General features: G+C 50.3%; 9 protein-coding genes across 10 annotated transcripts; 2 read left to right on the forward strand and 7 right to left on the reverse strand.

Annotated features, from left to right (window-relative positions):
* Positions 1–2183: 2183 nt before the first annotated feature.
* TMPRSS13 (transmembrane serine protease 13) lies at positions 2184–15694 on the reverse strand. The gene is given in 16 exon segments (XM_038754294.1): positions 2184–2258; positions 2855–3007; positions 3113–3255; positions 4346–4444; positions 4995–5167; positions 5412–5539; positions 5541–5575; positions 5886–5929; positions 6656–6748; positions 8289–8418; positions 9379–9501; positions 10135–10245; positions 11489–11531; positions 11913–11958; positions 12810–12964; positions 15674–15694. Coding segments are annotated over 16 exon segments (1524 nt in total). The 3' UTR covers positions 2184–2231.
* Positions 15695–32993: 17299 nt separating this feature from the next.
* IL10RA (interleukin 10 receptor subunit alpha) lies at positions 32994–43173 on the forward strand. Its single transcript, XM_038754417.1, has 7 exons — positions 32994–33076; positions 37482–37602; positions 37768–37952; positions 38598–38767; positions 39567–39717; positions 40819–40940; positions 41506–43173. Exons 1-7 carry the CDS (start codon positions 33013–33015, stop codon positions 42451–42453), a joined length of 1761 nt encoding a protein of 586 aa, XP_038610345.1. The 5' UTR covers positions 32994–33012; the 3' UTR covers positions 42454–43173.
* A 5112-nt stretch (positions 43174–48285) lies between these two features.
* On the reverse strand, positions 48286–88704 carry SMIM35 (small integral membrane protein 35). The gene is made up of 5 exons (XM_038754209.1): positions 88420–88704; positions 57737–57853; positions 54379–54412; positions 50873–51004; positions 48286–50634 (listed from the first exon to the last, which is right to left on the reverse strand). Exons 1-4 carry the CDS (start codon positions 88424–88426, stop codon positions 50899–50901), a joined length of 264 nt encoding a protein of 87 aa, XP_038610137.1. The 5' UTR covers positions 88427–88704; the 3' UTR covers positions 48286–50634; positions 50873–50898.
* Positions 88705–91261: 2557 nt separating this feature from the next.
* TMPRSS4 (transmembrane serine protease 4) lies at positions 91262–98237 on the forward strand. The gene is made up of 13 exons (XM_038754295.1): positions 91262–91345; positions 91905–91941; positions 92024–92137; positions 92357–92545; positions 93176–93305; positions 93474–93584; positions 94123–94163; positions 94355–94514; positions 95288–95454; positions 96464–96562; positions 97165–97307; positions 97696–97845; positions 98016–98237. The coding sequence occupies exons 1-13, from the start codon at positions 91262–91264 to the stop codon at positions 98235–98237; spliced, it is 1647 nt and encodes a 548-aa protein (XP_038610223.1).
* Positions 98238–105692: 7455 nt separating this feature from the next.
* On the reverse strand, positions 105693–129197 carry SCN4B (sodium voltage-gated channel beta subunit 4). The gene is made up of 10 exons (XM_038754296.1): positions 129190–129197; positions 126979–127066; positions 121774–121997; positions 121381–121580; positions 121206–121265; positions 119000–119071; positions 111804–111976; positions 110496–110724; positions 107633–107762; positions 105693–105874 (listed from the first exon to the last, which is right to left on the reverse strand). Exons 1-10 carry the CDS (start codon positions 129195–129197, stop codon positions 105781–105783), a joined length of 1278 nt encoding a protein of 425 aa, XP_038610224.1. The 3' UTR covers positions 105693–105780.
* A 7973-nt stretch (positions 129198–137170) lies between these two features.
* On the reverse strand, positions 137171–146932 carry SCN2B (sodium voltage-gated channel beta subunit 2). Its single transcript, XM_038753890.1, has 4 exons — positions 146696–146932; positions 142583–142749; positions 141588–141798; positions 137171–139447 (listed from the first exon to the last, which is right to left on the reverse strand). Exons 1-4 carry the CDS (start codon positions 146763–146765, stop codon positions 139239–139241), a joined length of 657 nt encoding a protein of 218 aa, XP_038609818.1. The 5' UTR covers positions 146766–146932; the 3' UTR covers positions 137171–139238.
* Positions 146933–147031: 99 nt separating this feature from the next.
* Positions 147032–170263, reverse strand: JAML (junction adhesion molecule like). The gene is made up of 11 exons (XM_038754297.1): positions 170182–170263; positions 166502–166563; positions 161836–161990; positions 161222–161453; positions 155650–155827; positions 151702–151762; positions 150052–150141; positions 149296–149465; positions 148930–148977; positions 147160–147235; positions 147032–147070 (listed from the first exon to the last, which is right to left on the reverse strand). The coding sequence occupies exons 2-11, from the start codon at positions 166542–166544 to the stop codon at positions 147032–147034; spliced, it is 1092 nt and encodes a 363-aa protein (XP_038610225.1). The 5' UTR covers positions 166545–166563; positions 170182–170263.
* Positions 170264–178256: 7993 nt separating this feature from the next.
* On the reverse strand, positions 178257–211887 carry MPZL3 (myelin protein zero like 3). Its single transcript, XM_038754298.1, has 6 exons — positions 211806–211887; positions 195925–196091; positions 188343–188553; positions 184190–184355; positions 180704–180767; positions 178257–179198 (listed from the first exon to the last, which is right to left on the reverse strand). Exons 1-6 carry the CDS (start codon positions 211885–211887, stop codon positions 179172–179174), a joined length of 717 nt encoding a protein of 238 aa, XP_038610226.1. The 3' UTR covers positions 178257–179171.
* Positions 211888–219254: 7367 nt separating this feature from the next.
* MPZL2 (myelin protein zero like 2) lies at positions 219255–232435 on the reverse strand. 2 transcript variants are annotated; one of them, XM_038754074.1, is made up of 7 exons: positions 232198–232435; positions 230565–230731; positions 230069–230279; positions 228305–228443; positions 227603–227680; positions 219781–219788; positions 219255–219734 (listed from the first exon to the last, which is right to left on the reverse strand). In XM_038754074.1, exons 1-5 carry the CDS (start codon positions 232250–232252, stop codon positions 227620–227622), a joined length of 633 nt encoding a protein of 210 aa, XP_038610002.1. In that variant the 5' UTR covers positions 232253–232435; the 3' UTR covers positions 219255–219734; positions 219781–219788; positions 227603–227619. The 2 variants fall into 2 exon arrangements, with proteins under 2 accessions (XP_038610002.1, XP_038610001.1); XM_038754073.1 differs by having other exon boundaries at positions 219255–219788.
* Positions 232436–263835: the final 31400 nt, after the last annotated feature.

Below are 263835 nucleotides of genomic sequence, written 5' to 3' on the forward strand. Positions count from 1 at the left end.
GAGATACATAGAAACACAGGTGTAAACACAGAGACGCAAAGGAGTGTGCAGAGGTGTTCACACAGCAACGCATAGGAACACACACATGCAGGTGTACACACCGAGACCTAGAAATACATACACATGCAGGTGTACATGCAGGGACACACGGAACAGTGTGGCCTGGGAGTTGGAGGACCTGGGTTCCAATCCCTGCTCCTCCGCTTGCCTGCTGGGTGACCTTGGGCAAGTCACAACTTCTCTGTGCCTCAGTTTCCTCAAATATAAAATGGGGATTCAATCTTGATCTCCTTCCTTTGTAGACTATGAGCCCCACGTAGAACAGGGATTGGGTCCAACCTGATTAAGTTGTATCTACCCTAGTGCTTAGAACAGTAAGCCCACAGTAAGCACTTAACAAATGTCATTAATATTATAGCAACACGAGCACTCCCCAATACACACAATACTCTCATCTTTCAAGGCCTCCCTTGCCCCTCCTTTCCCCTTCCCAGGGGTGGCGGGGAGGGGGAGGGAGGGATGTGCTGGCAGAGGGCTGCCGTGTCCTGCCAGAAACGTGGTTCAGATGACCAATCACGTTTATTCATCCGGAGAAGACCAGTAAGCTCATTATAGGCAGGGAACATGTCTTCTCATTCTGTTATAGTGTACTTCCCAAGGGCTTAGTATGTTCTCTGCACATAGTAAGTGCTCAATAAATAACACTGATTGATTGATTGCTTGAAGTTGGATATGCAGGAAGCACACTCAGAGGATGCAATCACTGCCCCACAGACAGATGTGGCAGGTTTCTGAGGAAATGCTGAAACATGAAATGGTCCCCCACAGTTCCCCTCCTCTTCCCTTGCCTTCTTCCACTTTGCCAAGTTCAGAGCCCCAGGGAGGGGCTTGTTAGAGAAGACCCTCCTCTTGAGAAAGGCAACAGATTCCTGCTGCCCAGCTTTCTCTCCCAGGCTCTGGATCGGGAGAAGTCATGGGGGCAGGGCCATGAGGATGGGCTGCGGGGATGGGGCTGTCTCCATGGTCCAGGGGGAAGGAGGAAGAGGCGTGGCCCCAGGCCAATAGCTGGGGCAGTGGGAACAGAATGGGCATGGAGGGGGTCTCCGTGGCACTGCCAAGGGAACATGAACCAAGGGCAAAGCAGTAAGGAAAAAACTACTTATCATTGATAGGATGCCACGCTCTGGGGCTGGAAGGTCAAATGAGAGTTGGGGTGAGGGGGCTCCAGGGTGGCAGGGTGGGATTGAGGGCACCAGATACTGTTCATTCATCTCCACCGGGGCCCCAGAGTTTTGGGCAAGGGCCAGCCCTGCAGTCACGGCTTTCTGGGGCCCTGCGCACAGAGGGCATCCCCTGTCTGGCAGGAGGATCTGGCAGGGTGGGGATGAGGGGCAGTGGGGGCAGAGTGTCAGGATTGCAGGAATCGCACCACCTAAGCAGAGTCACTGTCAAAGTCCCACTGGCACTGTCTGCCCTGACCACAAGTCTGCAAGGCATGTCGCCAGGCCAGAGGGCCCGAGGAGGCCGCCAGCGGCGCTGGGGATGGGACTCTTGGTGCCTGGCTGCAGATTCTCCAGATGAACCCAGGACAACCAGATCTCAGCTGGACTTGCAAGTGCCCTTCTTGGGGGCTGACTCTCCAGAGATGCATCGGGGTCTGTCCTGGGTTCAGGGGTCGTTACCGCCTGGACACAGGTTGGATTATGAGTTCCTCCGGATAGGCAGGGGGATGGAGGTGTAGGGCTGGCAGTGCCTGAGACATCAGCTGTGAGGCTACGGGGAAGGGCCTGGGAGGGGAAGAATGTTTCGGCTGCGGCCAGCCGGTGAGCGAAATGGGAGCAGACCCTCTTGCCCGGTCGTCTCAGAGCTGAGCCCCAGGGTGGGACTGGTCCAGTGAAGTGAGGGCAATGTCCTGTGCTCCACCCACTGGCATTGGCAAGGGTCCCGGACATGTGGTGGAGTGTGTGAGCAGCACAGGGCTCCTCCCCCTGGCCCAGCAGGGGCCCAGCATTATTGCTGTCCTGACTCTGATGAGACATGTGCACACACACAGGTGCGAGCACATACAGGGGTGGGGAGTGGGCAAAGGACACTTCGGAGAAGAAGCTGGTGGTCTCCTGGCATCTCTGCCCTGCTATCCCCATCCCCCAGGAAACCCTGCAAACAAGCTGGTAGCTTCACCTCCAGAAGTCTTCTCATTCGGGGCTGTAGGTGGCACACAGGGCCTCCACTCAGAGATTCCCGGACCTCATTTCCTTCTGGAGAGGAGCAGGGATGCGTGTTAGCAGGAAATGGGCAGGGCAGTAGACTGGTGTGGGGACCACTGCCAGCCCCGCCCTGACCCCCAATCCTGGGATCAATGCCCATTGCTAGCCTCAGTCTCATCCATCCTCCTGCCACTTCCTGCCACCTATGCTCCTCCCCACTTCCTAGAGGGAGAGATGGAGGCCTAGAGAGGTTAAGTGACTTGCCTAAAGACACGCTGTGGTGGTTGGGAGAACTCCAACTCCTGTCTCCCCACACCCTCAGGAGTCAGGGCTGCCTTCCCCCCTTGCCGGCCCCAGGCCCACCCATGATTAGGATGGGTCCCCAGAGTGGAGACTCCAAGCCAACTCAGAATTTGGGTTATACTACTGTGGGCTAGGGGGGCTTTCCCTACTAAGGGAGGCTCAGGATGGGGCATTCTGTATCTGCTAGGGAGGAGGAATGCCCTTCACTGCTGGCATCCTAAAGACCCAAACTCCAATCTCCCTGATCCAGGACCCTCTGTGCTCTTGCAACAAGGCCTGGGTCTGTGGATGCCTCCAGGGCCCACCCCACCCCTACCCCTCCGTTTACTCCCAGTCCTTCACACCTCCATTTTGCTGTATATCCAGTCCAGCACCTCGGTCACCTTGGTGTAGACGCCAGGCTTGTTCCTCTGCCCGCAGCCCGTGCCCCAGCTGGTGACCCCCGTGAGGTACCAGTGGTTGTTGACCTCACACACCAGGGGTCCCCCGCTGTCGCCCTGGGAGAGGCTGGGAGTCAGATCGGGGCACCCTGGGCCCCAAAATATGGTGGTCCCCCCACTTGCTGCCCATCCCCTGCTTCGGGGCCCCCTGCCCGTCCTCACCTGACACGAGTCTCTCCCCCCGCGGAGGTCACCGGCACACATCATGCGGGGCGTCAGGTAGCCGTCATACACGGAGTAGTCGTTGCATTGGTGGAAGGCAATGAGCCCCACCTGCACCTCTCGCAGGTATGGTGAGGTCTTCTCTGCAGGGACAGGGGTCACTGGAGGCACTTTAGGGGGCCCTCATTCCCCCAGGGACCCTGCTCTGGACCCAGAGGTGGTCTCCTCCCGGCCAGCATTTCCCAGGGACAGTTGAATCCGCACAGACGTGGATTCCCGCAGAGATGGGATTCACATGGCGGTTGAGACATACACTTGCAGAGAAACACAACTGCCCCTTGTGGGGCAGGGACTGTGTCTGATCTGCTGGTGTTGTATCCACCCCAGTGCTTAACATAGTGCTTGGCACGTGCACAGCAAACACCACAATTCCATTCTTATCACTGTTACACAGACCCTCAAAAAGATACCCTAATGGAAACACACTCAGAGATACATTAGCGGAGACACAAACTTGCAGAGCCACACACGAGCAAAGATGCACACTCACAAAAACAGACGCTGGAGGAGGCATACATTAGCAAAGACATTCGCAGAGACATACATTAGCAGAGACACACATTAGCAGAGACATACATTAGTTGGCCGGGGGGGGACTTTGTTTTGTTGGGACTGCGCCCCGCCAGCACAAAGGATACGTTGCGAACTTGTACTTCCCAAGCGCTTAGTACAGTGCTCTGCACACAGTAAGCGCTCAATAAATACAATTGAATGAATGAATCCACCTGGGCCCCCCTTCCACTGCCAGCCCCTCCATGCTCCTCAATCCCAGGCTCAGTGCCCATTCTTAGCCTCAGTCTTATCCATCCTCTTGCCACTTCCTGCCACAAACACTTTTCCCCATTTCCCAGAGGGAAAGACGGAGCCCCAGAGAGGTTAAGTGACGTGCCTAAAGAAACACAGGCAATCTGTGAAGACTGGGAGAACTCCAACACCTGTCTCCCCACCCCTCCAGAAGTTAAGATTGCATTCCCCCCACCCCCACCCCCTGAACAGGATGGGCCCCAGGCTGGACCGGGCCTCTGACATACTCCAAAGCTCCTTTTATTCCTCTGATCCTGGAGTCTTTCCCAGCTGCACTGACTTATCCCCGTCCCTCCTGTGGTTCTAGTAGGGCCTGGGAGCTGCCCTCTCTCCTCCCTCAACCCGTGCCCACCGCCGTCGCCCCCTCACCGTCCGTCTCCTTGGTCTTGCCGAAACCGGTGATCCAGCAGGACTCGTCGCGGCTGAAGGTCTGGCCGTGCATGGGCAAGCAGGCAGGATGCACCTGGGCTGAAAGGGCCACGGCTCCGGGCTCAGTCCCCAGCCTCATGGGGTTGGCCGAAGCGTGGGGGAAAGGCCAGCCAGACCCCATCCTTTGGCGAACCGACACTTCCCACCTCTATTCTCCCTTCCCTTCTGCCCTCCCTCCCTTCTCCCTTTCCTTTCTCTCCCCTTTCCCCTTATTGCTCCCTGAAGCCCCCCACCCCGCCCAAGGGCCCTCTCTGCCCAATCAGCACAGGTTTGGATCCATGGCCCCTGACTCATCCCATATCCCAATGCCAACCCCTCCCAGCTCACCTTGCCTCGGTTTCTTCCTCCTCTCCCAAAGGGCCGTAATTGCCCTGACTCACCCCCACCCCACCTCCCGCGGGGCACGGCAGGCTGGGCGGGCAATGAAAGGGCAGGGCACCACCAGGAGGCTGCCCAAACAGCTGAGTAAAACCGAGCGGGGAACCGGGGGCAGTGCCTAGAGGTCCTCTCCAACCGCCACTCCCCACAACCCCCCACCCCAACAGGGGTCCTCTGGGCCTGCACCTGGCCAGGATGACTGCCCACTCACCCGACAGGGGTAGGGGCTTGGCCAGTCTCATCAGGGCGATGTCATAGTCGTCGTGCTCATCAGAGTAGTTGCTGTTGATGATGATCTTGGAGACGCTGGCAGCTTCCGGCAGCTGGAGCAGGTTGTTGGTGCCCGCGTACACCTTCCAGCCCTCAAGGATCTTCTCCCGGGTCCTTTGAGAGATGTCAAGAGCAGAGGGATCCAGCCCCCGTCCCCAAATGTCGCCCTGGGCCCGAGCCCAGAGGCGGGGAGTTGGGGGGCAGGGGATGGATGAGGTGACCTCTCAAATTGTAACCACAGCTGCTTTCCCAGCCTCACCCCGGCCTCTCCCCAGCCACCCCCTCCAACCCACTCTCAGGCCCACCTAAGGCTAACCACAATCCCCCTCGCCACCCTGGCTGCGGTCCGGTAACTTACACAAAGAAGCAGTGAGCTGCGGTCAGCACCCACTGGGAGTCGATGATGGTGCCACCGCAGATGTGTGTCGGGCCGTAGTGGAGGCTGACCTGCCAGGGCCACTTGTTCTCAGGGGCCAGGGCCCCCCCCAACTATTCGGCCCGTGATGGCCCGCATACCACAGTCTGGATGGGAGAGAACAAAAATGGGTAACTCCAACTCCCTCCCCTCCCCTCTGCAGTGTTGGGTTTTGGATGGGGCGGTGGAGACAGTACCCCCCTCCCAGGAACACCAACTGTCCTATGCCTGACAGCCCTGGGGTGCTCCCACCCTCCCCCTCCTCACACACCCCCTCCAGAGCAAGATGTGCAGAGAACAAGCTTGGGTGCCCCCAAAATAAGGGCTACTTCTCCCCTACTCCAACCCTCCAGCTTCCCAACCCCAAATCCTCCCTTCCCTCTGGTCCAAAGTTGAAAGGTCAAAGAATCTTCTCACTTGTGCAGCGGAGAGAGACGAAACGTTGGGAGGGGCAGTCAGACCTAGGGGAGGTGAAACCTCAAAGTTGGGAAAGGGAAGTCATAGTGGGGCTGGCAGGGAGGGGAGGGGTACTCAGGGGACATGGCAACCCCCAGGCCACTGGATGGTCTCAAAGAGAGCTGGTCCATTCCTCATGTCCTGGATAAGTTCCCTGCACAAGTTGGGCATCCCCCAGGGGCAGCGACCCAGACTGTTCTCTGTTTGGGGCCTTGAAGGTGTTTGTTGTTGATCAAACCCAAGTCAGCCCTGGACTTGTATCACCCAGACAAGTTGGCATATGGGGAGCTTGGGGGGCGGGGGAAATGGTCTTTGTTGAAGAAAAGCAAGAAGGCCATTCCATGTAAGGAGGAGATATCTTGAGGGAAATCACAGATTGCGGATCTGTAACTACCCTATCTTTCATGTTTACGTCCCCTGCTTGACTGTGAGCCCCTTGGGGAAGGGACTAGGTCTACCAACTCTAATATACTCTCCCAAGCACCCAGTACATAGCTGGTGCTCAATAAATACTCCTGATATGTTTGAGGTGGGTCAGAGAGCAGGCTTACTTAGTCACCATGTAGGGGCACGAGCCAGTAGAGGATGAAGATGGGAAGGGAAAGAGGGTGTGTTTGGTTTTGAGGGAGGGCTTCCAGGATGGTCTGGGGTCTCCCCTGATGCCACTGAGAGGGTCAGGGCCAGGACATCACTTGCTGATTCCCACCCTTGCCCAGTCCCCCTCTGCCTACCTGTTGATGCTTGCCTGGATGGAGCCGTGGAATTCTGAGACAGAGAAACTCTCCCCAAACCCTTTCCTGGAGACCTCGTCCGTGTGGAAAGCACTGCAGGCATCAGAGGGGCAGCAGAGTTAAGAAGCGTTCCCCAAGTCTTGGGGCTCCTTCCTGCCAACCTGACTTCATGGCCTTCAGGTCCCCAGGAAAATGCTCAGTGCCTCTCCTCCAGCTGCCCCCATTCTGCAGATGGAGGGACCTAGGCTCAGACTGGCTGAAGCTTTTCCCCTAGCAACCATGACCTGAAAGCCCATTATCCCAGGGGTCTGCCAATCCAAATCCTCAGTCTGAAAAGAACTCTGAAAGGCATATTGTCTACCCTTCTAAACTTCTTGGTCAAAGATGCTATTCTCCTGCCATTCCGACCATTCCATACATGACCTGTCTCTATATGTTGCCAACTTGTACTTCCCAAGCGCTTAGTACAGTGCTCTGCACACAGTAAGTGCTCAATAAATACAATTGATGATGATGATGATGATGATGACCTATGGCCCCATAACCCCCCTCAATGATGTATTCGGCTGCCTCTATCTCCTACAGGTTAGATGACCTTGTCTAAGGTTTTCCCCAATCTCCTCCTACCCTCCAAACAAGAGAGACCCAGAGAGAGACAGAGAGACAGAGAGAGAGCCCTTCAAGGAAATTATTCGTGTCTCAGTTACCTCATCTGTAAAATGGGGATTAAGACTGTAAGCCCCAGGAGGGACATGGGCTGTGTCCATCCCGATTTGCTTTTATCTACCCTAGTGCTTACTTAGTACAATGCCTGGCACATAGTAAGGGCTTAACAAATGCCATTTAAAAAAAAGCTCTCACCCTCTTCCTCCGTGTAGGAGGAGCCTAAACTCGACCCTGCTTTCCCATTAGACAGGAATTCTTAAATGTTCCCTCTTGGTTTATCCGTGTTGTGTATTATTTGCAGTCGATTAATAATAATAATAATAATAATAATAATAATAATAATAATAATAATGGCATTTGTTAAGTGTTTACTATATGCAAAGCACTGTTCTAAGCGCTGGGGGGGGGATACAAGGTGATCAGGTTGTCCCACGTGGGGCTAACAGTCTTCATTCCCATTTTACAGATGAGGTAACTGAAGCTCCAAGAAGTTAAGTGACTTGCCCAAGGTCACACATCAGACATGTGGTGGAGCCAAGATTTGAACCCATGACCTCTGACTCCAAAGCCCATGCTCTTTCCACTGAGCCATGCTGCTACAAACCCATCTTGCTCCTATGCTCTCTCACACTGGGCACCCCCAGCCCTCAACAATAACTGCCAAAATACAACTGTTTTATTTTTATAGTCTACTCTCCCAAGTGCTTAATACAGTGCTCTGCACACAGTAAGTATACAGTAAGTGCTAAATAAATATGATTGATTGATTGATCCTGTCAGGACCGTCACTGTGCCCATCGCCCCTGCTCTGCCTTAACAGTTGCTTTGCATTATCTGCATCATCACTCCCCTCCACCAGGGCAGGGATTTGGGGACTGTGGGCTCCCTGACCAGGTCTCCTTTTCTAGTGATCCTTCAGTGGAGCCGGGCAGAGAAGCCCCCAGACCGAGGACCGCGGGAGAGTCACCTCTGAAACCCCAGCTGCTGGCACGTCTTGGTGGAATAAGTACTGTTCCAGCCATCGCTGCATACAGGAAGCCACTGCCGCTGAGTCCCAGAGTAGACCCTGAGTAAGGACTGGTCCCAGTCAAACCTCACTGCGGACACAATTGGGAGGGTGGGGGATGGAAATTGCTGGGGGTGGAACGGAGAGCACGAGCCCCATGGCCACTGCCAGCCTTGGACACCAGGACGGGCGTCACCTTCCCATTACATTAAATTCCAGAGATCAAAGGCCTTCCTGCCAATTCCTGCTACCCGCAGCCTCAGCTCTCCACCCCGGGCATCTGGAAGGCCAAGGCCAGGGCCCCGCCAGGAATCGGACTCTGGATTCCCAGCCCTGGGCCTGTGTGAGGCTCAGATGCTGGAGGCCCAGAGCCACCGGAACAGGTCATGGAGAAACACGGCTGCAAGGGGCAAATGACACCAAGCGGCCCTGGGGGTTTTGGTGTGCTGGGGGACCCCCGGATCTCTTGTCCAAGTATGGTCACGTGTTCCTTTGCAAACACACTTATGCATAGATATGAACAGGCATTCATGTATTTGAATATGCTTCTTACATGTACTCACCCATGCCCATAGGTGAGCATGCAGACACACCCATCCATATGCACTCATGCACGGACATACTTGAGCATGCAGGCATACCTGCCCATATGTACACATGCAAAACTGCATGTGCAGAGTTGAGCATGCAGACCCAAGCACTCAGTACACTGCTCCACCCACAGTAAGCCCTCAATAAATACTGTTGATGATGATGATCCATGTGTAAACATGCATGGTTATAGTTGAGCATGCATACACAGCTGTCCACATGCACATATGCATACTCATAATTGAGCAGGCGAACACACTCCGTATATACACATGAATGCATGTAGTTGAACACCCAACAGATGCACATCAGTACCCACCGTGGACTCACAAGCACCAAGGAAGGCATTCCCCTGCCCACATCCATAATAATGAGCCTCCAAAGGTCCTCACCCACATGTCCCTCCCAACCCCCGTTGGCTCCTGCCCACTTCCCACCCAGCCCATGAGGGTCCCCATACCACAGCCCAGCTCATCACTCCCGAGCTTGCAGTCCACCACCCCGTCGCAGCGCCGGGCACTCTTGCTGCAGCTCTCGACCGGCTCGTGGTAGTGGATCCCCGTTTGGCCCCTCCAGAAGTGGACTGGAAGGGGAGGGGAACCCAGTCACCGCCTTGACCATGTGGTCCTTGCATGCACTGATCACCTGGGGCTTTGAGGGGCAAAGGTCTGCCCTCTCCGCGGACCTTAGATCCCCCTTGACCTCCATGGGGAGGAGTTGGAGTCCCCAGGAAACGACCGGGCAATTGTCTCACCCATATCTGTCAGGAAAACCCTGGCTGGCCACAGTGCCTCTTCCACAAGGCCCCTGACTGTCTCTACCATGAAGCTCTGCTCCTCCCCATGCCCTTCCACCCCTCTGTGGCCAGGACTGAAGAAGCTCAGAACCACCCACTCACTGTGATCCCACACCAGGCTTCCCTCCTCCCCCTCCCCCCAACCCCAGAGGGGCTCCTCCCTCCCCGGGGTTGCAGGTGGATGGGGACAACTCCCCTGCCAGAATGGGGCTGGGGGAGCTGGGCTCAGATTCTGCCTCTGGAGAGGTTTTCCATGCCAGGCCTCAGTCTTTCCATCTGGAGGTTGGGCTGAGTCTCGGCGAGAGGCCTCCTGGGCGCTCAGTGTGGGAGGGAGGAGGGATGGGGAGACTCTTGGCTCAGGGTCCTTTGCATCCCATCCCCTCCCCAGGTTAACCGGCCGGCACCGGGGATGGAGCTTACACAGGAGGATGAGGGCCAGGACCAGGCCGACGAGCACGACGATGCTGCCAATGAGGGTCAGCCGCCTCCGGTTCCCCTGCCATGTGATCTTGGGCACGGACACGGTGACACCTAGGAGTGGGCGGGCAGTGGGGGTGGGTGAGACCCTTGGGGCAGGAGCAGAGGAGGAAGAGGGAGACAAGGCTGGCCCAGCCGGACGCTCATCAGGACTCCCGGCTCCTCCAGATCAGGATCTGTCTCCCCCTAATTGCGGGACAAGCTGTTTCCAGGACAAAGCCCCTCTCCCTGGTTTCCAGGGACTTTTGGAAAGGGGACTGTCTCTCCAGGGGGAGGGGAAGTTTAGGCAGGCCCATCTTAGGAAATATGAGGAACAGCATAGCCAACGGTGAAGATCATGGGCTTGGGAGTCAGAGGATCTGGGTTCTAATTTTGGATCTGCCATTTCCCTCTGTGTGATCTCTGATAAGGCACTCATCTCTATACCTCAGTTTCCTCACCTGTAAAATAGGAATTCAATGCCTGTTCTCCCTCCTACTTCGATTGTGAGCTCCATTTGGAGCAGGGACTGTATCTGATCTGATTAGCTTGTATTTCATTCATTCATTCAATCGTATTTATTGAACACTTACTGTGTGCAGAGCACTGTACTAAGCACTTGGGAACTACAAGTTGGCAACACATAGAGATGGTCCCTACCCAACAAGGGGCTCACAGTCTAGAAGGGGGAGACACACAACAAAACAAAACATGTGGACAGGTGTCAAGTCATCAGAACACATCATTAACAAAATAAATAGAATAGTAAAAATATACAAGTAAAATAAATAGAGTAATAAATCTGTACAAACATATATACAGGTGCTGTGGGAAGGGGAAGGAGGTAAGGCAGAGGGGATGGGGAGGAGGAGAGGAAAAAGGGGGCTCAGTCTGGGAAGGTCTCTTGGAGAAGGTGAGCTCTCAGTTGGGCTTTGAAGGGAGGAAGAGAGCTATCTTGGCGGATGTGTAGAGGGAGGGCATTCTGGGCCGGGGGAGGACGTGGGCCAGGGGTCGATGGCGGGACAGGCGAGAACGAGGTACAGTGAGGAGGTGAGCGGCAACTACCCCAGCGCTCAGTACAGAGCTTGACACAAAGTAAGCACTTAACAAATAGAACAATAATAATAATAATAATAATAATATTTCAGGGGGTCGAAATCAAGGAAGTTTAAATGCCCCCGACTCACCCTGCATCTTTCCCCTCCCCATCCCCAAGCAGGTTAATGGAACAGAGTCTCCACCCCTGGGAGACCCCAGCTCCGGCCAGACGCTCACATCCCCCCAACTCCTGCACCCCATCTCTCCTGTTCTGTCTCACCTGAGCTCACTGGGGCGGCCCGGGCTGTAGAGGGAGGAGCATTCTGGAAAAGAAGAGGGAGAGGGAGAGTCACTAATGCTGCTTCACTGCCCTACCTCCCCCTCAGTCCCCTCCTGGGAGGAGGGGGTCTTCCCGGGATGCATGATGGTTCCACACTTTCACCTTGCCCCATCCCCACCAACCCCAGCCCTTGAATCGAATCAGGAATTTGAAATCAATGAGTTAGGAGGGACCCCTGTGTCTCTGGCCTCCAGCATCTTTTCTTCAGGGCCCCAGAAGTGTCTTTGGGGGTAGATGGGAATCCAACCATTCCAGACCAGGCTGGCTCCTGTCCCAATTCCTGGGAGTGCCAGACCCAGGCTGTGGGAAAGGCCAGGAGGAGGTGGAGGGGAACCCTGGCCCTTAGGGATGCTACAGAAGCTACTGGGTCTATGCCCATCCTGCCTTGCTCCCGCCTGCTGATGCTGGGGCTGCCCGATGCAGGGATGGGATGACAGAGGGGTCAAAGATGGGGGTGATGGCAGGGCAATGGCAAGGGCTAGACCGCGGCATGCTGTCTGTCCTCTGGAAAGCCCCTTAACCTCTCAGAGCCTCCAGTTCCCCCTGGCATGTAGGACTAATCCTCCCTGTTGTTGGAGACAGTGGAGCCAGCCCTGGCAGCTTGGCGGGGGAAACCACTGTTCCCCTGCTTCGGATGGGAACTCCAGGAAACCTTTAGGAGCTAGGAGCCTGGAGACACTGTCCCATCACCCCAGGAGCTGGAAATCCAAGGGACACCAACCCCATCACCTCTAGGCATGAGGAGGCCCCATGACAGGCCCCATCAACCCTAGGAGCTGGGAAACCCATGGGCGTAGGTGGCATTACCTCCAGGAGCTGGGATTCCCAGGGCACAAGTCCCAGTACTCTCCCACCACCCCAAGATGGTGGGAATGCCATGGGCACCTGCCCCTATTACCCCCAAGAGCCAGGAGCCCCAAGCACCGGCCCCCGTTGCCTCAGGAGCTGGCTGCTAGCCTGAGTCTGGTCCTGGAGCCATGGCCCAGCTGGAGTTGGGGTGGGGTCACTTGAGATCGAGTGCGGCCTGCCCAGGATTTTCCCGATGAATCGGCTGCTGATCCATCCACCTGTCCGTGGCCACGCCGCACGCTCCCTGCCAGCTTGGCTCCAGGGATAGGACAGGTGGCAACCAGTGGGGCCGGGCTGGAACAGGGTGGTTTGGTGAGACACAGGGTGATTGTGTCCTGGGCCCCACCTCATCAGCTTACCCCAAAGTGCCTGCTGTTTCCAGTTTCTTCCCCATCCTTCCCTCCTCCCTCACCAGACAGCCAGGGAGGGGGCCACTGCTGAAGTGTTGGGCTCTGGAGTGCCTGCTATGGGCAGGTCAGAACTAAGCCTACTGGAAGGGGGTGCGTCCCCCCGGCCCTGTGGCCCCCAATCCCCAAAATCCTCCTTAATCAAGGACAGTTCGGGGGACTGTTATAGGCGAGCTGGTCAGGGGCCAAGGGCCAAGGGGCAGGGAGAAGAAGGGATCCAAAGAGGTCACCAAGTCCATTCCCCTGCCCCAAGGGTCACACTTAAACCGACTGGACAGAAGGGACTCTTCCCTGAGTTTGTGTACCCCACCCCTTCCTTTCCCTGCAGCCACCTGTTCCTGGGTCTAAAAACTTTCCAATAGGAAGTCCTTCTTGATGTCTAATCTACCATTCTCCTGCTGTTGAGTAAACCTATCTTGCCTCTTTGTGCCCTTAATTGGGTAAGGGAAAGCTGATAAGTTTTAGTCTTCTTGCTGAAGAACCCCGGACCCTAACCAGCCCACCACAGCCCACCACCAAGAGCCATTTCAATTTCCTTCCTCACCCCAGGACCAATCATATTGGAAAGTCATGAGTTCTAGAGATGGGAGCAGGTGAGGCCCACCGATGGATGGGCGGGGGTGGGGTGTATTCAGGACCCAAAATCCCTGGGTCCTCTCTGCAACCCACCACAACCTACCCGCACCCAAATGGCCCAGTCGAGCCCTGTCCAAGAGGGGACAGCAGAGCTGGAGGAACGATTGAGGTGTGACCCTCAGAGGGCGAGGCCCCAGGGCTGCAGCGGGGATGGGGGAAGAGTGGGGGCCCTGGGATTGGATCTGGCAGGGGAGACCCAACTCCAGAAGAAACTGTTTCCTGGCTTGGGATAGGGATGGGGGGGCTCCGATATCCAGCCAGGAGCATCCCCCAGCGGGGTTGATGATTGGTATCCAGCAAGGGGTCAAAGTGGCAATTTTGTTGCTCATTGGACCCTCCTGGGAATGGGGGATGTGGTGGGAGAAGATGTTTTGGCCTTGCTCACATGGATTTCCAGGTGCCCTGGCCTCTCCCTTCACCCAGTCCCAAGGTCAAATCACTGGGGGATACTCAAGGAGATTCCGGCCCAGAGCTATGCTGCACCATCCTTCCTGTCTCACAAGCCTGTAACCTTGGTGTTATCCTTGACTCCTCTCTCATTCAACCCACATATTCAATCCATCACTAAATCCTGTCTGTCAGAGCTTCACAACATTGCTAAAATCCACCCTTTCTTCTCCATCCAAACTGCTACCACGTTAATACAATCACTCATCCTATCCCTCCTGGATTACTCCATCAGCCTCCTTGCTGACCTCCCAGCCTCCCATCTCTCCCACTCCAGTCTATACTTCACTCTGCTGCCTGAATCATTTTTCTACAAAACTACTCAGGACATATCACCCCACTCCTCAAAAAACTCTAGTGGTTGCCCATCCACCTCCACATCAAACAAAAACTTCTCACCATTGGTTTTAAAGCACTCCACCATCTTGCAACCCCCTATCTCACTTCAGTACTCTCCTTCTACAACCCAGGTCACACACTTGGCTCCTCTAATGCTAACCTTCTCACTGAGCCTCGATCTCGCCTGTCTCTCCGCCAACCCCTAGCCCACATCCTGTCGCTGGGCTGGAACGCCCTCCCTCCTAAAATCCGACAGATAGTTCATCTCCCCACCTTCAAAGCCTTACTGAAGGCACATCAACTCCAAGAGGCCTTCCCAGACTAAGCACCCCCTTTCCACTTCTCCCACTCCCTTCTGCACCGTTCTGACTTGCTCCCTTTTTTCTTCCGCCCTCCCAGCTCCAAAGCACTTATGTACATAGCTATAATTTATTTATTTGTTTTAATATCTGTATCCCCCCTCTAGATGGTAAGCTCATTACGGGCAGGGAATGCATCTGTTTATTACTGTATTGTACTCTCCCAAGCACTTAGTACAGTGCTTTGCACACAGTAAGTACTCAATAAATGCGATTAAATGAATTGAATGAATGAATAGACTGGCCAGTGCCAAAGAGGACAGAGACCACTTAGCAAGGAGCAAAGGATTGGGCTGCCTAGGAGATAACATTCCAGGCTGGGAGCAGGGACCCAGGCTGCCCAGGAGAGACTGTTCCAGGCCAGGGGCAGGGACTCAGGTTGCCCAGTAGGGATCATTCTAGGCCGAGGGCAGGGATCCAGGCTGCTCCGGAGGGACGGTTTCAGGCTGTCTGGGAGAGACCATTTCATGTTGGGGGCTTAGGGATGTTGCTGACCCTTCCCAGCCACATTTAAAGGTGCTGACCATAATGGTAACACCGACCCCAGCAGCCCAGCTGAGCCCCTGTCCCACACCCCAGATGACCCCCTTCAAAAGTTCCCCGTGCTGGCCCTCACTCTCTTCCCTCTTCCCCATCTTCATGGTTCTGGGGAACCGGGCTGGGAGACTCCAGAGAGATGGCGGATGGAGGCCCCAGAGGGTTGAAGGCCAGGGACCTGGGATGACCTCTGATGGGGAAGAAAGGACCAGCCAGGGAGGGCAGGGAAACGAGCTAGACTGGGACTGGGCCTTGGCCTGGATTTCCCTGTCAGTGTTGGCTGAGAAATGGGACTCTCCCTTCTTCTGCCTCATCCCAAGGGCTTCCACCTGGGAAGAGTCTCATCCTGGGTGTTGGGGGCTGCACCAGGAGCCAAGAAGACTGGGGGAGGTAGGGAGGAAGTCCCCAACACTGCATGCCCACAGTAGGGATGGGCATTCTGGCTCCCCAGCCAGATCCCAAATGCTCCCTTCCTCCCCAGGAGAGGTCTTCTGTGAGCCTCCAGCCCCGAAGTCTGTTCCCATGGGCTAGGTTGGCCCTGTGGCACTCACCGGTTGGCTGGCCCTCTCCATGATGGCTGAGGGGGTCCTGCCCCGCTCACCGGGCCAGCTGCTCCATGGGGCCCCGGCACCTGCTCTGTTCTGGTGGTGCCGGGAAGGGGGCCGGGCCAACAGCGGGTGGGGCGGGGGAGCCTGTAGGCCGGTCCTTGTGAGGTAATCCCAGGTGCAAACAACAGAGCAGAACTAGCCAGACCTGTCCCTCTGCCTCGGCTCCGGCTCCCGGGCCATCCCAGTTACTCAGCGAATACCGGGGCAGTGGTGGGGATCACGGGCAGGATCCCCACGTAGAGCAAGGCCAGGCAGCTCCAGGGTGGAGGAGGCTTGGAGCAGGGAGGGGCAGGATGGGGAAGGGGCAACTGGGGAGTCACCGGAAGGCCCAGAAGGGAGAGGGGGCAAAGGAGGAAACATTCATTCATTCATTCATTCAGTCGTATTTATTGAGCACTTACCGTGTGCAGAGCACTGTACTAAAAGCTTGGGAGAGTACAATTCATTCATTCATACAATCGTATTTATTGAGCACTTAATGTGTGCAGAGCACTGAACTAAATGCTTGGGAAGAACAAGTTGGCAACATATAGAGATGGTCCCTACCCAACAACAGGCTCACAGTCTAGAAGGGGGAGACGGACAACAAAACAAACCATGTAGACAGGTGTCAAAGTCATCAGAACAAATAGAATTAAAGCTAAATGCACATCATTAACAAAATTAATAGAATAGCAAATATGTACAAGTAAAATAAATATAGTAATAAATCTGTATAAATATACAAGTGCTGTGGGGAGGGGAAGGAAGTAGGGTGGGGGGATGGGGAGGAGGAGAGGGAGAAGGGGGCTCAGTCTGGGAAGGCCTCTTGGAGGAGGTGAGCTCTCAGTAGGGTTTTGAAGGGAGGAAGAGAGCTAGCTTGGCAGATGTGAGGAGGGAGGGCATTCCGGGCCAGGGGAAGGACGTGGGCCGGGGGTCGATGGCGGAACAGGCGAGAACAAGGCACAGTGAGGAGGTTAGCGGTGACAGAGGAGCGGAGGGTGCGGGCCGGGCTGGAGAAGGAGAGAAGGGAGGTGAGGTAGGAGGGGCAAGGTGATGAAGGGCCTTGAAGCTGAGAGTGAGGAGTTTTTGCTTGATGCGTAGGTTGACAGGCAGCCACTGGAGATTTTTGAGGCTTTTGACGATACAGCAATAAACAGATACATCCCTGCCCACAAGAGCTTACAGTTTAAAGGACATGTCTCCTGCCTTTGAGGGGCTGCCAGTTTGATGGGGGAGACAGGACAGGGTAGGCCGACAAACATCCATTCAGTCATTAGTATTTATTGAGTGCCTATGGTGTGCATGCTGCTTCCGTATAGGCCTAGTGGACACAGCCCGGTCCTGGGATTCAGAAGGACCTGGGTTCTAATTCTGGCTCTGCCACTTGTCTGCTGTGTGACCATAGGCAAGTCCCCCTTCTAGACTGTGAGCCCGTTGTTGGGTAGGGACCATCTCTATATGTTGCTGACTTATACTTCCCAAGCTCTTAGTACAGTGCTCTGCACACAGTAAGCGCTCAATAAATACAATTGAATGAATGAACTTAACTTCTCTGTGCCTCAGTTACCTCATCTGTCTGTCTCCCCCTTCTCGACTGTGAACCCGTTGTTGGGTAGGGATCATCTCTATATGTTGCCGATTTGTACTTCCCAAGCGCTTAGTACTGTGCTCTGCCCACAGTAAGCATTCAATAAATATGACTAAATGAATTAATTAATCTGAAAAATGGGGATGAAGACTTTGAGCCCAATGTGGGACAGGCCCTGTGTCCAACCTGATTAGCTTGTATCTACCCCAGCAATTAGAACAGTGCTTGACAAATAATAAGCGCTTAACAAATACCATAATTCTCATCACCATCAGTGCTCTACTGGATGCTTGGGAACATACAAAAGACGTGGAAGATGCAGTACCTGCCCGTCAGGAGCTTACAGTCTACTTGTACATATTAACTATTCTATTTATTTTGTTAATGATATGCCTATCGCTATAATTCTATTTGTTCTGGTGATTTTGACACTCCTACACCTCCAGTAGGATTTTGACACCTGTTTACATGTTTTGTCTGTTTTGTCTGTCTCCCCCTCGTAGACTGTGAGCCCGTTGTTGGGTAGGGACCGTCTCTATATATTGCCGACCTGTACTTCCCAAGCGCTTAGTACAGTGCTCTGCACACAGTAAACACTCAATAAATATGATTGAATGAATGAATGAATGGGGTCAAGGTGGAAGAAAGGCAGAGAATCATGAATTGTAAACTACATTGGGACCAGGAGGAAAAATAACAGCAAAGCATGAATAAATAAATATATACATCAATCAATCGTATTTATTGAGCGCTTACTGTGTGCAGAGCACTGTACTAAGTGCTTGGGAAGTACAAGTTGGCAACATATAGAGACAGTCCCTACCCAACAGTGGGTTCACAGTCTAGAAGATGTAAATAAATTAGATATCACAACAAGGGAAGCAGCATGGCTTAGTGGAAAGAGCACGGGCTTGGGAGTCAGAGGCCGTGGGTTCTAATCCTGGCTCTGCCTCTTGTCAGCTGTGTGACTTTGGGCAAGTCACTTAACTTCTCTTGGCCTCAGTTACCTCATCTGTAAAATGGGGTTTAAGACTATGAGCCCCACGTGGGACAACTTGATTACCTTGTATCTACCCCACCACTTAGAACAGTGTTTGACACATAGTAAGAGCTTAACAAATACCATAATTATTATTATTACTATTATTTTTAAGGGACAGATTTTTGTGTGCACAGTGAGGCTGGAATCATGGGTCTCTCACTGGCCTTTTCAACTGCACATGGACTTGTAGGTGAATTTCACTGCCTGTGGGGTCTTCTTCAAAAACAAAGAACAGTTATATGTGTGTGCATGTGTGTATGTGAGTGTGTGTAAACGTGTGCATACACAGCACTAAAGGTGGCAGTTGGGATGACCCGAGGCAGTGGAAATTAGTCAAGGAAGGCTTCCTTCCTTCTACGCTGATGACACCCAGATCTACATCTCTGCCCCTGCTCTCTCCCCCTCCATCCAGGCTCGCATCTCCTCCTGCCTTCAGGACATCTCCATCTGGATGTCCGCCCGCCACCTAAAGCTCAACATGTCCAAGACTGAGCTCCTTGTCTTCCCTCCCAAACCTTGTCCTCTCCCTCACTTTCCCATCTCTGTTGACGGCACTACCATCCTTCCCGTCTCACAAGCCCGCAACCTTGGTGTCATCCTTGACTCCGCTCTCTCATTCACCCCTCACATCCAAGCCGTCACCAAAACCTGCCGGTCTCAGCTCCGCAACATTGCCAAGATCCACCCTTTCCTCTCCATCCAAACCGCTACCCTGCTCATTCAAGCTCTCATCCTATCCCATCTGGACTACTGCACTAGCCTTCTCTCTGATCTCCCATCCTCGTGTCTCTCTCCACTTCAATCCATACTTCATGCTGCTGCCCGGATTATCTTTGTCCAGAAACGCTCTGGGCATATTACTCCCCTCCTCAAAAACCTCCAATGGCTACCGATCAATCTGCGCATCAAGCAGAAACTCCTCACCCTGGGCTTCAAGGCTCTCCATCACCTCGCCCCCTCCTACCTCACCTCCCTTCTCTCCTTCTACTGCCCAGCCCGCACCCTCCGCTCCTCCACCACTAATCTCCTCACTGTACCTCGCTCTCGCCTGTCCCGCCGTCGACCCCCGGCCCACGTCATCCCCCGGGCCTGGAATGCCCTCCCTCTGCCCATCCGCCAAGCTAGCTCTCTTCCTCCCTTCAAGGCCCTGCTGAGAGCTCACCTCCTCCAGGAGGCCTTCCCAGACTGAGCCCCTTCTTTCCTCTCCCCCTCGTCCCCCTCTCCATCCCCCCGTCTTACCTCCTTCCCTTCCCCACAGCACCTGTATATATGTATATATGGTTGTACATATTTATTACTCTATTTATTTATTTATTTATTTATTTTACTTGTACATTTCTATCCTACTTATTTTATTTTGTTGGTATGTTTGGTTCTGTTCTCTGTCTCCCCCTTTTAGACTGTGAGCCCACTGTTGGGTAGGGACTGTCTCTATGTGATCCCAATTTGTACTTCCCAAGCGCTTAGTACAGTGCTCTGCACATAGTAAGCGCTCAATAAATACGATTGATTGATTGATTGATTGATTGATTCCTGGAGGAGAAGGGCTTTCAGGAGAGCTTTGAGTCTGGGGAGAGCTGTATTCAAGTGAGTTGGGAGTTCAAGGCTCTACACGGTAAGCTCATTGTGGGCAGGGAATGTGTCTGTTTACTGTTGTACTCTCCCAAGCACTTAGTACAGTCCTTTGCCCATAGTTAGTGTTCAGTAATTATGATTGACTGACAGGCTGTGAAACAGATAAGAAGATACAAAACACAAGGAACAGAGGCAGCGAACAACTTGATCCTCATGAGGACTGGCAGTGTACACACACACGCACAAACACACACACCAAACACACACAAAATCTCAGTGATCAACACGAATGCTTTGGGAAGATGGAGTGAACAGAATCAGGCAGGGTCAATCTGGGATGATTTCCTGGAGAAGGTGGGTCTTTCCATCGAGTTTCAAAGGAGGGAAAGGGTAACTAAAGGAGAACAGGTGGGTTTAGGGTCAGGCAGTGAGGAGGATGACAGCAGGCATTCCAGGACAGAGATAGGGCCCCCTGCATCTTTGAGGTCTTCAGGGACAAGAGCACAGGGCTTTTTCCCAGATCTCATAGAGGTCGAATTTGGACTGCAGGCTCAGGGAAACAGTCTGGTATTGCAGGGAAACAGTCCTGACAGTGGGTATGGGGGACTTTGGAATAAGTACTGATGGAATCTCCTTCCCCGGAGAGTCATCTGAAGACAGGGGGATGGACCTGATAACCTCTGGAGGGTATGGGCCACTTTCTCTCCTTTCTCTACCCAACTGTGCAGGTGGCAGTCCACCTCCCTGTTCCATAATAACAATAATAATAAAATAATAATAATAATAATAATAATAGCATTTATTAAGCACTTACTATGTACAAAGCACTTGTCTAAGTGCTGGGGTGGTTACAAGGTGATCAGGTTGTCCCAGGGAGGGTCCCAGTCTTAATCCCCATTTTACAGATGAGGTAACTGAGGCACAGAAGTTAAGTGACTTGCCCAAAGTCACACAGCTGACAATTGGCAGAGCCGGCATTTGAACCCATGACCTCTGACTCCAAAGCCCAGGCTCTTTCCACTGAGCCATGCTGCTTCCATCGTGGAGAGGAGCTGCAGCCCCCACCCCCTGCCCCTACCATGAGATCACTGACGTCTAGTCATTTGGTCCAGTCCCCTGTCACTAAGTCAGAGGATCCCCAGGGAGCTAGGTGGCTTGTGGTCATTGATGCTTTTCTTGGCTTCCTGGCTTCTCACCTTGGATGCCCATGTGGGGGCTACCTGCTGAGCAGAGAGGCACAAATCAGCTCAGGGTATGATCCCAGCACAATTCTGCCACCCCGGCCCCTCTGGACTCCCCCAAGCCTCTCTCTGTCCCACCGAGCCCCTGCTAGGGCACAGTTCCGACCCGCCACCTTCAGCTCTTCCCCCTTTGCCTGCCAGTCTCCTCCCCCATCCCAGGCTCCTCCCTGCCCAGGCCGTACCTTCCCATCACCTCCATGTCAACTCTGACTGCTCCCTTTGTCTCCCTCCCACTCCTCCTCCTCCGCCTCCACTTAAGCCCAAAACAAGACCCAGGGGTCCTGCTGTTGCACCAGATCTAGCCTCACCGGCTGGGTCAGGGAAAGAGGGTGGGTGGCCACTGCCCGGGAGTGGGCGAGTCAACTTGGTCATGGCTCACACAACGGCCTAGTTCTCTTCCTCGCCCTGACCTGGGCCACATCCACAATACCCATCACCTGGGGCCCGGCCCACAGAGCTGCAGCCTGGCTGGGCTGGGGCAGGATGCTTAGCAGTAGACCTCAGCTCTGACCCACCCACCGGCCACACGCCACAGGTCACAACCTGTCTTATCTTTCCCAGACAGTGGCACACGAGAGAACAAGGCAAAAGAAGATGTCCCTCCTCAAAGAGCCTCTTCCTTCATCTAGCTCAGTCTCTGGTGGAGAGGAGGAAAGGAAGGGTGAAAGCACAAGGTGCTTAGGGTTGCTGAAAAACCAGTCAGTGAGCCTCAAAAAAATCAGAGTCCTAAAAGAAATTTAACAGACTTTGCCTCTCATTTCCCTTCCTCTGGGTTGGGTTCTATCCACTGCCTGATTTCTTCTAAGCTTGATTTCTGAGGTATCTCATATGGCGACAAGGCCAAGGGTCCTGACCCCCACTCTACCCTGTTCCTATCTATAAGAGGGTGGAGCCATGAGGGAAGGAGGCCCCGGTGGTGGAAGGGGCGGGCTAAGGATGGGGTCTCCTTCCCGTCCACTAATAGGACTGGTGGAACTTCCCAGCTTACCCTAAATTGTTTGCTTTCTTGGGGAGCGGGAGGGTGGCCTGCTGTCTCCTTGTTCTTTGAGACTTTAAGGGGAAGGGGTTGACTGCTATTTAAGTTTTTAGCATCCTTGTTTTTTAAAAAAATGTAATTTTTTTAAGTATTTACTGTGCATCAGGCACTTTTCTAAGCATTGGAGTAGATACAAGTTAATCAGGTCGGATACAGTCCCTGTCCTACATGGGACTCACATTCTAAATAGGAGAGAAAACAGGTATTGAATTCCTATTTTGCAGTTGAGGAAACCAAGGCGCTGAAAGTTAAGTGACTTGTCCAAGGTCACACAGCAGATGAGTAGCAAAGCTGGGATTAGCACCCAGGTCCTTTGGCTCCCAGGCCAATGCTTTAACCACCAGGTCATGCTGCTTCCCCTTGTAAGTGTTGTCTTAGTTCTCCCTTCTGGGTCTGTTGGTTGTTTTCCCCTCTCCCCCAGTTCAAAGACATCTCAGTTGGGGAGGAAGGGAGGGGGCTGCAGCCGTCCATGTCGAGGACCTCTTCCTTGCTGGTCTATGCTGGGTGAGGCCTCCGTTGTCCCCAGGGCAATCATGGGACAAAGCAGGAGGAAGAGGGGGGCACCAGCCTAGCTCTGAGGGTAGGCATTTTGGGTGGGAGAGACTCAGAAGCAGGCCAATGGAGCTGCAGTTGGGAGTCCTCTTTGGCTCAAGGCTCTGCCAGTTGTCTGCCCCCAGTTCAACAACATAGCAGGCTCAGGGTCTGTCTCTGGCTTCTGACATCTCAATTAAACTTTAATTGTTCCAGCGGAGGAGATAAGGAGAGGTAATTGCAGGCAGGAGGGCCTTGGTCCCTGACTGACTCAAAGACACCTCTGCAAGAAACACATCAGAATCACCTGTACCCAGGCAGTGTGGCTTCCTGAGGGCCCAGATTTTCTCCCCAACCCTTGCCAGCTCCTCCTGGGGGTTGGGAAATGGGGAGGAGGCTTCTGTTGGCCAGGGCAGAGCTGAGGGGTGGTGGGTAACTGCAGCCTGGGACCCTCAGGACCTCTCTGAAGGCGGCGGGGGGGGGGGTGGTGGCAGTCTGCCTAGCCCACAGCCAGGCTGGGCGACAGAAGGTTGGCTTTGAGGGCCGATGGGCAGCAAGCTGAGTGTTCATGCCGGATGTTCAAGTAGTCCTATTAGCCAGTGGGGAGTCCGTGTGGGCAGGAATATGCTAGGCAGGGAGGGAGGCACCCTGGGATACGTGCCGGTCTCTGACCCCAATGTGAGGAATGAAGCCAGGGCCCCTGTTTGTTTTCATGTCACTGCACTGTGTCACTGACAGGCCCCCAGAGCTTTGGGCCTGATGCCCCCATCCCTCCCCCCGTCCAACCCGAACTAGGGACTCACCTCATCCTCCTCACCCTCCAGGGAGCCCTCCCAGATTGATTCATCTGAGCTTCATCGCCTGGTTCCTCCCAGCCACTCCTTATTCCTCGAGCTCTGTCCCTTAAAAGGGAATATGGATCAGTTCTGGGGGTTTTCAACCTGGGCCACCAGCAGGACATTCGAAAGGGGATTGGCACAAGTTGGACCCACCCTCAAGGCCCAGGATGACCACCTTTCTCTCACCTTAGTCCCAGGCACATCTCAGATAGGCCCGGAGCTCAGAGGGGCTGGGGGTAGGGAGTGGGGGAGTCATGTGACCTCTGTGTGACCTCGCTTTAGGATCTCCTGGGGCCAGCTGACCAGGGCCAGGGCTGGCCCTTGGTCCTGAGGGATGGCAGACAAGGCTACCGAAGTGGAACCTGCCCTGAGTTGGGGGTGGTGGGGGAAACTCAGTTCTGGCCTGGCCAGAGTAGTCCCTGGAGGAAGGCAGACCTCCTGTGAGCAGCCTCTGAGGTTGGGGTTGGGGGGGGGGAGGGCAGGAGGACTCTGGCCCTGCAGGAGGAAGGGGCAGTGTGGGTGGGGCTTTGGGCCTGGCTCAACACAGGGACAGCATCATGGAGTCTGTGCCAAAGGGGGAAGGATGGACGGGAGGGGACAGGACAGCTTGTCTCTGAGGAAAGAAGGCAGGTGCTGCCCGCCCGCTCCCAGCTGGGGCTGTGGGGACCAAGCAGAGTTGGCTCAGATGAGACTTGTGTCCTAGTCCCTGTGCTCACCCTGCCCACACCCCTCAGCCTCAGCCGCACCCCCAGAAGCTATCTCGGAACAGGGAGGTACTTGTTAAGCACTTACTGTGTGCCAGGCACTGATCTGAGCCCTGGGGTAGATACAAGGTAATTAGGTTGGACACAATCCCTGTCCTACACGGGGCTCACAGTCTTAGTCCCCAATTTACAGATGAGGTGACTGAGGCACAGAGAAGCTAAGTAATGTGCCCAAGGTCGCACAGCAGACAAGTGGCAGAGCCAGGACTGGAACCCTAGTCCTTCTGATTCCCAGGCCAGTGAACTATCCACCAGGCCATGCTGTTTCCTTGACACAGCCTGCCTATCTCTCCCCTTCCCTTTCTCAGGATTCTCAGTCAACTCAGGGAGCAGAAACTCAGGGAGAAGAAACGAAGGAGGCTGCCCGACTTGAGAGGGGCAGAGATGGAGAGAAACACAGAGGCAAAGGCAGAGATGGAGAGATACAGACAGACAGAGATATGGTTGTAGAAATGGAAAGAGACACAGAGACAATGAGACAGGCAAAGATGGAGAAAAGCACAGATATGGAGGCAGAGATGCAGAAAGGCACAGGAACAGGGAGACAGAGCGGGAGATGGAGAGAGACATGCAGACAAAATAGGCAGAGATGGAAAGAAGCACAGAGGTGGAAGCAAGACAGAAAAAAAGAGTCAAAGAGACAAACAGAGAGGCCAAGGGAAAGAAAAAGAGAGTCAGAGAGGAAGATGTAATAATAATAATGATGGTATTTGTTAAGTGCTTACTATATAATAATAATGGCATTTGTTAAGCTCTTACTATATGCAAAGTACTAAGTGCTGGGGGGATACAAGCTGATCAGGTTGTCCCACCTGAGACACGTGTCCCACGTGGGGCTCACAGTCTTAATCCCCACTTTACAGATGAGGTAACTGAGGCTTAGAGAAGTTAAGTGACTTGCCCAGAGTCACACTGCGGACAATTGGCAGATCTGGGATTTGAACCCATGACCTCTGACTCCAAAGCCCATGCTCTTTCCACTAAGCCACGCTGCTTTGTAGGTAGGTAGGTAGGTAGGGAGAGAGGAGAGAGAGAGAGAGAAAGAGAGAGAGAGAGAGAGAGAGAGAGAAGAAGAAGAAGAAGAAGAAGAAGAAGAAGAAGAAGAAGAAGAAGAAGAAGAAACAAAGAGATAAGGAGACCAGAATCACTGGCAGAGAAGCAAATGCTAGCAGCAGAGAGACACAGGGAGGCAAGAGAGAATCAGAGAGCCAGTGGCAGAGACAAGCAGCAGAGAAAGACAAAAAAGACGGAGACACCGACAGACAGACAGAACAGAGTTGGAAGACAGGAGAGTCACAGAGAAACACCGGCAGAGAGAAAGAGGGAAGAGACAGGAAGAGAGGAGAGAGGCTGACAGCAGGCAGAGATAGGGAGACAGGGTAGACACCGGCAAAGAGAAAGGGACCCAGAGAGACACCGGCAGCAGAAGGATGGTGGGACAGGAGGCCATTGCTTCGCTTCTCTGTGCCTCCATTTCCTCATCTGTAAAATGGGGATTCAATACCTGCCCTCCCTCCTTCGGCTGGGAGTACCACGTAGGACAGGGACTATGTACGACCTGGTTATCTTGTATCTACCCCAGCGCTTAAAGCAGTGTTTGACACGTAGTAAGCGCTTAACAAATACCATCATCCAGTCCTATGGTTCGGACAGGCCTCAGAGACCAAAGACAAAAACCTTCCCGCCGTTCCCCGTCCCGGGGCTCCCCAGGATTATTGGGGGGTGGGGGAGTGTCTTTCTGAGGACTCGTCCAGCCCTGCCCCGGGGATGTAATAGCCGCCACTGCAGCCGAAACACCCGACAGACCAAACCACGTGTCCCCTTTCCGGAGGGCGGGACAGGAGGCCCCTGGAATGGGCTTAGGGCGCCGCCTGGTGGACACCACGGGCACGGCTCCATCCCCCGCCGTTCACGTCGGCCGGGACCGGGCTGCCCTGGGCCTTGGGGTTTGGTAATAATAATAATTATGATGACGGTATTTGCTAAGCGCTTACTATGTTCCAAGTCCTGTCTAAGCGCTGGGGTGGATACAAAGTCATCAGGCTGTCCCACACGGGGCTCACAGTCCTAATCCCCATTTTACAGATGAAGGAACTGAGGCACAGAGAAGCCAAGTGACTTGCCCAAAGTCACACAGCTTGACAAGTGGCGGAGGCGGGATTCGAACCCAGGACCTCTGATTCCCAATAATAGCAATAATAATAATGGCATTTAGTAAGCAGTTACTATGTGCAAACCACCGTTGTAAGCGCTGGAGAGGTTACAGGGTGATCAGGTTGTCCCACGGGGGGCCTCACAGTCTTAATCCCCATTTTACAGATGAAGTAACTGAGGCACAGAGAAGCCAAGTGACTTGCCCAAAGTCACACAGCTTGACAAGTGGTGGAGCGGGATTCGAACCCATGACCTCGGACTCCCAAGCCCGTACACTCTCCACTGTGCCATGCTGCTTCTCAAATTAGTGTCCTTTGGTGACAGACCTCCCTCCCTGGCCGGCCCTCCGCGTTCAGGATCTCTAGGGCAGGGGCCTGACAACCCCAAGGGGGACCGGGAGAAATCCCTCAAGCCTGGCCCTCCCCAGCCCTACTGTGAGCCCACTGTTGGGTAGAGACCGTCTCTATATGTTGTCAACTTGTACTTCCCAAACGCTTGGTACAGCGCTCTGCACATAGTAAGCGCTCGATAAATATGATTGAATGAATGAATAATCCAAAAATGGAGAAACATAATAATAATAATGGTATTTGTTAAACACTTACTATGTGCCCGGCACTGTACTAAGCACTGGGGTGGATACAAGCAGATCAAGTTGGACCTAGTCCCTGTCCCATGTGGGGCTCACAGCCTCAACCCCCGTTTTACAGATGAGGTAACTGAAGCACAGAGAAGTGAAGTGACTTGTCTATGGTCACACACAACAGACAAGTGGTGGAGTCAGGATTAGAACCCATGCCCTTCTGATTCCCAGGCCAGTGCTCTATCCACTATGCGATGCTCAGCGGGCTGAAGGAAATGAGGCTGGAAACCTAAAATAAACTGCTTTACACCCTTTTTTTCCCTGAGCCTGCTGGCAGGCGGGAGGGAAGGATCCAGACGGTTGCCCCTGTGGGCGACAGTAACGCAGCCCCCCGGTCCATTACTGAGAGTGGGGGAGACATGTCTCCCGGAGATAACACGGCGCAGGTCTCCACGGCGCGGTCCCCCATGGAAGCCCCGCGAATGCAGTCGGAGAACCCAGCCACCAGTTTCCTCGGAAACCACCAGGGAATCCACAGGTCCACTCAGGCCCAGGCCAGGCCGCAGCAGACCCTGGATGATGATGATGGTATTTGTTAAGCACATACTATGTGCCAAGCACTGTCCTGAGCCCTGAAGCCGGCCTCTAGGACCTGGGGACCGCGGAGGGACAGGCCGGGGGCTTTCTCCACGAGGCGCGTTTCCTCCCGGGAGTTTCTCTGCAGGAAGTGATCCTTCGCTCTGCTTGTGTAATGAGCGACGGGCTGTTCTCGGCCCAAGCGTCGAGAGTTTCCCGGGGTGTGGGGTCCCGGGGCCGTGGGAACTGGGGAAGGACCCTCCGGGGGTGGGTCAGACCCAAGATGGGGGTCCCCCCCGGCCCAACCCCCACTCCCCAGGCCCGGCCCCGCCTCCCCCGGCTGACCGCGAGTGAGTCACCATGGGTGCAATCGTTTTCGACAGAATCGCATCTCGGGGTCAGGGACATTTCCTGCTGGAAAAAGGGGAACCTGGAGAGTTTCACCCGAAGAACGAGAAGAGAAAGACAGCTGGCCCTCGGCTATGCTGATGACCTTTAGCGAGCTGCTACCCAACCCCCGGCCTCGTTTTCCCACCTGTAAAGGGAGAAACAGAACTCACTCTGATGCCCCTGTGTACCAGGATGTTCTAGGGATAATACAAGAGAGTTTCCTTGAGTAACCACCTGCACAAACGGGATCAGGAGGGGAAAATGGAGGGGAAACAAGGCAACTTCCTATTTCAAAGTCCTCTGGTCTCCTCCACAGCAGAGGGAACCCGGTATAGGGGGGTTTCAAGAAATCTGGCCCAGCAGCTAGTGACTAGACAATTCGTATCCCCTGAAAGGTCAGGAAACCACAGACAATGCATCTTCCCCCACTAAGGGCTGAGGTGTGAAGGGGTCACTTTCTGGATGAGTGAATCCTCTTCTTCTCATTGTCTGACTTTCATTTTCTTCTAAGTCACGAAAGCCAAGAGGCTCCACAAAGAGAGGATCCTCCCCATCCGGATTTCTCCTGCTACGGAGAAAATGCTTCATTTCGGGGAACATGGGGGAAAGGGGGCGGGGAATTAGATGACCCTTCCCACCCTGGGATTCTACAGCCATGTTTTTACTACCCAATTATCAGATGAGATAATAGCAGATATTATGGTCTCTAATATCTGGGTGTTTGTGGACAGGAGTCCCTGTCGACTCTGTTGTGTTGTACTCTCACAAGCACTTAGTAAAGTGCCCTGCCCAGAGTAAGGCCTAGTAAACACCATAGATTGATTTGATTAATTGGGTATTTCAGGCCCAATATCCCCCTAACTGAGACCCAAGTGAGCTTTGGGGGCCTGAGTTATCCAGGGGAATTCAGTAGTTTGGATCCAGTCTGTGATTCACCCAGGAGCCGGCTCTGCACCCTGAGGTGCAGAGAAGGGCTGGCTCTACCAGGCCCAATGGGTGGAGGAGACCCTAGAGAAGGGGCATGTTGTGGGGGGGTTCAAGTGGCTACTCCCCTCTGCCTCCCACCCTCACTAAGAGCAGCTTATCACTGTGGTCTCCAGACCTTAGCAGTCGTTCCCACCACAAACATATTTGGCACAAGCCAGGCCCAACAGGGCACATGCTGGGCACACAGAAACAAGCTCAAATTTGCAGACCCAGGGTACCTGAGGGGTTGCAGCCCCCAAGCCCCCAGCCCCCATATGTCTCCCCATGGGCGATGGCTCTGCCCTTCCCTGCTACCTTACTTCTTGCCCAGAAATTGCCTCTCCCTGCCCTGCCCAGGGGCCGCAACTTGCCTGGCAGCTGCGACCTGAATTCAGAGGTGGAACAGAGTATCGGTCGTCCAAGACGCGTTTTTGAAGATCTCAACTGGGGAGCACAGTGTGGGGGTCAAGTGGAGCGGCCCCTCAAGGAAGAGCAGAAGGGATGGAGACTATTGCGGGGGGGGGAAGCAGGGTGGGAGGGAGGGGCAAATCCATCCTCCTCAGTTAGTCCATACATCCAGAGAGCCGGATCACTGTCAAGGGTGAAGAGGAGAGGCTTGATCTCCACTCAAGACTCTTACCCTTCTGAGGCCTGGATCTGCTCTCCAGAACCCCTCTGCCAGCCCCAAAAGGCCCAGGTGAAGGTCTCGACCCTGGCTCTAGAATTTCCGTGGCCAGGCAACCTCATGCCCGATCCCCAGTTAAGCAATCAATCAACCAGTGCTATTTATTGAGCACTTACTATGTGCAGAGCACCATACTAAAAGCTTGGGAGATTACAGTGCAATAGAATTAGCAGGTATGTTTCCTGACCATAACAAACTTACCATCTAGAGCAGTTCTCATTCACTCTCCTGCCTTCCAATCAATCAATCAGTGGTATTTATTAAGTGCTTAGTATCTGCAGAGCACTATACTAAGCACTTGGCTTCTGTCCAGGGGACCACAGGAGGGCCTGGTGGGGAGAGAAGCAGGTGGGGTGGACTTTAGCCTGGGGTGATCCTCACCGCATACTAACCCAGGAGTCTCCAGGCCCAGATTGATTTTACATTAAAAGCTCTCCCCTTACACATATTCTTCAATCAATCAAAGGTATTTATTGATCATCTATTAAGTGCTGGGCATTGCACTGAGTGGTTGGGAAAGGAAAACAGTAGCAAGACACAAGTTCCCTGCCCTCAAATAGCTTATAATGTAATGGAGGAGATAGCCAAAAAGATGGACAAATAGAGAAAGGCAGAGGAAGCGGGAAGCCATACAGAACATCAGGAGGAAGCAGCTGAACAAATAATTAATTGAATGCATAGAAAAAAATTAAAATATATAGATGATCAATAGATATAAACATGAGTGCTTTGATTATGTATAATTCACAAATACCAGAGGTAAGGGGTGGTTTAATATGACTGAATGATGTGAATTAATCAGGGAAGGCTTCTGGAGAAGACATTTTTTGGGGGAGGATTAAAAATAGGAAGAGCTCTTGTCTAAATACTACTACTACTAATAATAATTTTGGTTTTTGTTAAGTGCTTACTATGTGCCAAGCACTGTTCTAAGTGCTGGGGGAGATACAAGGTAATCAGATTGTCCCACATGGGGCTCACAGTCTTAATCCACATTTTCCAGATGAGGTAACTGAGGCACAAAGAAGTTAAGTGACTTGCCCAACGTCACACAGCTGATAAGTGGTCGAGCCGGGATTAGAACCCATGATCTCTGACGCCCAAGCCTGCGCTCTTTCCACTGAGCCATGCTGCTTCTCTAAAACCCCCTCTAGACTGTAAACTTATTGTGGGCAGGGAACGTGTGTACCAACTCGAATACACTGTCCTCCCCCAAGCTTTTAGTACAGTGCGCTGCACACAGTAAGCGCTCAATAAATACAATTGATTGACCTGGAGGATTTGGGCAGAGCGGGGAAAGAGGATTTCCAGGCTGAGAGAGGGGCTTCAGTGAGGGGTTGGAGGTGGGAGAATCGAGAGCAGGGAACAGTTAGAAGGTGAGCGTGGGAGGAACGATGACAGCGAGCGGGGGAGAGGCGGGTGAAGAGAGAGGCAACGCGTAGGAAGGTGGGAGCTGTTGGAGGGCCTTGACGTTAAGAGTTGGAAGATTCTGCTTGACCCGAAGGGTGAGACATAACACCTGAAGGTTTCACACACAGGTCTATCCACTCACAGACACATATATGTGGACATATATGTGTGGAGAAGCAGCGTGGCTTAGTGGCAAAAGCACCGGCTTGGGAGCCAGATGACGTGGGTTCTAATTCCGGCTCCGCCACTTTGCTGTGTGACCTTGGGTGAGCTGCTTAGACTCTCAGCCTCAGTTACCTCATCTGCAAAAGGGGATTAAGAGTGTGAGCCCCACGAGGGACAACCTGATTCCCTTGTATCTATCCCAGTGCTTAGGAACGGTGCTTGGCACATAGTAAACACTTAACTGATACCACTATTATTATTATTATTGTAATACAGGAACACAGACAAGGCATGAAGGCCGATAGGCATGTGGCATCCAGCACTTAGAACAGTGCTCCAGTGCTTACAACAGTGCTTTGCACATAGTAAGCTCGTAATAAATGCCATTATTATTATTTTTATATGCACTCAAGAGAAGGCACGTACATTCATTCGGATGCAGGAGCCTAGCACAGCCATCTGCGCACACACACACATACACACACACACACACACACACACACACACCTCAATTTAGCCCCTTTTCCTCTGCTCCTCCTCTCCTCCCCTCCCCATCGCCCCTACTCCCTCCCTCTGCTCTACCCCCTTCTCCTCCCCACAGCCCTTGTGGATATTTGTACATATTTATTATTCCATTTATTTTATTAAAGAGGTGTATATAGCTACAATTCAATTTATCTATTTTGATGTTATCGGTGTTTTTGTTTTGTTTTGTTGTCTGCCTCCCCCCTTCCAGACGGTGAGCCCGTTGTTGGGTAGGGATTGTCTCTGTTGCCGAATTAATAATAATGATGGTATATGTTAAGCGCTTACTATGCGCAAAGCTCTGTTCTAAGCACTGGGGAGGTTACAAGGTGATCAGGTTGTCCCACGGGGGGCTCACAGTATCAATCCCCATTTTCCAGATGAGGGAACTGAGGCCCAGAGAAGTGAAGTGACTTGCCCAAAGTCACACAGCTGACAGTTGGCAGAGCCGGGATTTGAACCCGTGACCTCTGACTCCAAAGCCCGGGCTCTTTCCACTGAGCCTCGCTGCTTCTCTTGTACTTTCCAAGCGCTTCGTCCAGTGCACCTGTATATATGCATATATGTTTGTACATATTTATTACTCTATTTATTTATTTTACTTGTACATATCTATTCTATTTTATTTTGTTAGTATGCTTGGTTTTGTTCTCCGTCTCCCCCTTTTAGACCGTGAGCCCACTGTTGGGTAGGGACCGTCTCTAGATGTTGCCAACTTGGACTTCCCAAGCGCTTAGTACGGTGCTCTGCACACGGTAAGCGCTCAATAAATACGATTGATTGATTGATTCCCAAGCGCTTAGTACAGTGCTCTGCGCACAGTAAGCGCTCAATAAATACGATCGATTGATTGACTGATTGCTCCGCCCGCAGTAAGCGCTCAACAAATACGGCTGAATGAATGAATTTAGGCAGGACGGTGGAGTCGAACTGGTACATCCACTCTTGCAAAGACGACCCGGGAGGGGGTCTGCTGTCTCCCTCCCGAAAAGACCCTCTCCCCACTCCCGACCCTCCGGTCCTCCTTTGGAGTCCCGTTATCCCCGTGGCGGGGTGGGGGCGGAGAGAGGGGGGAAGGGGGACCCTGCCCCTTTCCGTACGTCACCGGGGGGGAGGAGGGGAACCAAATCTCTGGTCCGGAGCCTCTCGGCTCTCAGTGTCCGGGACTCCCAGCTGGACACCTCCCTGGCAGCCGCAGCCCTGGGTCCAGCCGGGGGATGCTCCCCTAGGATGGCCTCCTGCCTCCTCGCTCTAGCGGCCACCCTCTTCCTCCCCGTGTCCCCGCCGGCGGAGGGTAAGCCCCCCAGGGGTCCCCGGCCCAGGGAGGCCCCCGACCGAAGCCTCCTCCTCCTCCTCCTCCTCCTCCTCCTCCTCCTCCACCTCCTCCTCCTCCCGCCGCCCCCGGCCCCTAGCCGGTCCTGGGCTGACCCTGCCCGGGGGAGGTCTAACCCGAAGGGCCGGGGGGAGGAGGGAGAGACACCCTGGGGAGGGAGAGAGACACCGGGGGGAGAGACACTCCGAGGGAGAGACACCACCGGGGGGGGGAGAGACACCCAGGGGGGAGAGACACCCAGGAGGAGAGAGACACCCCGGGGGAGAGAGACACCCAGGGGGAGAGACACCCCGGAGGGAGAGACACCCCCGGGGGGAGAGACACCACGGGGGGGAGAGACACCCCGGGGGAGAGAGACACCCCGGGGGGGGAGAGACACCCCGGGGGAGAGACACCCCGAGGGGGAGAGACACCCAGGAGGAGAGACACTCCGGGCGGGGAAGACACCCGGGGGGAGAGACACCCCGGAGGGAGAGACACCCCCGGGGACAGAGACACCACGGGGGGGAGAGACACCACGGGGGGGAGAGACACCCAGGAGGAGAGAGACACCCCGGGGGGAGAGACACCCCGGGGGAGAGACACCCAGGAGGAGAGACACTCCGGGCGGGAGAGACACCCCGGGGGGGAGAGACTCCCCCTTCTAGACCCCCCCCCAGACTGTGAGCCCGCTGTTAGGTAGGGACCGTCTCTGTACGTTGCCAACTTGTACTTCCCAAGCGCTTAGTACAGTGCTCTACACACAGCAAGCGCTCAATAAATACGATTGAATGAATGAATGAATGAGAGACACCCCGAGGGAGAGAGACGCCCAGGAGGAGAGACACTCCGGACGGGAGAGACACCCGGGGGAGAGGGACACCCAGGGGAGAGAGATACCCGGGGGGAAAGACACCCCAAGGAAGAGGGATACCCGGGGGGAGAGACACCCCGAGAGACACCCCCGGGAGCGGGGCCGGGGAGAAGCTCTAATCCGAAGGGCCGGGGAGAGAGACACCACGGGAGGAGAGAAACCCGGGGGGGAGAGACACTCTGGACGGGAGAGACACCCTAGGGAAGAGGGACACCAGGGGGGAGAGACACCCATAGAGACACCACTGTGAGCAGGGGCGGGGAGAAGCTCTAATCCGAAGGGCCGGGGCGGAGAGACACCGCGGGGGGAGAGATACTCCAGGGGGGAGAGATACCCGGGGGGAAGAGACAGCCCGGTGGGAGAGAAACACCAGGGGGGAGAGACACCCCGAGAGACACCCCTGTGAGCCTGGGCGGGGAGAAACTATTCCGCAGGGCCGGGGGCGGCGGGGGGAGAGACACCCTGGGGGACAGATATTCCAGGAAGGAGAGATACCCGGGGAGAGACATCCCGGGGGAAGAGAGACACCGGGGGGAGAGACATCCCGGGGGGAGAGAGACACCAGGGGAGAGAGACACCCCGAGAGACACTCCTGTGAGCCGGGCCAGGGAGAAACTCTAATCCGAAGGGCCGGGGTTGGGAGAGAGACACCTCGGGGTGGGGTGGGGGGGAGATACCTTGGGGGTGGGAGACACTCCGGGGAGAGACACCCCCGGGGACAGAGACACCGCGGGGGGAGAGACACCCCGGTGGGGAGACACCCTAGGGTGGGGGGAGAGACACTCCGGGGAGAGACACCCCCTGGGACAGGGACACCGCGGGGGGAGAGACACCCCGGCGGGGAGAAACCCTGGGGGACAGAGACACCGCGGGGGGAGAGACACCCCGGGAGGGAGAGACACCCTCAGCTTTTAGACTGTGAGCCCACTGTTGGGTAGGGACTGTCTCTATACGTTGCCAACTTGGACTTCCCAAGCGCTTAGTACAGTGCTCTGCACACAGTAAGCGCTCAATAAATACGATTGATTGATTGATTGAGAGACCCCCCCTTGGAGCGGGGAGAAGCTGTAATCCTAGGGGTAGCGGGATGAGAGGCTGGGGAGTGAGGGGGAGAGCAATGGCCTCAGGAGGCCCTTCCTCCTTTTGACTGGTCCTTAGGGCCGAAGGGGAGAGGACGCTGCTGGCCCTCTGACCCTTAGCCGACCGGGGCCTGACGGGCAGGGGGACCCTACCCCAGGGAGCCTGGCCGGGGGATCGGGGAGAGGGCAAGGATGGGCGATGCGCAGAGGGGCTGTCAAACGATGGCGAATGTCCAGGGAGGCTGTGAGTTATCCGATTCATCAGTATTTGTTAGACGCTTACTATGTGCCAGGCACTGTACTAAGCTCTGGAGTGGTTCTCTGTGCCCCGGGTACCTCATCTGTAAAATGGGGATTGAGACTGTGAGCCCTTATGTGGGACAGGGACTGTGTCCAACCTGGTTAGCTTGTATCTATCCCAGCGCTTAGAACAGTGCTTGACGCCTAGTTAGCACTTAACAAATACCATCATCATTATTATTTTTATTATTATTACAAACAAATCATGTTGGACACCACCCCTGACCCACATGGAGCTCACACTCTTTATCCCCATTTTACAGATGAGGTAACTGAGGCACAGAGAAGTGAAGGGACTTGCCCGAGGACACACAGAAGACCTGAGCGGGGACTAGAACTCAGGTCCTTCTGACTCCAGGACCATTCTCTATCCACTAGGCCACTCTGCTCTTTGTGGACAGGGATGGTGTCTACCAATTTTTGTTGTAATGTTCTCTCCCGAGTGCTTGGTATGGTGTTCAGCACACACTGAGCGCTTAATAAATGCCGTTGAGCAATTCATTCATTCATTCAATTGTATTTATTGAGCACTTACTGGGTGCAGAGCACTGTACCAAGCACTTGGGAAGTACAAGTCGGGAACATATAGAGACGGTCCCTACCCAACAACGGGCTCACAGCCTAGAAGGGGGAGACAGACAACAAAACAAAACATGTAGACAGGTGTCAAAATCGTCAGAACAAATAGAATTAAAGCTCTATGCACATCATTAACAAAATAAATAGAGCAATTGATTGGAAAGGGGCAAGTGGGCCGGGACAGGGATCACCGCTGCCCTCCTAGGCTCAGGTCTGGCTGCAATTCCCTGTGGGGGCTTCAGTCTCCCTGCCTGGGAATGGAGGGATGAACTACAATGGCTGAAGAGGGCAGGGGGCTCCCTAATGAGGACCCCAGAAAGTTGCCTCCACTGGTTAGGGCTCATATGTGCCCAGATGTGACCTTCCAGGTGTATTGGACCCCAGACTGAATCCCCTTTTTCCTCTCCTCCTCCCTAACCCCACCGCCCTACCTCCTTCCCCTCCCCACAGCACCTGTACATATGTTTGTACACATTTATTACTCTATTTATTTTACTTGTATATATTTACTATTCTATTTATATTGTTAACGATGTGCATCTAGCTTTATTTCTATTTATTCTGTTGACCTGACACCCGTCCACATGTTTTGTTTTGTTGTCTTTCTCCCCATTCTAGACTGTGAGCCCGTTGTTGGGTAGGGACCATCTCTATATATTGCCAACTTGTACTTCCCAAGTGCTTAGTACAGTGCTCCGCACACGGTAAGCGCTCAATAAATGATTGAATGAATGAATGAATAAACCAAGCCTGCAACCCCTGTCAGCTTCCCAAATCTCAATCCATCAATAGTAATTATTGAGCTTTCACTGTGTGCGGCGTATCGTACTAAGCACCTGGGAGGGTACAATACAGCAGAATTAGCAGACATGTTTCCCGCCCGTGATAATTTACAGTCTAGAGGATGCTCCCACCCCAGAAGCTCTGTGGGACTGTTAGGACAATCCAAGGCGGGCAGGAGATCTTTCCCTCTCTTTCCCCATCTGCCACCCTGCAGCCTGGGGTCTGGAGAGCTAGAGAGACAGGATATCTCTCTATTTGCTTCCCCCTGTCCTCCTGCCCCACAGTCTGGGATCTAGGGAGCCAGGAGGACATCTTGCCATCCATCTTCTCCACTGCCTGAAGTCCAGGGAGCAAGGTGGAGATAGGAATCCTCCCACCCATTCCTACTCCGACAGCCTGAGATCTGGAGAGACAGAGACAGGAGATCTCTCCACCTGCTCCCCCCGACCCCAGCCCTGCCTTCCTGCCTTGTAACCTGGGCTCTAAGGAGCAAGGAGGGCAGGACACCTTACCATCCTCTGAGGTCTCAGGAGCTGTTGGGGGGCAGAGGGGCAGACAGGAAATCTTCCTATTTGCTCCTACCCCCACAGCTTGAGATCTGAGGAGCCAATGGTTTACACTGTTATACTGTACTCTCCCAAGTGCTTAGTACAGTGCTCTGCACTCAGTAGGTGCTCAATAAATACGATTGACTGACTCCCAAAGTGCTTTGGAGGCTTTCTATATCTTTTTTCTCATGGATTCCTCTTCCCTCCCCCCACCCCACAACTAGGAGCAGACCTGCCTGAGCCCCAGGAAGTGAAGTTTGAGGCTCAGCTCTTCCACCACATCTTGCGCTGGGTGCCTGGCCCGGGTCAGCCTGCTAATGCTGTCTACGAGGTGCAGTATCTTAGGTAAGTCCACCAGGGCCGGACCTCGTCTGCTCCCACTGCCTCAACCACCCGCTGGCCAGCCCGTAGGCATCGGGGAGGGCTTGGGGGCATCGTGGACTACAGAGAGAAGACTCCCCCACTCTGGGCTCCCTACATCGTTCACAAGCAGCCTTGATCTCTCTGCAGATATGGGGAGTCTCCCTGGCACCCCGTCCCAGCCTGCACTGGAACTCTGGCCCTCTTCTGCGATCTCACCTTGGAAACCCTGGAACCCCACCTGAAGGACTCGGGCTACTTTGCCAGGGTCCGAGCTGTGGCCGGGAACATGACCTCCAAATGGAACAAGACGGCCCGACTCACCCTGGAGGAAGGTACCTGCCTCACAAAGGGAGGATGGGGCTGTCTAGGCACAAATGCAGGCAGCTCAGCTCTGCCTCCACTGAGGGTACAGTTTCAGTTTCAGCAGGAAGGTCTTAGGTTAGATAAGAGCTGAAACCCTTGAACTTTCAGAGCAGCAATGTCTAGTGGATAAAGCATGGGCCTGGGATCTTGAGAATCAGCGTGGCTTAGTGAATAGACCATGGGCCTGGGAGTTGGAAGGACCTCGGTTCTAATCCCGGCTCCTAAACTTGTCTGCTGTGTCACCTTGGGCAAGTCGCCTCTCTTCTCTGTGCCTCAGTTACCTCATCTGTAAAATGGGAATGAAAACTGTGAGCCCCACATGGGACAGGGACTGGGTCCAACTGGCTTTGCTTGTTTTCACCCCAGTGCTCAGATCAGTGGCTGGCACATAGTAAGTTCTCAACAAATGCCATTATTATTATTATTAGTTGGGAAACAGTCAAATTGGGTAGAGAAATTTCCCTCCCCAGAGATGTTTGAAGAGAGGGAAACACAGCCATCTGTCTGGGAGGGTTAACGGCCAGTACCCAAGAGCAGGGGGAGGGTCAAGGTGACCCCTTAAGGTCCCTTCCAGCCCCTCTGACTGTGTGATTCTCCCCTCTCTGCCTGTCCAGTGATCCTGAAGATTGCTGGGATGAAGCTGAAGGCGAGAGGCAGAATGATCCACGTGGAACTACAGCTGCCCCGCAAGAAGGAGGGGGACCTGCTGGTCACCTACGAAAGCATCTTCGAATACTTCCGAGAGTATGAGGTCTCCATCCGCAGGGTGTCCGATAACTACACGGTAAGGGGGAGGGGAGCTAGCACGCACCCCCTACCCGCCCAGGCCCACAGGTGGCTGAGCCCCACAGTCAGTCAGTTGCATTTATTTACTAGGTACTTTAGAGGGTGCAGTATTAATATTAAACAGACACATTCCCTGCCCACAATTAGCAGGCAGAGCTGAGGGCAGAATGCAGTTCTCCCAACTCACAGGTAATAATACTAATATTATAATAATAATACTAATATATATGTAATATATGTACATATATATTATAATAATACTCACAGGACTGCATTTCTCTAGTTCAAGATTGGCTCCTCTAGATTGTAAGCTCCTTATGGGCAATAATAATAATAATGACATTTATTAAGTGCTGCAAAGCACTGTTCTAAGCGCTGGGGAGGTTACAAGGTGATCAGGTTGTCCCACGGGGGGTTCACAGTCCTAATCCCCATTTTACAGATGAGGTAACTGAGGTCCAGAGAAGTTAAGTGACTTGCCCAAAGTCACATAGCTGACAATTGACGGAGCCAGGCTTTGAACACATGACCTCTGACTCCAAAGCCTGTGGTCTTTCCACTGAGCCACGCCTATCGTATCTGCTAATTCTGATATATTGTACTCCCCCAAGCACTTAGTACAGTGCTCTGCATATAGTAAGCGCTCATCACATAGTAAGTGCTCAAATATGATTGACTGATTCAAGAGAGAAGTGGGGCCTTGTGAAATAGAGCCAGCCTCCCCATCCCCGCCTTTCTCCCTCCCTCCACCGAACCTCCTGCAACCCTCGAGTCCTAAGTGCTTCCTCCCGTTCCAGCTCATTCACAAGAAGAAAGATCTTGAAGAATTCAACGTCAAGACGCCCGGAGGGAGTGGGGAGTTTTGTGTCCGAGTGAAGCCCCTGATCGGCTCCCGCCCCAACCATGGGCTGTGGTCAGAGGAAAGCTGCGTGGTGCTCTCTGAGCAGTGTGAGTGCCGGTGCCCCCTGGGACAGGGCAGTGGGGAAGAGGCCGGAGGGTGCAATGGTCAGGCTGCAGACCTGGATGCTAAACTGGCTTCACCTTGGCCTCCTCGGCAGGTTCCCCTCGTCCTTCCAACTCCCCCCTCTCCCTTTTTCAAAGAGACAATATTTCTCTGGGGCTCCCTTTTTGGGAAAGCCTGGTGAGAGAGGGGAAGAAGGAAGAAGTACATTTGGGGCCAGAGTCGGTACTCTTTGGTTGTGATTCCAGCAATGACGTCAAAGGCTCCCTGTTGCAAAGATATATAAGAATAATAGTGATATTTGCCAAGCAATGGGGTGGAGGCATACAACCATATCAGACAAGCTCCCTGTTCCACACGGGGCTCACAGTCTATGGGGGCGAGGAAGAACAGGAATTTCATCCCCATTTTATGGATGAGGAACCTGAGGCACATAAAAGTGAACTGACTTGCCCAAGGTCATCCTGCAGGCAAGTGGTTGAGCCAGGATTAGTACCCAGGTCTCCTGACATCCAGTCCTGTGCCATTTCCACCAGGCCTCCTCATGGTCTCACATTTACCTCGTTTTAATCATCTCTGTGGCTTGTGTGTCAGGAAAGGTGGGTAATAATAAGAATAATAATGATGGCATTTATTAAGTGTTTACTATGTGCAAAGCACTGTTCTAAGCACTGGGGAGGTTACAAGGTGATCAGGTTGTCCCACAGGGGGCTCACAGTCTTAATCCCCATTTTACAGATGAGGTAACTGAGGCACAGAGAAGTGAAGTGACTTGTCCAAAGTCACGCAGCTGACAATTGGCAGAGCCGGGGTTTGAACCCATGGCCTCTGACTCCAAAGCCCGTGTTCCTTCCACTGAGCCATGCTTCCTCTCTAGAAGCAAGCACAGAGAGGGTAACATTCTTGACTGAGGTCAACCAGCAGACCCAAAGCAGAGTTGAGATTAGACCTTCACCATCCTCACTTTCACCTCCCTTGCCCAGCCCACTAGGCCACCGGGAGCAGTAGCCTTCCAAATCCAGGAGCCCCCCATCAGGTCAGAGAATTGACTCTCTCTCTTTCTCTCCCTCACTCTCCAACTTCACCAGATTTGACAGTGACCAGCCTCGTCACCAGCTGTCTCGGGCTTATCCTGTGTGTCTGCCTGGTGCTGGGCTTCCTGGCTGTCCACCTGTACATCAAGAGGCCCATGAAGACTCCGGAGGTGTTGGTGAGTCAGAGCCCTTGAGGGCGGGGAGCTGATGGTGTCCTCCGTTGTACTCCCCCAAGTGCTTAGTGCAGTACTCTGCAGACATCAGGTGATCAATAGATAGTCTGACCAATCAATAGTAGTCAGCCCCTCAAGGGTGGGGGGCTGTATCTTCTCCCCTCCTCCTTGGTGCCCAGGAGAGAGAGTGAGAGTGAGACAGTCTCCTGCCTCCTTCTAAAGAGTGTCCACCCCTTGAAGGCTGGCAGTTTGTTCCTTCCTTTCACAGTCCCTCCCCACAGTACTCAATCCAGAGAGAGAGAGAGAGAGAGAGAGAGAGAGAGAGAGAGAGAGTTTGTCCTGTATCCTTTACAGGCTGACAGTCCTCCATGGGCACAGACTGTGTCCCCTCCTCCCTCTGTCCCTCCCTCAGTGCCCAGTTCAGAGAGAGGGAAAGTGTGTGTCTGTACTATCTCCCCTTGAGGGCTGGGACTGTGTCCTCTCCTCCTCCTCTCCCTCCCACCATCCCTTCCCCAGTGCCCAGCCCAGGACTGCCCCAGGGCGCTGACTGATAATCTCCCCTCCACAGAAGTCCCTGATGAAGCCGAGCCCATCGTGCATTGCAAGCGATGGGGCAGAATCTGTCCGGAAAGACGCGGTCCACCTCCTGCAGGGGACGGTCCTGCCACGGGGCTCCCAGGACCTGACGCACACAATCCTCCACGGCAGCACCGACAGTGGTTTCAGCAGCCCCCAGCACTCCTCCCCCGAGAGCAGCAGCTGTGCTGTCCTCCCCTCAGAACCAACCGTGGCCTGGGGTGAACTCCGGGGGTCCAATGGCGGTGGCAGCAGCAGCAGCACGGACAGCGGGATCTGCCTGCGCAGCTCCTGCACCGGCCCTCGCCCGGAGCCCGTGCATTCCTGGATGTCGCCAGAGAACTGTGACGAGGACAGCGGCATCAGCCTGGCGCCAGCTTCCCCGGGCCTGCTGCGCTCTCCCAGGACCGCTGAGTACCAACTGGCAAAACCCGAGCCCTCGGCAGCTCTGGGCCACACGGAGGACCCCACCGCCGTGCTACAGTTTCGGGGCTACTTGAAGCAGGCAAAGGGCCTGGACGTAGACCTGGGAATGGATGGGCCTCTCTCCCAGGACCACTCAGGCTTGGCCTACAGAAGCTGCCCGGATGAGGGCCATGCCAGCCTGGCCTGGTCTCAGCCTGCTCCCACTCAGGGCTACTTAAAGCAGTCACCCCCAGGCCGGGAACAGGAGCCCCTTCCGGCCCCATGGGACCCGACTGGGGAGGACTCTGCGGTCTCAGACAGCTGGGGTGAATGTAAAGCCGCCAACTGGCAGGGCTCCTTCAGGCCTTTGGACCCCGGCCTGCTGGAACTTCCCCTTATCTCCAGCCTGCTCTCACCCCAGGACTGCTGGCCCCCTGCCACCATCACTGCCTCAGGCCTGTGGTCCCCGACAGCCATCTCTCCGGGGCCCCTTCCTCAGAACATCACTACCCCAGTTTTGGGCCCAGGGGACTAACGGTTGTGGGCACACTTCCTACTGTGGAGGACTCTGATACTAAACCGCAACCTACCTCATCACCCCCACAGGAGGGATGACCCTGACAACAGTGCCTGCTGACCAAGGCCTCACAGAGGCAAATGGGTAGGGGCACACAGTGGTGCCGTTCTTCAGTCGGAGGTGTTGGGGAGTCTGGGTACCAGCCTGCCGCAAAAGCCCGGAAGAGTCTGGATGCCGGCTTGGGCGTGGGCCTCAGAGGAGTCTGGGGCCATTGATCAGGTTGCCAGCAGCAGGCACAAGTGCCAGCAATAGAAGCCTGGCCCTTCTGGCAGCTGCATCTATCTAGGCTAAGAGGGATGAAGGCAGTTATCCGATCAACTGGAGCAAGTGGAAAGAGTGCCACCATGCTGAGAAGGCAAGAGCGGGGGTCCACCAGCCTGGCCATCTGCCCTGACCGAATTCACCGGATTCTAGTCCCGCTATCCACGAAGCCCTCGCCTCAAAGTTTCCCATGGAAGGTTTGGCTTGGACAAAGCAGAGTCGGGCTCTGTCCCCCACCCTATATCTCCCGTCTGGGTGTCTGGGAGTCGGGAGGGCACTGGGCCAGTCAGAAAAGTCCTGTCCCAGCTAGCCAGGGAGACACCAGGGGAAACCCTGGGGGCCACTTCTGTCTGAGCGGAGGGAGAGATAACCATCTGCCTATTCTGGACTGAGTCACCTGCAAGCCCTGAACCTTCCCTTCCCTCATCACTCCCCACCCTCCACCCCCGCCCCAACACACACCCTCCCCAGCTAACGGGGCACACCCTCCCCAGCTAACGGGGCTGGTATATTTTATCCTTCTGGAAAGACAATCCAGGTTATTTATTTCAATAAAGTGGAGTTTCCACAGGATCAGGGGGCTTGGTCTGGTTTCCATCTTATATCTGGGCTTGGGTTTGGGTTGAGGGGTGGAAGGTTTAAGGAGTTGGGGGTTCAGAGGAAAAGGATAAAGGGGGGGAGGATGGAGGAAAGGGTGGAAGCCCAAGTGTTAGCAAGATGACGAGGAGGGGGCGGGGGAACTAGCTCAAGTAGAAAGCCACTAGTTCCAGGGAAAGATGCTATTTATTAGACAAGGGGAGCGGGAAACTGGACCTCTGATGGCCAGGCAGAAAACTTTCTGGAAATCCCACAGATCCTTGGCAAGTTCCCTGAACATAACTCCTCCCAGAGGCTCGTCGGAGATGGCCTGCCATTCTGGAAACCTGCCACCCCACCAGCCTGTCTCCCAAACCCCTCCCTAGCCCCCCAGATCCGTTCATTCTTCTTCCTAATACGGTCCTCCAAGGTGAAATGAAGGCATGACTCGGGCTTGACTCTAATGAATTCAAGCCCACTTTCTCAGCACAGTCTCCCAGACTGAAGCCCAGTCTCCAGCCCGATGCAGGGTAAACTGGATGACTCATCTCCCCGTTCCTTATGGGAACCCCGGGGAGAATCAGTCCTGCCTGGATCCCACCCGAATCCTGCCTCTCCGGCTTATCTCTGGCTGCAGAGCCATGGAAAGGGTCCTCCAGAAAAGTTCCAGAGGAGCCACCTGTCGGGCCTTGCCACTTTTCCCCTCTGCCCCAGGTGGGCACAGTGGACTCGTTGTCCTTCAGGATGGGCCTGTGAGTGGGGGAACATGAGTCAGGTAGTGGGGATGCAACCAAAAAAGAGGGTGGCTTGGACCCACCTCCCCCAGGGCAGATCGAGGGAGGAGATGGGGAGGGGGCAGAACCGGATAGCTGCGGGCCAGATTGGATGACTCATCTCAAGAAAGGGAAGGGGGGAGGCCTGACCATCTCCATCTCCGGTGGAGTTGAGCCACTGGGGGGAGGGTCTCCACGGCCAGGGATGGCCCAGAGGAGCAGAGGGCAGGCTGTGCCCTGGCTGATCTCACCAAAGGCTCATGATGTTATGATTCTGTGACAAGATGGAACTTCCTCTCCTAAGGAAATGGGGAAGCGAGCCTGCCCTCAGCCCAGAGGAAATTCTGCAGAATCTCTTCTCTCTGCTGAGGTGGAGCCGCAAGACATATTCTTCTCCCATCCTCAGGCAGGCATGGAGACACAGGCCCTCAGAGAAACCAACTAGCACATTCTGGGGACTACACACCCACTCACTAACATGCACGTACTTCCATATACACAGAGATATATATCACACATCATTCACCCACAGAGAAACGCAAATAGACAATCACATCCACTAGGATATGCATCTCTACACACACACACACACACACACACACACACACACACACACACACACACACACGCATCCATTGCAGAACACACACCAGGGTTCTCTCTCTCTCTTTCTCTCTCTCTCTCTCTCACACACACACACACACACACAAAGTATATGCACCCATGGACACACACACACACACACACTCACCAGGATTCACAATATGCACTTGCATGTGCTCACACATGCACACACACACACACACCAGGAGTCATAGAAACCAATATGCACCTTTAGACATACACACATACCAGGAGTCACACACATACACGGACATATACTCAGACACACACACACACACACACAAACACACACACACAAACACACACACACACACGTACATGTACACATAAGGATTTACACCCATACAACATAGCCTAGTAGATAGATCGTGGGCCTGGGAATCAGAAGGAACTGGGTTCTAATCCCTGGCTTGACACTTGTCTGCTGCATGACCCTGAGCAAGTCACTTCACTTCTCTGTGGTGACCTCAGTTACCACATCTGTAAAATGGGGATGAAGACCGTGCGCCCTATGTGGGACAGGGACTGTGTCCAACCTGATTACCTTTAATCTACCCCAGCACTTAGAACAGGGCTTTGCACATAATAAGAGCTTAACAAATATTACGATTATTATTATTATTATTAAATGCACACATCAGGAATCCCACATACACACGACACACAGCTGTAGACATATATAGCCACACCAGGAGTCACTCACTCAAACACACACACATACACACTAATGATAGCATTTATTAAACACTTACTATGTGCAGAACACTGTTCTAAGCGCTAGGGAGGTTACAAGGTGATCATGTTGTCCCACAGGGACTCACAGTCTTCATCCCCATTTTACAGATGAGGTAACTGAGGTCCAGAGAAGTGAAGTGACTTGCCCAAAGTCACACAGCTGACAAGTGGTGGAGCCGGGATTTGAACCCATGACCTCTGGCTCCAAAGCCCGGGCTCTTTCCACTGAGCCACGCTGCTTCTCACTTGGATTTACACCCATGGACATACACACACTGAAATTCACACATAGGCGTCCATACACACACACACACACACACACACATACAGCTGTACATCTGCACTCCCCTGCATACTCACAAGGAAAGTTTTATATTTCTTCCAGGGGTTTCCCTCTAAGGCGGTCCCTTCCCAGTAAGGCGGTCCCAAGGGAAGGGGCATGGAAATAGCATCCTGCATTTTTGCAGCCTAGACAGGGAGGGGAAGGAAAGAGACCCAGATCTATTCCTTTGCGCATTTTGGACCCCGGAGAACTTCATAGGAACTGTGAGAGGGAGGTTCAGTGGTTATGATGCTGTCAGAGATTTGAGTCATCAACTTCCTGTATGGTCTAGTTCTGGAGAATTTGGTATATTTGAGTACTCTGCAGTTCAGTGATGTATACTGTACAGTATTTCAGCATTGAATAGTGTAGTATGTTACAGTATAGCGAATTGAGTTCCATATGGTACAGGATGGTACACTGTAATTCAGTATAGTACAATATAATAGAATACAGCGAGACTTGGCACCTTTTGTCTCTCCCCATTCCAGTCCATACTTCACTCTGCTGCTCAGATCGTTTTTCTAAAACACTTTCAGGCCATGTCTCCCACTCAAGAAGCTCCATTGGTTGCCCATCCACCTCCGCATCAAACAGAAACTCCTTACCATTAACTTTAAAGCACTCAGTCACCTTGCCCGCTTCTACCTTACCTCTCTGATTTCCTGCTGCAACCCAGCATGCTCGCTTCGCTCCTCTAACACCAACCTACTCACAGTCTTGGATCTCGTCTGTTTCACTGCCGACCCCTCGCCCACGTCCTGCCTCTGGTCTGGAACTCCCTCCCTCTGCATAACTGACAGACCATCACTCTCCCCACCTTCAAGGTTTTATACTAAAATCACATATTTTCTAAGATACCTTGCCCGACTAAGCCCTTATTTCCCCTCCCTCCCTCCCTCCCTCTCCTTTCAATGTCCCTCTTGCCCTTAATAATAATAATAATAATAATAATAATGGCATTTGTTAAATGCTTACTATGTGCAAAGCACTGTTCTAAGCGCTGGGAAGGATACAAAGTGATCAGGTTGCCCCACGTGGGGCTCACAGTCTTAATCCCCATTTTACAGATGAGGGAGCTGAGGCACGGAGAAGTGAAGTGACTTGCCCAAGGTCACACAGCTGACAATTGGCAGAGCAGGGATATGAACCCATGACCTCTAACTCCCAAGCCCGTGCACTTTCCATTGAGCCATACTGCTTGCCCTTGGATTTGTACCCGTGGCTCAGTGAAAAGAACATGGGCTTTGGAGTCAGAGGTCATGGGTTCGAATCCTGACTCTGCCACATTTCTGCTGTGTGACCTTGGGCAAGTCACTTAACTTCTCTGAGCCTCAGTTATCTCATCTGTAAAATGGGGATTAAGACTGTGAGCCCTGCATGGGACAACCTGATCACCTTGTAACCCCCCAGCACTTAGAACAGTGCTTTGCACATAGTAAGCACTTAACAAATGTCATCATTATTATTATTTATTCACCCCACCCTCAGCCCCACAGCACTTATGTACATAACCATAATTTCTTTTATAATTGGTCTCCTCCTCTGGACTGTGAGCTCCTTGTGGGTAGGGACCGTGTCAACCGTGTTACATTTTACTATCCCAAGCACTTACTACAGTGTTCTACTCACAGTAAGTGCTCAATAAATGCCATCGATCGATTGAGTCAGAGAACCTGAAATTCTAATTCCAGCCCTTTTGCTGCCTGCCCCGTGACCTTGGGTAAGTCATTTAACTTCTCAGTTTCCTCATCTGTAACCATCAACCCCAACCATCCAGAAGGGGTTCCATCCAGATCCCCTAGGATGAGGTAAGGACAGACCTTGAACTGGTGGGACTCCAGTAGGTTCAGTCATCCTCTGCCCAGTGGAGGAGACCACAAGAAGCTAGGCTGAACTAGGGCTTCACCTTCCCCACCCGGCCCTTCCCCATCCCAATTTCTCTTCTCAGATCCAGTTTCACCTTCATCTTCACCATCCCATCATCCCCCTTGCCCTCAAAGGCCAGAGGTCTGGGGAAAGACATGGAACACCGAGTAGCCTGCTTTTTTGGAAATCTCCGCCATTTTCTCCTGGGATGGTGCCTGCAGCAGCTCCGCCCCCTCCTCCCTCCAACCCCATGTCCCCATCCCCCCTCCCCAGAACCCCAGTACCGGATGAGGGGCAATTTAGGTAGGGCGGTGTACTTGAAATGCTAGTGAAGACTGCCCTTCTTGGGGCCGCCCAGACCTCAGGAAGCACCAGGAAGGAGATGTTCACAGAAACCGTGAAACGGAAACTAGAAGCAGCGTGGCTCAGTGGAAAGAGCACAGGCTTTGGAGGTTGAGGTCATGGGTTCAAATTCCAGCTCCACCATTTGTCAGCTGTGTGACTTTGGGCAAGTCACTTAACTTCTCTAGGCCTCAGTTACCTCATCTGTAAAATGGGGATTAAGACTGTGAGCCCCCCGTGGGGCAACCTGATCACCTGGTAACCTCCCCAGCGCTTAGAACAGTGCTTTGCACATAGTAAGTGCTTAATAAATGCCATTATTATTATTATTATTAAACCCTTGGACCCTGGGCAGGTAAAAATGGGCAGAGATAAAAAGGAGAGAAAATCGTCATCTATTTATAGGAAACGGTTGACTCAAGCAACTCTCCCAGACACGGGGTCCAAAGAGAAAGCCAGCTGCAGTTACCATCATTGGAAGGAAGGACTACAAGCAGGTCACATGGCGGCTGCTGTCCCCAGTCAACATATGCATCGTGGCTAGGAGTGTGGGTTAGGCTGGAGTCATGTTTCAGACTACTAGCTTCAAAACCTGCCTGCAAGGTTGCATTATAAGCCCTTTAACCCTGCCCTGTCTCTGTCCTGTAACCCTCACTGGATTGGGTAGTCCCAAGCTGGTCCGGGTAGTCCAGCCCCAAACCTGCTGGGCCCAGGGTGGCTCCTTTCCCTGTCCACTGCCCTGTGAACAGAGAGAGCCTTCTCCCCTCCACCGCTCTCCATCCTCCCAGCCCTAAACTCATTCTGCAGAGGAGCTGCAGCACCTTGAAACTTTCCGCCCCTACATCTCTCTCTCTTCCTCTCTCTCTGCAGAAACCTCTTATTTAGAGGGGTGGGGAAGGAGACAGCTGTTGTGAAGGTGCTCTCTGCCTGCAGCTGCCAGCTGGGGTGGGGGGTGTCAGAGGGCTCAGAATCCCCCCTGTATGGCTGGCTCCAGATGCTGGGCTGCTGTTGGGGAGTGGGGGGTGGGGGTGGGGGAGGGACGGAAACTTCTCACTTCTGGCACCAAAGTATGAAAATACAGCAGCCTCTCGCTTCCTGTTTTGAACCAAATTCGAACAGCAACACCTCTTGCTCGCCTTTGATCTCCAAGCACTGTGCCAATGCTTGACAGCAGTTTGTGGGGGAACACCAACACTTCCCCATCCACACCCCCATCCCCCACCATGCCTGCAGTATGGAAAGGGCACAGAGGCCCGGGGCCAAGATGGCAGGAGAGGAGCTCCCTTCCCCCAAGGACCCAGGAGCTCCAGCTCCCAAATCCTGGCTTACCCAGCCCTGAGCCAGGATGGAAAACATGCCTTCACAGGGCAGAAAGGACTGGGGCTTTGGAGGGCGTCGGGAGTGCTTTGGGAGCGAAGGGGCTAGGTCTGGGTTCCAGGAACTCAAAGACTCCCTTCCAGAATGAGAAATCTCCTGTTCTTTGTGGAGGCTTTTCCTGATTAGAATGTGAACTGGCAGTTCCAGGAAGAAACCCCAGTCTGTTCCTCCCTGCAGGGAGTGCCCACCTCCCCCCATCCCGCCCTCCACTCAGGCCACCTCCTCCTGCCAGCATCGTCTCGGACTCTAGTCTCCTTCTCTTGCTTCTTGGGAGTCATGCTCCATTCACCCTGGGACTGTGGGGGCTGCAGGGCAGGTGTGGCACTGACTGGTATGGAGGGAGAGTGAGGGAAGTGAATGAGCTCGATGCCCCTGCCCTGTCCATGCACCTGTCCCGGGCACCCTGCCCCTGCCCCTTCCTGAGTCTTCCTCCATCTCTGCCCTGGTCTCTGTCCCTGTCTCTACCCCTTTGCCTGCCTCCGCTCTTGTCCTTGCCCTGCTGTAAGGGAGAATTGTAATGCTTTAGGGGCAGGTAGGGAGAAGGCCAGGGTTGGGGAAGGGCAGTCTGGACTGGAGCTGAGCCTCCTCCTCCAGGGACCAGGGGGTTGGAGAAAGGAAGCAGCCCCGCTCTCGCTTCCTCCCCGGAGTGACTGAGGGAAAATCCCGACATGCCCCCGTCTCAGCAGATGTGCCTACCCAATTCTCTCTCCCAAGAGAAGTCAAGGCCAGCAGGTTTGGTGCAGTGTGGTGTGGCAGAGGAGAGTCTGGCCCCAGACAGGAGACTGCATATCCCGGGCATCCCTTCGGGTGCCAAGACCTCCGGGAGCCTCCCAGGCCAGACCCCAGAATAACTATGGAGAAAGTTGGGGGAATTTGGAAAGTTTGGTGGTTAGGCCAGCAAAGCTGACAGCAGGGGAGAGAGTGGCCCTGGAGGGTGAAAGGTCCCCATTGAGGTCCACATTGCTGAGCAGGGACCCCTCCTTCCTCCAGGGCTGAGGGAAACCCAGCTTCCCTCCTGTGCCCATCAGAGGCCTGAGACCAGCATGGGACAGGGCTGGCTCCCCTCTGGGCTGTGAGCAGGGACCCCTAAACAACCTCACAGGCTAGCTCAGCCCCCAAGGACTGAGAGAACGTGAACGAAAACTCAGACCACCCCAAGCACCAGCTTCTTCTGGGTCCAGGCTGACCAAGTGGCTTCCCTGGTCCCGTGTGTCCTAGCGGCTCCATCGTCCTCTTCTTGGTGCCACAAGCCAATCATTCCTAGCCAGAGAGGGAGAGACAAGGAAAACACAGTGGCTTCAGTGTGGTCCTGCCCAGAAGCAGGGGGATGGGGTTGATGACCTCAAACCGGCATCACCGCTCTGGGGAGTCAGGGTGAGACAGGATGTTCTTGGCCTTAAAGGAGTTCAGTACCCAGCCACCTCCCCCCAGTGTCTCCCCATCTCCACCCCTTATTCTCCATTCACCTTTCTCGGGCTCCCCGTTATTCTCCACTCACCTTTCTTGGGCTCCCCGGTTCCCTGCTCAAACTGTTCGGTCATAGAAACGGGCGTACCCCCCCTCCGAGGGGCTGAGATGGCCACTGACAGTGAAGGGAGGAGCCATCTCCAATTCCACAGACTTCAGGTGGCTGGGGAGAGAGAGGGGAAGGGGGAGGAGGAGAGAGAGAGAAAGAGAAAGTATTGGGGGAGTCAGTGAGAGGGCGGGGAAGGGGAGAGAGGGAGGAAGGGAGAGAAAGCAGAAGCAGGGGGAGAGAGGGAGAGAGGTGAAGAGCAGGAGAAAGAGGGGGGAAAGGAAGCAGAGGAATGGAGGAGAAGAGAAGGGGGAGGAGGATGGGGTAAAGAAAGGAGATGAATGGGGTGAGAAGGGGAGAGAATCAAAGGAAGAGAGAGAGAGGAGAGACAGGAAAGGAGAGTGGGGAGAGGGGAAAGGGAAAGAGGGAGACAAAAGGGAAGAGAAGATAGAGGGAGCCAAAGGGGGAGAAAGGGAGACGGGGGAAATAAAAGAATAGGAGGATAGAGGAGAGAGGGTGAGAGAGACAGACAAAGGGTCAGATTGAAGGAGACAGCATGATCTAGTCAAGAGATCTAGGTTCTAACTCCAACCCTACCACTGGCCTGCTGGCTAACCCCGGGCAAGGTATTTAACCTCTCCAATCCTCAATTTCCTCAACGATAAAGTGGAGGTAAGCTACCTGCTAGCTAGCTAGCTTCCCTCTCAGACTGTGAGTTTCACTGGGGACAGGGATTGGATCCAATTTGGTTATCTTGTATCCAGTGCTTAGCATTGTACCTTGGGACATAGTAAACACAATACAATCATTACTATTACTATTAGTTCAAGGAGAGCTGTGCCAAAATCCCCCCACCCACGACCCCTTCTCAGTCACCCCAGACCTTCCTCAGCAGGTCCCCCTGTCCCTTCCTGCACCCAGCCAGGGGGTAGGTATCATGTCTACTGACTCTATCACACTCTCCCAAGTACTCCCCACAGGGTAAGCATTCAATAAATACCATTAATTGATTGGACATGAAACTTCCCTACTGGAACAGAGCAATTAAGCAATCAATCAATGGTTTTGATTGAGCGCTTACTGTGTACTATGCACTTGGGAGGGTGTAACACAACAGAGTTGGTGTGCACATTCCCTGTCCACAAATAGGGTGGCCTACTGAAAAAAGCACTAGCTTGGGAGTCAGAGGACCAGGGTTCTAATCCTGGCTCTGCCACTTAACTGCTGTGTGACCTTGAGCAAGTCACTTCACTTCTCTGGGCAGCAGTTCTCTCATCTGCAGAGTGGGGATTCAATACCTGTTCTCCCTCCTACTTAGACTGCAAGCCCCATCTTGCATCTACCCACCAGTTAGTACAGTGCTTGGCACATAGTAAGTGCTTAATGAATATCATAATAAACTAGCTTACAGTTTAGAGAGATAGAGGAGCTATCAGATATGAAACTAAGAACAGATACTACACTTGATCTTAGCCTTCAAAGCCTTACTGAAAGCACCACTTCTCCAAGAGGCATTCCCTGATTAAGTCCTCATTTCCTCTTCTTCCACTCTTTTCGGCATCACCCTTGCACTTGGATTTGCACCCTTTATTCACCCCTCCCTCAGCCTCACAGCAACTTATGTACATATCTGTAATTTCTGTATTTATATTAATGTTTGCCTTCCCCTTTAGCTTATGAGCAGTGAACGTATCTACCATCTCTGTTATATTGTAATCTCCCAAGCACTTAGTACAGTGCTCTGCACTCAGAAAGCACTCAATAAATATTATTGATTGATTGATTAGCCAAAAGGCCGAGAGCAGAACAGACAAGTGAGGCAGACTGGGCCAGCTCCTCCCCTGGGGCCTTTAAGAGCAAGTGAAACCCTGTGACTCCCCAAACCCTATGACTGAATAATAATAATAATAATAATAATAGCATTTATTAAGCACTTACTATGTGCAAAGCACTGTTCTAAGCACTGGGGAGGTTACAAGGTGATCAGATTGTCCCACTGGGGGCTCGCAGTCTTAATCCCCATTTTACAGATGAGGTAACTGAGGCCCAGAGAAATTAAATGACTTGCCCAAAGTCACACAGCTGGCAAGTGGTGGAGCTGGGATATGAACCCATGCCCTCTGACTCCAAAGCCTGTGATCTTTCCACTGAGCCACACTGCTTGTGGTTGTGGTTGTGGTTGTGGTTGTGCTGTTGGTTGGGGGCGGGGGGTCTAGCAGAAAGAGCATAGGACTGGGAGTCAGCAGTCCTGGATCCCCAGCCCTACCAATGGTCTGCTGTGAAACCTTGGGCAAGTCTCTTAGCCTTTCTGAGCTATAGCTTCCTTATCTGGAAATTAGGAATGCTATGCCTATCCCCCAGGGATCTAGTGGGGATTAAATGAGAACAATAAAACTGCTAAACAAGGAACCCGGATTATTCTATTCAAGGGAGAAGTCCCCTGCCCAAAGGCCTGGGAAGAGACGAAATAATTGATGAATCAATCCATAATAATAATAATGATGGCATTTATTAAATGCTTACTATGTGCAAAGCACTGTTCTAAGCACTGGGGGGTTACAAGGTGATCAGGTTGTCCCCCGTGGGGCTCACAGTCTTAATCCCCATTTTACAGATGAGGTAACTGAGGCCCAGAGAAGTTAAGTGACTTGCCCAAAGTTACACAGCTGACAATTGGCAGAACCGGGATTTGAACCCATGAGCTCTGACTCCAAAACCCGGGCTCTTTCCACTGAGCCACGCTGCTTCTCTAGTAGTGTTTAGTGAGTGCCTACTGTGTGCAGAGCACTGTACCAAGCACTTGGTAGAGTACAATAGGGAGTTGGGAGGCACATTCCCACCCCACCAAAGAGTTTATAGTTTCAAGGGAAATGACTCGTGGGCCCTGTTGGAGAGTAGGCCTATGAGTCTTTGAGATGAGCCCAGAGCAGGGGAGGGGAAGAGGATGTTCATTAGCGCATTTTGCAGTTTTAGCTTGTTCTTTCTGAGAAAGCCCAGTCCACTCATTCTTCCTCCCCACACACCAACTCAACCCACCACACACAAAGCATACACACACAAACACACACACACACACTCCTCCCCATTTCCTGTCAACAGCAGCCCTTAGCTGGAGCAGGGTTGGCCACCGCTACCCAGGCCACTGGGCACTCTTTTTTATGATTAAGCACTTCCTGTATGCCAGGCACTATCCTAAGCGCTGGGGTAGATACAAGATCATCAGGTTGGATGCAGTCCCTATCCCACATGGGGCTCGCAGTCTTAATCCCCATTTTACAGATGAAATAGCTGAGGCACAGAGAAGCGAAGCCACCTGCCCAAGGTCACATACAAAAGACAAGTGGCAGAGCCAGGACTAGAACCCAGGCCCTTCAGACTCCCAAATCCATGCCCTGTCCACTCGGCCATGCTGCTTCTCTGCTCTACACTCTTCCAGCCTTCCCTGGCTCATCCCAGCAGGAAACCTGTAGCCACAGCCAAAGCCTACTCACCTGATTTGGTACAAGTTAAAGACGAAGTTGGGCCCTAGGGAGAAAAACAGAGAAGGGGCAGGGGTTAGAACTGTTACGGAGAAAGGCCTGCCAAGCAAAGTAACATCTATGTTGCCAACTTGTACTTCCCAAGCGCTTAGTACAGTGCTCTGCACACAGTACATGCTCAATAAATACAATTGAATGATTGAACACAAATGAGAGGGCAGAGACTTCTCCTGCCTGAGGGCCACTGTTATGGGAATTGCCATCCCTAAGCTCAGTCTGCAGAGAAGGAGCTCTTATTGAGAAACAGTGTGGCCTAGTGGATAGAGCACGGAGCTGGGTGTCAGAAGAACCTGGGTTCTAATCCAGATTCCACCACCAGTCTGCTGTGTGTGACCTTGGGCAAGTGGCTCCGTTTCTCTGTGCCTAGGTTACCTCTTCTGTCAAATGGGGATTAAGATTGTGAGCCCCATGTGAGACAGGAACTTGTCCAAGCTGATTAGCTTGTAACTACTCCTTAGTACTACTGTTACACTGTACTATTTAGTACTGCACTGTACTATTGCTTAGTACAGTGCCTAGCACATAGTAAGTGCTTAACAAATACCGTAAAAAAACCCAACACCTAATGTACCTCCATACTCAATCTCTTGCCCCATCCAAGCTCTGCCCCAAGCTCCTTAAGTCCCTTTCCCTCCTAGCTATGGGCATTGCTATTTATTGCCCATTCCGACCCTTTCCCAGAGTGAGCTGAAGTCTCTAAGGCAGGGAGATGAGTAGAAGGTGCGATAAACTCCCAAGGCCCTGGATCAGAGAGAGAAAGGAGTAGGGTAAGATGAGAGAGGAGTTCCCACCCAAGAAACTTCAGGAAGAAGTGCCAATCAATTGATCAATTGGGTTTTTTGAGTGCTCACTGTGTGTAGAACACTGCATTAAGAGCTTGGGAGGGTACAATATAACAGAGTCTATAACGAGCCTGTTATATTGTACCCTCCCAAGCTCTTAAGGCAGTGGTTCTTCACACAGTGAGCACTCCAAAAACCCAATTGATTAATTGATTGGCACTTCTTGCCCAGAAGGAACCAGAGTAGAGAGGGGCAGGCTCTGCTGACAGCTGGGCCTTTCCAACCATGTTGGCTGGCCTGAGGGCACAAGAGTGAGCACCTGTAAATAGCCAGCCCTAGGGCTGAGTATGGCAGCCAGATCTGCCCATTCCCCACTGGTAGTTTCATAGCCCACCTGGGGTTGCTTTCCCTATGCTGGAGACTCCTGAGTTGGTTGCTTTACTCAGGGAGGATGGGTGGGACCTCTTTGTTCTAGTAGGAAAGAGAACAGAGCTGGGAGTGAGAGGACCTGGGTTCTAATCACAGCTCTGCCAATTGCTTGCTGAGCGACCTTGGACAAGTCACTCAACTTCTCCCTGTTTGAGTTTCCTTAACTATATAATGGGGATTGGATACCTGTTCTCCCTCAGCCCCATGTGGGACAGGGACTATGTCCATCCTGATTAACTTGCATTTACCCCAGGGCTTAGAACAGGGTTTGACACATAGAAAGCAATTAACAAATACCATAATAATAATAATAATAATAATTAGGAATCTCTTTCAAGGAAAGGGGTTGGTTACTGTTCAAGTTTACTGTGACTATAAATTTTCCTTTAGTTCTTGCTCCTGGCTCTGTCATCAACCTCCCTCTGGAGAAGCCAGGGGGCCGTTCAAGTTGGCTTGGAGAAGGTCACTTAAAGAGAGTCCGTCGGAAAACTAAAATGGTGAGGGCTTGTGTCTGTCAGTTCCACCCTTAGACCTAAAATTCCTTGAGGGCAAGGACCCCTTTTCTAACTCACCTGCATTCTCCCAAGCTGTTAGTACTGAGCTCTGCACGTAGTAGAGGTCCAATACAGACTACTGATTGATTGATTGATTGGACTGAGAGTTGAAAAGCTGCAGACTAAGCTTTCTCAACTCCTCCTCCCCCAGCCTCCATTCCCAGCCCTCAATTGGCCCGACCTCCAGAGCCCCATTCCCTCCACCCCCAGCTCTCATTCAATCAATCAATCAGTTTATCAAACAATCAATGGTATTCACTGTACTGTCTCACAAGCCCGCAACATTGGTGTCATCCTCGACTCCGCTCTCTCATTCACCCCTCACATCCAAGCTGTCACCAAAACCTGCCGGTCTCAGCTCCGCAACATTGCCAAGATCCGCCCTTTCCTCTCCATCCCAACCGCTACCCTGCTCATTCAAGCTCTCATCCTATCCCGTCTGGACTACTGCATCAGCCTTCTCTCTGATCTCCCATCCTCGTGTCTCTCCCCACTTCAATCCATACTTCATGCTGCTGCCCAGATTGTCTTTGTCCAGAAACGCTCTGGGCATGTTACTCCCCTCCTCAAAAATCTCCAGTGGCTACCAATCAATCTGCGCATCAGGCAGAAACTCCTCACCCTGGGCTTCAAGGCTGTCCATCACCTCGCCCCCTCCTACCTCACCTCCCTTCTCTGCTTCTCCAGCCCAGCCCGCACCCTCCACTCCTCTGCCGCTAATCTCCTCACCGTGCCTCGTTCTCACCTGTCCCAGCATCGACCCCCGGCCCACGTCATCCCCTGGGCCTGGAATGCCCTCCCTCTGCCCATCTGCCAAGCTAGCTCTCTTCCTCCTTTCAAGGCCCTACTGAGACCTCACCTCCTCCAGGAGACCTTCCCAGACTGAGACCCTTCCTTCCTCTCCCCCTCGTCATCCCCCCATCTTACCTCCTTCCCTTCCCCACAGCACCTGTATATATGTATATATGTTTGTGCATATTTATTACTCTATTTATTTATTTTACTTGTACATATCTATTCTATTTATTTTATTTTGTTAGTATGTTTGGTTTTGTTCTCTGTCTCCCCCTTCTAGACTGTGAGCCCACTGTTGGTTAGGGACTGTCTCTATATGTTGCCAACTTGTACTTCCCAAGTGCTTAGTACAGTGCTCTGCACATAGTAAGTGCTCAGTAAATACGATTGATTGATTGATTGATTGACTGTACTAAGCGCTTGGGAGAGTACAACGCAACAGAATTAGCAGACACATCCCCCCCAACCCCGGTTAGCCCCCAGCCCCCGGTTAGCCCCCAGCCCCCGCCCCCCTCCCCCTGGGTCGCCCAACTTCAGAGGGGCTGACCACTGCGCCACGGAAATGCTTTGCATGCTACCACCCCAGCCTGACCACAGACCCGACTCCCGCCCCCTCAGCTCTCCTCCGCCAGCAGCTGCTGGCTCAGAGGGGAAACGCAGAATGAGTGGGCTGGGATCAGACCCGGTGGGGTGGACTGGGATGGAGGGAGGCTGGGGTGGGGGTTTTGGGAAGCCCTCTCCCACACTCACCGTCCCAACAGTAGCCTCGCTGATACCACTTGGCCAGGGTGTAGCCGAGAGCAGCGACCAGCAGCAGGGACAGGCCCACGCCGAGGATCAGACCCAGGGTGTTAGAAGTGTCCTCCCCTGTGCAGAGATAATAAAAATAATAATATTTAAATTATCATATTTAGAGAAGCAGCTTGGCTCAGTGGAAAGAGCACGGGCTTTGGAGTCAGAGGTCAGGGGTTCAAATCCCAGCTCCGCCAATTGTCAGCTGTGTGACTTTGGGCAAGTCACTTCACTTCTCTGTGCCTCAGTTACCTCATCTGTAAAATGGGGATTAAGACTGTGAGCCCCCCGTGGGACAATCTGATCACCTTGTAACCTCCCAAGCGCTTAGCACAGTGCTTGGCACATAGTAAGCGCTTAATAAAATGCCATCATCATTATTATTATTAATAGTGGCATCTGTTAGGTGTTTACTATGTGCCAAGCACTGTTCTAACCAATGGGAGAGATACAAGTTAATCAGGTTGGACGCAGTTCCTGCTCCACAAGGGGCTCACAGTCTAAGTAGGAGAGAGTAGGATTAATCCTTGTTTTACAGATGAGGAAACTGAGGCACAGAGAAGCGAAGAGACTTGCCCACGGCAGACAAGAGGCAAAGCTGGTATTGGAACTCACATCTTCAGATTCCCTGGCCCAGGCTCTATCCACTAGGCCACACTGCAGATCCACAGACGCAAATCATCAGCCAGCCTCCAAACCGCTGGCCCGGCCCCTCGGGAACTGGGGGGAGGGGACGTTAGGAAGGGGGGCTGGCCAGAAAAACATCTCCCCGTCCCCTCTGCTCTGTGTCTGATCTGACTGGAGTATAATAAAACAATAATAATAATGATGATGATGGCATTTATTAAGCACTTACTATGTGCAAAGCACTGTTCTAAGCGCTGGGGAGGTTACAAGGTGATCAGGTTGTCCCACATGGGGCTCACAGTCTTTATCGCCATTTTACGGATGAGGTAACGGAGGCATAGAGAAGTTAAGTGACTTGCCTAAAGTCACACAGCTGGCAAGTGGCGGAGCCAGGATTTGAACCCGCGACCTCTGATTCCAAAGCCCAGGCTCTTTCTACTGAGCCATGCTGCTCAGTATATCCAACCCAGTGCTTAGCACATAGTAAGCGATCAACACAATCCCCATTATTAAGCCACAACCCAGTCTCTTCTCAAGGCCCCAGCCTCCAGGCCTCCCCTGATTAACTCACTCCCCAGTCTACCCCCTGTCCTACGCCCAGTACAGGCTCTGCACCCCCACTATTTCCCCATTTCTGGTCGGGAAGGGAGGCTGGAGGCAGGTTTTAGTTCCCACCCCTTGGGCTCTCCAACCCTGGGCTGGTGTTGGGGGGAAGTCAGGAGAGGGTTACCCTCACAGTAAGGTGCAGGCTTAGGGATGGACCATTCCATGCCTTGATCCCAGCCCTCCACAGGGAAGCCCAGCCCCTCTAGACTGTAAGCTCATTGTGAAGAGGGAATGTGTCTAACAATTCTGTTGTACTGTACTCTCCCAAACACCTAATACAGTGCTCTGCACACAGTAAGCACTTGGTAAATACCACTGATGATGATAATAATACCTTAGTTTTGTATAATACTTTTACTCCCAAAGTGCTCTCACATTAATGACCTCATCTTTGCCCTCACCACAGCCCTGTGAGGTAGGTAGGAAAAAGGCAGGTATTATTATCCCCGTTTTGCAGATGTGGAAACCAAGGTGCAGAGGCATCAAATGACTTGCTCACAGTCGTGCATCCGGCCCATAGTAGAGCGCGGACTCGAACCCAGGCAACTCTGGGTCTAGTTACGCGACCCCCCGAGCCCACGTCATCCCTCGGGCCTGGAATGCCCTCCCTCTGCCCATCCGCCAAGCTAGCTCTCTTCCCCCCTTCAAGGCCCTACTGAGAGCTCACCTCCTCCAGGAGGCCTTCCCAGACTGAGCCCCTTCCTTCCTCTCCCCCTCATCCCCCTCTCCATCCCCCCATCTTACCTCCTTCCCTTCCCCACAGCACCTGTATATATGGATATATGTTTGTACATATTTATTACTCTATTTATTTGTTTATTTTATTTGTACATATCTATTCTATTTATTTTATTTTGTTAGTATGTTTGGTTTTGTTCTCTGTCTCCCCCTTTTAGACTGTGAGCCCACTGTTGGGTAGGGACTGTCTCTACATGTTGCCAATTTGTACTTCCCAAGCACTTAGTACAGTGCTCTGCACATAGTAAGTGCTCAATAAACGCGATTGATGATGATGATGATGATGATGAACTCTGGCTTCCAGTCCAGCTCTGCCCTTCATCTCACTGTCTCCCCATGGTTATCCCAGGGGTGGACCAGAACCAAAGCTGAGGAGATGCTATCCAGTGCCACGAGGAGGGCCGGGAGGTGGGGGGAAGCAGGAAGGAGAGGAAGGAAGACAACAAAGGGGAGCTAGAGAAACGAAAAGGAAGGAGGAGGCCATCACATCAAAAGTCCCAGGAAGGCTTTTCCATTCTTTCATAATCCTAAGGCCCCTGTATTCCCACCCCTGCTATTCAGAATACCACAAAATGAAAGATCCTAGAGCGGGCTGGAGAGTTGGGAAAGGGAGCTGGAGTACTTGGCTCTGTAGGGGGATGGTAGGAAGGGGAACCCAAGGCTGTAAGCTCCAACTCCTATAATCCCTGTGAGCCAACAGCCTGAGCAACTACCCTGGGCGTGAGCAGCAGTCTTTGTGGTCCAGACTCACTTCCCCTCCCAGCAACCACTGAGACGTTCAAAGACGCTCTCACTCCCTGGTAGAGACTCTGTGGGGCTGCAAAGGGCGGGCACACACACAAACACACACACACACACACACACACACACAGCTGGGGGAAATAGAACTCCTTGGGGCTGCAGAGGACAGAGACACACATACACACATGCACACGCACAGTTGAAAGAAACAACACTCCGTGGGGCTGCAGAGAACAAACACACACATGACTCAGCCTGCACAGTTTGCTCTTCTAAGCCCACTGTTGGGTAGGGACTGTCTCTACATGTTGCCAACTTGTACTTCCCAAGCGCTTAGTACAGTGCTCTGCACACAGTAAGCGCTCAATAAATACGATTGATTGATTGATTGATTAACCTTCTCACTGTACCTCAATCTTGTTGATCTCGCCGCCCAGCCCTTGCCCACGTCCTGCCTCTGGCCTGGACTGCCCTCCCTCCACCTATCCAACAATTATGCAGCGTGGCTCAATGGAAAGAGCACGGGCTTTGGAGTCAGAGGTCATAGGTTCAAATCCCAACTCTGCCAACTATCAGCTGTGTGACTTTGGGCAAGTCACTTAACTTCTCTGTGCCTCAGTTACCTCATCTGTAAAATGGGGATTAAAACTGTGAGCCCCCCATGGGACAACCTGATCACCTTGTAAACTCCCCAGTGCTTAGAACAGTACTTTGAATATAGTAAGCGCTTAACAAATACCATTATTATTATTATTATTATTAATTACTCTTCCCCCCAGCCCCCACCCGTTCAAAGCCTTCTGAAAGTCACATCTCCTCCAAGAAGCCTTCCCTGACTAAGCTCTCCTTTCCTCTTTTCCCACACCCTTCTGCATCACCCTGACTTGCTCCCTTTATTTATCCCCCATCCCACAGCACTTATGGATGTATGTGTAATTTATTTATTCATATTGATTAATTCATATTAATTATAGACCGTAAGCTCACTGTGGGCAGAGAATATGTTTATTGTTATATCGTACTCTCTCAAGTGCTTAGTACAGTGCTTTCCACATAGTAAGAGCTCAGTAAATATGATTGAATGAATGAATGGACACTCACACATAAAGAGCTGGGGGAACATCACTCCATGGTACTGGAGGGCAGACACACATGCACACATACACACATGCACACATACACACACACATACACACACAATGCGCGCACACACACACACACACACACACACACACACACACACACACGGGGCTGGGGGAAACAGCGCATACCTAACCCCAACCTCCAGCCCCCACCCTCCACTTTCTGCTTTTGGGCCTGAGGCCTTGGGGGCGCAAGGTGGGTATTCAGTAGAGGAGATCTTCCCCCTCCCGACAATCCCCCTCCCTCCAAACACAGAATAAAAGCAGCATGGCCTGGTGGAAAGAACAAGGGGCTAGTCAGAGGACCTGGGTTTTAATCCATGCTCTGCCACTTACCTGCTGTGTGACCTTGGACAAGTTGCTTAACTTCTCTGTGCCTCTGTTTCCTCATCTATGAAATGGGGAATTCATTCTGTCCCCCCCTCCTCCTTGGACTGTGAGACCACTTGGGACAGGAGCTGGGTCTGACCTGATAAACTTGTAGCTACCCCACTGCTCAGTACAGTGCCTGACACATAGTAAATGCCACAGATACCATGCCTGTGAGCCCTGCCCCCTGCCCTCAGAGATGGGACTAAATGACATGACATGACAACTAAATGACATGAGGGTCGTCTGCCCCTCACCAGGATTGGTCCTTGCCCTGGACAAGTATGTGAGTATGTGAGTGGTTTATTCATATTAACGTCTGTCTCCCCCTCTAGACTGTAAGTTCGTTTTGAGCAGGGAACATGTCTGCAAATTCTGTTGTATTGTTCTCTCCCAAGTGCTTAGTACAGTGTTCTACATGTAGTAAGCATTCGATAAGTATCATTGATTGATTGATTCTGGCTAGACCACCCTGCCCCTGCCAGGTGGATAAGGGAAAAGAAAGAACTGGACTGATCTGTGCCCAGCTGAGGGGCAGAAATCAGTCCTATACACTCATCAAAGGCTAGCCTTGGGAATCAATCACAGGATATGAGATGGGAGAGCCCCACCCCTCCAGGAGGGAGGAGCCCCTTTCCGGCCTCTATACACACACACACACACACACACACACACACACATTCATTCTTTCAATCATATTTATTGAGCGCTTACTGTGTGCAGAGCACTGTACTAAGTGCTTGGGAAGTGCAAGTTGGCAATATATAGAGACGGTCCCTACCCAATAACGGGCTCACGGTCTAGAAGGGGAAGACAGACAACGAAACAAAACATGTGAACAGGTGTCAAGTCATCAGAATAAATAGAAGTAAAGCTAGATGCACATCATTAGCAAAATAAAAAAAAACAGAATAGTAAATATGTACAAGTAAAATAAATAGAGTAATAAATCTGTACAAGCATATATACAGGTGCTGTGGGGAGGGGAAGGAGGTAGGGCGGGGGGGTGGGGAGGGGGAGAGGAAGAAGGGGGCTCAGTCCAGGAAGGCCTCCTGGAGGAGGTGAGCTCTCAGTAGGGCTTTGAAGGGAGGAAGAGAGCTAGCTTGGTGGATGTGAGGAGGGAGGGCATTCCAGGCCAGGGGGAGGACATGGGGCAGGGGTCGATGGCGGGACAGGCGAGAACGAGGCACAGTGAGGAGGTTAGCTGCAGAGGAGTGGAGGGTGCGGGCTGCGCTGTAGAAGGAAAGAAGGGAGGTGAGGTAGGAGGGGGCGAGGTGATGGACAGCCTTGAAGCCAAGAGTGAGGAGTTTTTGCCTGATGCGTAGGTTGACTGGTAGCCACTGGAGATTTTTGAGGAGGGGAGTGACATGCCCCGAGCGTTTCTGCACAGAGATGATCCGGGCAGCAGCATGAAGTATAGACTGAAGTGGGGAGAGACAGGAGGATGGGAGATCAGAGAGGAGGCTGATGCAGTAATCCAGTCGGGATAGGATGTGAGATTGAACCAGCAGGGTAGTGGTTTGGATGGAGAGGAAAGGGCAGATCTTGGCGATGTTGTGGAGGTGAGACCGGCAGGTTTTGGTGATGGATTGGATGTGAGGGGTGAACGAGAGAGCGGAGTCGAGGATGACACCAAGGTTGCAGGCTTGTGAGATGGGAAGGATGGTAATGCTGTCTACATTGATGGGAAAGTCAGGGAGAGGGCAGGGTTTGGGAGGGAAGATAAGGAGTTCAGTCTTGGACATACTGAGTTTTAGATGGCTGGCAGACATCTAGATGGAGATGTCCTGAAGGCAGGAGGAGACACGAGCCTGAAGGGAGGGAGAGAGAGCAGGGACTCTCTCTTTCTCTCTCTCTCTCTCTCTCTCTCTCTCTCTCTCTCTCTCTCTCTTTCTCTCTCTCTCTCTCTCTCTCTCTCTCTCTCTCTCTCTCTCTCTCTCTGTCCCTCCCTCCCTCCCTCTCACTCACTCACTCACTCACTCTACAATCTATCCTGGCTGAAAGTGGTCCGGGGGTAGGGGTGTCTTGTCCTGGAAGACTGCCACAAGGAGAGGGAGGAATTTTTATTTATTTATTTTTTTTTTTTGCTGGAGGGGGTTAATGCATTTGTTAAGCACTTACTATGTGCCAGGTACTGTACTAAACGCCGGTGTAGATACAAGCTATCAGGTTCAACACAGTCCATGTACCTCATTGGGGCTCACAAGTGTTATCACCGTTTTCCAGATGAGGTAACAGGTGTGGAGAAGTTAAGTGACTTGCCTAAAGTCACACAGCAGACAAGTGGCAGAGATAGGATTAAAACCCAGGTCCTTCTGACTCTGATGTTGGCCGCCACACTCCCCTTCTCTGCTCACCTTCATCCCCATCAATCAATTGATCAATCATATTTATTGAGCACTTTACTGTGTGCAGAGCACTGAACTAAGTGATTGGAAGAGTACAACATAATAGTTGGTAGAAATGTTCAAGTCTTGAATGAGTCCTCAGAGCCTTGGACAGCAAGAAAGACTTGAGTGAGACATTAGGGAGAACTTCCAAGTTGGAGATCTTCCCAACTCAAACACAAACTCCTTGTGGGCAGGGAAAGTGTCTCATGCTTCTGTTGTGCTTGGTTCAGTGCTTTGAATTCAGAAAGCTCTCAATAATAATAATGGTATTTATTAAGCACTTTTAATGTGCCACGTATTGGGTTAAACTCTGGGGTAGATAACAATAATAAAAGTGCTTTGTTAAGTGCTTAGCACGCTAATCCTCCTCGACCTCTCAGCTGCCTTCGACACTGTGGACCACCCCCTTCTCCTCAACACACTATCCAACCTTGGCTTCACAGACTCCGTCCTCTCCTGGTTCTCCTCATCTCTCCGGCCGTTCATTCTCAGTCTCCTTTGTGGGTTCCTCCTCCCCCCTCCCATCCCCTTACTGTAGGGGTTCCTCAAGGGCCAGTTCTTGGTCCCCTTCTGTTCTCTAACTACACTCACTCCCTTGGTGAACTCATTCGTTCACCCCACACATCCAATTTGTCACCAAAACCTGCAGGTCTCACCTCCACAACATCGCCAAGATCCGCCCTTTCCTCTCCATCCAAACTCCATCCAAACTGCTACCTCTTGGTTCAATCTCTCATCCTATCCCTACTGGATTACTGCATCAGCCTCCTCTCTGATCTCCCATCCTCCTGTCTCTCCCCATTTCAGTCTATACTTCGCTCTCTGCCTGGATTATCTTTGTGCAGAAACGCTCTGGGCATGTTACTCCCCTCCTCAAAATCTCTAGTGGCTGCCTGTCAACCTACAAATCAAGCAAAAACTCCTCACTCTCGGTTTCAAGGCTCTCCATCCCCTCACCCCCTCCTACCTCACCTCCCTTTTCTCCTTCTACAGCCCAGCCCGCACCCTCCGCTCCTCTGCTGCTTACCTCCTCACTGGGCCTCATTCTTGCCTGTCCCACTGATGACCCCTGTCCCACGTCCTTCCCCTGGCCCGGAATGCCCTCCCTCCACACATCCGCCAAGCTAGCTCTCTTCCTCCCTTCAAAGCCCTACTGAGAGCTCACCTCCTCCAGGAGGCCTTCACAGACTGAGTTCCCTTTTTCCTCTCCTCCTCCCCTTCGCCCCCCGCACTGCCTCCTTCCCCTCCCCACAGCACTTGTATATATGTACATATTTTTTACTCTATTTATTTAACTTGTACATATTTACTGTTCTATTTATTTTGTTAATGATGTGCATATAACTTTAATTCTCTTTGTTCTGATTATTTTGACATCCGTCTACATGTTTTGTTTTGTTGTCTGTGTCCCCCTTCTAGAACACGAGCCTGTTGTTGTTTAGGGACCGTCTCTATGTGTTGCCGACTTGTACTTCCCAAGTGCTTTGTCTAGTGCTCTGCACACAGTAAGTGCTCAATAAATACAATTGATTGAATGAATGAATGTGCCAAGCACTGTTCTAAGCACTGGAGTAGATACAAGGGAATCAGGTTGTCCCACGTGGGGCTCACAGTCTTCATCCCCATTGGACAGATGAGGGAACTGAGGCCCAGAGAAGTTAAGTGACTTGCCCAATGTCCCACAGCTGACAAATGGTGGAGTCGGGATGAGAACCCATGACCTCTGACGCCCTAGCCCGGGCTCTTTCCACTAAGCCATGCTGCTGATTAGATATAAATTAATCGGGTCGCACAGCAGACAGGTGGTAGAGGTGGGATTAGAACTCAGGTCATCTGACTCCAAGGCCCCAGCTCTTACCTCTAGGCCACTGCTTCCTCGGCAGTAATGGAGGTTGCAAAATCTCCCCCTCAGGGTGTTTCCAATCAAGGGGCCCCTCCTCACTTTCCGGCTCGTCCCCTGAGGCTGGGGGGCACCACTTGTCACCTGTGTGACTTTGGGCAAGTCACAACTTCTCTGTGCCTCAGTTCCCTCATCTGGAAAATGGGGATTAATAATAATAATAATAATAATGGCATTTATTAAGCGCTTACTATGTGCAAAGCACTGTTCTAAGCGCTGGGGAGGTTACAAGGTGATCAGGTTGTCCCTCGTGGGGCTCACAGTCTTGATCCCCATTTTACAGATGAGGTAACTGAGGCACAGAGAAGTTAAGTAACTTGCCCAAAGTCACACAGCTGACATTTGGCAGAGCCGGGATTTGAACGCATGACCTCTGACTCCAAAGCCCGGGCTCTTTCCACTAAGCCATGCTGCCTCTCAAGATTAATAATAATAATAATGTTGGTATTTGTTAAGCGCTTACTATGTGCAAAGCACTGTTCTAAGCACTGGGGTGGATACGAGGTATACAAGTTGCCCCATGAGGGGCTCACAGTCTTCATCGTCATTTTACAGATGAGGGAACTGAGGCCCAGAGAAGTGAAGTGACTTGCCCAAAGTCACACAGCTGACAATTGGCAGAGCAGGGATTTGAACCCATGACCTCTGACTCCAAAGACCATGCTCTTTCCACTGAGCCACGCTGCTTCTCAAGATTAAGACTGTGAGCCCCCTGTAGGACAACCTGATCACCTTGTATCCTATCCAGCGCTTAGAATAGTGCTTTGCACATAGTAAGCGCTTAACAAATGCCATCATTTATTTATTTTTTATTGATTCGTGACCACTGGGCTCGCTCTCACCAGGGAAGGCCAGGGCCCGGCCGGCTTCAACCTGGACGAGGGAAACAGATTATTGGGGAGTATGTGCCCTGTGGTGGTCACTCCTGGGCTCTGTGAGTCACCGTGACCTAGAGTGACCAACTGGATGGACAAGCGGACAGCACGGGGGTGGGGGGACAGGACAGACTGTGCCCTGGATGTCCCGTGTCCCCATCCATGTGCCCCGGCCTACCCCGTGTCCCTCTCTGTGTGCCCTGGATGTCCCGTGTCCCCATCTATGTGCCCCGGCCAACCCCGTGTCCTCTGGGTGCCCTGGATGTCCCGTGTCCCCATCCGTGTGCCCCGGCCTACCCCGTGTCCCTTGCCGTGTGCCCCAGATGTCCCGTGTCCCCATCCATGTGTCCTGTCTGACCCCGTGTCTGCAGTCCATCTGCTCTGGTCTACCGTGTGTCCCTCTCTCTGTGCCCTGGATGTTATTTCCTCTATTTATTTATTTTCTCTATTTATTTATTTATTTTCTCTATTTATTTATTTATTTTCTCTATTTATTTATTTATTTATTTTCTCTGTTTATTTATTTATTTTCTCTATTTATTTTATTTGTACATATTTATTCTATTTCTTTTATTTTGTTAATATGTTTTGTTTTGTTGTCCATCTCCCCCTTCTAGACTGTGAGCCCGCAGTTGGGTAGGGACCGTCTCTATATGTTGCCAACTTGGACTTCCCAAGCGCTTACTACAGTGCTCTGCACACAGTAAACGCTCAATAAATACGACTGAATGAATGAATGAATGAACAGACAGCCGAGCCGGAGGATTGTCCGCAGGCGACCTTCCAACCACCCACCACCCGCCCCCCAGTCCGGCTGCTCTCACACGGGGACGGCCCAGGCAGGAGTGGACAGAAGCAGCGTGGCTCAGTAGACAGAGCCCGGGCTTTGGAGTCAGAGGTCATGGGTTCAAATCCCTGCTCCTCCAATTGTCGCTGTGTGACTTTAGGCAAGTCACTTCACTTCTCTGGGCCTCAGTTACCTCACCTGTAAAATGGGGATTAAGACTGTGAGCCCCCTGTGGGACAACCTGACCACCTTGTAACCTCCCCAGTGCTTAGAACAGTGCTTTGCACATAGTAAGCGCTTAATAAATACCATCATCATCATCATTCATTGACCTGGTACTATCGCCATGGTCACTGGGGAATAATGATCGCATTTGTTCCTCCCTTCAAAGCTCTACTGAGAGCTCACCTCCTCCAGGAGGCCTTCCCGGACTGAGCCCCCTCCTTCCTCTCCCCCTACTCCCCACCTTACCTCCTTCCCCTCCCCACAGCACCTGTATATATGTATATATGTTTGTACATATTTATTACTCTATTTTACTTGTACATATTTATTCTATTTATTTCATTTGGTTTATATGTTTTATTTTGTTGTCTGTCTTCCCCTTCTAGACCATGAGTCCACTGTTGGGTAGGGACCATCTCTATATGTTGCCAACTTGTACTTCCCAAGTGCTTAGTCCAGTGTTCTGCATACAGTAAGCGCTCAATAAATACGATTAATGAATGAATGAAAGAATTTATTAAGCGCTTACTCGGTGCAAAGCACTGTTCTAAGCGCTGGGGTAGATACCAGGTAATCAGGGTGTCCCATGTAGGGCTCACAGGCTTCATCCCCATTTTACAGATGAGGGAACTGAGGCCCCCAGAAGTGAAGTGACTCTCCCAAAGTCACACAGCTGACAAGTGGCGGAGCAGGGATTAGAACCCACGACCTCTGACTCCCTATCCTGGGATCTTGCCACTAAGCCACACTGTGCCCCCTCCCCACCGAGAGACAGACGGGGATTTAGGTTCTGCTTCTCTTGTGTCCACGGTCTACCTTCCTCCGGCCCCTGGCTTGATAGACCTCCAGATCCTCGGCTTCTATCTAATAATCGTTATGGCATTTGTTTAGCACTTACTTTGTGCCAGGCACTGTACTAAGCACTGGGGCGAATACAAGCAAATTGAGTTGGACACAGTCCCTGTCCCACAAAGTGCTCACAGTCTTCATTCCCATTTTACAGATGAGGTAACTGTGGCACAGAGAAGTTAAGTGACTTGCCCAAGGCCACAGTGACTTGCCCAAATCCAGGGGAGCAGGGTGGGGGGCCTGGAATTTGGGCTGGGCTGGGCTCAGGGAGTCCATCCGGACCACCCCCTACTGTAGTCTCAGTGACCCACTGCCTGGGCTGGATTGGGAGAGACTGTGGAGCAGAAAATTCCATGAAAAGCAGCGTGCCCTGGTGAAAACAGCCCAGTCCTGGAATTCATTCATTCATTCATTCTTTCAAACGTACTTATTGAGCACTTACTGTGCGCAGAGCACTGTACTAAGTGCTTGGGGAGTACAAATCAGCAACATATAGAGACGGTCTATACCCAACAATGGGCTCACAGTCTAGAAGGGGAGACAGACAACAAAACAAACCAAGTAGACGGGTGTCAATACCATCAGAATAAATAGAATTATAGCTATATATACATCATTAATAAAATAGAATAATAAATGTGTACAGATAAAATAGAGTAAAAATATGTACAAATATATACAAGTGCTGTGGGGAGAGGAAGGGGGTAGGGCAGAGGGGGGTAATGGGGAGAGGAGGAGGAGAGAAAAAAGGGGGGCTCAGTCTGGGAAGGCCTACTGGAGGAGGTGAGCTCTCAGTAGGGCTTTGAAGGGAGGAAGAGAGCTAGCTTGGCAGATGTGTGGAGGGAGGGCATTCCAGGCCAGGGGGAGGATGTGGGCCAGGGGTCGATCGCGGGACAGGTGAGAACAAGGCCCAGTGAGGAGGTTAGCGGCAGAAGAGCAGAGTGTGCGGGCTGGGCTGCAGAAGGAGAGAAGGGAGGTGAGGTAGGAGGGGGCGAAGTGATGGAAAGCCTTAAAACCGAGTGAGGAGTTTTTGCTTGAGTCAAAGGTTGATAAGCAACCACTGGAGATTTTTGAGGAGGGGCGTGACATGCCCAGAGTGTTTCTGTACAAAGATAATCTGGACAGCAGAGTGAAGTATAGACTGAAGCGGGGAGAGACAGGAGGATGGGAGATCAGAAAGGAGGCTGAAGCAATAATCAAGTCGGGCTAGGATGAGAGATTGAACCAGCAAGGTAGCAGTTTGGATGGAGAGGAGAAGGTGGATCTTGGCGATGTTGTGGAGGTGAGACTGGCAGGTTTTGGTGACGGATTGGGTGTGTGGGGTGAATAAAAGAGCAGAGTCAAGGAAGACACCAAGGCTGCAGATTTGCGAGACGAGAAGGATGGAAGTGCCATAGTGATGGGAAAGTCAGGGGGAGGACAGAGTTTGGGAGGGAAGATAAGGAGCTCAGTCTTGGACATGACTTCTGGAAGTCAGAAGGACCTGGATTCTAATTAATCCTGGCACTGCCACTTGTCTGCTATGTGATCTTGAGCAAATCACTTCATCTCTCTGTGCCTCATCTGTAAAATGGGGATTAAGACTATCATCACCAATCATCAATCGTATTTATTGAGCGCTTACTGTGTGCAGAGCACTGTACTAAGCGCTTGGGAAGTACAAGTTGGCAACATATAGAGACAGTCCCTACCCAACAGTGGACTCACAGTCTAAAAGAACCCCGTCTAAAAGAACTATGAACCCTGTGCGGGAAATGGACTGTGTCTACCTGATTTAGAACAGTGCTCAGCACTTACAACAGTGCTTGGCACATAGTAAGCGCTTAGCAAATACTATTATTATTATTATTATCTACCCCGGTGCTTAGAACAGTGCCTGACACATAGAAAGTGCTTAATAAATACCTTTAAAAAAAACAAATGTAGGCTGCCAAGCAACATGACTTCATTTGGAAAGATTTTCTCTCCTTGGAGGCTCTGAGGAACCTACAGGACAGAAGAGGCCAAGATCCCCAACTCCTTCCATCCTGTGATAAACGGCCCACTCCCCCAGCCCGTGATAAACAGCGGGCCCACCCTCACACCCAGGTAGTGAGCCAAGGAGGAGGGAGCAGGGAGGATCAGGCCCAGGTGCAGATATCACCCACCTCGCCTGGCCTGGGACTTTCTGAGACACACTTGCCCGGTTTTCATGTCGGCACCAGCCCTGATCACCTTACCACCTCTCTTGCCCCCAACCTTTTTGTCCTTGGAGCTTGTGTCCAGGAACCTGCCCTCCCTTCCTGGCTCAGTTGGGCAGAATCTGGAACCCTTGCTCTGAGGGGCTAATTTAGATGTTCCACTCACCTGTAGAGGTCATGGGACCAGTGCCCCCCAGGCTCCAAGCTCCAAACAAGGGCACCATGGGGCCCATGCTCCCCTGGGCTCCAATTGAGGAGCAATCAATCAATCAATCTATCAATCAATCACATTTATTGAGCACTTACTCTGTGCAGAGCACTGTACTAAGCACTTGGGAAGTACAAGCTGGCAGAATATAGAGACGGTCCCTACCCAACAGTGGGCTCACAGTCTAGGAGCACCATGGGGTCAGTGGCCCCCTGGGCTCCAACTGAAAGAACCATGGAGTTGGTGCCCCTCTGAGCTCCAAAGGGACAATGGGGTCAGTGCCCCCTGGAACTCAATTGAGGTGACTATGGTGGCCCCCTCTAGGCTCCAACTGAGAGGCCTATGGAGCCGGTGCCGCCCCCCACCAACCAGGTTCCTAGCTATGAAGGCAAGAGGGCTAGTGCACCCCAGGTTTCAGCTGGGGAGGTCAGGGGGCCAGCACTCCTATGCCAGATTTTCAAGCTGTGGGAGTGAAGACACTGTTAGTTTCCCATAGCTGTATGGGCTGGCCTTCTGGCCTCCCTCATCCAGAGGCTCCCATTGAGCCCGAGAGCTATTGTGAGGCTGGAAAGACCCCAAATCAGGTCTCTCGACCTATTCTTCCTGCTCCCCTCCTCTCTCCATCTCTGGCCTCTTGTCCTCCTGGACACCCCACCCTTTTCTTCCCCCAAATGCAAAGCCAGAGGGGAAGGCCGTGCTGGTGGGATCCGGAGCAGCACAGATGTCCCTCCACCTCCCTCCCCGCCAGGGGGCGCCCTTAGAAGGGACAAAAAGAGAGGACAATAAGTCTGAGAAGCAGCGTGGCTCAGTGGAAAGAGCCCGGGCTTGGGAGTCGGAGGTCATGGGTTCAAATCCCGGCTCCGCCACTTGTCAGCTGTGTGACCTTGGGTAAGTCACTTAGCTTCTCTGAGTCTCAGTTACCTCATCTAGAAAATGGGGATTAATAATAATAATAATAATGGCATTTATTAAGCGCTTACTACGTGCAAAGCACTGTTCTAAGCGCTGGGGAGGTTACAAGGTGATCAGTTTGTCCCACGGGGGGGCTCACAGTCTTCATCCCCATTTTACAGATGAGGTCACTGAGGCACAGTGAAGTGAAGTGACTTGCCCAAAGTCGCACACCTGATAAGTGGCGGAGCCAGAATTTGAACCCACGACTTCTGACTCCAAAGCCCAGGCTCTTTCCACTGGGCCAAACTGCTTCTCTAGATGCACATCATTAACAAAATAAATAGAATAGTAAATATGTACAAGCAAAATAGAGTAATAAATCTGTAATAATAATGATGGCATTTGTTAAGTGCTTACTATGTGCAAAACACTGTTGTAAGCACTGGGGAGGTTACAAGGTGATCAGGTTGTCCCACAGGGGGCTCACAGTCTTAATCCCCATTTTACAGAAGAGGGAACTGAGGCACAGAGAAGTTAAGTGACTTGCCCATAGTCACATAGCTGACAATTGGCAGAGCCGGAATTTGAACCCCTGACCTCTGACTCCAAAGCCCGGGCTCTTTCCACTGAGCCACATTGCTTCCCCTGTACAAACATACATACAGGTGCTGTGGGGAAGGGAAGGAGGTAGGGCAGGGGGATGGGGAGGAGGAGAGGAAAAAGGGGGCTCAGTCTGGGAAGGCCTCCTGGAGGAGGTGAGCTCTCAGTAGGGCTTTGAAGGGAGGAAGAGAGCTAGCTTGGCGGGTGTGTGGAGGGAGGGCATTCCGGGCCAGGGGGAGGACGTGGGCCGGGGGTCGGCGGCGGGACAGGCGAGACCCTTCCTCTGATTAAGCCTGTCAGCCCCACGTGGGACAATCTGATCACCTTGTATCCTCCCCAGTGCTTAGAACAGTGCTTTGCACATAGTAAGCACTTAACAAATGCCATTATTATTATCCGACTTGTACTTCCCAAGCACTTAGTACAGTGCTCTGCACACAGTAAGTGCTCAATAAATACGATTGAATGAATGGTGGCTTCAGGGATCCACTATGAGCCCCTTGTGGGCAGGGATTGTCTCTCTTTGTAGCTAAATTGTACTTTCCAAGAGTTTAGTACAGTACTTGGCATACAGTAAGCATTTAATAAATACGATTGAATGAATGAATCCCCGGAATGGGCCTGAGTGGCACACATACATATGCTCATGACCCACCTCTATGCCCCCAACATGTGTACACCCAAGCACATAATAATAATAATAATAATAATAATAATAATAATAATAATAATGACATTTGTTAAGCACTATGTGCAAAGCACTGTTCTAAGCGCTGGGGGGGGGGGGATACAAGGTGATCAGGCTGTCCCACGTGGGGCTCACAGTCTTAATCCCCATTTTACAAATGAGGGAACTGAGGCTCAGAGAAGTGAAGTGACTTGCCCAGGATCACACAGCAGACATGTGGGAGAGCCGGGATTACAACCCATGACCTCTGACTCCCAAGCCCGGGCTCTTTCCACTGAACCACGTTGCTTCTCATGCACATCTCAACCCCTCGCCCTCCAACCCCCTTTCCCTGCCAGAGTGGCCGGGGAAGCTCTGAGCCTTGCAGCCACCACCTCCTCTCCGTGTCTCAGTTTCCCACCAGGTGTAAGCACCGCAGGACCCGGCGGGCCCCAGGGTGACTCAGGCGGGAAGGCGGGCCTTGGTTCAACTGAGCGCCAGCGAGGTTGTCGGCTGAGAAAGAAGCTGATAAGCCGGTAGACCCAAGTGGTTTGATTAGTGTCAGCCCCACCCCTGCTCCTCTTCACTGGATTTCCCAGGCCTGCCACTTGCCTGCTATATGTGACCTTGGGCAAGTCACTTCACTTCTCTGGGCCTCAAACTTCCATCTGTAAAATGGGGGCGATGACTGTGAGTCGACATGGACTGTATCCAGTCTGATTAGCTTCTCTCTACCCCAGCACTTAACATAGTGCCTGGTGGCTCAGTGGAAAGAGCCCGGGCTTTGGAGTCACAGGTCAGGGGTTCAAATCCCGGCTCGGCCACTTGTCAGCTCTGTGACTTTGGGCAAGTCACTTCACTTCTCTGGGCCTCACTGCCCTCATCAGGAAAATGGGCATGAAGACTGTGAGCCCCAAGTGGGGGACAATCTGATCACCTTGTAACCTCCCCGGTGCTTAGAACAGTGCTTTGCACATAGTAAGCGCTTAATAAATGCCATCATTATTATTATTATTATTAGATCAGGCCCACAGTTTGGGAACCCATGAGGGGCAGCTTAAGTACAAGAACCCGGGGGCAAGACCCTCATGCCATTCCCTCACCACCTCAGAAAATGCCTAAAGCTGAGACCTGTTTCAAACCGGGCTCCCGTCCGGCTGGGTGGGCTGCTTACTGTGGAACTTTAGCTGAGCTTCTCTGTGTGGCATGACAGAGAGGAACTGTGCAGACTATAAAATAGACTGTAAGCTCCTCTCTAGCCTTAAAATCGTTGTGGGTGGGGAATGTGCCTACTGGGAGCTCACCTCTTCCAGAAGGCCTTCCCAGACTGAGCTCTCTTTTTCCTCTCCTCCTCCCCATCCCCCCTGCCCTACCTCCTTCCCCACCCACAGCACCTGTATATATGTTTGTACAGATTTATTACTCTATTTATTTTACTTGTACATATTTACTATTCATTCTGTTAATGATGTGTATCTAACTTTATTTTTATTTATTCTGGTGACTTGACACCTGCTCACATGTTTTGTTGTCTGTCTCCCCCTTCTAGACTGTGAGCCTGTTGCTGGGTAGGGACCGTCTCTATATGTTGCCAACTTGTACTTCCCAAGTGCTTAGTGCAGTGCTCTGCACACAGTAAGCTCTCAATAAATACGATTGAATGAATGAATATTATATTGTTATATTGTACTCTCCCAAGTGCCTAGTATAGGGCTCTGCACACAGTAAGTGCTCAATAAATATAATTGACTGACTGACTGACTGGCTTTGTACAGATGTGTTGAAACAGGGAAAGACCCCACCATCTCTGGTGCCGGGTTAGCAGTCCCACCCAGAGGCAGGGGGCTGGTTAAGTTGGCCTCTCCCTTGAAGGCTGGAGAACAGGCTAGAAAGGCCAGCTAGGGCACCATTTGGGCCAGGGAGCAGAACTGTTCTTCCTCCTCCTCCTCACGCTCCCAACCTCTCCACAAGTCTCAGTTTCCCCCTCCTCCACCCTGGGAGTGGAGAGGAGGCTGCCAGCAGTTTGAAACACCTCCCCACGCCGCCTCCGGCAGAGCACTGGGCAATGGGGAATCTGAGAACAGAACCGGTGGCTTTGGGGCTGGCTTTGCTCCCCAAACCCCACCCTTCCTTCACCTTGCATTTCTGGTTTCCACAGCCTCAGCATGCCCCACCCAACGCCTCACCCACCCACAGGGCCCAGGCCATCTCCTCCAGCTCTCCTGAGGATGTGCCTCTCCCTCCCACCCACCCATCCTGCTTTGAAGCCGGGGTGAGCTGCAAGATTCCCCACCAGGACTGGATGGGAGAGGGGTGATGGGGAGAAGGGGGGAGGAAAAGAGAAGGGGGAAAAGAAAAGGGGGGAAAGGGGAGAGGAAAAGAGAGAGGAAAATAGGGGAAAGGGGGAGGGGAAAGAGGGAGAGGAAAAGAGAGGGAAAAGGGAAGAGGAAAAGAAAGCAGTGGAGAAGTAAAGGGGAGGAAGTGGAGAAGGAAAGAGGGAAAGTGGAGAAGAAAAGAGAAGAGAAATAGAGAGGAAAAGAGGGGTAAAAGAGGGAGGAAAAGAGGGGAAGGGGAAAAGAAAAGAGGGGGGAAAGGCTAGAGGAAAATAGAGTGGGAAAGAGAGAAAAAGGAAAATAGGGGGAAGGGGGAGGGGAAAGAGAGGAAAAGGCAGGGAAAAGGGAAGAGGAATAGAAAGAAGTGGAGAAGTAAAGGGGAGCAAGTGGACAAGGAAAGAGGGAAAGTGGAGAAGAAAAGAGAAGATAAATGGAGACGAAAGAGAGGGGAAGTATAGAGGAAAAGGGAGGTAAGAGTGGAGAGGACAACAGGGAAAGTGGAGAGGAAAAGAGAGGAAGGGGAGGGGAAAAGTGGAGAGGAAAAAGAGAAGTGCAGAGGAAAAGAAGGGAAAGTCGAGATGAATAGAGGGGAAGTGGAAAGGAAAAGATGGAGAAAGTCGAGAGAGAAAGAGGGAGGAGGTAGGAAGAAAAAGAGGGTGAGATGGAGAGAGAAGAGGAGATGGAAATTGCTGCCCTTTTATGCTTGAGTTTATTGTTTCTCCCTCCTGCTCTGAACTCCCACAGGGCTTTGAGCAATCTCTTTCCCCTGCCTGGGCCTCAGTCTCCCCATCTGGGGAGTAGGCTCAGTTCCTGCCTCCTTGCCTGGCTACCAGCTGGATGCTCCCCACAGGGGCACCCCAAGCACTGACTCACTCTGCCCAGACCCAGGGACTGGGGAGCCTGAGGCACCGGGGAAACAAGAACAGCTGGAGGAAATTTCCCGCATTGCCACTCGGCTGACACCCTGGGGTGGGGTGGCGGGCACCTGTAGTTTGCTTCTGTCCTCTAGACTGTAAACTTGCTGTGGGCAGGGAATGTCTCTACCTATTCTGTTAGATTGTACTCTCCCAGGTGCCCAATACAGTGGTCCGCAAACGGTAAGCGCTCAAATATGATTGATTGATAAGTGCAATTGATTATCTTCAAATGGAAGGCCCAACCACTCCAGAAAGCCCCCACCCCTTCACCCAGCTCGGAGCTCGTTGTGGCCAGGGAATATGTACGTTTACTAACTCTGTTATATCGTCCTATCCCAAGTGCTCTGCACACAGTGAGTGCTCAAAAAATAGGATTGATTGGTAAATACTATTACTATTATTCTTCCTTTCCAGACTGTAAGCTTGTTGTGATATTTGTTAAGGACTATACTATGTGTCAAGCACTATACTAAATGCCGGGGTGGATACAAGCAAATCGGGTTGGACACAGTCACTGTCCCACATGGGGCTCATGGTCTCAATCCCTATTTTCTGAGGCACGGGGAAGTAAAGTGACTTACCCCAAGGTCACCCAGCAGACATGTGGTGGAGTCAGAGTTAGAACCCATGCCTTCTGCGTGGCACAGTGGAAAGAGCCCGGGCTTTGGAGTCAGAGGTCATGGGTTCAAATCCCGACTCCACCAATTGTCTGCTGTGTGACTTTGGGCAAGTAGCTTAATTTCTCTGTGCCTCAGTTACCTCATCTGTAAAATGGGGATTAAAACTGTGAGCCCCATGTGGGACAACCTGATCACCTTGTAACCTGAACAGTGCTTGGCACATAGTAAGCGCTTAATAAATGCCATTATTATTATTATCCTGACTTCCAGCCCCGTGCCCTAACCACTAGGCCATGCTACTTGTTCATTCATTCATTCAATCGTATTTATTGAGTGCTTACTGTGTGCAGACCACTGTACTAAGCGCTTGGGAAGTACAAATTGGCAACATATAGTGCGGCAGGGAACGTTTCTACCAACCCTGTTATCTCGTACTCCTCTAGGTGCTTAGTAAAGCGCTCTGCACCCACTAATAATAATAATAATTATAATTTTGGTATTTGTTAAGCACTTACTATGTGCAAAGCACTGTTCTAAGCACTGGGGAGGTTACAAGGTGATCAGGTTGTCCCTTGTGGGGCTCACAATCTTAATCTCCATTTTACAGATGAGGTAACTGAGGCACAGAGAAGTTAAGTGATTTGCCCCAAGTCACACAGCTGACAAGCGGCAGAGCCGGGATTTGAACCCATGACCTTTGACTCCCAAGCCCGTGCTCTTTCCACTGAGCCACGCTGCTTCTCCGAGCGTTCCATAAGCATGACTGATTAATTGATCAATACTATTACCATTCTTCTTCTCCCCTTCTAGACTGGAGGTTTGTCGTGGGCAGGGCAAGTGGCTACCAACTCTGTCGCAGTGCCCTCCACCCGCGGCAAGCGCTCAGAAGCAGCGTGGCTCAGTGGAAAGAGCACGGGCTTTGGAGTCAGAAGTCATGGGTTCGAATCCCGGCTCCACCACGATTATTTCCACCACTGCAAGTTGTCCAGATACACCGCCCCCCGGCCCCGCAAATGTACAACTTTCTGCACACAACACCTCTCAACCCGTGATACAACCTTCTATACCCACCCCACCCTTTCCATACCTTCATTCACATATACCCACTCTATCTTCTAGCCTGTGAGCCCACCGTCGGGTAGGGACCGTCTCTATATGTTGCCAACTTGTACTTCCCAAGCGCTTAGTCAATCAATCAATCAATCAATCGTATTTATTGAGCGCTTACTGTGTGCAGAGCACTGTACTAAGCGCTTGGGAAGTACAAGTTGGCAACATATACAGTTCCTACCCAACAGTGGGCTCACAGTCTAAAAGGGCGAGTCCAGTGCTCTGCACACAGTAAGTGCTCAATAAATACGATTGAATGAGTGAATGAATGAATGAATGTCTGCTGTGTGACCTTGGGCAAGTCACTTAACTTCTCTGAGCCTCTTCTGTAAAATGGGGATTAAGACTGTGAGCCCCCCGTGGGACAACCTGATCACCTTGTATCCCCCCAGCGCTTAGAACAGTGCTTTGCACATAGTAAGCAGCCTGGCTCGGTGGAAAGAGCACGGGCTTTGGAGCCAGAGGTCATGGGTTCGAATCCCGGCCCCGCCACACGTCTGCTGTGTGACCTTGGGAAAGTCACTTCACTTCTCGGAGCCTCAGTTCCCTCATCTGTAAAATGGGGATTAAGACTGTGAGCCCCATGTGGGACAACCTGATCACCTTGTATCCACCCCCCAGCGCTTAGAACAGTGCTTTGCATATAGTAAGCGCTTAATAAATGCCATCATTATTAGTAGTAGTAGTAGTAGTAAGCGCTTAACAAATGCTATCATTATTACCTGATCACCTTGTATCCCCCCCAGCGCTTAGAACAGTGCTTTGCAGATAGTAAGCGCTTAACAAATGCCATCATTAGTAGTAGTAGTAGTAGTAGTAGTAGTAGTAAGCGCTTAACAAATGCTATCATTATTATCATTATTATTATTAGATAGCATCGATTGACCGATCGAGTCGGAACTGGCCCCACCCCGGGAGAAGGGCGCGGTGGGGCCGGGCCGGGAATGTCACCCCGCTGCGGGAGACGGTGTCAGGTTGCAGGGGCTGCCAGGGAGCTCTTCCCACCGGGAATTTGCAGAGCCACCCGCCGTTCCCACCCTCCGCTCCGTCCCGCGTGGGAGGGGGCAAGGATGCCCTCAGTCCGACCCCCCGCGCCCCCATCGCCCGTCCCAACCGCTGTCTAACTGCGGCCTCGCCGCCGGCATGGTGAGTGGGGGAGCCTTCTCCGCGTGGGGCGGGACACGGGGCGTCTCTCGCAGTCCCCCCACTCATTCATTCATTCAATCGTATTTACTGAGCGCTAACCGTGTGCAGAGCACTGGACTAAGCGCTTGGGAAGTACAATTCGGTCAGAGAAGCAGCGTGGCTCGGTGGAAAGAGCCCGGGCTTTGGAGTCAGAGGTCATGGGTTCTAATCCCCGCTCTGCCAATTGTCAGCTGTGTGACTCTGGGCAAGTCACTTCACTTCTCTGAGCTTCAGTTCCCTCATCTGTAAAATGGGGAATAAGACTGTGAGCCCCACGTGGGACAACCTGATCACCTTGTATCCCCCCCCCAGCGCTTAGAACAGTGCTTTGCACATAGTAAGCGCTTAACAAATACCATCATTATTATTATTATTATAGCTATTGAAGCGCTTAGTCCAGTGCTCTGCACAGGGTAAGCGCTCAATAAATACGATTGAATGAATGACTGAATATAGAGACAGCCTCTACCCCCCTTGGGCAGGTCACTTAACCTCTCTGAGCCTCTGTTACCTCATCTGTAAAATAGGGATTAAGACTGTGAGCCCCACGTGGGACAACCTGATCACCTTGTATCCCTCTCAGCGCTTAGAACAGTGCTTTGCACATAGCGCTTAACAAATACCATCATCGTTATTATTATTATAATAGCTATTGAAGCGCTTAGTCCAGTGCTCCGCACAGGGTAAGCGCTCAATAAATACGATTGAATGAATGACTGAATATAGAGACAGTCCCTACCCCCCTTGGACAAGTCACTTAACTTCTCTAAGCCTCAATTACTTCATCTGTAAAACAGGGATTAAGACTGTGAGCCCCCCATGGGACAACCTGATCACCTTGTAACCCCCTCGGCGCTTAGAACAGTGCTTTGCACATAGTGAGCGCTTAACGAAGGCCATCATTATTATTACTCCCGGCCCGTCCCACCTTTCCCCTCCCCGCCTCTCCCGGAGCCGGACACCATCCCCAGAGACCCCTTTCTTTTTCCCAACGCCCCCCCTCCCCTCCCACGCATCCAGACCGAACCCTGGAGCGCGAAGGACCGTACGCTTTTGTGTGCCCGCAGCCCTCTTTCCTTTCTTCCCGCAGCCTGATTTTCTTTCGACCCGTCGTTCCCTGAGGGATTATCCACCCCACGTCCCGGCGGGGGAGGGGGCCGAGACCAGGAATCCGGAGGCTGTTGAGGGGTGGGAAAGGGAGCAGGGACCGGCCCTCCTTCCAGCAGCTCAGGATGAGGAGCAAACCGGCCATCCCCCTGCCCCCGCCGAGGTGACGCCTGCGGATTAGACCCCGGGCTGCGAGCCACCGCCTCTTCACCCACGGGTGTTACTGGTTTTAAAACCGGGCCCCACCTAGCGCGGTTCTCCCGGGAAAAGGCTGACTTGTTTGTTCCGTGTGCGAGGGCCCAGGGAGGGGCTTTCTCCAGCAAACTGGGGGAGAGTTTCCAGACCGAAGCAGCCCGGCCTAGTGGAAAGAGAACAGGCCTGGGAATCAAATCCATCAATCAATCAATCAATCGTATTTATTGAGCGCTTACTGTGTGCAGAGCACTGGACTAAGCGCTTGGGAAGTACAAGTTGGCAACATATAGAGACGGTCCCTACCCAACAGTGGGCTCGCAGTCTAAAAGGAGCGCCTGGGTTCTAATCCCCACTCTGCCAATTGCTTGCTGGGTGACTTTGAGAAGCAGCGTGGCTCCGTGGAAAGAGCACGCTCTTGGGAGTCAGAGGTCAAGGGTTCAAACCCCGGCCCCGCCACTTGTCACTTCTGTGACTTTGGGCAAGTCACTTTACTTCTCTGTGCCTCAGTTACCTCATCTGGAAAATGGGGATTAAGACTGTGAGCCCCGGTGGGACAACCTGATCACCTTGTATCCTCCCCAGGGCTTAGAACAGTGCTTTGCACATAGTGAGTGCTTAACAAATCCCATCATTATTATTATTTGGGCAAGTTGCTTAACTTCTCTGGACCTCGTTTTCCTCAACTGGAAAAATGGGGATTAAATCCTCCTCCCTCCTATTTGGATTGTGAGCCCCATGTGGGACAGGGACTGTATCCGACCTGATCAACTCATATCTATCTCAGAGGTTAGAACGGTGCTTGACACATAATAAGTGCTTAACAAATCCCATCATTATTATTATTTGGGCAAGTTGTTTAACTTCTCTGGGCCTCGTTTTCCTCAACTGGAAAAATGGGGATTAAATCCTCCTCCCTCCTACTTGGATTGTGAGCCCCATGTGGGACAGGGACTGTATCCAACCTGATCAACTCATATCTATCTCAGAGGTTAGAACGGTGCTTGACACATAATAAGTGCTTAACAAATCCCATCATTATTATTATTTGGGCAAGTTGTTTAACTTCTCTGGGCCTCGTTTTCCTCAACTGGAAAAATGGGGATTAATTCCTCCTCCCTCCTACTTGGATTGTGACCCCCATGTGGGACAGGGACTGTATCCAACCTGATCAACTCATACCTATCTCAGAGGTTAGAACGGTGCTTGACACATAATAAGTGTTTAAATACCAAAAAAAAAAAAGAGCTTCCCGTTGTCTCAGGACGGCTCAATTTCCACCTGCCAGAGCCCTTTGAGAGGAGCACTGTTTTGAGGAAGGCACAGTGACAACTGCTCTAAGGCTCAGAGAGGGCAAGCACCTCGCCCTGGGATGAACATCCAAACGTTATCACTGCACCAGCACCTCCCTGGGAAGTGAGAACTCAGGAGTCTATTCTATTTATTTTGTTAATGATGTGCATCTAGCTTTAATTCTATTTGTCACCTGTCCACATGTTTCGTTTTGTTGTCTGTCTCCCCCTTCTAGACTGTGAGCCTGTTGTTGGGTAGGGACCATCTCTATACGTTGCCAATTTGTACTTCCCAAGCGCTAAGTACAGTGCTCTGCACACTGAAAGTGCTCAATAAATACGATTGAATGAATGAATGAGTCCCCAGTTCCCTGCCCAAGAAGGCAGCAGCCCAGATGCCCCCCGAGAAAGCCATTTTTGAGCAGTCAGGCAGCAAGGCAGGGGCAAGGGCGACTGGCAGTCGCTAGCCCTCCAGAAAGGATGGGGCAGCCCAACGAGATGACCCCCCACCAGGCCCCTACCTCCCAGAAGATAGCGGAAGGGAGAGGGGAATGGCAAATTATCCTTTTCCATTCAAGCATTCTCCCAGTGTAGATCAGCGCTTAGAACAGTGCTTTGCACATAGTAAGCGCTTAATAAATGCCATTATTATTATTATTATGAAGACCCAGGCCCCTCCACCAATGAGTTTCAATGGCTCAAGAGCGAGGCAGCCTTCAGCAGTCCCTTGCAGGTGAATTCAGGACCTGACCCGCCTGCCCGAAGTTCATCAACCAGCTTAATTTGTATAACCCACGCCCACAATTCCCGATTCCTCACCTCCTGTTTCCTCCTTATTTCCCATCACGCCCTCCTTATCACCTTCCCATTTTTTAATGATACTTAAGAGCTTATTATGTGCCAGGCACTGTAATACACACTGGGGTAGATACAAGCAAATCAAGTTGGATACGGTCCATGTCCCACATGGGGCTCACAGTCTTAATCCCCATTTTACAGATGAGGTAACAAGTACAGAGAAGTCAAGTGACTTGCCCTAGATCACACAGCAAGACAAATGGAAAAGCGAAATTAGAACCCAGGCCCTCATGACACCCAGGCCCGCGCTCTATCCACAAGGCCCCGTTGTTTTCCATCCTCCCCGAAAGCCAGGGCAAAGAGGAGAGGCAGAAGAGCACGGGCTTTGGAGTCAGAGGTCATGGGTTCGAGTCCCGGCTCTGCCATATGTCTGCTGTGTGACCTTGGACAAGTCACTTAACTTCTCGGAGCCTCAGTTACCTCATCTGTAAAATGGGGATGATGATTGTAAGCCCCACGTGGGACAACCTGATCACCTTGTATCCCCCCCCAGCACTTAGAACAGAGCTTTGCACATAGTAAGTGCTTAACAATTGCCATTGTTATTATTATTATTATTTAACAGCTTTTGGGCCCACAGCCTGATTTCCTCTAGGCCCCACAGCCTGATTTCTTTCAGACTCTGGACCCAAAGGAACGAGCTGGTTGATGTTGCTTGGATCTTCCAAGTTTGGCTAATTTTTCAATGGGAAACTCTTCAGGGCCCCCTCCTCTCTCCCTTCCCACCCGATTTTGTGGAGATTGCCACATCTGAGGGTGGCTCCGCAGGGTTTGGAGGGGCAGGTCTGAGCATGCCCAGACACCTGAGGGGTGAGAAAGGAGAGAGACAGAGAGAGAGACACACAGTTGGAGACCCAATATACCCTATCAGTTCTCCTGTAGTTGGGGTTGGGGAGGGTGTACAGACCAATTCACTAATCCCTCTGTGCCTGAGCCAAAATGGGCTCAAGCCAGGACTATTGCTTTGGAGAAAGACAATTCCACTGAAAGGGACTTCAGCCCTTCTAGTAATAATAATAATAATAATTGTGGTATCTGTTAAGTGCTTATTATTATTATTATTATTATGTGCCAAGCACCATAGTAAACATTGAGGTAGATAATAATAATGATGGCATTTGTTAAGCGCTTACTATGTGCAAAGCACTGTTCTAAGCGCTGGGGGGGATATAAGGTGATCAGGTTGTCCCACGTGGGGCTCACAGTCTTAATGCCCATTTTACAGATGAGGGAACTGAGGCACACTTGCCCAAAGTCACACAGCTGACAAGTGGCAGAACCGGGATTTGAATTCCTGACCTCTGACTCCATTCATTCATTCATTCAATCATATTTATTAAGCGCTTACTGCGTGCACAGCACTGTACTAAGCACTTGGGAAGTACAAGCTGGCAACATATAGAGATGGTCCCTACCCAACAACGGACTCACAGTCTAAACCACCTCCTCCAGGAGGCCTTCCCAGACTGAGCCCCCTCCTTCCTCTCCCTCTCCTCCCCTTCCCCATCCCACCCACCTTACCTCCTTCCCCTCCCCAAAGCACCTGTATGTATGCATATATGTTTGTACATCTTTATTACTCTATTTATTTATTTATTTTATTTGTACATATTTATTCTATTTATTTTATTTTGTTAATATGTTTGTTTTGTTCTCTGTCTCCCCCTTCTAGACTGTGAGCTCACTGTTCGGTAGGGACCATCTCTATATGTTTCCAACTTGTACTTCCCAAGCGCTAAGTACAGTGCTCTGCATACAGTAAGCACTCAATAAATACGATTGAATGGAATGGAATGGAATGGAGAACACTCCAAAGTCCGTGGTCTTTCCACTGAGCCACGCTGCTTCTATGTAAATTAGTTAGGTTGGAAACAGTCACTGTCCCACATGGGGCTTGCAGTTTTAAGTAAGGAGGAAGAATCAGTATTTAATTCACATTTTGCAGGTGAGAAAACAGAGGCCCAGGGAAGTTAAGTGACTTGCCCAAAATCACACAGCAGGTAACTGGCACTAGGCCTCACTGCCCTCAAAGAGCTGCCCCCAACTTTGATGCCTTTTGGTCTAGGAGGAGGGTCAAGATGGCAGTGACTGGATCTTGGGGAAGAACCTCCACTTGGGGAGCAGAAGCCCTGGGTTCTAATCTTCCCTCCCCTAACTCACCCAACAGGAATGTGCTGGTGAAACAGCACAGCCTAGTGGAAAGAGTACGGTGCTGGAAGTCAGAGGACCTGGGTTCTAATCCCGCCTCCACCATTTGTCTGCTGCGTGACCTTGGGCAATTCACTTAACTTCTCTGTGCCTCTGTTGCCTCATCTGTAAAGTGGGGATTAAGACTATGAGCCCCATGTGGGACAGAGACTGTGTCAATCAATCAATCAATCAATCAATCATATTTATTGAGCGCTTACTGTGTGCAGAGCACTGTACTAAGCACTTGGGAAGTACAAGTTGGCAACATATAGAGACAGTCCCTACTTAACAGTGGGCTCACAGTCTAAAAGGGGGAGACAGAGAACAAAACCAAACATACTAACAAAATAAAATAAATAGAATAGATATGTACAAGTAAAATAAATAAATAGAATAATAAATACGTACAAACATATATACATATATACAGGTGCTGTGGGGAAGGGAAGGAGGTAAGATGGGGGGGGATGGAGAGGGGGATGAGGGGGAGAGGAAGGAAGGGGCTCCGTCTGGGAAGGCCTCCTGGAGGACCTGGTGTCCTGGTGTCCAACCTGATTAGCCTCGATTTACCCCAGCACTTAGTACAGCAAATACCAGGCACATGGTAAACGCTTGACAAATGCCACAATTATTATTATTATTGTTATCATTATTATTATGTGCTTTGCGGCCATGGGGAAATAACTTAACCTTAATCACTTAATCACTTAATTCAGGGGTCCGCAGCCCCCGGAATGAGAATGAGTCTTCCCCCTCATTTTCCCCCTAACTCTTTGGTCTCTGAGGCTCCTGAAGTTGGGCACTGGAGGCCCCATGATTGGATTAGAAGAGCTACACAGCTCAGACCATGGACATTCACTGGAAGCTCCTTCCTGCTTGCTTCCCAGCCCTCTCCCAATGCCTGGGGTTGCGGGGGATATTGAGAAGGAGTAGTTAGGATATTTACTGAACACTCATGGGGTGCGAAGCACAGTGTGGCCTACTGAAAAGAGCACAGACCTGGGAGACAGAGGAACTAGGTTCTAATCCCGGCTCCACCACTTGTCTGCTGTGTGACCTTGGGCAAATCACTTCACTTCTCTGTGCCTCAGTTACCTCATCTGTAAAATGGGGTTTAAAACTGTAAGCCTCTCCGTGGAGAAGCAGCGTGGCTCAGTGGAAAGAGCCCGGGCTTTGGAGTCGGAGGTCATGAGTTCAAATCCCGGCTCCGCCACTTGTCAGCTGTGTGACTTTGGGCAAGTCACTTCACTTCTCTGGGCCTCAGTTCCCTCATCTGTAAAATGGGGATGAAGCCTGTGAGCCCCCTGTAGGACAACCTGATTACCTTGTATCCCCCCCAAGTGTTTAGAACAGTGCTTTGCACATAGTAAGTGCTTCATAAATGCTATTATTACTATTATTATTATTATTATTATTATTATTATTATCTGGGACATTAACTGCATCCAACCTGATTACCTTGTATCTACTCCAGAACTTAATACAGCCCCTGGCACATAATAAGCGCTTAACAAATGCCATTAAAAAACAACAACAACAAAAAAGTACTATGGAAGTGGAAAGAGAACAGGCTTGAGAATCAGAGGACCTGGGTTCTAATGCCAGTTCCACCACCTGTCTGCTACGTAACCTTAGGCAAGTCATCTAACTTCTCTGTGCCTCAGTTCCCTCATCTGAAGTAAAAGGGATTAAATACCTGTTCTCCCTCCTACTTAACCTGTGAGCCCCATGTGGGACCTGATTATATTGTATCTACACCAGAGTTTAGTACATTGCTTGGCAAATAGTAAGCACGTACGAAATACCACAATTTTTATTATTATTATTATTAAGTATAAAACAGAGAAGCAAAACACACCCTGTCCACAAGGAGTTTGCACTTTAATGTCCCAGACTTTCCTTTGCAAAAACAGCCCAGGCTCCAGGGCTGAAATGGCCCCTGTAGCCAGTCAGGCTTGGGGGCCAGGTCATTGCATCCTCCTCTGCAGAGAAGGGTGGGGCTGAGGCACTCTGCCCAAGTGTAGAAAGAGCTCAGGACTCAGGAGACCCAATAACGATTGTGGTATTTTTAAACACTTTCTCTATATCAAGCACTGTACCAAGTGCTGGGGCAGATATGAATCAATCAGGTTGGAGGCCTGGGATCTAATCCCAGCTCCACCATGTTGAGTAGGGACCGTCTCTATATATTGCCGACTTGTATTTCCCAAGCGCTTAGTACAGTGCTCTGCACACAGTAAATGCTCAATAAATACGATTGAATGAATGAATGAATGAATGCTGCATGACCTTGGGCAAGCCATTTAACTTCTTCTCTGTGCCTCCATTTCCTCATCTGAAAAATGGGGATTAAATATTTGTTCTCCCACCCAGACTGTAAATTCCATGTGAGATAAGTACTGTGTCCAACATTGCATCTATCCCGGCACTTACTATGTACTTGTCCATCTAGACAGTAAACTCGTTGTGGGCAGGGAATATGTCTGGGCAGGGAATGTGCCTACCAGTTCTATTAAGGGTTTAATACAGTGCTCTGCACACAGTAAGTGCTCAGTATTATTGATTGATTACTTACGTGGTAAGCACTTAATTGTTATTATTATTAATATTATTATTAAGAGGCATACAGGGGATCATAACGGAACTACAGACAAATGGCACAAAAAATGAGGAAAAACTTCCCAGCACCGAGGACTGTTAAACCTCAAACCAGGTCCTGGTCTTCCCAGATCATCATCATCAATCGTATTTATTGAGCGCTTACTGTGTGCAGAGCACTGTACTAAGCGCTCTCAGCGAGATGGTCTCCGCCCAGCTGGATTAAACTGTAGCCCTGCCTGGAGGCCCAGGCATGGCCGGGGTGACCTCCAGAATAGCCAGGATACCTCAGGTCAGGCCCCTGAGGTCCTGCCCGTTTTACTGGAAGTTCCTCCTTCCCAGCACCTTCCCAGGCTTGGCCCTTTTCCAACTTCAGCCCCCTCCCCAGCCCTCCCTAGTCCCCAGATAAGCCCCCAACCCTGGCCCTGGCCTGGGCCTTACCTGTCATGGTCGGGACTCTTGGGAGGGGCCGGTCTGGCCCCGCGGCCGTCAAAGGCCCTGAAACATGGATGCTGGGGAGTCGAGGTCTGGAGGCAGAGATGCAGTGGGAGGGGGCAACCCGGCCAGGATGGGAGGGAGGGAGAGAGGGGCGGCCTGCTCTAGCTAACAGCAAACCGCTCTGCCGGCCGGGTGGCTGCCTGGCATCCGACCCCTTCCCCCAGCCTCTAGGACCGCAACGGACCCAGCTCCAGCAGCAGGCCTGGTCCCCGCCTCCCGTCTCCTAGCAACCGCCGCCGCAGCAGCATCATCTCCTTGACTCCCCATCCCTGGAGGTCGCAGCCGGCTCCTCCACCTCCTCTCCGCCCCCCGGGCCGGGCGAGCGCACACAGGCCCGGGGGTAGAGCTGGCCCCTCCTCGCTCCGAGAGGAAAGTGCTGAGTCCGCACATCTGGAGGCTGAGAGAGACGGGCGCAGACAGTTTAGGGAAGGGGGAAGGTTGCCTGCCAGCCATCCCGGGCTTTCAGCTTCCCCGGACCCGCGGGAGACGCTGCCTCATCCTATCTGTCAGAACTCGGCACTCATCAAAACCTCTAATGCCTTCCTGTAGTATTTTTAGAGCCTGGAAAGGCAAACATTTGAGCTGGCTTCATCGGAAGCGATTATCTCCTTCGTCCGGAAAGGCAGCCTGAAACCCAGACAGGTGAAGGGGCTCGTGTAGCCTTTCAGGAGACAGGTGAGGGGCTGTGGGAGATTCAAACTCACAACCCCTGAGGTGTCTTTGGGAGAGGCCAGGGGCTAGATGAGCTACTGACCTTTTGGGTGACCTTGGGCAAGTCACTTAACTTCTCTGGGTCTCAGTTTCCTCCTCTATAAAGTGGGTAGTAAATATCTATTCCTCCTCCTACTTAAACTGTGAGCCCCATGAGGGACAGGGACACAAGGGATATCTTGTATCTACTCCAGTGTTTAGTAGAAATAATAATAATAGTATCGATTAACCACTATGTGCCAAACACTGTACCAAGCACTGGTGTAGCTACAAGATAATCAGGTCCCACATGGGGCTCATAGTTGAAGTAGGAGGGAGAACGGGTATTGAATCCCCATTTTACAGATGAGGGAACTAAGGTAAAGAAAAGTTAAATGACTTGCTCAAGATCGCGCAGTAGAGCCAGGATCAGAACCCAGGTCCTCTGACTCTCAAGCCCGTGCCCTTTCCTCTAGGCTAAGCTGCCTCTCTACAGTGTTCAGCTATAGTAAGCATTTTAATACAATAATAATCAACTGGCAGTGGGGAGAGGGAGCAGACCTGACAGTTTGGACACACTGTCCAACATTGGGTTCACAGTCTAAGCAGCAGGGAGAATAGGTATTGAATCCCCTTTTTACAGTTAAGGGAACTGAGGCACAGAGACATTAAGTGACTTGGTCAAGGTCACACAGCAGGCAACTGGCAGAGTCAGGATTAGAACCCAGGTCCTCTGGCTGCCAGGCATGTGTTCTTTCACTAGGTCATGCTCCTTCACCATCAGGAGGTGGGTAGAAGTTGAGCCATTTCTAAACTCTGCCTTAAAGTCCTTCCCTTCTTCCCCTTACTCCCCTTCCCCTGCCCTCCAGCTGATTCCTCCTGGAGAGAAAGGAGATGAAGATAAAGAATACAGAGATCCCAGCCCTGAGACCTAGCAGCTAACTGGGGCTAGTAGGCGTATTTTCCCAGAAAAGCTCTCGTAGAGAGTGAAGGAATGGATATTTGTGTGTGTCTGGCTGTGTGAGTGTGCAATGAAATGTGTGCATCCGTGTGAAAATGCATATGCACTTGAGTGTCTGAGTGTGTCTGTTGGTGAAGTGCAGAACAAATGAAATGAAACACTTCCTCACTTGGCAACATGGTAAAACACGTGGAATTCCCACTGGAAGCTGTAAGGCCAAAAATATCAGCAGGTCCCACAGGGGTTCGAGTAGATTCATTAGTTTCCTCTATTCTAGGGCACTAGGAGAAAAGTCAGGGATGGAGAGAGGAGAGTCAAGGGTGTTGAATGGTATTGGGCTGGGTCACTGGAAGGAGAGTCAGGGATGGAAAGGGGAAAGTCAAGGCTGTTGGATGGTCCATGCTGGGTCACTGGAAGGAGAATGAGGGATGGAGAGAGGAGAGTAGGGATGTTGAACGGTCTGTGTGCTTGGATCGTTGAAGGGAGAGTCAGAGGTGTTGAATGATCTATTCTGAACTGGTTTACATGTACTGGGCCTTGCATGGTATGAGTTTCTTTTAACTGGTGGCTTGGTAAGAAAGCCATCATTGGGTGCTTGGAGGACAGTCGTCCTTCATATTAGAAAATGATGCTTCTGATGGGCATGCAGCAGGGTGTTTCTGATTGTACGTGGGTGCCTTTGGGAGACTCAGTAAGAGGGAGGCCAGGTGGTCAGGCAGGTGATACCTTCCCTTGCATTTCTCCTGCTCATCTCTGCCCAGATTTCTCTTCTCCCCTGGTATTCCCTCCTGGGGTTCCTCTCTTACCCTCACCAACTCTGTTCTGGCTTTTGCAGGACCCAGCCTGTGAAAGTCCACTGACCGGAGAAGGTAAGGTCCAGTCCGGCCCAGGCCTCGATCCTCAATCTCTAGCCCCGGGGTTGGGGGAGGGGTGGGTCCAGATGGGAGAGCATAGTGGTGCCACACTGGGCCCCCAGAACTTTGCCAGCAACTCCTGCCACCCAGAGAAACCTTCATGGTGGGCATAGCCCCACCCTGGGCTTCTGAAGCCAGAATGGAGATGAGCTAAGGATTGGGAGAGCCAGGGGATGAGATCTTAGAGGCCCCAGCTGGACTACGTCTGACTCAAGAAGGCATGCCAGTTCACAGATCTCCGGAGGAGCAGCTGGCGGAAGTGCCGGCCCAGCAGTTCACCCGGAGGAACGTCCAAAGGAGCATCGTCAGGTTCAGGGATGGATTCCAGGAAGGGGTTGTGACCTCTGAGACACATTGTGTGGTCTGAGTGAGGCAACAACTCTCCAGAGAGGGAGGGGAGAGATTGAGTCAGAGTCCTCAGTTCCAACCAACTGCCCATCTCTCTCGAGGATATAGGCTCAGGTGAGTCTCCAGGGAGCCCCTTACCGAGCCTCCACCCTCTTGACTGGGAGAGCCATGATTCGGTCCAGCTAAGCAGGGCCCAGTTTGCTCCAAGAGGCAGGTTTAGTGTGCAGTGAAAAGAACATGAGGAGAGGAAGTCTGGTTCCTTGGGGAGCTGATAAGTTTGGCAACCTATCTGCAAGCCTGGTTTAAAAAGGCCCCATGGTTCTAGTAGTGACTTCCAGGCTTCATAGCCATTTGTTGCTATTGGGGGAGAGGGAGGGAGGGAGGGAGAGAGAGAGAGAGAGAGAGAGAGAGAGAGAGAGAGAGAGAGAGAGAGAGAGAGAGAGAGAGAGAGAGACAGACAGAAACAGAGATAGAGAGACAGAGAGAACCACCAAGCAGGTTCCCCCGAACCCCAGCGCAACAAGCTGCGGACCCCGTGGGCCCTAGAGGAATGTAAGATATTTCTCAGGTCTCCCTCTTTCGTCTGACTGAGCTGGGACCAGATGCCTTAGCCACTTCTCTGATCTCGTTGCAGGTGCCTCCTCCCTGAGCAAACCCCGGGACCCCAGGAAGGCCTGCAGGAGGGTGGGCGTTCCCATAGTGGCTACCATCCTAACACTCCTGGTCATTGTTGCTGCCGCCGTGGTCAGTAAGTGGTCCCTCCCAATGCCCGGGCTCGATGGACCGAACACAGCCTACCTTCTCCCCTGCTGCTTCCGGGTGGTCTGTGGAGCTCCAACTTGGTGGGGGGAGGGGGATTCTTGGGGGTTCATGGGCAGGGGAAGTATCCCTTAGAGCAGGGCCAGCTCCACCGTCCCTACACCCCTGCAATCCCAGCTACTGTGGTCGGCTCTTGGTTCTTGCCCAGCCGACTTTCTTCCTGACCCCATCCCCACTCCCCTAGTCAAGATGGTTCTGGATCACAACTACTTCCTCTGCCGAGACTCCTTCCACTTCATCCCACTCCAGCAGCTGTGCGACAGGCGGCCTGACTGCTCTTCCGGAGAAGATGAGCAGAATTGCGTCCAGAGCGTCTCCGAAGGGCCCCCCGTAGGAGGTGGGACCCTCGGAGTGGGGCAATGGGTGGGGCCATGGTCACATTTCAAGCCGGCACCTCTGATGACCTCGTGAGAGTCTCTCCCTTGGGGGTCAGCCTGGAAGGGCAGGGAGGCATAGGGCTGGACCAGATAATAATAATAATGATGGCATTTATTAAGTGCTTACTATGAGCAAAGCACTGTTCTAAGTGCTGGGGAGGTTACAGAGTGATCAGGTTGTCCCATGGGGTCTCACAGCTTTAATCCCCATTTGCCAGATGAGGTCACTGAGGCACAAAGAAGTGAAGTGACTTGCCCAAAGTCACACAGCTCACCATTGGTGGAGCCGGGATTTGAACCCATGACCTCTGACTCCAAAGCCCGGGCTCTTTCCCCTGAGCCACGCTGCTTCTGGAGGACCAGATGACCTCCAGGGTCCCCAAGAGGACCCAAGCTGGCCTGAGGGGACTGGCTGTCTTCTAGCTCCTGTCCTGCCTTCTCCTCTCTCCCATCCCTACCAGTGACCACAGCTGGACACTCCCAGCATTTCCTGTGGGGGTCCCCTTATTGGCATGGTGGGGTGGGGGGGAGGTTCAGCGGGAGAGTTAGGAGTGGGGGATGGGCCAAGCCAACTTGACTCCTTTCAACAGTCCGTCTCTCCAAGGACAGATTCACGCTGCAGGTGCTAGACGCAACTTCGGGGGCCTGGTCGCTCGTCTGTTTTGACAACTTCACTTTGGCATTAGCTAAGGTGGCCTGTCGCCAGATGGGCTACACCAGGTATGCAGCTCTGGGCCCCACCCACTACCCTTGAGCCCTGCGAAGGTCTGGTGGGGCGGCAGTGGCCGTAAGAAAGCCAAGAGGGATTGGAACTCAGAACCCCCCAAGGGGAGGCTGGTGGTTGCCAGGTTGGGGTTGGGACCACACACACCTCATCCCTTTCCCCAGTCAAACCGGTCACCCCTCTTTCGAGCCCGTGGGAGTTGGGCCTGATCCAACCGTTGACAGCCTTGTGGTAACCGAGGGCGACCATGGTCTCCAGGTTCCAGACCTTAGGGGGTAAGTGAGGGGCTCCAAGTAGCTGGCTGCCAGGCCCTTGAAGACTTAAAAGGTGATGGGTGGGTAAAGGGGATGGGGGTAATATCAGGCCGTTCTCCACTTCACCAGAAAGAGGAATTTAGGTTAGGCTTCCAGGGGAACTTTCTAACCTCCAGGGCTGGAAAAGCCTGAGAGGCACAGAGATGTGCCCATCCTATTTGAAGGCAGCGGGATAGGCAATTTTCTCCATTCCCCACCAGAATGGACAATTATTTGTCTTCCTGGGGTCATCTGTTCCCAGGTCCTAGGTCAAAGAGAACCTAACTGGGCAGTTTTTCCTTTGCCCACCCAACACTGTGGCCCCCACGCCCAACACACTCTGTCTCTCTCCCTGTCCCAAGGATTCAGGGAACCTGTTCCAGGCTCTCTCCCAGGAGCCGGGACAGGGGTCCGGTTGAGGGGTGACAAACTGGGGTCTCTTACCTGGGATGCTGGGAAACCGCCCCCCACACTGGCCCCAGGCCAGAGAGTTGACCCCCGCATCCGGGTCGTGTTCCAGCCCGTGTCCATCCAGTTCCGTGGTCTCCCTCCACTGCATGGGTGAGTCCTGGCGAGGGGCCTCCGGTCTCCAACCAGCACACAGCCTGATTTCTCCCAGGCCCAGCTGGCATAGGAGAGCCCAGGGGTGGGAGAGGGGTATGGCATAAGGTGGATTCTGGGAGGAGCGGGTGGTGGATCAGTGCAGCTGGCCCACTGCCCCACCAGCCGGGTCCTCGGTTCCCTCGCCGCAGTCTGCGGCGAGAACCTGCGGGCCCCACGGGTCGTGGGCGGGGAGCCGGCCGCAGAGGGGGTTTGGCCGTGGCAGGTCAGTGTCCAGCACCTAAAGCAGCACAGATGTGGTGGCAGCATCCTCAGCCCCCTCTGGATCCTGACAGCTGCCCACTGCTTCAAGTGAGTGTCCCTCACCCACCCCCACTGTCCCAAGGTGTCCAGGTTTACCGCCTATGAGAGATTACACATTCCCCCCCAACACCTCCAGGGAGTTCACCAGAGCCACGTGACCTCGGACAAATCATTTAACTTCTCTGTGCCTCAGTTGCCTCATCTGTGAAATGGGGATTCAAAGCCAGGTCTCCCTCCTACTTAGATTGTGAGCCCCATGTGGGGTAGGGACTGTGTCTGAACTGATTATCTTGCACCTTCCCCAGCGCTTAGAACAGTACTTGACACGTAGTAAGCACTGAAAAAATACCATTATCATTAGTATTAGTTACTATTATTAATAATAATAATAATAATAATGGCATTTATTAAGCACTTACTATGTGCAAAACACTGTTCTAAGTGCTGGGGAGGTAACAAGGTGATCAAGTTGTCCCACAGGGGGCTCACAGTCTTAATCCCCATTTTACAGATGAGGTAACAGGTACAGAGAAGTTAAGTGACTTGCCCAAAGTCACACAGCCGACAATTGGCAGAGCCGGGATTTGAACCCATGACCTCTGACTCCAAAGCCCGGGCTCTTTCCACTGAGCCATGCTGCTAATATTATTCCACACATTTTCCCTCACCAGGGGTGCCCATGTGTCTGATGGATGCAAAGAGGGGAGCACACAGGGGCTCCTAGACTTGGGAAAGCCAGAATGATGGGGCTAGCTCTCGTGGGACCCTTAGGCTAACCAAGCCCCATGAAAACTGGATTTCTACCATAATTCCCCCCTCAGGAACAACCCCGTAGTGACTCAGTGGCAAGTCGCATTCGGCTCCAATGTGCTGTCCGACTTCCCCGCCCGGGCGGTGGCCAAGATCTTCATCATTGAGCTGAACAACACTTCCCCCAAGGATGGGGACATTGCTCTGGTCAAGCTGGAAACACCCCTCGTCCTGTCAGGTGGGGGTGCACCCGGGGGGCACCCCTGTCCCCACCCTGTCTGGGGGCAGTGCCCTGGACTGGACATTGCTGAAGGGAAGGGTCAGAGGGAGCAGGTGATCTGGTCCCTTTCCCTGTCCTCAAGGACTGACAAGCAGATCACACACACACACACACACAGAGAGAGAACAGGAAAGGCAGAGGCAGTCTAAAAGATATCTAAGAGCATTAGGATGCCTAAAGCACATGCACCCACGGACATGTGCTCTCTCTCTCTTTCTCCCGACTCAACTGGAGCTGGGGAAGTGGTAATCCAGAAAGGTTTCCTGAAGGAAGTGGGTTTTAAGTAGTGTTTTGGAAGTGGAGCCCCATGGGATTTGGGTAACAGGTGATCTGGTCCTGCCTACTCCAAGAAGATTTTCCCAATAGCAATTTCGGTTTGCTGATGGTGGAGTTTTGACTATCAATGTCCTCTCACACCACGCCGCCCACATTGAACCCTGATGTCTCCAAGTCAACCTGGTTGACCGGTGTAGTTTGTACTTCCCCCCAAGTCCTGTGCCCTCACCTCACGACTGTCCCTGCCTGTTCTCAGTAAAGCCATCAGCATCCAGGGTAACTATTGGTGGAATGCAGAAGGGATGGAATGCTAATCGCCAGCCTCCCACCCCCGTGCACCAGTTGTCAATCATGTCAAATTCCATGCTATTCAGATGATCCACCCAAGAAAGCCTGTCCCCACTGAGTTTCAGGACCCCAGCGATCACACACCTGATGTTTTTTCAATGACACTCGTTACGTGCTATGTGCCAGGCATTGTGCAAGCTACTCAAGTTGGACACAGTCCATGTCTCACACGGGGCTCACAGTCTTAACCCCCATTTTACAGATGGAGTAGATGAGGCACAGAGAAGCTAAGTGACTGGCCCAGGATCACACAGCAGGCAAATGGCAGACCTGGGATTAGAACCGAGGTCCTTCTGACTTTGGAAACTATTGCTCACATCCCTTTCTCCCACCCCTCCCACAGATACGGTCAGACCCATCTGCCTGCCCTTCTTTGATGAAGAGCTGCCAGTAGCCACCCCGCTGTGGGTCACAGGTTGGGGGTACACGGAACAGGGTGGAGGTGAGTCCTGGGGTGGGGCCCCTGGAGCATGAAGTGGGGAGAGGAAGTGGTGTGCTTTGCTATCAGATCACTGCGGGCCGGCGTGTGGTGATGAGAGTGCTGACGACCCTGAAATGAGCCTGGAACCATAAGGAACAAACTCCAGGGAGATTCCCCCACTATGGGGTCAGGGGTCAGCAAGAATAGGGATCAGATACCCAAATCCACCCAAGAAAATACTTCCTGGGACGAGGCAGGGGAGAATGTGAGCAGACTCCCCACTTTAGTGATGGCTTAAAACAAAGAGATGCCCATTGTCCAGCCAGATAATAGGCAGCCTTATCCAGAGGCAGGGGGAGGGACTAAATGATCACTCAGAACCCTTTCTGAAGAAACAGATTCTGTCTTTAAAGCACCCGAGAGGGCCCTTCACTCCCCCCATGTATGTGTGAATATGTGTGGATGTGGTGGTGTCCACACTGAGCATGTATGTCTGGGCATGCATGCATTCACTGGACATGTGTGTGCACATCTATGTATGTCCGTTCGGGCACATGGGCATGAGGGAGCAGGCATGTGCCTGCCCTCCCCAGGGAAGATGCCCAACGACCTGCCATCCCCAGGAAAGATGTCCAGCAACCTGCAGCAGGCCCTGATCGAAGTCATCGACAACAAGCGCTGCAACGCGGCAGACGCCTATCAGGGCGACGTTACGGAAAAGATGATCTGCGCTGGCATCATCGGGGGCGGAGTGGACACTTGCCAGGTGCCGCCCCTCCACCTGGGATCCCCCCCCCCCTCCCGGCTGGGCTTTTGAGAGAGGCCCTTGGACGGGGCATCAGAGGCTGGACAGACTGATACCTCCTGTCCGAAATTGCAGACTGTCTCGTGGGTTCAGACTATTCTCCCAGCGTCGCTTTACCCCCTCCCCCGAGAGGGGCTTGGAAAGGGGGTCCCACCCCCATGGGACCCCAGCTGACCACAGTCCCAAGAGTTGACATCCTTAGATGAGCCGGGGAATAGTCAGGAGACAATCTATCACTTCAGACTTCCCGGTCTCCCTGGGACTGGACCATGTTCCCAGGGTGCTGTTGGGGGGAGAGGAGACGCTATCCCAAAACTTTCCAGATTCCACCGTGCTCTATCCTCCCCAGGGTGACAGCGGCGGACCCCTCATGTACGAAGCGGAGAACTGGCAGGTGGTGGGCATTGTCAGCTGGGGACACGGCTGCGGGGGGCCTAGCACCCCCGGGGTCTACACCAAAGTCCGGTCTTACCTCAACTGGATCGCCACCGTCAGAAAGGTGGGTCCCTCCGGGCCAGCGCGGCTCCCCCCGCCCCCCTGGCATTCCTAACGCCCTCCTCGTATCCCTCTTTCCCTCTCGCCCAGTCTGAACTTTAAGCGGTTCCCTTTCCCACTCCTGGAGAGGCCGGACTCCCACGCCGAAGACCCTCGCGTGCTCCCGGGGGGCAGCAGCATTCACACTCGGAGCCTCGGTGTGCCACCTCCACGCCCACCCTGCCTCCTGGCCCGGGGCAGCGCGGTGCCAGGCCTACCATACTGTCCCGACCACTCCGTGACAAAAACTATAAGCTGACCTCCAGCATTCACACTATCTATGTCCTGACTAAAAAACCTCACTTCCTCAAAGAACGAGTTCGTTTAAACTCGTTCACCTTCGTGGTCACCGATTAGTTCTTCAGCTGCCTGGGCAACAGCTTGTCAGTTCTGTAGGAGGAGTAATTGTTTACCTCCTAGAAGGCAAGCCCCATGTGGACTTGTCAGAAGGACCCGGGTTCTAGGCAGTAGGACTTGGGTTCTAATCAGAAGGACCTGGATTCTACTGCCGACTCCACCACGTATCTGCTGTGTGACCTTGGGCAAGTCGCTTAACTTCTCTGGGCCTCAGTTACCTCATCTGTAAAATGGGGATGAAGAGTGTGAGCTCTATGGAGACAGGGACGGTGTCCAATTTAACTTGTATCTACCCCAGCTCTTAGAACAGCGCTTGGCATATGGAAAACGATTAACAAATACCATAATTAATTAATTAATTCGGGTTTAACAGCTTGGGGGGTGGTGTTACCTTTATGAAGTGAATCATGAACTCTCTATGCCCTTAGCAGCCTCCGGTGCCGCCTTTCTGATTTCAGCTAGATGGCAGCGGCAACAATAAAAAAAGTTCTCCGCCTCACGAATTTTCCACGGCATTTAAAGTACTTAGGGGTTCTCCTTTCCCTCCCCGTCACCGCCCCCGGCCCCGAGTTGACAAAAAACAGCCCAGCGAGGGTGTGCTGAAGACTGTTCTTCTGCTCTTCACAGTGGGAAAATCTGAGGCCCAGAGAGGGTGAGGGCTCTTCTCAAAATCACACAGCAGTTCAGGGACAAAGTTAGGTGTCAAATCTGGGGTCCCTGCTTAATGCTCAGTTCCTCTACCTCTGACGTCAGAGCCTGATAGGTCCTGGAATGTAATAAAGACGGTAATCCTGGTGATAAACTGCACTGTGTGTTCCTATTCTTGGTTTTCTATTCATACATTTTATATTCTAAGCGCTCTGCACACAGCGCTCCCTGAAACTGGAAGCCCAGTGTGAGACAGGGACTAGGTCGGGCCTGGTTATTTTGTGGCTAGCCCAGCGCTTGTTACAAATGTTATCAACCATCAATAAATAACATTGAGTGATTGATGGGCATCCCAACGGTGGAGGGACCATTTGGCTCAGCCTTCTGACTCTAGGCAGGCCACTCGAGAAAGGCGGCAGGCGGAGGGTGTCCCTTAAGCGCTTAGAACAGTGCTTTGCACATCGTAAGCACTTAATAAATGCCATTAAAATATATATATATATATATATTTTCCCAGGATATTTCACATCCTTCCTCCGTCGCTTAATCCAGTGTTTGACTCCCTTGACCAGCAGGAGGAGACTTTACCCTCCTGCTGTAATTCAAATCCATTTCCTCTCCGACAGGGAGCCCGGTATATATTGCCAATTTGTACTTCCCAAGCGCTTAGTACAGTGCTCTGCACGCAGTAAGCGCTCAATAAATACGATTGAATGAATGAATGAATAAAAACGTGGTGAGGGGCTGGGGACCGCAGCTCAGTCGCTTTTCTTCGGCCTGGTAAAACGAGGTCTTATGATGGCAGTTATTAAGCGCTTACTATGTGCAAAGCAATGTTCTAAGCGCTGGGGAGGTTACAAGGTGAGTAGGTTGTCCCCCAGGGGGCTCACAGGCAATCCCCATTTTACAGATGAGGTAACTGAGGCGCAGAGAAGTTGTGACTTTTCTAAACAAGTGCTTAGTACAGTGCTCTGCACCCAGTAAGCACTCAATAAATACGATTGAATGGATTGGCGGAGTTCGGATTTGAACCCATGACCATTGACCATGACCACTGACTCCAAAGCCAGTGGGAAGCAGCGTGTCTCAGTGGAAGGAGCACGGGCTTTGGAGTCAGAGGGCATCGGTTCAAATCCCGGCTCCACCACTTGTCAGCTGTGTGACTTGGGCAAGTCACTTTACTTCTCTATGCCTCAGTTACCGCATCTGTAAAATGGGGATATAGACTGTGAGCCCCACGTGGGACAACCCGATCACCTTGTAAACTCCCCAACTTAGAACAGTGCTTTGCACATAGTAAGCGCTAATTTAAAAAAAAAGCCCGTGCTCTTTCCACTGAGTCACAAGGCTGGCATAAATTTCCCCACTGCAACAAGCCTCATTCCCAGCTCTGGAGCGCTTGGCAATCTCCGTGGGTAGGATTCCTCCACATTCTGTTCAGATTGAAGTTCAGACTGAAAGGGGTTGGAGAGCCAGAAACGTGGAGATGGCTTGGATTTAAAGAGAAGAGGCGAATAAAACGCTATTGAGCAGAGGCGTAGCTGGGGGAGGAATCTGCACTACGCGGGGCCAGGAGGGTGGGTGACAGACCGAAATCTGGGTCTGGGGCCTGCCCTCTGACAGCGGCGAAGCTCAAATCATAAATTAATGGGCTGGGGGACCCTGGCTGGGAACCCCGGATAATAATGATAGCATTTGTTAAGCGCTTACTATGTGCAAAGCACTGTTCTAAGTGCTGAGCACTGTTCTAAGCGATGGTAATAATAATAATAATGGTGGTATATGCTAAGTGCTTACTATATGGCAAACAGTTCTAAGCTCTGAGGTAGGTAGGGAGCATCTCTATATGTTGCCGACTTGTACTTCCCAGGCGCTAAGTACAGTGCTCTGCACAAAGTGAGCGCTCAATAAATATGATTGAATTCATGAATGAATATGAGATCATCAGGTCCCACATGGGGCTCATACTATAGGAGGGGTACAGGCATTGACTCCCCATTTTACAGAGGAGGGAACTGGGGCACAGAGAAGTGAAGTGACTTGCCCAAGAACATGTGGCAGGCAAGTGGCAGAGGCGGGATTAGAACACAGGGCTGCTGGCTCCCAGGCCCATGGTCTTCGGGGAAGCAGCGTGACTCTGTGGAAAAGAGCACGGGCTTTGGAGTCAGAGGTCATGGGTTCCAATCCCAGCTCCGCCAATTATCAGCTGTGTGACTTTGGGCAATTCACTTCACTTCTCTGGGCCTCAGTTACCTCATCTGTAAAATAGGGATTAAGACTGTGAGCCCCTCGTGGGACAACCTGATCACCTTGTAACCTCCCCCGCGCTTAGAACAATGCTTTGCACATAGTAAGCGCTTAATAAATGCCATTATTATTACTATTATTATTATTTCCCCTAGACTACCCTGTTTCACTGCTTCCCGGGTACTGGCAGAGAAGCAAGGCCTGAGAGGGGCAGATGGAAGAGACACAAAAAGGGTGGACAAGTTGATGTGCAAATCGTATGTACAACAGAAGCCACCGTCTATGGTCCGGGATGGGAGGCTCGGTGCCCCCTTAAAGTGGAGAGGGGTGGGGGAAAGGGGAGAGGGGCTTGGGCTATGATTTGCAGAGGATGAGGTGGGACTGGGGGTGACCCCGGCGTCCGAGTCCCACCAGACCTCCCCAGCCAAGCTCTAGAAACATAAACTTTTTATTCCATCCAAGGCAAAGCTAAAGGAAACTCGACAGTGCAAAACGCATCGAAAAGGCAAGACCCAAGTTGGCTCCGCGCCCCGTGCCCGGGTCCCGGGGCGCCCCTGGGGTGCGGAGCCCCCGGCCCTCCCTGCGGACACCAGCTCAGGAGGAAAGAGACTGGGATGGTTGCTTTCCCGTTGAAGCCGGAGGCTAACCCTAAACCTAAACCGAACCCATGCATAGTAATATCAGCAGCTCTGCATTTCGGGGGCTGGGAAGGGGGCTGGGGGCGAGGGTGGAGACCGCTGCATCTCTCCCCCCTCTCCCCAACCCCGCCGAGCTCAACACCGCCAACGAGGTGGGGTGCAAGAAGCAGGAGGCAGGCGAGGAGGAGGGAAGGGGAGGGCAGGAGGGCTCCATCCTGTTTCCCCTCTCCCTCGGGCCTTGGGTGAATAGGGGTAGGGCAACCCAGACAAGGGGTGATTGAAGACTTGCCCTACCTCTCGGCTCCATTATTTCCACCACTGCAAGTTGTCCAGTTACACCACCCCCCGGCCCCCAAATGTACAACTTTCTGCACACAACCCCTCTCAACCCGTGATACAACCTTCTATACACACTCCACCCTTTCCATACCTTCATTCACAGATACCCACTCTATCTTCTAGACCGTGAGCCCACTGTTGGGTAGGGACTGTCTCTATATGTTGCCAACTTGTACTTCCCAAGCGCTCAGTACAGTGCTCTGCACACAGTAAGTGCTCAATAAATACGATTGAATGAATGGATGAATCTCTATCTCTCTCTCACACTCACACACACGCACTCACACACAACACCCCCTCCAGCCCCCTACTCTCTTCAGTACACACACCTGCCAGCCCCTCCAACCCATAGTCACACCCATAGTTGCACACACTTCCCCCATCCACCCACAGCCACCCACCCTGCGATGCAAGCTAGACTGTAGGCTCCTCACCGTAGACTCCTCAAGGGCAGGGAATGTTTCTACCAACTCTGTTGCAGTGTCCTCTCCCAAGCGTTTAGTACGGTGCTCTGCAAGCAGTAAGCGCTTGATAAATACTACTGATGGGCTGAGGAGATGAGCTGACCAGAGCTAAGCGCTCCAATCCCAGACAGTCCCCACTCTTTCTATCTCTGAAGGGAAGTGGGGGGAAGGGAAATGTTCTTGAGGGGCCGGGGGGGGGGGGTTCTCTCCATCCCATTTGGCCAGCACGGCTCCCTGGAAGGCCAAGAGGGATGCCCAGGGAAGGGAAGCCAACTCTCCACACCCATTCCACCGTGCAGCTGGATCGAGGATAATAAAAATTTCAAAGGCCTTGTGCTTAGGGGGTGCGGTGCCGAGGGGGAAAGGGGGGAAAGAGCCAATCTGATCTCTCCAAGAAGAGTGTTTACCCTCCTGGAGCACTTCACGGCTTCCCTCAGTTTCACACCCCACCGTGAGGTAGGTAAGGATTATCATGCCCAGTTTGCAGTTGGTGTATGGAAGCCCAGAAAGGGTCAGTGACTCACTGAAGATCACCCACAGCAGGCCAACAACAAAGATGAGGCTGACCGGATACTGCCACCCCCCTCCCCTGACCTTCCCCGGGACCGTGGATGATTTGGGGAAGGGCCGAAGAACAGCTTGCTTGTTTGTGGTGTTCCAGGAAAGTAGCTGGGATGGCCATTTGCAAGCTTGTCCCTCTCGGGGATCTGGGAGCAACCTCCTACCCGTCCCCCGGTACAGCCTTGGGTGCCCAGAGAGGAGTAGCTGGCTAGCGCAGGGGCAAGCAGCTGGCACACCCGAGGGCTGCCCTCCGAGAGAGGGGTTGGGGCCTGTTGGTTGGATCCGTGTCATCTTCTGCCAGGAAATAGGTCTGAGACCCCCTGGCCTGGCCCTGGGCTCTGAGCAGCTCGATTCTGCCATGTGTGCAAATCCTGTGTACTCCTCGCCCCACCTTCTCTGGCCGGAGGAATGTTCCACAGTGACTCCTCAGGACAGGGAAGATTAATGACTCTGCTGGGGCCAACGAAGTAGCCACCACCCTCTTCACCCGCATCTCTGGCTGCTGCTGGGAAGCAGGATGACCTAGTGGATGGAGCACGGGCCTGGGTTCTTATCCCGACTCTGCCACTAGTCCGTGTGTGACCTTGGGCAAGTCACTTCACTTAACTCCATCTCAGTTACCTCATCTGTAAAATGGGGATGAAGACTGTGACCCCCATGCAGGACAGGGCCTGTGTCCAACCCACTTTGCCTGTATTCACCCCAGCGCTTATTACAGTGCCTTGCACATAGTAAGCACTTAACAAATATCATTTTTTCCCGATTCCTAAACCATCCTACCTCCCAGAGGCACTGGCCCTAAAGGAGGTCCAGCATCATCGAGGAATCCATCAGACGGGAGCAGGGCAACAGGCAGAGCTGGAATCCGAGCAGGGCACAGAACCCAGGTGTCTGAAACCCAGCCCTAGGGCTCTCCCCTCTGGCACACACAATCTTCTCCCTGTCCCTCCAGGCACCCCATGTGCACAAGGGGAGGGACTCCCCACCCCGGGCCTGCTCACCCTACTCCGGGGGGCAGACAGAGCTCCCTTCCGTTGAGGGCCCATACCCAGGGGTGGAGTAAGCGAAAACACCAAGGCACTGAGGCAAAGACTGCCACCCTCCCCACCCTCCGCCCCTAGCACGAGGGACCACCAAATGATTCTTGACAAACAAAGAAAAGCCCCCGAGCCCTGCACCAACCAGGGGCAGGAGGGGGAGCAGCAGCGGGTGATGGCGAGGTGGTCTCAGCAGAAGGAAGACTTGAGAGAATAGTCCTCACCCCCCAGTGGAAGGAACAGGGCGCCCAGAGTGGAAGATGAGCCCTTTACGTGGGAGAGGGGCACATGGACAGGTGCAGGCAAAGGGAGGGGGGAGAAGGGTGGCACCACTTGGCACCCCAAATCATCCACGGGGCATCTCCAGCGCGGGAAACAGGGTTCTTGGAAAGCTTCAGGATCGTGGTCCTGAACCTGAGGAGACGTGGGGAGACACCCATTCAGGTGGGGACAGGGAGCCTCCTCGTTCCAGCTCTGCCACCATCTGATCGAGTGACCTCAGCCAAGCCCCTCCACGGGGATTAGCTCCCCCTGCCCCAATTTTCTCTCAAGGCCTAAATCCCTCAGCCTGGTCAGACTCCAGAGCGTGGAAAGGATTGAGGCATCCTCCCACCCCATCTCTTAACCTCCTCTACCCAGGAACTCAGGAAGCAGCTGTCCCCAGGGTTAGTGGAGGGAGAAGAGGAGGAGGGCTGAGTTTTCTACCCAGTTGGCCTCCGCCCGCCCACCCCTCCTTCCGTCAGCTCTGAAAGTCACTGGAGGGAGTGAGGGAAGCCCTGGCCCCCAACCCCCAATCTCCCCGGGAAGAAGCCCACACCAGGAGCAGGAAGCCAGCTCTGCACCCAGTTGCCAACCCAGGGCTGAGGCTCAGGGGATGGGCCAGGCGGGATCCCTCTGCTGGGCTGAGCATGACCAGGGGGAAGCTGGCACCGCTGGAAAGGAGGACCAGGGTGCCAGAGGTGCCAGCACCTCCCCGTTTTGGAAGCAGCTTCTATGCCCAGGATTAGGGAGGAGGGCAGGGCCAGGCCAAGGGGCACAGGGAGTCAGGGGTGGTTCCTGAATCCCCCTAGTCTTGCTGAGTGATGCCTATGCCACCTCCGGGAGCCGAATTTGAAATGTCCGTATGCAGGGCAGTCCCCCAGCCCAATCGGCATCCCTGGGGAAGGCCCCCCCGCCCCATCCCATGCTGCCTTTCATAAAAATTCACCGGCCTGAGTGGGGGTACCCTGCCAGACTCCTCCAAACTCAGTGGCGTGGGTGGAAAGAGACGCTGAAGACAGGTTGTCTCCTTGTGCCCTCCTTCCCACTCCAGAGCTCCAGGGGCAGTAGCCCTCCCCCCATCCACACCCTGGAAGCCCTCTCTCAGCCGCCTCCTCTTCTTCCTCCTCCTCATCCTCCTCCCACTCCCCGCATCAGTCACCTCTGCCCCTCGGCCCCAGGGGCTGCAGGCAGCGTGCCAGGGGCCAGCCCTCGGTGCCCAAGCAGCAGGCATCGCAGGCACGTGGGTACTCCAGACCCGTCTCGAGCGTCGAAAAAGTTTAACATGAAGAGCGACTCTCTGAGATCAGGAGTCGCCGGTCTGCCGGGGCCCGGGGCCCGGGGTCAGAGCTCAGGCCTTGGGCGTGACTTTCTGTTCCGCTTTGGAGCCGGCCTGTCCGTTCTCTGTGTTGTCGTTCCCTGAGGAATTCACCAGGCATTCCTTCCTGGGGGTGGGAGAGGAAGGTAAGGGCAGGCCTTGCCTCTTCCGTCCCCCCCTCCCACCCTTCCCAGTCATGAGATTTAGACCTCCCACTCTCTCTTCCCTGTCAAGTGCTTCTACCTTCCCACTGGGGCTTCTCTCTCAGAGAAGCAGTGTGGCCCAGTGGAAAGAGCACTGGCTTGGGAGCCAGAGGTCATGGGTTCTAATCCCAGCTCCTCCACATGTCTGCTGTGTGACCTTGGACAAGTCACTTAACTTCTCTGAGCCTCAGTTACCTCATCTGTAAAATGAGGATGAAGACTGTGAGCCCCACATGGGACAACCTGATCACCTTGTAACCTCCCCAGCGCTTAGAACAGTGCTTTGCACATAGTAAGCACTTAATAAATGTCATTATTATTATTATTATTATTATTATCTGTAAAATGGGGATTAAGACTGTGAGCCTTGTATCCCCCTCAACGCTTAGAACAGCGCTTTGCACATAGTAAGCGCTTAACAAATGCCATCATTATTATTATTACTGGGGCAGGGAGTGCATTGTCCTAAGCGCTAGGGTAGATAGAAGGTAATCAAGTTGTACCACGTGGGGATCCCAATTGTAATCCCCGCCTTCCAGATGAGGTAACTGAGGCACGGAGAAGTTAAGTGGCTTGCCCAAGGTCAGAGAGCAGACAAGTGGTGGAAGCTGGATTAGAACCTATGTCCCTTGACTCTCAAACCCGTGCTCTTTCCACTAAGCCACGCTGCTTCTCCAGCCACGCTGCTTCTCCAGCCATGCTGCTTCTCCAAGTTGTAGTATTTGTTATGCATTTATGTATTTATGCAGTTGTGTATTTGTTAAGCCCTTACAATGTGCCAGACACTTTACTAAGCACTGGGATAGATACAAACAAATCATGTTGGACACAGTCCCTGTCCCACGTGGGGCCCACAGCCTCAATCCCCATTTACAGATGAGGAAACTGAGGCCCAGAGAAGTGAAATGACTTGCCCAAGTTCACACAGCAGATGGCAGAAGTGACCACAGCACAGTACAGGACCATAGCACCTTGGGAGCCACTGTGGTCTTTGCCAACTGCTCTTTTTCAGGATCCCTGTCCACCTCGTTGGAATCGGATTTTTTTTAGGTACTTCTTAAGCACTTATTATGTTTCAAACACTATTCTAAGCGCTGGGTCAGGTACAAGTTAATTAGGTCAAACAGAATCCCTGTCCCACATGGCGCTTAGTACAGTGCTCTGCACACAGTAAGCGCTCAATAAATACGATTGATGATGATGATGATGATGATGATGGGGCTTCTGGTTTAAATTGGAGAGAGAACAGGTATTTAATCCTCATTTTACAGTTGGGGAAACTGAGGCACAAGAAGTTAAATCACTTGGTCAAGGTCACAGAGCAAACAATTGGCAGACCCGGCATGAGAACTCAGGTCCTCTAACACCCAGGTCTGTGTTCTTTCCACTAGGCCACGCTGCTTCCCCTTTGACAACTTGGCTCCAAGAGGCAAAACTGAGCCTTCAGCCCAGGTCTCCGGATTCCCAGAGCCAGGCTCCTTCTTCTGGACCACCATTAGGGAATCTGAACTACGAGAGACTGTGAGCCCCGTGCAGGACAGGGACTGTGTCCGACCTAATTACCTTGTACCATCCCAGCGCTTAGAACAGTGTTTGACATATAGGAAGCACTTAACAAGTACCATTAAAAAAAAACTGGGGTGAGGGGAGGACGTGGTGTGTCGGGGACACTCCTAACTTACTTCTTCTCCTGCGTCTTCTTGATGATGAATAGGATGACGTTCTTGGTCAGCATGACAACAATCAGCAGACCGATACACCCCCCGACGACCGCCACGATGATCAGGGTTACAGTGTTGTCCACCACTTCCACTGCAGAGAGAGAGTGGTGGGGGGGTCAGAGGGGAAGAAACACCGTAGGGTCTGAGATTACTCTCCAGCCCTCGCACTGGAGGCTCGGCGGTTCTGTCCCACCATCCCTGCACCCTTAGGCCTAGTCTAGCCCTCCAGGAAGGCATGAAGGAAGGGACCCTTGAGGGACCCGTCGGAAATAAGATTGGAAGCAATCTATATATTGAAACAAGGGATAGAATGAACATAATGAAGGTGAGTGGAAGGAGAATGGGACTGGGGGCTCACAAGACCCAAGTTCTAGTCCAGGCTCTGCCAATTTGTCTGCTGGGTGACTTTGGGCAAGTCTCTTAACCTCTCTGGGTCTCAGTTTCCTCACCTGTAAAATGGAAATCAAATACCTGTTCTCCCTTCCTCTTAGATCGTGAGCCCAGTGTGGGATAGGGACTGTGTCTGATCTGATTATCTTGCATTTCCCCCAGAGTTTGGCGCATAGCAGGCAAGAAGTAAATATCATTATTTCGGGTTCCATATCTCTTAGAAGGGCTTCCGTGACATCCCCAGCTTTGGCTCCTCATTGCAGGGATTTTTCCTTAGGAAATCCCTTCTCCAAGGCCGCCTGGCCGGTAGATGGAAAAGCAAAGAATTCCCTGAATGAGACAGACCCCGTTGCAGTTGAATTTAATTAGTCATAGAAAGGCAGGAAGGGGTGGGGACTCACCTTTTTATGGTATTATTAATAATAATAATAACATTTGTTAAGCGCTTACTATGTGCCAAGCACTGTTCTAAGAAAATGCTTACTATATGTCAAACACTGCTCTAGGCCCTGGGGTAGATACAAGTTAATTAGGTTGGACACAGTCTCTGTCCTGCATGGGGGCACAGTCTAAATAGGAAGGAGAACGGAACTGAAAGAGAGAAATTAAAAGACAAGGCCACAGAGCAAGGATTTATGAAAACTAAGACTAGAACCCAGGTCCTCTGACTCTCGGGCCTTTGCTCTTTCCACTAAACCAGGCTGCCTTTGTCCGATACCTTGGCTGGTCAGGGAGCGATGGGTGGAAAGGGAGAGGCTAATAATAATAATAATTGTGGTATTTTTGAAGAGCTTACTATGCATCAGCCACTGTACTAAGCCCTGGGGTAGATGCAAGGTTGATACATGGGGTGTGATGGGGTCCCGACTGATTCCTCCCGAGCCGGGGACTCCACCGCCACAGGACCAGGAAAGTTCTGGGAATCACTGAGGGCTTTGGTGGCAGAGATTGGCACCTGCCTCCCGGAGTGCCTGGCCAGCTGGGCATCTTGCTGTGCCCAGACCTCAATCTCAAGTACAGGACTGGGCAGAAAGGACAGGGAGAGCAGGGTAAAGGGATTCTTTAAAAAATGGTATCTGTTAGGCACTTACTATGTTCCAAGCACTGTACTAAACGCTGGGGTAGATAGTCAAGGTAATCAGACACAGTCCACATCCCACATGGGTCTCATAATCTAAGTCCCCATTTAACAGATGAGGTAACTGAAGCACAAAGAAGTGAAGTGACTTGACCCAGCTCACACAGCAGGCAAGTGGCAGAGCCGGGATTAGAACCCAGGTCCTCTGACGCCCAGGCATGGGCTCTATCCATTAGGCATCACTTCTCCTTTTTACTATCCTGACCCAAAGTGGGCTATATTTTGGTCCTGTGAGCTGAAGTTTGAATTAGGAGGTGTGGAGTCGGTTAATGAGTCGCTGTGAGCTTGGAATCAGGCCAGGGGATGAAAGGGATGACAGAGCAACTAGGGGGACTCTGAGGAAGGTTTGTTCACTGGTGCTTTGAGCTCCCTGGGGGTCAAGGACCGGGTTTACACCTCCTTTCCCAGTGCTAAATACAGTGCTTTGCGCATAGTAATAATGATAATAATGATGGTATTTGTTAATCACTTACTATGTGCCAAGCACTGTTCTAAGCACTGGGGTAGATACAAGGTAATCAGGTTGTCCCACGTGGGGCTCACAGTCTTAATCCCCATTTTACAGATGATATAATTGAGGAACAGGAGAGTTAAGTGACTTGCCCAACACAGCAGACAAATGGCGGAGGTGGGATTAGAACCCATGTCCTCTGATACCCAAGCCCGTGCTCTTTTCACTAAGCCACACTGCTACTGTTACTACTCCACTACAGCATGCTGAGCCCACGGGCCCCCCGGGGATTCTGGCCTGCTCTCCCATTAATAATAGTAATAATAATATTATTATTATTGCACTTGTTAAGAGCTTACTAGATGTCAGGCACTGTTCTAAGCGCCGGGGCAGATACAAGTTAATCAGATTGGACACAGTCGCTGTCCCACATGGGGCTCACACTTTTAATCTCCATTTTATAGATAAAGTAACTGAGACCCAGAGAAGTGAAGTGACTTGCCTAAGGTCACACAGCAGAGATAGAGAAGCAGCGTGGCTTAGTGGAAAGAGCACGGGCTTGGGAGTCGGAGGACGTTGGTTCTAATCCCGGCTCTGCCACTTGTCTGCTGTGTGACCTGGGGCAAGCCGCTTAACTTCCCTGTGCCTCAGTTACCTCATCTGTAAAATGGGGATTAGGACTGTGAGCCCCACGTTGGACAGCCTGATTACCTTGCATTTATCCCAGAACGGTGCTTGGCACACAGTAAACCCTTGACATTACTATTATGACACTCCAGAGCCCCCCCCCCCCCCCCTTCCTGGGTCCCCACCCACCCACCCACGCAGCCAGCGCCTCCCCATACATTGTTTCACCACGTTGAGTGTGATGGTGGCCTGGTGCTGGGCGTTTTTCTCCTTGGGGTTCCTGACCCGGCAGGTGTATTTGCCAGCGTCGGCAAACTCCACCTCCTGCAGCACGATGGAGATGTTGTTCTTCTTGTCCCGCGTGGAGCCGACCAGCACGATGCGGCTGTGCATTTCCTTCTTCACTCTGGGCTCCGACTTCTCATTTTTGACCGTCCCCTCCAGCAACTGCGGGGACGGAGGTGGGCGGGGGCAGAGAGGACAGCTGAATCAGGAGAGAATTCTCTCCCGGATGCCCCGAGTCGGCCCTCCTGAGGTCATCTCGTCCATCCCTTTGCGGAGCCCCCGAAGTCATGGAGAAAAGAGGCAACTGTCCCCAGGAACCCCAGGCCTGCCACCTCCGTCCCTTCCCCGTAGTCATTAAGGAGGACAATCGGAGCCATCTCTAGACCCTCTCTGCAACCCCCATCCCTGGTCTCTATTAAGGGGAGTTAGGCAAAACTAACTTACCTTTGTTAGAATTAGCTAACTTTGTCTAACTCTGTAATAACTGCGTAATATATTTATTTATATTAATGTCTCTCTCCCCCTCTAGACTATAAACTCATTATGGGCAGGGAATGTGTCTGTTATATGGCTATTTTGTAATCTTCCAAGTGCTCTGTACACAATAAGAGCTCATTAAATACAATTGACTGACTGACAAAGCGTACCTGAATTTTTTGTACCCCGAGGACCTTCACCAGAGCTTGCCCACCTACTCCCAGGACAGATCATAGACTCCTTAAGGGCACAGATCCTGTTCACTAGCTCTTGTAATTCACTCTCCCGAGTACTTGAAACAGTGCTCTGACCAGAGTAATTGCTCAATAAATAATATTGTTTGAACAAAATCCTCCCAACTAGGTGGCCCCAACGTTCCAATCACTCTTCCCTTCAGAAGGGCCTTCCATCCTCAATCAATCAGTGAGCACTTACAGTGTGCAGACCACTGTACTAAGCACTTGGGAGAGCACAATATAACAGAGTTGGTAGGTATGTTCCTGGCTCACAAGGCACTTGCAGTCTGGAGGGGGAAGACGATACTAATATAAACGAATATTACAAATGTACGGCTATGTAAGCCAGTGCTGTGGGGCTAAGGATCCACCTAACCTGAATCCCTCTTGCTGCAATTTAAAACAGCCTCAGCGATGCAGCCCGGAGTCCAGGAGTGGCCCTCCCCTTGGGGTTCGGAGTCGGGCAGAAAAACTCGGCCGCCTTCGCGGCCCCCCCCCCCGCCCCAGCCAGGTTCCCCAAACACTCACGTCCTGGTAGTCGTCCGTGCTATTGTACTTCCACCAGAAGTAGAGGTTCTCGAAGCCAATGCAGGTGGAGAACGTGCAGGGCAGGAGGATGTCAGTGCCGTTCAGGGCCGTGATGATGGGGGTCTTCCCTACCGAGACCTCCAGCGCCAGAACCACGGGAACCAGGAGGACGCCTGCTCAGGGAACAGGGAGGGAGGAAAGGCCATGGGGTTGGACAGGGCCGGAGGCAGGGACAGGCCAGGGGAAGCAGCGTGGCTTGGTGGATAGAGCACGGGTTTGGGGGTCAGAAGGACCTAGGTTCTAATCCTACGTGGAAAGAGCCCTGGTTTGGGAATCAGAGGTCATGGGTTCGAATCCCGGCTCCACCACTTATCAGCTGTGTGTCTTTGGGCAAGTCACTTCACTTCTCTGGGCCTCGGTTACCTCATCTATAAAATAGGGGTGAAGACTGTGAGCTCCCCGTGGGACAACCTGATCACCTTGTAACCTCCTCCAGCACTTAGAACAGTGCTTTGCACATAGTAAGGAACAACCTGATCACCTTGTAACCTCCCCAGTGCTTGGAACAGTGCTTTGCACATAGTAAGACCTTAATAAATGCCATTATCATTATTAGTACTTGCAGGAGTCAGGAGGACTGCAGGCAGCAGAGCTGGACCTGACCCGGGGAGAGGTCAAAGTTCAGGACCCCAGACCGTCCGTCTGTCCTTGGTCCTGGCCCGCCTAGGTAAGGCCGGGGGCTGCCCCGACAGGTGGGAGTGGGGGGCGAGAGGACTCCAGGGTAGGAGACTTCACGCCGCTGCCCGGATTGTCTTTGTCCAGAAGCGCTCTGGACATGTTACTCCTCTCCTCAAAAATCTCCAGTGGCTACCAATCAACCTCCGCATAGGGCAAAAACTCCTCACCCTCGGCTTCAAGGCTGTCCATCACCTCGCCCCCTCCTACCTCACCTCCCTTCTCTCCTCCTCCAGCCCAGCCCGCACCCTCCGCTCCTCTGCCACCGCTAACCTCCTCACCGGGCCTCGTTCTCGCCTGTCCCGCCGTCGACCCCCGGCCCACATCCTCCCCCTGGCCCGGAAAGTCCTCCCTCCGCACATCCGCCAAGCTAGCTCTCTTCCTCCCTTCAAGGCCCTACTGAGAGCTCACCTCCTCCAGGAGGCCTTCCCAGATTGAGCCCCCTCCTTCCTCTCCCCCTCCCTATCCCTCCCCGCCTTACCTCCTTCCCCTCCCCACAGCACCTGTATATATGTATATGTTTGTATGAATTTATTACTCTATTTTGTTTGTGCATATTTATCCTATTCATTTTATTTTGTTAATATGTTTTGTTTTGTTCTCTGCCTCCCCCTTCTAGCCTGTGAGCCCGCTGTTGGGTAGGGCCCTGTCTCTCTATGTTGCCAACTTGTACTTCCCAAGCGCTTAGTCCAGTGCTCTGTACACAGTATGAATGAATGAGACCACCGCCTAGCTCGTCCCGAGCTGGGGTTGGGGGGACTCCTGGATCCCCGGGCCGGTCAAGCCTGCCGCAGTGGGGGTGGAGGGGATTGAGAGGCTTGGTGATCATCATCATCATCAATCGTATTTATTGAGCGCTTACTGTGTGCAGAGCACTGTACTAAGCGCTTGGGAAGTACAAGTTGGCAACATATAGGGACAGTCCCTACCCAATAGTGGGCTCACAGTCTAAAGGGCCGGGGCTGGGGGTGGGCCCGGGGCTGGGGCAGGGGCTGCACCGGCTGCGGCAGCGCTGAATCAGGGAAACTGCAGCGGGGCCGGGGGCGGGGGGGAGCTGCGGCGCGGCCTCGAGACAGGGTGTCCCCGCCTGACTCCTGCAGCACGAAACCTCCGGCCCGCCCCCAGCCCCGCCCCTGACATTTGGGGCCCGCATCCCGAGGATGCCGAGGAATTCCCGCTCGGGAAGGCGGGGGGGCGGGGGGGTGCCCACGTGGGTGAGTTTTCCACCCAACGCCCCGTTCCCGCTCTTCCCCCGCCCCCCAGACTGTGAGCCCGCTGTTGGGAAGGGACCGTCTCTGTACGTTGCCAACTTGGACTTCCCAAGCGCTTAGTACAGTGCTCTGCACACAGTATGCACTCAATAAATACGACTGAATGAATGAGACATCCGGCACCCCCGAGGCAGCGGCCTCAGCCCCCTTTTGGGTAGGGACCGTCTCTGTACGTTGCCAACTTGGACTTCCCAAGCGCTTAGTACAGTGCTCTGCACACAGTATGCACTCAATAAATACGACTGAATGAATGAGACATCCGACACCCCCGAGCCAGCGGCCTCAGCCCGCTGTTGGGTAGGGACCGTCTCTACACGTTGCCAACTTGGACTTCCCAAGCGCTTAGTACAGTGCTCTGCACACAGTAAGCGCTCAATAAATACGATTGAATGAATGCGGCCTGCGTGCTGGCTTCCCTCCTTACTCCTTCGTCCCACTCTGACCGTCCCCCTCCACCGCCCCCCAACCCCAATCTCCTCAGGCCAGCCAGGCCGGATGAGACATCCGACACCCCCGAGCCAGCGGCCTCAGCCCGCTGTCGGGTAGGGACCGTCTCTATACGTTGCCAACTTGTACTTCCCAAGCGCTCAGTACAGTGCTCTGCACACAGAAAGCGCTCAATAAATACGATTGAATGAATAAATGAGACATCCGACACCCCCGAGCCAGCAGCCTCAGCCCGCTGTTGGGTAGGGACCCTCTCTATATGTTGCCAACTTGTACTTCCTTAGCGTTTGCTCTGCACACAGTTAGCGCTCAATAAATACGATTGAATGAATGAATGAAGGAAGAGTCCCCATCCTCTTTTGGTCACCTATTCCTGCCTTTCCTACCCCTGGACCCGACCCACGAGTGCGGACCGTCTGGCCTAAATCCCTCCTGCTGCAGCTTGCGCTCTCTTCACTGCATTTCTGGGCTGAGAATGAAGGGGAGATACATCAGTAGCCCCCTTAGCCTGGCCCTGCCCGCAGCCCTGTCCAGTGGCAGTCTGTGATGAGGAGGTCAAGGGCAAAGATGACTGCGCAAAGTGCCGCCTTCAGGACAGCCCCCTCCGCCCCCGACCCTAGACCCAGGAAGGCCCTTCTCCCCTCCTTTATGCAAAGAATCTAGCTCAGAGGCTTTGGGGAGTTCCAATAGAGACGGCAGCCTGGCTGCCTGGCCCCTATCAATCAATCAATCAATCAATCAATCAATCGTATTTATTGAGTACTTACTATGAGCAGAGCACCGTACTAAGCTCTTGGGAGAGTACGACGATACAACAGAATTCGCAGACCCGTTCCCTGCCCTTCTGGACTGTGAGCCCATTGTTGGGTAGGGACCGTCTCCATATGTTGCCAGCTTGTACTTTCCAAGCGCTTAGTACAGTGCTCTGCACACAGTAAGCGCTCAGTAAATACGATTGAATGAATGAATGAATGCCCATAACGAGCTTACATTCTAGATCGGGAGACAGACATTAAACATAATTTGCTCGTCTCTAGACTGTAAACTCGTTGTGGGCAGGGAATGTGTCTGCTGTTATAGTGTACTCTCCCAAGCACTTGGTACAATGCTTTGCGCACAGTAAGCACTCAATAAGTGCGATTGAATGATTGAATAAATAAACAAGTAACTTATAATATATAATTTAAAGACATGTACGTAAGTGCTGCAGGGTTGGGGGTGGGGCGAATATCAAATATCCAAAGGTCATAATGCGATTAAAGTGCTTAGACGACGCAGAAGGGAGAGCTAGTCGGGGGAAAGAGGGTTTAATCGGGGAAGGCCTCTTGGAGGAGCTGTGACCTTAGTAATGCTTTGAAGGTGGAGCGCGTGATGGTCTGGCATAAATGGAAGGGGAAGGAAGCAGCCAGCGTGGGGAGAAGAACAGGGGAGACACAGTCCAAAGAGAAGTCTCCCCTCCTTCCTCCTGCCCTCCCCAAAGCCTGGTGCGCAGGCCGGGTTTGCTGTTGGTACCCGGAGCCAGGCCTTCAAAACCAACTCCAGTCCACCCTCCTCCTGCCTCGACCCCTGCCCCAAAGAGCAGAGCCCAGAGAAAAGAGGAGAAGCCGGGAGGGAGGTCAAAAGTATCTGCGTTGGGCGAGATTGCCTAGAATCAGGCCCCAGGGGTCGAGAGCCTGGGCGTCCCGGTGGAAATGAGAGAGGCGAATCAGTCCTCTAGTTCCGGGAGAGAGAAATTGAGGATCAGAGAGGATTGTGCATTTACCTAGAGCCACACAGCATATCCTATCTGATAGTGCCAAGGGCACGGGTTCATTCCCTGTATGGGCCAGAGGTAATTTTTTTCCCCTCTAGACTGTAAAGTCGTTATGAAACATGTATTTTTATCTCCCAACCATTTACCACAGTGTTCTGCATACAGTAAGTGCTCAATAAATATAATTGATTGACTGATTGATTGATTGGTTGATTGATCCTCAGCTGAGACCCCCAAGGCCCAGTCTCCCTGTCCCTGTTCTCTCCAAGAGGCCGCTCTCCTCCATACTCCAAACTCATGAGGGACTGGGACTATGTGCTAGACGTTTGCATTGTCTCTACTCCTGCGTTTAGGGCAGTGATTGGCACATAGTAAACACTGGGGAAGTACCATCGTGACCCACTCTCTTTCCCACCAGCAGAGGCCCAGACTCAGCCACCCTAGAGCCATTATCTCCTATTTGCTGGCCCTTCGGGGAGAATGGCCCGAAGTTCTCCCTCCACAGCTCAGCAGTTCTGCCTCCCGACCCCAGCTTCCCTCAAAGCTGGAAAAGTCTGCTCTGATTCTGCACCAAGTAACCCAACTCCTCTCCCAGCTCTCAGCCCCGCTGTTGGTTGGGGGGGAGGACAATTGTCCTCAAGAACACGTAGGGGCAAGACCTCAGGGCCCAGGGTCTGGAGAGATGCCCCTGCCCCTGTCCCCCCACCCCACCCCATCACCACAACTCGATTCCCCATGAGAACTGAGATTAGCTGTGGAGACACAAGGACTGTTCCCTCCCAAGTCCAGGATAGGGGAGGGGGTCCCTTGCAAACTTTGCAGGCTGGGGATGAGTAATTATGCAATAGAAAAAGCAGTAAGTTTCACAAATTCGAGGCACCCAGTAAAGCAGTAGATTCAGAAACTATGTAGTTATCTCATCATAATAGGATTGAACCAAAAGACTGGCCAGACCTCACAAATAATAATGATAATAATAATTGTGGGCCTGGGGCTACTCAAACCTATCTGCAATGTTGAACAAAACAGGGAGCAGAGAGGGGAAAGGGGGAGACAGGGTGGGGAGAAGAAATTATAGGAGGGTGAGGTGGGGAGAGCGAGGGAGGAAGGGACTAAGAGAATCCCAAAGAAGTGTAATATTCTTCCCTTTGGTTTCTCTGCCTCTCTTTTCCCAAAACTCGTTCCCTTTTCTGATCCCCTGAGTTTCTAGGGAGAGCAGAGGAAGTTGAGGCCCAGAGAGGTAAAAGCAACTTGCCCAAGGTCACCCAGCATTTCAGAAACATCGCCAGGACAGGGACCGAGCATCAGTGCCTCCTGATATGGGCTGCTGCTGGCTGCGAGATCCAGAGACGCAGCTTGGGGGGAGGGAGGAGGAGCTTAGAAAACGGATCCAAATGAAAGGAGTTCTTCACCCCAGCCGTTGTCACCCGGGACCCACTCAGACCAGAGGTTCCAAGTCCCAGGTGCCTCCAAACCCCGGGCAAAGGGGCCCGGCCATAATCTAGTCCTGAGTTCTGCCCCAGTCTGCCTGCCAACTTGTACTTCCCAAGCGCTTAGTACAGTGCTCTGCACACAGTAAGCGCTGAATAAATACTATTGAATGAATGAATGAATGAATGAATGTCCCAAGGCTGTTCCTCCCCTCTTCCCTGCCAGTTCCCATGACTTTCTGAGCTCTGCAGGTTCCAGCCTCCTCACCCGCCCACACCACCAACCAGCCGCTGCCCCTTGGGGTTGCACTGCAGCCACCTTAAGGCTCACTGAGAGTCCCAAAGGTGGGGCAACGTCCCCTGGGGATCGCCCCCCATCACATCCCCTCTTACCCCTGTGTCTCTCCTACCCTTTCCCACGGCTTCCCTCAACAGTGCTAAGCACTCATTACAGTGCTCTACTCACAATAAGTACTCTAAATACGATTGACGGCCCTCTGAACTCTACTTCCTCCAACTCTGCCCATCGGCAAAGACCCTTCCAAGCCGAGCTCGGCAGCCCCAGGGACAGTGGCTGGTCCAGGCCCCTGAGTGGGATTTCTGGGATGAGAGGGGTAGATCGTGAGGAGTGACAGGCCCACACGCCATCCCAGATTTCTCCTATGAGTAGTATGAGGCCATAAGTGCCAATGCCTCCCCTGCCTCCTCTCAGATGGGGTGATTCCCGCCCCTAAGGTTCAACCCCAACCCGAGGTGGGAGGCGGCAGGGGGGCTCTAAAGCCCTAGATTTGGGGCCAGGAAACCGAAAATGCCAAGTTGTTGGCTGGGGGCTTTGGGTTGCCACCCAACCCATTTCAGATTGGTTCTGGACACCCTGGCTTCCCAAGGGCCTTCTCCATGGGGTGAAGCAGGGGAGAGGGGTGGAAATGTTAGGACTAAAATCGGGCGGACCCTCCTGTTCCCCTCGTCTTCCTTCTCGTCTGGATTCCCACCTCAGATTCCCAGATGTATCCTGGCCTGGAGAAAGGAGACCTCACCCCGGGAATACTGCCTGCTGCCTCCGGGATGGGGGCAGAGTGGAAGACCTAGACAGAGGTGGGGGAGACCCTGCAGGGGTTGGGGGCTTCCAGATGGTGCCCAGGATTGTTCTCCTATCAGTGGGGGAAGTGCGCAAGAGAGGGGGAGGAGGAAAAGGGTAGGGAAGAGAGGGAAGGCGGTGGGGGGGGGGGGACAAGCGGGGGTGGAGAGAGGGGGAGGGACATTCCTCGAGCCGGGGAGGGCGGAGAGGGGCGGGGGAAGGGGGCACTGGAGCGAACTGGAGCAAAGTTGGTCGCCTCTCTGGGCCATGCCCCCTCCCCAGCAGTGGGCACCGGCAGGACTCGGGAGCCCGATGGGCCTGTCCCGGAGCCCCGCTCCCTCTCTTCAGGGGGGAAGGGAAAAGCAGCCCCGGACCCCGGGACCCGGGGTATGGGGAAGGAGGTGCCACCCGGTGCCATCCCGTGGATGCCCTGGGCGCCAGCCCGATGGGCAGGTGCCCGCTCCCCGAGGAGGGAGTCCTACCCAGCAGTCCGGTGCCCAGCCATCTCGCCGCGGCGCGGATGCGGTACCCAGCTGCAAGCATCCTCCCGGCTGCTGCGGGGCGGGGAGTCGGGGAGGGTGTGGACTGTGGGGCGGGCCCGGCCTTCCTCCTCCTTCTCCTCCTCCTCCTTCTCCTTCTCCTCCTCTTCCTCCTCCCTCTCCCCTTCCCCTCGTCCTCGTCCAGCGATGCGGCCGGGCGAGCTCTGCGCCGGCCAGAACTCGGCAAAGTTAGCAGGGAGGAGGCACGTGGTGGCCCGCCCCCTGGAAACACCGCTGCCCCCGCCCCCAGCCCGGGCTGGGGACCCACCGAGGGGAGGATGTGGGGCGGGAGGGACGGAGGGGGAGAGGGGAAGGGGAATGGAAGGCCCGTTGTTGGGTAGGGACTGTCTCTGTTGCCGAATTGTTCTTGCCAAGCTCTTAGTACAGCGCTCTGCACACAGTAAGTGCTCGATAAATACGATTGATTGAATGGATAAACGAGGGAGAATAAAGAGGACGGAAGGAGAAGACAGGAGAGTTTAAAAGGGGGAGGAGGAAGGAGGGGAATGGGGGAAGAGGGAGGGAGAAAAAGGCAGTGAAAAGGAGGGAAGGGGTGGGCGGTAAGGGTCGGCGAAGGGGGCACTCGAGGTCACTGGAGCGAAGTTTGTCAGAAGCTTTGGAACGGGTTCCCTCCCCGGCAGTCCGGCGTTGGTGGAATTTGGTCCAGCCCAGCCTCCCATAATAATAATGTTGGCATTAACCACTTGGGATGTGCCAAGCATTGCGCTATTCGCTACGGGCAATACAAATTACATAATCAGGTCGGACACACTCCCTGTCCTACACGGGGCTCACAGTCTAAGAGAGAGGGAGAACGGGTATTTAATCCCTATTTTACAGATGTCGAAACTGAGGCCCAGAGAAGTGAAGTGACTTGCTCAAGGTCACACGGCGGCCAAATGGCATAGCCTGGGTTAGAACCCATGACCTTCCGATTCCCAGGCTCAGGCTCTATCCACTAGGCCATGCTGCTTCTCCACCACCCCAAAGATCCAACCCAGACCCCCAAAGTTCTGGTCTCGGGTTCAGGGTATCGGAAACAGTCCTTTGCTGGCTGGGGACTTTTGGTTCCGACGCAACCCTGGACACCGGGGCTCCCCAAGGGCCATCTCCACACGTGGAAGTGGGGTCAAGTTTAGGGAAAACTTTCCCTTCTCTGCCTCTTCTCCCCATTCCTCCCCACTACACCGGCCTTTTTGATTCTGAAGGGTGGGTGGGAGTATATAAGTAGAAGGCCCTCCATCCCAGATGATAAAAAGAGATGAGTGACATAAGGATATTACCTCTGCCAGCTAAAACCCCTGAAACTAAGCCCATTGTGTTTAGCCCAGCCACTGCTGACACATAGTGAAGCTCAGGGGAGGCCAGAGTACAGGAGGTGAGGGCCTGGAGCCAGGAGAAGCATAGCCAGCAGCAGTTGGGCATCAACTGGGAATTGATGGCCTAATTGTCTTTCAGACACCGCCGAGGACCAGGCCTCAGGAGTAGGGCCCAGACCAGGCCTGCGGTGCTTGAAGCTCTGGAGGTCAATCAATCAATGGTATTTATTGAGCACTTACTATGTGCAGAGCACTATACTATGCGCTTGGGAGAATACAGTGCAACAGAGTTGCATTCCCTACCCAAACGTGCTCACTGTGTGGAGGATTGTAGTTGAATACCAGAGGCTTCAGGAAGCCTCAGAGCAGAGGGCCCACCGATGAGTGGGACTCAGGGCAGAACTAAGGAGCAAATCCGTCCGGGAGATAGGAAGATGGGGGGGGGAAGCTTGCTTTCTGTGTGGGGGCCTCCCCCTCGGTGAGCCTGCAGTTCCCTGTACGGGGGTCACCATCAAAGAGCCGAGGGACTTACTGATCCTCCTCTAGGACAACTGAATTCGAAGGTGAGTGGACAGCAACGGGACCCTTCCCAATTCCAAACCCATGACTGATCCAGACACGTCCTGGCCAGCCGAGGGGGATCAAAGCCCCTGGAGAGCGGCCAGAGAGAAAAAGGAAAAGGTCGATGGTGGGGAGGGGGGGGCTCTCCGCTGGACACTGCCCAAATTTTGCCCATGACTTTCCCATCCCAGCGGAGAGGGGAAAGGAGAGAAGGGGGAGGGCCTTTTTGCGGGTCGGGAAGGGTGGAGAGGGACGGGGGAAGGGGGCACTCGAGTGAACTGGAGTAAAGTTGGTCGCCGCTCTGGGCAGTGCCCCCTCCCCGTTCCTCTCTTTAGGGGGGAAGGGAAAAGCAGCCCCGGACCCCGGAGTATGGGGAAGGAGGTGCCACCCGATGCCATCCCGTGCCCGCCGTGGGTGCCCGCTCCCCGAGGAGGGAGTCCTTACCCAGCAGTCCGGTGCCCAGCCATCTCGCCGCGGCGCGGATGCGGTACCCAGCTCCGAGCATCCTCCCGGGCCCGGGCTGGGGATGCGGGGGGCGCGGGGGCCCAGCCGGTGCCCGGCCCGACTCCTCCTCCAGCGACGCGGCCGGGCGGGCTCTGCGCCGGCCAGGACTGGGCAAAGTTAGCGGGGAGGGAAGGAGCCGGCTGCCCAAGAAAGGTGGGGACGGGGGAGAAAGGCAAGGGAGAGGCGAGAAGCCCTGGACTAAAAGGGTGGAGGGAGGAGGGGGTCAGAGGGAGAGGGAGCTTGGGGGAGGTGGAGGGGGGTCTCTGTCGGAGCCCCGAGGTCCGGAGAGGTGGGGCGGGGGGGCGCCCCTCGAGCTCTGCACTGCGGTGGCACCGGCACGTGGGTTGCCCTGCTCGCTGTGCCCGGGCCGCCGCTGCGGTTTCCAACGGGGGCGGGCGCGGGGAGACGCGGGGGGAGATGCGGGGAGGGCCGCTGCCAGGATTGGGGCTGCCGAGGGACCGGCTACTGGCTGACCACCTGCAGGGCAGAGGCGAGTCTGGGCCGGAGTCCCCTTCCCCGGGGGACTTGGGCTCTAAGAGCAGCCAATCACAGCTGGGCTGAGGGGGGGGGGGGGGCGTGTTGGGGGGGGGGTTCTGGGCATGTGTGCATGTGTGTACTGTGTGTGTGTGTGTGTGTGTGTGTGTGTGTGTGAGCGTGTGGGTTCAAAGTAGGTCATGGCTTCGAATCCCCGCTCCGCCACATGTCTGCTGTGTGACCTTGGGCAAGTCACTTAATCAATCAATCAATCAATCGTATTTATTGAGCGCTTACTGTGTGCAGAGAACTATACTAAGCGCTTGGAAAGTACAATCAATCAATCGTGTTTATTGAGCGCTTACTGTGTGCAGAGCACTGTACGAAGCTGTACAAGTTGGCAACATCTAGAGACAGTCCCTACCCAACAGTGGGCTCACAGTCTAAAAGCAGGGGGGGAGTCTCAAAGAGGGGATTGACTGTGAGCCCCGCGTGGGACAACCTGATCACCTTGTATCTCCCCCCCAGCGCTTAGAACAGTGCTTTGCACATAGTAAGCACTTAACAAATGTCATTATTATTATTAAGTATGCTCGGCCCATGCGGCTGTTCCCCCCCGCCCCCCCAACGTCTTTGTGTTTACAATTCATTCAATCGCATTTATTGAGCGCTTACTGTGTGCAGAGCACTGGACTAAGCGCTTGGGAAGTACAAGTTGGCAACATATAGAGACGGTCCCTACCCAACAGTGGGCTCCCAGTCTATGTGAGTTTTCAGTGTGTGTGTGTTTCTGGGTGTTGAGGGTGTAAGTTTGGGGTGTGTTTGAAGCGTATGATGATGATGATGATGGCATTGTTAAGCGCTTACTATGTGCAAAGCACTGTTCTAAGCGCTGGGGGGATGCAAGGTAATCAGGTTGTCCCAAGTGGGGCTCACAGTCATCATCCCCATTTTCCAGATGAGGTAACTGAGGCTCTGAGAAGCTAAGTGATTTGCCCAAGGTCACACAGCAGACATGTGGTGGAGCCGGGATTCAAACCCATGACCTCTGATTCCAAAGCCCGTGCTCTTTCCACTGAGCCACGCTGCTTCTCCATTCATTCATTCAATCATATTTGTTGAGCGCTTACTGTGTGCAGAGCACTGGACTAAGCGCTTGGGAAGTACAAGTTGGCAACACATAGAGATGGTCCCGACCCGACAACAGGTATCTTCTGAGAATAAGGATGATGCTGTTTATTGAATGCTGATGGATCAGGTGCTATACCAGCCGATCTTCTGTATGTGTTTCTTGCCTGTGTGTGTGTGTGTCTGTGTGTGTTTACAGGGCATGTATGCGTCCTGGGTGACTGTCATTAGAGTGTATGGATATGTGTGTTTGTAGCATGTTTCTTGCTTTTGTATTTCATGCATGCCTTTAGTGTGTGTGTCATGTGTGTCAATGCTTACTGTATATATTCACAGTATGTGTGTTTAGTGGGTGTATGTTGTAGCGTGTATGGGTGTGTGTTTGGACAACTGCCAGACCTGCCCACAGCTTCTGCCTTCCAATTTACCCCATGGGGGTGTCAAACATTTCCCCTACCTTAGCACCTGGTCTCCTCCCCTTTCCCTTCTCTTCCTCCCCCTTCGTCCTCTATTTCCCTTCCCCTCCTCCCCATTCCCTTCAGGCCCTCTACTCGGAGGCCAGAACTTCCTCCCTCTTCTTTCTCTTCTGTCCCCGCCCCCACTCTGCTCTAGCCCTAGCCTCCCTTCCCCCCAAGAAGCCGACCCTCTTCCCCTTTTCCTACCTCCCTTTCCCCTCCCCACCTCCCACCAGGGCCCCTGTAGAGATTAGCAAGGCCTAGACTGTAAGCTCATTGTGGGCAAGGAATGTGTCCGTCATATTGGTATACAGTACTCTCCCAACTGCTTAGTACAGTGTTCTGTACACAGTAAGCACTCAATAAATACGATTGATTGATTGAGTCGGGTCTCAGGAACTCTGCCCCTCCCCAGCACCCCTGAGGTCGAGGTAGGAATTCTCTGGAAGCGGAGGGATTTGGGCAGAGAGGAAATCCGGTGCCGTCTCCCTCTGCAGAGGCTCAGGAAGGCAGGCCTATTTCACCAGCCCCCTAGCTGTTGCCAGAAAAGAATATACTTGTCACCTGCCTGGAGCGTGGGTGGCCTTCAACTTAAGGCACAAAAAGACAGAAACCCAGTCCCCGCTCAGCCCTCCCCACCCCGACTAACCGATCCCCAGCTTCTGCACCAACTCCTGTACCCACCTCTCCCACCAGAGCCCAATCCCCCACCCCCTACACCCGGCTTCGCGGCCGTGTTTCCCGCCGAGGGTGGCGGAGAGGGGGCCAGGTGGCCCTCCAGCAGGTCCCAAGCATGGCGGCAGAGGGCACGGGGAGGGCGGCATCAACCCTGCCAGCTTTATTTTTACAGCGGGCAGAGGGGGCAGGGGAGAAGGGTTGAGTTTCCTACAGCAGGAGGTGAAGGTGAAAAGATGAGACGGAAGAAGATGAAGGAAAGTGAGCCGGGTTTAAGGCCCAACCACAAGGCATTTCTCCCCTCCCCAGACATTGCCACTCCCCGGATGGAGCTGGGTATTTGGGAGGGGGGAGGAAGAGGCACGAGGGCAGTCTTCCAGGTTATCTTTAGACACCCTCTATGGATGGGCCAGGACTTAGGGGACTGTAGGACGGCCAGTGCCCCCACCCCACAGCCCCCGGCCCTGACTGTTCCCTCAAGGTCACGCTCCACCAGGGACAAATCTTCCAGCAGAGACATGCTCCCCCACTCAGAGACCTGGTTACCACAGCGTGTCCGATAAAGGCGCAGGGGTGTGTGTGGAAGAAGAGGCACAGGCCCTGCCCTCAGGGGACCCCAGTCAAGTGGGGGACACGGGAATGACCTGGGGACCCACGGACAGTCCCTATCACTCTTTGGTGAGTAGACAGTCATCGGAAGTCGCCAGGGAGGCGTGGGTCACGGTTGAGGCTGGCGGGTGGGACGTTGGAAGGGAAGAATCAGAGCAGGCTTCTTGGAGGAGGTGGGATGAAAGGCCTGGCAGGCCGGAGAAGGGGCACTCTTCTGGGAAGAGGGAGGGGTTTGGGCCAAGGTCAAGGGGTGGGAGCGGGAAGATGCAGGGAGGGGAACTTCACTGGGACAGAGTGGGTAGGCCACGGGGGACAGGCTAGTGTGGACAAGTCTACTATTACTCTATTTACTTATTTATTTATTTATTTTACTTGTACATATCTATTTTATTTATTTTATTTTGTTAGTATGTTTGGTTTTGTTCTCTGTCTCCCCCTTTTAGACTGTGAGACCACTGTTGGGTAGGGACTGTCTCTATATGTTGCCAATTTGTACTTCCCAAGCGCTTAGTACAGTGCTCTGCACATAGTAAGTGCTCAATAAATACGATTGATGATGATGATGATGAAGTCACATATGAGTGGGGCAGAATGGGACCTTCCCCCAAAACAGCAGCTCCAGGAGGCATTCCCTGATTTAAACTCCTCCTTCCTGCCCCTGCCACGCTCATGGATCTTCCATGAATCCATTTAGTCCTTTGTGGCTGATTGATTTATTCCCCAGGTTTGCTATTTCTAGTTCCTGTTTCTGGTTCCTCCGTTTAAGTAGTAGTAAAAATCAATTGATCATATTTATTGAGCACCTACTATGTGCAAAGCACTGTACTAAGTGCTTGGGAGAGTACGATATAACAGATTTGGTAGGTGCATTCCAAGAGAAGCAGCTTGGCTCAGTGGAAAGAGCCCGGGCTTTGGAGTCACTGGTCATGGGTTCAAATCCCAGCTCCGTCACTTGTCAGCTGGGTGACTTTGGGAAAGCCACTTCACTTCTCTGTGCCTCAGTTACCTCATCTGTAAAATGGGGATTAAGACTGAGAGCTCCCCGTGGGACAACCTGATCACCTTGTAACCTCCCCAGTGCTTAGAACAGTGCTTTGCACATAGTAAGTGCTTAATAAATGCCATTATTATTATTATTATTCCCTGCCTTCAAGGAGCTTAGAGTCTAGAGGTGGAGAATAGTAGTAATAACATTTATCAATCAATCATATTTATTGAATACTTACTGCATGACGAGCACTATACAAAGCACTTGGGACACTACAATATAACAGAGTTGATAGACATGTTCTCTGTCCACCAGGAGTTTAAGTCAGAAGGTGAGTAATAGTAATAGTATTTATTATGCTCTTACTATGAAGCAGCATGGCTCAGTGGGAAGAGCCTGGGTTTGGGAGTCAGAGGTCATGGGTTCGAATCCGGGCTCTGCCACATGTCTGCTGTGCGACCTTGGGCAAGTCACTTAACTTCTCTGAGCCTCAGTTACCTCATCTGTAACATGGGGATTAAGATTGTGAGCCCCGCGTGGGACAACCTGATCACCTTGTATCCCCCCAGCGTTTAGAACAGTGCTTTGCACATAGTAAGTGCTTAACAAATGCCATTATTATTATTATTATTATGTGCAGAGCACTGGACTAAGCGCTGGAATACACCTGTGGGAATTAAACCTCATCCCTACAACTCAGAGGTCTCACAGTCCCACCTCTCCCAGTAGACTGAGCTTGAGGCCGGCAGGGGTGGCACCTAAATTTGGGTCTGTCCCCAAGCTCCAGGACAGCTCCTGGCTTGGTCGTCAGAGGTCGTGGGTTCTAATCCCAGCTCCGCCACTTGTCTGCTGTGCTACCTTAGGCAAGTCGCTTTGTTTCTCTGCCCCTCAGTTACCTCATCTGCAAAATAGGGATTAAGACTGTGAGCCCTACCTGATTACCTTATATCCACCCCAACGCTTAGAACACTGCTTGACGCATAGTAAGTGCTTAACCAATACCATAATCTGCCAGCCGGCCCTTTGGAAGGTGGGGATAATGAAGGATATAGCCATATCTGTAATTTATTTATATGAATTTCTGTCTCGCCCTTTAGACTGGAAGCTCATTGTGGGCAGGGAATGTGCCTGTTAATTGTTGTATTGTCATCTCCCGAGCGCTCACTACAGTACTCTGCACCCAGCAAGCGCTCAATAAATAGGATTTACCTGACTGGCTGACTGCCTAAAGGAACAAGACCCAGGCTTTCTCCATGGAGTCATCTGAGCATCGGACAGGGCCCCTATGGGCAGGCAACTGAGTGGGGCCCGGGGGAGGCAGAGCGATGAGGGAGCTCAATCTCTCTTCATGCCCTGCTTCCTCGCTTCTCTGCAGAGGTCTTCAATCAATCAATCAATCAATCAATCAATCAATCGTATTTATTGAGTGCTTACTGTGTGCAGAGCACTGTGCTAAGCGCTTGGGAAGTACAAGTTGGCAACATATAGAGACAGTCCCTACCCAACAGTGGGTTCACAGTCTCCAAGCACCTCCCTTCACCCCCGCTCTGTCTGTCATCTTCACCAGCCCGGGGATGGGGCAGGATCCCACAGAAGAAGCCGGGGCAGCATGGATACCACCCTCCCTGTGCCCTCTGCCACCGTGATTGAGGCCACAGGAGGACCACGTGCCCCCTCCTCTGCCACCCTCAGCTGTAATTTTATTTATCCCTTTGTTCTTCCCCCAAAGCACTTATGTACATATCTATAATTATGTACTTGGATTGAGATCTGTCTCCCCCACTCTACTACTAATAATAACAATGGCATTTATTAAGCGCTTACTATGTGCAAAGCACTGTTCTAAGCGCTAGGGAGGTTACAAAGTGATTCGGTTGTCCCACGGGGGGCTCACAGCCTTAATTCCCATTTTACAGATGAGGGAACTGAGGCCCAGAGAAGTTAAGTGACTTGCCCAAAGTCACACAGCTGACAATTGGTGGAGCAGGGATTTGAACCCATGACCTCTGACTCCAAAGCCCCCGCTCTTTCCACTGAGCCATGCTGCTGCTCTAGACTGTGAGCTCGTTGTGGGCAGGAAGTGTCACCATTTATTGCTGTATTGTATTTTCTCAAGCGCTTAGTAAAGTGCTCTGCACACCCCCTCCTCCCCCTCTCCATCCCCCCACCTTACCTCCTTCCCCTCCCCACAGCACCTGTATATATGTATATATGTTTGTATGTATTTATTATTCTATTTATTTATTTATTTTATTTGTACATATTTATTCTATTTATTTTATTTAGTTAATATGTTTTGTTCTGTTCTCTGTCTCCCCCTTTTAGACTGTGAGCCCTCTGTTGGGTAGGGACCATCTCTATATGTTGCCAACTTGTACTTCCCAAGTGCTTAGTACAGTGCTCTGCACACAGTAAGCGCTCAATAAATATGACTGAATGAACAATAAGTGCTCGATAAATACGATTGAATGAATGAATGAATGAACAAATGAATGAATGAAACAGGGCTGCAGGAAGCTGGGTGTAGTAGGGATGGGGATTGGGTGTCTGGTGGGAGAGATGGATATAGGGAGTCTCCTGGGAATGTCAAAAATGGAGACGATTGCCGCAGTGCACAGATGGATACAAACACAGACCACCGCCCCATCCTCCCCCTGACCCCTTGATCTCTAACCCTAATTCGACCTTGTCTCCTCCTGCAGAAGGTTGGAGAAAACTGAGGGGACTTCCCGAAGGGAAGTCCGGGGAACTTGTTAAGATCCGTCTTTGATGACCCAGTTCCACTCCCCTGCGGGAGCCAGCTGAGTCACAGTGTGAGTGGGGTGGCTAGCGAGAACCCCCCAGAACTAGCCACCCCCTCCAATGCCATTTGGGGTGAAGAGGCAGGTGTGTGTCATCTTCATCAGTGGTATTTATTAAGCCTTTACTGTGTGCACAGCACTGTACTAAGCACTTGAGAGAGTGCATTACAATTGAACTGTAGGCCCATTCCCTTCCCACAACAAGCTTACGGGTATAATCCCTAAAGGCTTAGTACAGTGCTCTGCACACAGGAAGTGCTCATTAAATACCATTGATTGATTAAATGATTGATGGGCATGGCAGGAGGTTGTCAGGTATTTTGGGGCAGGGGGGGAAAGGCCGTAGGGGGGAGGCGGGAGTGTCTATTTCAGCTTGTCCAGAACCCTGCTACTGGAGCCATTTTGGGGTAGGGGAGGAAGAGAAGGAAAGGAAGGAGGAGAAAGAGGAGATGGGTGGAGGAGGAGGAAGAGAAAAAGAGGGGGAGGAATAAGAAGAAGAGAAAGAGTTGGGGAGGAGGAGATGGAGGGGAGAAGAGGAGGAGGAGAAACACCCCCTTCCCCATCCCCAGCGGGGGTCAGAGTTACTCGGAGGAAGGAGGACGGTCTGACCCTTCCCTACTCCTTCATGGCCGGCTCTGGGAGGAATTGGAATAACTTTGCCCGCTCCGGGCCGGGTTCCTGGTTCCCCACTCCCTGTCTGTGGTGGGCATCGACGGGCTGTCAGCATGGACCAACCTCGGTCAAGTGGCTCCCCGGCCCAACAGCAGGAAAACCAGGAAAACCCATGGCCCCGGCTCTGCCCCGCCCTCCCGGTGAGGGAGGGGTGTCCCGGGGGGGGGGGGTCTGGGGAGCAGGATTGGGTCAGCAAACCCCCCTCTCCTCCAGCGCTAATGGACTTGGAGCCAGACGGAGCCGGGATGCAAAATTCCCTCTGCTGGGCAGGAGCGGTGTCGGGCCGAAGGGAGACGCAGCTCCTCTTTTCTCTCTGTCTCTGCGCCTCTCTGACTCCTCCTCTCTTCTCCCTGTCTCTGTCTGTCTCTTTCTCCGTCTCTCTCCCCCTCCCTCCACGGCTCCCGGCTCCTCTCCATCCTGCAAGCTTCCCTCCACTCGGTCGGGGAAGAGAGAGGCCCGTCCTGTGAGCGGGTGAGCTGGGGGAAGGATGAAGGGGAGGTGGGGGGACAGGGGAGGAGAGAAAGGTCGACCCCCTTGGTCCGTCTTCTCGGACCAAGTGAGGGGGCATAGGCAGGACGAGGGGTGAGTTTTTGAAGTCCGGGGACTGGGGTGGCGGAGCTGAGACAAGCCCCCCCGACGCCGGCCCGTGGGTGAACTCTGACCCTTCGGAGCTGAGTTTGTGGCCTCCAGGCTCCTGCTCAGAGAGTCCGGCCCAGTGGACTTGACTTTGGCAGAGGCTGCAGGAGGTCGGAGTGGGGAGAGGGATGGGATGGGGGTGGTGAACCCAGGCCGGGCCAGGGGCCTCACACCTACTTGGAAATTGGCTGTAGGGGAGGGGGGCTTGGTAGATAAGTGGACAGCGACGTACGTGTGTGTGTGTGTGTCATCAGGGGGGAGTCTCCCATGGCCCCTCTGGGGGTCCTGAGGGGCTGCAGGGGGTCCAGGAGGGGGTGGAACCCTTCCTGATGCTTGGGGCTGGGCCCAAGGCCTCTGGAGCGAAGCCAGAGAGGCCCCGATCCAACAGAGCTTCACTGCGGAGCCGGGCCAGCATCGCCCAGTATCTCCCAGCGTCACCCAGTACGGCAGCTCCTCTTCCATCCGGCCGCGGCCCATCTCAGGTCCGGTCCCACGGGGGGCGGGGAGGGGGGAGAAGCTGCAGGGACCCCCGGCCGGCCGACCTGCTCCAAATCTCATCCTCCCACACCTCCAAGGTCAGAAGCGCCCGCCAGATTAATAATAATAATAATGATGGTATTCGTTAAGCGCGTACTATGTGCGAAGCACTGTTCTAAGCACTGGGGAAGTTACAAGGTGATCAGGTTGTCCCACAGGGGGCTCACGATCTTAATCCCCATTTTACAGATGAGGGAACTGAGGCACAGAGAAGTGAAGGGACTTACCCAAAGTCACACAGCTGACAAGTGGCAGAACTGGGATTTAAACCCATGACCTCTGGCTCCCCAACCCAGGCTCTTTCCACTGAGCCACAATGCTTTCACGGCCTACGGACTGGAACCCCCCCCCATCCCCTTAAAGATCCCCCCTCTAACCCAAGGCCACTTCTTGCCACCCCTCCAACTGCCCAGCGAGCTTTGACCTTCTAGACTGTGAGCCCACTGTTGGGTAGGGACCGTCTCTATATGTTGCCAACTTGTACTTCCCAAGCGCTTAGTACAGTGCTCTGCACACAGTAAGTGCTCAATAAATACAATTGAATGAATGTATGAATGGCCAGGGGTCCTGGCCCTGTGGCTGGTGGTGGGGGGCGGCCCAGGGCTCGGGGGTGAACTCTGGGGGGCAGGTAACTGCAGACACAACTGCTCCAAATTGTTGGGGGCTTTTAGGTTTTTTAAGTGCTTATTCTGTGCCAGGCACTGTTCTAAGTGCTGGGGTAGATACAAGGTAATCAGGCTGGACACAGTCCCTGTCCCACATGGGGCTCACACTCTAAAGCCCCATTTGACAGATGGGTAATTGAGGTCCCGAGAAGTGAAATGATTTGCCCAAGGTCATGCAGCAGACCTCTGGCGGAGCCAGCACTTGACTGTGAGCCCGTTGTTGGGTAGGGATTGTCTCTGTTGCCGAATTGTATTTTCCAAGCGCTTACTACAGTGCTGTACACAGAGTAAGCGCTCAATAAATACGATTGAATGAATAAATGGCTAGAATCCAGGTCCTTCTGACTCCGAGGCCTGTGCTCTAACCATTGGGCCATGCTGCTTCACTGTACTGTCTGAGTTCACCGGCGCCCGGCCGAGACCACGCCCGGACTGGGCCGAGGGGCTGTGTGACCTTCCTCCCTGTGCAAACCCTCGACTTGCCCCCGGCTTTCCCTTCCCATCCTGCTCCCCTGGGCTCCCTAATCCTCGGATCTCAAAGCGCTTACCCACCGGAGGGACCTCCCCCCATTAGCAGCCGCTTGGGGGGTGCCTTCCAGCTGGATTGATACCGAACTTTTCCCACCTCCCTCTGCCGACTGCTAGCGCATTGCGTTAAGCGTGCAGCTGTCGATTACAGGTGTATGTAAATATGATTGAATGAATTAATTAATAATAATAATGATGATGATGATATTTGTTAAGCGCCTACTATGTGCAAAGCACTGTTCTAAGCACTGGGAGGATAAAAGTTGATAAGGTTGTCCCACGTGGGGCTCACAGTCTTAATCCCCATTTTACAGATGAGGGAACTGAGGCACAGAGAAGTTAAGTGAGTTGCCCAAGGTCACACAGCTGACAAGCGGCAGAGCTGGGATTCGAACCCATGGCCTCTGACTCCCAAGCCCGTGCTCTTTCCACTGAGCCATGCTGTGGGCAGTGAACGTGTCTACCAACTCTACCTTGTTATACAAAAGAGCACGGGCTTGGGAGTCAGAAGGGGTAGGTTCTCATTCCGGCTCCGTCACTTGTCTGCTGTGTGACCTTGGGCAAGCCGCTTAACTTCTCTGTGCCTCAGTTACCTCATCTGTAAAATGGGGATAAGGATTGTGAGTCCCACGGGGGACAACCTGATTACCTTGTTCTACCCCAGCGCTTAGAACAGTGCTTGGCACATAGTAAGTGCTTAATAAATACCATCATTATTATTACTATTATTATTACTAATGCTCTGCACATGGTGAGCACTCAATAAATACGGCTGACTGGCTGATTTAGAGCCCCCTCCTTCAATCACCATGGGCAGTACTTAGACCTCCCTGCCCCTTTCCTCTCCCCTACCCCCACCTCACCAGGGACAGTGCTCAGACCCCCCCACACACACACACACCACCACCACCAAAAGACCACCACTGGCAGTCGGAGGACACATTCTGTTTATTCTCAGCCGGATGCTTCCCCCGGGGAGTCCTTCTTCTCCACCATCCCACCCCACCCCACCCATCCCTCCCGACCGCTAAACATCCCAAAAAACAGTCAGTGCAAAGTGCAGGGCTCTCCCCTCGACTGAACAAAGAGCAATGCTTACATTCCAGGGCTCGGAGGCCCCAACCCAGAGACCCAAGAGCAGAAAAGCCCCCCACCCCCCGAAAGAAAGAAAACGTGGCGTGTGCACGGTGCGAGTTTCCGGGCCCAAACGCCGGCGGAGCGCGGGGCGAGGCTGGGCAAACTGGACGGTAAACGGCGGCCCAAGGAAGACAGCGGCGGAGGCGGGGCGGGGGCGGTCAGAGTTAAGACACAAGGTTGCCAGTTTGGTCACTTTCAAAAAGGAAAGTGTCCCTCACCACCCCAGTCTGGCTGCCTGAAGGGCTCTCTCTCTCGCCCTGAGCTTCTTTGACAAGGCCCAAATCCCCGCTGGCTTCTCATTCCCTGGGCCTGGACTTGTGTGGCAGGCTGGCAACTGGGCCCAGAGCCTGGGGGACAGCGAGAGACTATTTCAGTTTAGCCTCTTGCCCTTTCCCCCTCTTCACCCCGGCCCAGCTGGACAGGGGGGTTGGCCTCCAGAAAATGGCTTTAGTCTTAAAACCTAGCTCTCGTGGTGTCCATTCCACCTTCTTTCATGCTGACTTATCTAGGGACACGGGGAGTGTCGACGTGGGGGTTGGGGGAGGGAAGAAGGGGGCGTGTGGTAAAGCCAGTAGGCTGGTCTAGAAGCTGCAGGACAGGCAGGGATCATGCTGCTGGAGAAGCGGGCTTGGGAGTCACGTCGCTGCCCTGTGAGGGTGGCATGGATGGGCATGGAGATGGGGCCTCGGGGGGTCGGAGGAGATGGAAACTGGAGGCCCAACTGGCCGGCTCATTACAGCTGGAAGATAAGGGTATATACGCGGCAGAAGGCTCTCCCTAGAAAGTAAGTGCCTTTGCTACCACCATCCAGCAAAAACTTCCTTTCACCTCCCACTCTGGGCTCGAGCCCTCAGCCCCCTCCCAGCCCAAATAGTAATAATGAAGGTATTTGTTAAGCGCTTACTATGTGCAAAGCACTGTTCTAAGCGCTGACCAGACCTGTCACCCACCAGAAATGCTGAGGCTCCTGGCGAGGCGAGGCCCGGCCCTCCTGAGCTTTCTCGTCCATCACTGCACTGATTTTGCAGAACGAGCAGCCTCCCCTCTGCCTCCAGATCCCCCGAGAGGGAGGCCAGAACCTCGAGAAAACTAGGACAGGCTTTGCAGGTAAGGGTAACAATGGTACCGGTCCACCAGCCTGCCTCCTGCTCCCCCGGGGATCCACCGCTACTTGCCCTGCGACAGTGGAAGAGCAGATCTCGGCAAGGCTGAGTGAGGGTTGGGGGAAGATTAGGATTTTCCTCAGGGACCCTCACTGTCCCTAGGGAGAGGTCAGGCGCCGAAGCCAGGCAGCATAAGCATAAACCCACCCCTTCGGGGTCACTGAAAACAACAGGTGGAGGATTTCCGCTCTCCCCCAAGCTAGGGTTACAGCATCCTCCCCACTTCCCCTGATGTGGGCTGGGTCCCCTCCAGCTGGCAGTGTGTTTAATTGGCAGTTACATACTGGAAGGGACTTGAAGGGCCTTGACTAATGGCCCTGGGGCCAGGGGTTCCCCTGACTCATTTCCTCTAGAAAAGTTATTTTCTCTCTCCCTCCTCCTCTTACCCCCACCCCCACCAAACTGCCGGAGTCTGTCCCCGAGAACCACCAGTTTTCCAATCCCCCAAATCTCTGGCTTGGGCATCGGCTATATTGGTGGAATCAGACACATCCCCCCGCCCCCAACAATCCCCTCCCTCCTCCCTTGAAGACCTTAGCTGGCAGTTTTCTGATCTCTGCCTGCCATCCCCCTTCTTTTCTCCCTCTGGGCCCCTCCACCTGGTAGACTGGCACCACTGGTAGCCAAGCAGTACAAAAGTCCATCCTGCCAATGGAATCTGGACCCTACCTACTCCTCTGTCGGTTTGGCTGATGACCACCAAGAGCCTACGGACAGATATGTGTGGGTGGGTGGTCCCTGTTATCGGGCGGATGCCACAAACACACCCCTCCAGGCAGGGCCCTGGAGCAATTTCCTGAATCTCATCAGGCCCATCATGCATCCCTGCCCCAGTGGCTTTACATTGACCATGTTTTTGAGGCCCAGGTAAAGCTGGGGAAGAGCAAAAGTGGGAAAGGAGGCAGAAGGCTTGCCAGTAGACTAGGGAAGATCCAGGCTGACCCACCCTCACTAGGAGCCCGGGCTAAGGCTGAGACGTAAACCCATTATGCCAGGCAAATCTCAGTCTCATACGTGTACCCATTCACACCCTCTGGGGCAACTGGGGAAATGGCAGTGACGGTAAAAATCTCTCCCCAGATGCTCCAACAGAAAGGTGAGGGAGTTACTGGGTGTCCTTGCATCCCCTTCTTGCCCCTGCTCCCTATGTCCCACCTCTGATCTCCACTCCCTGACTTAGGAAAGTCCCCCCACAGCACCCTCCACGATGGGAGGAAGGAGGCCAGGAAAGCCATGGGACTCCTAAGGAGGGAAGACCAGGTTGGGATGGTCGGACTGAGCTGGGCAGGGCAGGATCTGCCCAATTTCTGCTCATCCCCGGGGCAAGGCATCCCCAGCCAGGATGCACCACATCTCATTCCTGAGACAGGACTTCGTGGGGGTGGTGGCAGAGGGAACCAAAGGCTGAAATGACGGGAGGGATCTGACTCCAGGGGTGGGGGTGGGGGGCACAAGGCAGAGGGAACTCAGATGGTGGAAAGGGCCGGAGCCAAGTCATCTGAGATGTTCCCTCCGCTCTCCAGTGCCCACAAAATGTCCCCTGTGAAGTTTTCTAGAGTGATGGGCACCTCACTGGTGCCCAGCCCAAACCAGACGGCTAAGCGGGGCCACTTTGGAGCTGCAGTCCGCTGGACTCACCTGCAGCAGAGGCCATTCTTTTAAAAAGTGCAAATCATCTAGTAACATCACCCCGATCTTTGTCCAGAACGGTGGCTGCCACCGGGCGGGAGGTCAGGGAGACCCGCTTCTCAGACCACTCGCCGGTGACTGTCATCAGGAACTTAGGGGCCACTGTTAAATTTGGGAGGGGGACGTGGAAGACGGGCACGGACTCTTTTAAAGATTTGCGAGTGAAGGAATTTATGAAACGGCTGATGAACAGGAAGGGAGGTGTCTGGTGTTTGTTTTTGTTTTGTTTCGCTCCACCAAAAGGAACTCGATTGGTGGGAGCTTTGAAAGAAAAATGTCTATAAATTCCATCTGGGAGAAGGAGGAAGAGGATGCAATAAACGGCAGTGGAGGTGGGAGAGAGACCAAGTGACTCCGGCAGAGGTGGAGGGGTGTCAAGAAGAAGATGAGGGTGGTGTGTGAAGAAAGAATAAGGAAACAGAGGATGGGAGGGGAAGGTCAGGCCCGGCGGTAAGATCTGTTCCAGGATTTTCTAGGTTGCATCCAGAGGAGGGAGGAGGAGGGGGCGATGGCAGCTCTGAAGGACAAAGGAAGGCAGAGGAAAATGGACAGAGCTGATGTCCCTGGGGATCGTGATCGGTTTTTATTAGGAACTTTTTTTAAGAAGTGGGGGAGATGACGTGGGAGGGGTGAAGAAGAAAGAAAGGGCTAGAAGGAGAGATTGCCCAGGAGACGGGGGCTAAAGATGATACTGGAAGTTCACAGAAATAGCACCCCAAGCTTGGACGGACTGACGATAGAGTTTTACCAAGGGGCCGCGAAAGTTTCAAGTACTGTGTTGGGTTCAGTTCTGAACGAGGTTGGGAGAGGCGAGTCAAGGAGATGAGAATGAGGAGGCACTTTCTTGAGGAGGACAAGGAGGACATTAACAACCGGAGGCCGCAAGCCCTATTTGAACGTGGGCTCTGAAATCTATACCAGCATCCTGTGAGGTGACTAGAGGGGGCAACAGGCAAACTATCCACAAGCCCCAAGGGTGTCCAGGCAGGGGGAGGAGGACTGTGGATTGTCTGGAAGGCTTACGGGTGGTCTCCTTACACACTAAGGAAAGCGGAGTGGACCGAGTGAACCTAGCCCGGGAGAAAGTCTTTGACAGAGTGAGTCACTGGCTTATAACTAAGATCTTGAGGGGCGATGGCATACCAGAAGACAGGGGCAGATATGGCTTCCTTGAATCAGATCACAGGGAGCCTCCTAAGGTCAAGGGGTGATTGGGGAAAGAATTGAAGGACCGGACGGGGTGAGGCAGGGGTGTCCTCAGCCCATACGTTTTGTGCCAAGTGGAGACCCTGTCCCCTACAATCAGTTGATCCATCAGTGGCCAGGAGGAGGGAAAGACCATGTGCCTGTAGAAGCCAGTTAAGGTGTTGCAGTCAGTCAGACGTATTTACTGAGCACTTACTGTATGAGGAGCACTGTACTAAGCGCTTGGAAGAGACTGATAGAACATTGAATAGAACCAATAGAACCCCCTTCTAGACTGTGAACCCGTTGTTGGGTAGGGACTGTCTCTATATGTTCCCAACTTGTACCTCCCAAGCGCTTAGTACAGTGCTCTGCACACAATAAGCGCTCAATAAATATGATTGAATGAATGAATGAATGAACAATGTAACAGATACATTCCCTGCCCACATAAAGCACCACTGGTGGAGGTGCAGGATGTGGGCATGACTTCTAAATATTGGGAGGACACGTGGGGGGTTTTGCTTAACAGAAGGAATGAATCCAGTGATAAACCTGGGGCAGGTGGCCATGGCGAGAAAGAGCAATGGCACTGCCACCAAAAGTGCGTCGGCCAAGATTTTAGGACTCCCGTTTGGAAGGCGGGACCATCCGGGGGAGAACTGGGAAAGGAAGGCAGTGGGTACCCACAAACAGATGAAGCTTGGAGAGATTTGGTTGCTCACAATGGACCACAGAGTCTATCTGTACAAATATGTATATATTTTTTTTGCCTCTTTGTTCATAACCGAGGGTTGCTTCTGTCTGGTGCCTTTTTGACATAACTTTTTTAAGGCCTTCTTTGGCTCCCTGTGGTGCCAAGGGATTGAAGTGATGATAAGGAAACCACGTATTTAGTGGTGAATGAGGGGAGGTGGTTTTATGGTTTGAATTTTGTACATTTTAAAAGTGCGGAAGGTGGAGAGAGGAGGAGTGGGGGTAGAGCTTTAACTTGTATCCACCCCGGTGCTTAGAACAGAACATGGAGTAAATGCTTAACAAATACCTTGAAAAAATCCACCTCTGGCAGAGGGAAAAGTGGGTGGGGGTGTTGGCGCAGCTAAAATGAAGGAGGGGGGCCCCGAAAGATAAGAAGAAGGAGGAGCTCCAGTGTGGACGAGGAGCACAAGATGGTGTCTTGTTCTCCCTCTTACTTTCATTCAATTCATTCATTCAATCGTATTAATTAAGCGCTTACTGTGTGCAGAGCACAGTACTAAGCGCTTGGGAAAGTACACTACAGCAATAAAGAGTGATAATCTGTGAACCTCATGTGGGACAAGGAATGTGTCCAACCTGATTATCTTGCATCTACCCCTGCACCTAATACAGGGCCTGACAACAGTCAGCGCATAGCAAATACCTCTATTATTATTCATAATATTGTTATATGGAGATATCAGAGAATTAGTGCGAGCTAGTGTAACGGGAAGGATGATCAGAGGAAAGAACGAAAGAGTCCTTCGGGAATTTAGGTGCGGGGAGCCAAAGCGGGAAACAGAGGGGGTTGAACGGGAATAGAAAGACATGAAATGTCAGGATGTGAAGAATTTGGGGAAAGACTGGAAGAAGGATAGGAAGGGTCTGAAACAGGGGAGCTTAATGTCCCAGGAAAAACTATAGGATAGTTTGGGAACGAAAACTGGGACTTTGTCCCAGAGGACTCAATCGGTGCGTATTATTTGTTACTTACGGGTGGTCTCCTTACACGCTAAGGAAAGCGGAGTGGATACCGAGTGAACCTAGCCCAGGAGAAAGTCTTTGACAGAGTGAGTCACTGGTTTATAACTAAGATCTTGGGGGGCTATGGCATACCAGAAGACAGGGGCAGATATGGCTTCCTTAAATCAGATCACAGGGAGCCTCCTAAGGTCAAGGGGTGATTGGGGGAAGAATTGAAGGACTGGACCGGGTGAGGCAGGGGTGTACTCAGCCCATATGTTTTGTGCCAAGTGGAGACCCCATCCCCTACAAGGGGATAATGGGGAAAACCGTGGAAATGGATGAGATCACGGAAAAAGCAGTGGCATCTTGGAAGGAGGGATGTTTAGGATCACCTTAAGGTATTTCATGTAAATATTTTGTCGCGACCTGGTTTGAAATGGTGGACTTTTGAAATATAAAATAAAGGCAAGATGTCCTACCTCCCCTGCGGGTTCCCTGGCCGCCCTCTCACCTTAGGAGCTCGGTCCTCGGCCCCACTCCCCCACCCCATTTTGAGTTTGAAGCAGGCAGCAGGACTCGACCCCAGTTCTCTGGCTGGGCGTGGGGTCTCCAGGGTTCGCAAGCGAGGACCTGGGCTGGAGGGGGCGGGGGGCGAGGGAGGGGCTGGGGGGCTGGCTCAGGGGCATAGTGGGCACTGAACACAGGGAGGGGGCACGGAGAAGGGGCCAGCCTCTGTCCCGCCCCCTCCCCCCTTACTGGGTGCCATCCTCCGGGTTGCCCTCGCCATCCGTCTTGCCCTCCTCTTCCTCCTCCTCCGTCTTCAGGCCGTTGGCGCTCAGCTTCTGCTCCTTTTTCCTCCTCAAGCACTTCACCACCATCAGGGCGAGGATGACCACGGCCAGAAAGCCACCCACCGAGGCGCCCACGATCACGGCCACGGTCGAGTCACGTTCGGGGGGCGCTGGGGAAGGAAAACTGAGTTGGGGGAGGGTTCCAGGCCTCTCTTTCTCTCTCCATCTCTCACACACGCACACCTGTGTCCGGGGAACAGGAAAACTAAGGCCGAGGACAATGAATGTGCGGGTGAATCGGAGCCAAGAAGGGAACCAGGCATCCTGCTTCCCAGTTTCTACCTCCCTGCGACGTCTAGAAAACCCAATAACCATCAGACCCGGAGAGAGGAACAGGTAGGGCAGGACGAGAAGACAGGAGGAGAGAAGAGAGAGAGGAAGAGACAGGAGAGGAGGAGAAAAGGGGTAATAATAATAATGACTATTTGTTAAGCACTTACTATGTGCCAAGCACTGCTCTAAGCGCTGGGGTAGATACAAGGTAATCAGGATGTCCCACATGGGGCTCACAATCTTAATCTTGAGAAGCAGCGTGGCTCAGTGGAAAGAGCATGGGCTTTGGAGTCAGAGGTTATGGGTTCGAATCCCAGCTCTGCCACATGTCTGCTGTGTAACCTTGGGCAAGTCACTTAACTTCTCTAAGCCTCGGTTGCCTCATCTGTCAAATGGGGATTAAGACTGTTAGCCCCACGTGGGACAACTTGATCAGCTTGTATCCCCCCAGTGCTTACAACAGTGCTTTGCACATAATAAGCGCTTAACAAATGCCATCATTATTATTATTATTAATCCCCATTTTGCAGATGAGGGAACTGAAGCCCAGAGAAGTGAAGTGACTTGTCCAAGGTCACTCAGCAGACAAGTGGAGAAGCCGGGATTAGAACCCACGTCCTCTGACTCCCAAGCCCATGTTCTTTCCACTAAACCATGCTGCTAGAAGAGGGGAAAGGGAAGGAGGGGGGAAGAAAGGGGAGGAAAGGGGGACAGAGGAAGAGGCAGGAAGAGAGAGGAAGATACAGAAGAGAGGAAGAAATAGGAAAAGAAAGGGGAAGATAAGAGGTGACCTGGAAGTCCCTCCCTCCTCAAATCTGACAATTACTCCCCTACACCCCACCCCCGTCTTCAAAGCTTTATTGAAGTCACATCTCCTCCAAGAGGTCTTCCCTAAGACCTCCTTTCCTCTTCTCCCACTTCCTTCCACGTCACCCTGACTTGTTCCCTTTGTTCTTCCCCACTCCCAGACCCACAGCACTTGTGTACACTTCTGTCATTTATTCAGTTATATTAATGTCTGTCTCCTCCTTCCCTCCAACCTGTAAACTCGTTGGGGGCAGGGAATTTGTCTGTTTATTGTTGTATTGTACTCTCCCAAGCATTCAGTACAGTGCTCTGGACATAGGAAGTGATCAATAAATACGACTGAATGAATGAGGAGAACGGAGAGAGAGAAAGAGATAGAAGAGATGAGGAGGGGGGGAAACAGGAGGTGAGAAGAGGAGAGCAAAGGAGAGGGGGGAAAGAGAGATGGGAAGTGAGACAGGAGAGATGTCTGACCTAATAATAATAATAATAATGGCATTTATTAAGTGCTTACTATATGTAAAGCACGGTTCTAAGTGGTTTATCTTTTAAACGTTTATCTGATTTATCTGTTTATCTTATTTCCATTGCAATGCTTAGAACAGGTCTTGGCACATAGTAAGTGTGTAACAAATACCACAATTATCTGTCTTGTCTTATGCCGTCAAGTCGTCTCCGACCCATAGCGACACCACAGACACATCTCTCCCAGAACGCCCCACCTCCATCTGCAATCGTTCTGGTAGTATATCCATAGAGTTTTCTTGGTAAAAATATGGAAGTGGTTTACCATTGCCTCCTTCCATGCAGTAAACTCGAGTCTCCGCCTTTGAATCTCTCCCACACTGCTGCGGCCCAGCACAGGGGAGCCTTGACTTGTAGCAGATGGCCTTCCACTCGCTAGCCACTGGCCAAGCTAGGGATGGAATGGGCCTGCCTCTGCTTGACTCTCCCTCCCGTAGTCGAGACTGGTAGAGTACTGGAAACTCTCTGGGTGTCACCCTGAGAGGGTACCACAATTATCAAATACCGCTATTATTATCAGTCATCAGCACCAAGCTCCCCTTGCCCAGGCTATCTGCAGGGCTGGTCTAGGCTGAACCGTGGGGAGAGGTTGAGTTTTCCCCTCTCTCCCGCCCCCGACCCTCCACCCCCAAAACACCAGCTCACCCTTCATGAGAACTTGCAGGTATATCTTGCCGTGGCCAAGGCTGCGGTCAGGGGGGTTCATCACATAGCAGTTGTAAGTGCCCTCGTCTTCCAGCTGCACATCTTTCAGGTTCACGGACACATCGTTCTTGCTGGGGTTGCCCGAGAACTCCACTCGATTCCCAAAACGCTCCAGTTTCAGGTTAATAATCTTCATTCGGAACTGGAGAAACTGAGGGGCCGCAGGAATGAGGAGGAGGAGGGGGAGGAGGGCAGCAGGGGAGGGGTGAAAAGCCACACACAGAACACTTAATAATTATGGCACTAGGTAAGTGTTTTCTATGTGCCAAGCTCTGTTCTAAGTACTGGGGTAGATACAGGTTAATCAGGTTGGCTCTATGTGTTGCCAATTTGTATTTCCCAAGCGCTTAGTACAGTGCTCTGCACATAGTAAGCGCTCAATAAATACGATTGTTGATGATGATGATGATGATGACAAGGTTCCTGTACCATATGGGGCTTATACTCTTATCCCCATTTTTCACAAAGTAACTGAGGCCCAGAGAAGTTAACTGCCTTGCCCAGGGTCACACAGCTGACAAGTGGCAGAGCCGGGATTAGAACCCAGGTCCTTCTGACTCCAAAGCCCATGCTCTTTCCACTAAGCTATGCTGCTCCTCATTCCCCCTCCACCACCCCCAGCCCAAGCTCCCTGGGCTACAGCTGACCAGAGAGCCAGTCACGGAGCTGGAAGGGACCCCTAGAGATCATCTGGTCCAACCCTCTGACTCCTCCCATCTCTGTGGGCAGAATATATGGTATAGTGCTCTGCACACAGAAAGCACTCAATTAATATAATTAATTGATTGATCTCTCCTTGACAGGACCCTCCGAGAAGGGGCAGCTCCCTCCCCTGCTGCGGCCTCCGATCCCTCCCTCATTGCCCGCCCAAGTCCTGCAGTCCCTACGGATTGCCCACCCACCGCGCGCCACCACCCTGGCCCCCCCAAGCTCACCATCTCCTCGGAGCAGTTGCGGCAGCTCTGGTATGTCCAGTTCAAGGTGAAGTGCTTGTTGTTCACCTTGTAGCAGGAGTTGAAGGTGCAGGCGAGGCGGGCGTTGGTGCCGTTGAGGACGTTCAGGGTCATGGGCACAGAGACCTCCATGCCCAGCACTGGCGGAGCTGCAAGAGCCAAGAGGAAATGCCAGGTGCCTCCCTGCTGTGAGAACTGGGCACGGCTGCAGGATGCAGAGGGAGGGGGGATGGTGGGGAGAGGGGTTGGAGGAGGGCCGGGAGAGGGGCCTTCACGGAGAGCCAGCTGTGCCCACACTTATCCTGGCCTAGACTCCCTCCCTCAGCCAAAATGGTTGGGGAGAAAGCGGGGCTTGGTTGGCGGGCATCACTGGCAGCCATAGAGGGGGCTCAGGATGGGGCCTGGGTGAGAAGGGTCACTCCCAGTAAGGCAGACTGGCCACCAATCTCTCCCAGTGCCACTCCCCAATTCCTGCCCTCTCCCCCCGCCGCCCCCAGAGCCACCTGTGCCATCTCCTCTGCTCTAGTTTGAGGGGGGCTGTGCCACTGGGGACCATCCTCCCATTCTGTGGGAAGAGCTGGCAGGCTCTCTGCCCGCTCCTCCAGCCTGTTCCCCTAGGTCACCCGGGTATCCTGGTGGAATCTCTTCCTCGCAGGTGTTAAGGGAGAGAATCCCCTCTGTCAGGGCCGGAGGATGGGAGAGACTCCTCTCTTTCAGGCCTGGAGGAAGGGAGAGAGACTTCTTTCAGGACCTTAAGATAGGACAGCCCCCACGTCTGTCAGGCTGGAGGATAGGAGAGGACCCCTCCCCCTCCAAGTCTCTGTCAGGACTGGATGTAAGGGACCCCCTCTCTACTGAGGAGGGGCAGCCCAGCCGGAAGCAGAGAATTGGATACTCTAGGGTTATTTATGGACAGCTATTCATTTCTCCTGATGCCCCCGTCCCAAGGCTAAGATGGGCCCAAGGAAAGGCAGACATCCTCCTGAGGATGCCACGGAAGTGGCATGCCACGAGCTCTTCCCGGGGACTGTGGGGCTTTCCAGTCCCGCCCCCTTCCCCTCTGGACCCCCACCCCCACCTCCGGTCTGGCAGCTGGGAGGTGTGAGGAGGACAGATGGAGGGGCAGGGTTTGCTGGCAGCAGACAGCCAGGGTGGCAGCCCAGGGTTGGGAAAAATCAGTTCTCTTCCTCCCTTCCCTAGGCCGCTCGACTCATCTGTGTCCCCTGGGGTGGAGGGGGATGCTCAGGCTCAGAGAGACACTTCCCCCCTCCCACCCTCCAGCTGGGCTATCGCTACCTTGGGGAGGGGGAGGCCTAGATGGGCAGGCCTGCCCGGCCAATGCACCAAACCCCGGTCAGCTGACACCCTCCCTCTAGTGAGCGGGTTTCAGCCGCTGAAGGTGAAAAGGCTTTGGGGGTCTTGAAGGCAGGGGGAAGGACTCCAGGCAGGGCAGAACAGGGCAGGTGGGAGGCAAATTTGAGAGGGTCCTCAGCGCCAGACCCCAAGCATATACCCTGTAGGTCCCGGGGTCGGTCCACAGCCGATGAGTCCATGCCCCAGCATCCAGCCAGATTGCTGAAATTCAGCTCTGATGGATGGAGGGGGTTGGGGAGGGCAGGGGTCATGATCTTCCAAGGAGTTTGCACAGCCTCACCTGCTCTGACATTTCCCAGTCTTCCCCATCAGGAAAATTTCCTTTCTAACCCCAATCCCTCCCACTGCAATTCCCCAAAATAAAAACAGTCAAAGGAGGTATGACCACCTGGGCTGAGGCCTATCTGGTTCCCCAGGGCCTCCCTCCAACTGCTCCAAAACTCCATCCCTCACCTGGGGGAGGTCCCAGCTGAGAGCCAGGACTCAGAGGGAAGCCAGAGCAGGGCTGTTGATGGGAAGACTGCCACCCTGCTCCTGCCCACACTGCTTCCGCCTGGGACCAGATGGCCATCCGACCACAAGCACTGGCCAAGCCAAGCTAGGGGTGGCCTCAGGAGGAGCCACTCTCTGTTTCCTCAACCCCACACACCATCTGCCTTAATAATAATAATGATAGCACTTGTTAAGCGCTTACTATGTGTGAAGCACTGTTCTAAACTCTGGGGTGGATACAAGGTGATCAGGTTGTCCCACGTGGGGCTCACAGTCTTAATCCCCATTTTACAGATGAGGTAACTGAGGCACAGAGAAGCGAAGTGACTTGCCCAAAGTCACACAGCTGGGACTAGAACCCATGACCTCTGACTCCAAAGCCCGGGCTCTTTCCACTGAGCCACGCTGCCTTATCCCAGGAAGATCCAGCCCGGACGTGGATCCCGTTGCAGCCCCTCGGAACTGGGCTCCCAAACCTCCTCAAACTGCTCCTCCCATTTTTGGCAGGCCAGTGGCCGATACTCTGACAAGGAGTCCCGGAAGACTGTGGTTTCTTTGGGCAGGTCCAGGGAAAAATTGGGAGCGGGCTGGGGCACAGCAGGAGGTTGAGGCTCTGAGCTGGCGCTTCCTGGGCCATCCCCATTTCTCTGGCACAGGCTGAAGCCGTGTCCCCGTTTTTCAAAAGCAGCGTGGTTTAATGGATAGAACACAGGCCTGGAAATCAGAAAGACCTGGGTTCTAATTCTGCCTCAGCCACTTGCCAGCTGTGTGACCTTGGATAAGTCACTTAACTTCTCTGTGGCTCACTTACCTCATCGGTAAAATGACTGTGAGGCATATATGGGACATGGACTGTGCCAATCTGATTAGCTTGTATCAACCCCGGTGTTTAGTCTGGCACGTAATAAATGCTTAATAAATACCATTAAAAAAAGGAAAAACCAGAGGCCCAGAGGAAAGGAATCTCCACCTTCCTGGAGCAGCTACATCCCTAGCCTCATTGCCTGAAGGTCCCCCACCCCGGCCCCTTATCTCCGACACAACTACCAGTGAGAGCCAGCGCCCGGCTCATCCTGCGGGCACAAGGGCCTTCAGCCAGGTGACATGAAATGGCAAGAAGGAAACGTGTGGTAGGCCAAGCCACACCCTGGGTTGGGAGCCGGGAGGGTGTCCAGCTAATGAGGTCTCCGTAGAATAGGAATGACCTGGGTGGGGTTGTGCCTTAAAGCATCCTTGAAGATAGGCCCTGACACTTACCAGCCTGCTGCCCCTCCAGGAGCTCCATGTCAGTCAGTCAATCATATTTAATGAGCGCTTACTGTGTGCAGAGCACTGCACTAAGCGCTTGGGAGAGTACAATTTAAGAGTAAGCACTTACTACAGTAAGCGCTCAATAAATACGATTGAATGAATAAACAAAATATTAATAACTGAAACCCTCACTGTTTCCCTCTTCCTCAGCACACAGGGTTATAGGCCCTGGTATTGTGGAGAGGGGGAGTTCTTAGGCTTGTCTGGGCAGTTTTCCAGAACACTTGCCCTCCCTCACCCCTTTTTCCCTCAACGCCCTCCCCAGTTCTCACATCCCAGTCACACCTGCTGAATTGCCCCAGGCCGGCTCAGATTAATCACGTCTCCTTCATCCTGGCCCCGAGGGTCATCAGGACATCCCTTGGGCTTACCAGGTCCTTCATCCTCAGGCCCCCGATCAACTGGATCAGCATCCTCAGTCCCAGGCTCCCAACAAGCTGGGGAGTCTCGGCAGAGACCGTCGCTCAGCCAGGCTCTGCGGTCCCCCTCTCTCCTGGTTCAGGATTCTGGACCCGGGTTCACCCCATTTCTTGTCCCCAGTAGCAACAGCCTCTCCCAAAATGTCATGACAAGATATTGCAGACTAATCTTCCCCCCCACCCTTCCCATCAACAAACACCACACACCTTCCCATCCACTTCAGCCCAGCAGGTATCCCTCCCTACCTTGGAATATTCTCAGAGGCAATTTTGAAATACAGCCACCGAGACGACCCCCACCTCCCCCACACTGCAATTTCAAGGGAGGGAAAGACAAGAGGCACATGCCCCCCACCCCAGGCCCCAAACGCCCCTTCCCAAGGATGGAGACACTAGGAAAAAACCAACATGTCCCCGGCCCCCTTCCCCCATCTTGCCCCAGAGCCGTGGCCACTGCTTTGAACTCCGGCACAAAAGAGGTCCGCAAGGTCTCACTTACCTAGGTAGAACATCAGACTCAGCCCCGTGAGACAGAAGGAAAGGGGAGGTAGCCGGGCGTCCCTGTGCATTTTCAGGGAAACCTCTGGGTTGGAAGGTTGGGGAGGGGATGGATTTGGGGGAAGGAGAGATGGGAAGGGAGGATGGGGCAATAGCTAAATTCTGTAAAAAAGATCACCCGGGTTTATTCCAAGACACATATAATATTAGGGCAGTTTATTTCCACCTCTGCAACATGGCCGGCTTGAATGGTGCTGCTTAAAAAAAAAAAAAAGCGTGAGAGAGACAGAGAGAGAAAAAGGGTGGGGGGTGGAGTAAATTTTATGTTTGGCAGATTTCAGCAGATGAGGTGGTAGGGCACCAAAAAGTCTTGCAACTAAGGAGCGGGATTTCCAGACTCCTGGGTTCCGGGGGGATGTTATCAGTCATCATCCTCCCCTCTTGCCGGCTCAGGCCTTCTCTCACCCCTTCCATCTTCGGGACTTCGGCCTCCTTCCGGAGCCTGGCCTCGATCCTGCCCATTATCCCTGGTAGACTCAAGCTGCCCAGGGTTTGAGAGGAAAGGGGGGGGTTCAGCGACCTTCAACCCCGCTTGGGTCCCCAGGAGCTGTGGCGACATTCCACACAGGTGCCTGCCCTGGCCGAGTGAGCCCAGCTCCAGGGGCACCTGGCACCACTGCCCCAAGCCGCCACTGGGACTTGGGTCTCACCCGGAGGATGTGGACAACCGATTCTGGCATCCACCAAATCCAGATATGGGCCCAGTGTCTCTGGCTTCCTCCCTGCCCTGCCTGCAGCCCTCTCCTTCCAGGTGGGCCCAAACCTGTCCTATGGCAGATTTTCAGTTCGGTGTGGTCACCTACGTGGTTTTCTTCTCAGCCCATCGCACTGGCATCCCAATCGTAGCCCAGAAATAGGGATAGAAGAGGGACTCCCGCAGTCCCTTCTCCCCTCCTGACCCTGAATGCCCTGGTTCATAGATTTTCTTTCAGTCATGGGACTCAGCCAGGAGGAAAGAAAGGGAGGTCCAAAGTTCACCAGAACCACTCTCTCCGAGTAGAGTAATGGTATTACTTAAGCGTCGACGATATGCCAAGCACTGAAAGCACATTTTGAAAGGTCCCAGAGCAGTCCCAGCCTACAGGACCAACCAGAAGGCCCAGTTCCCACCCCTTCTGAGTCACATTCTTCGAAAGGGAGAACAAAAACTTGTACACTTCTCAGCCTGGTGGCACCCATACAGGGTTATTACATCCCTCTCCTCCTATCTCACCTCGTTATTACTACTACTGCTAACATACTTCGCTCCTGTAATGCCAACCTACTCACTGTACCTCGATATTGTCTATCTCACCACCGACATCCTGCCTCTCTCTCTTCATGGCCAACAGACAATGACTCTCCCCACCTTCAAAGCCTCATTGAAAGCACATCTCCTTCAGGGGGCTTTCCCTGACTAAGCCCTCATATTCTTTTCTCCCACTTACTTCTGCACACCCTGACTTGTTCCCTGGGCAGTGAGTGTGTCTATTCTATTGTGCTCTGCTCTCCCAAGCACCTAGTACTGTGCTCTGTACCCAGTAAATAATCAATAAATACAATTGATAGATTGATCGATCCCCTTCCCTGTCCCCAGGCAACCAACCTCTCTCCAGATGCTCACAACCTGGACTCCGCTCCCAACCCCACCAGGCAGACTGTCCCCAAGCACCCAGCCAGACTGGGTGGGCTGGTCTCCAGTGGGTAGCTGACCCCCTTACTCTATCCCCAGCTAGCCCCTTCCTCCCCAGAGAAACCTTCAGACCTAAGAGTTCAGAGGAGAGAGGGGGTTGTTGACCTTGGGCATTTTTATCTCTGAGAGGGAGGAAAGGGGTGTCCCTGGTTGTGGACATCAGAGCCTGGAGGGATCCTGTCCTTCCCCAGAGAGTTCCTGAGTGAAAGAGAAGCAGCCAGGCCGGGTGGCTTGCTTTACAGAGCACTGTCTAGGCTCTTCTTGTTTCTCCTAAATACGAGCAGGGTGGTGACGAGCAACAAAAGATTTGAGCTGGCAGGAATACTGCTGCAGCTGCTGCGCGGCCTCACTAGGAAAACTGGAAACCAGAGGTCTGCTTCCTGTCTGCCTGCCTGCTCTCTCTGGGGAATCACACACTGGGGCTTCCCACCAGGGGTTGGGGGGGGGTTGGGGGTCAATGGACCAAACCCCCAAATCTGGCCCACTCTCTCTGCTCCCCTGACCTAGACCCCCACACCGCTGGCTTCTCCAGATCCCCGACCAGCAGCCCCCTGGTAGCCAGACCACAAACACAGCAAACCGCAGTCAGTATGGGGAGTGGGGGTGGGTTCCCGGGACCCTCTTTATTTTCTCAAATCAATCAATCAATGGTATTTGATTTGATTTCAGATGAGCCAGTTCTTCCGGCTGGGGGAGGAGAATCCAAGTTTTGTCCCCAAAAGCTATTCTCTGGGTGCCTCATTCCCTTAATCAGTGTCTGTTCAGATGGGGCCCAATCTGGCCTTGGCACTGGACACCTCCCTCACCAGGGACCAATACTCCTTGGTACCCGTCCATGTCTCGGGGCTTGGAAAGCTTACCAACCTCACCCCTTAACTGGGGAGTTGGCCGAGGGGAGCAGGAGTGGCAGCTGCAGGGGTTTGGACATCACAGGGGCAGTTCCTGGAGAGGTGGGGATGGAGGGGTGGAAGAAGGGAGAGGAGGGGAGGCTACTCCCTTCCACGGTCAGCATCCAGGTCACGTCCTCCTCCTCCTCTTCCTCCAAGAGACATCACGAACGGGAGCTCTCTCGGCCGGCTCCTTCCCCATCCGTCCATTCCCCAGGAAGCTTCCCCCGGGCTCTGGACTCCGGGGCTGGCAGATTGAAATCCGGAGGGTGGGTACATGGGTTCTGAGGAGAGAGAAGAAGGTACCATCCTGCCCATCAGGAGCCTTCCAGACTGGCCAGGGGCAATTCTCCGGTGCAAGGGGGGGCTTTGAGTTTGGAGTCCCTCTCTGTGGGTCTTAATCACCCTGATGTCTCCATCCCCGGCCTGTCCCCAGATCTCAGAACAGTGCTTTGCACATAGTAAGCGCTTAACAAATGCCATCATCATCATCATCCCATCCCCTGCTCGCACTGGGAGAGGGCATGGCTCATTCATTCACTCATTCAATCGTATTTATTGAGCGCTTACTGTGTGCAGAGCACTGTTTACTAAGCGCTTGGGAAGTACAAGTTGGGACGGGGAGCCCTGAAATCAAATTTACAAGAAATTTTACCCCCAAGTCCTACAGAAATGAAAATTAAGGGCCAGTTAGTTGATGGGTGTTGTAGATTTGAAGGCTCAAATGCTCATGCTCACCATTGTCATATAGGCGGCCTCTGTCATTGTCTTGAGTTCGACCTCTTCAACGGGCACCTCCAAGGTGGGGACCAGGGAGTAGATGTTTTTCTAGAGGGAAAAATAGCCCAGGGGATTGAAAAGTCAAAGATAATAATAATACTTATTAAAGCACCTTTTATAGTATTTGTTAAACACTGTGTGTCAGGTACTGTACTAAGTGCTGGGCTAGATATAAGCTAATAATAATATAATAATAGCATTTGTTAGGCGCTTACTATGTGTGGAGCACTGTTCGAAGCACTGGGGGGGATACAAGGTGATCAGGTTTTCCCTTTTAGACTGTGAGCCCACTGTTGGGTAGGGAATGTCTCTATATGTTGCCAATTTGTACTTCCCAAGCGCTTAGTACAGTGCTCTGCACATAGGAAGCGCTCAATAAATACGATTGATGATGATGATCAGGTTGTCCCACGTGGGGCTCACAGTCTTCATCCCCATTTTCCAGATGAGGTAACTGAGGCCCAGAGAAGTGAAGTGACTTGCCCAAAGTCACACAGCTGATAAGCAGCAGAGCCAGGATTTGAACCCATGACCTCTGACCCCTAGGCCCGGGCTCTTTCCACTGAGCCACACTGCTACAGTCCATGGCCCACATGGGTCTCCAAGTCTTAATCCCCATTTTACAGATGTGGTAACTGTGGCATGGAGAAGCTAAATGACTTGCCCAAGGTCACATAGTAGAAACCTCCGACTCCTAAGCCCATGCTCTTTCCACTGAGCCACGCTGGTACAGTCTATGGCCCACATGGGACTCCAAGTCTTAATCCCCATTTTACAGATGCGGTAACCGAGGCATGGAGAAGCTAAATGACTTGCCCAAGGTCACATAGCAGAAAAATGGCAGAGCCAGGATTAGAACCCAGGTCCTTCTGACTCCTAGGCCAGTGCTCTATCCATTAGGGCACGCTGCTTTCCTTATTATGTGGCAAGCACTGTACTAAGCGCTGGGTTAGATATAAGATAATCAAGTCTGATACAGTCCCTGCCCCGCATGAGGCTCACAGTCTAGGTCAATCAATCAATCATATTTATTGAGCGCTTACTGCGTGCAGAGCACTGGACTAAGCACTTGGGAAGTCCAAGTCGGCAACATATAGAGACAGTCCCTACCCAACATTCGTTCATTCATTCAATCGTATTTATTGAGCGCTTACTGCGTGCAGAGCACTGGACTAAGCACTTGGGAAGTCCAAGTTGGCAACATATAGAGACGGTCCCTACCCAACATTCGTTCATTCATTCAATCGTATTTATTGAGCGCTTACTGTGTGCAGAGCACTGGACTAAGCGCTTGGAAGTCCAAGTTGGCAACATATTCACTCTCTTCCCTTGCCCTGGGCACTATTCCACTTCCTTTTCCGGGCTGGGACGGTCTCAGCCTTGTCCCCTCTCCTCGAGGATCCCTGAATTGTTAACCAATACGAACTTACAGCTGACCCCCTACTCCTCCAGCTGCTGCCCCACGACTGGCAGTGCCACAGAGCTCAGTGAGGAAAGGCTGGCACTCTTGCCATCATTAATAAAGCATCGCCTCCCCTCAACACACAAACACACAAATACACACTTTGCGTAGATTGGTACTGGCCAAAGGCCAGATGGGTCTCTTACCTCCAGGTTCTCCTTGCTTGTGTTCTCCAAATTTTTCATCGGGGTGGCTCGCTTTGCTGAGCTGCCAAGGACATGAGACCCACCTGGTTATTATTATTATTATTATTATTAATAATAATGATACTTGTTTAGCGCTTGTTAAGCACTGTTCTGAGTGCTGTGTAGATACAAGCTAATCAGGTTGGACACATTCTACATTCATTCATTCCCTGTCCCACGTTCATTCAGCCATATTTATTGAGACCTACTGTGTGCAGAGCACTGTACTAAGCACTTGAGAGAGTAAAAGAAAACAAAAAACACATTCCCTGCCCACAACAATCTCACAGTCTAGTCTTAATCCCCATTTTGCAGAGGAGGTAACTGAGGCCCAGAGGAGTGAAGTGACTTAGCCAAAGTCACACAGCAGAGAAGTGGCAGGGGTGGAATTAGAACCCGGGTCCTTCTGACTCTCAGGCTTGTGCTGTAGCCACTGGGCTCTTTACATTGGGCCAGGCTGCTTCTGTGCCCTACGTGACCCAAGACCCATCCATATTTTGCCCACTCTGTGCTCTCTGGCATCCCCTCTGAGAAATGGAGGCCTCATGTGGTCAGACTGGTGCCAGACCAGAGCTGGTAGCCAGGTTGTCCTTCTCTCAGAATCAATCAATTGTATTTATTGAGCGCTTACTGTGTGCAGAGCACTGTACTAAGCACTTGGGAAGTACAAGTTGGCAACATAGCACACCTCAACGAGGCCCCTGCCTGGGAGCTTGAGGTTTGGCTCCCAGGTTTGACTGTAAGCTCCTTGTGAGCAGGGAATGTGCCTGTTTATTGGTATACTGTACACTCCCAAGCGCTTCGTACACCGCTCTGTGCACAGTAAGTACTCAATAAATACTTCTATACTTCGCGCCGCTGTCCGGATCGTCTTTGTGCAGAAACGCTCTGGGCATGTTACTCCCCTCCTCAAAAATCTCCAGTGGCTACCAGTCAACCTACGCATCAGGAAAAAACTCCTCACTCTCGGCTTCCAGGCTGTCCATCCCCTCGCCCCCTCCTACCTCACCTCCCTTCTGTCCTTCTCCAGCCCAGCCTGCACCCTCTGCTCCTCTGCCGCTAATCTCCTCACCGTGCCTCGTTTCCGCCTGTCCCGCCGTCGACCCCCGGCCCACATCCTCCCCCTGGCCCGGAATGCCCTCCCTCTGCCCATCCGCCAAGCAAGTTCTCTTTCTCCCTTCAAAGCCCTACTGTGAGCTCACCTCCCCCAGGAGGCCTTCCCAGACTGAGCCCCCTATTTCCTCTCCTCCTCCCCATCCCCCCTGCCCTACCTCCTTCCTCTCTCCACAGCACCTGCATCAATATTTGTACAGATTTATTACTCTATTTATTTTACTTGTACATATTTACTCTATTCTATTTATTCTGTTAATGATGTGCATCTAGCTTTACTTCTATTTATTCTGATGACTTGACACCTGTCCACATGTTTTGTTTTGTTGTCTGTCTCCCCCTTCTAGACTGTGAGCTCAGTGTTGGGTAGGGGCCGTCTCTATATGTTGCCAGCTTGTACTCCCCAAGCGCTTAGTACAGTGCTCTGCAAACAGTAAGCGCTCAATAAATTCCACTGAATGAATGAAATACATTGAAGCAGCGTGGCCCAGTGGAAAGAGCCCGGGCTTTGGAGTCGGAGGTCATGGGTTCAAATCCCAGCTCCGCCACTTGTCAGCTGTGTGACTTTGGGCAAGTCACTTCACTTCTCCGGGCCTCAGTTCCCTCATCTGTCAAATGGGGATGAAGACTGTGAGCCCCCTGTGGGGCAACCTGATCACCTTGTAACCTCCCCAGCGTTTAGAACAGTGCTTTGCACATGCCATTAAAAAAAATACGATGGAATGAATGAAAGTTTGGTTGTCAAGTTCCCGCCCCCACTTTGCCGGGACCCCTCGCCTATGCGGGCCGGTGTGGGACAGGGATTGTGGGTCCGTGTGTTTCCCCCGGCGCTCAGCACAGTGTTTGGCCCTTGGTAAGAGTCTAGCAAATATCAAAATCATTGTTATTAAAAAGCAGATCGCCGGGGAATCCTCGCGACATACGGCCGCCAGAGGGCAGCAGAGGCCGTTCATCCCCTCCCCGCCGGAGCCTGAGTAATGATAACAATGATAATAATAATAATAATAATAATAATAATAATAATAATAGCATTTATTAAGCGCTTACTATGTGCAAAGCACTGTTCTAAGCGCTGGGGAGGTTACAAGGATATCAGGTTGTCCCACGGGGGGCTCACAGCCTTCATCCCCATTTTCCAGATGAGGGAACTGAGGCCCAGAGAAGTGAAGTGAACCGCCTGAAGTCACACAGCTGACACTTAACGATGGCATTTGTTAAGCGCTTACTATGTGCAGAGCACTGTTCTAAGCGCTGGGGAGGTTACAAGGTGATCAGGTTGTCCCACGGGGGGCTCGCAGTCTTCATCTCTTCATCCCCATTTTCCAGATGAGGGAACTGCGGCCCAGAGAAGTGAAGTGAACCGCCTGAAGTCACACAGCTGACACTTAACGATGGCATTTGTTAAGCGCTTACTGTGTGCAGAGCACTGTTCTAAGCGCTGGGGGGGATACAAGGTGATCAAGTTGTCCCACGTGGGGCTCACTTGGCTGACACTACTATTACTTGGTAATAATAATAACAATAATAATAATATTTGTTAAGCGCTTATTTATTCTGACAGTTTTGACACCTGTCTACATGTTTTGTTTTGTTATGTCTCCCCCTTCTAGACTGTGAGCCCGTTGTTGGGTAGGGTCCGTCTCTATCTGTTGCCAACTTGTCCCTCCCAAGTGCTTAGTACAGTGCTCTGCACACAGTAAGCGCTCAATAAATATAATTGAATGAATGAATGAATACAAGCAAATCGGGTTGGACACAGTCCCCGCCCCACGTGGGGTTCAAAATCTCAGTCCCTATTTTCCAGATGAGGTTAACTGAGGCACGGAGAAGTGAAGTGACTTGTCCAAGATCATACAGCAGACAAGTGGAAGAGCTGGGATTAGAACCCATAACCTTCAGACTCCCAGAGTCGTGCTCCATCCACTACTCCTACATGCCAAGCACTGTTTTAAGTGCAGGGGCCGCAGAGGCCAGGCTGAACCGGCCAAGTTGCCCCTGGAGTTCATCCCCTCCCCACCGGAGCCTGAGTAATAATAATAATAATAATAATAATAATAATAATAATAATAATAATAATATTTGTTAAGTGCTTACTATGTGCCAGGGACTGTTCTAAGCACTGGGGTAGTTACAAGGAAATCAGGTTGGACCCAATCCCTTTTCCATATAGTGTGGCTCAGTGGAAAGAGCACGGGCTTTGGAGTCAGAGGTCATGGGTTCAAATCCCGGCTCCGCGCAGCTGTGTGACTACGGGCAAGTCCCTTAACTTCTCTGTGCCTCAGTTACCTCATCTGTAAAATGGGGATTAAAACTGTGAGCCCCGCCGTGGGACAACCTGATCACCTTGTAACCTCCCCAGCGCTTAGAGCAGTGCTTTGCACATAGTAAGCACTTAACAAATACCATCATTATTATTATTTATTATATAGGGCTCACACCGGCTGGATACAGCCCATTCTGCCCCCAGGGGCTAATTTGGTAGAAAACAGGTGGCCCATCTATGGCGGCCCCCCATTTAAAAGAACAGTGGAGCACTTTCTCCACTTTTGATGGCAAGGAACTCTACGGTGATGATGATGATGGCTTTTATTAAGCACTTACTATGTGCAAAGCACTGTTCTAAATGGGATGACCTCATTTGGCCCGGCCTGGGGAAGTTGACATGTCCGAGGCCTTGCTTTTTTCCGTTTCCTGAGGGAGCTGCGAGGTGGGCTTCCCTGCCAGAGGCAAAACTGGTCCAGGGCCCCAGTCCCCCCACCTCCCTCCATCACCGCCCCCCATCCAAACCCCGCATACCTTCCACAGCGCTGAGTCCCCCTCGTACCCACCCACAGCAGGGCCAGCAGCACAACGGTGACGCAGACGATCCCCACGATGATCACGAGCTGGTAACTGATCAGCGTCTTGGAGCTCAAGGCTTGTGAGGTCACTGGGGTTTGGGAAGCCACAGTGGAAGTGTGCCCTAATGGGAAGACTGGGAGAGGAGAGACAGTGAGCGCTAGCGGAAAGAGAACAGGTTTCATTCATTCGTTCAATCGTATTTCTGAAGCACTTACTATGTCAAGCGCTTAGTACAGTGCTCAAGCGCTTAGTACAGTGCTCTGCACACAGTTAGCGTTCAATAAATGCAATTGAATGAATGTGCAGAGCACTGTACTAAGTGCTTTGGAAAGTACAATACCACAATAAACAGTGGCAATCCCTGCCCACAACGAACTCACAGTCTAGAAGGGAGAGACAGACATAGATACATATAAACAGACATCAATACAAATAAATAAAATTCTCAGCTCTGCCGCCGGCTGCTGTGTGACCTTAGGCAAGACACTTAACCTCTCTGAGCCTGGGTTTTTGCATCTGTAATATGAAGATACGCTATCCAACTTGTACTTCCCAAGCCCAAGTTGTACTTCCCAAGCGCTTAGTACAGTGCTCTGCACACAGTAAGCGCTCAATAAATACAATTGATGATTGATTGATTGATCTGCTCTTCCTACCGCTTTGACTGTGAGCACCAAGAGTGGGTGAGGGGAAGATGGAAACTGGATCCAATCTATCAGTCTGTCAGTCAGTTGTATTTATTGAGTGCTTACTGTGTGCGGAGCACTGTACTAAGTGATTGGGAGAGTTCAGTATAACAGACACATTCCTTGCCCACAATGACCTTACAGTCTAGAGGGGGTGGCAGACATTAATAGCAATATAAATGCACCTTTCCCCAAGTCCTGCTGTTGGTCCAGCAGAAAAGGCACCGACAAAGATTGTGAGCGTCTCAAGGGACAGGATCTGTTTCCAATTCCCACCTGCATATCATCATCATCAATCATATTTACTGAGCACTTACTGTGTGCAGAGCACTGTACTAAGCGCTTGGGAAGTACAAGTTGGCAACATATAGAGACGGTCCCTACCCAATAGTGGGCTCACAGTTTAAAAGGGGGAGACAGAGAACAAAACTGTACATGCCTTTCCAGCATTTAGTAGAGTGCTCGAAACCCAGTAAATACTAGTATTATTCTTTCAATCGTAAACTCTCTTCCTCTCTTCATCATCATCATCAATCGTATTTATTGAGCGCTTACTATGTGCAGAGCACTGTACTAAGCGCTTGGGAAGTACAAATTGGCAACCTATAGAGACAGTCATCATCATCATCAATCGTATTTATTGAGCGCTTACTATGTGCAGAGCACTGTACTAAGCGCTTGCGAAGTACAAATAGGCCCTACTGAGAGCTCACCTCCTCCAAGAGGCTTTCCCAGACTGAGCCCCCTTTTCTTTCTCCTTCTCCCCATCCCCCCCAGCCCTACCTTCTTCCCCTCCCCACAGCACTTGTATATATACTTGTACAGATTTATTACTCTATTTATTTTACTTGTACATATTTACTATTCTATTTATTCTGTTAATGATGTACATATAGCTTTAATTCTATTGGTTCGGACTATTTTGACACCAGTCTACATGTTTTGTCCTGTTGTCTGTCTCCCCCTTCTAGACTGTGAGCCCGTTGTTGGGTAGGGACCGTCTCTATATGTTGCCAACTTGTACTTCCCAAGCGCTTAGTACAGAGCTCCGCCCACAGTAAGTGCTCAATAAATACAATTGAATGAATGAATGAATTTATTAAGTGCTTACTCATCATCATCAATCGTATTTATTGAACACTTACTGTGTGCAGAGCACTGTACTAAGCTGTGTGCACAGCACTGTACTAAGCACTTGGGAAAGTACAATGCAGCAATAAAGAGTGACAATCCCTGCCCACAACGAGCTCACAGTCTACTACTCTGGGAATTAGATATGGTTCCTAATCATGGTCTGCCTGCAGCTGGCTAACGGAGGCAACGATTGCTCAAGCACTTTGCGATATGCTGCGTTCCTGCCCACCTACTCACCCATTTGTTTGTTTCATTTCTGGTATTTGTTAAAACACTTTGTCACCTTCCGTCTCTAAACATTTGTTGATATGCCAGGTGCTGTTCTAAGTGCTAGGGTAGATACGAGGTAATGAGATTGGACACAGTCCCACGTGGGGGTCCTAGTCTTAATCCCCATTTGACAGATGAGATCACTGAGGCCCAGAGAAGTGAAGTGACTGGCCCAAGGTCACACAACAGAGAAGGAGCGGAGCTGGGATTAAAAGCCAGGTCCTTCCGACTCCGAAGCCCGTGCTCTCTCCACTATGCCACGCTGCTTCACTCCTTGCACTCCCCTCGCCGAGTGGGCTCACGATCAATCGTGGTGAGATGATAATAATAATAATAATAATAATGGCATTTGTTAAGTGCTTACTATGTGCAAAGCACTGTTCTAAGCGCTGGGATAACCCAAGGGGCACTGCCCAAGCCACTAGCTTTGATCATTCATTCATATTTATTAAGCACTTACTGTGTGCAGAGCACTGTACTGAGCACTTGGGAATTTCCCTGCATGGGTTCTCCATCCTGAAGCCTCAGGGCTGAGACTCGCCTATCATTATTATTATGGTTTTTGTTAAGTGCTTACTCTATATCAAGCAGTATTCTGAACTCTGGGGTAGATACAAGCTAATCAGGTCAGACACAGTCCCTGTCATCATCATCATCATCATCAATCGTATTTATTGAGCGCTTACTGTGTGCAGAGCACTGTACTAAGCGCTTGGGAAGTACAAGTTGGCAACATATAGAGACAGTCCCTACCCAACAGTGGGCTCACAGTCTAAAAGGGGGAGAGCCTGTCCCACGTGAGGCTCGCAATCTACATTAAATTAATTAATGTAGATTACTTCTACATTAGATTCTGTAGATTCTAGAGAAGCAGCGTAGCTCAGTGAAAAGAGCCCGGGGTTTGGAGTCAGAGGTCATGGGTTTGAATGCCGACTCCACTAATTGTCAGCTGTGTGACTTTGGGCAAGTCACTTCACTTCTCTGGGCCTCAGTTACCTCATCTGGAAAATGGGGATTAAGACTGTGAGCCCCACGTGGGACAAACTGATCACCTTGTAACCTCCCCAGCGCTTAGAACAGTGCTTTGCACATAGTAAGTGCTTAATAAATGCCATTATTATTATTATTATTACTACGTAGGGGGAAGAACTGGCATTGAATCTTCATTTTAAAGAAGAGGAAACTGAAGCACAGAGAAGCGAAGTGACTTGCCCAAGGTTCCACAGCAGGCAAGTGGCGGAGCTGGGATTCGAACTCAGCTCCTCTGACTCCTAGGCCAAAGTCCGGGTTTTTTCCACTAGGCCATGCTCCTCTTCCATCATTCCTTACGGGGAACTCCGCCACCATCACCTCAGCATTTGGCCCATGCTGAATACTCAATAAATCCCCTTAGCAATTATTTTAATGCATAATGATGATAGTGAACAGTAGTATTACTAATAATAATGGCAGGAGAGAGGCAGTGAGGAGGAGGGTGAGGTTGGAGACTAGTCCTCTGCCCTTTTCACCTTCAGTCCAGAGGTCTGTTCTCCATCCCCCGACCCCCAGCACAGATTACTTTGCACTGAAGGTGGTCTTGAGTGGACAAAGGGGCTACAGTATTTATTTTATTCTCTTTATTTTATTTTGTTAATATGTTTGGTTTTCTTCTCTGTCTCCCCCTTCTAGACTGTGAGCCCGCTGTTGGGTAGGGACTGTCTCTATATGTTGCCAACTTGCGCTTCCCAAGTGCTTAGTACAGTGCTCTGCACACAGTAAGCGCTCAATAAATATGATTGATTGATTGATTGTTTACAGTAGCAGCACTTCAGGTTACCTTCCCAATCAAGACCAGGAAATTTGGCTCTGGGCATCCTCCTTCCCTGACTCCCGTTTGACTTCTTGAGGTTCTCTGGGTGGGGAGGAGAGGTGGGGCCGGAGAACCCACTAGAAGCTGAGCTAATTATTCCCAATTCCACACCCAATTCCCCTCCTCCATCCTCCAATTCCCCTGGCTTTCCAAATTCGGTCTCTCCATCCCCTGTCAAGGAAGACCTCTGGGGCTGCTCCAAGCCCTTAACAATAATAATAACAATAATAATTATGGTATTTGTTAAGCACTTACTTTGTGCCAGGCACTGTACTAAGCCCTGGGGTGGATACAAACAAATCCGGCTGGACACACTCCCTGTTCCACATGGGGCTCACAGTCTTAATCCCCATTTTACAGATGAGGCAACTGAGGTACAGAGAAGTGAAGTGACTTTCCCAAGGTCACAGGGTGGACAAGTGGCAGAGCCAGGATTAGAACTCAGGTCCTTCTGACTCCCAGTGGCCTAGCCACTAGGCCATGCTGCTTCCTTTCCAGTGGGACGTTTGCTCTCTTTTGAAAGAGCCCACTGTTGGGCAGGGACTGTCTCTATATGTTGCCAATTTGTACTTCCCAAGCGCTTAGTACAGTGCTCTGCACACAGTAAGCGCTCAATAAATACGATTGATGATGATGAAAGAGCCAATTTCAGCAGCAGTAACCACCGCCCCCCCCCATCCAGCCAAGTTTCAGATGGACCAGTGTGGCTGCAAAGCCCACCACCCAACGACTGTAAGCCCACTGTGGGCAGGGATTGTCTCCCTTTATTGCTGTACTGTACTTTTCAAGCGCTTAGTACAGTGCTCTGCACATATAAGCACTCAATAAATATGATTGAATGAATGAATGAAAGGGCCCCACAGGAAGAAAAGCCCCCAGTGAGAAAGGCGACTCAAAACCAAATGAGAGCTAGTGAACTTGGCATCAGGCAAATTCCCAGCACTCTATTCATTCAGTCGTATTTATTGAGCGCTTACTGTGTGCAGAGCACTGTACTAGGCGCTTGGGAAGTACAAGTTGGCAACATATAGAGACGGTCCCTACCCAACAGCGGGCTCACACTCTCATGCTCTCCTTACATGAGGCCGATGGCAAGGAACTCTACGATGATGATGATGATGGCATTTATTAAGCACTTACTACGTGCAAAGCACTGTTCTAAACTCTGGGGAGGATACAAGGTGATCAGGTTGTCCCACAGGGGGCTCATAGTCTTAATCCCCATTTTACAGATGAGGGAACTGAGGCACAGAGAAGTTAAGTGACTTGCCCAAAGTCACACAGCTGACCATTGACAGAGCAGGGATTTGAACCCATGACCTCTGACTCCAAAGCCCGGGCTCTTTCCACTGAGCCACGCTGCTTCTCCGTCACTTTGATTGGTGATTCCCACCGAGGAGAGAGGAAACCTATGGGGGCTGGCCCCAGTGAAGGACACTGGAGCCCAGAGAGAGCAAGGAACTTCTCAGGAACACCCGAAGAGCCTGTGGCAGTTGGATTTAGAGCTCCCGGGATAAGTTTCCCAGCCCACCCCCCATTACGAACCCTGCTCCCCTCTTCCACTCTAGCCCGGGGTGTCAAAGCAGACCTGCTCTCCGGCTCTCAGCCGGGATCACTCGCAGAAGCGTCCTGTTCTTGAAAACACGGCTGTCATTGATTAGATGGAGCTCGCAGGTATAGGTCCCGTGGTCGGCCTTCCCGATGTCCCGGAGCACGATGGAGGCGTTGCACTCCGCAATGCTGCCCGTCAGATGCGTGCGGTTTTGGAAGCGTCCCACGGGCACGCTGAGGTTGTTGTAGTAATAAAGGATCACTTCTTCCTGCCAAAGGGCACCAAGGCGGGAGAGATGCTCCCTTGGAGGGGGTTAGGGGAAGGTTGGGGGTTCAGGGGCCAGGCTCAGAGCCTTCTAGGGTACAGGAAGAGGGTCCTGCTGATTTTGATGAACAGCCAGCTAAAGAGAGGGTTTCCCCACCTTGCTGTCTTATTGCCCTAGGAACTCAGGCCCTAATGGTGGCATGGAATAGGAGGTAGAAGCAAGGATCACTGCTATCCCCATGATATAGTTGGGGAAACTGAGGTTCAGGCACCAAATAGAACCTAGACCCTCCCCCCTGTTGCCCTGTACCCATGGTCTACTTTTCCCGGTTCGCAGAGAGGAAGCAATGCTCCTAGGCCCCACCTCCCAGAATCCCCCTCCTTACCTGCTCTGAATCTGTAGGAATGAAATTCCAATCCACTTTGGACAAATGTTTCTTCCCCGTGCTTTGGAAGACACATTCCAGCATGACAGTGTCACCCACGTGGGCTTCCACCTGGGGACGGGTCTTGATGATGTCAGCCCGACCCCTGTCACTTCCTGGAGAGGACAAGAGCCAGGGGAGAGATAGTCGAGAGCACAGAGAGGTTGGGTCGGGGAAGCTGACGCTGGACTTGTGATTCAGCCAGCAAGCACTCAGCCTCACTCCTGCTTAGACCAGGTCACGCTCCCCAGACCAGATCACCTTCCTAAAACATCGCTCTGCTTCCATCTCTCCCCTCCTCAAAACTGTCCTTTTCCCTTCACTTCAAGCAAGACGCCCTGACCATCAGATTCAACTCTCTTCTCTGCTCTCTTCTTACCATGTTGCTCTCTTCCTCTGCCTCTCTCCTGTCTGTCTTCAGCACTCCCCCCAAACAAACCCTCTAACTGGCCCTCACTTTCACCTCTTCCACCTCCTGCCCCTTGCTTAACCCCAACATATACTTTGAAGTCCCCTCTTCTTCAAATCCACCAGACCACAGCTCTCCCCATCATCAAAGCCCTCCTGAATCCCACTTCTTCCAAGAGGCCTTCCCTGATTAATCTTCTCCTCCCCAGGTCATGATAACTGTAGTATTTGTTAAGTGCTTTCTATGTGCCAAACACTGTAATAATAATAATAATAATAATAATAATGATGGCATTTATTTAGCGCTATGTGCCAGGCACTGTTCTAAGTGCTGGGGAGGTTACAAGGTGATCAGGTTGTCCCACAGGGGGTGCACAGTCTTAATCCCCATTTTGCAGATGAGGTAACTGAGGCACAGAGAAGTTAAGTGACTTGCCCAAAGTCACACAGCTGGCAATTGGCAGAGTCGAGATTTGAACCCATGACCTCTGACTCCGAAGCCGGTGCGCTTTCCATTGAGCCACATTGCTTCTCTGTACTAAGAGCTAGGATAGGTGTGATACGAGCAAAGTAGACACAGTCTCTAAGGAGGAGGGAGAACGGGTATCTTATCCCCATCTCTGCACACAGTAAGCGCTCAATAAATACGACTGGATGAATGAATGAATGAATGAATGAATGAATGAATTTTACAAATGAGGTAGGTGAGTCATAAAGAAGTCAAGTGACTTGCCCAAGGTCTCCAGCAGGTCTTATTCTCCTCAATGCTTCCGTACTCACAGCCACCTGGAAAACTTAGGTATTATTGACTCTACCCTCGATTATTAATGCACCGTTTTAGTCACTCATACATCTTAACATTCTCCTTTTCCAGCTCACTGCAAATTAATAGTAGTAATGGTATTTATTAAGCACTTACTGTGCATACACTGTACTAAGCTCTGGGAAAGACTGCACAACTGGGAATTATACGTGGTCCCTGTCCCTCTGGGTGTGTCTCTCCCTCAAATTGTAAGCACCTCAAGGGAAGGGAGTATGGCTTGTCTTTATTGCAGTCTTCCAGGATCTTAGGTCAGTACTCCGCACTTGGTGGGTGTTCAATAAACCAATCAATGGTATTTATTGAGCACTTACTAGGTGCAGAGCACTGTACCAAGCACTTGGGAGAGTCCAAAACGACAGAGTTAGTAGACAAGTCCCCTGCCCACAGTGAGCTTACAGTTTAGAGACCTGATGGATTGATTAGGGCCTAGGAAGATAAGCTACCCTCTTCTCCCCCCAGCCAGAACCACAAGCCAGCCAGAGACCAGCTTCACGTTACCATAAATGTCGCCCCGCCTCCCATCCCCCAAGGTCTGGCATCTGCTAAAGGAAACAGGGAGGCTACAGTCCCCAGCTCTGACCACCAACTCAGCCCTCACATTTGTTCATAAACAGGAAGTGGAAAGTTACAACTATGGCTCTTGGCCAAAAACTCACCGCTTTCCCTCTCTGAAGTCGAATCGCGGATCTTTTTTTTTCCCTCACTTTATCTCTTACTTATATCTCTTGTCAACAGGTCAACAAACTTGGGTCTCGCGGATTGATTGTGGCCACAGTCTAGAGCCCGGGACTACTGTGCCTGCATCCTTCCCCTCAGTCGCTGCCATGACCGCGTTGAGTCTCGGTTTTGTTCTTTCTCCATCACCCCCCACTCCCCCAAGCCCTGCCCATGGCTCCCCAGCTCTAGGTCCTTTTCTCCTACCTGTTTGCACACGCAGTCCGCTGCGGCATTCTACGAACAATTGCACAAATCCTCTTGGGAAGTCACAGGGGGAGACTACAACTAGGCTGGAGTCTCAGATTTCACATCCAACTAGCTTACTTGTTGGCAGGGTGAGAGAGAAAGTGGTGGGGGGTGGCAGGGATGTAGGGGAGGAATTGGGGAGGGGAACAGAGAGGCACTTGGTGAGGGAAAGCTCCAGCTTGGATGATAACCAGGTTTTGATCCTGCCCCGTTCAAACGGAAGCACAGTCCAGCCCAGGCCCGAGGGGAATGGATTCTGTCATGGTTCAGCTTTTTCACCCAAGTTGGTCCTCCAAGAGAAGAGACGATTTCCTACCCTGCAGCCCGGCCACCACAAGGAAGAAAAATCCAAAATTTCCTGCCCATCAGAGTCATGTCTCTCTTACCAAGCTGCCCTCTTCCTCTGCCTCTCCCTGCCCGTGCTTGAAAGTCCCTCCCTCTTAAAATCCACCAGCCCATCAGAGGGAAGCCATCGGAGGGAATCCAAATGGTGGAAAGGATCGCTTAAGGGCAGAGATCACTTCTACTGATTCCATTCAGTCGATGGAATTTATTGAGCACTTACTGTATACAGAGCACTGTCTTCGTGATTGGGAGAGTGCAATACAAAAGGGTATTGCCCTGTCTAAAAGGCGCTTACAGACTTTCCTAGGTGCTTATTGCAGTGTTGTGCCCACAATAGAAGCTGAATAATTCTATTAATAGACTGGGGCCAGACACTAAGGAACTTCTGAATTGGTTGCTATGTGAGTATTTCAGGGCAGGGGGTCCCTCAATTTTCATCGACTTTTATCAACTTTGAGGGTGTTGGTCCATGGGCTTTCACTGCAGAACTGCCAGAAGCGATAGCTACAGGTGAAAATGTGTGGGCCGGGGGAGCCCAGAATTGCTCTTCATCTAATCCCGCCCCACCAGAATAAGGGGGTACCCCCTGAAGCTTAAAGGGGGGGCAAGAGCAAGACCATCAAAAACAATCACTTTCTCCAGCGGAAGGCAAAAAAGTAGAATTTGTTCTACCAGGAAGCTGGGCGGCCAAAGGAGAACAGCAGCTTCAAGAAGGGGCTGGATGAATTTCATGGGCGAGTGATCCGTTTCAGGCTTTTAGGTGATGGAGAAATTTGGGATGTTAAAAGTCTTAGAAAGGGATGTTAGGTTCATGAAGGGCTACTAGAAGTAGAGTTTGGGGTATTGGTTGATCATGGTCTAGTGAAAAGAGCAAGGTCTGGCAGTGAGAGAACGTAGGTTCTAATCCCGGCTCTGCCACACGTCTGCTGTGTGACCTTGGGTAAGTCACTTCACTTCTCTGTGAAATGGAGATTAAGGCTGTGAGCCCCACGTGGGACAGGGACTGCGTCCAACCCGTTTACCTTGTATCTACCCCAGCGTTTAGAACAGTGTTTGGCACATAGTAAGCACTTCATAAATACCACAATTATTATTATTATGATCCATCCCTAGCCATGAAACCCCACAAGAGGTTTCTCAAAGCTTTGTGGTCCCTCTGTCAGCAGCAGAGGCCTGGGCTGGGTGGATTGAGAGATTAACTTAAAATGGCCCTTTGTGCGGTATTTGTTAAGTGCTTACTATGTGCCAAGCACTGTTCTAAGCTCTAGGGAAAATACAAGGTAGGACAGTCCATGTCCCACATAGGGCTCACAGTCCTAATCCCCATTTTACAGATGAGGTAACCGAGGTGCAGAGAAATGTAGTGACTCGCCCATGGCCACACAGCAGACAGGTGACGGAGTCATGATTAATAATAATAATAATTATGGGATTTATTAAGCACTTACTATGTGCAAAGCACTGTTCTAAGCGCTGAGGAGGTTACAAGGTGATCAGGTTGTCCCCCGTGGGGCTCACTGTCTTAATCCCCATTTTACAGATGAGGTAACTGAGGCCCAGAAAAGTGAAGTGACTTGCCCAAAGTCACACAGCTGACAATTGGCGGAGCCGGGACTTGAACCCATGACCTCTGACTCCAAAGCCCGGGCCCTTTTCCCCTGAGCCACGCTGCTTCTCTAGATTAGAACCCGTGACCTTGTCACTCCCAGTCCCATGCTCACCAGGCACACGGCAGATGGCCTTATGATCTTTCCTCTCAGCGCTGGAGGAATTCCAATGTGTTCTCTGCCCTTCTCCTCAGCAGGAGCAGTTCAGCAATGGTGTTTATTGAGCACCAGCTGGGTGCAATGCACTGTTCAAAGTGCTGTGGCTTTTTGGGGGGGAGCCTACTCAGTGCCCAGGAATCCCAGCCTCCCACCAACCCAGGCGGTAAGGACGTTTCACCATCAGCGAGGCCCGAGGCCATGTCAGTCAGCAACCAAGGAAGGTGTTTGGCTGCCCAAAGAGCGGGGTGGGTGATTCATTCCCTCCCTTTAGCAGTCCGAAAATCAACCCTTCCCAAACTTCCCAGACCCTGCTCCCGCTTACCTAGGCACACGAGGATCAGGATGAGTTTCCAGACGGAGAACATGTTGCGCTCACTCACTCGTCTTCAAAGAGAAAAATAAGCCATCATCAGACACGCGCCATCTGGACCGAGTATTAGGAGAAGCAGCGGGGCTCCGTGGAAAGAGCCCGGGCTTTGGAGTCCGAGGTCATGCGTTCAAATCCCGGCTCCGCCAATTGTCAGCTGTGTGACTTTGGCCAAGTCACTTCACTTCTCTGGGCCTCAGTTACCTCATCTGTACAATGGGGATGGAGACTGCGAGCCCCATGTGGGACAACCTTATCACCTTGTAACCTCCCCAGTGCTTAGAACAGTGCATTGCACATAGTAAGTGCTTAATAGATGCCATTATTATTATTATTATTATTGACAAAAGTGGAAGTCACAAGGCGCTTTGGGGTAGCAAGTTCAGTGGGGTGTCAACCCTGGGGCTCATAGCTCCTTCTGTGGTTTAAATACGCCAGATCTCCGAAGCATCTCTCAGACAAAACCATGGAGCCGGAAGCCCTCGAATTCCACTTTTCTCTCTGCCTCACTTGAAAAATCTCGCTGTTGGTTCCCATGGGGGACAGGCCTTGGAGAGATGAAGAGGAGGGGAACGTGGAGTGGGAGGGAGAATCACAGAGCTCTCTGGCAGATTCCAAGGAAACTGGAAACCTTAGGGCTCGGTGAGGAGGTCAGTGATAGCCAAGAGATCATCCGTGGGTGTCCTTGGGACTCTCACACCCTGTCTGCTCCTTGGGGTGATAATAGCAGCAGCGGCAGCATTTATTGAGAAACCTCTTGGTGCGGTGTACTATGTCAAGCACTTGGGTTGTAGAAAATAATCAAATGACACTTTCCTTGACCACAGGGAAAAGCACCAGCGTGAGAAGCAGTGTGGCCTAATGGGTAGAACACGGGCCTGAGAATCAGAGGGACATGGGTTCTAACCCTGACTCCATCACTCTTCTGTGTGAATTTAGGCGAGTCACTTCACTTCTCTGTATCTCCGTCACCTCACCTGTTAAATGGGTTTCCAACTGTGAGCCCATGGGGGACAGGGACTGTGTCCAATCTGATTACTCCCAGTGCTTGGCACATAGTAAGCGCTTGACAAATGCCATCATTATTATAATCATTATTAATTATTACAAGGAGCTTACACTGGAATGGTAGAGACCCTCCAAAGTTTCCATCTCCTCCTTCCTTGAATCCATCCACCCACGAGGTCAAAAGGCAGCACAGGAGCTCACTGTCTACCCTCAGCTCCTGCAAAACCCAGCTCACTTCCTGGAACATAGACTAATGGGGAGAATGAAAGTAGGGTCTCCTTGGGATGGGTGGCTTTTGCAGATTCTGGGTCACTAATAATCACCACCTAGATTAGCCCAAGATGGAGAGGCACAACTATGTGGCTATTTTTTTTTAAGCCAGAAGGGAAAAGGAACAAGATAACTAAAGATAAGCCCTAACCCATTGCCTTAACCCTGTGCCCATGGTTTCAAGATGCCCTTGGGCAGTCCCCCCATCCACTAGAAACACAAATACCACAATTATTATTATTATTGTTATTGTTGTCACAACCAAAACCACCCTCGAGGGAGGTTTCGCTGCCTGGTCGGTCTGAAACCAGAAATGTGAAAATACCTCAGGCTTTTGAACCCAAGGCCATGCAGTCTGGGGCTCACCTGACCCAACCCAGCCTTGATCAAACTGCATGGGGGGCGACAGGAGAGGGAGAGAAGCAGCGTGGCCTCGTGGATAGAGCATTGGCCTGAGAGTCAGAAGGACCTGGGTTCTAATCCCGGCTCTGATGCTTGTCTGCTCTGTCTTGGGCAAGTCTCTTCACTTTTCTGTGCCTCAGTTACCTCATAATAATAATAATAGTAATGGCATTTATTAAGCACTTACTATGTGCAGAGCACTGTTCTAAGCGCTGGGGAGGTTACAAGGTAATCAGGTTGTCCCACAGGGGGCTCACAGTCTTAATCCTCATTTTATAGATGAGGGAACTGAGGCACAGAGAATAATAATAATAATGACAACATTTATTAAGCGCTTACTCTGTGCAAAGCACTGTTCTACGTGCTGGGGAGGTTACAAGGTAATCAGGTTGTCCCACAGCAGGCTCACAGTCTTAATCCTCAATTTATAGATGAGGGAACTGAGGCACAGAGAATAATAATAATAATGATAACATTTGTGAAGCGCTTACTCTGTGCAAAGCACTGTTCTACACGCTGGGGAGGTTACAAGGTGAACAGGTTGTCTCACGTGGGGCTCACAGTCTTAATCCCCATTTTACAGATGAGGGAACTGAGGCCCAGAGAAGTTAAGTGACTTGCCCAAAGTCACAGAGCTGACATTTGGGAGGGCCAGGATTTGAACCCATGACCTCCGACTCCAAAGCCCGGGCTCTTTCCACTGAGCCACGCTGCTCATCTGTACAACGGGGATTAAGACTGTGAGCCCCATGTGGAACAGGGATTGCGTCCAACCCGCTGTGGTTGTATCCACCTCAGCGCATAGTACCATGCCTGGCACATAGCAAAAGTTCAACAAATACCACAATTAATAATAATAACATCCCTGAGCCCGTCAGCACCTATGCTCAGCAATAAGAGCAGATGAGGCCCCGCAACAGGGCTTCGGGGCAGTGAACCACACCAGAAGTCGGAAGATCTGAGCTGGCCTCTCGCGCTGATACTTCACCCCCTCTAAAATGGAGCTAATAATAATTATGGTATTTGTAAAGCACTTCGTATGTGACCGGCACTGTACTAAGCACCTGGTACTTACTAACTTACTAACCCTCCAGGCAAGTTGACAGGAAAGAGGAAGTAATCACTGTGCAGGGACTTGGAACTCCTCACCGTACCTCGTTCTTGCCTGTCCCGCCATCAACCCCCGGCCCACGTCATCCCCCGGGCCTGGAATGCCCTCCCTCTGCCCATCCGCCAAGCTAGCTCTCTTCCTCCTTCAAGGCCCTACTGAGAGCTCACCTCCTCCAGGAGGCCTTCCCAGACTGAGCCCCTTCCTTCCTCTCCCCCCTCGTCCCCCTCTCCATCCCCCCATCTTACCTCCTTCCCTTCCCCACAGCACCTGTATATATGTATATATGTTTGTACATATTTATTACTCTATTTATTTATTTATTTTACTTGTACATATCTATTCTATTTATTTTATTTTGTTAGTATGTTTGGTTTCGTTCTCTGTATCCCCCTTTTAGACTGTGAGCCCACTGTTGGGTAGGGACTGTCTCTATATGTTGCCAATTTGTACTTCCCAAGCGCTTAGTACAGTGCTCTGCGCATAGTAAGCGCTCAATAAATACGATTGATGATGATGATGATGATGATGATGTATATATGTTTGTACATATTTATTACTCTGTTTATTTATTTATTTTTCTTGTACATATCTATTCTACTTATTTTATTTTGTTAGTATGTTTGGTTTTGTTCTCTGTCTCCCCCTTTTAGACTGTGAGCCCACTGTTGGGTAGGGACTGTCTCTATATGTTGCCAATTTGTACTTCCCAAGTGCTTAGTACAGTGCTCTGCACATAGTAAGCGCTCAATAAATACGATTGATGATGAACTCCTTGGAGAGGAAACCTTAAATTCAAGGTGCGACCGTGCCTCAACCCCAGGTTGGATATTGACCCCCGTCTCACCTGCCAAGACACGGCTCCCACTCGAGGAACAGGAGTCACGAGGAAGGTCCGACGGGCAACAGCGAGCAGCCGTGGCGAGGGAAGCCTGGGAGTCCTGCTTAACTCCGAGACGCTCAATCTAACTTTGCCAAACCTTCTCACTCATCAGCTTTCTTGAGTTAAATAACACACACTCAGAAACGCGTAGAGGTTGCTTCCTCACCACAGGGAAGGGATTCCAACTCTCACTGAGTGCAAAGTACTCCTCCAGCAAAGACAACAAGGCCCCAATCAATCAATCAATCAATCGTATTTATTGAGCGCTTACTATGTGTTCCTCCTCACCCTGAACCTCCCGCGGGTGGCCACAATCTGCATCACTGTCTGACGCTGTCAGGGGAGACGTTTTCAGATCCACTCTCTGACCGAAGCTTCACTCACTGATGGAGCTCGGGGTGGGGCAATTTGGTCCAACGGAGAGCGGAAAACATTAAAGCAGCGCGGCTCAGTGGAAAGAGCATGAGCTTGGGAGTCGGAAGTCATGGGTTCTAATCCACTTGTCAGCTGTGTGACTTTGGGCAAGTCACTTAACTTCTCTGGGCCTCAGTTCCCTCATCTGTAGAATGGGGATTGATAATAATAATAATGATGATGATGATCATTTAGACATCTTTTAGACTGTGAGCCCAATGTTGGGTAGGGACTGTCTCTATATGTTGCCAATTTGTACTTCCCAAGCGCTTAGTACAGTGCTCTGCACATAGTAAGCGCTCAATAAATGATTGATTGATTGATTGATGATGGTATTTGTTAAGTGCTTACTATGTGCAAAGCGCTGTTCTAAGCACTGGGGGGATACAAGGTGATCAGGTTGTCACAATCTTAATCCCCATTTTACCGATGAGGTAACTGAGGCACAGAGAAGTGAATGACTTGCCCAAAGTCACCCAGCTGACAAGTGGCGGAGCTGGGATTTGAACCCACGACCTCTGACTCCAAAGCCCGTGCTCTTTCCAAAGACTATGAGCCCCACGTGGGACAACCCGATCACCTTGCATCCTCCCCAGTGCTTCGAACAGTGCTTTGCACATAGTCAGCGCTTAACAAATGCCGTCATTTTTTTTTATTCTCTGTGCCTCAGTTCCCTCCACTGGAAAATGGGGATGAAGACTGCAAGCCCCACGTGGGACAACCTTGATTACCTTGTTTCCCCACAACGCGGAGAACGGTGCATGGCACATAGTAAGCGCTTAACAAATATCAACATTATTATTAAAGTTGGAAGGAACCTGCAAAGATTTCACCCAGCCCATCTCTACACTGATCAACCCGTCCCTTTTGGTAAGGTTGGACCCTCCTCTCATTCTTCGCACAGTGTAAGCGCTTAACAAATACCATCATCATCATCAATTCCTCATCTGAGGATCCCAAAGACTTTTATCAAGCCTCATTTCCTCTCCCACTCGTCCCCCTCTCCATCGCCCTCATCTTACCTCCTTCCCTTCCCCACAGCACCTGTATATATGTATATATGTTTGTACATATTTATTACTCTATTTATTTTACTTGTACATATCTATTCTATTTATTTTATTTTGTTAGTATGTTTGGTTTTGTTCTCTGTCTGCCCCTTTTAGACTGTGAGCCCACTGTTGGGTAGGGACTGTCTCTATGTGTTGCCAACTTGGACTTCCCAAGCGCTTAGTCCAGTGCTCTGCACACAGTAAGCGCTCAATAAATACGATTGATTGATTGATTTCCTGGTCGCCCACACTCCAGTCAATATCGTTATGGCTTTAGCTGCCTGGTTCTCCAGCTAGGCTAGTCTAAAGCAGCTCAGAAACCTCACACTGAGCGAGGAAGAGGCTCGAAACGGAGAAGTCAACGGCTTACCTGGCTTGTGGAGAACCAGGAGAGTCTGCTGGGAGCCTGCTTCCAACCCCCGCAACAGATCCCGCCGCTGGGTTTGTCCGCAGCACGATTCAGGTGGATTCTATTTTGCAGCCGGGGGTGGCCTCAGAGTTAACCAGTTGCATGACTTCTTAGGTGGTTTTGTTGAGTTCCAGGAAGCCGGCCTCGAAGTTCTCGTTTTGGTCTGGCACCAGAGCTTTCGGGAGAGCTTTTGGGGTTCCACCCGCCAAGCAGCCCCTCCGGGGTGGAAAAGGATCTCAGCCCAGCCCAGGCAGCCAGGGGTGCTCCAAAGGGGAAAGGAGTCTCCTACCTTAAAAAGGAAGAAATTCAAACTGCCCGTTCGATTGTTAGAGGCAGGTGAAGTGGTCTCCTCTATTTCCTTTCTGAAAATACCGCCTAGGGTTGAAGGAGCTTCCTCCTAAACACCCTCAATCCCCTTGAGGTGTGTGGTCCCTTTAGATGTCCTCTCCCACCGTGTGTCTGGGCCTCCCTAGGTATAAGAAAAAAGGAACCGCTCTTCTTCTGTGTAGCACTCAGTCTTAGGATCTGAAGGGATTTTCAGGAGCAATCAATCGATGGCATTTATTGAGCACTTACCGTGTGCAGAGCACTTTACTAAACGCTTGGGAGAGTACAATATAGCAGAGTTGGTAGACCCGTTCCCTTTGCCACAAGGAGCTTACACTCCAGAGGGGTAGACAGGGAAGTGGCGAGGCCTAGTGGGTGGAGCCTGGGAGTTGGAAGGACTTGGGTTCTAATTCTGCCTCCGCCCCCTGTCCGCTGTGTGACCTAGGGGAAGTCACAACTTCTCTGTTCTTCAGTTCCCTTATCTGTGAAATGGGGGTTAAGACTGTGAGTCCCTTGTGCAAACTCGTTGTGAGCTGGCGTGGCTCAGTGGAAAGAGCCCGGGCTTTGGAGTCGGAGGTCATGGGTTCAAATCCCGGCTCTGCCACTTGGCAGCTGTGTGACTTTGGGCAAGTCACTTAACTTCTCTGGGCCTCAGTTACCTCATCTGTAAAATGGGGATTAAGTCTGTGAGCCCCACGTGGGACAACTCGATTACCTTGTATCCACCCCAGTGCTTGCACATAGTAAGCGCTTAACAAGTACCAACATTAATGTGTCTGCTTATCGTTGTATTGTACTCTCCCAAGCACTTAGTACAGTGCCCTGCACAAATTAAGTGTTCAATAAATGCTACTGAATGAATTACCTTGTATCTACTCCAGGGCTACACATAGTAAGCGCTTAACAAATACCATTACATACACCAAATACCATTCTCTACAGAGAAGCAGCGTGGCTCAGTGGAAAGAGCCCGGGCTTTGGAGTCAGTGGTCATGGGTTCAAATCCCGGCTCTGCCAATTGTCAGCTGTGTGACTTTGGGCAAGTCACTTAACTTCTCTGTGCCTCAGTTACCTCATCTGTAAAATGGGGATTGACTGTGAGCCCCCTGTGGGACAACCTGATCACCTTGTAATGTCCCCAGTGCTTAAAACAGTGCTGTGCACATAGAAAGCGCTTAATACCATTATTATTATTATTATTATTTAAAAAATCCCAAAACATTACAATGAATTACGAATACGTACACAAGTGCTGCAGCGCTGAAGGTGGGGTGAATATCAAGTCCTTCCTTCTAGGCTGTAAGTTCACTGTGGGCAGGGAATGTGTCTGCTTATTGTTGTATTGTACTCTCCCAAGTGCTTAGTATGGTGCTCTTCACACAGTAAGCACTACATAAATATGACTGAAAGAATGACTTAGATAAGGCTTTGAAAGTGGGGAGACTTGTGGTCTGTCGCATATGAAGAGGGCTTCCGATCTAAAGGGACAAAGGAGTTAGAAATGCAGGTGAAACAAAATAGAGACTGAACTTACAGGCCTTTCCCTGAGGACTGAGAGGGTTCTGGGGGATGGGGAGGCAGGAGGATTCTCCATCCTCACCAGGGACTTCAAAATCAATCAATCAATCAATCAATCGTATTTATTGAGTGCTTACTGTGTGCAGAGCACTGTACTGAGCGCTTGGGAAGTACAAGCTGGCAACATATAGCGACAGTCCCTACCCAACAGTGGGCTCACAGTCTAGTCCAGACATTTCCCATCTGGATTCACTCAGGCTATGTCAGACAACGTCTAGGACTAGTTTTACGGAGCGGCCCCGGAGGCAAAGACAGATACCCAAGTAGAAGGGTGATGACACCGCTCTTCTCTAGACTCTGAGCTCATTAATGGGCAGGGAAACTGTCTACCAACTCTGTGGTATTGTACTCTCCCAAGCGCTTAGTACAGAACTCTGTACATGGGGAGTACTCAAAAAATGCCATTGATTGATTCTCAGTACCCCAGCCTGGCTTGGTCTGTCCTGTCGAGGGGAACTGGGCGGGCGGAGGAATTATCCCATTGATTCACTTTGTGTAGACACCCCCAAACCAGTCGATCCAGGACCCAGTGGGAATTGCTGTATAAATTAGAGTGGAAGCTCCTTCTTGGCAGGGAACATGTCATGTCTTCGTTTTGTATTCCCCAAGGACGTAGTGCGTTACAACCAATCACCACCATCAGTATTTACTGAGCGCTTACTACATGCAGAGCACTGTAGTAAGTGCTTGGGAGAGTACAATACAACAGAGTTGGTTGACAAGTTCCCTGCCCACACTGAACCAATGGGTGCTCAACAAATAATGTCACCACTGCATAAGTCAGAGTTCATCTTCAATGATGATGATGGCATTTATTAAGCGCTTACTATGTGCAAAGCACTTTCTAAGCACTGGGGAGGATACAAGGTGATCAGGTTGTCCCTCGTGGGGCTCACAGTCTTCATCCCCATTTGACAGATGAGGTAACTGAGGCCCAGAGAAGTTAAGTGACGTGCCCAAGGTCACACAGCTGACAATTGGCAGAGCCAGGATTTGAACCCATGACCTCTGACTCCCAAGCCCATTCATTCATTCATTCATTCATTCAATCGTATTTATTGAGCGCTTACTGTGTGCAGAGCACTGTACTAAGCGCTTGGGAAGTACAAGTTGGCAACATATAGAGATGGGCCAGAGCACGCTCTTTCCATTGAGCTATGCTGCTTCTCAATGCACAAATAGCCACTGTGGCTTCCTCAGCTGCTCAATCTATGGTATTTATTGAGCGCTTACTGTGTGCAGGACATTGTACTAAGTGCTGGGGAAAGAACAGAACAATAGAGGTGGTAGATGCAATCCCTGCCCACAAGGAGTTTACAGTCTACGGGGGGAGACAGACATTAAATGTCAGATGGGGGAAATGGCAGAGTAGAAGGTTATGTGCGTAAGTGTTGAGGGACTCGGGTGAGTATCAAAATGAGTATCATAGCCAAGTACATTGAAGAGGGGAAATCAATCAATAAATCAATCGTATTTATTGAGTGCTTACTGTGTGCACAGCACTGTATTAAACACTTGGGAAGTACAAGTTGGCAACATATAGAGACAGTCCCTACCCAACAGTGGGCTCACAGTCTAAAAGGAAATGAAGGTTTGGCTAATGAAGGCCTCTTGGGGATGTGAATTTAGTAGGGCTTTGAAGGAAGGGAGCGGGGCTGACTGTTGGATCTGAAGGGGAAGGGGAAACTCAAACCCAACTCCAATCCCACGTCCACACACAACACCACAGCCTGGCAAGGTGCAAACTGGTTTATTGGCCACAGCCCAGTAACGATCCCAACGGCTCCAGAAGGCAGACAGGAAGGATCATCGGCACGATCCACAGAGCAAAGCACAGTCCGGCGAGGGGACCATGACCTTAAGGCCCGGTGAACCCAACTGCCCCATCCTGAAGGAGGAATGGAACAGCGGGAAAGGCAGCGGCTTCAAAGGAACGACCAGTGAAAGCTGCAGGATGGCTGGAGACCCTCAAACCGGCAACAGGATATTCTGAACTAAAGCTGGCTCCCCAGACAGCTTGTCTTTGAACAGGATGCAGAACCTTTCCCCAGTGCTGCCTGCCAGAGACTTAAGCGATCTCCCCGGGGCCTGGAAGGGAGACGGGTTACCAGGGAAACCTAAGGCACTTTGCTACCAGTTGGTGTTGAGTTACATGCTCAGCCCCTGTTGGTGCCCAGATAAGCCAGAGACATCTGAGAGCTGCCAAGGCTCAGCAAAGAGGGGGAAAGATGGGCTATTGGTCACTCTATTGGGTCCACTGAAGAGCAGCCAGAAGGCACAGACAGAGAAGCCACCTGGACCCCACGGGGGCCGGAGGAGGAAACCGATAGTGATCTTGTGGTCAACGACGTGACCACAGGCTACTGGACTGACGCGGTTTTCAGCTTTGCCCCCGAGCGTCACGGGCTGAACCGTTTGGCCATTCTGAATGAGGGGACCGTCCAAATCTTGATTAAGGTGGAAAATAAGATCCAGGGCACTCAGCACTGCCTACCCAAGACCCACCGACAAATGAGTCCTCAAGGCAGGCAGGAAGCCGGGGGCCAGACTGGTCCAGCCAAATAGTTCAACTAATAGGCAGTGGCTTTTTTTCTTTTCGCTTCTTCCTAACTGCAAACCCAAATGTCCATCCTGATAGCAGCTTTTCTTAACCCGACCCTGGGACGTGCATCTCTGCCAAAGAGGCTTAGCCCTGGTCAACGGACAAATCGCACCTGATCAAGGGAGATACAGGGTGAGCAGACTGGCACTGCCTATTCCTTTCCACACCCTTTTACCAACCTGCTGTGGAGCTCTGGCTGCAGTCTCAACCACCTGTTCCTAAGAGAAGCAGTGTGGTGTAGTGGTTAGAGCAGGAGGCTGGAAATCAGGACATGGGTTCTAATCCCAGCTCTGCCACTTGTCTTCTGGGTGACCTTAGGCAAATAACAACTTCTCTGTGCCTCAGTTACCACATCTGGAAAATGGGGGTTAAGACTGAGCCCCACCGAGGGACAGGGTCTGCGTCCAACCCAATTTACTTGTATCCACCCCACCATTCATTCATTCATTCACTCAATCGTATTTATTGAGCACTTACTGTGTGCAGAGCACTGTACTAAGCACTTTGGAAGTAAAAGTTGGCAACATATAGAGACAGTCCCTACCCAACAGTGGGCTCACAGTCTAGAAGGGGGAGACAGAGAACAAAACAAAACATGTGGACAGGTGTCAAGTCGTCAGAACAATCACAGTGCCCGGCACTTATTAAGCACTTAACAAATACCACAATTACTATTATTATTATTACTGTTAAGAATAGTTGAAAAGAAGATGGACAATGGATTTCCACCAAAGTCACTTCTCAGGGATTTTTTCCAAGAGCAGTTCTGAGCTGAAGGTCCCTGAGAACCAACTCACAAGCAGCCCCAGGAAGTTGCATCACTGTTCCAACTCCTGAGTTGATGGAGACGCGGAGCGCTGATGAAAAGAGGGAAGGGGATTGGCCTGAGGTAGGTCACGCCGCCTCCATTACCTCACCCAGTTCTACTGTCTGAAAAATGGGGTGATCAGTGCCCAGGCACCCCTCCAGCTTGGGAAACTGAACTTCAGACCTGAAAGGGGGAAAGAGAGGGCTGGGTTTCCTCTTCCCACATCCTATCGAGGGAAGCTAGAAGTGGGAAACCCTGGGTTTCACCGACTCGGGGGCGGATCGAGGGAGCATTCCGCTCAGCAGTAATGCCGACCTCCTCCTTGTGTGTACGTGTGTGGGCGGGGGAAGGAGAGGGCAGAGGTTGTTTAGATATTGTGCCCCTTTCCTGGCCGATTCAATGATGTTTAGAAGCGGCAACATACTGAGTGTGATCACTCAACTTCCTGGCCTCATCACCTTCAGGAAGTGGAAGGAAGCTGCAGGAAGGGGAGCTCTGAGCTCTGCTTGATCCCTGCCTTTGGCTCCATCCCTCAGGAAGAATTTTTCCCATCTCCCAGGAGTCAGCTCTGACACCCGGATTGCCCCCTGGATCCTCAGAAAGCAGCCCAGCTTGGAAGACAACAAACTGGTGTCATTGCAGCAAGTCAACATCACCCGTATGTCGCTCCTTAGGAGCTACTGGGCTCAAGACTGAACTCTCTTCGCTGGGCCTGCTGGGTGACCTTGGGCAAGTCACTTCATTTCTCTGTGCCTCATTTCCTCATCAGTAAGAAATGTGGTTAAGATACCATTTCTCCCTCCCGCTTAGCCTGTGAGCCTCATGTGGTTATATTGCAACTACCCCAGTGCTTAGGACATATTTAAGAGCTTAAGAAATATCACAATTATTATTAAGAAGCTTTGGAAAGGCGGAGAGGTAACCAGACTGAAGCTGATTCGGCACGGAGTTTGGACAGGTCTGTCCCGTCCTCCCATCTACCGTATAACTATCTCCTCCGAAATCGGGTCATTCTCAAAGCCAAGCTCAAGAGGAAAAGGGATTCTCCCCTCTCCACCACTTCCCCTTAGGATAAGGCATCATTAAACAATGAAAATCCCCTCTAGCAAATGGATGATGATTTATTGATCCTCGCAGACCATTGGATTTTGTGCCCGTACCACCAAGGAATCCCAATTTAGCCTGCAAGCGTAGCTTGGAGAAGGATGGAAGTAGACGGTGGACTTGGGATTTTAGAGAAGCCCATCATGGTCAGATATGTGACCTGGACCAAAGGAGTCACCCCAACATATACTTTCCTGGGATGGCCCTGAACAGCCCAGGTCCAAGGATTTGCAGATTCTGGACTTGGGGGGAGTGGGGTGAAGAGGGTGGGAGAGGAAAAGTGCATCTCTGGGGGTTGTCAGACCACCCAACAATTCAGATTCCCCTCCACTAACTGGAAGACATAGAATCGGGTGAGACCCCAAGGCTCTCTCTAGGTAGAGAAAGAAATGCCTTAAATCAGACTGAAAATATTGAAATAAACTTAAAATTATCTGAGAGTTGGAGCCTCTGAGTCTCTCCGAAGCGTTTTCATAAATACAGAAGGAACATTTCTTCAATAAATAAAAGGTTACTGAACAGTCTTGAGAACTGAACTCTAGTTTCCCGTCAAATCAGGCTGGCTTCACTTTGGTGTGGCCCCGGCAGCCAAGGTGAAGAGACGTTTTGCGCTGAGCAGACAGAGGCTTCAGCATCGCTTTGCCGTAAGCACTGACACTGTCAATACGCCTCATCACTGTCAGAATCCTAAACAGGAAGGAAAGGGAGTCAGTCAGTCAGTCAATTTTACTTATTGAGCGCTTACTGTGTGCAGAGTACCACACTAAGTGCTTGGGAGAGTACAATAGAGCAATAAAATCAGCAAGGTGTAGTGGATAGAGCACAGGCTTTGGAGTTAGATAATAATGATGGCATTTATTAAGCGCTTACTATGTGCAAAGCACTGTTCTAAGCACTGCGGGGGATACAAGGTGATCAGTTTGCCCCACGGGGGGCTCACAGTCTTCATCCCCATTTTACAGATGAGGGAACCGAGGCACAGAGAAGTTAAGTGACTTGCCCAAAGTCACACAGCTGACAAGTGGCGGAGCCGGGATTAAAACCCATGACCACTGACTCCAAAGCCTGGGGCTCTTTCCACTGAGCCACGCTGCTTCTCTAAGCCAGGAGGTCATGGCTCTAATCCCAGCTCTGCCACTTATCTGCTGTGTGATCTTAGGCAAGTCACAACTTCTCTGTGCCTCAGTTACGTCATCTGTAAAATAGGGATCGAGACTGTGAGCCCCATATGGGACAGGGACTGTATTCAACCCTATTTGCTTGTATCCAACCCCAGCGCTAAATACAGTGTCTGGCACACGGTAAGCACTCCCTGAAAGGTGCCCCTTGGCTCCAGGGAGCAGTCAGGAGCTGGAAGCTTCTGAATCAGCCCACACCTAGCCAGGAATTCCCGTGGAGAAAGTGAGCGGTGGCCAGATCTCGGGGCCGTAGGCGTCTGCCGAGTTAACTTTTGGCTTCAAAAGGTACAAGTCAGCCCCTGGGAGCTGCCGCTTGTCATGTCAGTTTTCACATCTCACCTCTCCCTCTCTGCCAGGCAGGGGACGAGGCGGTGTCTATTTATAGCTACTCAACTAGATCAGAAAGGTGTGCATCTGTTTATCGACAGATAGGCAGATCTGTCTCAGTCACGTGGGCCTGCTGTGGAGGCCTAAGGTCCCTTGGGATTGTCAAAACAGTCGAACGCACATCATCCTGTCACGCTCAAAACCCCCAAGTCCCCCTCCTCCACCTCCGTTTTTCTGGGTGGGGATCGACCCTTGGGTGGGGGGAACCCAAAACAGGAAGCAGCCGACTGGCTAAAGAGGGTGGGGTTCCTGCAACCAGACAGACACAGCGGTTGAGCTTGGGAATCCAGAAGTCAAAAACAGCTGACTTTCAATTTCTGCATGGAAGGCAGTGTTTTGTAATCCGATCGCAGGCCATTCTGTCCTCTCTCTGCTCTTACCACACCTCAGAAGCCTTTCTCACACGCATAATCCTGTGAAAACTACACTGGCGGCCTGACTCAGCAGCGTAGACAGGGTCTTTCAGGGAAGGGGAGGAGACTCCCATGGACAAGTCCAAGTCCCGGCTTTTCACCTGAAGGGTGGGCAGTCTTCCCAAGGCCCGTCCAGGCCACATTTTGTCCAGCCTGGGCTGGGAGGGGACCAGAAGCAGGGAGTGGGGAGAAGAGGGGGCCGCGGGGAATTTACCAGGCAATCCGCACACCGGATACAAAGCTTTCCCATGCAGTCCTCTTGCTCCTCCTGGTCGGTGCTGCGCAGAAGAGTACGGAATCGGTTAGGGTACCTCGCCTCGTCAGACTGTTAAACTCCTAGAGGGCAAAGGCCACGAGAGACCACGTCTGCTGTCCTGATTGCCTGAAGCTTCCCACCCAAGTCCGAGGGTCATGAAGTCCTTTTAATCTTGGCCTACGGAAGTTGCTATCTGAGGACCAACACTCTGTTGGTTATGGGAACCAATTCCTGTCCCCCATGTCTAGCCTTCAACCTTCTCCCATAATAGGCAGTGAATTGGAAGAAGATAACGCACGCCTCAGGTGACTTGGTTAGATTCTCAGGACCCAGGCTTTTGATTTAGGGTTGGCATCCTGGTTCCAGCTCTTGCCCATCTGAGTAACAAAGTTGGGGAGCAGAATGACTCAACTTGATTCAATGATTCCCCCGCTACAAAAAAAGATGCCACCCTGGTGACTCGAACTCCACATGTCTAAAACTGAACTTCTCAGCCTCCTTCCCAAGCCCATTCCCGCTCCTAACCTTCCCATCTCAGTCCAAGCCACCCAACATCCATCCTGACCCAGAACCCCAAAACTTGGGTGTCATCCTCAACTCCTCGCTGACTTTCAGCTCTCCCATTCAATCAACTGCTAAATCTATCTTGTTTTTCCTCCACATTTCCTGGACCTGGCCTTTCCTCTCCACGCCTCTAGACCGTAAGCTCGTCCTCTAGACTGTAAGCTCGTTGAGGGCAAAGAACATATCTTCCACCTCTGTTATATTTGTACTCTCCCAAGAGTACAGAGCTCTGCACACAGTAAGCACTCAATATATACAACCGATCGATTGATTGATCCAAATGGCCTCTACCCTGGTCCGAGCTTATATCCCAGTAATAGTAGACTACTAATAGCAGACTACTGTCAGCCCTCTCACTGGTCTCCCTGCCTCCAACCTATACTACAAATGGCTTCATCTTCTTGAAGAGTCACTCTGTAGACACTTCTCTGCTCCTCAAAAAGTTCCAATAACTTCCCATCTTTTGCAACAAGAAAAATTCCTCACCGTCTATCAGTAGTATGTACTGGGCACTTAGTGTGGGGGCAGGGCAATGAATCAAGTGCTTAGGAGAAGCAGGGTGGCTCAGTGGAAAAGAGTAGAAAAGAGCACGGGCTTTGGCGTCGGAGGTCATGGGTTCAAATTCCGGCTCCGCCAATTGTCAGCTGTGTGTCACTTAACTTCTCTGTGCCTCAGTTACCTCTTCTGTAAAATGGGGATGAAGACTGTGAGCCTCCCGTCGGACAACCTGATCACCTTGTAACATCCCCAGCGCTTAGAACAGTGATTTGCACATAGTAAGTGCTTAATAAATTCCATCATTATTATTATTAGCTCTCCTCATTTTAGGTACGTGTTCTTCAGCCACTGCATTTGGATCTGTACCCTTTGAGCACTTCATATTCACCCCACCCTCAGCCAAAAGCCCTTAAATATATATATATATATATATATATATATCTCCTTAAAATATTTTAATGCCTGTCTCCCCCACTAGACTGTATGCTCCCTGTGGGCAGGGACTGTTTCTACCAACTCTGTTGTACCATCTAATAATAATAGTAATAATAATAATGATGGAATTTATTAAGCACTTACTATGTGCAAAGCACTGTCCTAAGCACTGGGGAGGTTACAAGGTGATCAGGTTGTCCCACGGTGGGCTCACAGTCTTAATCCCCATTTTACAGATGAGGTAACAGGCCCAGAGAAGTTAAGTGACTTGCCCAAAGTCACACAGCTGACAATTGGTTGAGCCGGGATTTGAACCCATGACCTCTGACTCCAAAGCCTGGGCTCTTTTCACGGAGCCATGCTGCTTCTCTAATTGAACCTCACTCTCAACTCTCCCATTTCCATCCTAGCGTGGAACTCCTCCTCCCCTTCCCCATCCCCCCGGCCTTACCTCCTTCCCCTCCCTACAGCACCTGTATATATGTATATATGTTTGTACGGATTTATTACTCTATTTATTTATTTGTACATATTTATTCTATTTATTTTATTTTGTTAATATGTTTTTTTCTGTCATCTGTCTCCCCCTTCTAGACTGTGAGCCTGCTGTTGGGTAGGGACCGTCTCTATATGTTGCCAACTTGTACTTTCCAAGCGCTTAGTACAGTGCTCTGCACACAGTAAGTGCTCAATAAATACGACTGATTGATTGATTGATTGATTACAGTCCAGCTCACCCCTATTTCAAAGCTTTCCTAAGATTCCATTTTCTTGAGCATCTGGAAGAGTACAGTAGAGTTAGAAGACATGGTTCTTGCCCTCAAGAAGCTTAGAGAAGCAGTATGGTCTAGTGGAAAGAGCACCGCTCTGGGAGTCAAAGGACCTGGGTTCTAATTCCGCTTCTAACACCTGCCTGCTGTGTGAGCACAGGTAAGTTACTTCACCCGCCCTCATTTTCCTCATCAGCAAAATGGGGATAAAATAGCAGTTCTCCCTCCTAATTAGAGTATGAGCCCCATGTGGGACAGAGATTGCACCCGACCCGATCATCTTGTATCTACTCCAGTGTTAGCACAGTGTCTGGTACATCGTAAGCGCTTAATACCACTATTAATAGTAGTATAGTACATTTATGCATTTCCATTTGTATATGCACTTTATCTGTCTCTTCACCCTGATATAGTTAAACTATTTCCTGTAATATCCCTCTACTCACACTTTCTGTAACTTTGGTCTGTCTCCCCCAATAGACTGTAAGCTCCAGGAAGACAGACAATAGGTGTCTTTTCTACTGCTAGACTCTCCCGAGTACCGAGCAGAGTGCTTCTCGCTCTCTCCCCAAAGGCGCTCGATAAATACCATGTTCCCTCCCTGCCTCTCTGCCCACCTCCCGAGCGCTTAGTACAGTGCCCTGCACGCATTTATTTATTTATCTTACTTGTACACATCTAGTCTATTTATTTTATTTTGTTAGTACATTTGGTTTTGTTCTCTGTCTCCCCCTTTTAGACTGTGAGCCCGCTGTTGAGTATGTTCCCACTGTTGGGCAGGGACTGTCTCTATATGTTGCCAATTTGTACTTCCCAAGCGCTTGGTACAGTGCTCTGCACACAGTAAGCGCTCAATAAATACGATTGATGATGATAAATACCACCGAGGGATTAATTCCCTCTGGCATCCTCTCTCCCGTCTTCCTACGTGGTTCTTCAAAAATCAGGATTTGCAAACTTCAGCTCTAACCACTTTCACCAGGGTTTTCCCACCTCTGACCCGCGGCAGAACAACTTCCTGTTACAGGAAGAATGAAATGTCCCAGGAGAAATATTCCAGGAGAAGGGGGCGTCAAGGGGCCGGGGAGTGGAGCGGAGGGAGGCAACTCAGTTTACTAGCCACTCAAAACTGAGCCCTCAAAATGAAATGAGTCGCGTGAATCGCGGTTGAACTTACTCATCCGAGACTTCGATGGAAGACTTCTTATAGCCAGACTTGCTCCTCTTTTTCAGCCCCGCCGACTTTCGGCCCATCCTCACCAAGAGCAGGGTGACCACGATGGCTGAAGGAATGAAGACCATGATGGACAGCAGGGTGGTGGATGAGAGCTGGGTGACAAACCCTGGGCAGAAAGGGAGGCAGGAGACAGAAGTGTCAAAATGTCTCCTTGGGGAAACGAAAAGAACAGCAGGTTATTTGGGGCTGTTGACCCGAAGAACTACCTGACTGCTAGGAGCTGCCATGTCAGAAGAGGCACTCAAAGGAAGATGGAAGTCTTTACCCCCAGAGAGCTTAGTCCACAGATACCAATCAATCAATCAATCGTATTTATTGAGCGCTTACTGTGTGCAGAGCACCGTACTAAGCGCTTGGGAAGTACAAGTTGGCAACATATAGAGACAGTCCCTACCTATCCTGGATGGTCTTCACCCTTAGACCTGAAGATCTCTCACAAGATCAGAGACTCTTTCACACAACCTGATCACCTTGTATCCTCCCCAGTGCTTAGAACAGTGTTTTACACATAGTAAGCGCTTAACAAATGCCATCATTATTATTATTATTACCATTTCACCTGTGAGCCCACTGTTGGGTAGGGACTGTCTCTATATGTTGCCAACTTGTACTTCCCAAGCGCTTAATAAATACGATTGATTGATAATAGAACCTATTATGGCCTAGTGGAAAGTACACAGGGCTGGGAGTCAGAAGGGCCTGGGTTTTAATCCCGGTTTTGACAATTGCTTGCTGTGTGACCTTGGGTAAGTCACTTAACTTCTCTGCGCCTCAGTTCATTCATTCACTTGATCGTATTTATTGAGTGCTTACTGTGTGCGGAGCATTTGGGAGAGCACAATACAAACAAAAAACAGGCACATTCCCTGACCACGAGCTTACAGTATAGAGAGACAGACATTAATATAAATAAATTATAGATATGTACATAAGTGCGATGAGGCTGGGAGAGGAGACGAATTCTCCTGTTCTCCCTCCTACTCAGACTGCGAGCCCCATGCGGGATGCTAATTAACGTATATCTACCCCAGCGCTTAGAACAGTGTCTGATACACAGTAAGCGCTTAACAAATATTGTAAAAACAAATACAAAAAACAAAACAAATAATAAGGGAAGATTTGGGACAGAAACGTAGGGCTTTGGCAACAGGTCAGCCTGTAGCCTCGCCCCGTTGATTCCCATTTCAGGGGGCTCATTCAGGAGTCAAGAAGAAGCCAACTGAGAACACCCCAGACAGCGACAGGGAGTGAAGTGTGCGGGGGTGGGGGGTATTTAATGGCTCCTCCATTCTGGTTCAGAGGGTCACCAATCAATCAATCAATCGTATTTATTGAGCACTTACTGTGTGCAGAGCGCTGTACCAGGTGCTTAGCACTGTACTAAGCACTGGAGAAAGGGCGTGAGGAAAGAGGTCTGAGACAGTTACATCTTGAGGCCTCTCAGAGGCAGTTGCAGGATCCCGGGGAATTGAATTCCCAAGTTAGGGAGCAGAGGGGTGGAAGCGGGTGGAGACCCCTGGACCTCTGGGATTTGTTGTTCCGGAACTAGAGGAACTTTAGTGCTCACTGAGCAGGTGTCAATCAATTTATTGCGCGTGCACTGTGTGCAGAACACTATAGTGAGCCCTTGGAGGGGTACAGAACAATAGAATAGGGCTCGTTGTGGGCAGGGAATGTATCTGCTTATTGTTATCGTGTACTCTCCCAAGTGCTTAGTACACGGTAAGCATTCCACCAATTCATTCATTCAATCGTATTTATTGAGTGCTTACTGTGTGCAGAGCGCTTGGGAAGTCCAAGTTGGCAACATATAGAGACGGTCCCTACCCAACAGTGGGCTCACCGTCTAGAAGATGACTGATGACCAATATGATTGAAGTGAATGAATCAATGAACTTCATGGGCCTTTCTAAAATTCAGGCATTTCAGGTGTCATTCTGGGTTCCAAACAGCTCCCTAAATACCGAAACTTCCATAGGCCGAACTACACTGGAGCAGCTAGAACCCCAGAGCATTGCACGAGAAGCAGCGCGGCTCAGTGGAAAGAGCCCAGGCTTTGGAGTCAGAGGTCATGGGTTCAAATCCCGGCTCCGCCAATTGTCAGCTGTGTGACTTTGGGCAAGTCACTTCACTTCTCTGGGCCTCAGTTACCTCATCTGGAAAATGGGGATGAAGACTGTGAGCCACCCCGTGGGACAACCTGATCACCTTGCAACCTCCCCAGCGCTTAGAACGGTGTTTTGCCCATAGTAAGCGCTAATTAAATGCCATCATCGTCACTTAGTACAGTGCCCTGTTTACAGAAAGATACCACTGATTGACTGTTTAGGGGACCAGAACTCCTACACGTCTGAACTGTGTGAATGGGGGTTTAGAGCATGTGCATTGACAGCTTTAGTAGCTCGTAATACATATGCTGTAGCTTCAGAACTACAAGTCCCAGGAGCCCCTGGGCCTTTAAACCTCCCCTCTTTTTTATGGTATTTGTTAAGCACCTACTATGTGCCAGGCACTATACTAAGCACTAGGGTAGATATGAGCTAATTAGACTGGACACAGTTCATGTCCCACTTGGGGTTTACAGCTTTAATCCCCATTTTCCAGATGAGGTAACTGAGGTGCGGAGTAGTAAAGTGGCTTGCCCAAGGTCACAAAGGAGGAAAGTGGTGGAGCCGGAATTAGAACTCAGGTCCTCTGATTCCCAGGCCGGTGCTCTCTCTGCTGTGCCACGCTGCCGTTCCTTTCGCCGTTCCTGCCCCACGACGCTGGGGGAGGAGGGACTCAGATCTGAAATTCTGCCGTCTGAACTTTCTGGAGTGGGGAGACTTCAGATCCAAGGACCCTAAAGCTTAATTTCACCGGAGAACAGAGTCAACAAATGGAAACTAAAACAAAGAGGAAGTGAGAAACAAAGAGGAAGTGAGACAAAAAAGAACCTGAAGAGAAGGTCCCCTCTGCAGAGGCCAGGAAAGTGGAGACTCCCCAGTGAGTCAACCTGTTTGCAACTAAGTCCCCCACAGCTCCTCTTTCATTCATTCATTCAATCGTATTTATTGAGCGCTTACTGTGTGCAGAGCACTGGACTAAGCGCTTGGGAAGTACAAGTTGGCAACATATAGAGACGGTCCCTACCCAACAACGGGTTCACAGTCTGGAAGGGGGAGACAGACAACAAAACAAAACATGTGGACAGGTGTCAAGTCGTCAGAACAAATAGAATTAAAGCTAAATCAATCAATCAATCGATCAATCGTATTTATTGAGCGCTTACTATGTGCAGAGCACTGTACTAAGCGCTTGGGAAGTGCAAATTGGCAACATATAGAGACAGTCCCTACCCAACAGTGGGCTCACAGTCTAAAAGGGGGAGACAGAGAACGACACCAAACATACTGACAAAATAAAATAAATAGAATAGATATGTACAAATAAAATAAATAAATAAATAAATAGAGTTAAAAATATGTACAAACATATATACGTATATACAGGTGCTGTGGGGAAGGGAAGGAGGTAAGATGGGGGGGATGGAGAGGGGGACGAGGGGGAGAGGAAGGAAGGAAGGAAGGAATCAATCAATCAATCAATCGTATTTATTGAGCGCTTACTATGTGCAGAGCACTGTACTAAGCGCTTGGGAAGTACAAATTAGCAACACAATTGAGTAATGCACACAGTAAATGCACATCATTAGCAAAATAAATATGTACAAGTAAAATAAATAGAGTAATAAATCTGTACAAACTTATATACAGGTGCTGTGGGGAGGGGAAGGAGGTAGGGCTGGGGGGATGGAGAGGAGGAGAGGAAAAAGGGGGCTCAGTCTGGGAAGGCCTCTTGGAGGAGGTGAGCTCTCAGTAGGGCTTTGGAGGGAGGAAGAGAGCTAGCTTGGCGGATGTGCGGAGGAAGGGCATTCTGGGCCAGGGGGAGGACGTGGGCCGGGGGTCGACGGTGGGACAGGCGAGAATGAGGTACAGTGAGGAGGTTAGCGGCAGAGGAGCGGAGGGTGCGGGCTGGGCTGGAAGAGCTGGAGCTGGGCAGGCTAGAAACAGGGGGAGGGCCAGATGGGGTGCCTTATCTGTGACCTCCTCACCCCTTTCGGTGATGACCAGCTCGGTCATGGGGACGTTATGGTGCACGTCTGGGGGATTCTTCACCGTGCAGCTGAACGTCCCGTTGTCCTTCACGGTCAGGTGGCTTATGCTGATGGACGCGTCGCCCCGGTACACGTCCCCGACCCAGGAGATCCGGTCTCGGAAGGTGCCGGCCGTGGTCGGGTACTGGAACGACTGATAGTGAAAAATCTGAGGAAGCCAAGTACGATAAGTAAAGAGTTCATTCGGGATGTCCTGAGAACAGGGCTTCGAAACAGGCCCCATTCATTCATTCATTCATTCAATCGTATTTATTGAGCGCTTACTGTGTGCAGAGCACTGGACTAAGCACTTGGGAAGTACAAGTCGGCAACATCTAGAGACGGTCCCTACCCAACAGTGGGCTCACAGTCTAGAAGGGGGAGACAGAGAACAAAACAAAACATACTAACAAAATAAAATAAAGAGAATATGTACAAGTAAAATAAATAAATAAATAGAGTAATAAATACATACAAACATATCATCATCATCAATCGTATTTATTGAGCGCTTACTATGTGCAGAGCACTGTACTAAGCGCTTGGGAAGTACAAATTGGCAACATATAGAGACAGTCCCTACCCAACTGTGGGCTCACAGTCTAAAAGTCTAAAAACATATATACATATATACAGGTGTTATGGGGAAGGGAACGAGGTAAGCCATGGCAGACGTAACTTTGCCAATTGGCTTCTTCTCACCTGGGGAAATCTCAATCAACCAATCCTATTTATTGAGTGCTTTCTGTGTGCACAGCACTGTACTAAGCGCTTGGGAGAGTACAATATAACAGAGTTGGTAGACCTGTTCCCAGCCCACAACAAGCTTACGGTTCAGAGTCTCAAACATTTCTGCCCAGTTTACAGCTGGAGAAACTACGCCTAGTGAGAGGGCTTCTCTGGAGAATCTGTGAAAATACAGTGCATTTTTTAAAAAAAGGTATTTGTTAAGTGTTTACTATGTGCCAGGCACTGTTTAAGTGCTGGAGTAGAACAAGATAATCAGGTTAGACATAGTTCCTGTCCCACATAGGGCTCACAGGCCTAATCCCCATTAAAGAGAAGCAGCATGGCTTAGTGGAAAGAGTTCGGGCTTTGGAGTCAGAGGACATGGGTTCTAATCCCGGCTCCGCCACCTGTCTGCAGTGTGACCTTGGGCGAGCCACTTAACTTCTCTGTGCCTCGGTTACCTCATCTGTAAAGTGGGGATGAAGACTGGGAGCCCCATGTGGGATGATCTGATTACCTTGTGTCTCCCCCAGCGCTTAGAACAGTGCTTGGCACATAGTGAGCCCTCACAAATACCATAATTATTATTATTATTTTACAGATGAGATAACAAGCACAGACAAGTGAACTGACTTGCCCAAGGCCATTAGCGGACAAATCGCAGAGCCAGGATTAAAACCCAGGTCCTCTGACTCCACTAGGTCTCTCTGCTTCATAGCGCTTGGCTCATAGTAAACACTTTACAAATACCATCCTAAAAAAAAAAAAGATCTGAGAGGAGCATCCAAGAATCCCAACTCCACCTCCCTTCCAGCCACTTAAGCCATTCTCACTGGAGTCTAGAGATAATGAAGAGCCAATTAAAAGTAATGACTTTTCCGGGTAATTACCTGGCACTAGCTCACATTGTTCCAGCACTGCCTGGCTAGCTGGTAAGAAAGTGTGATTTCCAGGCAAGCGAAAAAGGGAAATGAAATCTGGTTGCTACAGCTACAGGGCTTTGGGGAGGTGTCTCACTCACAAGAAGGCTTTTCATCTCCATCAGCCAGTGGTGCAAGTGGTTTTTGCTGGGTTTTTTTGTTTGTTTCTTGACTGGTTACATTTCTCCCCTCTGAGCCACAGAAGCCCTCCCTGATCAGGTGGTGGGAAGAGGAGACCAACTATGATTCATACTATCACTTATCTTTCAATCAATCGTATGTATTGAGCGCTTACTGTGTGCAGAGCACTGTACTAGGCACTTGGGAGAGTACAACAGAGCTGGTAGACACATTCCCTGCCCCTAGTGAGCTCCCAGTATAGAGTGGGAGACAGACATTACCATCAATAAATAAATCATGGATATGTACATAGGTGCTGCGTGGCTTGGGTGAATAAAGGGAGCAAGTAAGGACGATGCATAAGGGAGTGGGAGAAGAAGAAAGGAGGGCTTAGTCGGGGAAGGCTTCTTGGAGGAGATGTGCTTTCAATAAAGCGTTTAAGGTGGGGAGGGTAATTGTCTGTCAGATAGAAGAGGGAGGGCTTTCCAGGCCAAAAGCAGGATGTGGCGGCTCTCACCCCCGGAGATTTGGTCGGGCAAGTGGGTGTCCTTGATGCCGTTGGTGCAGAAACAGGGTGATGAGGAAGGGACTGGTCCCCTCAGTCACCCCCTTCGCCCGAAAGGCCCGGAGCAAGCTGAGTCAGGACATGGGAGAGAGCGCAATTCCTTGGCCGACTATCGGTATGTCCCGCTCCCGGAAGGCCAGACAGTAAGGAGCCATGGGCGGGCTCTCTCATGTGAGGGCCAGCTCACCTTCGGGAACTTGAAAATCCAGTTTGCTCCAGCCAACTCTGTCTCCCCGCCTTCGGTCTAACCCACAGAGCTCAGAACCGGGCAGGCCATTCTTTAAGATTTCTGAAGTCCTGCAGCCCCTCCACCTTCCCCTGCCTAAAGCGCCCTCCACTCAGCCGAGGAGGTGGAATTTCCTGACTTCCACGCCTCAGGGATATCCCCCATCCTGTGATACCCCTAGGAATCCCCCGCTGGAGGTGAGGAGGAGGCGCTGAATGGCACTCTTATGAGGGAGAGACAAAAATTACTCCCATCCCCCTGCTCCCGACCTTGGCCCTACCTATCTGAGGGAGGGTGTGCGATCAACCATCAGGGTTCAAACCTGCAAATCGTAATCAGAATGGATGCAGAACCTAGGGAGGAGGCCCGAAGAGTCATCATCATCATCATCAATCGTATTTATTGAGCGCTTACTATGTGCAGAGCACTGGACTAAGTGCTTGGGAAGTACAAATTGGCAACATCTAGAGACAGTCCCTACCCAACAGTGGGCTCACAGTCTAAATGGGGGAGACAGAGAACAAAACCAAACATACTAACCAAATAAAATAAATAGAATAGATATGTACAAGTAGAATAAATAAATAAATAGAGTAATAAATATGTACAAACATATATACATATATACAGGTGCAGTGGGGAAGGGAAGGAGGTAAGATGGGGGATGCAGAGGGGGACGAGGGGGAGAGGAAGGAAGGGGCTCAGTCTGGGAAGGCCTCCTGGAGGAGGTGAGCTCTCAGCAGGGCCAAACTGGGCGGGAGGCCAGAGCTCGGCATTGCATCCGGCTGCGGCACTAGCATTCCGGAGAGTTTCGGGCCTGGGCAAATGACATCACCGAGAGAGGCGAGACCAAAGAGAAGGTTTTATGGGATGACTGAACTCCCTCTACTGAGGCGTTTGCTGCTGGGATTGAAACCAGGTCTACGTGATGAGCACGTGAGAGTTTGCCACTTTATGGGATCATCTGCCACAGCCGGCACCTGCGAGACTGACTGATTGACTGCCCTGTGTGTTGCCTTCACGGGGGATGCTTTGCTCTCGGGGAGAAGGTGCCAAGGTAAATGTTCAAGCCAGGGACTTTTCACCACCCTCAGAACAGTTATACAAACAGAACTGCTCACACGAGGCAGCCGCATGAGGCCACAAAAAGGGGGATCCCGAAATAATACTATCCAGTGGGCCTGAGGAGAAAGGTTAAAGTGGAGAGAGCTAGGCTGGGGTTTGGCCAGTCAGGGTTTCTCTCTAGCAGTCCTGGCTGCAGCCCTTACAGAGGAATCAAATCTGACAGCAGAGGGACTGAGTGACTGAAATGTAAAACACCGAAGACTGAGCTCCTTATCTTCCCTCCCAAACCCTGTCCTCTCCCTGACTTTCCCGTCACTGTAGACGGCACTACCAGCCTTTCCGTCTCACAAGCCCGCAACCTTGGTATCATCCTCGACTCCGCTCTCTTGTTCACCCCACACATCCAATCCGTCACCAAAACCTGCCGGTCTCACCTCCACAACATCACCAAAATCCGCCCTTTCCTCTCCATCCAAACCGCTACCTTGCTGGTTCAACCTCTCATCCTTTCCCTTCTGGATTACTGCATCAGCCTCCTCTCTGATCTCCCTTCCTCCTGTCTCTCCCCGCTTCAGTCTATACTTCACTCTGCTGCCCGGATTATCTTTGTACAGAAACGCTCTGGGCATGTCACTCTCCTTCTCAAAAATCTCCAGTGACTGCCTGTCAACCTACGAATCAAGCAAAAACTCCTCACTCTCGGCTTCAAGGCTGTCCATCCCCTCGCCCCCTCCTACCTCACCTCCCTTCTCTCCTTCTCCAGCCCAGCCCGCACCCTCCACTCCTCCGCCGCTAACCTCCTCACCGTACCTCGTTCTCGCCTGTCCCGCTGTCGACCCCGGCCCACACATGCCCTCCCTCCACACATCCACCAAGCTAGCTCTCTTCCTCCCTTCAAAGCCCTGCTGAAAGCTCACCTCCTCCAGGAGGCCTCCCCAGACTGAGCCCCCTTTTTCCTCTCCTCCCCCCCATTCCCTCCGCCCTACCCCCTTTCCCCTCCCCACAGCACCTGCATATATTTGTACAGATTTATTACTCTATTTTACTTGTACATATTTACTACTCTATTTATTTTGTTAATGATGTGCATATAGCTGTAATTCTATTTATTCTGATGGTTTTGACACCTGTCTCCATGTTTTGTTTTGTTGTCTGTCTCCCCCTTCTAGACTGTGAGCCGTTGTTGGGTCGGGACCGTCTCTATATATTGCCGACTTGTACTTCCCAAGTGCTCAGTCCAGTGCTCTGCACACAGAAAGCGCTCAATAAATACGACTGAATGAATGAATTGGCCCCGGCTTCTCCCGTCCCGCTCCTGACCATCCTCTCTGCTCCGCCAAACTAACCAATTCCTTACCCGCCTTAGCTGCCTTCAAGTTGCCACATTAATCTCTCTGCCTGTTCCGCCTTCCCTACTTCTGCTTAGCCAAATCACATCCCTCCTCTGGCGGGGGAAAAACCCACCTCCTCCAGGAAGTCTTCTCTCCTAATCCTGTCTTCGCCCCTCCTAACCACACCACACCAGTTTCCCCAGGTTAATGTATCTTTCTATAAGGTTTGTGTGTGTGTACTTCTGTTACCTGTTCGTACAGGTGATATTTCATCATCATCATCATCAATCGTATTTATTGAGCGCTTACTGTGTGCAGAGCACTGGACTAAGCGCTTAGGAAGTACAAGTTGGTAACATATAGAGACAGTCCCTACCCAGCAGTGGGCTAAAAGTACCTGACACAGGTACTTCTGACAATTCTAATTGCATATTCATGTACATCAATCGTATTTATTGAGCGCTTACTATGTACAGAGCACTGTACTAAGCGCTTGGGAAGTACAAATTGGCAACATATAGAGACAGTCCCTACCCAACAGTGGGCTCACAGTCTAAAAGGGGGACTATATATGTTCCTTCCTCTCCCCCTCGTCCCCCTCTCCATCCCCCCCATCTTACCTCCTTCCCTTCCCCACAGCACCTGTATAGATGTATATATGTTTGTACATATTTATTACTCTATTTATTTATTTATTTATTTTATTTGCACATATCTATTCTATTTATTTTATTTTGTTAGTATATTTGGTTTTGTTCTCTGTCTCCCCCTTTTAGACTGTGAGCCCACTGTTGGGTAGGGACTGTCTCTATATGTTGCCAGTTTGTACTTCCCAAGCGCTTAGTCCAGCGCTCTGCACATAGTAAGCGCTCAATAAATATGATTGATGATGGTGATGATGATATCCTGCCCCTCCCATTAGACTGGCAATCAATCAATAGTAGTTAATGGAGAAGTAGCATGGCATAATAGATAGAGTACTGGCCTGAGAGTCAAAAGAATCTGGTTCTAATCTGTGCTGTGTGACCTTGGGCAAGTCACTTCACTTCTCCGTACCTCAGTTCCCTCGTCTGTAAAATGGGGACTAAGACTGGGAGCCCCATGTGGGACAAGGACTGTGTCCAACCTGATTAGCTTGAATCTACCCCAGTGCTTAGAAGAGCGCCTGGCACATAGTAAGCGCTTAACAAATACCACCATCATCATTAATGAGCAGGGTGTCAAGAGAACTATACTGAGCACTTTGGAGACTACAAATAGATTTGATAGTTTTTTGGCAGCAAGGACCTGATTTTATTGTGGATTGTTACTCTGCACCCTAGGGCAGAGACTACTTTTCTGCACAAAGTAGGCACTTAACAAACAATAATAATAATAATAATTTTGGTATTCGTTAAGCGCTTACTATGTGCAAAGCACTGCTCTAAGTGCTGGGGAGGATACAAGGCGATCAGGTTGTCCCATGTGGGGCTCACAATCTTAATCCCCATTTTATAGATGAGGTAACTGAGGCCCAGAGAAGTACAAGTATTTATTGAGCGCTTACTGTGTGCAGAGCACTGTACTAAGCGTTTGGGAAGTCCAAATTGGCAACATCTAGAGACAGTCCCTACCCAACAGCGGGCTCACAGTCTAGAAGAGGGAGACAGACAACAAAACAAGACATATTAACAAAATAAAATAAGTAGAATAAATATGTACAAGTAATTGTATTTATTCATTCATTCATTCAATCGTATTTATAGAGCGCTTATTGTGTGCAGAGCACTATACTAAGCGCTTGGGAAGTCCAAGTTGGCACATCTAGAAACGGTCCCTACCCAACGGTGTGCTCACAGTCTAGAAGGGGGAGACAGACAACAAAACAAAGCATACAAACCAAATAAAATAAATAGAACAAATAAGTACAAGTAATCGTATTTATTGAGCGCTTACTGTGTGCAGAGCACTGTACTAAGCACTTGGGAAGTCCAAGTTGGCAACATCTAGAGACAGTCCCTACCCAACAGTGGGCTCACAGTCTAGAAGGAGGAGACAGACAACAAAATAAAGCGTACAAACCAAATAAAATAAATAGAATAAATATGTACAAGTAATCGTATTTATTGAGTGCTTACTGTGTGCAGAGCACTGTACTAAGCGCTTGTGACTTGCCCAAAGTCACACAGCTGACAAGCGGTAGAGCTGGGATTTGACCCTATGACCTCTGACCCCCAAGCCCAGGCTCTTTCCACTGAGCCCCGCTGCTTCTGATCTTTACTTGATTAACTTCCAGGAATGGCAATCAATCGATCCATCAGTCGTATTTACTGAGCGCTTACTGTGTGCAGAGCACTGTACTAAGCGCTTGGGAAGTACAATAACCAGGGGACTCCCTTCTTTATAGTTCTGGACATTTTCATTCCACCTTGTACTTCCCAAGCGCTTAGTCCAGTGCTCTGCACACAGTAAGCGCTCAATAAATACGACTGATGATGATGATGATGATGAATGGGGAGAACCTGAGCGTTGCGTTGGACTCAGAGGAAATCAGGAAGGGCGACGCCGCCCCGACCGACGTCGGGCAACTTCCCAAATCCCTTACCGTTTCTGTGCGGCTGCTGGTAGGGGGCCGGTACGTCCAGTCGATAGTGAGCTTGTCGGTCACGGCGGAGGACGATTTGAAGGTGCATTTTAACTTGACCCTTTCTCCGACGTAACCGCGCACTTGGGCATCCGCTTTAATCTCCAGGGGGAGGACCGTGGAAACACCTGCTCGAAACAATCAATCAATCAATCAATCGCGTTTACTGAGCGCTGACTGGGTGCAGAGCACTGGACTAAGCGCTTGGGATGTACAAGTTGGCAACATATAGAGACAGTCCCTACCCAACCGTGGGCTCACAGTCTAAAAATGAGCCCAAGTGTGTTGTAAGGGCGTGAGCCTGAATCGGGCCGGGAATCCAGCCAACTCCCACGGGGGCATCCTCTAAGATGTCCAGACACCCGAGAGAGGCGTCGCTTACTGGTTTGGGACGGAGACCCTGGCTCACACCCTCCTCCATCAGTCAATCATTGATACTTTTAGACTGTGAGCCCACTATTGGGTAGGGGCCGTCTCTATATGTTGCCAACTTGGACTTTCCAAGCGCTTAGTACAGTGCTCTGCACACGGTAAGCGCTCAATAAATACGATTGATGATGATGATGATGATTTAATAACGGTGGTATTTGTTAAGCACTTACTATGTGCCGAAGCACTGTTCTAAGCGCTGGGATAGATACAAGGTCATCAGGTTGTCCCACGTGGGGCTCACAGCCTTAATCCCCATTTTACAGATGCGGTAACTGAGGCACAGAGAATAATAATGGTGGTATTTGTTAAGCACTTACTATGCGCCGAAGCACTGTTCTAAGCGCTGGGATAGATACAAGGTCATCAAGTTGCCCCACGTGGGGCTCACAGCCTTAATCCCCATTTTACAGATGTGGTAACGGAGGCACAGAGAATAATAAGGGTGGTATTTGATAAGCATTTACTATGTGCCAAGCACTGTTCTAAGCACTGGGTGGGATACAAGGTGATCAGATTGTCCCACATGGGGCTCACAGCCTTAATCCCCATTTTACAGATGCGGTAACTGAGGCACAGAGAATAATAAGGGTGGTATTTGTTAAGCACTTACTATGTGTCAAGCACTGTTCTAAGCGCTGGGGGGGATACAAGGTGATGAGGTTGTCCCACATGGGGCTCACAGCCTGAATCCCCATTTTACAGATGCGGTAACTGAGGCGCAGAGAATAATAATGGTGGTATTTGTTATGCACTTACTATGTGCCAAGCACTGTTCTAAGCGCCGGGGGGGATACAAGGTGATCAGGTTGTCCCACATGGGGCTCACAGTCTTCATCCCCATTTTCCAGATCAGGTAACTGAGGCACAGAGAATAATACTGGTGGTATTTGTTATGCACTTACTATGTGCCAAGCACTGTTGTAAGCGCTGGGGGGATACAAGGTGATCAGGTTGTCCCACGTGGAGCTCACAGCCTTAATTCCCATTTTACAGATGCAGTAACTGAGGCACAGAGAATAATAAGGGTGGTATTTGTTAAGCACTTACTATGTGCCAAGCACTGTTCTAAGCACTGGGGGGGATACAAGGTGATCAGGTTGTCCCATGTGGGGCTCACAGTCTTCATCCCCATTTTCCAGATCAGGTAACTGAGGCACAGAGAATAACAATGGTGATATTTGTTAAGCGCTTACTATGTGCCAAGCACTGTTGTAAGCGCTGGGGGGGCTACACGGTGATCAGGTTGTCCCACGTGGGGCTCACAGCCTTAATCCCCATTTTACAGATGCAGTAACTGAGGCACAGAGAATAATAAGGGTGGTATTTGTTAAGCACTTACTATGTGCCAAGCACTGTTCTAAGAACTGGGGGGGATACAAGGTGATCAGGTTGCCCCACATGGGGCTCACAGCCTTAATCCCCATTTTACAGATGCGGTAACTGAGGCGCAGAGAATAATAATGGTGGTATTTGTTAAGCACTTACTATGTGCCAAGCACTGTTCTAAGCGCTGGGGGGGATACAAGGTGATCAGGTTGTCCCATGTGGGGCTCACAGCCTTAATCCCCAGCTCCACCACTTGTCAGCTGTGTGACTTGGGCAAGTTACTTCACTTCTCTGGGCCTCAGTTCCCTCATCTGTAAAATGGGGATTAAGATTGTGAGCCCCACGTGGGACAACCTCATCACCTTGTAACCCCCCAGAGCTTAGAACAGTGCTTTGCACATAGTAAGCGCTTAACAAATACCATCGTTATTATTATTATTTTACAGATGCGGTAACTGAGGCACAGAGAATAATAATGGTGGTATTTGTTAAGCACTTACTACGTGCCGAGCACTGTTCTAAGCGCTGGGGGGGATACAAGGTGATCAGGTTGTCCCACGTGGGGCTCACAGTCTTCATCCCCATTATACAGATGAGGTAACTGAGGTCCAGAGAAGTGAAGTGACTTGCCCAAAAATCACACAGCTGACAAGCGGCGGAGCCGGGATTAGAACCCATGACCTCTGACTCCCAAGCCCGGGCTCTTTCCACTGAGCCCCGCCGCTTCTCTAACCACACAGCAGACCCGTGGAAGAGCTGGAATTAGCACCCACATCCTCTGACCTCCAAGCCCTTGCTCTTTTCAGTAGGTCACAAATTTATAGCTGTGTGACCCTGGGCAAGTCACTTCTCTGTTGCCTCAGTTACCTCATCTGGAAAATGGGGATGAAGCCTGTGAGCCCCATGTGGGACAACCTGGAGCAGCGTGGCTCGGGGGAAAGAGCACCGGCTTGGGAGTCAGAGATCACGGGTTCTAATCCCGGCTCCACCGCTTGTCAGCTGTGTGACTTTGGGCAAGTCACTTCACTTCTCTGGGCCTCAGTTACCTCATCTGGAAAATGGGGATTAAGATTGTGAGCCCCACATGGGACAACCTGATCACCTTGTATCCTCCCCAGTGCTTAGAACAGTGCCTTGCACATAGTAAGCGCTTAACAAATACCAAAATTCTTATTATTATTATTATTATTGAGCGCTTACTATGTGCAGAGCACTGTACTAAGCACTTGGGAGAATACAACAGAATTGGTAGACATGCTCCCTGCCCATAATGAGCTTACGGTCTACAGCATTTGACTCTTTCCCCTTTATATCTCCCTTTTCCTCTTCCACACTGCCACTATGCTGATCCAAGCACTTATCATGAAATAATAATAATAATAATAATGGCATTTGTTAAGTGCTTACTATGTGCAAAGCACTGTTCTAAGCGCTGGGGAGGGTACAAGGTGATCCGGTTGTCCCACGGGGGGCTCACAGTCTTAATCCCCATTTTCCAGGTGAGGGAACTGAGGCACAGAGAAGTGAAGTGACTTGCCCAAAGTCACCCAGCTGACAACTGGCGGAGCAGGGATCTGAACCCATGACCTCTGACTCCAAAGCCCGGGCTCTTTTCCACTGAGCCATGCTGTGTCTGTCTCCCCCTCTAGACTGTAAGCTCACTGTGGGCAGGGAATGTGTCTCTTTACTGTTATAATGTACACTCCCAAGCGCTTAGTACACTGCATTGCATATAGTAAGCATTCAATAAATATGACTGAATGAATGAATACTCCCCCGAGCTCTTAGTAATAATAATAATAATAATAATAATAATAATAATAATAATAATAATAATGACATTTATTAAGCGCTTACTATGTGCAAAGCACTATTCTAAGCACTGGCGGGGGATACAAGGTGATCAGGTTGTCCCACAGGGGGCTCACAGTCCTAATCCCCATTTTACAGGTGAGGGAACTGAGGCACAGAGAAGTGAAGTGACTTGCCCAAAGTCACACAGCTGACAATTGGCAGAGCCGGGATTTGAACCCATGACCTCTGACTCCAAAGCCCCTGCCCTTTCCATTGAGCCACGCTGCTTCTCTAACTCCTCGAAACACAGTAAGCGCTCAATAAACACCATTCATTCATTCATTCAATTGTATTTATTGAGTGCTTACTGTGTGCAGAGCACTGGACTAAGCGCTTGGGAAGTCCAAGTTGGCAACATCTAGAGACGGTCCCTACCCAACAGTGGGCTCACAGTCTAGAAGGGGGAGACAGACAACAAAACCAAACATATACTGATTGATTGGTTACCTGCTAGACACCCAATGCTATTTATTGAACACTGACTGTATGCAGACCACTGCACTGAGGATTCGAGGGAGTACAATACAGTTGGGCTGGTAGACACCCATCCCTGCCCACAGGGAGCTTAAAGTCTAGAGAAGTAGCATCTCCCATGCCAGGTCCTAGTTACCCCAACCTCTCGGATACGGTCAAAGTGATCGTTCCAGGGAGGGGGTTTGCCTGACCAGCAGGATCCTGCAAAATCCTGTGAAATTCCAGGAAATTCCAGGTCCTACCTCTTCTAGACAGCAAGAAATAGGAGAGAAAAAAAAAACCCTCCAGCTTCCTCTGTGACAATCCCAATATTATAATATTATATATAATATACAATCTAATATAATATAATATAATATAAAATATAATATAATATAATGTAATATAATATAATATGATATGATGTAATATAATATAGTATAGTATGATATAATAAATATTATATTATATTGTATTATATCATATTATATTATATTGTATTATATTATATCATATTATATTATATTGTATTATATTATATTATATTGTATTATATTATATTATGTTATGTTAAGTTTTATGTTATGTTTTATGTTATTATATTATATTATATATTATATTATATTGTATTATATTGTATTTTATATTATATATTATATTATATTTTATATTATTATATTATATTTATTATATTATATTATATTATATTATATTATATTATAATATTATATTGTGAGCCCCCTGTGGGACGACCTGATCACTTTGTAAACTCCCCAGCACTTACAACAGTGCTTTGCACATAGTAAGCACTTAATAAATGCCATTATCATTATTATTATAATTCACAATGACCATAATAATACTGTTGGCGTTTATTAAGCACTTACAGTGTTCCAAGCACCGCATTAAACGCTGGGTTAGACACAAGAATAATCGGGTCAGACACAAGCCCTGTTCCACATGGGACTCGCCATCTAAGTAGGAGGGGAAAAAAGATACTGGATCCCAGTTTTAAGGATGAGAAAACTGAGGGCCAGAGCATCTAAGGGACTTGCTCAAGGTCCCACAGTAGAAAAGTGGAGCAGCCAGGATTAGAACCCAGGTCTTCAAACTCCCTTCCGCTGCCTCTGAATCAGAGATGACTACTGGACTCTATCCTAGTGGGAAACTTTTCACGATGCTATCAATCAACCAATGGTATTTATTTTTAATGGTGTTTATTGAGTGTCCCCTGTTATTGAGTGCTCTAAGCATCGAAGCACTTGGGACAGTACAAAACACACATCCCCTGCCTACAGTGAGTTTACAGTCTAGGGTGGGAGACAGATATTACTATAAATAAATCGATCTTGTATCCCTCAGGTCTCTCGAGAGGGTCACCCGCGGTTCAAGACCAGACCCCAGTGGTCCCAGTCCTGGATGATGTTTCAGGGTCGAAAGCCACTGGCTTTTATCCTTCCATCTTCCCCACGCAGTGTTTTCTGCTGTTTCTTAATCATCAAACCGAGGCATTCCAGCAAATCAGCAGGGCAGGAATGAGAATCGCAGGCATGCTACACCAGGTCCTCCCTCCAGACCTTCCACTGATCTCCATCCAATTCCTGCCAGGCCGATCGTAATAATATTATGATATTAACAATATTATAATATTGTTGTTAAGCGCATACTGTGTGCCAGGTGCTGTATTAAGCACTGGGGTGGATACAAGCAAATCAGGTTGGAAACAGTGCCTGTCCCACGTGGAGCTCACAGTCTCAATCCCCATTGTACAGCTGAGGTAACTGAGGCACAGAGAAGTGAAGTGGCTCGCCCGACGTCACACAGCAGACAAGCGGCAGAGCTGGGATTTAAACCCATGACCTTCCGACTCCCTGCTGCTTCCCTAGCCAGCTGAAATTCCGGATGACAAGTGTGCATGGAAGCTGGTGAAGCATCTGGAGGTGGATCTCGAACCAACGTTTACGGAAATGTAGGTGAAGAGGAGCTCCACTCCTGCCGATTCACCTTGCCGGTTCAGAATCGCCACGCAAATCCACCCCACTCACCAGCATGACTTAATACTTTTTACCATCCGATAGCCGGGGATGGAAAAAATTACCTTCTGCTGGACTCAAAGCCAACTTTTAGTGGCCCTAATCCACAGAGCGGTGGGCCAGGAACACTAATAAGTCAGTCTTTCGGGTGAACTGTAGAAAAAAATTGGGGGGAGAGGGGAGAAAAAATCACACATCCTAGAGATAATGCAGTTTCCCACTGCGTAGGCATTTCAGTTTCTATGTTGTCAATCTGCCTTTCTCTGATGCGCGAACGCACACTCAAACTTGTCATTAGGCTAAAAGGTCAAATCCAAGAGTTGAACTTTGGATACTGAGAGTTCCCCGGCCTGGATTGGGTTATTACACTACTTTAAAAATGACGGGGCAGCAGGGCTAGATGTGCGAGTTAGGAGGAAGATCAAACAGGCCAGTGATTTAACCAGCCCTATTTCGGGAAGCAGAGGGAGGGGAGGGAAAGGAAAACAAACAAAAGCCAGAAACCGAAGTGGATCACTTCACAGATTCAGAAGAAAAGCCGGAGGAAGTTTGGAAACAAGACCACGCTGATCGGTGAGGTCGACCGACATGCGCCTTTCGAACGATCTCATGGAAGCAGTGTGGTCCAGTGGAAAGAGCACAGGCCTGTGAGTCCGAGGACGTGGGTTCTAATTCTGGCTCGGCCACATTCATTCATTCAGTCGAATTTGTTGAGCGCTTTCAGTGTGCAGAGCACTGGACGAAGCGCTTGGAAAGTACGATTCAGCAATAGAGACAATCCCTGCCCACAACGGGCTCACAGTCTAGAAGGGGGGGAGGCAGACATCAAAACAAGTAAACAGGCATTAATGTAAATAAATAGAATTATAGATAGGTACATATATACACAAGTGTGATTGTTTGGCAGATTTGAGGGGGGAAGGCGTTCCAGGCCAGAGGGAGGATGTGGACCAGGGGTCGATGGTGGGACAGGCGAGGACGAGACCCAGTGAGAAGGTTAAGGACACCAGAGGAGCGGAGTGTGCAGGCCAGGATGTAAAGGAGAGAAAGAAGGCGAGGTAGGAGGGGGAAAGGTGATGGAGAGCTTTGAAGCCAATAGTGTGTAACCTTGGTAATTCATCTAGCTTCTCTGTGCCTCAGTTCCCCCTTCTGCAATCCCCATTTTGTTCTCCTGTTCTCCCTCCTACCTAGACTGTGAGCACCACGTGAGGCCTGACGATCGTGCATCTACCCCGGGACTTAATACGGTGCTTGGCACATAGTAAACGCTCAACAAAATCCACTATTATTATTAAAGCTTCTCCCAAACCGCAGGAGCACGTTTTCGCCAATGTGATATAGCCAGCCCTCCCTTCGCGGCAAATATAAAGGTTTCTTACTACAAACCACCTGCAGTTTCCACAGAAATCCAGGTCTCCTTCCTTCAGGAATACCTCACCTTCGGAGGCTTTTGGAAACAGACGCCCCCAAACCCCTTCTCCCTAGACACCACTCCCTGCAATCCTTAGGTCAGAGGTGACACAACACAATTATTGCTAAAGCTGGCTTGGCGGACAAATTAGATGCTTGTAATGGATGACGCAGATGGTGGGAGCGGTGAGGGAGTGTTTGGAGATCAGGAATACTTACTCACCTACTTACCCCTTCCCCCAATATTCACACCTCTACACCACTGAAATTGCTGAGGCATAAATAACCTGGTTCTCCTCCCTTCTAGGGTGCTGCCTATTGACATGAATTTGAAACAAATGTCTCCCTGGGGAAGTTGACAGGAAATGGCAACCTAGAAGTAAAGATTTATTAAGCCCTATTGTGTGCAAAACACTATATAAGCTATCTGCGCAGGCTTATAGTACTTATAATATAGTAACCATCCATCATAAACATATTATCATGACAAGTCATCAGAGGACACACACACATAAATACACACACAGGTTATTTCATGTCCCAGAATTCTAAAGTGGGGGTAACATTAAATTGTCATCTTTCCCTGTGGTTGGATTCAAAATTCACTTTCAGGTTAAACTTTTCTAGTACGCTGAAAAACACGAAATACAGAATGAATATCCATTCCAAATTTTGAACGTTGAGAAGTTGTAACATTTGAGCTCCCACTTGGTGCAGGGAAATGTGCTAGGCGTTTGGGAAGCAGCACAGCCTGATGGAAAGAGCCCATTCATTCACTCATTCAATCATATTTATTGAGTGCTTACTGTGTGCAGAGCACTGTACTAAGCGCTTGGGAAGTATAAGCTGGCAACATATAGACGGTCCCTATCCAACAGCGGGCTCACAGTCTAGCCCAGGCATGGGAGTCAGAGGATCTGGGTTCTAATCCCAGCTCCGCAATGTACCTGCTGGGTTTCCTTGGGCAAATCACTTAATTTATCTGTGCCTCAGTTCCCTCATTGGCAAAATGGGAATTCAATACCTCTTTTCCCTCCTACTTAGACTATGAGCCCCGTGTGGGACCTGGTGATTTTGTATCTACCTCAGCACTTAGTACAGTGCTTGGCACATAGTAAGTGCTTAACAAAAAGCTGTTTTTATTACTATCATTAATAGTAATAATAATTACTAATAATAATAATTATTATTATTACTATTACTATTAATTAATGGAGGCCTTCCCAGACTGAGCCCCCTCCTTCCTCTCTCCCTCGTCCCCCTCTCCATCCCCCCCATCTTGCCTCCTTCCCTTCCCCACAGCACTTGTATATATGTATATATGTTTGTACAGATTTATTACTCTATTATTTATTTATTTTACTTGTACATATCTATTCTATTTATTTTATTTTGTTAATATGTTTGCTTTTGTTCTCTGTCTCCCCCTCCTAGACTGTGAGCCCGCTGTTGGGTAGGGACTGTCTCTGTATGTTGCCAACTTGTACTTCCCAAGCGCTTAGTCCAGTGCTCTGCACACAGTAAGCGCTCAATAAATACGATTGATTAATTATAGTAATGATAAGTACAGAATAAACAAGTCGCGTTTCCTGCCTACAGTGAGTTTACCCTCTCTGGCAGGGGCAGGGGGGAATGATAAAAATAATATTTACAACTAAAGTGGTCAAAACAAATTAGTTGAGGGCACAAATCCTTTACAGAACAGAAACATTTTCTCCAGTGTTCTAGACCGTAAGCTCGTTGTGGGCAGAGAACATGTCCACCAAATCTTGTATCGTACTCCCCCATGCACCTAGTATTGTGCTCTGTGAACAGGAAGTGCTCAATAAATATCCCTGATTGAATGCACTCAGCTTTTTTATTTTCCATGATAGAAGACTATTTCTGAGGGATGTCACTGCCACGTTCCCCCGCACCTCTGCTGCTACACGGCAATTCCTTAGAGAAAAATCCGATTTCGCAACCTGCTGCAGAAAACCAAGAAAAATGCATACCAGGAACTCCTTTCCCCAGACGATTAGGTTACCTAATAGGTAGAGTAGCCTCTGATGGACATCACAAACTCTGGACAAGGTGATGCATGCAATGTCCTACAAATCATGTCCACACACAGCATAACATACCTCGACCTCTTCTATTTTGCCACTGACGCCTTGGCCGCGTCCTTCCTCTGGCCTGGAACGCCCTCCCTTCTCAAATCTGACACACAACACACAATTATTCATTCATTCAATCGTATTTATTGAGCGCTTAACTGCCCCCACACCCACCCCAAAGCCTTACCGAAGGCACATCTCCTCCAAGAAGCCTTCCCTGACTAAGCCCCACTTTCCACTTCTTCCACTCCCTTCTGCATCACCCTGACTTGTTCCCTTTATTCATCCCCACCTCCCAGCACCACAGCACTTATGTCTAGTTGCCATTACTTGTGCTGTAGCAATTCTGATTCCTCGCTTAGACCTGGTGATTTCTTCTGTTGGAGCTGCGAGCAGCAGCACCCTGGCCCTGATCCTTCCACGGCTGGTTGAAATTCTCACATTTTATAAGGAAAATTTGTGTTCGTGGACCATCTTCAGAGATATCTTTAATAGCAGTCATTGGAGTTGTTGGCTTTTTAACAGGGACGTATGTAACTGTTGAAGAGATTTATTTATCCTCCCCCCACATCCTTAATTAATACTACACAGACTCCACTGTTACCTTTGAATACATCACATTTGACATTTGGGTCTAAGTAAATGATGGAGCTGTTGACTCAGTTCTGAACACTGTTAACATAAAATCAGAACCAGGAGCACATGCTGCTACCCACTTTAAAAGACTTTTTCCTTTTTTGTTGTATTAATTTATTGTAGGGGTAATATTTGCCTATGTTTAAGTTGGAACCTAGCACTTATTTCAGTGCATTTGCCTTGGCAAATACCCAACTTTTAGTTTCAGCACTTATGGAGAAGAAAATCCAAAGGACAGCACATTTAATGAGAAGCAGCGTGGCTCAGTGGAAGGAGCCCGGGCTTTGGGGTCAGAGGTCATGGGTTCAAACCCTAGCTCCGCCAATTGTCAGCTGTGTGACTTTGGGCAAGTCACTTCACTTCTCTGGGCCTCAGTGACCTCATCTGTAAAATGGGGATTAAGACTGTGAGCCCCCCGAGGGACAACCTGATCACCTTGTAACCTCCCCAGTGCTTAGAACAGTGCTTTGCACATAGTAAGCGCTTAATAAATGCCATTATTATTATTATTATTATATCTGTAATTTATTTATTTATATTAATGCCTGTCTCCCCTCTAGACTATAAGCTTGTTGTGGGCAGGGAATGTGGCCGTTTACTGCTGTGTTGTGCTCTCCCAATCGCTTAGTACAGTGCTCTGCACACAGTAAGGGCTCAATAAACACAACTGAATACACGAATAAATGAAGGAGAAGCAGCTTGGCCTAGTGGAAAGAGCATGGGCCTGAGAGTCAAAGGACCTGGGTTCTAATTCTGACTCTGCCAACTGCTTGCTGTGTGACCTTGGCCAAGTCACTTAACTTCTCTGTGTTTCAGTTTCCTCAATTGTGAAATGGGGACTAAGTCCTACTCCCTCCTACTTACGTGGGACTGGGACTGGGTCCACCCTGCTTAACTTGTATCTACCTCGGGGCTTAGAACACAGTTCGGCGTATAATAAATGCTGAAATATAATAATAACAGTAGCATGTATACAATTCTGTGGATGTATAATTGTGTTTCAGGGATCCTCTGCTGAACCTCTGCTCCCGCCCGAACTCTGTCTGAACTCTACTGCCACAACCCTTGCATTCGAATTTGTACCCTTTATTCACCCCTCCGCCCTTATGTTCATATCTGTAATTTATTTTACTGTCACCCCCTCGAGACTGTAAGCTCCTCTGGGCAGAGAACATATTATCAACTCTGTAATATCACATTCTTACAAGCACACTGCTCTACACAGAGTAAGTGCTCAATACATACACCTGGCTGACCGATCAGAGCCACGAAACTTGGCAGCAGAAGCTACGATGGATGGAGGCCCTACACGGAAAAACTTTTAAACCGGACTTAAAAATATCCAGTTTTTTACCCTGTAGCGGACGAGAGACAGACCAACTGAAAGCTCCTATAAAACTGAACAACTGGCCACCCTAGTCTTATGGGCTGCCCTGGTAAGTGCTCAATAAATATGTGTTGCCAACTTGTACTCCCCAAGCGCTTAGTACAGTGCTCTGCACACAGTAAGCGCTCAATAAATACGATTGATTGATTGATTGACTGAATGAAGGTCCATGGGAACCCAAGGAATCAACCAATCAATGGTATATAAGTGCTTAGTACAGTGCTTTGCATACAGTAAGTAGTAATAATAATAATAATAATAATGATGGTATTTCTTAAGCGCTTTCTATGTGCAAAGCACTGTTCTAAGCACTGGGGAGGTTACAAGGTGATCAGGTTGTCCCACGGGGGGGCTCACAGTTTTAATCCCCATTTTACAGATGAGGTAACAGGCACAGAGAAGTGAAGTGACTTGCCCAACGTCACACAGCTGACAGTTGGTGGAGCCGGGATTTGAACCCATGACCTCTGACTCCAAAGCCCGGCCTCTTTCCACTGAGCCACGCTGCTTCTCAAGTAAGTGCTCAATAAGTACAACTGAGTACAACTGAAAACTGAGTACAGCGAGAAGCAGCAGGGCTCAGTGGAAAGAGCCCGGGCTTTGGAGTCGGAGGTCATGGGTTCAAATCCCGGCTCTGCCACTTGTCAGCTGTGTGACTTTGGGCAAGTCACTTCACTTCTCTGGGCCTCAGTACCCTCATCTGTAAAATGTGGATTAAGACTGTGAGCCCGCTGTGGGACAACCTGATCACCTTCTAACCTCCCCAGCACTTAGAACAGTGCTTGGCACATAGTAAGTGCTTATAAATGCCATTATTATTATTATTATTATTATTATTATTATTATTATTATTATTATTAACTGAATGAATAAATTTAGCAAGCGCTTACCATGTGCAAAGCACTGTTAAGCACTTGGAGAATACAATATGACAGAATTTGATTGATCTCATCCAGGTGCCTGGACCCCAAAGGCAGACTGGCATCACTCCGCAGCTGGATGTAGAGAAGCAGTGTGGCTCAGTGGAAAGAGCACGGGTTTGGGAGACACAGGACAAAGGTTCTAATCCTGCCTCTGCCGCTTATCAGCTGTGTGACTTTGGGCCAGTCACTTAACTTCTCTGTGCCTCAGTTACCTCATCTGGAAAATGGGGATTAAGACTCTGAGCCCCACTTGGGACAACCTGATTACCTTGTATCGACCCCCAGCGCTTAGCACAGTGCTTGGCACATAATAAGTGCTTATGAGAAGCACAGAAAAGCAGCATGGCTCAGTGAAAAGAGCACGGGCTTGGGAGTCAGAGGTCATGGCCTCTAATCCCGGCTCCGCCATTTGTCAGCTGTGTGACTTTGGGCAAGTCACTTCACTTCTCTGGGCCTCAGTTCCCTCACCTGCAAAATGGGGATTAAGACTGTGAGCCCCACGTGGGACAACCTGATCACCTTGTATCCCCCCAGCGCTTAGAACAGTGCTTTGCACATAGTAAGCGCTTAACAAAACCCATCATCATCATCACTTGGGACAACCTGATTACCTTGTATCTACCCCCAGCGCTTAGCACAGTGCTTGGCCCATAGTAAATGCTTAAGAGAAGCACAGAAAAGCAGTGTGGCTCAGTGGAAAGAGCATGGGCTTGGGAGTCAGAGGTCACCATCAATCATCAATCGTATTTATTGAGCTTACTATGTGCAGAGCACTGTACTAAGCGCTTGGGAAGTACAAATTGGCAACATATAGAGACAGTCCCTACCCAACAGTGGGCTCACAGTCTAAAAGGTCATGGGTTCTAATCCCGGCTCCACCGCTTGTCTGCTGTGTGACTTTGGGCAAGTCACTTAACTTCTCTGGGCCTCAGTTACCAAATCTGGAAAATGGGGATGAAGACTGTGAGTCCCCTGTGGGACAACCTGATCACCTTGTAACCTCCCCAGGGCTTAGAACGTGCTTTGCACATAGTAAGCGCTTAATACATGCCATCATTATTATTATTAGTAAGCGCTTAACAAATACCATGACTATTATTATTATAAGTACACTGAGGCTGACATCATCATTGGGCCCAATGGCACAATTAATCTGGTCCGGGCAGTATGGAGGCGGGTTGGGGCCCTCCAACTAAGCCACTGCCTTGTGTGCCTCAACCATGCCCAGTCAACGCCAAGCCCAGGCCCCACAAATGACTGAGCCCCTTCCTTCCTCTCCCCCTCGTCCCCCTCTCCATCCCCCTCATCTTACCTCCTTCCCTTCGCCACAGCACCTGTATATATGTATATATGTTTGTACATATTTATTACTCTATTTATTTATTTATTTTACTTGTACATATCTAATCTATTTATTTTATTTTGTTAGTATGTTTGGTTTTGTTCTCTGTCTCCCCCTTTCAGACTGTGAGCCCACTGTTGGGTATGGACTGTCTCTATATGTTGACAACTTGTACTTCCCAAGTGCTTAGTACAGTGCTCTGCACACAGTAAGCGCTCAATAAATACGATTAATGATTGATTGATTAAATGGTTGGGGGCACCGTCATGCCAACCCCATGATGGGGAGCCCCCTCCTTCCTCTCCTCCTCCTCCCCCTCCCCGTCCCCCCTGCCTTACCTCCTTCCCCTCCCCACAGCACCTGGATATATGAATATATGTTTGTACGTATTTATTACTCTATTTATTTGTACATATTTATTCTAATTATTTTATTTTGTTAATATGTTTGGTTTTGTTCTCTGTCTCCCCCTTCTAGACTGTGAGCCCACTGTTGGGTAGGGACCGTCTCCAGATGTTGCCAACTTGGACTTCCCAAGCTCTTAGTACAGTGCTCTGCCCAATCAATCATATTTATTGAGCGCTTACTATGTGCAGAGCACTGGACTAAGCGCTTGGGAAGTACAAGTTGGCAACATATAGAGACAGTCCCTACCCAACAGTGGGCTCACACTCTAGAGGGGGGAGACAGAGAACAAAAGCAAACATACTAACAAAATAAAATAAATAGAATAGATATGTACAAGATAAATAGAGTAATAAATATGTACAAACATGTATACATACGCATATACATATGCCCACAGTAAGCGCTCTATACGATTGAATGAATGAATGTAAATAGAGTAATAAATATGTACAAACGTATACATATATACATACGTATATACATACGCCCACAGTAAGCGCTCAATAAATATGATTGAATGAATGAATGCATGAATGGGGGACAGCATCAGTAAAGAAGCAGGTCTGTGCTTCAGTTACCACATCTGTAAAATGGGGGGGTTTAAAACTGTGAGCCCCCCTTGGGATCACCTGATCTGCCACTAATCTCCTCACCGTACCTCGTTCTCGCCTGTCCCGCCGTCGACCCCCGGCCTACGTCATCCCCCGGGCCTGGAATGGCCTCCCTCTGCCCATCCGCCAAGCTAGCTCTCTTCCTCCCTTCAAGGCCCTACTGAGAGCTCACCTCCTCCAGGAAGCCTTCCCAGACTGAGCCCCTTCCTTCCTCTCCCCCTCGTCCCCCTCTCCATCCCCCCACCTTACCTCCTTCCCTTCCCCACAGCACCTGTATATATGTTTGTACATATTTACTACTCTATTTATCTTACTGGTACATATCTATTCTATTTATTTTATTTTGTTAGTATGTTTGGTTTTGTTCTCTGTCACCCCCTTTTAGACTGTGAGCCCACTGGTGGGTAGGGACTGTCTCTATATGTTGCCAACTTGGACTTCCCAAGCGCTTGGTACACTGCTTTGCACACAGTAAGCGCTCAATAAATACGATTGATTGATATACATACATATATACATATGTCCACAGTAAGCGCTCAATAAATACGATTGAATGAATGAATGGGGAAAAGCATCAGTAAAGAAGCAGCTCTGTGCCTCAGTTACCACATCTGTAAAACGGGGGGTTTAAAACTGTGAGCCCCCCCTTGGGACCACCTGATCACCTTGGAACCTCCCCAGCGCTTTGCACATGGTAAGTGCTCAACAAATATCATCATCATTCTTATTAAAGACGTCCCCTTGTCCCCTAATTTCCTCATTTCCAACTCCCTCATGAACCCAAGTCCCAGCCCATCACCCAGGGGGGCGGGAGAGGGGCCTGCTGGGAAATTCACCTCAGGGATGCCCCCCTCCCTGCCGGAACCGGAAGTGCGACCATCTCTCTCCCCCCCTGCTCCCGGAAGTGGGGTGCAGCAACCATGGCACTCACCCTGGAGGAGGAGGACGAGGAGGGAGCCCAGAATTGGGGAGCAACAGCCGCCAAAATCCCGGGCCTCGCAGCCCCACCGCATCCTGACCGCTCGGCCGAGACCTGTTCACCTGGTTGACAGGTGCAGGCCTCCTCTCAGGGGATGCCGGAAGTGACGTCACGGCGGGCGGCAAGGCGGAGGGCCCGGGCGGACGCCCCGCGGTTGCCATGGAGACGGGCCGCGCCTCAGCACTGTCTCCTGTCTGATTCCTGCTCGCCCGGCATTCCTTCAGTCCTATTTCTTAATAATAATAATAATGGCATTTGTTAAGCGCTTACTATGTGCAAAACACTGTTCTAAGCGCTGTGGGAGGGGATACAAGGTGGTGAGGCTCACAGGCTTCATCCCCATTTTACCTCAGATGAGGTAGCTGAGGCCCAATCAATCATTCGTATTTATTGAGCGCTTACTGTGTGCAGAGCACTGTACTAAGCGCTTGGGAAGTCCAAGTTGGCAACATATAGAGGTGGTCCCTACCCAACAGTGGGCTCACAGTCCAGTCAGAGGTCATGGGTTCAAGTCCCGGCCCAGAGAAGTGATTTGCCCAAAGTCACACAGCTGACAAGTGGCAGAGCTTCCTGTCCCCCCTCCATCCCCCCCATTTTACCTCCTTCCCTTCCCCACAGCACCTGTATATATGTATATATGTTTGCACATATTTATTACTCTATTTTACTTGTACATATCTATTCTACTTATTTTATTTTGTTAGTATGTTTGGTTTTGTTCTCTGTCTCCCCCTTTTAGACTGTGAGCCCACTGTTGGGTAGGGACTGTCTCTATATGTTGCCGACTTGTACTTCCCAAGTGCTTAGTACAGTGCTCTGCACACAGTAAACGCTCAATGAATACGATTGATGATGATGATGATTAGAACCCATGTGTGCTGTAGGGGATACAAGGTGATGAGGTTGTCCCACGTGGGACTCACAGGCTTCATCCCCATTTTACAGATGAGGTAGCTGAGGCCCAGAGAAGTGACTTGCCCAAAGTCACACAGCTGACAAGTGCAGAGCTGGGATTAGAACCCATGTGCGCTGCAGGGGATACAAGGTGATGAGGTTGTCCCACATGGGACTCCATAATCTTCATCCCCATTTTACAGATGAGGTAGCTGAGGCCCAGAGAAGTGAAGTGACTTGCCCAAAGTCACACAGCTGACAAGTGGCAGAGCCGGGATTAGAACCCATGTCCTCTGGCTCCCAAGCCTGTGCTCTTTCCACTGAGCCATGCTGCTTCTCAAATAATATAGTTATTGAGCACTTACTTTGTGCCGAGCACTGGACTAAGCACTTGGGAAGTACAGTTTGGCAACATATTCATTCATTCATTCAATCGTATTTATTGAGCGCTTACTGTGTGCAGAGCACTGGACTAAGCGCTTGGGAAGTACAATTCGGCAACAGATAGAGACAGGCCCTACCCAACAACAGGCTTACAGTCTAGAAGAAGCATGGCTGGGTGGAAAGAGCTCAGGCTTTGGAGTCAGAGGTCATGGGTTCAAATCCCGACTCCTCCGCTTGTCAGCTGAGTGACTTTGGGCAAGTCACTTAACTTCTCTGGGCCTCAGTTCCCTCATCTGTAAAATGGGGATTAAGACTGTGAGCTCCACATGGGACAACCCGATCACCTTGTATACTCCCCAGCGCTTAGAACAGTGTTTTAGAGAAGCAGCGTGGCTCAGTGGAAAGAGCACGGGTTTTGGAGTCAGAGGTCATGGGTTCTAATCCCCGCTCCGCCAACTGTCAGCAGTGTGACTTTGGGCAAGTCACTTCACTTCTCTGGGCCTCAGTTCCTTCATCTGTAAAATGGGAATTAAGACTGTGAGCCCCACGTGGGACAACCTGATCACCTTGTGTCCCCCCAGCGCTTAGAGCAGTGATCTGCACATAGTAAGCGCTTAACAAATGCCATCATTATTATTATTATAGAAGGGGGAGACAGCAAAACAGAACAAGTAGACAGGTGTCGATACCATCAGAATAAATAGAATTATAGCTATATACACATCATTAATAAAATAGAGTAATAAATATGTACAAATAGACACAAGTGCTGTGGGGAAAGAAAGGAGTAAGGCAGAGGGAGGGAGGAGCAGAGCAGCCCTTCCCCATAGCTGACCGGTCAATGTCGGGGAAGGCATTAATCTCCACCTTCACCGAAGGCCAACTAATAAGGCTCTCAACCCGGTAAAACAATAATCATAATCATTTTGGTATTCAGTAAATACTTACTATGTGCCAAGCGCTGTAATAATAATAATAACAATGGCATTTATTAAGCACTTACTGTGTGCAAAGCACTGTTCTAAGCGCTGGGGAGGTTACGCGGTGATCAGGTTGTCCCACGGGGGGCCCACAGTCTTAATCCCCATTTTCCAGATGAGGTAACTGAGGCACAGAGAAGTGAAGTGACTTGCCCAAAGTCACACAGCTGACAATTGGCAGCATGGGGATTTGAACCCATGACCTCTGACTCCAAAGCCCGGGCTCTTTCCACTGAGCCACGCTGCTGCTCCTCACGCTGTACCAAGCGCTGGGGAGGATACAAGCCAACCGGGTTGGACTCGGTCCCTGCCCCCTGTGGGGCTCACAGTCTCAATCCTCATTTTACAGAGGAGGTAACTGAGGCCCAGAGAAGTCAAGTGACTTGCCCAGGGTCACACAGCAGACATGTGGGAGGGTCAGGATGATGATGGTGTTTGTTAAGCGCTTACTATGTGCTAAGCACTGGTCTAAGCGCTGGGGTAGATACGAGGTCATCAGCTTGTCCCACATGGGGCTCACAGTCCTAATCCCCATTTTACAGATGAGGTAACTGAGGCACAGAGAAGTGAAGTGACTTGCCCAAGGTCACAGCAGCGTGGCTCAATGGAAAGAGCCCGGGCTTTGGAGTCAGATGTCATGGGTTCGAATCCCGACTCCACCACAAGTCTGTTGTGTGACCTTGGGCAAGTCACTTAACTTCTCTGAGCCTCAGTTCCCTCATCTGTAAAAATGGGGATTAAGACTGTGAGCCCCACGTGGGACAGCTTGATCACATTGTATCCCCCCCAGCGCTTAGAACAGTGCTTTGCACATAGTAAGCGCTTAACAAATGCCATCATCATTATTATTATTATTATTATAAGTGGCAGAATCAGGATTAAACCCCAGATCCTTCTGATTCGCAGGCCAGTGCTCTATTCAGTGGGCTGTGCTGCTTCTAAAGGGGCTTCTTGCTTCCTGAGAATCAATCAATCAATCAATCGTATTTATTGAGCGCTTACTGTGTGCAGAGCACTGTACTAAGCGCTTGGGAAGTACAAGTTGGCAACATATAGAGACAGTCCCTACCCAACAGGTCTCTTGAACACAAATAAAGGTGGGAGGTATGAGCTTCCAAAAGGACCAATGTCTTCATTTCAACCAAAAAACTCAGCGAAACTCCCTCTTTCCTGAGCTCAATGCACCCTCCATCAGGGCCCAAAGTCCACACCAGTTTGTTTTTTTTAAATCTAACTAATCAGTTGTCATGTCACCCATCCGAAAGAGCCAAAATTTTCATTAATAGTATAACTGGAAGACGTTTTTAGGGACTGGAGTAAAAAGCAGCATGGCCTAATAGAGAAAAAACAGACCCGGAAGTTGGAGGACCTGGGTTCTAATCCCAGCTCCGCCACTTGTCTGTTGTGTGACCTTGGGGAAGTCACTTACCTTCTCTGTGCCTGTTACCTCATCTGCAAAGTGAGGATTAAATCTTACTCCCTCCTACTTAGGTCTTCAGCCCCACGTGGGACAGGGACTGTGTCCAACCTGATTGTCTTGTGTTTAGTGCAGTGCCTGGCATACAGTAAGCACTTAACAAGAACCATTAAAAAAATAAACAAACCTAAAAAAAACAAAACCCCTTCCTCTTGCTGTACACCCTCCAGAGCTGACGGACAGGATTATGTCATCAGCCTCACCCAAGGAGGAAAGTACCAGTCTGTAAATAAGGACTGATTTATCTGTTTTGCAGGGGACAGTCTCTGTGTGGGTACAGTATGTTTAGGATTGAGGGGGCACCTTGGCCCTTCCAGGCACAAATAATAATAACAACTGCGGCATTTGCTAAGTGCTTTCTATGTGCCAGGCACTGCACTAAGCGCTGGATACAAGCAATTCGGGTTGGACACCGCCCCTGTCCCACATTCATTCATTCATTCAATCATATTTATTGAGCGTTTACTGTGTGCAGAGCACTGTACAGGGAAGTACAAGTCGGCAACATACAGAGACGGTCCCTACCCAACAACGGGCTCACAGTCTAGAAGGGGGAGACAGACGACAAAACAAAACAGGTAGACAGGTGTCAAAATCGTCAGAACAAATAAAATTAAAGCTATATGCACATCAGCTAGACACGTGCACAAGTAGACACGTGTCAAAATCGTCAGAACAAATAAAATTAAAGCTATATGCGCATCATTAACAAAATAGAATAGTAAATATGGACAAGTAAAATAGAGTAATAAATCTGTACAAATATTTATACAAGTGCTGTGGGGAGGGAAAGGAGGTAGGGCAGGGGGGATGGGGAGAAAGGAGGAGAGGAAAAAGGGGGCTGAGTGTGGGAAGGCCTCCTGGAGGAGGTGAGCTCTCAGTAGGGCTTCGAAGGGAGGAAGAGACCTAGCTTGGCTGATGTGTGGACGGAGGGCATTCCGGGCCAGGGGGAGGACGTGGGCCGGGGGTCGACAGCGGGACAGGCAAGAACGAGGTCCAGTGAGGAGGTGAGCGGCAGAGGAGCGGAGGGTGCGGCCTGGGCTGGAGAAGGAGAGAAGGGAGGTGAGGTAGGAGGAGGCAAGGTGATGGACAGCCTTGAAGCCGAGGGTGAGGAGTTTTTGCTTGATTGGTAGGTTGACAGGCAGCCACTGGAGATTTTTGAGGAGGGGAGTAACATGCCCAGAGCGTTTCTGCACAAAGATAATCGGGGCAGCAGAGTGAAGTATAGACTGAAGCGGGGAGAGACAGGAGGATGGGAGATCAGAGAGGAGGCTGATGCAGTAATCCAGTCGGGATAGGATGAGAGATTGAACCAGCACACTGGGCTCGCTGTCTTAATACTGTCTTAATATTCATTTTACAGATGAGGTAACTGAGGCGCAGAAAAGTGAAGTGACTTGCCCAGGGTCACACAACAGAGAGGTGGCAGAGCCAGGATTAGAACCCAGGTCCTTCTGATTCCCAGGCCCACGCTCTATCCATTAAGCCATGTTGTTTCTACTAAGCAGTGCTGCTTCTGCACCCACTGATGTATTTTGCCTTGTGTGGGGTCTTCTTTAAGAACGAAGGAAAACCATGTGTTTTTGACCATCCTAGTCTGTCTTCGACCAATTCTCTGTTTCTAAACTCTTCTTTTAGGTGAAGTCAGTTTATCCCTTTTTTTGAGGAGGGCGGTGGGCGGGTGTCAGGCGGGAGAGGTTATGGAAAACCACCAGAAGACACCAGCCTACTTGTTTGATTTCAGTGAGCTGGATCTGTAAACGTTTTAGTGTCTTTCATACGCAAGCAACAATTAGGAGGACTTTATTACTAAAGATGGTTTATTCATATACACGGATCTTCAAAGCTTAATAAAAATAAATTACAGTACAAAAGTGCCCATTTGCATGATGATGAAGCAAATCGCACTTCTCTGTAGATTTCTGCTGAGACTGAAGACGCCGCTTTTTGTGGAAGATCTAAAAGAAACGATTAAGTTTTTGGCCACTTCTGTGAAAACAGTGAAGAGACTCCACCCCAGTACTCTGAAAGACATTTATTCAACTTGTATCGTTACAGGGGCGGGATTCGGAAGGGAAATACGAAAGACGGACTAACAAACATAAAGATCTAAACCAAAATCTCTGTTACCAAAAGTAGAGTCAAATGGTTCAGGTACATTACAAAGACAAATCAAGATAGTTGTTAATTGAGTGTCAAAATCAGGCTCAACAGATTGAAACTCTGGAAGGAATGAATGAGTGCAGCTCAGAAATTATTCTTCAGCCGGTTCATCAAAGGCTAAAAATATCCATTTCCGGACTGAAAATTCTGTTCCCCATGTTTGGGCTGAAACTTCTGCGTCGTATTTGTACTTTGTACACTTGCTGCTCTATGGTGTAAAATTGAGATCGATCATAATAGTGATCATTTCTCAGAGGCAGGCCTCCTCCTCCCTCAGCCCACTGTTGGGTAGGGACTGTCTCTATATGTTGCCAACTTGTACTTCCCAAGCGCTTAGTACAGTGCTCTGCACACAGTAAGCGCTCAATAAATACGATTGATGATGATGATGATCCACCAGCTCCTTGAAAAAGATCTCCGTGGGACCACACTTAAGAAAGCCCAGACTTGAAATGCCCCTGGATTTTCCCCCAACTCACACTCGCTCAAAAAGCAAAACATTGAAAAATACTCTGATTTGAGTTCAGTGATGCCTCCCTGTTTTCAGTCGTGTGAAGCAGTACAAAATGTCACCCAGTCCTATCAAACACTTCCCGCTGTCTTCTGGTGTTTGTCGGCCCCCTGTTTTTAATCCCTAAACTCTCGGCTTCATCGCTAGGTTTCAGCCCCAAAAGAGCAAAAGAATTGCTTTTTCGCCGAAAGAGAAACACATTAGAGCTGCGAAACCACATTATACCGAGCAGCCAGCAGCAGCTGCTTCAATAGTTGTGCTGATGGGGTATTTCTTTTGATGGAGAGAGGAGGTGACAGCCAGATTGACCCGAGGTAACAGGCTCTGATCCCCCAGTGTTATTTTCACCTTCTTGAAACTCTGAGGTGGCTCAGACTTTAGAATTGTGGTGTCTCAAAGTGTACTTAGTGCAGAATCAAACACAATTACCTCACCTGGGGTTCTCAAGAAAAACTAAGCCAAATAAAGGATTATGCTTCCTGGGTTGTTTGGGTTTTTTTCCTTTAATATAGCATTTGTTAAGTGCTTACTAAGCACCAGGCACTGTACTAAGCGCCGGAATAGATACAACGTGAGACAGGGACTGTGTCCAACCTGAATTGCTTTCATCTACTCCGGTGCTTAGTACAGTGCCTGGCACATTGTAAGCACTTAACAAGTACCATAATTATTAATTATTATTACAAGCTAATCTGGTTGGACACAGTCCCTGTCCCACATGAGGCTCACATTCTATCCCCACTTTATAGATGAGATAACTGAGCCCACTGTTGGGTAGGGACCGCCTCTATATGTTGCCAATTTGTACTTTCCAAGCGCTTAGTCCAGTGCTCTGCACACAGTAAGCGCTCAATAAATACGATTGAATGAGTGGAGAAGTTAAGTCACTTGCCCAAGGTCACAGAGCAGACCTTATTGAGCGCTTACTGTGTGCAGCGCACTGTACTAAGCGCTTGGGAAGTACAAGTTGGCAACATATAGAGACAGTCCCTACCCAACAGTGGCAGACCCGGAATTAGATCCCCAGGCCCGGGCCTATCCACCAGGCCACACTGCTTCTCCAGGAAGCAGGGTCGTACAAATCAAACAAACGGTTGAACTTTAAATTTCCTGCTGTTCATACCCAAGAAAATGTCTAAAAGTGAGCTCACATTTTAATTGAGAGTATCACAAGGACAAAGCTCATAGACCCAGCAGATTTTGTTGGAATATATGGGACCTGTCGTGTGGAGAAGGGAATTTTATGCCGGATAACTTAATTTGGTTTCTAGTCATTTTCAAAAACTCAAAAAATTTTGAAAGCTCTTGGAACATAAAAATGGAATGAAACCTGGATAAAAGGATGGAGGACATTGAGATCACAAGTGCTCAGGAAGAGCTCTTCAACGGCCGAAAACAGAGCAGCAGATTGAGGTTGAAGGGAATGAGAAGAGCTGGTTGGAGGAGCCAGGGATGTTGGCAGTCGGAGCTGGAGAAAACTTCCCAATCTGTGCTAGGGATCCTGGTTCTCGGCATCATGCAGTCACCTAAAACACAACATAAAAATTCACATGGAAAATAACGCTGGCTTCTGCACTTCATCCCCAAACCGGAGACGAGAAACCGTGCCCTGCATCAGCGCTTTCCACGTGGAGCGGTTCATTCATTCATTCATTCAATTGTATTTATTGAGCGCTTACTGTGTTCAGAGCACTGGACTAAGCGCTTGGCAAGTACAAGTTGGCAACATATAGAGACGGTCCCTACCCAACAGTGGGCTCACGGTCTAGAAGGAGGAGACAGAGAACAAAACAAAACATATTAACAAAATAAAATAAATAGAATAAACATGTACAAATAAAATAAATAAATAAATATGCGCAGAGCACTGTACTAAGTGCTTGGGAGAGTACAATGCAAAAGACTTAGCAGACACATTCCCTGCCCACGAGCTTACAGTCTAGACGGGGAGACAGACTCAGCTCAAACTAATTCATTCATTCATTCATTCAATCGTATTTATTGAGCGCTTACTGTGTGCCGAGCACTGTACGTAGCGCTTGGGAAGTACAAGTTGGCAACAGAGACAGTCCCTACCCAACAGTGGGCTCACAGTCTAGAAGGGGGAGACAAAGAACAAAACAAAACATTAACAAAATAAATAGAATATGTACAAATAAAATAAATAGAGTAATAAATATTAGGAGCTTACTCTGAGCCAAGCACTACGGTGGATACAAGCAAATCAGGTTGGACACAGGCTGTCATATACTATACAGTCCCAAGCATTTAGAACGGTGCTCTGTGCACAAATAGTAATGTTATTTATTTAGTGTTCAAAAAATACCATTGATCGATGATCTCTTTTGACCACTCTGAAAATTTTGAATTGAGCACACATATAATAATAATAATTATTATTATTATGGCATTTGTTAAGCGCTTACTATGTGCAAAGCACTGTTCTAAGCGCTGGGGGGGATACAATGAGTTCTGAGGAGGTTCTAAGTACCTAAGTGTTGAAATTGGCAAAAGGGATCATTGGGCTCAGGATGCTGGGAGGTAAATCAGGGAAGGCTTCCTAGGAGATGTGAGCTTTAAGGAGGGATTTGAACATGGGGAGCGGTGGCAAAGAGGATGAGGAGCCCCGGGGAACCTCAGAGCCCATCATCATCATCATCATCATCATCAGTATTTATTGAGCGCTTACTATGTGCAGAGCACTGTACTAAGCGCTTGGGAAGTACAAATTGGCAACATATAGAGACAGTCCCTACCCAACAGTGGGCTCACAGTCTAAAAGGGGGAGACAGAGAACAAAACCAAACATACTAACAAAATAAAATAGATAGAATAGATATGTACAAATAAAATAAATAAATAAATAGAGTAATAAATATGTATAAGCCCAGCTTCCAGATCCACCCTCCTCCCTCTACCACCCCCAGCTTCTGGCCAGGGTCTGGAGGAGATGATGGGTTTTGTTAAGCGCTGTGTGCCAAGCACTGTTCTAAGCGCTGGGATTCTAAACAGTGACCCGCTGTGGAACACAGAGAGCCCGTTCTTGGGCAGGGATTTTTTTTATAGCATCTGTTAAGCGCTTGCTATGTGTAAAGCACTGTTCTAAGCACTGGGGGGGGAACACAAGGTGATCAGGTTGTCCCACGTGGGGTTCACAGTCTTAATCCCCATTTTACAGATGAGGTAACTGAGGCACAGAGAAGTGGCTTGCCCAAAGTCACCCAGCTGACAAGTGGTGGAGTCAGGATTAGAACCCATGACCTCTGACTTCCAAGCCCCTGCTCTTTCCACTGAGCCATGCTGCTTCTCTATTATCCCCCTTTTAGACTGTGAGCTCACTGTTGGGTAGGGACCATCCCTATATGTTGCCAACTTGTACTTCCCAAGCGCTTAGTACAGTGCTCTGCACACAGTAAGCGCTCAATAAATACGATTGATGATGATGATGATGATGAGCTCTGTTGCTGAATTGTACTTTCCAAGCACTTCTAGACTGTGAGCCCGCTGTTGGGTAGGGACCGTCTCTATACGTTGCCGACTTGTACTTTCCAAGCGCTTAGTACAGTGCTCTGCACACAGTAAGCGCTCAATAAATACGATTGAATGAATGAATGAAGTTAGTACAGTGCTCTGCACACAGTGAGCGCTCAATAAATACGATTGAATGAATGAACACAGTGTGTTGGCGGAAACAGCCCTTATGATTCGTGGTTTCCTTCTCCTGTGACTGACTTTCTCCACTTAACAATAATTGTGGTGCTTGATAGGTGCCCAGCACTGTACTAGGCACTGGGAGAGATACAAGATAATCAGGTCCCACATGGGGATCTAAATAAGAGGGAGAACAGGTACTGTATCCCCATTTTGCAGAGGAGGAAATGCGGGCTGGAGAAATGAAGTGATTTGACCAAGGTCACACAGCAGGTAAGTGGCAGAGTCAGAATTAGAACCCAGGTCCTCCGACTCGTGCACTTTCCACTGGACCGCACTGCTCCTCTTTGCTCCCCGTTAAAGGAATTTGATCCCGTGGTGGCGAGGCTCCCCGTTGCTTCTGGCTACTTCCCACACTGACACCTGTATCGCTTTCCTCACCCATTCTGTGAAGGTTTAAGGTTTAACAATAATAATAATACCAACGATGGCATTTATTAAGCGCTTACTATGTGCAAAGCACTGCTCTAAGCGTTGGGGAGGTTACAAGGCGATCAGTTTGTCCCACTGGGGTCTCACAGTCTTCATCCCCATTTTACAGATGAGGAAACTGAGGCCCAGAGAAGTGAAGTGACTTGCCCAAAGTCACACAGCTGACAATTGGTGGAGCCGGGATTTGAACCCATGACCTCTGACTCCAAAGCCCGAGCTCTTTCCACTGAGCCACGCTGCTTCTCAAGTTGTTGTGGAATTACAAAAAAAAAAAAAAAAATGAAAGGAAAAGCTTAAAAAATGACTATGTAATCAGACTGTTAAATCTTCCTCTAGACCTTAAGCTCACTGCGGGCAGGGAATGTGTCAATCAATCAATCAATCAATCGTATTTATTGAGCGCTTACTATGTGCAGAGCACTGTACTAAGCGCTTGGGAAGTACAAATTGGCAACACATAGAGACAGTCCCTACCCAACAGTGGGCTCACAGTCTAAAAGGTGGGCTCACAGTCTAAAAGTGGGCTCACAGTCAACACTAACTGTTATATTGTGTGGCTCAGAGGAAAGAGTCCGGGCTTTGGAGTCAGAGGTTATGGGTTCAAATTCCGGCTCTGCCAACTGTCAGCTGTTTGACTTTGGGCAAGTCACTTCACTTCTCTGTGCCTCAGTTCCCTCATCTGTAAAATGGGGATTAAGACTGTGAGCCCCCCATGGGACAACCTGATCACCTTGTAACCTCCCCAGTGCTTAGAACAGTGCTTTGCACGCAGTAAGCACTTAATTAATCAATCAATCAATCAATCGCATTTATTGAGTGCTTACTGTGTGCAGAGCACTGTACTAAGTGCTTGGGAAGTACAAGTCGGCGACACATAGAGACGGTCCCTACCCAACAGCGGGCTCACAGTCTAGAAGGGGGAGACAGAGAACAAAGCCAAACATACTAACAAAATAAAATAAATAGAATAGATATGTACAAGTAAGATAAATAAATAAATAAATAGAGTAATAAATATGCACAAACATATATACATATATACATAATATATAATTAATTAATTATATGTATATATACATATATACATGTATGTACATATGTATATATATACATATAATTAATTAATTAATGTTGGTATTTGTTAAGCGCTTACTATGTGCAAGGCACTGTTCTAAGCGCTGGGGGGAATACAAGGAGATGAGGTTGTCCCATGTGGGGCTCACAGTCCTAATCCCCATTTTACAGATGAGGGAACTGAGGCACAGAGAAGTGAAGTGACTTGCCCAAGGTCACACAGCAGACATGTGGGGGAGGCGGGATTCGAACCCATGACCTGTGACTCCCAAGCCCGTGCTCTTTCCACTGAACCATGCTGCTTCTGTATATATGCATATAAATATATATTTATATATATATATACATATATATAAATGCCATTAGTATAAGTATTACTTAATACGGTGCAATGCGCAGAGTGAGCTCTCAGTAAATAAGATTGATTGGTTGATTGATTCCCCAACGCAAGAGGAGAATATGTGATCTGACCATTTTAGGGATAGAAAGATTGAGAATTACGGAGTGAGAGATTTAGTATCTTCACAGGATCTGAAAATGAGTGTCAGCCTGCTTCACCACCTCTGTGGAAGGACTGTCTCTATATGTTGCCAATTTGTACTTCCCAAGCACTTAGTACAGTGCTCTGCACACAGTAAGCGCTCAATAAATACGATTGATGATGATGACCAGACTGAGCCCCCTCCTTCCTCTCCCCCTGGTCCCCCCCGCCTTACCTCCTTCCTCTCCCCACAGCACCTGTACATATGTATATATTTTTACTCTATTTATTTTACTTGTACATATTTATTCTATTTATTTTATTTGGTTTATATGTTTTGTTTTGTTGTCGGTCTCCCCCTTCTAGACTGTGAGCCCGCTGTTGGGTAGGGACCGTGTCTATATGTTGCCGACTTGGACTTCCCAAGTGCTTAGTACAGTGCTCTGCACACAGTAAGCGCTCAATAAATACGATTGAATGAATGAATGACTTTAAGGTAACCTGAAAAATAAAACCGAAATTCACTTGTCAGTGAGAATTTAATAAGCTGGGAAGGAGCACGGCGTTGTGCGAAGGGCATGGAGCTGGAAATCAGGAGACCTTGGGTTCTAATTTCAGGTCTGTCATGTGCCTGCTCTGTGGCCTCGTGAAAGTCACACAACTTCTCTGGGCCACAGTTTCCTCATCTGCAAAACAGAGATTAAATGCCACTTTTCACTCTCCTAGACTGTGAGCCCTATGTGGGACAGGGTCTGTCTGGTCTGATTGTCCTGAGTCTACCTCAGGATTTAGGACAGTACTTGAGTCGTGGGTTCTAATCCCGGCTCCGCCACCTGTCAGCTGTGTGACTTTGGGCAAGTCACTTCACTTCTCCAGGCCTCAGTTCCGTCATCTGTAAAATGGGGATGAAGACTGTGAGCCCCATGCGGGACAACCTGATCATCTTGTATCACCCCGGTGCTTAGAACAGTGCTTGGCACATAGTAAGCGCTTAACAAATACCATCATTATTATTATTATTATATAGTAAGCACTTACAGAAGCAGCATGGCCTAGTGGATCAAGTGCAGGCCTGGATACAGAAGGACATGGGTTCTAATCCTGGCTCTTCCACTTATAATGATAGCATTTATTAAGCGCTTACTATGTGCAAAGCACTGTTCTAAGCGCTGGAGAGCTTACAAGGTGATCAGGTTGTCCCACGCAGGGCTCACAGTCTTAATCCCTATTTTTACAGGTGAGGTAACTGAGGCACAGAGAAGTTAAGTGACTTGCCCAAAGTCACACCGCTGACAATTGGCAGAGCCAGGATTTGAACCCATGACCTCTGACTCCAAAGCCCGGGCTCTTTCGTACTGAGCCACACTGCTGCTGCTTTGTTGAGTCCCATATTGGATGGGGGACTATGTCCAGTCTGATTGTGCTTGGCAGATAGTGAGTGCTTAATAAATGCCATTACTATTACTATTTTGAATTTATTCACTTACATGTTGAATGGGAATTTAGTGCTGGAGTCCAGTGAAACTGGCAGGCTTGATATGACTCAATCAACCAATCAGTCAGTGGTATTTATTATAATAATAATAATGGTATTTGTTAAGCACTTACTATGTGCAAAGCACTGTTATTAGTAATAATAATAATAGTATTTAAGCGCTTATTATGTGCGAGGCACTATTCTAAATGCTGGGGTAGATACAAGGTAATCAGATTGTCCCATGTGGGGCTCACGGTCTTAATCCCCATTTTACAGATGAGGGAACTGAGGCACAGAGAAGTGAAGTGACTTGCCCAAAGTCACAGAGCTGATAAGTGGCGGAGCTGGGATTTGAACCCACGACCTCTGACTGCCAAACCCATGCTCTTTCCACTAAGCCATGCTGCTTCTCTATGAGCACTTACTGTGTGCACAGCACTGTCTAAAAGAACCAAAAAGTGGCTTAAATGCAGTTTTGAGTGTTCAGTCAATCAATCAATCAATCAGTGGTGTTTATTGAGCGCTTACTTCACGCAGAGCACTATACTAAGTGCTTGGGAGAGTACAAGAGTACTTCTCTACAAGAGTAGAGAAGCAGCGAGGCTCCGTGGAAAGAGCCCAGGCTTGGGAATCAGAGGTCGTGGGTTCTAATCCCAGCTCCATCACTTGTCTGCTGTGTGACTTTGGGCAAGCCACTTGACTTCTCTGTGCCTCAGTTCCCTCATCTGTAAAATGGGGATTCATTCATTCATCCAATCGTATTTATTGAGCGCTTACTGTGTGCAGAGCACTGTACTAAGCGCTTGGGAAGTACAAGTTGGTAACATATAGAGACGGTTCCTACCCAATAGAGAGCTTACAGTCTAGAAGGGGGAGACGGACAACAAAAAAACACATATTAACAAAATAAAATAAATAGAATAGTAAATATGTACAAGTAAAATCGAGTAATAAATCTGTACAAACATATAGACAGGGGCTGTGGGGAGAGGAAGGAGGTAGGGTCGGGGGGATGGGGAGGAGGAGAGGAAGGAGGGGGCTCAGTCTGGGAAGGCCTCCTGGAGGAGGTGAGCTCTCAGTAGGGCTTTGGAGGGAGGAAGAGAGCTAGCTTGGCGCATATGCAGAGGGAGGGCATTCCGGGCCAGGGGGAGGACGTGGGCCGGGGGTCGACGGCGGGACGGGTGAGAACGAGGTACGGTGAGGAGGTGAGCGGCAGAGGAGCAGAGGGTGCGGGCTGGGCTGGAGAAGGAGAGAAGGGAGGTGAGGTAGGAGGGGGCGAGGTGATGGACAGCCTTGAAGCCCAAGGTGAGGAGTTTTTGCCTGATGCGTAGGTTGATTGGTAACCACTGGAGATTTTTGAGGAGGGGAGTAACATGCCCAGAGCGTTTCTGCACAAAGATGATCCAGGCAGCAGCGTGAAGTATAGATTGAAGTGGGGAGAGACAGGAGGATGGGAGATCAGAGAGGAGGCTGATGCAGCAATCCAGTCGGGATGAAGACTGTGAGCCCCATGTGGGACAACCTGATCACCTTGAATCTTTCTCAGCACGTAGAACAGTGCTTGGCACATAGTAAGTGCTTAACAAGTACCATTATTATTATTATTGCAATATAACAGAAGTCACTTCACTTCTCTGTCCCCCAGTTATTATTATTATCATTACCTCATCTGTAAAATGAGTAGTACAGTGCTCTGCACACAGTAAGTGCTCAACAAATACGATTGAATGAATGAATGAGTATTAAGAATGAGAGCCCCATCTGTCCAGCCTATCTCCCGCAATGTTTAGTACAGGGCCTGGAGTAAACACTTAACAAGTACCATAAAAAAAATAGAATTAGCAGACAGCTTCCCTGCCCCTAACGAGTTTACAGGCTAGAGACTCTTCAGAACGCAGCCAGCAGAGCGTGCGTTGTACTTCCAAACTCAAGCCACCACACCCTAGCTTCAGAGAGGACACTCCTAGCCCCCGAGACGATCTCCCTTTTCCTTCCCCTCAAATGAGACTCAGGAGCAGGGAGTCAACTCGAGGAAGCCAAGGAGGGAGGAAATTGGGCCGAGGCTACTGCAGGTAGGAACCGCCTAGTCGCCCAATTTCTCTCGGAAATCTACCGTGGTCACGTCAAGCACGACAGCTGGAGAAGACACCCTTCCCCGCCCATACCGTTTAGTCTGAGGACACTAGTGAGTGTCTTCTAAGGAAATAGAGACCTTCTCCTGATTCAGCTTTTCCTCTTCTTTCCTGCGGAACCAAACAAGAACCCAAAAACAGGTGTGAGACAACCTGGCAAGCAACCCCAGTGGACCAGATGAAGAGTGAGGAGCCAGACCCCACTTGCTGCTGGTTCTATTGCAAGACTGTGAGCCCTCCGTGGGACAACCTGATCACCTTGTACCTCTCCGGCGCTTAGAACAGTGCTTTGCACATAGTAAGCGCTTAATAAATGCCACCATTATTATTATTATCGTGGATGTCTTCTGGTGTCTGACTTGGGCCCCATGGGGGATTAAGTGGCTGCTGATTTGGGCTGCCGTCTCCCCAAAATGGGGGATTAAGTGGCTGTTGATTTGGGCTGCTGTCTCCCCAGAATTATGGGGGGGACAGTGCTGATCTCAGAGGACTGTCCCTGTTGTTTCCCACCCTTAATCTCTCCCTCTCTGTGTTTCCCCCCACCCCCGACCGGGGTTTCCCACTATTTCTAAGATTCACCCGAGGAAGGAGAATCCAGTTGGAGAGAGGAGCCCCCGTGAACTTTGCATTCCTATCTTCTCCCCGAAGGGCCCGGAAAGCGATTGCCCTGGGTTCTCCAGCCCTCAAACACACCCCAAGGACCACCGTTGAGGAAGCCCATTCCTCAGGTCTTACGATTCTGTCTCCACCACGTGGGCCTGGTGCCGCGTCTTCCTGAAGTGCTGTACGAGGACCACTGCGATCACCAGGATGACCATCAGAGCACATGCACAGCCGATAGCCAGAGCCAAGAGGTACATCTCCGAGAAACGCACTGAGCGGGGAAGAAAGGGGCAAGTCAGAAGAAGACCCACAGTCTCCAGGAGCATCTTCGGCCCACTACTACAGGAAAGCCCCTTCCACCCGAAGATTCCCGAAGTTAAACTCTCCAGCGGCAGTGGGTCTCTGTGAGATTTTTAAAAAATCCTCCCAGACCGTGCTGCCTTCTGCTGTGTGACCCTGGGTGAGTCACTAAGAGAAGCAGCATGGCCTAGTGGAAAAGGCACAGGCCTGCGAAACAGGCCTAATCCCAGTTGCATCACTTTCATTCATTCAATCATTCATTCATTCAATCGTACTTATTGAGCGCTTACTGTGTGCAGAGCACTGTACTAAGCACTTGGGAAGTACAAGTTGGCAACATATAGAGATGGTCCCTACCCAACAGTGGGCTCACAGTCTATAAGGGGGGAGACAGACAACAAAACAAAACATATTAACAAAATAAAATAAATAGAATAAGTATGTACAAATAAAATAGAGTAATAAATCCGTACAAACATATATACATATATACAGGTGCAGTGGGGAGGGGAAGGAGGTAAGGCGGGGGGGATGAGGAGGGGGAGGAGGGGGGAGGAAGGAGGGGGCTCACTCTGGGATAAAGAGGTGAGGGAGAGGTGAAAGATGAGAGATAGAGAGCAGAGAGATGGAGAGAGACAAAGAGGGAAGAGAGAGATGAAACAAGAGAGAAGAGAGAGAGAGGAAAGATGGAGGGGGAAGAGATGAAGAGGTGAGAGAGAGGTGGAAGATGAGAGAAGAGATGAGAGATGGCAAGCCGAGAGATGAAGAGAGACAAAGGGGAGAGAGAGATGAAACACTTGCCTGCTGTGTGACTTTGAGCCAGTCACTTCACTTCTCTGGGCCTCAATGTCCACATCAGTAAAATGGGGATTAAATACCTGTCATCCCTTCCCCTTTGACTGTGACCTCCATATAGGACAGCGATTGCATCAGACCTGATATTTTTGCATCTCCCACAGAGCTTAGTATGGTGGATGGCACATAGAGCTTAACAAGTACCATCATTATTACTCCTCGAAATAAGCCCTTAACAAATGCCGCATTTATTATTATTATTCTTGGCTCACCCAGGTCTATCTACTCATCTTTCTTCTTTCATATTCTCGCCCTTCCCTCCTTCCCTCTCTCAGTATCTCTGGAATGTTCTGTCTCAGTGGCATTCTTTGTCCCGCATCTGAACGGAAGCATTTTCCCCCAAGTTCTGCCATCTCCCTCAGGGCTGTTTAACCTGATTCCCTTCAATGTTCGGTGGGTCTGCCCCTCTGCCCCACTCCCACCAGTATCATCATCATCATCATCAATCGTATTTATTGAGCGCTTACTGTGTGCAGAGCACTGTACTAAGCGCTTGGGAAGTACAAGTTGGCAACATATAGAGACGGTCCCTACCCAATAGTGGGCTCACAGTCTAAAAGAGAGGATTCTTCCCTTTCTCAATTGATCAGTGGTATTTATTGTGTGCACAGCAGTGTATTAAGTGCAAAGGAGGGGACAGTGCAACGGGCTTGTCGGGCACGTTCCTTGCCCACAGCGAGCTGAAAGTCTAGAGGACAGCCCTCGTGCCCCTCAGGCCTGAGCTCCCTGGAGAGGCCGTACCCGTCTGCACGACTCTGAGCTGGATTTCTCCGATCAGCCCGTCCACGTCAGGGGGATTCTTCACTTGGCAGGTGAACGTCCCGTTGTCGTCGAACTGCATGTGCCAGACGATGATGGAGACGTCATTCCGGTTAATGTTCCCATCCCAAACTACTCGGCCCTTAAAATGTCCCCTGGCTGGGGCGTAGGGCTGCTCGTGGTAGTAAAATACCTGCAGGGAGACAGGGGCAAGGGTGGAGGGGTCCTTTTCAGACCGACCGGGGCCAGCTATGAGTTCAGCGTTGCTTCCTGTGGCCCTCCCAGCCCCTCGGCTGCCCTGATCCTGTTGGGACACCTCTCCGTCCTTCCAGTCGCCCGGGAATTTCCACCCCACCGCTCCTCCTCAGAGCTCTTTCCCCGGGCTCCCTGGGGGTGATGGGTTTACGGGTTACCAGAGTTGTGCTCCACCCAGACCCACCCAGATGCACGGGGCCAAAGGACAAACCAGTCTGCTTACAAACTCCTCGGGGCCCCCGCTCTCGGGCCGGAAGTTCCAGGTCACCGTCAGGCCGCTGCCCACGGGGAGGAAACTGGAGAAAGTGCATTTCAGACGGACATCGGTCCCGTTAACGGCCTCCAAAGCCCCCGAGGTGTAAACCTCCACAGCCCCGGCCGGCCCAACCGCTGTAAGGAGGAACCGGAGGAGAGAAGGACCGGTCAAGGAAGGCTAGAGGCCAAGAACGGCCCTCCTCTCCCCCACTCGACAGCCACATTGACCTGTTGGGCTAAGGGAACACCCCGACATCTGTTACGCTCCTTTCAGTGGGAAGATGCCCCCATTGTGACCAAGGTGGGGCAGAAGCAAAGTTTAAAAACCCAGCACAACCACAGCATGGCTCAGTGGAAAGAGCCCGGGCTTTGGAGTCAGAGGTCACGGGTTCCAATCCTGGCTCCGCCAATTGTCAGCTGTGTGACTTTGGGCAAGTCACTTCACTTCTCTGTGCCTCAGTTACCTCATCTGGAAAATGGGGATTAAGCCTGTGAGCCCCACGTGGGACAACCTGATCACCTTGTAGCCTCCCCAATGCTTAGAACAGTGCTTTGCACATAGTAAGTGCTTAATAAATGCTATTATTATTATTAGTAGTAGTAGTAGTAGTAGCATTTTGGAAAATCAGCTAGAGGCCCGGGACCCTTTCCCCAAATCTGATGGACAATCCCCCGCCCCTGGGATCCCTGGGAAGCAGCACGGCCTCATGGATAGAGTACGAGCCTGGGGGTCAGAGGACTTGAGCTCCAATCCTAGCTCCGTCACATCTGCTGTGTGACCTTGGGCAAGTCACTTCACTTCTCTGTGCCTCAGTTATCTCATCTGTAAAATTGGGGTGAAGACCGTGAGCCCCATGTGGGACAGGGACTGTATCCCATCTGATTATCTTGTATCTACCCCAGCGCTTAGAACCGTGTTTAGCACAGAGTAAGCGCTTAACAAATACCACAGTTATTATTATTACCCATTTCAGACCCACACAGCTAGAAAACTGGGAAAATGAAAAACAAAAGACTGAAACAAAAGCAGAGAGCAAAGACTGAGCAGCAAGCGCGCTGAGTATCTGTTTGCATGGTGTGGGGACGGATTGTACCTTGGGCCGGACTGGGAGAGACTCTCCAGACCAACTAAACAATAGCTCAAGTTGGGGCAATTTACTTCATAATTTATTTCAATCATGGTCTATACAGATGTGTGTGCGGGTATGTATGTGGATTTGTGTGTATTCGTGTGTGTAAGCAAGATCTCTGCCACTTTAACAGTATTAAAGACCCACTCCCGCAAATCCCAAGAGCCAGAAACTGCCCACAGCAGGGAACTGGAGGACAGGAGAAGGAATAGCGTAACCCGAGATTAGAAAGCAATCGCTTGTGCCTGAATCTCCAGGCTCCCAAACACACTCAACCTGTTTGTCCAAAAAAACAACGCCCACCCCACCTCCACCTCCCCCAACAACGTGACTCTGAGCAGAGTCCAGCCATAGAGTGCGGCCCCGGCGGTCCGAACCTCCGTCCACTCCCCAGCAAAGCCTGGCCGGAGCAGGGCAAGAAGTGGGGAAACTGAGAGAGGACCCCCAACCGAGAAGATCCGCGCTTCTTACCTGCGAGCCACACACCAGGGAGCAGCAGGGCACACGCGGGGCTGAGGCCATACATCGGGGAAGACCCCCCTCTCCCCCCAACCTCACCCCAGAGACCAAAAAGGGCCAAATGGACACGACCCTGACAGAGGCCTCCGTGTGTGGCCCCAGAGGGCAACTCCAGAAGAGTAGGTTCTGGCCGTGGAGAGAGTAGTTTCTGAGTTTCCTCAGCATGGGAATGTGAGCTCCAAGGCCTCCAACTCAGTGGCCGCTCTCTCTGACTGCTGGAAGGAAAGGTGGGGCCTCAGTTTGGCTTCCAGCCTCGTCCCTCCCTCCCTCCCTTCTGCCCTCCTCTCTGATTTAGTGCACCGCTCGCACACGGGGCCTGTTCTGCTGAACCTCTCCTGACTTTCCACTCCGGCCCGGCCCCGCTTTGCCCTCCAGGCCGACTCAGAAAGAGCCCAAGGAGTGTCTGGGGGAGGGAGGAAGTGTCCCAGCTTGTCTCACGCTGGGCACACACCTCTCCGGCTGAAGGGTGAAGGGTACGTCTGGGAAGTGAATGTTGAAATGCTCTCTGCGGAAAAACCAACCACTTTGCTTTATTCCTCTTTCTGGAACACACGGGGAGACTGTGAGCCCCATGTGGGACAGGGACTGTGCCCAACCTGATGAACTTGTAATGCTTAATAATAATATTAATTAATTGTAGTATTTGTTAAGTGCTTACTATATGCCAGGCACTGTACCAAGCGCTGAGGTAGATACAAGGCAATTGGATTGACAGTCCCTATCCCACACAGGGCTCGTAGTCTTAGTCCCCATTTTACAGATGAGGAAACTGAGGCACAGAGAGGTGAAGTGACTTGCCCAAGGTCACACAGCCAACTGAACTCCTTATCTTCCCTCCCAAACCCTGCCCCCTCCCTGACTTTCCCATCACTGTTGACGGCACTACCATCCTTCCCGTCTCACAAGCCCGCAAACTTGGTGTCATCCTCGACTCCGCTCTCTCGTTCACCCCTCACATCCAATCCATCACCAGAAGCTGCCGGTCTCACCTCTGCAACATTGCCAAGATCCGCCCTTTCCTCTCCATCCAAACCGCTACCCTGCTGGTTCAATCTCTCATCCTATCCCGACTGGATTACTGCATCAGCCTCCTCTCTGATCTCCCATCCTCGTGTCTCTCCCTGCTTCAATCTATACTTCATGCTGCTGCCCAGATCATCTTTGTGCAGAAACACTCTGGGCATGTTACTCCCCTCCTCAAAAATCTCCAGTGGCTACCAATCAACCTATGCATCAGGCAAAAACTCCTCACTCTTGGCTTCAAGGCTGTCCATTACCTCACCCCCTCCTACCTCACCTCCCTTCTCTCCTTCTCCAGTCCAGCCCGCACCCTCCGCTCCTCTGCCACTGCTAACCTCCTCACCGGGCCTCGTTCTTGCCTGTCCCGCCATTAACCCCCAGCCCACATTCTCTCCTTGGCCTGGAATGGCCTCCCTCCGCACATCCGCCAAGCTAGCTCTCTTCCTCCCTTCAAAGCCCTACTGAGAGCTCACCTCCTCCAGGAGGCCTTCCCACACTGAGCCTCCTCCTTCCTTTCCCCTTCCTCCCCCTTTCCATCCCTCCCGCCTTACCTCCTTCCCCTCCCCACAGCACCTATATATGTATATATCTTTGTACATATTTATTACTCTATTTATTTTACTTGTACATATTTATTTTATTTATTTTATTTTGTTAATGTGTTTTGTTTTGTTGTCTGTCTCCCCCTTCTAGACTGTGAACCCGCTGTTGGGTAGGGACCGTCTCTCTATGTTGCCAACTTGTACTTCCCAAGCACTTAGTACAGTGTTCTGCACACAGTAAGCGCTCAGCAAATGCGACTGAATGCTCTATCCACTAAGCCATGCTGCTTTTCATACTGCTCAGAACAGGGCTTTGCACATAATAAGTGCTAAACAAGTACAATAACAATAATAATAATAATAAATAACCCACAGGGGCCGAGGGAGGCGGTGAGACTTTGCCACCAAACCCGACCACCTGAGTCCGGTTAGCAGGGAAGCAGCAGTGCCTCATAGAAGGAGCACTGGCCTGCGAATCAGAGGACCTGGGTTCTAATTCCAGCTCTGCCACTTGTTTGCTGTGTGACCTTGGGCAACTCATTTCACTTCTCTGTCCCTCAGTTACCTCATCTGTAAAATGGGGGTTAAGACTGTGAGCCCCATGTGGGATATGGACTGTGTTCAACTGGAATATCTTATACCCATCTCAGGACTTAGTACAGAGACTGATACATGATGATGGCATTTGTTAAGCACTTACTATGTGCAAAGCACTGTGTTAAGTACTGAGGAGGATATAAGGTGATCTGCCTTCTCCTCTGACTGGCAAAATTATTTCTCCATCCTTATTGACACCGTTGCCCATTGCCCTCACCAGTTGTTTCAGTCGTTTAACTCCCTCCTCAAGCCCCCTGTTCCCCCACCTTCCCATCCCTTGTCCCTAATGACCTGGACACTGGCTTCATTGAGAAAATTGACACTGTCAGGTGTGATCTCTCTAAACTCTCCCCTGCCCCTCCCCAATCCCTCCCCACTCCTGTCACTTCTTCAACTCTCCCAACTTTCCCAGCAGTATCTCTGGAGGGGATCTCCTGTCTTCTCTCAAAATCCACCCCCTCCACCTGTGCATCTGACCCCCTTCCTTAGCACCTTATCAAAAATTTTGTCCCTTCCCTTCTTCCCTCCCTAACTGCTGTCTTCAACTGTTTGCCCTTCAGTGGCTTCTTCCCTACTGCTTTCAAACACACCCATGTCTCCCAATCCCCCCAAAAAACCTCCCTTGACCCCACTGCTCCCTCCAGTTATTTCCCATCTCCCTTCACTCCAAACTCCTTGTGTGAGTTGTCTACACCTGCTGTCTCATGATCCTCTTCAATCCTCTCGGTTCCCTCCAGCCTGGCTACCTTCACTCCACAGAAACTGCCCTCTCAAAGGTCACTAATGATATCTTTCTTGCCAAATTAAATGGCCTCTACTCAATCCTAATCCTCTTCAACCTCTCAGTTGCCTTCAACACTGTCGACCACTCCCTTCTCCTGGAAACAAATTATCCAACCTCGGCTTCACCAACACTGTCATCTCCTCCTATCTCTCTGGCCACTTATTCTCAGTCTCTTCTGCAGGCTCAATCAATCAATCAATCAATCAATCGTATTTATTGAGCGCTTACTGTGTGCAGAGCACTGTACTAAGCACTTGGGAAGTACAAGTTGGCAACATGTAGAGACAGTCCCTACCCAACAGTGGGCTCACAGTCTAGAAGGGGGAGACAGAGAACAAAACCAAACATATTAACAAAATAAAATAAATAGAATAGATATGTACAAGTAAAATAAATAAATAAATAAATAGAGTAATAAATATGTACAAACATATATACTTATATACAGGTGCTGTGGGGAAAGGAAGGAGGTAAGAAGGCTCCTCAACTGCCTCCAACTGCCTAACTATGGGTGTTCCTCAAGGTTCAGTTCTGGGTCCCCTTTTATTCTCCATCTACACCCACTCCCTTGGAGAACTCATTTAATAATAATAATAATAATAATAGCATTTATTAAGCACTTACTATGTGCAAAGCACTGTTCTAAGCACTGGGGAGGTTACAAGGTGATCAGGTTGTCCCACGGGGGGCTCACAGTCTTCATCCCCATTTTACAGATGAGGGAACTGAGGCCGAGAGAAGTTAAGTGACTTGCCCAAAGTCACCCAGCTGACAATTGGCAGAGCTGGGATTTGAACCCATGACCTCTGACTTCAAAGCCCGGGCTCTTTCCACTGATCCACGCTGCCTCTCTCATAGCTATGCTCTCATAGCTTCAACTATGAGAAGCTTCATAGTTCATAGTTCATGAAGCTTCAACTACCACCTTTATGCGGATGATACCCAAATCTACATCTCCAGCCCAGCTCTCTCTCCCTCCCTGCAGTCTCTCATTTCCTCCTGCCTTCAGGACATCTCTACTTGGATGTCTTCCCATTACCTCAAACTTAATATGCCTAAAAAAGAACTCATCTTCCCACCCAAACCTCGTCCTCCCCGTAACTTTCTCATCACTGTAGACGGCACCACCACCCTTCCCGTCTCACAAGTCCATAACCTTGCAGTTATCCTTGACTCCGCTCTCTCATTCAACCCACATATTCAATCTATCACTAAATCCTGTCGGTTCAACCTTCATGACATCTCTAAAATCCATCCTTTCCTCTTCATCCTAACTGCTACTGCGTTAATCCATCACTCATCCTATCCCGCCCTGATTACTCTATCAGCCTCCTCACTGACCTCCCAGCCTCCTGTCTCGCCCCACACCAGTCCGTACTTCGCTTTGCTGCTTGGATCGTTTTTCTACAAAAAAGTTCAGGCCATGTTTCCTTACTCCTCAAGAAACTCCAGTGGTTGCCCATCCACCTCTGCATCAAACAGAAACTCCTCACCATTGGCTTTAAAGAGCTCAATACCCTTGTCCCCTCCTACCTCACCGCTCTATTCTCCTACTACAACCCAGCCGGCACACTCCGCTCCTCTAAATGCTACAACCCTCCACTGTTGGGTAGGGACTGTCTCTATATGTTGCCAACTTGTACTTCCCAAGCACTTAGTACAGTGCTCTGCACACAGTAAGCGCTCAATAAATACGATTGATGATAAGATAAGATAATCTTCTCACCATACTTCGGTCTTGTCTATCTCGCCGACGACTTCTTGCCCACATCCTGCCTCTGACCTGAAATGCAATTACTCTCCCTGTCTTCAAAGCCTTATTGAAGGCACATCTCCTTCAAGAGGACTTCCTCGATTATGCCTTCTTTTCCTTTTCTTCAACTCCCTTCTGCGTCACCCTGGATTGCTCCCTTTATTCATCCCCCTCCCAGCCCCACAGCACTTATGTACATGTCTGTAATTTCTTTATTTATATTAATGTCTGTCTCCTCCTCTAGACTGTAAGCTCACTGTGGGCCGGGAATGTGTCTGTTATATTGTAATATTGTGCTCTCCCAAGAGCTTAGTACAGTGCTCTGCACACAGTAAGTGCTCAATAAATATGATTGACTGACTGACTTGGTTTGCTGTCATCATCATCATCAATCATATTTATTAAGCGCTTACTATGTGCAGAGCACTGTACTAAGCGCTTTTACTGACCCCGAAATTTAAGAGAAGCAGCATGGCCTAGTGTCTAAAGCACGGGCCTGGAATCAGAAGGTCATGGGTCCTAATTCCGGCTCCGCCACTTGTCTGCTGTGTGTTCTTGGGCAAGTCACTTCACTTCTCTGGGCCTCAGTTACCTCATCTGTAAAATGGGGATTAAGACTGTGAGCCCTACGTGGGCAGGGACTGTGTCCAATCTGATTTGCTTATATCCCCCTCCAGTGCTTAATACAGTGCCTAGCACATAGTAAGTGCTTAACAAATACTGCAATTATGATTATTTTTCTTATTACTCTTCAAGGCTCTGTACATACATGGTGAGCACTCAATAAATGCAGTTGATGACAATGATGATCGCCTCCCTCTTCTCTTCCGGCCCATGTTCCCCTGAACCCATGGGGAATTAGCCCCCTCGGATAAGCCAATTTGTACTTCGGATAAGCCAATTTGTTGCCAATTTGTACTTCCCAGGCGCTTAGTACAGTGCTCTGCACATAGTAAGCGCTCAATAAATACGATTGATGATTGATGATAAGCCTCCAGACTGCTTCCAACCCGGATGTAAAGGGCCGTCCAAACCTGTCACCAACTCAAAGCCAGACACCACACCACAAGGTATGTGTATGACCTTGGACAAGTCACTTCAGTCATTCATTCATTCAATCGTATTTACTGAGCGCTTACTGTGTGCAGAGCACTGGACTAAGCGCTTGGGAAGTACAAGTTGGCAACATCTAGAGACGGCCCCTACCCAACAGCGGGCTCACAGACTAGAAGGGGGAGACAGACAACAAAACAGAACATATTAACAAAATAAAATAAATAGAATAAATATGTACAAATAAAATAGAGTAATAAATACGTACAAACTTCACTTCTCTGTGCCTCCGTTTTGACATCTGTAAAATGGGGTTTCAATACTAGTTCTCCCATAGATTGTGAACCCCATGTGAGAGGCGGACTGTTTCTGACCTGCTTGTATTGTATCTACCCCAGCACTTCGAACTGAGGGAGTCAGAGGTCATGGGTTCTAATCCCGGCTCCGCCACTTGTCCGCTGTGTGACCTTAGGCAAGTCACTTAACTCCACTGTGCCTCAGCTACCTCATCTGTAAAATGGGGATTAAGACATGTGGGACAACATGATTACCTTTTATCTATCCCAGCGCTTAGAATAGTGCTTGGCACATAGTAAGAGCCTAACAAATTCCATCATTACTATTAGCCGTGCTTCTTTATACAGAGTAAGCACTTAACCAATTCCCCAATAATGACCATAATAACTTTCATTCATTCATTCATTCAATCGTATTTATTGAGCGCTTACTATGTGCAGAGCACTGTACTAAGCTCTTGGGAAGTACAAGTCGGCAACATATCATCATCATCAATCGTATTTATTGAGCGCTTACTATGTGCAGAACACTGTACTAAGCGCTTGGGAAGTACAAATTGGCAACATATAGAGACAGTCCCTACCCAACAGTGGGCTCACAGTCTAAAAGGGGGAGACAGAGAACAAAACCAAACATACTAACAAAATAAAATGAATAGAATAGATATCTACAAGTAAAATAGAGTAATAAATCATCATCATCAATTGTATTTATCGAGCGCTTACTGTGTGCAGAGCACTGGACTAAGCGCTTGGGAAGTACAAATTGGCAACGTATAGAGACAGTCTTTACCCAACAGTGGGCTCACAGTCTAAAAGGGGGAGACAGAGAACAAAACCAAACATACTAACAAAATAAAATGAATAGAATAGATGTGTACAAGTAAAATAAATAGAGTAATAAATCATCATCATCAATCATATTTATTGAGCGCTTACTGTGTGCAGAGCACTGGACTAAGCGCTTGGGAACATGTAGAGACGGTCCCTACCCGACAACGGGCTCACAGTCTAGAAGGGGGAGACAAACAACAAAACAAAACCTGTAGACAGGTGTACAAAATATGTAGACAGGTGTTGATCCAACATTACTGAATGAATAGGAGGAAGTGACTTACCCAAGATCACGCAGCAGGTAAGGGGTTAGAACCCCAGTCCCCTGATTCCCAGGCCTGTGTTCTTTCCTCTAGGCCACACTGCTACTCTGCGCTCATTCAATCAATCGTATTTATTGAGCGCTTACTGTGTGCAGGGCACTGGACTAAGCGCTTGGGAAGTACAAGTTGGCAACATATAGAGACGGTCCCTACCCAACAGCGGGCTCACAGTCTAGAAGGGGGAGACAGAAAACGGAACAAAACATATTAACAAAATAAAATAAATAGAATAGATATGTACAAGCAAAACAAATAAATAAATAGAGTAATAAATATGTACAAACATATATACGCTCTGCACACAGTAAGTGCTCATTCAATCATTCATTCATTCAATCGTATTTATTGAGCGCTTCCTGTGTGCAGAGCACTGGACTAAGTGCTTGGGAAGTGCAAGTCAGCAACATATAGAGACGGTCCCTACCCAACAGCGGGCTCACAGTCTAGAAGGGGGAGACAGAAAACGGAACAAAACATACTAACAAAATAAAATAAATAGAATAGATATGTACAAGCAAAACAAATAAATAAATAGAGTAATAAATACGTACAAACATATATACACTCTGCACACAGTAAGCGCTCATTCATTCATTCATTCAATCATATTTATTGAGCGCTTACTGTGTGCAGAGCACTGGACTAAGCGCTTGGGAAGTGCAAGTCGGCAACACATAGAGACGGTCCCTACCCAACAGTGGGCTCACAGTCTAGGAGGGGAGACAGAAAACAGAACAAAACATATTAACAAAATAAAATAAATAGAATAGATATGTACAAGCAAAATAAATAAATAAATAGAGTAATAAATACGTACAAACATATATACACTCTGCACACAGTAAGCGCTCATTCATTCATTCAATCATTCATTCAATTGTATTTATTGAGCGTTTACTGTGTGCAGAGCACTGTACTAAGCGCTTGGGAAGTGCAAGTCGGCAACATATAAAGACGGTCCCTCCCCAACAGCTGGCTCCCAGTCTAGAAGGGGGAGACAGAGAACAAAACAAAACATATTAACAAAATAAAATAAATAGAATAAATATGTACAAATAAAATAGAGTAATATATATACATATATACAGGTGCTGTGGGGAGGGGAAGGAGGTAATGATGGAGCTCGTCATCTTGGCCCACTGACAAACCTGCCTGGGGCCTTGACTGGACTCCCCGGGCAGTAAATAATGATGATATTTGTTAAGCGCTTACTATGTGCCAAGCACTGCTCGAAGTGAGGGGTCAGGGCTGGGGGCTGGAACAGCCCTCCTGCAGCTGTCAATCAGACGGGCCTGCCGGCACCTGCACACAGTGCTCTGCAGACAGTAAGCGCTCAATAAATACAATTGACTGATTGACACCAGGACGCCGAGGAAGTCTAACTCTTTTAGACTCTGAGCCCACTCTTTTAGACTGTGAGCCCACTGTTGGGTAGGGGCCGTCTCTATATGTTGCCAACTTGGACTTCCCAAGCGCTTAGTACAGTGCTCTGCACACAGTGAGTGCTCAATAAATACGATTGATTGATTGATTGATTGAGGAAGGATCGAGGGCAGGGGCAAGACGCCGTTATGCGTCTCCACGCACATTCCCTTGCCCTGCTCAATTCTGCACTTTCCTCGGCGAGGGCAGGCTTGGTAATAATGATGGTATTTGTTAAGCGCTTACTATGTGCAAAGCACTGTTCTAAGCACTGGGGGATACAAGGTGATCAGGTTGTCCCATCTGGGGCTCACAGTCTTAATTCCCATTTTACAGATGAGGTAACTGAGGCACAGAGAAGTTAAGTGGCTTGCCCGAGGTCACACAGCTGACAAGTGGTGGAGCTGGGATTCGAACCCATGACCTCTGACTCCCAAACCCGTGCTCTTGCCACTGAGCCACGCTGCTGCGGAGGGTTAAATTGAAAGTCCGCTCCCAAAACAAGGGGTGTTTTCGTGCAGCTTCAGTTGATGAGTCACCAATGCCCTGGAAGGTTTCTGGAGAAAACTCAGCGGCTGCGATCATCCCACTGTTGGGTAGGGACCGTCTCTACATGTTGCCAACTTGTACTTCCCAAGCGCTTAGTAATAATAATAATAATAATAATAATAATAATAATAATAATGGCATTTGTTAAGCGCTTACTACGTGCAAAGCACTGTTCTAAGCGCTGGGGGGGATACAAGGCGATCAGGTTGCTCCACATGTGTCTCACAGTCTTAACACTTAGAGAAGCAGCGTGGCTCAGTGGAATGAGCCCGGGCTTTGGAGTCAGAGGTCATGGGTTTGAATCCCGGCTCCACCACGTGTCTGCTGTGTGACCTTGGGCAAGTCACTTAACTTCTCGGAGCCTCAGTTACCTCATCTGCAAAATGGGGATGATGACTGTGAGCCCCACGTGGGACAACCTGATCACCTTGTATCCCCCCCAGTGCTTAGAACAGTGCTTTGCACATAGTAAGTGCTTAAAAAATGTCATTATTATTATTATTAACCCCCACTTTACAGATGAGGTGACTGAGGCTCAGAGAATTTAGGTGACTTGCCCAAGGTCACACAGCGGACATGTGGCAGAGCCGGGATGCGAACCCATGAACTCTGACTCCAAAGCCCGTGCTCTGTCCACTGAGCCACGCTGCTTCTCTAGTCCAGTGCTCTGCACACAGTAAGCGCTCAATAAATACGATTGATTGATTGATTGATTGATTGATTGATTGATTGATTGACAGGGCGAATGCTTTTACGATAAGGACGGGGTTGAGCCTGTCTCTAATCAGCCCCTGTTTCCTCTCTTCAGATTCTTCTGGAACAATCGCCATTTCTCCCGGCCATTAGAGACTGTGAGTCTTTCTGGATTGTGAGCCCTTCGTTGGGTAGGGACCGTCTCTACAGTCATTCAATCGTATTTATTGAGCGCTTACTGTGTGCAGAGCACTGGACTGAGCCCTTGGGAAGTCCAAGTCGGCAACATATGGAGACGGTCCCTGCCCAACAGTGGGCTCACAGTCTAGAAGATGTTGCCAACTTGGACTTCCCAAGAGCTTAGTACAGTGCTCTGCACACAGTAAGCACTCAATAAATACGATGGATTGATTGCTCTGCACACAGTAAGCGCTCAATCAATACGATTGAATGAATGAATGAATAGAGAAGCAGCGTGGCTCAGTGGAAAGAGCCCAGGCTTGGGAGTCAGTGGTCATGGGTTCGAATCCCGGCTCCACCACAGGTCTGCTGTGTGACCTTGGGCAAGTCATTTAACTTCTCTGAGCCTCAGTTCCCTCATCTGTAAAATGGGGATGAAGACTGTGAGCCCTACGTGGGACAACCTGATCACCTTGTATCCCCCCAGCGCTTAGAACAGTGCTTTGCACGTAGTAAGAGCTTAATAAACGCCATCAGGAACTTAACTTCTCTGAGCCTCAGTTATCCATCTGTAAAATGGGGATGAAGACTGTGAGCCCTACGTGGGACAACCTGATCACCTTGTATCCCCCCAGCACTTAGAACAGTGCTTTGCACATAGTAAGAGCTTAATAAATGCCATCAGGAACTTAACTTCTCTGAGCCTCAGTTCCCTCATCTATAAAATAGGGATTAAGACTGTGAGCCCTACATGAGACAACCTGATCACCTTGTATCCCCCCAGCACTTAGAACAGTGCTTTGCACATAGTAAGCGCTTAATAAATGCCATCAGGAACTTAACTTCTCTGAGCCTCAGTTCCCTCATCTGTAAAATGGGGATTAAGACTGTGAGCCCTACATGAGACCTTGTATCCTCCCAGCGCTTAGAACAGTGCTTTGCACATAATAAGTACTTGTGTCATTATTATTATTATTATTATTATTACCTTAAAAAATAAATATGGAATTTGTTATGCACATATTATGTTCCAGGCACTGTACTAAGCACTGAGGTCAATACAAGCTAATCAGGCTGGACACAGTCCATGTTCCCCATCGGACTTAACCCCCATTTAATAATTATAGTGCTTATGGTATTTGTTAAGCACTTACTGTACTAAGTGCTGAGGTGGATACAGGCAAATCAGGTTGGACACAGTCCCTATACCATGTGGAGCTCACAGTCTCAACCCCCATTTTACAGATGAGTAACTGAGGCACAGAGAAGTGAAATGACTTGCCCAAGGCCACACAGCAGACGAGTGGTGGAGGGGGGATTAGAACACAATGAACTGCTTCAGTGAGAAGCAGCGCGGCTCAGTGGAAAAAGCCCGGGCTTTGGAGTCAGACGTCATGGGTTCAAATCCCGACTCTGCCTCTTGTCAGCTGTGTGACTTTAGGCAAGTCATTTCACTTCTCTGGACCTCAGTTCCCTCATCTGTAAAATGGGGATGAAGACCGTGAGCCCCACGTGGGACAGCCTGATCACCTTGTAACCACCGCTCTGCACATAGTAAGCGCTTAATAAATGCCATCAAAAAAAAAAAATGAACTTCAGGCTCCCAGGCCCAAGCTCTATCCACTATACCACGCTGCTTCTCTGCTTCTTCAGTCATACTGAGAGCTCACCTCCTCCAGGAGGCCTTCCCAGACTGAGCCCCTTCCTTCCTCTCTCCCTCGTCCCCCTCTCCATCCCCCTCATCTTACCATCCCCCTCATCTTACCTCCTTCCCTTCCCCACAGCACCTGTATAAATGTATATATGTTTGTACATATTTATTACTCTATTTATTTATTTATTTTACTTGTACATATCTATTCTATTTATTTTATTTGGTTAGTATGTTTGGTTTTGTTCTCTGTCTCCCCCTTCTAGACTGTGAGCCCACTGTTGGGTAGGGACTGTCTCTATATGTTGCCAACTTGTACTTCCCAAGAGCTTAGTCCAGTGCTCTGCACACAGTAAGCGCTCAATAAATACGATTGATTGATTGATTGATTGATTTACAGATGAGAAAACCGCGGCACAGAGAAGTGAAGTGACGAGCAAGGTCACGCAACCGACGAATGGCCGCGCCGGGATTAGGACCAAATTCTTCCGACTCTCAAACGCGGGCTCTATCCGTTAGGTCACGCTACCCTTTCAAATCTCTCCTCGCCATTTCCTCCCTGTAACTCCTGCATTTCTGAGAGGTTGCATCTGATGACAGAGTGGACCAGCAATTAAAATTCCTCCTTGATAATAATCACTGGGATTGAATGGAAACAAGGAGGGAGTTAGAAGTTAGAACAATAGTTAGAACAATTAGAAGAATAGTTAGAGGTTAGAATAGTTAGAACAATTAGAAGTAGAAGGAAGCCATCAAAAAGAAGGTTTTGTACATAAGCGCAGTGGGGGTGGGGTGGGGTGAGTAGCAGCGAGCTCAGAGAATCTGGACTCAGTGCACTATACTAAACGCTTGTACGCCATAATAATGGCATTTGTTAGGCACTTACTATGTGCCAGGCACTGTTCTAAGCTGTGGGGTAGATACAAGATCATTGGGTTGGCCACCATCCCTTTCCTATGTAGGGCTCACAGTCTTTATACCCATTTTACAGGCAAGGTGATTGAGGCACAGAGAAGTTAAGTGACTTGTCCAAGGTCACACAACAGACAAGTGGCAGAGCCGGAATTAGAATCCGTGCTCTATCCATGCGCTCCATCCTCAGGGAGCTTACACTCTAATGAGTGCCTTACCTCCTTCCCCTCCCCACAGCGCCTGTATATATGTATATATGTTTGTATGTATTTATTACTTTATTTATTTATTTATTTTATTTGTACATATTTATTCTATTTATTTTATTTTGTTAATATGTTTTGATTTGTTCTCTGTCTCCCCCTTCTAGACTGTGAGCCCGCTGTTGGGTAGGGACTGTCTCTATATGTTGCCAACTTGGACTTCCCAAGCGCTCAATCCAGTGCTCTGCACACAGTAAGCGCTCAGTAAATACGATTGATTAATTGATTGATTGATTTACGGATGAGATAACCGCGGCACAGAGAAGTGAAGTGACGAGCAAGGTCACGCAACCGACGAGTGGCCGAGCCGGGATTAGGACCAAATCCTTCCCACTCTTCAGCCCGGGCTCTATCCGTTAGGTCACGCTACCCTTTCAAATCTCTCCTTGCCATTCCCTCCCTGGAACTCCTGCATTTCTGAGAGGTTGCATCTGATGACAGAGTGGACCAACAATTAAAATTCCTCCTTGATAATAATCACTGGGATTGAATGGAAACAAGGAAGGGGTTGAAGAAATCTGAAGGGAAGAAGAAAATCATTGCTAACCTCCCCCAATTCCTCCCCTCCCCAAGTTTCGGGAGAGGAGGCCGCAGATGAACTTTGCTCAAAGCATATCCAAGGTAGGGGGAGAGAAGAGAGGGGAGAAGGGGGGGACGTGCAAAGAGGCAGAATTGTTTTCTCTCCCTGGGTGTTGTGACAAAGTTCAACTCCCTCAGTGCAGGGGGAGGCTTCAGAAAAGTCATGTACTTTTATGATAAAATCATGATAAAATTATGATAAAATCATGATAAAATCGCTGTTGATGCTTCTCTAGACTGTAAGCTCATTGATGATAATGTGATGATGGCATTTATTAAGCACTTACTATGTGCAAAGCACTGTCTTAAGCGTTGGGGAGGTTACAAGATGATCAGGTTGTCCATACTTATTACTCTATTTATTTATTTATTTTACTTGTACATATCTATTCTATTTATTTTATTTTGTTAGTATGTTTGGTTTTGTTCTCTGTCTCCCCCTTTTAGACCGTGAGCCCACTGTTGGGTAGGGACTGTCTCTATATGTTTCCAACTTGTACTTCCCAAGCGCTTAGTACAGTGCTCTGCACACAGTAAGCGCTCAATAAATACGATTGATGATGATGATGATGATGAGATTGTCCCACAGGGGGCTCACAGTCTTAATCCCCATTTTACAGATGAGGGAACTGAGGCCCAGAGAAGTGAAGTGACTTGCCAAAGTCACCCAGCTGACAATTGACAGAGCAGGGATTTGAACCCATGACCTCTGACTCCAAAGCCCATGCTCTTTCCACTGAAGCACGCTGCTTCTCTACCACTTGTCTGCTGTGGGACCTTGGGCAAGCCACTTCACTTCTCTGGGCCTCAGTTACCTCATCTGCAAAATGGGGATTGAGACCGTGAACCCCACATGGGACAGGGCCTTTATCCAACCTGATTGGCTTGTATTCATTCATTTATTCATTCAATCGTATTTATTGAGCGCTTACTGTGTGCAGAGCACTGGACTAAGCGCTTGGGAAGTCCAAGTTGGCAACATATGGAGACGGTCCCTACCCAACAGCGGGCTCACAGTATAGAAGGAGGAGACAGACAACAAAACAAAGGATATTAACCAAATAAAATAAGTAGAACAAGTATGTACAAGTAAAATAAATACATAAATAGAGTAATAAATCCGTACAAACATATATACATATATACAGGTGCTGTGGGGAGGGGAAGGAGGTAAGGCGGGGGAGGGATGGGGAGGGGGAGGAGGGGGAGAGGAGGGAGGGGGCTCAGTGTGGGAAGGCCTCCTGGAGGAGATGAGCTCTCAGTAGGGCTTTGAAGGGAGGAAGAGAGCTAGCTTGGTGGATGTGTGGAGGGAGGCCATTCAGGGCCAGGGGAAGGACGTGGGCTGGGGGTCGACGGCGGCACAGGCGAGAACGAGGCCCAGTGAGGAGGTGAGCGGCAGAGGAGCGGAGGGTGTGGGCTGGGCTGGAGAAGGAGAGAAGGGAGGTGAGGCAGGAGGGGGTTAGGTGATGGACAGCCTTGAAGCCGAGGGTGAGGAGTTTTGGCCCGATGCCTAGGTTGATTGGTAGCCACTGGAGATCTTTGAGGAGGGGAGTAACATGCCCAGAGCGTGTCTGCACAGAGACAATCTGGGCAGCGGCGTGAAGTATGGATTGAAGTGGAGAGAGACAGGAGGATGGGAGATCGGAGAGGAGGCTGTGCAGTAATCCAGTCAGGATAGGATGAGAGATTGAATGAGCAGGGTAGAGGTTTGGGTGGAGAGGAAAGGGCGGATCTTGGCAATGTTGCGGAGGTGAGACCGGCAGGTTTTAGTGATGGATTGGATGTGAGGGGTTGTAACCATCCAACGCTTAGCGCAGTGCCTGGCACATAGTAAGTGCTTAACAAATACCATCCAGTTCCTTCCAGTCAGTGCTCAGGAAAAGGCTTGGCATACCCCAAAAGGTGCCCCTCCTACTTCCTGGCTGCAGGGTCCACCTGGCGCAACAGATGCAAACACAAACACCCTGTGAGGTGTATATATATATATATATACATATATATATGTTTGTACATATTTAGTACTCTATTTATTTTACTTGTACATACCTATTCTATTTATTTTATTTAGGTAGTATGTTTGGTTTTGTTCTCTGTCTCCCCCTTTTAGACTGTGAGCCCACTGTTGGGTAGGGACTGTCTCTAGGTGTTGCCAACTTGTACTTCCCAAGCGCTTAGTCCAGTGCTCTGCACACCATAAGTGCTCAATAAATATGATTGATTGATTGATTGATTGATTGTGAGGTGCCAAGCGAAAGCAGCCAGTACCCATTCCCTGGGGTGTCCACCCTAGCCCTCTCTGCTGAAGGCCAGGAGGAGCCAGAAACAGCTGCAATTTGCTACAACCAAGGTTGGGGCCCCTTTTTTAAGGTATTTTTTACTATTTTACTAATATTTTTACCATTTCTTAGTGTATGTCTGTTGAGTGCCTATGGAGTGTAGTACAATCAGTCAAGCAATAATATTTTTTGAGCACTTTCTGCAGGCAGAGCACTGCACTAAGCACTTGGGAGAATAAAATACAATAGAGAAGGGGGACATAATCCTTACCTTCAAGGAATTTACAATCTGGCACGGGAGACAGGTATTAAATCAATTAGAAGTAGAAGGAAGCAATCAAATATAAGGTTTTGTACATAAGCGCAGTGGGGGTGAGGGTGGGGTGAGTAGCAGTGAGCTCAGAGAATCTGGACTCAGTGCACTATACTAAACGCTTTTACGGCATAATAATGACATTTGTTAAGCACTTACTATGTGCCAGGCACTGTCCTAAGCTGTGGGGTAGATACAAGATCATTGGGTTGGCCACAGTCCCTTTCCTATGTAGGGCTCACAGTCTTAATACCCATTTTACAGGCAAGGCGACTGAGGCACAGAGAAGTTAAGTGACTTGTCCAAGGTCACACAACAGACAAGTGGCAGAGCCGGAATTAGAATCCGTGACCTATCCAATCAATCAATCAATCAATCGCATTTATTGAGCGCTTACTATGTGCAGAGCACTGTACTAAGCGCTTGGGAAGTACAAGTTGGCAACATAGAGAGACAGTCCCTACCCAACAGTGGGCTCACAGTCTAAAAGGGGGAGACAGAGAACAAAACCAAACATGCTAACAAAATAAAATAAATCCATTCATTCATTCAATCATATTTATTGAGCGCTTACTGTGTGCAGAGCACTGTACTAAGCGCTTGGGAAGTCCAAGTTGGCAACAAACATAAACGCTGCAGCAGCTTTCCAAAGGTCTATGGAGGGAGGCAGAATGACCGGGACTGAATTAGGGCATCTCTGCAGGCCGGGAATCTTTCTTCTTGGCACGTTCTTCAACTCCAATCCCGGATTTCGGAAAATGGGCTCACGCTTACTGCTCGCAGCCTCCTCGTTTTGGATGAACACTGTGGGAGGGAGAGACTTTCGTCTCCTGAAAAGCCCCGGGGAGCTTCCTTAATTATAGGTGAGAGGCTCCTTGTTCTCATTAAGCAGCCAGGAGAAAGGCTCCCAAGTTTAAACCTTAATTTCCTCCCAGGGGACGCTGATTTGCCCGTCCCAAACCACTCAGGAGCTGTTGTGATGGGTGATGGGAGAGGTTGGGAAGAGCGGTGAAGGTTTTAGGCCCTGACGGAGTGGGGGGTAGGGACATCGAGGCAGGAAACAAGCTGGAGGAGGGTCTCGAATGGCCTAGTAGCTAGAGCATGGGCCTGGGAATCACAGGACCTGAGTTCTAATCCCACTCTGCTAACTGCCTGCTGTAACCTTGAGCGAGTCACTTAATTTCTCTGTAATAATAATAATGATGATGGCATTTGTTAAGCTCTTACTATGTGCAAAGCACTGTTCTAAGTGCTGGGGGGGATACAAGGTGATCAGGTTGTCCCGCGTGGGGCTCACAGTCATCATCCCCATTTTACAGATGAGGTCACTGAGGCTCCGAGAAGTGAAGTGACTCGCCCAAGGTCACACAGCAGACATAATGATAATAATAATAATAATAATAATGGCATTTGTTAAGTGCTTACTATGTGCAAAGCACTGTTCTAAGCACTGGGGGGATGCAAGGTGATCAGGTTGTCCCGTGTGGGGCTCACAGTCATCATCCCCATTTTACAGATGAGGTCACTGAGGCTCCGAGAAGTTAAGTGACTCGCCCAAGGTCACACAGCAGACATAATGATAATAATAATAATAATGGCATTAGTTAAGCGCTTACTATGTGCAAAGCACTGTTCTAAGCGCTGGGGGGAATACAAGGTGATCAGATTGTCCCGCGTGGGGCTCACAGTCATCATCCCCATTTTACAGATGAGGTCACTGAGGCTCCGAGAAGTTAAGTGACTCGCCCAAGTTCACACAGCAGACATAATGATGATAATAATAATAATAATAATGGCATTTGTTAAGCGCTTACTATGTGCCAAGCACTGTTCTAAGCACTGGGGGGATGCAAGGTGATCAGGTTGTCCTGAGTGGGGCTCACAGTCATCATCCCCATTTTACAGATGAGGTCACTGAGGCTCCGAGAAGTTAAGTGACTCGCCCAAGGTCACACAGCAGACATAATAATAATAATAATGGCATTTGTTAAGCGCTTACTATGTGCAAAGCGCTGTTCTAAGCGCTGGGGGGGATACAAGGTGATCAGGTTGTCCCGCGAGGGGCTCACAGTCATCATCCCCATTTTACAGATGAGGTAACTGAGGCTCCGAGAAGTTAAGTGACTCGCCCAAGGTCACACAACAGACATGTGACAGAGCCAGGATTCGAACCCATGACCTCTGACTCCAAAGCCCGGGCTCTTTCCACTGAGCCACGCTGCTCCTCTGTACCTCATTTGACCTCATCTATAAAATGGGGGATTAAGACCATAAGCCCCAAGTGGGACATGGATTTTGTCCAACCTGATGGGCTGGTATCTGCCCCAGCGCTTAGTACAGCGCCTGGCACAGAGTAAGCACTTAACACTCATTCATTCATTCAATCGTATTTATGGAGCGCTTACTGTGTGCAGAGCACTGTACTGAGCGCTTGGGAAGTCCAAGTTGGCAACATCTAGAGACGGTCCCTACCCAACAGTGGGCTCGCAGTCTAGAAGGGGGGAGACAGAGAACAAAACAAAACATATTAACAAAATAAAATAAATAGAATAAACATGCACAAATTAAATAAATAAATTAAACAAATAATTATATTTATAATTATAAATTAATAATAATAATACTACATAATTAAATAAATAAATAGAGTAATAAATACGTACAAATACCATAAAACAAACAAACAAAAAGGAAACTGGCTGAGACCACTGAAGGTTATCTCATCTAATCAATCAATAGTATTTACCGAGCGCCTGTGTGCAGAGCTCTGCACGAAGCACTTGGGAGAGTGTACTATGAGTCACTTAACTTCTCTGTGCCTCAGTTCCCTCATCTGTAAAATGGGGATTAAGACTTTGAGTCCTACATGGGACAACCTGATCACCTTGTATCTACCCCAGTGTTTAGAACAGTGCTTGGCACAGCGTAAGCACTTAACAAATACCATCATTATTATGAGAAGCAGCATGGCTTAGTAGAAACAGCATGGACTTGGGAGTAAAAGGTCATGGGTTCGAATCCCGGTTCTGCCACTTAATAATAATGTTGGTATTTGTTAAGTACTTATGATGTGCCAAGCACTGTTCTACACACTGGGATAGATACAAGGTTATTAGGTTGTCCCACTTGGGGCTTACAGTCTTGATCCCCGTTTAAGCGCTTAGTACAGTGCTCTGCACACAGTAAGCGCTCAATAAATACGATTGATTGATTTACAGAGGAGGTAACTGAGGCCCAGAGAAGTGAAGTGACTTGCCCAAAGTCACCCAGCTGACAAGTGGCGGAGTCGAGATTAGAACCCATGACCTCTGACTCCCAAGCCCGGGCCCTTTCCACTAAGCCACGCTGCTTCTCACAACTTGTCAGCTACATCATCATCAATCGTATTTATTGAGCGCTTACTATGTGCAGAGCACTGTACTAAGCGCTTAGTACTAAGCTACATGACTTCGGGCAAGTCACTTAACCTCTCTGTGCCTCAGTTACCTCATCTGTAAAATGGAAACTACGACTGTGAGCCCCACGGGGGACAACCTGATCACCTTGCATCTAACCCAGCGCTTAGAACAGTGCTGGCACATAGTAAGCGCTTAACAAATACCATCATTACTAGTAGTAGTAGTAGTAGACTTGATTTCTTCCTTCAGGGAGTTTACAGTCTAAGGAGAAGCTTTCAATCTATTCATTCATTCATTCAATTGTATTTATTGAGTGCTTACTGTGTGCAGAGCACTGGACTAAGCGCTTGGGAAGTACAAGTTGGTAACATCTAGAGACGGTATTCAGTGCATGTGGAACTCCTCATTTTACATCCAATCCCCTGACTTTGGGCAATGTCATCATCATCATCAATCGTATTTATTGAGCGCTTACTATGTGCAGAGCACTGTACTAAGCGCTTAATGTCATCTCCGAACCACCCCGGACAAACCTGTGAGGAAGGGGATTTGTGAGGAGGGCAGCGTGGCTCAGTGGAAAGAGCCCGGGCTTGGGAGTCAGAGTTCATTCATTCCTTCATTCAATCGTATTTATTGAGCGCTTACTGTGTGCAGAGCACTGTACTAAGCGCTTGGGAAGTACAAATTGGCAACACATCGAGACGGTCCCTACCCAACAGTGGGCTCACAGTCTAGAAGGGGGAGACAGAGAACAAAACAAAACATATTAACAGAATAAAATACATACAATAAATATGTACAAGTAAAATAAATAAATAAATAGAGTAATAAATCCGTACAAACCTATGGACATATATACAGGTGCTGTGGGGAAGGGAAGGAGGTAAGGCCGGGGGGATGGAGAGGGGGATGCAGAGAAAGATGCAGAGTTCACTTGGGACAGGCTTTGGAGTCAGAGGTCATGGGTTCAAATCCCCGCTCCACCACTTGTCAGCTGGGTGACTTTGGGCAAGTCACTGCGCTTCTCTGGGCCTCAGTTCCCTCATCTGGAAAATGGGGATTAAGACTGTGAGCCCGATGTGGGTCAACCTGATCACCTTGTAACCTCCCCGGCGCTTAGAACAGTGCTTTGCACATAGTAAGCGCTTAATAAATGCCATCTTCTAAACTGTGAGCCCATTTTTCTAGACTGTGAGCCCACTGTTGGGTAGGGACTGTCTCTATAGGTTGCCAACTTGTACTTCCCAAGCGCTTAGTACAGTGCTCTGCACACAGTAAGTGCTCAATAAATACGATTTATTTATTATTATTATTATTATTATTATTATTATTATTTTCAATCAGTCAATCAATCAATCGTATTTATTGAGCGCTTACTATGTGCAGAGCACTGTACTAAGCGCTTGGGAAGTACAAATTGGCATCACATAGAGACAGTCCCTACCCAACAGTGGGCTCACAGTCTAAAAGGGGGAGACAGAGAACAGAACCAAACATACCAACAAAATAAAATAAGTAGGATAGAAATGTACAAGTAAAATAAATAAATAAATAAATAAATAAATAGAGTAATAAATATGTACAACCATATATACATATATACAGGTGCTGTGGGGAAGGGAAGGAGGTAAGACGGGGGGATGGAGAGGGGGACGAGGGGGAGAGGAAAGAAGGGGCTCAGTCTGGGAAGGCCTCCTGGAGGAGGTGAGCTCTCAGCAGGGCCTTGAAGGGAGGAAGAGAGCTAGCTTGGCGGAGGGGCAGAGGGAGGGCATTCCAGGTATTATTCATCAATCGTATTTATTGAGCGCTTACTGTGTGCAGAGCACTGTACTAAGCGCTTGGGAAGTACAAATTGGCAACATATAGAGACAGTCACTACCCAACAGTGGGCTCACAGTCTAAAAGATATATTATTTTTTATTATTTTTAGATATTTTAGGTATTATATATCTAAAATATATATTATTATTATTATTATTATTATTATTATTATTATTATTATTATTACCTTGTATTACCTTAGATTGATTACCTTAGAGAAGCAGCGTGGCTCCCTCTGGTGGCCGAGGAGTCTCATAGCGGCTAGAATGGAATTCAAAATTCCCATCTCTCATTCCTTCATTCATTCAATCGTATTTATTGAGCGCTTCCTGTGTGCAGAGCACTGTACTAAGCGCTTGGGAAGTCCAAGTCGACAACATATAGAGACGGTCCCTACCCAACAGTGGGCTCACGGTCTACAAGGAGAATAATAATCGTGTTATGTGTCAAGCACTTACTACGGGCCTGGCACTATTCTAGCTAAAAAGCAGCGTGGCTCAGTGGAAAGAGCCCGGGCTTTGGAGTCAGAGGTGATGGGTTCAAATCCCGGCTCTGCCAATTGTCAGCCGTGTGACTTTGGGCAAGTCACTTCACTTCCCTGGGCCTCAGTTACCTCATCTGTAAAATGGGGATGAAGACTGTGAGGCCCCCTTCGGACAACCTGAACACCGTGTAACCTCCCCAGAGCTTAGAACATTGCTTTGCACATAGTAAGTGCTTAATAAATGCCATCATTATTAATATTATTATCCTAAGCACTGGGTTGTGGCCTGGAAGTCGGAAGGACATGGGTTCTGATCCACCACTTGTCTGCTGTGTGACTTTGGGCGAGTGACTTAACTTCTCTGGGCCTCGGTTCCCTCATCTGTAAAATGGGGATTAATAATGATGGCATTTGTTAAGCGCTTACTATGTGCAAAGCGCTGTGCTAATGAATGAATGAATGCATTCATTCAGTACCAGCGGGTGTACTGGATTAAGACTGTGAGCCCCACCTGATCACCTCGCTCTTGCTACGTGTCAAGTACTTTATTGCTGAGGTAGATACAAAATAACCAAGTTGGACACAGTCCCCATCCCTCACTTAAAGGGTGAGAGTGCGGGGGGAACAGGTATGGACTCTCCATTCTACAGATTCTACAAATGAGGCACAGAGAGGTTAAGTAACTTGCCCATGGTCATACAGCAAGCAAGTGGCAGAGACGTTTAATGAGAAGCAGCTTGGCCTAATAATTGTGGTACTTGTTAAGCGCTTATCGTGTGCCAGGCACTGTACTAAGCACTGGGGTGGATACAAGCAAATCCCTGTCCCGCATGGGGTTCAGAGTCTCAATCCCCATTTTACAGATGAGGTAACTGAGGCTCGGAGAAGTGAGGTGACTTGCCCAAGGTCACACAGCAGACAAGTGGTGGATTAGAACCCATGACCTTCCGACTTCCAGGCTACACCAAAATAGGGCACGGGATTGGGAATCAGAAGGAACTGGGTTCTAATCCTGTCTCTGCCACTTATCAGCTGTGTGACCTTGGGTAACACTCAATAATAATAATAATAATAATAATAATGGTATTTGTTAAGCGCTTACTATGTACAAAGCACTGTTCAAAGCACTGGGGAGGTTACAAGATGATCAGGTTGTCCCAGGGGGGCTCACAGTTTTAATCCCCATTTTACACATGAGGTAACTGAGGCACAGAGAAGTTAAGTGACTTGCCCGAAGTCACACAGCTGACAGTTGGCGGAGCCGGGATTTGAACCCATGACCTCTGACTCCGAAGCCCGGGCTCTTTTCACTGAGCCACGTTAACTTCTCTGTGTTTCAGTTACGTTGTAATAATAATAATAATAATAATAATAATGTTTTTTGTTAAACATTGTTTACTAAGCACTGGGGTAGATATAAGCAAAACAGGTTGGACACAGTCTCTGTCCCACGTGGGGCTCACAGTCTCAATCCCCATTTGACAGATGAGGTCACTGAGGCACAGAGAAATGATCGGACTTGCCCAGGGTCTCAAAGCAGACAAGTGGCAGAGCTGGGATTAGAACCCATGACCTTCTGATTCCCAGGCCGGACTCCATCCACTACACCATTCTTCATCTGTAAAATCAATCAATCAGTCAATCATATTTATTGAGCACTTACTGTGTGCAGAGCACTGTACTAAGCGCTTCGGAAGTACAAGTTGGCAACATGGCGAGAGCACGGGTCTGGGAATCAGCAGGTCACGGGCACGGCCACTTGTCTGCTGTGTGACTTTGGGCAAATCACTTCGCTTCCCTGGACCTCAGTTGCCTTCAGCGCTTAGAACAGTGCATAGAGTAAGCGCCTAAAAAATGCCATTATTATCTGAAAAACGAGGATTGGACAGTGAGCCCCACAAGGGACAGGGACTGAGTTCAACTTGATTTGCTTATATCCACCCCAGCGCTTAGCACAGTGCCCGGCTTAACAAATACCGTCATTATTATTATTACTGGACTTCAGTTACCTTCAGCGCTTAGAACGGTGCCTACAGTAAGCACTTAAAAAATGCCATTATTATCTGAAAAACGGGGATTGGACTGTGAGCCCCACAAGGGACAGGGACTGAGTTCAACTTGATTTGCTTATATCCACCCCAGCGCTTAGCACAGTGCCCGGCTCAACAAATGCCGTCATTATTATTATTACTGGACCTCAGTTACCTTCAGCGCTTAGATCAGCGCATAGAGTAAGTGCTTTAAAAATGCCACTATTATCTGAAAAATGGGAATTGGACTGTGAGCCCCACAAGGAATAGGGACTGAGTTCAACTTGATTTGCTTATATCCACCCCAGCGCTTAGCACAGTGCCCGGCTCAACAAATACCGTCATTATTATTATTACTGGACTTCAGTTACCTTCAGCGCTTAGATCAGCACATAGAGTAAGCGCTTAAAAAAATGCCACTATTATCTGAAAAAGGGAGATTGGACTGCGAGCCCCACAAGGGACAGGGACTGAGTTCAACTTGATTTGCTTTTATCCACCCCAGCGCTTAGCACAGTGCCCGGCTTAACAAATACCGTCATTATTATTATTATTACTGGACCTCAGTTACCTTCAGTGCTTAGAACAGTGCCTACAGTAAGCGCTTAAAAAATGCCATTATTATCTGAAAAACGGGGATTGGACTGCAAGCCCCACAAGGGACAGGGACTGAGTTCAACTTGATTTGCTTACAGCAACCCCAGCGCTTAGCACAGTGCCCGGCTTAACAAATACCATCATTATTATTATTATTACTGGACTTCAGTTACCTTCAGCGCTTAGATCAGTGCATAGAGTAAGCGCTTAAAAAATGCCATTATTATCTGAAAAATGGGGATTGGACTATGAGCCCCACAAGGGACAGGGACTGAGTTCAACTTGATTTGCTTAAATCCACCCCAGTGCTTAGCACAGTGCCCGGGTTAACAAATACCGTTATTGTTATTATTATTACTGGACCTCAGTTACCTTCAGCGCTTAGATCAGTGCATAGAGTAAGCGCTTAAAAAATGCCATTATTATATGAAAAGGGGGGATTGGACTGCGAGCCCCACAAGAGACAGGGACTGAGTTCAACTTGATTTACTTATATCCACCCCAGCGCTTAGCACAGTGCCCGGCTTAACAAATACCGTCATTATTGTTATTATTACTGGACCTCAGTTACCTTCGGCGCTTAGATCAGCGCATAGAGTAAGCGCTGGGGATTAAGACTGTGAGTCCCACGTGGGTCGCGGATTGTATCCAACCTGACTGTTGTGCATCTACCCCAGCGCTCAGAAAAGTGCCTGGAACATAGTAAGCACTCAATAAATACCTTGAAAAAAAGGTTTGAAACCCAGTTCTTCTGACTCCAAAGCCTGTGCTCTTTCTAGTAGGCCACGCTGCTTCCTTTCGGAAAACCAGGGCTTGTTTCTCCTCCTCTGGACTGCGGCAGGCTTTAGGGACTTCACCCTAAGCGAAGTCAACTCCAAGTAAAAAAGCATTTCTTCAATTCCCTCCTCCGTTCAGACACAAGAACAAAGTAAACTAAACGGAAAGCCACAGTTGTCAGAGGAAACCTGAATTTCAGTGTGGATGGATCCTTGGCCGTGAATTTGGTGAGTGCTTACTATATGCCAGGCACTGTACTAAGCCCTGGAGTGGATCTAAATTGGGTTGGACACAGTCCCTGTCCCTCACAGTCTTAATCCCCATGTTACGGATGAGGTAGCTGAGGCCCAGAGAAATGAAGTAATAATAATAATAACAATAATAATAATAATAATGGCATTTATTAAGCACTTACTCTGTTACTTGTACAACTCTATTTACTTGTACATACCTATTTACTTGTACATATCTATTCTTTTTATTTTATTTTGTTAATATGTTTTGTTCTCTGTCTCCCCCTTTTAGACTGTGAGCCCACTGTTGGGTAGGGACTGTCTCTATATGATGCCAATTTGTACTTCCCAAGCGCTTAGTACAGTGCTCTGCACACAGTAAGCGCTCAATAAATACGATTGATGATGATGATGACGATGATGATACCCCTTCTAGACTGTGAGCCCACTGTTGGGTAGGGACCATCTCTATACGTTGCCAACTTGGACTTCCCAAGCACTTAGTACAGTGCTCTGCACACAGTAAGCGCTCAATAAATACGATTGATTGATTGATTGATTGATTGCAAAGCACTGTTCTAAGCGCTGGGGAGGTTACAAGGTGATCAGGTTGTCCCACAGGGCTTACAGTCTTCATCCCCATTTTACAGATGAGGGAACTGAGGCCCAGAGAAGTGAAGTAACTTGCCCAAAGTCACACAGCTGACAATTGGTGGAGCCGGGGTTTGAACCCATGACCTCTGACCTACTGGTATCCATACTGAACATTAGGGGAACTTAATCAATTAATTGACTGGCATTTATTAAGCGCTTAACATGTGCAGGGCACTGTACTAAGTACTCGGAAAAGAACAGTACAACAGAATTGGTAGATGCGATTCCGATTCCCACCCACAGGGAGCTTACAGTCTACAGGGGGAGACAGAATCCATGAATGTTTGGTGAGAATGAAGATTACGCCCCTTGGTAGTGATGGTAAAATATAGAGGTCTTCCCTTACTAGGCCCTCTTTTCCTTTTCCCCAATCACTTTCACATCATCATCAATCGTATTTATTGAGCGCTTACTGTGTGCAGAGCACTGTACTAAGCGCTTGGGAAGTACAAGTTGGCAACATATAGAGACAGTCCCTACCCAACAGTGGGCTCACAGTCTAAAAGAACCCATGACCTCTGACTCCAAAGCACATGCTCTTTCCACTGAGCTACGCTGCTTCTCTGATTACAGAGAATAATGAGAATTTATAACATCCTGTCGGTCCTAATTGGAGTCCTGAAATGCCCAATTGCTCACCCCCGCTTTGCTGTAACTCAATAAAAGACACAGTGAGGATGGGATCGGGGCTGCTTGTCACTCGTACCTCTCCCGGGAGGCGAACGGGCAGGTAGCCACTTTCCTCCTTTACTGCTCTATCTGAACTCATGCCTCCTAGTCAATCAATCAATCAATCAATCAATCGTATTTATTGAGCGCTTACTGTGTGCAGAGCACTGTACTAAGCACTTGGGAAGTACAAGTTGGCAACACATAGAGACGGTCCCTACCCAACAGCGGGCTCACAGTCTAGAAGGGGGAGACAGAGAACAAAACCAAACATATTAACAAAATAAAATAAATAGACTAGATATGTACAAGTAAAATAAATAAATAAATAAATAGAGTAATAAAAATGTACAAACATATATACATATATATATATCAATCAATCAATCAATCATATTTATTGAGCGCTTACTGTGTGCAGAGCACTGTACTAAGCACTTGGGAAGTACAAGTTGGCAACACATAGAGACGGTCCCTACCCAACAGCGGGCTCACAGTCTAGAAGGGGGAGACAGAGAACAAAACCAAACGTATTAACAAAATAAAATAAATAGACTAGATATGTACAAGTAAAATAAATAAATAAATAGAGTAATAAATATGTACAAACATATATACATATATATATATATATTAATCATTCAATCGTATTTATTGAGCGCTTACTGTGTGCAGAGCACTGGACTAAGCGCTTGGGAAGTCCAAGTTGGCAACATATAGAGACGGTCCCTACCCAACAGCGGGCTCACAGTCTAGAAGGGGGAGACAGAGAACAAAACCAAACATATTAACAAAATAAAATAGACTAGATATGTACAAGTAAAATAAATAAATAAATAGAGTAATAAATATGTACAAACATATATAATATATATATATCAATCGTATTTATTGAGCGCTTCCTGTATGCAGAGCACTGTACTAAGCGCTTGGGAAGTACAAGTTGGCAACATATAGAGACAGTCCCTACCCAACAGTGGGCTTACAGTCTAAAGGACTAAAAGTCTACATATATATGTATATATATACATATATACAGGTCATATTTCCTATCTGCGTCACCACCTTGGGTTCTCGAACCCTGCCGCCGATTTACACCGGTGATTCGGGCGTTGCAGTCACTCATACCCCATCGGGGTGAACGGGCCGCTCACCACTTTCCTACTGCCCTGATCTACGACTCGTTCTCTCGGAGGCACTCGTTTCTTCATCGACTAGTCTTTTAGACTGTGAGCCCACTGTTGCATAGGGACCATCTCTATATGTTGCCAACTTGTACTTCCCAAGCGCTTAGTACAGTGCTCTGCACAAAGTAAGTGCTCAATAAATACGATTGATTGATTGATTGATTGATTGACTAAACGAACCCATATGAGAACCCTGTTTGTCGACAACAGTTCCACGAAATGTTTGTCGATAACGTAGGTAAGAGGGAGTCAGCAGGTAGCAGGGCTGACTTGAGTTAGCTCTCTTCCTCCCTTCAAGGCCCTACTGAGAGCTCACCTCCTCCAGGAGGCCTTCCCACACTGAGCCCCTTCCTTCCTCTCCCCCTCGTCCCCCTCTCCATCCCCCCATCTTACCTCCTTCCCTTCCCCACAGCACCTGTATATATGTATATATGTTTGTACAGATTTATTACTCTATTTATTTATTTATTTTACTTGTACATATCTATTCTATTTATTTTATTTTGTTAGTATGTTTGGTTTTGTTCTCTGTCTCCCCCTTTTAGACTGTGAGCCCACTGTTGGGTAGGGACTGTCTCTAGATGTTGCCAACTTGGACTTCCCAAGCGCTTAGTACAGTGCTCTGCACACAGTAAGCGCTCAATAAAATACGATTGATGATGATGATGATGATGATGATGAAACATTTGGTCTCCCTGAGACAGAAGAAACTTCGCCGCCCCTCCATTCCATAAGACCTCATTACACAATACCGTGTGAACCCACAGCAAAGCCTAATGATGTCCTCCGCAAGATTTCCCAACTTTCCAAAAAGCAGCGTGGCTCAGTGGAAAGAGCACGGGCTTGGGAGTCAGAGGTCACGAGTTCAAATTCCGGCTCCGCTGCTTTTCAGCTGTGTGACTTGGGGCAAGTCACTTCACTTCTCTGTGCCTCAGTTACCTCATCCGTAAAATGGGGATTAAGATTGTGAGCCCCACATGAGACAACCTGATCACCTTGTATCCTCCCCAGTGCTTAGAACAGTGCTTGGCACATAGTAAGCGCTTACCAAATACCACAATTATTATTATTATTAGTGGAGAGAGCATGGGCCCGGAAGTCGAAGGACTTGGGTTCTAATCCTAACTCTGTTAATTGCCTGCTGTGTGACCTTGGATAAGTCACTTAACTTCTCTGCTCTCTTCCTCTCTTCAAGGCCCTACTGAGAGCTCACCTCCTCCAGGAGGCCTTCCCAGACTGAGCCCCCTCCTTCCTCTCCCCCTTGTCCCCCTCTCCATCCCCCATCTTACCTCCTTCCCTTCCCCACAGCACCTGTATATATGTATATATGTTTGTACATATTTATTACTCTATTTATTTATTTATTTATTTATTTTACTTGTACATATCTATTCTATTTATTTTATTTTGTTAGTATGTTTGGTTTTATTCTTTGTCTCCCCCTCTTAGACTGTGAGCCCACTGTTGGGTAGGGACTGTCTCTATATGTTTCCAACTTGTACTTCCCAAGCGCTTAGTCCAGTGCTCTGCACACAGTAAGCGCTCAATAAATACGATTGATTGATTGATTCTCTGCGCCTCAATTCTCCCTCCTACTTAGACTGTGAGGCCCAGGCAGACCAGGGACCGTGTCTTACATAATTCACTTGTTCTTACCCCAGCCCTTGCAACAGTGCCCGGCGCAATATTAATCACTTAAGAAATAACATTTTCAAAAAGCGTGGTATATTCTAAGTGCTTTCTCTGGGCCAAGTACTAAGCACTGGAATAGATAAAAGATAAACAGGTTGGGCAAAGTCCCTGTCCCACATGGGGTCCGCAGCCTAAGTAGGAAGGAGAACAGATAGCTGATTCCCATTTTACAGATGAAGAAAGGGAAGCCCAGAGAAGGTAAGTGACTTTCCCAAGATCACACAGCAGGCAAGCGGCAGAGCTGAGATTAGAACCCAGGTTCTGTAACTCCGAGAGCTGTTCTCTCTCTACTAGGGTCCCTTCCTCCCACCTCAGGTCATCCCTTAGACCTTTTTTCAGGCTGGACTTGCCCAGGCTGACTAGTAGGGATGAGGACTGTAGTCAAGGCAGAATCCTGGGCTGAATGGACTGTCGGTTTGACCGAGGATGGTTTAGCACAACGTTTGAGAAGAAGGAGAAGTAACTTTGAGAAGGGTTGGTATAAGTTCGGGAAAAGCTTGCTGGTTGGTTTGTTTTGTGGTATTTGTTAAGCACTTACTATGTGTCAAGCACTGTTCTAAGCGCTGGGGTAAATACAAGTTTATACAAGTTTACACAAGTCCCTGTCCCACATCGGGATCAAAATCTATGTAGGAGGGACACTAGTGGATAATAATGGCATTTGTTAAGTGCTTACTATGTGCAGCTCTGGGGGCGTTGATGCAAGGTGATCAAATTGTCCCATGTAGGGCTCCCAGTCTTAATCCCCATTTTACAGATGAGGGAACTGAGGCCCAGAGAAGTTAAGTGACTTGCCCAAGGTCACACAGCAGACATGTGGCAGAGCTGGGATTCGAACCCATGACCTCTCTCTCCAAAGCCCGGGCTCTTTCCACTGAGCCGCGCCAAGTTACTAGAAAAGCAAAGATTGTCCACGAGGAGCAGGCATCAATGGGGACGACCATCGATAGCGCTCTCCGAAGAGATGAGGAAGAGAGGGGGCCCCAGGATTCGGGTTAATAATAATAACAGCTGCGGTATTTGTTAAACCCTTACAATGCGCCAAGCACTGTGCTAAGCGCTAGGGTAGATACAAGATAATCAAGTCCCACACGGGCCTCACACTCTAAGTAGGAGGGATTGAATCCCCATTTTGCAGATGAGGTAACTGAGGCACAGAGAAGCGAAGCCCAAGGTCACCCAGCAGGTAAGTGGTCGAGCTGGGACTAGAACCCGGGTCCACCATCATCATCATCAATCGTATTTATTGAGCGCTTACTATGTGCAGAGCACTGTACTAAGCGCTTGGGAAGTACAAATTGGCAACACTGGTCCAGTGACTCCCAAGCCTGTCTTCTTTCTACTAGGCCGCACGTTTTGATGTCTGGGCGTTTTGGAAAAGAAAAGAATGGCGTGCAAACGACAGGGCAAATCGTGCAGATCAGCATCCATTCCCTCGGCATCAACGGCCCAATCAATCAATCAATCAATCAATCGTATTTATTGAGTGCTTACTATGTGCAGAGCACTGTACTAAGCGCTTGGGAAGTACAAATTGGCAACATATAGAGACAGTCCCTACCCAACAGTGGGCTCACAGTCTAAAAGGGGGAGACAGAGACCAAAACCAAACATACTAACAAAATAAAATAAATAGAATAGATATGTACAAGCAAAATAAATAGAGTAATAAATCTGTACAAACATATATACATATATACAGGTGCTGTGGGGAAGGGAAGGAGGTAAGATGGGGGGGATGGAGAGGGGGACGAGGGGGAGAGGAAGGAAGGGGCTCAGTCTGGGAAGGCCTCTTGGAGGAGGTGAGCTCTCAGCAGGGCCTTGAAGGGAGGAAGAGAGCTAGCTTGGCAGATGGGTGGAAGGAGGGCATTCCAGGCCCGGCGGATGACGTGGGCCGGGGGTCGATGGCGGGACAGGCGAGAACGAGGTACGGTGAGGAGAACGAGGTACGGTGAGGCCCAGGCATTGGGACTCCGGGCCGGCTGCTCTGGCTCAGGTTCAATGGCTC

The sequence above is a fragment of the Tachyglossus aculeatus genome, chromosome 11 (assembly GCF_015852505.1).
Source record: "Tachyglossus aculeatus isolate mTacAcu1 chromosome 11, mTacAcu1.pri, whole genome shotgun sequence".
Taxonomy (NCBI): Eukaryota; Metazoa; Chordata; class Mammalia; order Monotremata; family Tachyglossidae; genus Tachyglossus; species Tachyglossus aculeatus.

Excerpts from the sequence above, each read along its gene's own strand:
- IL10RA (XM_038754417.1), top strand. The coding sequence starts at position 33,013 with ATGGCCTCCTGCCTCCTCGCTCTAGCGGCCACCCTCTTCCTCCCCGTG. Across the intron at positions 37,953-38,597 it reads CCGACTCACCCTGGAGGAAG|TGATCCTGAAGATTGCTGGG; the intron begins GTACCTGCCTCA and ends CTGCCTGTCCAG. Across the intron at positions 38,768-39,566 it reads GGGTGTCCGATAACTACACG|CTCATTCACAAGAAGAAAGA; the intron begins GTAAGGGGGAGG and ends CTCCCGTTCCAG.
- SMIM35 (XM_038754209.1), bottom strand. Across the intron at positions 54,413-57,736 it reads GCGAGGCTACTGTTGGGACG|GGCCCAACTTCGTCTTTAAC; the intron begins GTGAGTGTGGGA and ends TTTTCTCCCTAG. Across the intron at positions 51,005-54,378 it reads TTTAACTTGTACCAAATCAG|CCACCTGAAGTCTGTGGAAT; the intron begins GTGAGTAGGCTT and ends CTCTCTCCCCAG.
- TMPRSS4 (XM_038754295.1), top strand. The coding sequence starts at position 91,262 with ATGCCAGTTCACAGATCTCCGGAGGAGCAGCTGGCGGAAGTGCCGGCC. Across the intron at positions 94,515-95,287 it reads ACAGCTGCCCACTGCTTCAA|GAACAACCCCGTAGTGACTC; the intron begins GTGAGTGTCCCT and ends TTCCCCCCTCAG. Across the intron at positions 95,455-96,463 it reads AACACCCCTCGTCCTGTCAG|ATACGGTCAGACCCATCTGC; the intron begins GTGGGGGTGCAC and ends CCCCTCCCACAG.
- SCN4B (XM_038754296.1), bottom strand. Across the intron at positions 121,266-121,380 it reads GCTGGGCACCGGACTGCTGG|AGAGGAACGGGGAGGGGGCA; the intron begins GTAAGGACTCCC and ends TCCCCCCTAAAG. Across the intron at positions 105,875-107,632 it reads AAGAAGACGCAGGAGAAGAA|GAAGGAATGCCTGGTGAATT; the intron begins GTAAGTTAGGAG and ends TCCCACCCCCAG.
- SCN2B (XM_038753890.1), bottom strand. The coding sequence starts at position 146,765 with ATGCACAGGGACGCCCGGCTACCTCCCCTTTCCTTCTGTCTCACGGGG. Across the intron at positions 142,750-146,695 it reads GAGTCTGATGTTCTACCTAG|CTCCGCCAGTGCTGGGCATG; the intron begins GTAAGTGAGACC and ends TGGCTCTTGCAG. Across the intron at positions 139,448-141,587 it reads CCTGCAAGTTCTCATGAAGG|CGCCCCCCGAACGTGACTCG; the intron begins GTGAGCTGGTGT and ends TTCCTTCCCCAG.
- JAML (XM_038754297.1), bottom strand. The coding sequence starts at position 166,544 with ATGTTCTCCGTCTGGAAACTCATCCTGATCCTCGTGTGCCTAG. Across the intron at positions 150,142-151,701 it reads CAAGCAAGGAGAACCTGGAG|AAAAACATCTACTCCCTGGT; the intron begins GTAAGAGACCCA and ends TTTTCCCTCTAG. Across the intron at positions 147,236-148,929 it reads CCAGCGGTGTGGGGGTCTAG|CTTGAGTCTACCAGGGATAA; the intron begins GTCAGGGGAGCA and ends AACCCTGGGCAG.
- MPZL3 (XM_038754298.1), bottom strand. The coding sequence starts at position 211,887 with ATGCGGTGGGGCTGCGAGGCCCGGGATTTTGGCGGCTGTTGCTCCCCA. Across the intron at positions 196,092-211,805 it reads CCTCGTCCTCCTCCTCCAGG|GTGTTTCCACGGTCCTCCCC; the intron begins GTGAGTGCCATG and ends TGTTTCGAGCAG. Across the intron at positions 188,554-195,924 it reads CCAGCAGCCGCACAGAAACG|ATTTTTCACTATCAGTCGTT; the intron begins GTAAGGGATTTG and ends TGGCTTCCTCAG.
- MPZL2 (XM_038754074.1), bottom strand. The coding sequence starts at position 232,252 with ATGTATGGCCTCAGCCCCGCGTGTGCCCTGCTGCTCCCTGGTGTGTGG. Across the intron at positions 230,280-230,564 it reads GCGGGGGCCCCGAGGAGTTT|GTATTTTACTACCACGAGCA; the intron begins GTAAGCAGACTG and ends GTCTCCCTGCAG. Across the intron at positions 228,444-230,068 it reads GCTCAGAGTCGTGCAGACGG|TGCGTTTCTCGGAGATGTAC; the intron begins GTACGGCCTCTC and ends TTCCCCGCTCAG.